This window comes from Ranitomeya variabilis, chromosome 3, assembly GCF_051348905.1.
Source record: "Ranitomeya variabilis isolate aRanVar5 chromosome 3, aRanVar5.hap1, whole genome shotgun sequence".
Taxonomy (NCBI): domain Eukaryota; kingdom Metazoa; phylum Chordata; class Amphibia; order Anura; family Dendrobatidae; genus Ranitomeya; species Ranitomeya variabilis.
The window spans coordinates 463,931,019-464,219,376 of NC_135234.1; the positions used below are offsets into that span (position 1 = coordinate 463,931,019).

Below are 288,358 nucleotides of genomic sequence, written 5' to 3' on the forward strand. Positions count from 1 at the left end.
TACTATTTACTACTCACACTGTGTTAGTTTGGTAATTTTCTAAAACACAGCAAGCAAATCTCTAATAAAACACAACCATAAGGTCGACGTAACCGGTGCTCCGTGATGGAAAAAGTCTGCAGCCCTTAGAGCCGTGGACTCCACTCTATGTCCATTGGTCCTATAATCTTTAGTCTATGGCCAGCTCTTCATGCTGGGTATCAGTTGTCAAGTTCTCTTTAACCCCTTTCTGGCATTGGACATACTATTCCGTCCATGTGACCTGGGCCTTACTTCCCATGGACGGAAAAGTATGTCATACGCGATCAGCCGTGCTCATGGGGGTAGCGTGGCCGAGTGTCAGCTGATTAACACAGCTGACACACGGGATTATGTGCAAGGAGTGGTCATGGACAGCATTCGGCACTTTAACCCCGGAACACTGCGACCAAACAATATCGCAGCGTTCTGGTGGCATAGGTAAGAATCTCACAGGGAGAGCACTCCCTGCGTGCTTCCCTGAGACCCTCATAACCTCCTCCCTACATGCCCCCCGATCCAAGATGGCCATGGGGTCCTTCCGGGTCCTGCAGGGAGGTGGCATGTTAGTGCCTGCTGAGAGCAGGCGCTGAGAAGCCTCCTACACTGCCTGTCAGATCGCTGATCTGACACATTGTTCTGCAAAGTGTCAGATCAGCAATCTGACTTTATACAGTGATGTCCCACCATGAAACAATGTAAAAAGAAAAAATGAACATGTGCAAAAATATTTTTTTTAAAATTCCTAAATAAACAAAAAAATAAATATAACCAATAACAGTACACATATTTAGTATTGCCGCATCCATAACAACCTGAGCTATAAAGTTAATCCCTTCAGTGAACACCGTAAAAAAAAGAAAGAAGAAAAACGAGGCAAAAAACAATGCTTTATCGTCATGCTGCCGAACAAAAAGTGGAATAACACGCGATCAAAAAGACAGATATAAATAAACATGGTACCACTGAAAACATCATCCTGTCCTGCAAAAAATGAGCCACCATACAGCATCATCATAAAAAAAAAATTAAAAAGTTACAGCCTTCAGAATAAAGCAATGCAAAATAATTATTTTTTAAATAAAATAGTTTTTATTGTATAAAAGCGCCAAAACATAAAAAATGATATAAATGAGGTATCGCTGTAATCATACTAACCCGAAGAATAAAACTGCTTTATCAATTTTACCACACGTGGAACGGTAAAAACGCCCCACCCAAAAGAAATTCATGAATTGCTGGTTTTTGTTCATTCTGCCTCACAAAAATCATAAGAAAAAGCGATCAAAAAATGTCATGTGCCAAAAAACGGTACCAATAAAAACGTCAACTCGTCCCGCAAAAAAACAAGACCTCACATGACTCTGTGGGCCAAAATATGGAAAAATTATAGCTCTCAAAATGTGGTGATGCAAAAACTATTTTTTGCAATAAAAAGCGTATTTTAGTGTGTGACAGCTGCCAAACAAAAGCTAAAAAATAAAAAAAATGTATTTATTTCCATTTTCCCATTAGGGTTAGGGCTAAAGTTAGGGTTGGGGCTACAGATGGGGTTAAGGTATGGATTACGTTTACCGTTGGGATTAGGGTTAGGGGTGTGTCAGGGTTAGGGGTGTGGTTAGGGTTGGGATTAGGGTTAGAGGTGTGTTGGGGTTAGGGGTGTGGTTAAGGTTATGGCTAGGGTTGGGATTAGGGTTAGGAGTGTGTTCGGGTTAGGGTTAGAGTTAGAATTGGGGTTTCCACTGTTTGGGCACATCAGGGGCTCTCCAAACCCGATCTCAATCCCAGCCAATTCTGCGTTGAAAAAGTAAAACGGTGCTCCCTCCCTTCCAAGCTCTGCGGTGCGCCAAAACAGTAGTTAACCCCCACATATGGGGTATCAGCGTACTCAGGACAAATTGGACAACAACTTTAGCTGTCCAATTTCTCCTGTTACCCTTGGGAAAATAAACTTGGGGGCTAAAGATCATATTATTATTTTTGTGAGAAAATTTTTTTTTTTATTTTCATGGCTCTACGCTATAAACTTTAGTGAAACACTTGGGGGTTCAAAGTTCTCACAACACATCTAGATAAGTTCCTTGGGGGGGTCTAGTTTCCAAAATGGGCTCACTTGTGGGGGGTTTCTACTGTTTTGGCACATCAGTGGCTCTGCAAACGCAACATGACGCCCGCAGACCATTCCATCAAAGTTTGCATTCCAAAACACCACTACTTCTTTTCCGAGCCCTGACGTGTGCCCAAACAGTGGTTTACCCCCACATATGGGGTATCAGTGTACTCAGGACAAATTATACAACAACTTTTGAGGTCCAATTTCTCCTGTTACCCTTGGGAAAATAAAACATTGGGGCAAAACGCAACATGGCGTCCTGTTGTGAACTATACTTTTTGGCTCCCTCTTGTGGTCACTAGTGATTTGGCACTTGGATTGTCTTTTACCAGGTTTGTGCTCACCTGCTTCGTTAGGCCTGGGGTGTTGCTATTTAAACTTCCTGGATTCTCAGTCCAGTGCCTGGCATCGTTGTAATCAGTTCACTTCTGTTTGCTCCTGTCTTCAGGTCCTGGTTCTTTGCAAGATAAGCTAAGTCCTGCTTTCGTACTCTTGATCATTTGCATTGTTCATATTTTTGTCCAGCTTGTACAATATGTGATTCCTGTTATTGCTGGAAGCTCTAGGGGGGCTGATATTCTCCCCCCACACCGTCAGTCGGTTTGGGGGTTCTTGGATATTCAGCGTGGATATTTTGCAGGGTTTTTTGCTGACCATATAAGTCTTCTTACTATATTCTGCTATTAGTCAGTGGGCCTCTCTTTGCAAAATCTAGTTCATTCTTACGTTTGTCTTTTCTTCTTACCTCACCGTTATTATTTGTTGGGGGCTTGTATTACTTTGGGGTCTTTTCTCTGGAGGCAAGAGAGGTCTTATTTTCCCTGATAGGGGTAGTTAGTTCTCCGGCTGGCGCGAGATGTCTAGGATCAACGTAGGCACGTTCCCCGGCTGCTGTTAGTGTTTGCGCTAGGATCAGGTATATGGTCAGCCTAGTTACCACTTCCCTATGAGCTGGTATTTATGTTTTGCAGACTTTGCTGTAATCTTTGAGGTCCCCTGCCATTGGGATCATAACAGTATGCCAGGCCATAAATAGTTAATGCATTGCTGAAGTGGGATTAAAAGAAAAAGAAGTTCTGAGTTGTTTTTTTTTTTTTCTTCCTCCCCTTTATCTCTGAGTGGCTTGAAGCTTTGCTGCAGACATGAATGTTCAGACCTTGATTACTAGTGTGGATCAGCTTGCTGCACGTGTGCAGGGCATTCAGGATTTTGTTGTTAGCAGTCCTATGTCAGAGCCTAAGATACCTATTCCTGAGCTGTTCTCTGGAGATCGATTTAAATTTAGGAATTTTAGGAATAATTGTAAATTGTTTCTATCTTTGAAACCTCGTTCGTCTGGAGATTCAGCTCAGCAAGTTAAAATTATTATCTCCTTCTTGCGTGGCGACCCTCAGGATTGGGCTTTCTCGTTAGCGCCAGGAGATCCTGCATTGGCGGATGTTGATGCGTTTTTTCTGGCGCTCGGATTGCTTTATGAGGAGCCTAATCTTGAAATTCAGGCAGAAAAAGCTCTACTGGCCATCTCTCAGGGCCAGGATGAAGCTGAGGTGTACTGCCAAAAATTTCGGAAATGGTCCGTGCTTACTCGATGGAATGAATGTGCTCTGGCCGCAAATTTCAGAAATGGCCTTTCTGAAGCCATTAAGAATGTGATGGTGGGTTTTACAATTCCTACAAGTCTGAATGATTCTATGGCGCTGGCTATTCAGATTGATCGGCGATTGCGGGAGCGCAAATCCGCTAAACCTCTGGCGGTGTTGTCTGAACAGACACCTGTCTCAATGCAATGCGATAGAATCCTGACTAGAACCGAAGGACAAAATCATAGACGTCAGAATGGGCTGTGTTTTTACTGTGGTTATTCTACACATGTTATATCAGCATGCTCTAAACGCCTAACCAAGGTTGTCAGTCCTGTCACCATTGGTAATTTGCAGCCTAAATTTATTTTGTCTGTGACTTTAATTTGTTCATTTATATCAATAGTTGTAGGGCCGCACCCTAAAGCACCATAGTCTCTCTGGACTCAGAAGCGCACGTCCTTACCAGGGGGTCCAACCCAGTCCACAGTACCAAAAATGTAAATAAAGAAAGGACAGCTTGAAAAAGGTCGTATGACCGAAACGTTGCCACAAGAGGCGGATTAAAGATGTAACTGGTCTTCTTCACATCTTGGAGTGGCGCTGTCCTTTCTTTATTTACATTTTTAATTTGTTCATTGTCTTCCTACCCTGTTATGGCATTTGTGGATTCAGGCACTGCCCTGAGTCTTATGGACTTGTCGTTTGCCAAGCGCTGCGGTTTTGTCCTGGAGCCTTTAAAGGTTCCGATTCCTCTCAGAGGAATTGATGCTACGCCACTGGCGGAAAATAAACCGCAGTATTGGACACAAGTGACCATGTGCATGACTCCTGAACATCGGGAGGTGATTCGTTTTCTTGTTCTGCATAAAATGAATGATTTGGTCGTTTTAGGTCTGCCATGGTTACAGACCCATAATCCTGTTTTGGATTGGAAGGCTATGTCTGTCTCAAGTTGGGGTTGTCAGGGAATTCATTGCGATTCTCCGCCGGTGTCTATTGCTACTTCTACTCCTTCAGAAGTTCCTGAGTATTTGTGTGACTATCAGGATGTATTCAGTGAGTCCAGGTCCAGTGCTCTTCCTCTTCATAGGGACTGTGACTGCGCTATAGATTTGATTCCTGGCAGTAAATTTCCTAAGGGACGATTATTTAATTTGTCTGTACCCGAGCATGCCGCGATGCGTTCTTATGTCAAGGAGTCTTTGGAGAAGGGGCATATTCGTCCATCCTCTTCCCCTCTCGGTGCGGGATTCTTTTTTGTGGCCAAGAAAGACGGGTCTTTGAGACCTTGTATAGACTATCGGCTTCTGAATAAAATCACTGTTAAGTTTCAGTATCCATTGCCGCTATTGTCAGACTTGTTTGCTCGGATTAAGGGCGCCAAGTGGTTCACCAAGATAGATCTTCGTGGTGCGTACAACCTTGTGCGCATTAGGCAGGGAGATGAATGGAAAACTGCATTCAATACGCCCGAAGGTCATTTTGAATACTTGGTGATGCCCTTTGGGCTCTCTAATGCCCCTTCAGTGTTTCAGTCCTTTATGCATGATATCTTCCGGAAGTATCTGGATAAATTTTTGATTGTGAATCTTGATGATATTCTAGTTTTCTCGGATGATTGGGATTCTCATGTAAAGCAGGTCAGGATGGTGTTTCAGGTTTTGCGTGATAACGCTTTGTTTGTGAAGGGCTCAAAGTGTCTCTTTGGAGTGCAGAAGGTTTCCTTTTTGGGTTTTATTTTCTCCCCTTCTGCCGTGGAGATGGACCCAGTCAAGGTCCGAGCTATTCATGATTGGACTCAGCCCACGTCTGTTAAGAGTCTTCAGAAGTTCTTGGGGTTCGCTAATTTCTACCGTCGCTTTATCGCTAATTTTTCTAGCGTTGTTAAACCTTTGACGGATATGACCAAGAAAGGTTCTGATGTGGCTAATTGGGCTCCTGCAGCCGTGGAGGCCTTCCAGGAGCTGAAGCGCCGGTTTACTTCGGCGCCTGTTTTGTGCCAGCCTGATGTCTCACTTCCCTTTCAGGTTGAAGTGGATGCTTCTGAGATCGGTGCTGGGGCTGTTTTGTCGCAGAGAGGCTCTGGTTGTTCTGTGATGAGACCATGTGCCTTTTTCTCTAGGAAGTTTTCGCCTGCTGAGCGGAACTATGATGTTGGTAATCGGGAGTTGTTGGCCATGAAGTGGGCATTTGAGGAGTGGCGTCATTGGCTCGAGGGTGCTAAGCATCGTGTGGTGGTCTTGACTGATCACAAAAATCTGATGTATCTCGAGTCTGCTAAGCGCCTGAATCCTAGACAGGCTCGTTGGTCATTGTTTTTCTCTCGTTTTGACTTTGTGGTCTCATACCTGCCTGGTTCGAAGAATGTTAAGGCTGATGCTCTCTCTAGGAGCTTTGTGCCTGACTCTCCTGGAGTCTCGGAGCCAGCTGGTATTCTTAAAGAGGGAGTGATCGTGTCGGCCATATCTCCGGATTTGCGACGTGTGTTGCAGAGATTTCAGGCTGGTAGACCTGACTCGTGTCCACCCGACAGACTGTTTGTTCCTGATAAATGGACCAGCAGAGTCATTTCCGAGGTTCATTCCTCGGTGTTGGCAGGGCATCCGGGAATTTTTGGTACCCGAGATTTGGTGGCTAGGTCCTTTTGGTGGCCTTCCTTGTCACGGGATGTGCGGTCATTTGTGCAGTCCTGTGGGACTTGTGCTCGGGCTAAGCCTTGTTGTTCTCGTGCTAGCGGGTTGCTTTTGCCCTTGCCCGTCCCGAAGAGGCCTTGGACGCACATTTCCATGGATTTCATTTCTGATCTTCCGGTGTCTCGGGGAATGTCTGTCATCTGGGTGGTGTGTGATTGTTTTTCCAAGATGGTCCATTTGGTACCCTTGCCTAAGTTGCCTTCCTCTTCCGATCTGGTTCCTTTGTTTTTTCAGAATGTGGTTCGTTTACACGGCATTCCGGAGAATATCGTGTCCGACAGAGGATCCCAGTTTGTGTCCAGATTCTGGCGATCTTTTTGTGCTAAGATGGGCATTGATTTGTCGTTTTCATCTGCCTTCCATCCTCAGACTAATGGTCAAACGGAGCGAACTAATCAGACACTGGAGGCTTATTTGAGATGTTTTGTTTCTGCGGACCAGGATGATTGGGTGACCTTCTTGCCATTGGCGGAGTTTGCCCTTAATAATCGGGGTAGTTCCGCTACTTTGGTTTCGCCATTCTTCTGCAACTCTGGTTTTCATCCTCGTTTCTCCTCGGGTCATGTTGAGTCTTCTGACTGTCCTGGGGTGGATTCCGTGGTGGATAGGTTGCAGCGGATTTGGAATCATGTGGTGGACAACTTGAAGTTGTCACAGGAGAAGGCTCAGCGTTTTGCCAACCGCCGCCGCGGTGTGGGCCCCCGACTTCGTGTTGGGGATTTGGTTTGGTTGTCTTCTCGGTATGTCCCTCTGAAGGTTTCCTCTCCTAAGTTTAAGCCTCGCTTTATTGGTCCTTATAAAATTTTGGAAGTTCTTAACCCGGTTTCTTTTCGTTTGGATCTTCCGGTGTCGTTTGCCATTCACAACGTGTTCCATAGGTCTTTGTTACGGCGGTACGTTGTGCCTGTGGTTCCTGCTGTTGAGCCTCCTGCTCCGGTGTGGGTTGAGGGCGAGTTGGAGTACGTGGTGGAGAAGATCTTGGATTCTCGTCTCTCTAGATGGAGGCTCTAGTATTTGGTCAAATGGAAGGGCTATGGTCAGGAGGATAATTCCTGGGTGGCCGCCTCTGATGTTCATGCGGCCGATTTGGTTCGTGCCTTCCACGCTGCTCATCCTGGTCGCCCTGGTGGTCTTGGTGAGGGTTCGGTGACCCCTCCTTAAAGGGGGGGTACTGTTGTGAACTATACTTTTTGGCTCCCTCTTGTGGTCACTAGTGATTTGGCACTTAGATTGTCTTTTACCAGGTTTGTGCTCACCTGCTTCATTAGGCCTGGGGTGTTGCTATTTAAACTTCCTGGATTCTCAGTCCAGTGCCTGGCATCATTGTAATCAGTTCACTTCTGTTTGCTCCTGTCTTCAGGTCCTGGTTCTTTGCAAGATAAGCTAAGTCCTGCTTTCGTACTCTTGATCATTTGCATTGTTCATATTTTTGTCCAGCTTGTACAATATGTGATTCCTGTTATTGCTGGGAGCTCTAGGGGGGCTGATATTCTCCCCCCACACCGTCAGTCGGTTTGGGGGTTCTTGGATATTCAGCGTGGATATTTTGCAGGGTTTTTTGCTGACCATATAAGTCTTCTTACTATATTCTGCTATTAGTCAGTGGGCCTCTCTTTGCTAAATCTAGTTCATTCTTACGTTTGTCTTTTCTTCTTACCTCACCGTTATTATTTGTTGGGGGCTTGTATTACTTTGGGGTCTTTTCTCTGGAGGCAAGAGAGGTCTTATTTTCCCTGATAGGGGTAGTTAGTTCTCCGGCTGGCGCGAGACGTCTAGGATCAACGTAGGCACGTTCCCCGGCTGCTGTTAGTGTTTGCGCTAGGATCAGGTATATGGTCAGCCTAGTTACCACTTCCCTATGAGCTGGTATTTATGTTTTGCAGACTTTGCTGTAATCTTTGAGGTCCCCTGCCATTGGGATCATAACAGCGTCCCATCTCAATTCCAGTCAATTTTGCATTGAAAAGTCAAACGGAGCTCCTTCCCTTCGGAGCTCTGCCATGCTCCCAAACAGTGGTTTACCCCTACATATGGGGCATCGGCGTACTCAGGACAAATTGCACAACAACTTTTGCTGTCCAATTTCATCTGATACCCTTGGGAAAATAAAAAAATTGGGGGTGAAAAGTTCATTTTTGTTAAAAAAATATGATTTTTTATTTTTATGGCTCTACATTATAAACTTCTGTGAAGCACTTGGGGTTCAAAGTGCTCACCACACATCTAGATAATTTCCTTAGGGGGTCTACTTTCCAAAATGGTGTCACTTGTGGGGGGTTTCCACTGTTTAGGCACATCAGGGGCTCTCCAAACGCGACATGGCGTCGTATCTCAATTCCAGCCAATTTTGCATTGAAAAGTCAAACGGCGCTCCTTCCCTTCCGAGCTCTGCCATACGCCCAAACAGTGGTTTACTCACACATATGGGGTATTTACGTACTCAGCACAAATTGCACAACAACTGTTGGGGTCCAATTTATCCTGTTACCCTTGGTAAAATAAAACAAATTGGATCTGAAGTAAATTTTTTGTGAAAAAAAGTTAAATGTTTATTTTTTTTTTTTTAAACATTCCAAAAATTCCTGTGAAGGACTTGAAGAGTTAATAAACTTCTTGAATGTGGTTTTGAGCACCTTGAGGGGTGCAGTTTTTGGAATGATGTCACTTTTGGGTATTCTCTATCATATTGACCCCCTCAAAGTGACTTCAAATGTGATATGTGATGTGGTCTCTAAAAAAGAAAATGGTGTTGTAAAAATGAGAAATCGCTGGTTAACTTTTAAAGGGAACCTACCACCCCGTTTTTTAAAAATGAGATAAAGATAGTGTGAAATAGGGGCAGAGCTGGGCTTTACATTAGGGCCTTTTCGGTGCCTTTACACCCCCGTTAGGCTGCCCAAATACCTTTGTGAAGTGGCCGTTTTCTGCTGTCACTCAAGTGGGTCAGGTCGGATGGGCGTGGTCACAGCGCTGTTTGTCCCCCAGGATCCTGCTCATCATTACGTTGGTGGCGTAGTGGTGTGCGCATGTCCAGCAGGCGAATCCACTGCCCAGGAGATGAATAACGGCGCGGTCTTCGCTATTCAGCCGTTTACCGGTGGGCGCGGCCATCTTTCCTGTGGCCGCGCCTGCGCAGATGGAGCGCTCTGCTGCCCGGGACTTCAGGAAAATGGCCGCCGCGATCTCCATCTGCGCACGCGCGGAATCCCGCGGCCATTTTCCTGAAGTCCCGGGCAGCAGAGCGCTCCATCTGCGCAGGCGCGGCCACAGGAAAGATGGCCGCGCCCACCGGTAAACGGCTGAATAGCGAAGACCGCGCCGTTATTCATCTCCTGGGCAGTGGATTCGCCTGCTGGACATGCGCACACCACTACGCCACCAACGTAATGATGAGCAGGATCCTGGGGGACAAACAGCGCTGTGACCACGCCCATCCGACCTGACCCACTTGAGTGACAGCAGAAAACGGCCACTTCACAAAGGTATTTGGGCAGCCTAACGGGGGTGTAAAGGCACCGAAAAGGCCCTAATGTAAAGCCCAGCTCTGCCCCTATTTCACACTATTTTTATCTCATTTTTAAAAAACGGGGTGGTAGGTTCCCTTTAACCTTTATAACTTCCTAACAGAAAAAAATTTTGGTTCCAAAATTGTGCTGATGTAAAGTAGACATGTGGGAAATGTGGGAATCACCGGGATCCGTTGAAGCGTTCCAGAGTTATTAGCTCATAAAGGGACAGTGGTCAGAATTGTAAAAATTGGCCCGGTCATTGACATGCAAACCACCCTTGGGGGTTAAGGGGTTAAAGGAATTTTCCAAAATAATGGAAGTGTTGCACACCTGCAGTAATACTTGTACATTAAAGCAATTATCTGGTGAAAGGTTCTCATGGGGGTTAGATTTTGTAAAAATAAAACCAACAAAATTAATCATACTCACCTGAAGTTACCCTCCTGGATCCAGTGCAGACTGATCTGTTTTGTACCAGCAGCAATAATGTCACCGTTTTAAGAGACCACATCACATTTGAAGTCACTTTGAGGGGTCTATACGATAGAAAATAACCAAGTGTGACACCATTCTAAAAACTGCACTCCACAAGGTGCTCAAAACCACAATCAAGAAGTTTATTAACCCTTCAGATGTTTCACAGGAATTTTTGGAATGTTTAAAAAAAAAATGAACATTTTACTTTTTTTCACAAAATATTTAATTCAGGTCCAATTTGTTTTATTTTACCAAGGGTAACAGGAGAAATTGGAGCCAAAAGTTGTTGTACAATTTGTCCTGAGTACGCCGATACCCCATATGTTGGGGTAAACCACTGTTTGGGCGCATGGCAGAGCTCGGAAGGGAAGGAGCGCCGTTTGACTTTTCAATGCAAAATTGACTGGAATTGTGATCGGATGCCATGTCGCGTTTGGAGAGCCCCTGATGTGCCTAAACATTGAAACCCCCCACAAGTGACACCATTTTGGAAAGTAGACCCTCCAAGGAACTTATCTAGATGTTGTGAGCACTTTGACCCACCAAGTGCTTCACAGAAGTTTATAATGTAGAGCCGTAAAAATAAAAAATCATATTTTTTCACAAAAATGAACTTTTCACCCCCAATTTTTTTATTTTCCCAAGGGTATCAGATGAAATTGGACAGCAAAAGTTGTTGTGCAATTTGTCCTGAGTACGCCGATGTCCCATATGTAGGGGTAAACCACTGTTTGGGAGCATGGCAGAGCTCCGAAGGGAAGGAGCTCCGTTTGACTTTTCAATGCAAAATTGACAGGAATTGAGATGGGACGCCATGTTGCGTTTGCAGAGCCCCTGATGTGCCTAAACATTGAAACCCCCCACAAGTGACACCTTTTTGGAAAGTAGACCCTCTATGGAACTTATCTAGATGTGTTATGAGAACTGTGAACCCCCAAGTGTTTCACTACAGTTTATAACGCAGAGCCGTGAAAATAAAAAATCTTTTTTTTTCCACAAAAATTATTTTTTAGCCCCCAGTTTTGTATTTTCCCAAGGGGAACAGGAGAAATTGGACAGCAAATGTTGTTGTCCAATTTGTCCTAAGTACGCTGATACCCCATATGTGGGGGGGGAACCATCATTTGGACGCATGGCAGAGCTCGGAAGGGAAGGAGCGCCGTTTGGAATGCAGACTTAGATAGATTGGTCTGCAGGCGTCACGTTGAATTTGCAGAGCCCCTGATGTATCTAAATAGTAGAAACCCCCCACAAGTGACCCAATATTGGAAACTAGACCCCCCAAGAAACTTATCTAGATGTGTTGTGAGAACTTTTGACCCCCAAGTGTTTCACTACAGTTTATAGCGCAGAGCCGTGAAAATAAAAAATCTTTTTTTTCCACAAAAATTATTTTTTAGCCCCCAGTTTTGTATTTTCCCAAAGGTAACAGGAGAAATTGGACCCCAAAAGTTGTTGTCCAATTTGTTCTGAGTACGCTGATACCCCATATGTTGGGGTAAACCCCTGATTGGGTGCACGGGAGAGCTCGGAAAGGAAGGAGCACTGTTTTACTTTTTCAACGCAGAATTGGCTGGAACTGAGATCGGATGCCATGTTGCGTTTGGAGAGCCCCTGATGTGCCTAAACAGTGGAAACCCCCGAATTCTAACTGAAACCCTAACCCAAACACACCCCTAACCCTAATCCTAACCCTAACCATAACCCTAACCAAACCCCTAACCCGAACATTCCCCTAGCCCTAATCCCAACCACACCCCTAACCCCAACACACCCCTAACCCCAACACACCCCTAACCCTAACCACACCCCTAACTCCAACACACCCCTAACCCTGATCCCAACCATAACCCTAACTACACCCCTAACCCTAATCTCAACCCTAATTCTAACCGTAAATGTAATCCAAACCCTAAATTTAGCCCCAACCCTAACTTTAGCCCCAACCCTAACCCTAACTTTAGCCCAACCCAACCCTAACTTTAGCCCCAACCCTAACCCTAACTTTAGCCCCAACCCTAACCCTAACGGGAAAATGGAAATAAATACATTTTTTTTTTAATTATTTTTCCCTAACTAAGGGGGTGATGAAGGGGGGTTTGATTTACTTTTATAGCGGGTTTTTTAGCGGATTTTTATGATTGCAGCCGTCACACACTAAAAGACGTTTTTATTGTAAAAAATAGTTTTTGCGTCTCCACATTTTGAGAGCTATAATTTTTACACATTTTGGTTCACAGAGTCATGTGAGGTCTTGTTTTTAGCAGGACGAGTTGACGTTTTTATTGGTACCATTTTCCAGCACGTGAAATTTTTTGATCGCTTTTTATTCCGATTTTTGTGAGGCAGAATGACCAAAAAACAGCTATTCATGAATTTCTTTTGGGGGGCGTTTATACCGTTCCACGTTTGGTAAAATTGATAAAGCAGTATTATTCTTCAAATCAGTACGATTACAGCAATGCCTCATTTATATCATTTTTTTATGTTTTGGCGCTTTTATACGATAAAAAGTATTTTATATAAAAAATAATTATTTTTGCATCGCTTTATTCTGAGGACTATAACTTTTTTATTTTTTCACTGATGATGCTGTATTGCAGCTCGTTTTTTGCAGGACAAGATGACGTTTTCAGCAGTACCATGGTTATTTATATCCGTCTTTTTGATAGCGTGTTATTCCACTTTTTGTTTGGTACTATGATAATAAAGCGTTGTTTTTTGCCTCGTTTATTTATTTTTTTTTACGGTGTTCACTGAAGAGGTTAACTAGTGAGACAGTTTTATAGGACGGGTCGTTACAGACCCGGCGATACTAAATATGTGTACTTTTATTGTTTTTTTTTAATTTAGATAAAAATGTTTTTATTAGAACAATATATATTTTTTCTTTATTAAGGAGTTTTTTTTTTTTTTTACACATGTAAATATTTTTTTTTTACTTTTTTAGTTTGTCCCAGGGGGGACATCATACTATAGTGTCAGATCACTGATCTGACGCTTTGCAAAGCAGTGTGTCAGATCAGCGAACGGGGGCTTCCCGGCGCCTCCTCTGAGCAGGCGCTTGAAAGCCACCTCCCTGCGGGACCCGGAAGCCCCCCCCCCGTGGCCATTTTGGATCCGGGGCCTGCAGGGAGGAGGAGGTAGGAGACCCTCGAAGCAACGCAATCACAACGCGTTGCTCCGAGGGTCTCAAGGAACCACGCACGGAGCACCCACCCTGCGCGATGCTTCCCTGTGCCGCCAGAATGCTGCGATCATGTTTGATCACAGTGTTCCGGGGGTTAATGTGCTGGGAGCGGTCCGTGACCGTTCCTGGCACATAGTGCCGGATGTCAGCTGTAATAATCAGCTGACACCCGGCGGCGATCGGCCGCGCTCCCCCATGAGCAAGGCCTATCGACTATGACGTACTATCCCGTCACTGGGAATTAAGTCCCAGGTCACCTCGACGTGATAGTATGTCCAATGGGATTAAGTGGTTAAAATTACCTCTTTTTTTTTTTTCAGATAGATTTTTATTTTCCGTAACAAAAATAAAAATTCCAGATAATTCTCGTGACATTACACAAAACTTTTACAGATATCATTTTCCCCCCGTTCCCAAACCCCCTCGCCCCACCCAACCCAAAGAGACCCCAGCCAGAATCACCACATTTCCTATCATCATACAAACAGTTGAATAAATATCCATTGTGTTTCCTATTGGACACTGGACTCCGCATAGTCTCCTTTGTCACACTAGCTCGAGTCCATCCACGGTTGCCATAGCTTGTGAAAGAGGTCCAGCTTACTTCTTTTGGTGTAGATACTTCTTTCCAGTGCAAGTATATGATCCGTTTGCTTAAAGGGAACCTATCACCCCGTTTTTTAAAAATTAGATAAAAATAGTGTGAAATAGGGGCAGAGCTGGGCTTTACATTACTGCCTTTTTGGTGCCTTTACACCCCCGTTAGGCTGCCGAAATACCTTTGTGAAGTGGCCGTTTTCTGCTGTCACTCAAGTTGGTCAGGTCGGATGGGCGTGGTCACAGCGCTGTTTCTCCCCCAGATCAGGCTCATCATTACGTTGGTGGCGTAGTGGTGTGCGCATGTCCAAAGAGAAGATCCGCTGCCCAGGAGATTCAAAACAGCGCGGTCTTCGCTATTTGCCGTTTACCGGTGGGCGCGGCCATGTTTCCTGTGGCCGCGCGTGCGCAGATGGAGCGCTCTGCTGCCCGGGGCTTCAGGAAAATGGCCGCGGGATTCCACGCGTGCGCAGATGGAGATCGCGGCGGCCATTTTCCTGAAGCCCCGGGCAGCAGAGCGCTCCATCTGCGCACGCGCGGCCACAGGAAAGATAGCCGCGCCCACCGGTAAACGGCAAATAGCGAAGACCGCGCTGTTTTGAATCTCCTGGGCAGCGGATCTTCTCTTTGGACATGCGCACACCACTACGCCACCAACGTAATGATGAGCCTGATCTGGGGGAGAAACAGCGCTGTGACCACGCCCATCCGACCTGACCAACTTGAGTGACAGCAGAAAACGGCCACTTCACAAAGGTATTTCGGCAGCCTAACGGGGGTGTAAAGGCACCAAAAAGGCAGTAATGTAAAGCCCAGCTCTGCCCCTATTTCACACTATTTTTATCTAATCTTTAAAAAACGGGGTGATAGGTTCCCTTTAAGGAAGTCTCTCCTTGTTGGAGGTTCCTCTCTAATCCAAAATTTAGCAATCAATTTTCTAGCAATGAATAACAATCTTGCAATAACTATTTTAGTCATGTTATCCGTAACGATTTCCTCCACATATCCCAATATGCAAGTCAGTGGATTCCTAGGGACCGAACAACCATACACCAATTCAATACGGTTTAATACCACTATCCAAAAGGAGGACAATCTAGGGCAATGCCACATCATATGCAATATTCCCGCATGGGATTGTGAGCACCGAGGGCACTCCGAATTTGGCCTCAATCCAGCTTTGAACAATCTATTAGGGGTTCTATAGGCCCTGTGTATTACAAATAACTGCGATAACCTACCAGGTTCGCTCATTGATATCTTAGGCACATATTCTAGGATCGACTCCCATCTATCCCTGTCAATCGTTCCCAATTCCGCTTCCCATTTCCCTCTAGCCCGGATGGGATGTTTTTCCAGAAAAGAAAAAAGAAGAAACCCATATATTTCCGATATCGCCCCCTTCGTGCAACTATTCTTAAGGACACAATCGAGCATGAGATCTACTTGCACCACTATGGATCCCCTTTTCCTTTGCGCCTGGTAAGCATGGGAGATACGAATATACTGGTACAATTCAGACCGTGATAACTGAAATTCTTCCTGCAACTCCTCAAATGTTTTAAGTCTACCGTGACTAATCAGCTGCCCCAACCTGCTGCAGACCAAGAATGAAAACCCTCCCTCTGCCTGAATTCTGGTAGATATATCTTGCCCCATATAGGAGAAAATCTAGTGGGCCCGTTCACCCCCCTGATGAGCTTTACTTTTTCCCACACTCTATGAATTAATCTTATAGTGCACCCCTGTGAACCGATTTTCTTGAACTGTCCTCCTTCCAGACTATCACTCAAAACATCCGCCTTTAGTAAGGACCTCAGCCTATTAGGTATTTGCACTCTCCCTGACTCCTCCCCCTACCCTTTGAGATGTTGACACTGTGCCGCTAAGAAGTATAGCCAGGGATTAGGGAGTGCCAAACCCCCCTCTGTTTTGGTCCTCTCGAGTATCTCCTGTTTGAACCTAGTACTCTTTCCTCCCCATATTAGTTCACCAAACAAAGACCTAATCCTATGGAATCTACATTGTGTAATCCATATGGGAGAATTGTGTAACACGTATAGCAATTGTGGCATTACAATCATCTTTAAAAGATTCACCATACCAACTACCGAGAAATGTAATTTGTTCCACGCCGTTATCTTGGTACGTATTTTCTGCCGTAGCGGGCTTAAATTCAGTTCCTCAAAGTTAGTCAAAGGAAGAGCAATCTGAATCCCCAAATATTTGAATTTTTGAACAATCTTTAGTTTTGTGGTTATCACCCTCTCTCCATTACCCATAACATCCCCCTCAATCAACAACATACAACAACATACAAGACTTATCCCAATTTATTGTGAGTCCCGAAAACCGACCAAACTCTTCAATTATAGCTACCGCATTACACAGGGATTTCTCAGAATCCTCCAGGAACAACAAAATATCGTCAGCATATAGGGCGATTTTATCCTCCCTCCTACCATAAATAAAACCTCTCACCTCCTGAGCGCCTCTTATTTTAGCAGCTAACGGCTCCACGGCCAGAGCGAAGAGCAAGGGGGACAGCGGACACCCCTGTCTGGTACCCCTATACAGCGGGAAACTCTCTGACAGATTATTATTAACTCACTAATTTTTGCCGTTGGGGACGAGTACAACAACCTCACCCAAGAGATGAATTTTGAGCCAAACCCCAGGCGATCCAGAACTGACCACAAGTAATTCCACTCCACACAATCAAAGGCCTTATGGGCATCTAAAGACACCACTACTCTTTTTCCAGCATTGTCAGCAGGGATTTGCATATTTAAGAATAGCCTCCTTAAGTTGATTGCCGTGGATTTATTGGGCATAAAGCCAGACTGGTCTGGGTGAATCAATTTATCAATCATTTGAGACAGCCTGTTCAGCAGAGCCTTCGCCAAAATCTTTATGTCAGCCGTTAGGAGTGAAATTGGTCTACAGTATACGACTCCGGCTGCTGAGGGTCTTTGTCAGCTTTAGGAATGACCACAACAATGGCCTCTCTCATTGATGGGGGGCAGCACTCCCCTCTCCAACGACTCAGTGAACACCCTTTCCAATTTAGGCATTAACTCTGCATTCAGAATTCTATAAACCTCTACTGGGATACCGTCAGTCCCCGGAGCCCTGCCCCCCGCCATATCCGCCAAAGCCGCCTTCAACTCTTCCTCCCCAAGCGGTTTATCCATCCACTCCCTTTCATCTCTACCTAGTCTGGGCAAGTCAACCTCTTTCAGATATCTGTTCATTTCCTCAGTACTTTTATCCACCCAAGAGGAATATAATTTACTGTAAAATCTCCGAAAAACTTCTAAAATTCCCCCAAGTAACCGCTTTACCTTCCTCTGTTCTTATGGAATATACGCGAGAAGAATCCTGCTGCGCGGAGACCACCACCGAGAGCAAATGTCCCACCTTTTCACCCTTCGAGTAAAATGTTTCCTTTTGAAAGGCTCTCAACCTGTCTGCCTTGCGCATATGAAGTTGATCGACCGCTACCTGAGCCGCCCTCATACAAAGTTGCGTTTCTCTTATACTCTGAGAGCCCAGTGCCTCCTCCACCGCCCTCAGCTCCTCCATCACTGCATTGTCCTGAATTTTAGACCTAGTTTTGTGTATCGAGATGTCTCGGAATAAGATTCCCCTCAGGTACGCCTTCATAGTGTCCCACACTACAAGGTTTCCAGCGCTCCCTTCATTAATCCTAAAAAACTCCACAAGTTCAGTACCCACCTGATCCATATCCAAAAACTGTAACCAGGAGGGGTGAATTTTCCATCCCATCCCCACTAATCTACTCCGCCCTGTCATTTGAACCGACACCAATACTGGGCTATGGTCCGATATTACTCTAGGCCTATACTCCACCTCGTGTATTAAGTTATTCACTCCCTCATTTCCCAAAGCCACGTCAATGCGAGATAAAGATCCGTATGTTGTCGAATAACAAGAGTAGGCATATGTATTAGCATTACGCATCTGCCATAGATCTATCCATCCTATTTCCCTTAAGTAATTTCCAAAAGGAGTAGAGTTCCCCTCACTTCTCAACACAGCATGCCTTCCCTTGTCCCAATGATCATTAGCTATATTATTCACATCACCCACTATAAGGAGGGGTACCCCATCCCACCTACCCGTAATTTCCAGAATCTCCTGTAACTTTTTCTTGGAATATGGTGGTGGAATATATATTGACACAATGCAAATTAACCTATTAAATATCTTACATACTAGAAACACAAATTGGCCATCTTTATCAATAGTCACCTCAATCTCTTCGAACGGAACACTAGTGTGTATCAATATGGACACGCCTCTGGCATAAGTTGAGAACGTCGAGTGATACGCCTTTCTCACTCATCTCTTTTGCAAGATAGCAACCTTTTCCTTCCCCAGGTGAGTTTCTTGTAGACATATCACTGAGGGCCTCTGTTTCAGTACGTATTGGAAAATAGCTGAACGTTCAGTAGCATTTGCAAGGCCCCTAACATTCCAACTTAAAGTTTTAACATCCCCGCCCATTGTAACTTATAGAAACAATAAACTCCTCTCTACTTAGGCTAGGATCACATTGCGTTAGGGCAATCCGTTAAGCGCATAGCGCTAGCGGATTGCGCTAACGCAATGCTTCTCTAGGGTCCGCGTTCGGCGTCCCCACTAGCGCAGATCCCCGATCTGCACTAGCGAGGAACGGACCTCGGGCGCGCCGCGGACGCTACAAGCAGCGTCCGAGGTCCGTCACTCAAATGACGGCACATCGCTAGTGCTCGCCCAATGTGGGCGGGCGCTAGCGACGCGTTCACCATTACAGGCTATGGCGGCGTTAACGGACTACGTTAACACTGCGTTATGCCGCGGTGTAACGTAGTCCGTTAAACGCGGTCACATAACGCAATGTGACCCTAGCCTTAGGCCATGTTCACACTTTGCGGCTTTTACTGCGGATCCGCGGCGATTTTGATGCTGCGGGCCCGCAGCAGTTTCCATTGCGTTTACATTAACATGTAAACCCTATGGAAACCGCAAACCGCAGTGCACATGCTGCGGGAAAAAACGCGCAGAAACGCAGCGGTTTACAACCTGCAGCATGTCACTTCTTTGTGCAGAATCGCAGCGATTCTGCACCCATAGAAATGCATTGTTCCGCTTACTTCCCGCATGGGGCTGTGCCCACGATGCGGGAAGTAAGCGGATAATGTGCGGTTGCTACCCGGGGTGGAGGAGAGGAGACTCTCCTCCAGGCCCTGGGAAGCATAAATAGTGTAAAAAAAAAAAGAATTAAAATAAAAAATGATGCTATACTCACCTCTCAGCGCTGCACGCGGCTGTCCGGTCTCAGTTGCTGTGCGAGCAGGACCTGCGGTGACGTCGCGGTCACATGACCGTGATGACGCCGCGGTCCCATGACCGTGACGTCACGAAGGTCCTTCTCGGCACAGCATCTTTGGAACCGGAGCGCCGTGTGCAGCGCCGAGGAGATCGGGACGTCAGAGGGTGAGTATAACCAATTTTTATTATTTTTAACATTACTATTGATGCTGCATATTGCTGCATATGCAGCATCAATAGTATAGGAGTAATCCCGCAGCGGAAATCGCAAAACAAACCGCGATAAATCTGCAGGGATAACCGCAGCGGTTTTGCCCTGCAGATTTATCAATTCCGCTGCGGGAGAACCCTCAGAGCACGCCGCAGAGTGTGCACATAGCCTTAGAGTGTCAGAATCAACTCACCCTCTCAATTTGAGATCTGGGAGCGCTGTTTCACAGCCTAACAATACAAACTCTGCGCTCCTTCAACTCTCCCGCCCACCATTGTCAAAATGCAATGTCCGTTGCGCCGCCGAACACAACCTGATGATATCAAGATACCATAAAGTCACAGTATAAGTGCCAGTTAAATATCAAACCAAACTTAACAGTAAAGGGTTAACAATTGTCTCAGTAGCACTTAGATCAACTTCAACAGGTCTGCCCCGCTCTGATATGTTTAGTATTGAGATCTAGCCATTGTGTCGCCTTCTCTGGATTTTGAAAGAAGTGCACCCGCTCCAGAGCCACCACCCTCAATTTAGCTGGGTAAATCATTGAATAACGGACATCCAAGTCCCGCAACCTCCTCCTGACTTCTCCAAACTTCATCCGAAGCTTTTGGACTGCCGCAGAGTAGTCCGGATAAAGGGAGACCCGATTACCGCCAATGGTCAGCTCATCACAATTCCTGGCTTTCTTCAACAAAATGTCCCGGTCCTGATAGTTCAGAATTTTAGCCAAAATGACTCTTGGGGCAGACCCGGGGGGGAGGGGTCTGGTGGGTACACGATGTGCCCTTTCAACGGCAAACATTTTAGTGAGACCATCACCTCCCACAGCGTTTTTTAGCCATGCCTCAATATAAGCCGTGGGGTTACTCCCTTCCATCTTTTCTGGAACCCCCACAATCCTTAGATTGTTCCTGCAGGATCGGTTTTCAAGATCATCAGTCTTAAACTCCAGATCAGCAATACGTTGAATATACTTTTTATCCCTTTTTAGCAATTCATTAATCTGATCTTCAGCACTCCCAACCAGTTCTTCCACCACATCCACTCTCTTTTCAACTTTACGTATAGCAGAGTTTAAAGCGACCATCTCTCCCTTTAAATCATCCACTCGCAGATTTAGTGCCGCCAGTGCAGACTTACAGTACATCGCCACTGAAAATATATCCTTCAGTGTCGGCTCCTCCATTTCTGGTATGTCGAACTGCGCAGACAGGTCAGCTCCTGCGGCCATGTTAGGAGATCCCTGATCGGTCCCACCGCACTGCAGCTGGGCCCCTCCTTGCTGCTGATCTCCAGGGACACGAGCTGCTCCGGTCCCCACGCCTTCAGCCTCTGACTGCAGATCTACAGCCTCCTCTGACCTGGCAAACCGCTCCAGCCTAGCGATCACCTCCATCCTCCTCTGGTAAGCAGCACTCGCCCTCGCCGCCTCGGCGCCATCTTGGGCCTGCGAGCTTCCCGCCGCTGCCGGCTCCTTCTGCCTCCTGCTCGTCATCCTCAGATGAAACTCCGTTCCTCCAGGTAGCACCCCACTCCCCACCGCTCTCCAGGTCCCCGTGCACTCCTGGGAGTAAAATCGGCATTCGGCGGCGCCTCTAAGGGGTTAATGAAAGGAGAATGAAGCGGGAGAGCTCTACTGCACATCCTTTCACATCACCCACTAGGCCACGCCCTAAAATAACCTTTTAGTATTAAGACTTTTAAATCTGTCATACTGTGTCTAGGACCAGAGAAATGTTTTCCCACAGGCGTGTCCATTTCATTCCTGATTGTGTGTCTGTGTAGATTTATCCTAGTTTGTAGTCTTATTGGGCAGAAAAGTATTCACATCGATTTTTCTGGCTAACACGGTACCACAATATAATTTGTTATTGTACTTTTAGGGCTATAAGACACAATTTTTAGCAAGAAAAAAAATCTTGCTTAAAAGTGTGCCTATTATAGTTCCTGTTCAGAAAGGCACAGCCTTCCCATCCTCCCTGTTTATTTCCTTAATGATTGGGCAGGGAGCCTATGAAGTTTTCTGCCTGATTTAGAGCACTCCTGAAATGCTCATATTTGCAGAAATCTCTCCTTCCTGGTTCTGATCTGTATGGTCAGTATAAGGCATCAGGAGAAGCTGATATTTACAACGTATCTAGTTTACTATCATGGAGGGAGCTCATAGCCGCAAATGTCTCTTTCAATTCCTGACCTACAACAATCTGTATGGTCAGAAGTGGAAGCTAGAAGCGATATGTACTTAGCTTTACACTTCCAGGGCATTGTTAATGTGTAGGTCTAAGGTGGACTCTGAGAATATCACTGGTGGGCCCTAAATACTCCAGTCTGACAATGAATCATGGTGGAACCGAGATCTGTCTGATCCTTTCTCCCCGTTTCAGCTTGTACGTCTACGTCTCAGCACAGCAGGTGCAATTACCTCACAAGATCAAGACTGCTGCTCATAGCATCAGTCCACAAGCTACACAAAGTGGACTAGCAGAACAGTGGAATGTGGCTGGGTGAGTGGTATTTTTGCTTTATTTTATCAGTCAGTACTCATAGGGCCATCATACTGTGTGGAAAAGAAGGGGGAGGAGAGCTGTGTGGAGAAGGGGGAGATGATGATAAGAGGCAGTGTGAAGAAATGGGGATGATGATGATGAGGGGCTCTGCAGAGAAAAGAGGATGATGATGAGAGGCTGTGTGGAGAAGAGGGGATGATTAGGGGCTGTGCAGAAAAGGTGCGATGATGATATGGGGCTGGACAGAGAACAGGGAAGATGATGATGACGAGGGGCTGTGCAAAGAAGGGGGATGATAATAATAAGGGCTATCCGAAGAAGTTGGAATGATAATGATAAGGGGCTTTGCAGAGAAAGGGAGATGAATATAATGATCAGGGGCTGTGCAGAGGAGAGATGATGACAGGCTGTACTGAAAAGGGGGTATGATGATAATGAGTGGCTGTGCGGAGAAGTGAGATGATGATGATGTGTGTAGAGAAGGAGGGATGATGATGAGGGTCTGTGAGCAGAAAGGGGGATGATGAGGGGCTCTGCAGAGGAAGGGGGATGATGAGAGGCTGTGTGGAGAACAAGAAATGATGATCTGGGGCTTTGCGGAGTAGGAGAGATGATGAGGGGCTGTGTGGAGAAGGGGGATGATGATGATGATGAGGGGCTGTGCGGAGAAGGGAGGAAGATGATAAGGAGCTGTGCGGAGAAGGGGGTGTGATGATGGTGATGAGGGGCTGTGTGGAGAAGGGGGGATGATAACCATCAGGGGCTGTATGGAGAAGGGGGGATGATGATGATGAGGGACTGTGAAGAAGGGGGATGAGGCTGTACAGATAAGTGGGGATAATGATGATGAGAAGCTGTGTGAAGGAGGATGTTGATGGGCTGTGTGGAGAAGGGGAGATGATGATGATAACAAGCTGTGTGGAGAAGGGGGATGATGATGTGGAGCTGTGCAGAGAAGCAGGGATGATGATAAAGGGCTGTGCAGAGAAGGGGGGATGATGATGAAGAGCTGTGCAGAGAAGGGGGATGATGAGGGGCTGTGTAGAGAAGGGGGATGATGATATGGAGCTATGCGAGGGAGGGGGTCAGGAGGAGCAGGGGCTGTGCAGGGAAGAGGGTGATGCTGCTGCATGTTGAGGGGCTACGGGAGAAGGGGATAATGCTGCATGGTGGGGGACCACATGTTGGGTGGCTGCACGGTGAAGGGAGTGATCCTACTCACGTGGGGCTGCATTGAGAAAGAGGTAATGTCACTCAAGTAGGGCTGCATGCTGAGTGCCCGTGTGGAGAAGCGGGTGATGTCAGAAGGGAGTGATGTCACTTGTGGGGGGCTGTGCGTGCATGGTGGTGAAGTTACTGATGCATGATGGTGCTGTGTGAAGTTGCTTGCTGGGAGGCTGCAAAGGGATGGGGATGAAATCAATCACATGGGACGGCACGCTGGGGGTCTGCATGGTGAAGGGGCTAATGTCACTCAAGTGGGGCTGTATGCTGTGCTGCTGCTCAAGTAGTGGGTGATGTTACTTGCATGTGGCTGTATGCTGCATGGTGTTATTACTCATATTCTCTGAAAAAAGGCCAATAAAGCAAAAATTCTGCCAGGGTATGTAAACTTTTGAGCACAACTGTAAGTGACAATGAAAGCAAAAATAACTTGACTGACATCTCTTCCCTGTGCAGACCAACCTCCCCACATATAGCCCCATGCATGTGAAATCAACCCCTTCCCTGCACAGGTCACAAAGATGACATCAACCCCACAAATATGAACCCCACTTGTCACCGCTAAAGGGCAAGTGGGAATAGCCGGGCAAAGCGCCAGACTTAGCGCACCTAATAGATGTGCCTTTTCTGGGCAGCTGCAGGCTGCTATTTTTAGGCTGGGGGTCAATATCCATGGCCCCTTACCAGCCTGAGAATAGCAGCCCCCAGCTGTGAGCTTCAGCAAGGCTGGTTGTCAAAAAATTTGTAAAAAATGGGGAATGGGGGGACCCCACCCCTTTTTTTAATTAGACCCCACCCCTTTTTAAAAATTATTATAACAATTTAAAAAACAGCGTGGGGACCCCTCTTTTCTTGATAACCAGCCTTGCTGAAGCTGACAGCGGAGGGTTGCAGCCCCCAGCTGTGAGTTTTGTCTGGCTGGTTATAGAAAATACAAGGGAACCCAAGCCGGGTTTTTAATTTATCTATAGAGCAGGCGGCAGCTGATAAGGCTACTTTCACACTAGTGTCGTGCACTGCACGTCGCTATGCGTCGTTTTGCAGAAAAAACGCATCCTGCAAAAGTGCTTGCAGGATGCGTTTTTTCTCCATAGACTTTTATTAGCGACGCAGTGCGACGCATTGCCACAAGTCGCAACTCCACCCCCGCGTCCCCGCACCTCACAATGGGGCAGTGGATGCGTTGGAAAACTGCATCCGCTGCCCCCGTTGTGCGGCGCTTTCACAGCTAGCGTCGGTACGTCGCAACGTCGCATAGCAACGTGCAGCGCACGACGCTAGTGTGAAAGTAGCCTAATACTCCCATCTGCTGCTCCTGCTCTCACTGTTATTAGCGGCAGCAGGTGTCGGATGATGGGAGTAATATTCCCATCAGTCGTCGCCTGCTGTTGTTGTTCTCACTGAAATACAACTCTCATCAGTCTCCTCTTCTTTCGCCAATCACCGGCAGAGCAGGGGAGAATGATGAGAGCCGTCTTCAGCACCCGGTGCCGGGGAACAGCGCTTACTGTATCGCTGCTTTCCTGGCACCCGACGTGTGGTACTGATGTGGCACACGGGCATGTATTACACACACAGACACTGTCATCTCTGGTACCATTTTTTCCCGATACTGGAAATATCAGGATGTGTGAAACCGGCCTAAGGCTATGTGCCCATGTTGCAGAATAGAAGCAGAATTTTCTGCTTCAATTCTGCATACCCTTGGCAGGAAAAATGCATGCGGAGTTAGACACGTTTTAGATGCATTTTTACCGCATTTTCCATGCGTTTTTAATACATGTCTATGGGTGCGGAAATTGCCATAATGAACATGCTGCGTTTTTTACGGCGATGCGTTTCTGCCCCGGAGAAAAACGCAGCATGGGCACAGCAATTGCGGAATGCATTAGAAATGAATGGGATGCTGTTTGTAAGCGTTTAAGCCGTGGAAAATCACAGCAAACCGCTTAAAAAACGCAACATGAGCACATAGCCTACCTCTATGTGGACAGAAACATGAAGAGTTATAGCTCAGGGAAGGGGAGGAAAAAACGGAAACGAAAATGGGCTGCAGCGTGAAGGAGTTAAAAATGAGCAATTCCTTAAAAAAAGCCATGAAATCATTACAATGATAAAGGTATATCTAATATATAATTGCCTAGAATACTACTTCCTGCAATTTGTGCCAACTTCCGTGGCTTTGTCCGGAGCTAATGTCCGGAGCTAATGTCCGGAGCTAATGTCCGGAGATAAGTGACGTCACCAGTGTCCTACACCCAGGCAGAGCACAGGGGCCCCAGGCAGCATATGGGGCCCCAGGCAGAGCACAGTGGCCCCAGGCAGAGCACAGGGGCCCCAGGCAGCATATGGGGCCCCAGGCAGAGCACAGTGGTCCCAGGCAGAGCACAGGGGCCCCAGGCAGAGCACAGTGGCCCCAGGCAGAGCACAGGGGCCCCAGGCAGCATATGGGGCCCCAGGCAGAGCACAGGGGCCCCAGGCAGCATATGGGGCCCCAGGCAGAGCACAGTGGCCCCAGGCAGAGCACAGGGGCCCCAGGCAGAACATGGGGCCCCAGGCAGAGCACAGGGGCCCCAGGCAGAGCACAGGGGCCCCAGGCAGAATATGGGGCCCCAGGCAGAGCACAGGGGCCCCAGGCAGCATATGGGGCCCCAGGCAGAGCACAGTGGCCCCAGGCAGAGCACAGGGGCCCCAGGCAGAACATGGGGCCCCAGGCAGAGCACAGGGGCCCCAGGCAGCATATGGGGCCCCAGGCAGAGCACAGGGGCCCCAGGCAGCATATGGGGCCCCAGGCAGAGCACAGTGGCCCCAGGCAGCATATGGGGCCCCAGGCAGAGCACAGTGGTCCCAGGCAGAGCACAGGGGCCCCAGGCAGCTTATGGGGCCCCAGGCAGAGCACAGTGGCCCCAGGCAGAACATGGGGCCCCAGGCAGAGCACAGTGGCCCCAGACAGAGCACAGGGGCCCCAGGCAGAACATGGGGCCCCAGGCAGAGCACAGGGGCCCCAGGAAGAGCACAGGGGCCCCAGGCAGAACATGGGGCCCCAGGCAGAGCACAGGGGCCCCAGGCAGCATATGGGGCCCCAGGCAGAGCACAGGGGCCCCAGGCAGCATATGGGGCCCCAGGCAGAGCACAGTGGCCCCAGGCAGAGCACAGGGGCCCCAGGCAGCATATGGGGCCCCAGGCAGAGCACAGGGGCCCCAGGCAGCATATGGGGCCCCAGGCAGAGCACAGTGGCCCCAGGCAGAGCACAGGGGCCCCAGGCAGAACATGGGGCCCCAGGCAGAGCACAGGGGCCCCAGGCAGAGCACAGGGGCCCCAGGCAGCATATGGGGCCCCAGGCAGAGCACAGGGGCCCCAGGCAGCATATGGGGCCCCAGGCAGAGCACAGTGGCCCCAGGCAGCATATGGGGCCCCAGGCAGAGCACAGTGGCCCCAGGCAGAGCACAAGGGCCCCAGGCAGCATATGGGGCCCCAGGCAGAGCACAGTGGTCCCAGGCAGAGCACAGGGGCCCCAGGCAGCTTATGGGGCCCCAGGCAGAGCACAGTGGCCCCAGGCAGAACATGGGGCCCCAGGCAGAGCACAGTGGCCCCAGGCAGAGCACAGGGGCCCCAGGCAGCATATGGGGCCCCAGGCAGAGCACAGGGGCCCCAGGCAGCATATGGGGCCCCAGGCAGAGCACAGTGGCCCCAGGCAGAGCACAGGGGCCCCAGGCAGAACATGGGGCCCCAGGCAGAGCACAGGGGCCCCAGGCAGAGCACAGGGGCCCCAGGCAGCATATGGGGCCCCAGGCAGAGCACAGGGGCCCCAGGCAGCATATGGGGCCCCAGGCAGAGCACAGTGGTCCCAGGCAGAGCACAGGGGCCCCAGGCAGCTTATGGGGCCCCAGGCAGAGCACAGTGGTCCCAGGCAGAGCACAGGGGCCCCAGGCAGCTTATGGGGCCCCAGGCAGAGCACAGTGGCCCCAGGCAGAACATGGGGCCCCAGGCAGAGCACAGTGGCCCCAGGCAGAGCACAGGGGCCCCAGGCAGAACATGGGGCCCCAGGCAGAGCACAGGGGCCCCAGGCAGAGCACAGGGGCCCCAGGCAGCATATGGTGCCCCAGGCAGAGCACAGGGGCCCCAGGCAGCATATGGGGCCCCAGGCAGAGCACAGGGGCTCCAGGCAGCATATGGGGCCCCAGGCAGAGCACAGTGGCCCCAGGCAGAGCACACACCAAATCGGAGGCCGAGGGGCCCCGCCAACCAAATCGGAGGCCGAGGGGCCCCGCCAACCAAATCAGAGGCCGAGGAGCCCTGCCCACCAAATCGAAGGCCGAGCGGCCCCGCCCACCAAAGCGGAGGCCGAGGGTCCCCGCCCACCAAATCGGAGGCCGAGGGTCCCCGCCCACCAATTTGGAGGCCGAAGGTCCCCGCCCACCAAATTGGAGGCCGAGGGTCCCCGCCCACCAAATCGGAGGCCGAGGGGCCCCGCCTACCAAATCGGAGGCCGGGGGTCCCCGCCCTCCAAATCGGAGGCCGAGGGGCCCCGCCCACCACATCGGAGGCCGAGGGGCCCCGCCCACCAAATCGGAGGCCGAGGGTCCCCGCCCACCAAATCGGAGGCCGAGGGTCCCCACCCACCAAATCGGAGGCCGAGGGTCCACACCATCCAAATCGGAGGCCGAGGGGCCCCGCCCACCAAATCGGAGGCCGACGGGCCCCACCCACCAAAGCGGAGGCCGAGGGTCCCCGCCCACCAAATCGGAGGCTGAGGGTCCCCGCCCACCAAATCGGAGGCCGAGGGTCCCCGCCCACCAAATTGGAGGATAAGGGGCCCCGCCAACCAAATCGGAGGCCGAGGGGCTTCGCCAACCAAATCGGAGGCCAAGGAGCCCCGCCCACCAAATCGAAGGCCGAGCGGCCCCGCCCACCAAATCGGAGGCCGAGGGGCCCCGCCAACCAAATCGGAGGCCGAGGAGCCCTGCCCACCAAATCGAAGGCCGAGGGTCCCCGCCCACCAAATCGGAGGCCGAAGGTCCCCGCCCACCAAATCAGAGGCTGAGGGTCCCCGCCCACCAAATCGGAGGCCGAGGGGCCCCACCAACCAAATCGGAGGCCGAGGGGCCCCGCCCACCAAATCGGATGCCGAGGGTCCCCGCCCACCAAATCGGAGGCCGAGGGGCCCCGCCAACCAAATCGGAGGCCGAGAGGCCCCGCCCACCAAATCGGAGGCCGAGGGTCCCCGCCCACCAAATCAGAGGCCGAGAGTCCCCACCCACCAAATCGGAGGATAAGGGGCCCCGCCAACCAAATCGGAGGCCAAGGGGCCCCGCCAACCAAATCGGAGGCCGAGGAGCCCCGCCCAACAAATCGAAGGCCGAGCGGCCCCGCCCACCAAAGCGGAGGCCGAGGGGCCCGGCCCCGCCCACCAAAGCGGAGGCCGAGAGGCCCCAACCACCACATCGGAGGCCGAGGGGCCCCGCCCACCAAATCGGAGGCCGAGGGGCCCCGCCCACCAAATCGGAGGCCGAGGGTCCCCGCCCACCAAATTGGAGGCCGAGGGTCCCCGCCCACCAAATCGGAGGCCGAGGGGCCCCGCCTACCAAATCGGAGGCCGAGGGTCCCCGCCCACCAAATCGGAGGCCGAGGGTCCCCGCCCACCAAATCGGAGGCCGAGGGGCCCCGCCCACCAAATCGGAGGCCGGGGGTCCCCGCCCACCAAATCGAAGGCCGAGGGGCTCCGCCCACCACATCGGAGGCCGATGGGCCCCGCCCACCAAATCGGAGGCCGAGGGTCCCCGCCCACCAAATCGGAGGCCGAGGGTCCCCGCCCACCAAATCGGAGGCCGAGGGTCCCCGCCCACCAAATCGGAGGCCGAGGGTCCACACCACCCTATTCGGAGGCCAAGGGGCCCCGCCCACCAAATCGAAGGCCGAGGGGCCCCACCCACCAAAGCGGAGGCCGAGGGTCCCCGCACACCAAATCGGAGGCAGAGGGACCCCGCCCACCAAAGCGGAGGCCGAGGGTCCCCGACCACCAAATCGGAGGCCGAGGGTCCCTGCCCACCAAATCGGAGGCCGAGGGTCCCCGCCCACCAAATCGGAGGCCGAGGGGCCCCGCCCACCAAAGCGGAGGCCGAGGGTCCCCGACCACCAAATCGGAGGCCGAGGATCCCTGCCCACCAAATCGGAGGCCGAGGGTCCCCGTCCACCAAATCGGAGGCCGAGGGTCCCCGCCCACCAAATCGGAGGCCGAGGGTCCCCACCCACCAAATCGGAGACCGAGGGGCCCCACCAACCAAATTGGAGGCCGAAGGGCCCCGCCCACCAAATCGGAGGCCGAGGGTCCCTGCCCACCAAATCGGAGGCCGAGGGGCCCCGCCAACCAAATCGGAGGCCGAGGGGCCCCGCCCACCAAATCGGAGGCCGAGGGGCCCCGCCCACCAAATCGGAGGCCGAGGGTCCCCGCCCAACAAAACGGAGGATAAGGGGCCCCGCCCACCAAATCGGAGGCCGAGGGGCCCCACCAACCAAATCGGAGGCCGAGGAGCCCCGCCCACCAAATCGAAGGCCGAGCGGCCCCGCCCACCAAAGCGGAGGCAGAGGGACCCCGCCCACCAAATCGGAGGCCGTGGGGCCCCACCAACCAAAGCGGAGGCCGAGGGTCCCCGCCCACCAAATCGGAGGCAGAGGGACCCCGCCCACCAAATCGGAGGCCGAGGGGCCCCGCCCACCAAAGCGGAGGCCGAGGGTCCCCGCCCACCAAATCGGAGGTCGAGGGTCCCTGCCCACCAAATCGGAGGCCGAGGGTCCCCGCCCACCAAATCGGAGGCCGAGGGGCTTCGCCAACCAAATCGGAGGCCGAGGAGCCCCGCCCACCAAATCGAAGGCCGAGCGGCCCCGCCCACCACATCGGAGGCCGAGGGTCCCCGCCCACCAAATCGGAGGCCGAGGGTCCCCGCCCACCAAATCGGAAGCCGAGGGTCCCCGCCAACCAAATCGGAGGCCGAGGGGCCCCGCCCACCAAATCGGAGGCCGAGGGTCCCCGCCCACCAAATCGGAAGCCGAGGGTCCCCGCCAACCAAATCGGAGGCCGAGGGGCCCCGCCAACCAAATCGGAGGCCGAGGGGCCCCGCCCACCAAATCGGAGGCCGAGGGGCCCCGCCCACCAAATCGGAGGCCGAGGGTCCCCGCCCACCAAATCGGAGGATAAGGGGCCCCGCCCACCAAATCGGAGGCCGAGGGGCCCCACCAACCAAATCGGAGGCCGAGGAGCCCCGCCCACCAAATCGAAGGCCGAGCGGCCCCGCCCACCAAAGCGGAGGCAGAGGGACCCCGCCCACCAAATCGGAGGCCGTGGGGCCCCGCCAACCAAAGCGGAGGCCGAGGGTCCCCGCCCACCAAATCGGAGGCAGAGGGACCCCGCCCACCAAATCGGAGGCCGAGGGGCCCCGCCCACCAAAGCGGAGGCCGAGGGTCCCCGCCCACCAAATCGGAGGTCGAGGGTCCCCGCCCACCAACTTGGAGGCCGAGGGTCCCCGCCCACCAAATCGGAGGCCGAGGGGCTTCGCCAACCAAATCGGAGGCCGAGGAGCCCCGCCCACCAAATCGAAGGCCGAGCGGCCCCGCCCACCAAAGCGGAGGCCGAGGGGCCTGGCCCCGCCCACCAAAGCGGAGGCCGAGGGGCCTCGCCCACCACATCGGAGGCCGAGGGGCCCTGCCCACCACATCGGAGGCCGAGGGTCCCCGCCCACCAAATCGGAGGCCGAGGGTCCCCGCCCACCAAATCGGAGGCCGAGGGTCCCCGCCCACCAAATCGGAGGCCGAGGGTCCCCGCCCACCAAATCGGAGGCCGAGGGTCCCAGCCCACCAAATCGGAGGCCGAGGGGCCCCGCCAACCAAAACGGAGGCCGAGGGGCCCCGCCCACCAAATCGGAGGCCGAGGGTCCCCGCCCACCAAATCGGAGGCCGAGAGTCCCCGCCCACCAAATCGGAGGATAAGGGGCCCCGCCAACCAAATCGGAGGCCGAGGGGCCCCGCCAACCAAATCGGAGGCCGAGGAGCCCCGCCCAACAAATCGAAGGCCGAGCGGCCCCGCCCACCAAAGCGGAGGCCGAGGGGCCCGGCCCCGCCCACCAAAGCGGAGGCCGAGGGGCCCCGACCACCACATCGGAGGCCGAGGGGCCCCGCCCACCAAATCGGAGGCCGAGGGTCCCCGCCCACCAAATCGGAGGCCGAGGGTCTCCGCCCACCAAATTGGAGGCCGAGGGTCCCCGCCCACCAAATCGGAGGCCGAGGGGCCCCGCCTACCAAATCGGAGGCCGAGGGTCCCCGCCCACCAAATCGGAGGCCGAGGGTCCCCGCTCACCAAATCGGAGGCCGAGGGTCCCCGCCCACCAAATTGGAGGCCGGGGGTCCCCGCCCACCAAATCGGAGGCCGAGGGGCCCCGCCCACCACATCGGAGGCCGATGGGCCCCACCCACCAAATCGGAGGCCGAGGGTCCCCGCCCACCAAATCGGAGGCCGAGGGTCCCCACCCACCAAATCGGAGGCCGAGGTTCCCCGCCCACCAAATCGGAGGCCGAGGGTCCACACCAACCAAATCGGAGGCCGAGGGGCCCCGCCCACCAAATCGGAGGCTGAGGGGCCCCGCCCGCCAAATCGGAGGCCGAGGGTCCCCGCCCACCAAATCGGAGGATAAGGGGCCCCGCCTACCAAATCGGAGGCCGAGAGGCCCCACCAACCAAATCGGAGGCCGAGGAGCCCCGCCCACCAAATCGAAGGCCGAGCGGCCCCGCCCACCAAAGCGGAGGCAGAGGGACCCCGCCCACCAAATCGGAGGCCGTGGGGCCCCGCCAACCAAATTGGAGGCCGAGGGTCCCCGCCCACCAAATTATTCTTACATTTGAATAAATAAAGTATATATGGATTCTAGACTCCCGATTCTTTAGAATCGGGCTGCCATCTAGTGTATATATAATAATGTAATGTGATTATTCCGGTGCTCAGTGACCCCCCTCGTGCTGTCAGTGCGGAGCCCAGAGTGGAGTGGTCCCTGTGAGGACCCCGCTCCAGCAGCTCCGGTCACCCGGTGAGAGCCTCCGTTCTAGTCACCGGCCTGCCTGGGGATAGAGGAGCTGCCGGACGGAGCCTCACACGAGCAACTCCAATCTAGACTCCACCGCTCTGCGAGCGCTACGCTCGCAATGCGCATGCCCAGGTTTCTGACCCGGAAGTTTTCCTTCCCTTCCAGGGTTTACACGTCTCCCACAATCCCCCTCTCCTTCCTTTCCGACATTGTCCCTAGACGAGTGAGTATGGGCCCCAGACGGCTCCTCATCTGTATCTGTTGCCATCCTCCGCTCCTCAGCCGCCCGCCGTCCCTCGGCTCCCCGGAGTCGCAGTAGAGATGCGTCCACGTGTGACCGGCGCCGTATTTCTGCCTGGCGGCGGATGCTGAGGGCTGGATGGTTGTGTACTGTGCCCGGTGCAGGCCGAGCTGCTGCCTTACAGATGGCTGTTACCGCCGTGTGCCGCTCCCCCATTAACATGCTGTGTTTGTGTCTACAGAGATGGCTCCTGCAAAGAAAGGAGGCGAGAAGAAGAAGGGGCGCTCCGCCATCAATGAGGTGGTCACTAGGGAATACACCATCAACATTCACAAGCGGATCCATGGCATGTAAGTGCCTGCACACTACGGAGCTGTCAGGTAGCAGAGCCCCCCGGTATTGGGGAGCTGCCAGTAACTGCGTCACCAGGGGACGGGTTATACCTTCACAAAATCTAATAATGTAATGGGCAGGGGCGCACGCTGCAGGGGTAATGGGCAGGGGCGCACGCTGTAGGGCAGGGGTATTGGGCAGGGGCGCACGCTGCAGGGGTAATGGGCAGGGGCGCACGCTGTAGGGCAGGGGTATTGGGCAGGGGCGCACGCTGCAGGGCAGGGGTAATGGGCAGGGGCGCACGCTGCAGGGCAGGGGTAATGGGCAGGGGCGTACGCGGCAGGGCAGGGGTAATGGGCAGGGGCACACGCTGCAGGGCAGGGGTAATGGGCAGGGGCGCACGCTGCAGGGCAGGGGTAATGGGCAGGGGCGTACGCGGCACGGGCGTACGCGGCAGGGGTAATGGGCAGGGGCGTACGCGGCAGGGCAGGGGTAATGGGCAGGGGCACACGCTGCAGGGCAGGGGTAATGGGCAGGGGCGCACGCTGCAGGGCAGGGGTAATGGGCAGGGGCGTACGCGGCAGGGCAGGGGTAATGGGCAGGGGCGTACGCGGCAGGGCAGGGGTAATGGGCAGGGGCGTACGCGGCAGGGCAGGGGTAATGGGCAGGGGCACACGCTGCAGGGCAGGGGTAATGGGCAGGGGCGCACGCTGCAGGGCAGGGGTAATGGGCAGGGGCGTACGCGGCAGGGCAGGGGTAATGGGCAGGGGTAATGGGCAGGGGCGCACGCTGCAGGGCAGGGGTAATGGGCAGGGGCGCACGCTGCAGGGCAAGGGTAATGGGCAGGGGCGCACGCTGTATCTGCAGGGGTAATGGGCAGGGGTGCAGGCTGGAGTAATGGTGGGCAGGGGCACACGCTGTATCTGCATGCAGGGGTAATGGGCAGGGGCGCACGCTGCAGGGCAGGGGTGCACGCTGTATCTGCAGGGGTAATGGGCAGGGGCGCACGCTGTATCTGCAGGGGTAATGGGCAGGGGTGCAGGCTGTAGGGCTGGAGTAATGGTGGGCAGGGGCGCACGCTGTAGCTGCATGCAGGGGTATTGGTGGGCAGGGGCGCACGCTGTAGCTATTTCTAGTTTTCTTACTGCTGTGTGATTTGAATAGTGCAGACTCCAGTGCCCCCTGACTTATGAGGTCTGTGTTGGGGGCCGCAGACTTGTCATGTGACCGGTTCAGCACTGCCGTCATCGTTGCCATTATAAGGCAACCTCTCAGTGTTGTGCCGTAAGTTGGAGCTGTGTGAATTGTTACTCAGCGGTTTTCTGTTGTGGATTTCTGCCATTTGCGACATCAGGGAGTGCAGCCATGTTGGTTAATGGGCACCATGTACACTTTGCCTTTTGGACAAGTTTGGGGTGTGTGCAGCTGCCGCCATACACCCCGCATTATAAATAGGCCTCCCGCACCCAGCGTATGCCTACAGCGTCCTTTGTACAAACCTTTGTTTTTTCACCGTTTCGGAGAGCGCAGTTGGTTTTCCTGCGCCGAGGGGTGCGGTAGTGAAAATGTATAGAGCAGAAATCTTATGGCTGCACTGCCTGTTGCTGTGTTTTTTTTTTCCTGCAAAAATTGCACCACCCTTTTTTTTTCCCCAAGTAAATACCAACTTCGGAGTATATGTACAACTTTGTACGTCAGTATATCAGGGTGGTTTTATTTGGTGTAACACCTGTACGTGTACCCGCAGCTGGCAGAGGTGGACCGCACTGTTAGTTTATTGCAGTTTTTCCACACTTCTAGGACATAACATTTCATCTTCCATTTCATTTTTTTTGTGTGGAGTTTTATGTCCTTCAAGACTTAATAAGTTTGTTCTTCTTTTTCAGTGGTTTCAAAAAGCGTGCTCCCCGGGCTCTCAAGGAGATCCGTAAATTTGCAATGAAAGAGATGCGCACTCCTGACGTACGTATCGACACAAGGCTGAACAAAGCTGTGTGGGCTAAAGGCATCAGGTGAGGCTTCGTATGTACAGTGTCGGCAACAAAACATCTTTACAAGTTCAACGAAACTTGATTGCTTGTGATGGGCAACTAAGCCAGTATTGCTATTAGACAGTTTTTGATTATCTCCCCCATTGTGTGCGCTTGTATATGTTTTCTGACATGGCACATGGCATTTTCTTTTTGCTCAAAAAGAGTTAATACAATCTCGAATCTCCTTTTTTTCTTGCTGCTCTAGATACTTTTCTATGATTGTTGGTAGGACTTGGCAGGAAGGGGCATGTTCACCTCCGTCCTGGCAGATTATAATTCGCAACAGATTTACGTGAATTATAGTGGAAATAATTATCTGCTCATAGTGTATATTTCCGTTTATGGCCCATAGACACCCCATCATGCCCCGAATGTGTTGACAGTTCAGACCAGTGGCATGGTCTTGCTGGGGTCTGCACTCTACCTCAGTGCTTTATAAGGCAGCTGTGCCTCTGCAGCATTAAATGGAGCACAAGGGCACTGGAGGGTCCAGAGGGGAATATCAGAATTGCCTTTGAGCAAACGCTCCCTGCCACGGTTGCTGCTAACTTAGACAACAAGCAGTAACTAGGCTATGTGCACACGCTGCAGACTGGTGTGCGGATTTTTCCGCACCAATTTTGATAAATCCGCAGGGCAAAAACACTTCGTTTTTCCTGCGGATTTTCCGCGTTTTTTTGTGCGGATTCTACTGCGGTTTTCTATTATGGAGCAGGTGTAAAACCGCTGCGGAATCCGCACAAAGAATTGACATGCTGCAGAAAATAAACCGCTGCGTTTCCGTGCCTTTTTTTTCCACAGCATGTGCACAGCGGTTTTTATTTTCCATAGGTTTACATGGTCCTGTACATCGCATGGAAAACTTCTGCGGATCTGCAGTAAAAACCGCAACTTGTGCACATGGCCTAAGATCTTTGTTTTTGATAACCGCAGATATTTAAGAAGAGACAAGTTGAAAAGCTGTTTGTTTACCTATTTAAGAAGATAAGACAAACCCATTTAAAGACAGGCGTGTCAAATGACAGTCTTTGTAACTTTCTCCCATCATTTTCCCATCCATCTGATGTTATTTTTGGACTGTCTCATAACTGCTGTATTTCTCATCTAATCTGCAGTCATTGCCATGTTCCAGTTTCAAATCTCATTTTGTAATTCCCTTTTTGTCTCATTTAAAAAACACTGCATAAAGCAGGTTAACATCTCAAATGGAAATTCGCTCACCTGCTGTGGGAAAGAAGAGAGGTCATTGTGGCCAAAAGCTAGAGACCTGGGACATGCTGGGTGGGCGGTTTAGAAGATTTCTAGAACACTGCTTGGTGCCTCCTATCCCAGTTTATATTTATGGTCAGACATTTGGAGGATGTATCCTCTTTCCATGACTTTTCTGGCCTCTGTAAGATACAAAATTTGGCACAAGGGGCATTTGTGCCAAAAATGTTAGACCTTGTGCGCCACATCTGTCAATTTCTAAAGTGTGTGAGACTTCACAAAGGTCCCAGAAAGATACCACACATAGAAGCTAAAATATTTTATTGGCTTTTAGCTGTTGTGGATTTTATTTTGTCACTTGGCACCCCAAAGATGTGCTAAATTTATCAGTGCACAAGTGTCTTTTACTTACTCTTCAAGACTTGCATATAAAACCCTGTTCTTGATGAATTCCCCCTTTCCTAGAGCGTGGATACTAGAAGTAAACACGTTCTCACACGTACATCAACTGTGTTCATTGTCTCCTATACAGTATGACTGAGTGTATATTTCACTTCTAAAGCCTCAGTACATGGAGCAGCCTCTCTGGTCTACTTCCCGCGCTGCCTGTACTGTATGTGTACCCGTGACCATACCTGGGGCTCTTGCTGACACCTGTGATGTACAGGATGCTGAAGAAGCTCCTGTTTTCACCATAGGGACTAGTTATATTATCTCTGCTATTGGAAGCAGTTGCTGTATATATGTGTATTATTTGTATTGCTTATTTTTCTTTTTCTAGGAATGTACCTTATCGTATACGTGTACGCTTATCCAGGAAGCGCAATGAGGATGAAGATTCTCCCAACAAACTGTACACATTGGTCACATACGTGCCAGTTACAACTTACAAAGGTACTAAGCTATGTGACGTTTGTCAGTGCTCTATAACGGTCTCCCAAACTCCAGGCCTCACGGCCCCAACAGATCATTGTTTTCAGGATTTCCAGTGAGACAGCCTGTGGAGATTTCTGTTAATCCCACTTGTACAATACTACGGAAGTTTTCGAAACGCAGCAAGATATTTTTAATTTAAACTATGAAAAGGGGTTGTCCATTGCTAGATAATTGCAGTCTCTTTCAGAAACAGTGCTACGCGCCCATGGGTTGTGTTTCATCTTCTATACTAGCCCCATTGGAGGGAATGGAGCCAAGCTGTAACACTACCCATAACCCATGATACAGCATGGTGCTGTTTTCCAAGCATAATCACTTGTCTCTCTTCATTTTCTGAGAAGGAAAGAAGTAGCTACTACTTTCATGAATCCCGCCATGTAGCGATTTATAAAGTATAAATGCTAGCAGGTAGCTTAACTACATAGACTTTGAGGAGATTTCATCATAAATGTGAGATTTTCCAATGCAGCGCTGTAGATTTCACACTCTGCATTGCAGGTTTCCCACTACTGAAACAACCTCTTCTAAACCTCTATGTTAACCCCTATGATACTTGTACTCCTCCAGTGTTGATGTGGTTTCAACAGTGTCGCCTCTGGCTCTCCTGGGGTTCCCATGACTGACTCTCAGCACTGGTTTCACTCTCCCCTCCTTTGTACAAATCAAGATATTTGGGGGAGGCGAGAGCTGTTGCTGCTTTGTCACTTCTCCGGATATCCATTACGTCCGTGAGAGTGAGCAAAGTAAAGCCAGCACTGATTGCATGGCATAACAATGTCACGGGAGTCCTGGGAAAGCCCTTGCCGACACCACTGGAACAATGGCACCAGAGGTGAGTATGTGTTTGTATTGGGAAACCTAGGGATTCAGAATAGGCTGTCCGGAGTATTGGACAACCCCTTAAACCTGCAGCAGATTTTCTGGGCAGAGATTTTTTTTCCCCCAATGTGTAGATGAAAATTGCTGGAGTTTCATCTAGTTTTCTGGTACTGTATTATGCTAAAATGCAGAGAATCCATCATGTCTGCAATATGTGAACATGCCTTAGTGTGGTGTACAAAGACTAGCTAGATGACCCTCACTCACCTCCATGGGTGATACAAGAATCATGAGTTATGCTTACAGGATTCCCAGGCTTGGGGTTCAAGTCTACAGTCAATTTGTGACTGCAGACTTGTGAATCCTCACTGTGCACACTGTCAGAATACTCCAGTGTCGGGACTGGTCGAGCATGGCCAACTAGATATGCTCTCACATGCTCAATACAAGTGAATTTAGCAAGGCCAAATGTATGCAAATAGCGTACTTGCGGCTCACATGGTAACTGCAAATGTGAACCCTAAGGCTGGTTTCACATTTGCGGACGAGGGCTGCGTAGTTCCTCCGTTAAGACCCGCCCACTGCCATGCCTTTTCCTTCCGCTACGTCTGCATGCGACGCTATCTTTAACATTGGGTACGCATGCCATGCAGATGCCTCCGCGTGCGTCGATTTGACGCGTCGAACGCAACATGTTGCATTTTGTTGCGGTCGGCGCAGCGTCAAAATGACGCATGCGGAGGCATCCGCATGGCCTGCGTACCCAATGTTAAAGATAAGGGACACATGCAGACGTAGGCGGTGCTGAAGGAAGAGGCGGGGCTTCACGGAGGAACTACCAGCCCTCCCCAAAGCCTTCGTCCGCAAATGTGAAACCAGCTTAAGCCTGGACAACAACCCCTTTTAATAGTGTTCATTCCATGCTCAGATTCGTAGCCATTTTTGGGCTATATAGTTATTTTGGACTTCTTTAGTTTGTTTGTCACTAGTGTTAATCTATTATTTGTATGTTTTTCAGGTCTTCAGACAGTTAATGTGGATGAAAACTAAATTGTCATCATTGTTGAAATAAAAAAAACAAAAACTAAAACCATGCACCAGTCTGTAATTGTTGTCGTTTATGTATCTTGGCAAGGTGATCCAAAAGATTAAGACCCCGCTTTATCATTTAATTTGCGCCTGTTTTGCTTTGAAACTTTTTTTGCACCCAATTTATTATTCTATTTTGTGCCTTTTTTTAAGTCCATTTTATATGTGCTTGCCTGTTTGTTTTTTTCCTGCTTTGTGTGGGCAGTCTTAGCAATTCCAGATACTTTAGCTTGATTCATCTATTGTGACTTTGTAAAAAGTGGCAAAATTTGACACAGCTTCACTCCAGTCCTACTCTGGAGTATTTTTGAGTACGCTAAACTTGTAGCAAAATTTTTGCAACTTTTGGTGCCAAAAGTCACAAAGTTCACTACAGGAAGAAATGCCATTTTTTTTGCTTTGCGTTAAATTCACTAATCACATGCACCATTCTGATGAACTTGGCTCCAGAAATGGTAACTAAAACCAGAAGACAAAGGGAAGTGACTTTAAAAAAAAACTCCTGCAAATGAGGTATCGGGGGGGGGGGGGGGGGGGGGGCGCCTAAGATTCTTCAGCCATTCCATCCCTGTGGGAGGTAGCTACTACTTTCTCTTGTGTGTTAACGCCCGCCAATACGCCTTTTAACGGCGGCAGTTAAAGGTACTTATTCCTCAGCGCCTCTTTTTAACAGCGCTGAGAAATAAGGTTATAGCGCCCTCCAGCATCGGAACATCTCCGGGGTCTCTGCTACTGGGGGTAGCTGATGGGGGTACCCTGAGCCTTCCCCTGGACCCTCCGGCTCTGTTCCCCTGCTCCCGGCGTCTTCTTCCTGGAAGAAAATGGCGAGCCCCTGCCGAGATCTGCCGTCCGGCAACAATAGGACATTTTTCCTATTGGTTTATTTTGATCACTGTGATAGACCTTATCATAGTGATCAAAATAACACAAAAATAGTAAATCAACCCCCTTTCTCACCCCCTTAGTTAGGTAAAAAAAAAGTATTCTTGTCCATTTGGGTTGGGGCTATAGTTAGGAGTGGGTTAGGGTTGGAGTTAAATTGGTGGATTTCACTGTTTAGGTACCTTGAATGTGCCTTAGCGCCCGCCATTGATTCTAGCTAATTTTGCATTAATAAACAGTGCTCCCTCCCTTCTGAGCCTAAACAGTGGCTTTCCCCCACATATGGGGTATCGGCGTACTCGTGTTCACCACGCGTCTAAATACATTTCTTGAGGGGTCTAGGTTCCAAAATGGGGTCACTTTTGGGGGGTTTCCACTGTTTAGGCACATCAGGGGCTCTCAAAATGGGACATGGCATCTGCTAATTATTCCAGGAAATTTTACATTCAAAAAGTCAAATGACGCTTCTGAGCCCTGCTATGCGCCCAAACAGTAGCTTTCTGCCTCATTGGGTATCAGTGTACTCAGAAGAAATTGCACAACAAGTTGTATGGTGCAGTTTTTCCTGTAACCCTTTTGAAAAGGCAATATTTTGAGCTAAAATCATATTTGTGGGGAAAATTTTTCTTTTCTTTTCACTGCTCAACGTTATAAACTTCTGTGAAGCACCTGGGGGTTCAAGGTGCTCAGCACACATCTAGATTAGTTCCTTGAGGGGTCTAGTTTCCAAAATGGTGTCACTTGTGGGGACTTTTCACTGTTTAGGCACATCAGGGGCTCTCCAAACGCGACATGGTGTCCGCTAATTATTCCAGCAAATTTTGCATTCAAAAAGTTAAATAGAGCTCCTTCTGAGCTCTGCCGTGCGCCTAAACAGTGGTTTTCTCCCTCAGATGGGGTATTGGCATGCTTAGGAGATATTATACAACAATTATTTTTTTTGGGGGGTGGGGGTCAATTTTTTCCTGTTACCTTTGTTTAAATAAAAAAAATTTTGATCCAAAGTAAATTTTTTTCAGAGAAAAAGTTAAATGTAATTTTTTTCCCCCCACATTCCAAAAATTCCTGTGAAGCATCTGAAGGGTTAATAAACAACTTGAATGTGTTTTTGAGCACCTTGAGGGGTGCATTTTTTAGAATGGTGTCACTTATGGGGTATTTTCTATCATATAGACCCCTGAAAGTGACTTCAAATGTGATGTGGTCCCTAAAAAAAAAAAAATGGTTTTGTTAATCTTGTTGGAAAACTGAAAAATCGCTGGTCAACTTAGGGTTATGTGCACACGATGCAGATTTAGTGCAGAATTGGTGCAGAACTGCAGCAGATTTTTCTGCTGCAGAACTGCACTGTGATTTACAGTACAATGTAAATCAATGGGAAAAAAAAAAGCTGTGCACATGGTGCAGAAAAATCTGCGCAGAAACGCTGCAGATTTCAAAGAAGTGCACGTCGCTTCTTTTGTGCAGTTCTGCAGCGTTTCTGCTGCAGATTTTTCTGCACAGCTTTTTTTCACATTGCTTTACATTGTACTGCGCAGAAACTGCATCGAATCTGCGCAGAAACTGCATCGAATCTGCGCAGAAACTGCATCGAATCTGCGCAGAAACTGCATCGAATCTGCGCAGAAACTGCATCGAATCTGCGCAGAAACTGCATCGAATCTGCGCAGAAACTGCATCGAATCTGCGCAGAAACTGCATCGAATCTGCGCAGAAACTGCATCGAATCTGCGCAGAAACTGCATCGAATCTGCGCAGAAACTGCATCGAATCTGCGCAGAAACTGCATCGAATCTGCGCAGAAACTGCATCGAATCTGCGCAGAAACTGCATCGAATCTGCGCAGAAACTGCATCGAATCTGCGCATGCAGATTTAGTGCAGAAAATTCTGCACCACATTTCCTACGTGTGCACATAGCCTTAACCCTTATAACCTCCCAACAAAAAAAAAATTGTGCTGATGTAGTAGACAACATTTCCCACATATTTAACTATTTTATGTGACATATCTTTGATTTTAGGGCAAAGTTTTTAAAATTTTGCCAAATTTCTGTTTTTTTCATAAATAAATGCAAGTCATACCGAATAAATTTTACTACTATCATGAAGTACAATATGTAACAAAAAACAATCACAGGGATCCGTTGAAGAGTTCCAGAGCTCTAACTTCATAAAGGGACAGTGGTCAGAATTGTAAAAATTGGCCTGGTCATGAATGCGCAAACCACCTTCGGGGGTAAAGGGGTTAAGCACGTAAAAAGGTCTGGAGATTATGCCAGGTGTGGTATTTGGAAGCTGTTGCTGTGAACTCATAATGTGGCCAAGGGAGCTCTCAATGGAAGGGAAAACAGACCATTATTAGCCTGAAAAAAAGAATACTATCAGAGATAGCAGAAATGTTAGTAGCGACCAAAGCAACAGTTTGGTACAAAAAAAAAAAAAGGGCACTAGTGAGATTGGGAATTCAAAAAGGTCTGGATGTCCACGGAAGACGAGTGGTGGATGACTGCATAATGAGGGAAAACCCTTTCACAACAACCACCTAAGTAAGAACATGACGTTGCTGTCTTCATACCTGTCTACTTTGAGAGCAAGTACCAAGGTTTCACCAAAAGGTGCAAACCGTTAATCAGCAAATTAGACTTTGCCATAAAACATCTAAAGAAGCCAGCTAAGTTCTGGTTCTGACAAAGAATTCTTCGGACAGAAACTAAGGTCAACCTGTACCAGAATGATGGGAAGAAGAAAGTATGGAGAAGGCTTGGAAAGGCATTGTGATGGCATGAGCATACATGGTTTCAAATGCCCCTGGATCACTAGTGTTTAGTGATGATGTACAGGGTTATACTTTGCTCAGATTCAACCAAGTGCAGCAAGGTTGATTGGACAGCGCTTCCCAGCACAGATGAACCATGATCCAATACATACTTTTAAAAAAAATGGGTTGCTTTCGAAGTCAATGAAGTGGAATATTCTGCAACGGTCGAATCAAGCACCAGACCTCACCCCCATCGAGCATGCATTTCGCATGCTTAAAGTGAACCTGTCGCGCCATTTTTAGCAAATAAACTCCCCAGTGTGTTGTTAGTGATGCAATTAAAACGGCACCGTAATCGTCTCCAAAAATCACTGTATAGTTCTATAGTACCGTCTCTTTCAGTCATAGGGGTGGCGCTTTATTTTCTTCCAGTCACAAGAACATGGTGTTGTGCTCACAATGCCACGTCAAAAGGTGAGTGCTTTTCTTTGTGCGCACCTAATTTTTGAGTCCCTAAAGTGGTACATCGGGGAGCAGTTTTATTCTTTCACTACACCCACAAGTTCTTTTAGTGGTATATTATCCAAAATAGGACTACCGTGCTTGTGGCGGTTTCTGCTGTATTGGCACCTCAGGGAGTCTTAAATACCATGAAAAAATACTATGAAAAAAGGGTATTGCTGGAGATGCTGGCTAAAAATTCCACTTTATTTGAAAATTTTAAAATCCATTCCAATAACACCATTGCGGAGGAAAAAAAACAAAGCAACGCATTATCAAAACTAACAAAGAACGCCGGATAGCATTCATTGCTTGTCTTTTTTCTTCACCATGGTGTTACTGGAATGAACGTTAACATTTAAAAAAAAAAAAAAAAAAAAAAATTGATTCAAGGAGCTTGAACGATACCCTTTTTTCACTACATTATTTCACGACTGGTCAGAACATACCAAACTTTAATCTTCAAATGGTGAGCTGGCAAAGTTTTTATTTTTTCTAACAGTCCTAAATACCACATGGCGCCCACAATCTATTCTAAAGTAATGCTTCCTTCCCTTCCAAGCCCTGCAGCCAATTACTGACTCCAGTGGTTTGTGCTGTGTACATGGGAAAAGCCATAGTGATTAGTTGCTGCAATGTTGGCGTGTCATCACTGCTGCAGCCAAACAACGGACACCGCTGCAACAGCGGAGACAGAGCTGGACCAGGCCGGGTAAGTGATGCTCAGTTTGATTATTTTTACAATGAAATGTGAAGAGGAGATAAAATGTTCTAAAAGTGAACAACCCCTTTAATAAAAGTTGCCTTTTTAAAAATAAATGTAACCCTCACTTTTTGCTAGTGCGGTGGCATAGGGGGCTGCAGGTGCCTGCATCATGCTGGGTCCGGAACTGCTGAGGCTGCATCCCATGTTGCCCGGGGGAAAGAATAGGGGACACGACAGGCTCCATGACCCAGGAAGAGGGGGCGTGACTAAGCCAGGCAGTGAGGAGAAAGCACGCAAAGAAACAGTTTCTCGCCGGCAGCGCGAGCAGAAGCAGGCGTGTGGCTCAGTGACTGTGAGTACCGCGCACGTACAGAAGAGAGAAGGCTGAGTACCGGACAGATGTTTGCGGCCTAACTTGCCACTTGCTTCCCACCCATTTACATTTGATTTTGAGAGTGCCGCGGCCTTGTTTGTTTTGGACGGACGTGCTTATGGACTAGGGGCTCAGCGGAAGGTACCGGAGACCGACCGCTGCCACCAGAAAATGGACCGTTCTTTGCAGGACCCCACTGGAACAGCACTGCGCTGGCCGTTGTTGGCGCTGCCGCCCTCCAAGCTTGCCTTTGACACAATAAGTGACTTAAGGAATTATCTTGTTTATTGCTTATTAACTCTACCTATTGCCTACCCTTAAACTGTTTATCTCCCTGCGTGGAGTATTCACTGTTAAATTGTTAATCCTTGCTCTGCCTTTCTTGCGTCACTGCATCCCGCAACCTGCTTTCATTACAGTCATTGGTCGCACACAGGGGCGTAGCTAGAGCTTTTGCCGCCCGGGGCTGTTCCCGAGTTTGGCGCCCCCCCCCCCATGTGATTTTCACACTCAGTCATGTACCGACGAGCTCCTCTCCCTTAAGCTCCCAATGTTCAGTGAAAAACTGAGAGAAGCAGAAGAGAAGCTCGATGTCACAGGACCATGAGTATGAAAGTCGCATATGAGTGACGTGTCCATGTGTCGACGACTGGAACCTGCAGAGCTGAACCCTGACATCGCAGCTTCTGAAATCTCACAACGCATGCACTGCACACTTTTAGGATTCTCCCTTGCCGGTGGACGGTCATGTCAGCACAAGTATGCGATTTGTATACTTCTGACCACATTCCGACTAGACGTGCCCGGCCTCACTCAGTTCATTTTCATTGAGTGAGGCCACACATGTCTAGTCAGCACATGACCGCATGTATGTAAATCGCCAGCACCAGAGAATCCTGACAGCGTGCAGTGCGCACTGTGAGAACTCAGAAGTCTGCAGTCACAAAGAATGACTGCAGACTCATCACAAACCAGGACATCCCCTTTAATGCTCCTAACATAAATAAAAACATGAGAGTTAGTCAGTATCACAAATAACATTTACATCCCGGTACCTTAGAGATGACGTCGCCTCTGGAGTTGTTCTCCTTCATTTCTTCATCTTGTCCAGACCCCATGATGCGTTTTCTCACCCACAGCCGTCTCTGCAGACCTCCATCTTCTCCGCTCTTTTGCAGAAAATCTCCACATGACGCCCTTAAAGATACAAGTGTCATTATAATGCTCCTGAATAAAAAATGTCCCCTCACTATATTGTCTGCACAAAATATGACCCCCACACTGTCCCTCTTATGGTACACGCTCTTTACACGGACCTCCCCTTTCCATACCGGCCCCCTCTTCACACTGTCCTCTCACACTGTGTCCCCCCTATAGGGCCCAGTATTTATACTGAACTCTCTCATCACACTCCCCATCCTTGGTATACTGTCCCCTCCTGGCTGTGCCCTTACACTGTCCCCCATGCTACGCATGCACACATCCCAACACCCTCACTCCCCGTACTCTGTCCACATACGTTTTTCACATCGCTACTCATACTGTGTCCGCATACAATCCCCCGTTTGACCCCAAACTGTCTGCACCCATCCCCCATACTGTTTCCTCATATATGCCCCCCATCTCCCCCTTTGCTCTTCATTTTGTGTCCTTAGATCTCCCCCACACATTAAATCCCCCCATCCCCATGACAAATCTCCCCCCACACACATTAAATCCCCCATCTCCACTCCAATTCTCCCCACACACAATAAATACCCCCATCTCCACTCACATTAAATCTCCCCCCACAATAAATCCCCCTTCCCTACTCACATTAAATCTCCCCCCCACAATAAATCCACCCATCTCCACTCATATCCAATATATCCATATCTCCATCCAATAATATATCCCCCACCCCCACTCACATTGAATCCCCCCACAATATACCCCCCATCCCCACTCACAGTAATCCCCCCCACAATGTATGCCCCCCATCCCCACTCATAGTAAATCCCCCCCACAATGTATGCCCCCCATCCCCACTCACAGTAAATCCCCCCCACAATGTATGCCCCCCATCCCCACTCACAGTAAATCCCCCCCACAATGTATGCCCCCCATCCCCACTCACAGTAAATCCCCCCCACAATGTATGCCCCCCATCCCCACTCACAGTAAATCCCCCCCCCCATCCCCACTACAAATGTATGCTTCGGTGTCTTCAGCTCCACTGGAGCACTTACCACCGCTCTCTGTCTCCTGCTCTGCCGCGCAGGTGAGTGACGTCAGCAGCGTGATCACATGACCTGATCACGCTGCTGCCGTCGCTCTGACCCGGCAGTCAGAGCTTCAATTGTACTCGCATCACAGATACGAGTACAATTGAACACTGGGAGCCGGCGCGCCGCAGCTTCTGTGTGCCGGCTGTCAGCTTGACAGTTGGCACAGAGAACAGCCGACTCCCAGTGTGGGGGGTGACATAATGCAGCCGCTGGGGGAGACACTGCGGACCGCCGCTTTAGGCGGCCAACTGCGCCCCCCTGCCGGCTGCAGCCGCGCACTGACTCACCCCCGCATTGTGCCGCCCCCCGCATTGTGCCGCCCGGGGCGGACCGCCCCCCCCCGCCCCCACCTTCCTACGCCACTGGTCGCACAGCTGTAATCACTCCCCAACCCGGTAACTGGCAGCCTGCCCTGCATCATGTGTGTAGATAAGGCTGTCAATCAATGCGCAGAGGAATGATCACAATGACACTCACCCTACAGTGAGCGGTGACTGGAATAGCTCCCTGCACTCCCCCAATAACCAAGCCAGCAGCTACGAGAAGAGAAAAAAACATAATTTTCTCTCTGTACAGTAAACTGGCTATACTTTAATGATATTTGCCCGCAGATTAACACTATATCTATATATATGTAAATAGCATTTCTTGAAGTGACAGGTTACTTTTAAATACATTTTCTCTACAGTGGACTTAATGTTATTCATGAGTAACTCATCTGGTGGAATCTTAATTATTACGTGAGGGGGATGGCACAACGTTGCTAGTAGGGTACAATTGGCTGTTGCTTTATTATGGTATTACAATTGCTCCTTTATCAATATTAACATATAAAATAATATCCAGATAGTCAGTCTGTTTGCTATGAATTTGTATCTTAATGCACATTTTCTCACATATATATATATATATATATATATACTAGCTGTACTACCCGGCTTCGCCCGGGTTAATGACTGCTGTTAGCAAAATAGAATGTGTTAACAAAAATTTATTCTGCACACAAAAACCACAAAACAAATAGATAGAAATGTAATTATTAAAAGGCAAAAACCAAGCTAATAGAAGAATTTCACAACATATATTAGCTTTGTGATACTGAGAATGTCTTTGTTGCCTATATTAACCAATCAGAGCTCAGGTTAATTAACTGTAGCAAAATAGAAGCTGAGCTGTGATTGGTTGCTATTGGCAGCCTGATAAATCCCCAGCCAACAGGAAGCCCTCCCCCCTGGCAGTATATATTAGCTCACACATACACATAATAGACAGGTCATGTGACTGACAGCTGCCGTATTTCCTATATGGTACATTTGTTGCTCTTGTAGTTTGTCTGCTTATTAATCAGATTTTTATTTTTGAAGGACAATACCAGACTTGTGTGTGTTTTAGGGCGAGTTTCATGTGTCAAGTTGTGTGTGTTGAGTTGCGTGTGGCGACATGCATGTAGCGACTTTTGTGAGATGAGTTTTGTGTGGCGACATGCGTGTAGCAACATTTTGTGTGTCGAGTTGCATGTGACAGGTTAGTGTAGCAAGTTGTGTGCAGCAAGATTTGTGCATGGCGAGTTTTGCGCGTGGCGAGTTTTATGTGTGGTGCGTTTTGAGTATGTGCAAGTTTTGTGTGAGGCAACTTTTGCATGTGGTGCAACTTTTGTACATGTGGCAATTTTTCTGTGTGTGCAAGTTTTGCATGAGGTGAGTTTTCCATGAGGTGAGTTTTGCGCGTTGCGAGTTTTGAGTGGTGACTTTTGTGTTTCGACTTTTATGTGGCGAGGTTGGTGTGTGTGTGGTGAATTGTGTGCTGAGGGTCGTATGTGTGTTCAAGCACGTGGTAGTGTGTGGTGCATTTTGTGTTTGTGTTCATATCCCCGTGTGTGGTGAGTATCCCATGTCAGGGCCCCACCTTAGCAACTGTACGGTATATACTCTTTGTCGCCATCGCTCTCATTCTTTAAGTCCTCATTGTTCACATCTGGCAGCTGTCAATTTTCCTCCAACACTTTTCCCTTCACTTTTTCCCCATTATGTAGATAGGGGCAAAATTGTTTGGTGAATTGGAACGCGCGGGGTTAAAATTTCACCTCACAACATAGCCTATGACGCTCCCGGGGTCCAGACGTGTGACTGTGCAAAATTTTGTGGCTGTAGCTGCGACGGTGCAGATGCCAATCCCGGACATACACACATACATACATACACACATTCAGCTTTATATATTAGATATACCTGTATGTAATCTCCTGTATATAGTATATATCTGTGTGTCATCTCCTCCTGTATATAGTATATACCTGTATGTCATCTCCTCCTATACATAGCATATACCTGTATGTCATCTCCTCCTGTATATACTATATACCTGTAGGTAATCTGCTCCTGTATATAGTATATACCTGTGTGTCATCTCCTCCTGTATGTAGTATGTACCTGCATGTCATCTCCTCCTCTATATAGTATATACCTGTGTGTCATCTCTCCTGTATATAGTATATATCTGTGTGTCATCTCCTCCTGTATATAGTATATACCTGTGTGTCATCTCCCCTGTAAATAGTATATACCTGTGTCATCTCCTCCTGTATATAGTATATAGCTGTATGTCATCTCCTCCTGTATTAGCCCTCGTTCACACGTTATTTGGTCAGTATTTTTACCTCAGTATTTTTAAGCTAAAATGGCAGCCTGATAAATCCCCAGCCAACAGTAAGCCCACCCCCTGGCAGTATATATTAGCTCACACATACACATAATAGACTGGTCATGTGACTGACAGCTGCCGGATTCCTATATGGTACATTTGTTGCTCTTGTAGTTTGTCTGCTTATTAATCAGATTTTTATTTTTGAAGGATAATACCAGACTTGTGTGTGTTTTAGGGCGAGTTTCGTGTGTCAAGTTGTGTGTGTTGAGTTGCGTGTGGCGACATGCATGTAGGGACTTTTGTGAGATGAGTTTTGTGTGGCGACATGCGTGTAGCAACTTTTTGTGTGTCGAGTTGCATGTGACAGGTTAGTGTAGCAAGTTGTGTGCAGCAAGTTTTGCGCATGGCGAGTTTTGCGCGTGGCGAGTTTTATGTGTGGTGCCTTTTGAGTATGTGCAAGTTTTGTGTGAGGCAACTTTTGCATGTGTTGCAACTTTTGTGCATGTGGCAATTTTTCTGCGTGTGCAAGATTTGCGTGTGGCGAGTTTTCCATGAGGTGAGTTTTGCACGTGTGGCGAGTTTTGCATGTGGAGAGTTTTGCGCGTGGCGAGTTTTGAGCGGCGACTTTTGTGTTTCTACTTTTATGTGGCGAGGTTGGTGTATGTGTGGTGAAATGTGCGCTGAGGGTGGTATATGTGTTTGAGCACGTGGTAGTCTGTGGCGCATTTTGTGTGTGTGTTCATATCCCCGTGGTGGTGTGGCGATTATCCCATGTTGGGGCACCACCTTAGCAACTGTACAGTATATACTCTTTGGCGCCATCGCTGTCATTCTTTAAGTCCCCCTTGTTCACATCTGGCAGCTGTTAATTTGCCTCCAACACTTTTCCTTTCATTTTTTCCCCATTATGAAGATAGGGGCAAAATTGTTTGGTGAATTGGAAAGCGCGGGGTTAAAATTTCACCTCACAACATAGCTTTGACGCTCTCGGGGCCCAGACGTGTGACTGTGCAAAATTTTGTGCCTGTAGCTGCGACGCCTCCAACACTTTTCCTTTCACTTTTTCCCCATTATGTAGATAGGGGCAAAATTGTTTGGTGAATTGGAAAGCACGGGGTTAAAATTTCACCTCACAACATAGCCTATGACGCTCTCGGGGTCCAGACGTGTGACTGTGCAAAATTTTGTGGCTGTAGCTGCGACGGTTCAGATGCCAATCCCGGACATACATACATACATACATACATACACACACACACACATTCAGCTTTATATATTAGATATATATATATATATATATATATATATATATATATATATATAATATATATATTAGTTCCTCCCATCTGGACGAAATAATATTTGCCAGAGATGGGGTACATTTTGCACCCGTCCCTGACCCTTGTTTCTGCAGGAAAATAAAAAAAATAAATCATAGTTTTATTTCCTATGTTTTAATAAATATTCTAGTACCATAATAAGAAACTTTAATTTCCATTGCATAAAGGGAATATTTATCCAGATGCTAGGACCAAACTTCAAGCACTTGTGTGAGGCACACAGTGCTGGTCACCATCATTGGCAACCCTTCATTTTTTTCATAGATTGTATAACATCTTCAGAAATAAATGGAAATGTACCATAGTTATATCCTCAGGATTTTTAATTAGTGGTCCAAAGTAATACAACAATAAAATATTGTTTTTCAACTTACATGTTGCAATTTCAATAAAGAAACAGAATTAACAGCATGTGCAGCAATAACGGCACTCCTAATTAATCACTTGGTTGCACATCCTTTAGCATTGATGACGGCCTCCAAACGTTTCTTGTAACCATCAATAAGCTTCTTGCACTTCTCAGTTGGTATTTTCTCCCACTCTTCTGTTGCAGTTTGTTCAAGCTCTTGAATGTTTGCAGGGTTCTTTTTCCCAATGGCAGACTTCAGCTCAACTCAAATATTTTCAATGGGATTGAGGCCAGTTCTCATTGATGGTCATTTTAAAACAGCCCATTTTTTCTTTTTCAACTATTCCTGTGTACTTTTGGATGTGTGCTTTGGGTCATTGTTTTGCTGGAGGACTCATGATCTGTGATAAGGTCAAGGCCTCCAGTACCAGACACACCAAAGCAAACCCACAGCATTATGGATCTCCCACCATGCTTAACTGTTGGTAGGGTGTTTTATTTCCTTTATAAGCTTCATCGCGCCGTCTGTAAACAAACTGTTGCTTTGCATTGCCAAAAAGCTCTATTTTTGTTTCATCTGTTCACAGAATATTTTCCCAGAAGGATTGTGGTTTGTCAAGGTACTTTTTGCCAAAGATCAGTCATTTCATTTTGTCTTTTCTTCAGCAATGGTTTTTTTCCTTGGCCTTCGTGCATAGAGCTCTGCTTGGTTTAGTGTTCGGAATATGGTACTTGTTGAAACCATGACTCCAGACTGTTACAGGTTGGCCTTCAGGTTTTTGGATGTTTAATGTGATGTTTTATCTGCCATTCGCCCCAACCTTCGAAGACCTCTCTTGCTGATTTTCCGCTTTCCCCCATGTCCAGGGAGGTTCTTGACCGTTCCATGCTTGGCAAATTTCTTAATAACATTGCTCATTGTGAAACTGCGATAGCAAGGCCTTTGGAGATGGCCTTATACCCTTTGGAAGTTTTGTGTTTGCTAATAATAGCAGTTCCAATGTCCTCAGACAGCTCATTTGTCTTCACCATTGTGACAAAGGAATAGAGCCTACCATGTGGCTTTTAAAACACCGAAATCATCATTCATTGGCTAATTCATGTCACATGGGCACCGACAATTATCACAGGTGATTCTCATTTGTGATTTTCCACAGATGAGTCAAAATGTGTTTCCATACTAATTTAATGTAAAGGGTGCCAATAAAAGTGTCACAGCAAGCTTTAGGTTTTTCTATTTTGCCTCCCATTGTTTTTTGTTTTTAATTATTTTTTACCATTTGCTCTTTTGTATTTAACACGAGTGCTCTATACAGAAAAACTGTTCACTTGATTCATTTTTTTCAGGAGATGTGCCACATTATCAACTTACACTTCATGGGTGCCAATAACGACGAGTAGGACTGTAGATGGATGTAATGATCAGTGATAAGCAAATATACTCATTACTTGAGATTTCTCGAGCACGCTCGGGGGTCCTCCGAGTATTTTTTAGTGCTCGGAGATTTAGTTTTCATCGCCGCAGCTGAATGATTTACATCTGTTAGCCAGCATAAGTACATGTGGGGGTTGCCTGGTTGCTAGGGAATCTCCACATGTAATCAAGCTGGCTAACAGATGTAAATCATCCAGCTGCGGCAATGAAAACTAAATCTCCGAGCACTAAAAAATACTCGGACACCCGAGCGTGCTCGGGAAATCTCGAGTAACGAGTGTATTCGCTCATCACTAGTAATGATGTCACGTTGCACATGAGCCATAGATAGTTTTTACACCATTACACTTCATGCAAAGAATTTAGTCTGTGTTTAGTGTCTCCGATACAAACCAGAAGGTGTTGGACTAGTGGTTGTAGATACAAATCTATCTTAGCACTCAATTTTTCAGCCATACTGCCTATGACTGCACACTATGGGCCCGATTCATAAAAGCGTTGAAAAGTCACAAATTTTAGGTGTGTGATACCACAGCTCGTCTAATTCATAATGAGAAGTGGAGTTCCATACACCAGAAATCTTGCTCCAATACTTGGCTGAAGTGAAATTTCTATTGGACCGCACGGACAGGTGCACTTCTTCATGAATCAGGAGGGTCTGACTCCAGTACACCACCACATCAAGACCAGCGTGAGCAACATCAGTCTTGATGAATCGGGCCCTATTAAGTCTAAGAGGAAGTGAAGAATTTTTATAAATGTTAGGAAATGAATGGTATATAGGAAACATAGGATATTCTTGTGTAAATTTTTGATTCCTTTCAATAGTTTTTGTAGTGCATCCTGAAAATTGACAACAGGATCATGTATTTCCTAATGGATAATTTCACTTTCTAAAGTTAAGTTTCTTAATAATCTTGCATTCATTAGGACATGTGCTCCACCCTTATCTGCGGGTTGTACTTTTAGGCTGCCGTCACACTAGCAGTATTTGGTCAGTATTTTACCTCAGTATTTGTAAGCCAAAACCAGGAGTGGGTGATAAATGCAGAAGTGGTGCATATGTTTCTATTATACTTTTCCTCTATTTGTTCCACTCCTGGTTTTGGCTTACAAATACTGAGGTAAAATACTGACCAAATACCGATAGCGTGATGGCAGCCTTAGATGTGTACTTATTTTGATTTTGTTCATTGCTGGTCTCTCTTCATGCGACAAATTCTGATTGGCATTGATTTTTCTCTAATGTGCACTCGCCTTCAGTATTGGAATATCACTTTCTGTCCATTCTTCAAATTGGTCAAGAATGGATTCTCTCGAGTATGCAATGACTAAGGGCTTTGGTCTGAAGTGTCTGGGGTTTTTTTTTTTGTTTTTTTTTTTGAACAATTGTGTGTTTTTGTGATTTTAAAGGGGTTGTCCACTAAAAGAACAACCCCTTCTTGAACTAAATGTTTAATAAAATAAAAAAAAACCTATACTCACCTTCCGTGCTGGCGGTGTTCCAGGAGTGTCTGCACTTGCGGTACCAGAGCTCTGGTGCAGTGGATTGACACGTGGTGCTCGGTGCCCAATCAGCGTTGGCTTCACTTTCCCTGCCTTCGTATGGATTGAACATGAAGAGGAAGTCTGAGATCATCTGCAGCCCAGACTTCCTCTTCGTGCTTGACTGACAGGCTCTATTCTGTGCGACTTCCGTCAAAGGAGTCATCAGTCAAGCAGGAGGAGGCGGTGCCATGTGGGGAATAGAGCTGGAGTGACAGTGGCTTCTGAACTACTCATAGCTCTTCAACCACATTTACCTATAGATTAAAACGCTGATTTCTCAGTACCAGAGAAACAGAATGGCCATATAAAAAGTATTGCAAGATTGGTCTTTGAAAGTATTACATGTGCATATAAATAGTTCGGGGGTGTGAAATCTTTTCCAGTAAAAGTGACTACTTGTACCAAAGCCTCCTAACAGTGGCTTCAACTCAAGTGGAGGTGTCATGGTCTGTTGCCATTACTTACTGTATCATTTGCAAATAATTTCTATAGCTGTGGAAATTAGGTGTGGCAGTACTTATATTATCGGTTTTGTTCACATAGATGCCATCTACTCCTCTTTTGATGTGTATTATGTCCAACAAAGCGAGCATTAGGCTGGGGTCACACTTGCGAGTTCAATGCGAGAAACTCGCGCAGCAAGTCCCGGCACTGCCGCCAGCACTCAGGACCGTAGTATGAAGCTGCATGTATTTTTATGCAGCTGCACGCTCTGGTCCCGAGTGCCGGCGGCAATGCCGGGTCTTGCTGCGAGAGACTAGTGCGAGTTTCTCGCATTGAACTCGCAAGTGCGACACCGGCCTTAGAGTTATGTCAGCACCGTCGATTTGCTTTTTTTGCAGAAAGTCTCATATATTAAATATAATATAAATATTGAGGGGGTGATTCATTAAGACTGGTGTAGCGCACACCAGCCTTAAGAGGTTTCCCCACAAAGTACATTTTAATTAATAGATCTTAGAATAAAAATAAGTTCCACAATTGGATGTGCTAAAAAATCTTTCTGTGCTGAGAATCTTGTAAATGTGACCCTGCTCTCATCAAATTGTCCAATACAAGTGATAAAGTCCCACCTAGACCCAGGAGGCAGATTTATAATTCTTGCAGGTTTAATCAAGGGGCAAGCCCATTGGTTTATTCAATATTTATGCTCCATCCTCAGGCCAACTACATTTTTTTTTAAGAAAAGTTTTTTCCCTCCTTCAAAAATTACACCCTCCAGCTTTATTGGTAGTGGGTGACTTTAATGTTCCCTTTCCTGAAATGTGGAACAGGCTGTCAATGGAGAACTCCATGTTTTATCTATGGAGAGTAGATCATCTTAGAGAAAGGGCATACTCATTCTGCTCCCCACCCCAGCGCACTCATACGAGAATAGATTTTTTTTTTTCTTGGTTAATCTTTTGGCTTTCAGATGGACAGGGTTGAAATGGGGTCCATTACATGGTCCGATCATGGATCCATAGTGTTGGATTTGAGTCTAGCTTCCCCTCAGCGCAAACTTGTCATTAGTGTTTAAATGAATTCTTGCTTAATGATCCCAACATAAGGAAAGCGCTGACTGGGCAACTTGAAGAGTTCTTTCAGCACAACTTAGGCTCGGTGTCTTAGCCGAAAGTTCTGTGGGAAACTCACAAGGTGGTGATGAGGGGTTGTTGGATTGCAGAATAGTCCATGCTGAAGAAAAATGCTAACAACTTACACTCTAAATTTTCCTCTCAGCTTAAGTACTCGGAAAACAAACTATTTACATCACAGACTTAGGGGGGTTCTTGGAAAGTGTTAGCAACAAGAAAAAAGGTTAAAGATATACCCTATGATAAAGGTCTAGTCCGAAACGCCCATCAGGGTTTGGTGCCACATTCAACAGCCCACCACCTACTTTGGTATGTTTTCTCACCAGTGTGTGTGTATATATATATATTATATATATATATATATATATATATATATATATATATATATATATATATATATATATATACGGTATATATATATGTATGTATATATATATATATATATATATGTATATATATCAAGGTCCAATATGCAACGTTGAGTTTTCTGCTATACAATTTGTTGATTGATGCCGGGTTTACTTTATGTAAGTATCATTTTATTTGGATAGATAACCTACACTATCTTTAACCCCTTCACCCCCAAGGGTGGTTTGCACGTTAATGACCGGGCCAATTTTTACAATTCTGACCACTGTCCCTTTATGAGGCTATAACTCTGGAACGCTTTGACGGATCTTGGCGATTCTGACATTGTTTTCTCGTGACATATTGTACTTCATGTTAGTGGTAAAATTTATTCGATATAACTTGCGTTTATTTGTGAAAAAAATGGAAATTTGGCGAAAATTTTGAAAATTTTGCAATTTTCCAACTTTGAATTTTTATGCCCTTAACCCCTTCACCCCCAAGGGTGGTTTGCACGTTAATGACCGGGCCAATTTTTACAATTCTGACCACTGTCCCTTTATGAGGCTATAACTCTGGAACGCTTTGACGGATCTTGGCGATTCTGACATTGTTTTCTCGTGACATATTGTACTTCATGTTAGTGGTAAAATTTATTCGATATAACTTGCGTTTATTTGTGAAAAAAATGGAAATTTGGCGAAAATTTTGAAAATTTTGCAATTTTCCAACTTTGAATTTTTATGCCCTTAAATCACAGACATATGTCACGCAAAATACTTAATAAGTAACATTTCCCACATGTCTACTTTACATCAGTACAATTTTGGAACCAAAATTTTTTTTTGTGACGGAGTTATAAGGGTTAAAAGTTGACCAGCAATTTCTCATTTTTACAACACCATTTTTTTTTAGGGACCACATCTCATTTGAAGTCATTTTGAGGGGTCTATATGATAGAAAATACCCAAGTGTGACACCATTCTAAAAACTGCACCCCTCAAGGTGCTCAAAACCACATTCAAGAAGTTTATTAACCCTTCAGGTGTTTCACAGGAATTTTTGGAATGTTTAAATAAAAATGAACATTTAACTTTTTTTCACACAAAATTTATTTCAGCTCCAATTTGTTTTATTTTACCAAGGGTAACAGGAGAAAATGGACCCCCAAAGTTGTTGTACAATTTGTCCTGAGTACGCTGATACCCCATATGTGGGGGTAAACCACTGTTTGGGCGTATGGCAGAGCTCGGAAGGAAAGGAGCGCCATTTGACTTTTCAATGCAAAATTGACTGGAATTGAGATGGGACGCCATGTTGCGTTTGGAGAGCCCCTGATGTGCCTAAACACTGAAACCCCCTACAAGTGACACCATTTTGGAAAGTAGACCCCCTAAGGAACTTATCTTGATGTGTGGTGAGCACTTTGACCCACCAAGTGCTTCACAGAAGTTTATAATGCAGAGCCGTAAAAATAAAAAATCATATTGTTTCACAAAAATGATCTTTTCGCCCCCAATTTTTTATTTTCCCAAGGGTAAGAGAAGAAATTGGACCCCAAAAAATGTTGGCCAATTTGTCCTGAGTACGATGATACCCCATATGTGGGTGTAAACCATTGTTTGGGCGCATGGCAGAGCTTGGAAGGGAAGGAGCGCCATTTGACTTTTCAATGCAAAATTGACTGGAATTGAGATGGGACGCCATGTTGCGTTTGGAGAGCCCCTGATGTGCCTAAACATTGAAACTCCCTACAAGTGACACCATTTTGGAAAGTAGACCCCCTAAGGAACTTATCTAGATGTGTGGTGAGCACTTTGACCCACCAAGTGCTTCACAGAAGTTTATAATGCAGAGCCGTAAAAATAAAAAATCATATTTTTTCACAAAAATGATCTTTTCGCCCCCAATTTTTTATTTTCCCAAGGGTAAGAGAAGAAATTGGACCCCAAAAAATGTTGGCCAATTTGTCCTGAGTACGATGATACCCCATATGTGGGTGTAAACCATTGTTTGGGCGCATGGCAGAGCTTGGAAGGGAAGGAGCGCCATTTGACTTTTCAATGCAAAATTGACTGGAATTGAGATGGGACGCCATGTTGCGTTTGGAGAGCCCCTGATGTGCCTAAACATTGAAACTCCCTACAAGTGACACCATTTTGGAAAGTAGACCCCCTAAGGAACTTATCTAGATGTGTGGTGAGCACTTTGACCCACCAAGTGCTTCACAGAAGTTTATAATGCAGAGCCGTAAAAATAAAAAATCATATTTTTTCACAAAAATGATCTTTTCGCCCCCAATTTTTTATTTTCCCAAGGGTAAGAGAAGAAATTGGACCCCAAAAAATGTTGGCCAATTTGTCCTGAGTACGATGATACCCCATATGTGGGTGTAAACCATTGTTTGGGCGCATGGCAGAGCTTGGAAGGGAAGGAGCGCCATTTGACTTTTCAATGCAAAATTGACTGGAATTGAGATGGGACGCCATGTTGCGTTTGGAGAGCCCCTGATGTGCCTAAACATTGAAACTCCCTACAAGTGACACCATTTTGGAAAGTAGACCCCCTAAGGAACTTATCTAGATGTGTGGTGAGCACTTTGACCCACCAAGTGCTTCACAGAAGTTTATAATGCAGAGCCGTAAAAATAAAAAATCATATTTTTTCACAAAAATGATCTTTTCGCCCCCAATTTTTTATTTTCCCAAGGGTAAGAGAAGAAATTGGACCCCAAAAAATGTTGGCCAATTTGTCCTGAGTACGATGATACCCCATATGTGGGTGTAAACCATTGTTTGGGCGCATGGCAGAGCTTGGAAGGGAAGGAGCGCCATTTGACTTTTCAATGCAAAATTGACTGGAATTGAGATGGGACGCCATGTTGCGTTTGGAGAGCCCCTGATGTGCCTAAACATTTAAACTCCCTACAAGTGACACCATTTTGGAAAGTAGACCCCCTAAGGAACTTATCTAGATGTGTGGTGAGCACTTTGACCCACCAAGTGCTTCACAGAAGTTTATAATGCAGAGCCGTAAAAATAAAAAATCATATTTTTTCACAAAAATGATCTTTTCGCCCCCAATTTTTTATTTTCCCAAGGGTAAGAGAAGAAATTGGACCCCAAAAAATGTTGGCCAATTTGTCCTGAGTACGATGATACCCCATATGTGGGTGTAAACCATTGTTTGGGCGCATGGCAGAGCTTGGAAGGGAAGGAGCGCCATTTGACTTTTCAATGCAAAATTGACTGGAATTGAGATGGGACGCCATGTTGCGTTTGGAGAGCCCCTGATGTGCCTAAACATTGAAACTCCCTACAAGTGACACCATTTTGGAAAGTAGACCCCCTAAGGATCTTATCTAGATGTGTTTTGAGAGCTTTGAACCCCCAAGTGTTTCACTACAGATTATAACGCAGAGCCGTGAAAATAATTTTTATTTTTTTTCTCAAAAATGATTTTTTAGCACCCAGCTTTGTATTTTTACAAGGGTAACAGAATAAATTGGACTCCAAAATTTGTTTTCCAATTTGTCCTGAGTACGCTGATACCCCATATGTGGGGGGGAACCACTGTTTGGGCGCATGACAGAGCTCGGAAGGGAAGGAGCGCCATTTGGAATGCAGACTTAAATGGATTGGTCAGCAGCCGTCACGTTGCATTTGCAGAGCCCCTGATGTACCCAAACAGTACAAACCCCCCACAAGTGACCCCATATTGGAAACTAGACCTCCCAAGGAACTTATCTAGATGTGTTTTGAGAACTTTGAACCCCCAAGTGTTTCACTAAAGTTTATAGCGCAAAGCCGTGAAAATAAAAATTCTTTTTTTTTTTTCACAAAAATGATTTTTTAGCCCCCAGTTTTGTATTTTTACAAGGGTAACAGGATAAATTAGACCCCAAAAGTTGTTGTCCAATTTGTCCTGAGTACGCTGATACCCCATATGTGGGGGGGAACCACTGTTTGGGTGCATGACAGAGCTCGGAAGGGAAGGAGCGCCATTTGGAATGCAGCCTTAAATGGATTGGTCTGCAGGCGTCACGTTGCATTTGCAGAGCCCCTGATGTACCCAAACAGTACAAACCCCCCACAAGTGACCCCATATTGGAAACTAGACCTCCCAAGGAACTTATCTAGATGTGTTGTGAGAACTTTGAACCCCCAAGTGTTTCACTACAGTTTATAACGCAGAGCCGTGAAAATAAAACATCTTTTTTTTCCCACAAAAATGATTTTTAGCCCCCCAAATTTTTATTTTCCTAAGGATAACAAGAGAACTTGGACCCCAGAAGTTGTTGTTCAATTTGTCCCGAGTACGCTGATAACACATATGTTGGGGTAAACCCCTTTTTGGGCGCACGGGAGAGCTCGGAAGGGAAGGAGCACTGTTTTACTTTTTCAACGCAGAATTGGCTGGAATTGAGATTGGACGCCATGTCGCGCTTGGAGAGCCCCTGATGTGCCTGGACAGTGGAAACTCCCCAATTCTACCTGAAACCCTAACCCAAACACACCCCTAACCCTAATCCCAACGGTAACCCTAACCACACCCCTAGCCCTGACACACCCATAATTCTAATCCCAACCCTAATCCAAACGTAAATGTAATCCAAACCCTAACCCTAACTTTACCTCCAACCCTAGCCCTAACCCTAACCCTACCCCTCACCCTAACCCTAAACGTGACTGAAATACGTGTCACTAAAATACGTGTCACTAAAATACGTGGCACTGAAATACGTGGCACTGAAATACGTGGCACTGAAATACGTGGCACTGAAATACGTGATACGTGGCACTTAAATACGTGGCACTGAAACACGTGGCACTGAAATACGTGATACGTGGCACTGAAATACGTGGCACTGAAATACGTGGCACTGAAATACGTGGCACTGAAATACGTGGCACTGAAATACGTGGCACTGAAATACGTGGCACTGAAATATGTGATACGTGGCACTTAAATACGTGGCACTGAAACACGTGGCACTGAAACACGTGGCACTGAAACACGTGGCACTGAAATACGTGGCCCTGAAATACGTGGCACTGAAATACGTGGCACTGAAATATGTGGCACTGAAATACGTGGCACTGAAACACGTGGCACTGAAACACGTGGCACTGAAATACGTGGCCCTGAAATACGTGGCACTGAAATACGTGGCACTGAAATATGTGGCACTGAAATACGTGGCACTGAAATACGTGGCACTGAAATACGTGGCACTGAAACACGTGGCACTGAAATATGTGGCACTGAAATATGTGGCACTGAAATACGTGGCACTTAAATACGTGGCACTGAAATATGTGATACGTGGCACTGAAATACGTGGCACTGAAATACGTGGCACTGAAATACGTGGCACTGAAATATGTGATACGTGGCACTTAAATACGTGGCACTGAAACACGTGGCACTGAAACACGTGGCACTGAAACACGTGGCACTGAAATACGTGGCACTGAAATACGTGGCACTGAAATACGTGGCACTGAAATACGTGGCACTGAAATACGTGGTACTAAAATATGTGGCACTGAAATACGTGATACGTGGCACTGAAATACGTGGCACTGAAACACGTGGCACTGAAATACGTGATACGTGGCACAGAAATACGTGGCACTGAAATACGTGGCACTGAAATACGTGGCACTGAAATACGTGGCACTGAAATACGTGGCACTATGACTGTCAGAAAATGTTCATTAAACGGTTAGGGGTGAGGTTAGGGGTAGAGTTAGGGTTAGGGTTTGGATCCCTTTATCACCTTGATGGTGGTGGGTGGCTTTTCAGTGTGTTTTCTGTTTTTTTTCGATAAAAATGCATGCGTTTTTAACGCAAACAAACGCATGTGCTTAAAAACGCAAGAAAATACTGCAGGTTGTATTTCTGAAAATGAACGCATGCAGAAAAAACCGCATGCGTTTGAAAACGCGACCAAACGCGTACAAAAAAACCGCATGCGTTTTCAATGTCAAATATAGGGAAAAAACGCATGCGTTTTTTTGTGCAAAAAACGCTGCAGACAAAAACGCAAGTGTGAAACCAGCGACGCTTTTTATAGCAAAAAAGTTTTTGCGTCTCCACATTTTGAGACCTATAATTTTTCCACATTTTGCTCCACAGAGTCATGTGAGGTCTTGTTTTTTGCGGGACGAGTTGACGTTTTTATTGGTAACATTTTCGGACACGTGACCATTTTTGATCGCTTTTTATTCCGATTTTTGTGAGGCAGAATGACCAAAAACCTGCTATTCATGAATTTCTTTTGGGAGAGGCGTTTATACCGTTCCGCGTTTGGTAAAATTGATAAAGCAGTTTTATTCGTCGGGTCAGTACGATTACAGCGATATCTCATTTATATCATTTTTTTATGTTTTGGCGCTTTTATACGATAAAAACTAAAATATAGAAAAAATAATTATTTTGGTATCGCTTTATTCTCAGGACTATAACTTTTTTATTTTTTTGCTGATGATGCTGTATGGCGGCTTGTTTTTTGCGGGACAAGATGACGTTTTCAGCGGTACCATGGATATTTATATCAGTCTTTTTGATCGTGTGTTATTCCACTTTTTGTTCGGCGGTATGGTAATAAAGCGTTGTTTTTTGCCTCGTTTTTTTTTTTTTTTTCTTACGGTGTTTACTGAAGGGGTTAACTAGTGGGGCAGTTTTATAGGTTGGGTCGTTACGGACGCGGCGATACTAAATATGTGTACTTTTATTGTTTTGTTTTTTTTATTTAGATAAAGAAATGTATTTATGGGAATAATATATTTTTTTTATTATTATTTATTTAGGAATTTTTTTTTTATTTTTTTTTACACATGTGGAAAAATTTTTTTTTTACTTTTTTACTTTGTCCCAGGGGGGGACATCACAGATCATTGATCTGGCAGTGTGCACAGCACTCTGCCAGATCGACGATCTGCTGTGCAGGGCTGCAGGCTTTCCAAGTGTCTGCTCTGAGCAGACACTCGGTAAGCCACCTCCCTCCCTGCAGGACCCGGATGCCGCGGCCATCTTGGATCCGGGACCTGCGGCGAGGAGGGAGGTAGGAGACCCTCGCAGCAACGCGATCACATCGCGTTGCTCCGGGGGTCTCAGGGAAGCCCGCAGGGAGCCCCCTCCCTGCGCGATGCTTCCCTATACCGCCGGTACACTGCGATCATGTTTGATCGCGGTGTGCCGGGGGTTAATGTGCCGGGGGCGGTCCGTGACCGCTCCTGGCACATAGTGCCGGATGTCAGCTGCGATATGCAGCTGACACCCGGCCGCGATCGGCCGCGCTCCCCCCGTGAGCGCCGCTGATCGATGATGACGTACTATCCCGTCGGCGGTCATACGGGCCCACCCCACCTCGACGGGATAGTACGTCAAATGTCGGGAAGGGGTTAAATCACAGACATATGTCACGCAAAATACTTAATAAGTAACATTTCCCACATGTCTACTTTACATCAGTACAATTTTGGAACCAAAATTTTTTTTTGTGACGGAGTTATAAGGGTTAAAAGTTGACCAGCAATTTCTCATTTTTACAACACCATTTTTTTTTAGGGACCACATCTCATTTGAAGTCATTTTGAGGGGTCTATATGATAGAAAATACCCAAGTGTGACACCATTCTAAAAACTGCACCCCTCAAGGTGCTCAAAACCACATTCAAGAAGTTTATTAACCCTTCAGGTGTTTCACAGGAATTTTTGGAATGTTTAAATAAAAATGAACATTTAACTTTTTTTCACACAAAATTTATTTCAGCTCCAATTTGTTTTATTTTACCAAGGGTAACAGGAGAAAATGGACCCCCAAAGTTGTTGTACAATTTGTCCTGAGTACGCTGATACCCCATATGTGGGGGTAAACCACTGTTTGGGCGTATGGCAGAGCTCGGAAGGAAAGGAGCGCCATTTGACTTTTCAATGCAAAATTGACTGGAATTGAGATGGGACGCCATGTTGCGTTTGGAGAGCCCCTGATGTGCCTAAACACTGAAACCCCCTACAAGTGACACCATTTTGGAAAGTAGACCCCCTAAGGAACTTATCTTGATGTGTGGTGAGCACTTTGACCCACCAAGTGCTTCACAGAAGTTTATAATGCAGAGCCGTAAAAATAAAAAATCATATTGTTTCACAAAAATGATCTTTTCGCCCCCAATTTTTTATTTTCCCAAGGGTAAGAGAAGAAATTGGACCCCAAAAAATGTTGGCCAATTTGTCCTGAGTACGATGATACCCCATATGTGGGTGTAAACCATTGTTTGGGCGCATGGCAGAGCTTGGAAGGGAAGGAGCGCCATTTGACTTTTCAATGCAAAATTGACTGGAATTGAGATGGGACGCCATGTTGCGTTTGGAGAGCCCCTGATGTGCCTAAACATTGAAACTCCCTACAAGTGACACCATTTTGGAAAGTAGACCCCCTAAGGAACTTATCTAGATGTGTGGTGAGCACTTTGACCCACCAAGTGCTTCACAGAAGTTTATAATGCAGAGCCGTAAAAATAAAAAATCATATTTTTTCACAAAAATGATCTTTTCGCCCCCAATTTTTTATTTTCCCAAGGGTAAGAGAAGAAATTGGACCCCAAAAAATGTTGGCCAATTTGTCCTGAGTACGATGATACCCCATATGTGGGTGTAAACCATTGTTTGGGCGCATGGCAGAGCTTGGAAGGGAAGGAGCGCCATTTGACTTTTCAATGCAAAATTGACTGGAATTGAGATGGGACGCCATGTTGCGTTTGGAGAGCCCCTGATGTGCCTAAACATTGAAACTCCCTACAAGTGACACCATTTTGGAAAGTAGACCCCCTAAGGAACTTATCTAGATGTGTGGTGAGCACTTTGACCCACCAAGTGCTTCACAGAAGTTTATAATGCAGAGCCGTAAAAATAAAAAATCATATTTTTTCACAAAAATGATCTTTTCGCCCCCAATTTTTTATTTTCCCAAGGGTAAGAGAAGAAATTGGACCCCAAAAAATGTTGGCCAATTTGTCCTGAGTACGATGATACCCCATATGTGGGTGTAAACCATTGTTTGGGCGCATGGCAGAGCTTGGAAGGGAAGGAGCGCCATTTGACTTTTCAATGCAAAATTGACTGGAATTGAGATGGGACGCCATGTTGCGTTTGGAGAGCCCCTGATGTGCCTAAACATTGAAACTCCCTACAAGTGACACCATTTTGGAAAGTAGACCCCCTAAGGAACTTATCTAGATGTGTGGTGAGCACTTTGACCCACCAAGTGCTTCACAGAAGTTTATAATGCAGAGCCGTAAAAATAAAAAATCATATTTTTTCACAAAAATGATCTTTTCGCCCCCAATTTTTTATTTTCCCAAGGGTAAGAGAAGAAATTGGACCCCAAAAAATGTTGGCCAATTTGTCCTGAGTACGATGATACCCCATATGTGGGTGTAAACCATTGTTTGGGCGCATGGCAGAGCTTGGAAGGGAAGGAGCGCCATTTGACTTTTCAATGCAAAATTGACTGGAATTGAGATGGGACGCCATGTTGCGTTTGGAGAGCCCCTGATGTGCCTAAACATTTAAACTCCCTACAAGTGACACCATTTTGGAAAGTAGACCCCCTAAGGAACTTATCTAGATGTGTGGTGAGCACTTTGACCCACCAAGTGCTTCACAGAAGTTTATAATGCAGAGCCGTAAAAATAAAAAATCATATTTTTTCACAAAAATGATCTTTTCGCCCCCAATTTTTTATTTTCCCAAGGGTAAGAGAAGAAATTGGACCCCAAAAAATGTTGGCCAATTTGTCCTGAGTACGATGATACCCCATATGTGGGTGTAAACCATTGTTTGGGCGCATGGCAGAGCTTGGAAGGGAAGGAGCGCCATTTGACTTTTCAATGCAAAATTGACTGGAATTGAGATGGGACGCCATGTTGCGTTTGGAGAGCCCCTGATGTGCCTAAACATTGAAACTCCCTACAAGTGACACCATTTTGGAAAGTAGACCCCCTAAGGATCTTATCTAGATGTGTTTTGAGAGCTTTGAACCCCCAAGTGTTTCACTACAGATTATAACGCAGAGCCGTGAAAATAATTTTTATTTTTTTTCTCAAAAATGATTTTTTAGCACCCAGCTTTGTATTTTTACAAGGGTAACAGAATAAATTGGACTCCAAAATTTGTTTTCCAATTTGTCCTGAGTACGCTGATACCCCATATGTGGGGGGGAACCACTGTTTGGGCGCATGACAGAGCTCGGAAGGGAAGGAGCGCCATTTGGAATGCAGACTTAAATGGATTGGTCAGCAGCCGTCACGTTGCATTTGCAGAGCCCCTGATGTACCCAAACAGTACAAACCCCCCACAAGTGACCCCATATTGGAAACTAGACCTCCCAAGGAACTTATCTAGATGTGTTTTGAGAACTTTGAACCCCCAAGTGTTTCACTAAAGTTTATAGCGCAAAGCCGTGAAAATAAAAATTCTTTTTTTTTTTTCACAAAAATGATTTTTTAGCCCCCAGTTTTGTATTTTTACAAGGGTAACAGGATAAATTAGACCCCAAAAGTTGTTGTCCAATTTGTCCTGAGTACGCTGATACCCCATATGTGGGGGGGAACCACTGTTTGGGTGCATGACAGAGCTCGGAAGGGAAGGAGCGCCATTTGGAATGCAGCCTTAAATGGATTGGTCTGCAGGCGTCACGTTGCATTTGCAGAGCCCCTGATGTACCCAAACAGTACAAACCCCCCACAAGTGACCCCATATTGGAAACTAGACCTCCCAAGGAACTTATCTAGATGTGTTGTGAGAACTTTGAACCCCCAAGTGTTTCACTACAGTTTATAACGCAGAGCCGTGAAAATAAAACATCTTTTTTTTCCCACAAAAATGATTTTTAGCCCCCCAAATTTTTATTTTCCTAAGGATAACAAGAGAACTTGGACCCCAGAAGTTGTTGTTCAATTTGTCCCGAGTACGCTGATAACACATATGTTGGGGTAAACCCCTTTTTGGGCGCACGGGAGAGCTCGGAAGGGAAGGAGCACTGTTTTACTTTTTCAACGCAGAATTGGCTGGAATTGAGATTGGACGCCATGTCGCGCTTGGAGAGCCCCTGATGTGCCTGGACAGTGGAAACTCCCCAATTCTACCTGAAACCCTAACCCAAACACACCCCTAACCCTAATCCCAACGGTAACCCTAACCACACCCCTAGCCCTGACACACCCATAATTCTAATCCCAACCCTAATCCAAACGTAAATGTAATCCAAACCCTAACCCTAACTTTACCTCCAACCCTAGCCCTAACCCTAACCCTACCCCTCACCCTAACCCTAAACGTGACTGAAATACGTGTCACTAAAATACGTGTCACTAAAATACGTGGCACTGAAATACGTGGCACTGAAATACGTGGCACTGAAATACGTGGCACTGAAATACGTGATACGTGGCACTTAAATACGTGGCACTGAAACACGTGGCACTGAAATACGTGATACGTGGCACTGAAATACGTGGCACTGAAATACGTGGCACTGAAATACGTGGCACTTAAATACGTGGCACTGAAATACGTGGCACTGAAATACGTGGCACTGAAATATGTGATACGTGGCACTTAAATACGTGGCACTGAAACACGTGGCACTGAAACACGTGGCACTGAAACACGTGGCACTGAAATACGTGGCCCTGAAATACGTGGCACTGAAATACGTGGCACTGAAATATGTGGCACTGAAATACGTGGCACTGAAACACGTGGCACTGAAACACGTGGCACTGAAATACGTGGCCCTGAAATACGTGGCACTGAAATACGTGGCACTGAAATATGTGGCACTGAAATACGTGGCACTGAAATACGTGGCACTGAAATACGTGGCACTGAAACACGTGGCACTGAAATATGTGGCACTGAAATATGTGGCACTGAAATACGTGGCACTTAAATACGTGGCACTGAAATATGTGATACGTGGCACTGAAATACGTGGCACTGAAATACGTGGCACTGAAATACGTGGCACTGAAATATGTGATACGTGGCACTTAAATACGTGGCACTGAAACACGTGGCACTGAAACACGTGGCACTGAAACACGTGGCACTGAAATACGTGGCACTGAAATACGTGGCACTGAAATACGTGGCACTGAAATACGTGGCACTGAAATACGTGGTACTAAAATATGTGGCACTGAAATACGTGATACGTGGCACTGAAATACGTGGCACTGAAACACGTGGCACTGAAATACGTGATACGTGGCACAGAAATACGTGGCACTGAAATACGTGGCACTGAAATACGTGGCACTGAAATACGTGGCACTGAAATACGTGGCACTATGACTGTCAGAAAATGTTCATTAAACGGTTAGGGGTGAGGTTAGGGGTAGAGTTAGGGTTAGGGTTTGGATCCCTTTATCACCTTGATGGTGGTGGGTGGCTTTTCAGTGTGTTTTCTGTTTTTTTTCGATAAAAATGCATGCGTTTTTAACGCAAACAAACGCATGTGCTTAAAAACGCAAGAAAATACTGCAGGTTGTATTTCTGAAAATGAACGCATGCAGAAAAAACCGCATGCGTTTGAAAACGCGACCAAACGCGTACAAAAAAACCGCATGCGTTTTCAATGTCAAATATAGGGAAAAAACGCATGCGTTTTTTTGTGCAAAAAACGCTGCAGACAAAAACGCAAGTGTGAAACCAGCGACGCTTTTTATAGCAAAAAAGTTTTTGCGTCTCCACATTTTGAGACCTATAATTTTTCCACATTTTGCTCCACAGAGTCATGTGAGGTCTTGTTTTTTGCGGGACGAGTTGACGTTTTTATTGGTAACATTTTCGGACACGTGACCATTTTTGATCGCTTTTTATTCCGATTTTTGTGAGGCAGAATGACCAAAAACCTGCTATTCATGAATTTCTTTTGGGAGAGGCGTTTATACCGTTCCGCGTTTGGTAAAATTGATAAAGCAGTTTTATTCGTCGGGTCAGTACGATTACAGCGATATCTCATTTATATCATTTTTTTATGTTTTGGCGCTTTTATACGATAAAAACTAAAATATAGAAAAAATAATTATTTTGGTATCGCTTTATTCTCAGGACTATAACTTTTTTATTTTTTTGCTGATGATGCTGTATGGCGGCTTGTTTTTTGCGGGACAAGATGACGTTTTCAGCGGTACCATGGATATTTATATCAGTCTTTTTGATCGTGTGTTATTCCACTTTTTGTTCGGCGGTATGGTAATAAAGCGTTGTTTTTTGCCTCGTTTTTTTTTTTTTTTTCTTACGGTGTTTACTGAAGGGGTTAACTAGTGGGGCAGTTTTATAGGTTGGGTCGTTACGGACGCGGCGATACTAAATATGTGTACTTTTATTGTTTTGTTTTTTTTATTTAGATAAAGAAATGTATTTATGGGAATAATATATTTTTTTTATTATTATTTATTTAGGAATTTTTTTTTTATTTTTTTTTACACATGTGGAAAAATTTTTTTTTTACTTTTTTACTTTGTCCCAGGGGGGGACATCACAGATCATTGATCTGGCAGTGTGCACAGCACTCTGCCAGATCGACGATCTGCTGTGCAGGGCTGCAGGCTTTCCAAGTGTCTGCTCTGAGCAGACACTCGGTAAGCCACCTCCCTCCCTGCAGGACCCGGATGCCGCGGCCATCTTGGATCCGGGACCTGCGGCGAGGAGGGAGGTAGGAGACCCTCGCAGCAACGCGATCACATCGCGTTGCTCCGGGGGTCTCAGGGAAGCCCGCAGGGAGCCCCCTCCCTGCGCGATGCTTCCCTATACCGCCGGTACACTGCGATCATGTTTGATCGCGGTGTGCCGGGGGTTAATGTGCCGGGGGCGGTCCGTGACCGCTCCTGGCACATAGTGCCGGATGTCAGCTGCGATATGCAGCTGACACCCGGCCGCGATCGGCCGCGCTCCCCCCGTGAGCGCCGCTGATCGATGATGACGTACTATCCCGTCGGCGGTCATACGGGCCCACCCCACCTCGACGGGATAGTACGTCAAATGTCGGGAAGGGGTTAAATATTTGCAGAACTTGAATCCATTTCTATGATTGACAGTATTTTACCTGTTCTGATGCATTTACTATTATACCATTAATATCCTGCACCACCTATACAAATAATAAATCCTTGTGCCCGTACTACTTTTGGATTTCTTTTCCCGTGCAGGTTTATATGATTACCTTTTGATCTTTTCTGCTGCTAGCATTTTGCACATTTATTGGGACTTATCTATATTTTTGTGGATATAGGCTATTGTGTCTTAATCATCATATTACATGTTATGTATAATTCTTTGTAAGTGCCTTCTGTTTTCGCAATTTGCAATAAAGGCATGTTTATTCAATTAATGGTTCCTCTATTCAAATAATTATTTGACCTCCTCTCGGTATAATCTTCGGTTTGTAACAATCTATTAAATGTGCAAAGTTGAGAAACTGCTCCTGTACACTAAACAAAAATATTACGAAAGGGATAATAAGGCTCACTCTATTCGCCCGTCAACTCAAAGGCCATTCTGTGGCCTCTGTTCCTCAAGCCCTTAGAGATGGAGATGATTGTATCCAGTATAATTCAACTAATATCGCAAATATTTTTCTAAATTTCTAAAAAAAAAAAAAAAACCCTCTATAAATCTTCAGGAGTACCTCCCTTTGAATCCGAAGCATTGATCATCCCTGCTTACTAGCTATTTTTTCTAGTTTGGGTCTTCTAGTTCTGTTGGCGGAAGAGGTAAATTCCTTTTATAGGCTGATAACAGTCGAAGTTACTGAAATAAAAGGTGACCTGCCCCTTGATAAATCCCTTGGACCAGATGGTTTGACGTACTTATACTATAAGGGTACTGTCACACTCTGCAACTTTCCAACGATCACGACCAGCGATAGGACCTGGCCGTGATCGTTGGAAAGTCGTTGTGTGGTCGCTGGGGAGCTGTCACACAGACCGCTCTCCAGCGACCAACGATGCCGAGGTCCCGGGTAACCAGGGTAAACATCGGGTTACTAAGCGCAGGGCCGCGCTTAGTAACCCGATGTTTACCGTGGTTACCAGCGTAAAAGTAAAAAAAAAAAAAACAGTACATACTCACATTCCGGTGTCCTTCAGGTCCCTTGCCGTCTGCTTCCCGCTCTGACTGAGTGCCACCGTAAAGTGAAAGCAGATCACAGCGGTGACGTCACCGCTGTGATCTGCTCTTACTTTCCGGCCGGCAGTCAGTCAGAGCGGGAAGCAGACGGCAAGGGACCTGAAGGACACCGGAATGTGAGTATGTACTGTTTGTTTTTTTTTACTTTTACGCTGGTAACCACGGTAAACATCGGGTTACTAAGCGCGGCCCTGCGCTTAGTAACCCGATGTTTACCCTGGTTATAAGCGAACGCATCGCTGGATCGCTGTCACACACAACGATCCAGCGATGACAGCGGGAGATCCAGCGACGAAATAAAGTTTCAAACGATCTGCTACGACGTACGATTCTCAGCAGGGTCCCTGATCGCTGCTGCGTGTCAGACACAGCGATATCGTATGGATATCGCTGGAACGTCACGGATCGTACCGTCGTAGCGACCAAAGTGCCACTGTGTGACAGTACCCTAAGACGTCTACAGATCAAATTAGCTACCCACTAAGCTGTTTAATTCCTTTATGTCGGGATCTTCCATACCTGATACTTTTTTCCATTCTTATCTCATTCTCATAACTAAATCTGATAGAGATTCCCTCGACTATGTGAATTATAGGCCAATTGCTGTTCTCAACTCTGACCTGAAGATACAAGTGCTTCTCACAAAATTAGAATATCAAAAAGTTAATTTACTTCAGTTCTTCAATACAAAAAGTGAAATTCATATGTTATATAGAGTCACTACAAATAGAGTGATGTATTTTAAGTGTATTTTTTCTGTTAATGTTGATTATGGCTTACAGACAATGAAAACCCAAAAGTAATTATCTCAGTAAATTAGATTAGGAAAAAACACCTGCAAAGGCTTCCTAAGCATTTAAAAAGGTCTCTTAGGGTACCGTCACACAGTACCATTTTGATCGCTACGACGGTACGATTCGTGACGTTCTAGCGATATCGTTACGATATCGCAGTGTCTGACACGCAGCAGCGATCAGGGATCCTGCTGAGAATCGTACGTCGTAGCAGATCGTATGGAACTTTCTTTCGTCGCTTGATCACCCGCTGACATCGCTGGATCGTTGTGTGTGACAGCGATCCAGCGATGTGTTCGCTTGTAACCAGGGTAAACATCGGGTAACTAAGCGCAGGGCCGCGCTTAGTAACCCGATGTTTACCGTGGTTACCAGCGTAAACGTAAAAAAAACAAACAGTACATACTCACATTCCGGTGTCTGTCCTCCGGCGTCTCAGCTTCTCTGCAGTGTGAGCGCCGGCCGGAAAGCGAGCACAGCGGTGACGTCACCGCTCTGCTTTCCGGCTATGGCGCTTACACAGTGGAGAGAAGCAGAACGCCGGGGACAGACACCGGAATGTAAGTATGTACTGTTTGTTTTTTTTACGTTTACGCTGGTAACCAGGGTAAACATCGGGTTACCAAGCGCGGCCCTGCGCTTAGTTACCCGATGTTTACCCTGGTTACCGGGGACTTCGGCATCGCTCCAGCGCCGTGATTGCAACGTGTGACCGCAGTCTACGACGCTGGAGCGATATTCATACGATCGCTGCGACGTCACGGATCGTGCCGTCGTAGCGATTAAAATGGTACTGTGTGACGGTACCCTTAGTCTGTTTCAGTAGGCTCCACAGTCATGGGGAAGACTGCTGACTTGACAGATGTTCAGAAGGCAGTAATTGACACACTCCACAAGGAAGGTAAGCCACAAAGGGTCATTGCTAAAGAAGCTGGCTGTTCACAGAGTGCTGTATCCAAGCATATTAATGGAAAGTTGAGTGGCAGCCTTGAAAGGATTGCTAAAGGGAGTCTGTCACCTCATTTTGCAGCTATAAACAGCGGCCACCGCCATCAGGGGCTTATCTACAGCATTCTGTAATGCTGTAGATAAGCCCCCCCGATGTAACCTGAAAGATAAGAAAAACAAGAAGAGGACGTCATCGCATAAAGATGGGAGGCGCCGGACCGTGACGCCCATCGGACCCGAACCGAACCAGGACCGCCCCTGGGTGAGTATAATCTAACTTGTTTTTCTTATCTTTCAGGTTACATCGGGGGCTTATCTACAGCATTACAGAATGCTGTAGATAAGCCCCTGATGGTGGTGGCCGCAGTTTATAGGTGACAGATTCCCTTTAAGAAAAGGCTATTCAAAAATTTGGGGGAGATTCACAAGGAGTGGACTGCTGCTGGAGTCATTGCTTCAAGAGCCACCACACACAGACGTATCCAGGACATTGGCTACAAGTGTCGCATTCCTTGTGTAAAGCCACTCATGACCAATAGACAACGCCAGAAGCGTCTTACCTGGGCCAAGGGGAAAAACAACTGTACTGTTGCTCAGTGGTCCAAGGTGTGGTTTTCAGATGAAAGTAAATTTTGTATTTCATTTGGAAATCAAGGTCCCAGAGTCTGGAGGAAGAGTGGAGTGACACACAATCCAAGCTGCTTGAGGTCTAGTGTGAAGTTTCCACAATCAGTGATGGTTTGGGGAGCCATGTCTTCTGCTGGTGTAGGTCCACTGTGTTTTTATTAAAATCAAAGTCAGCGCAGCCGACTACCTGGAATTTTTAGAGCACTTCATGCTTCCCTCTGCCGACAAACTTTATGGAGATGGAAATTTCATTCTCCAGCAGGGCTTGGCACCTGTCCACACTGCCAAATGTACCAATACCTGGTTTAAAAACAGAAGTATCACCGTACTTGATTGGCCAGCAAACTCGACTAACCTTAACCCCATAGAGAAACTATGGGGTATTGTCAAGATGAAGATGAGAGACACCAGACCCAACAAAGCAGACGAGCTGAAGGCTGCTATCAAAGAAATCTGGGCTTCCATAACACCTCAGCAGTGTCACAGACTGATCGCCTCCATGCCACGCCGCATTGATGCAGTAACTGATGCAAAAGGAGCCCTGACGAAGTATTGAGTGCATTTACTGAACATACATTTCGGTAGGCCAACATTTTGGATTTTAAAATCATTTTTTCAAGCTGGTGCTATAAAGTATTCTTTTTAAATATTTTTTTTTTATTGAAATTTTTCATAAGAAATGGTAGTGGAAAAGGGGAAGGGAAGATGGGGGAAGGGGTTAACACTGGGGAAAAAAAAAAAAGGGTGAGGGAAAAGGGAATCAATATAATTAGAGAACCAAATATCAATCTCGAATAGACAAGAAAAAAAAATGCATTAAATATGATCTTTTGAATAGAATATACTACAATTTTTCTTATGCAATGTATTGGAAAGAGATATACAGTAACAATCTTTATCCACTTTGCATGACTACAAGAGATTTACTCTTTACAAAACTTGTTATTCCAAATCTTCCATTTTTTCAGATATTTTTTAATACCATTAGTGTTGGCAGCAAATCTCCATTCTAATGTACTATGCTGATAGATTTTATCCAGAATATCTGTAAAGCTGGGTGAATCCGATTTTTTCCACCAGAGTGCTATTGTACTTTTGACTACTAGAAATATATGTATTAGGATGTATTTGACCTGAGGATCAATTCCTTCCATGTCCAGAGAAAGGAGAGCCCTCTGGGGAGTAATCACAAAATTTTTAACAAATAAATTAATATGAAATGAAACTTTTGACCATAGAGGTTTTATTTTCGGGCAGCCCCAAAAAAGATGAAAAAGATTTCCTTGATATCCGCACTTCCTCCAGCACAAAGGAGAGTGATCCTGATATATATGCGCAAGTCTAATTGGTGTGTAGTACCAACGTGTGATCACCTTGAAGTAGGACTCCTGTAGAGCCATTGAAATGGTAGACATGTATGTATCCTTAATGGCCTTGTCCCATTGCTCAACTTGTAAAGAAATGTTGAGGTCCGATTCCCATTTTTTCATGTATATATTTTTAAAACAAGAGGTATCTCTATTGAAGTGACTGTAGAGGTTATTTAGACTCCATATATGTTTGTTCTTTACACTACACAGTAATGAAGAAAGAATTTCTAAATTTAATGGTTGGCTGTTCAGTAATTTCTGTATCTGCTCTTTTAGGGTTAAAAAAAATATTAATTCAGATGAGGGTAAGTTAAATTTAGTCTTAATTTCGCTAAAGGTGAGAAAATTCATCCCGTTATAGATATGTCCAACTTTTTTAATGCCTGATTTGGCCCAAATTTCTGAAAGTGGAAAATCATATATCAATGCCAATAGATGAAGAGGAAATTTCATAATTTGCTCTGATTTGTCAAAAAATTTTCTTGGAGGTTTAAGAAGAGTTTTCCAGGCCTGTATTATAGCCTTGAAAATGGGATGAGATGATTCTTTTTTTGGTTTGTGAAATAAGAAACTGAAAAAAGTATCCTGTGCTAAATTAAGATTATTAATGTCACTTTCGATTTGGAACCATGCTGGGTATAGTTTTTTATCAAACCACTGTTGGCTTTGTTTTACCAGGGAAGCCAGATAATAAGCATGGACATTTGGGAGGCCAGCCCCGCCATTACGTTTGTGTTTGCACAATAAATCTGAAGACAACCTGGCCCGCTTACCGCCCCATATGAATGAGTTTATCATACAGGTCCTTCTCAAAAAATTAGCATAATTTATTGAGACAGGTTTTTTGGGTTATCAGGAGTTGTAGGCCAAAATCATCAGTATTAAAACAATAAAAGACCTGACAAATTTCAGTTGGTGGATAATGAATCTATAATATATGAAAGTTTAATTGTAATCATTACATTATGGTAAATAATGAAATTTAACACTATATGCTAATTTTTTGAGAAGGACCTGTAGTTTGAAGTTTATGAATAAATTGGTAGGGGAAGGTCACTGGGAGAGTTCTAAAAAGATAAAGTATCTTGGGTAGAATGATTGTTTTGATAGTCATTGTTCTCCCGAATAAAGAAAGTTCCGATTGAGCAAATTGAGAGATGTCAAGAGAAATTGTTTTAAAAATGTTATCAGCATTAGTTTTTATTATATTTTGTAGTCTGTTTGTTAAGATTATTCCTAAATACACTATTTTGTCGCCCTCCCCAGCTAGATTTATCTGATCCCTCAATTCTGCAACATGTGATTCATTCATATTAAAAGTTAAATATTTAGATTTATGTGGATTTATCTTAAAAAATATGATATCTTGGAGAATGTGTCTAACTCTGAAGAGAGAGCTTCAATCGAGGCTGCTGGATTAAGTAGTGTAAGAAAAATATCATCTGCATACATGCTAATTTTGAATTGACGAGATTGGATATCAATTCCAAGAATATCTATATTGGATCTGATTCTCTCCGCCAAAGGTTCCATTGCAAGGACAAACAGCAGGGGTGACAAAGGACACCCCTGACGTATGCCATTGGAAATGATGAACGGATCTGACATGAAATTATTGGAGTAGATCCTGGCACTAGGTCCCGAATACAGAGCAAAGATAGTGGACATAAATCCAGAATCAAACCCAAACTTTTCAAGTGTCGCTCTCAAATAAGACCAGTTTATCCTGTCAAAAGCCTTTTCAGCATCTAAGGTTAGAAAGGCTGCTTTTGAATTTGAATTTTGGATAATGTTGATTAAATTGATCACCCTCCTGGTCCCATCTGATGCTTGGCGTCCATCAGTGAATCCCATCTGGTCATCTACCAGCAAACGTGGGAGAATATTTTTTAATCGATCAGCCAAAATCTTGGAATAAATTTTTGTATCACTATTTATTAGTGAGATTGGACGGTAGTCTTGCATCCTCTCAGGATCCCCCCCAGTTTTGGGAATCATAACGATAACTGCTTCTTGCATCTCTTTAGGAAAGGAACCCTGAGAGGAGGCAAGAGCAAAAATAGAAGCTAAGGGCGGGGCCAGAATTTTTGAAAAAGATTTAAAATATTCATTGGAAAATCCATCTGGGCCCGGTGTTTTTTGACTCTTTGATTTATTAATAGTATCGATTATTTCTTTTTCTGTAAAGGGACTATTAATAGATATTAAGTCCGATGGAGTTATTTTGGGGAGGTTAATACTAGATAGGAATGCATAATTTTGTTAATTCTTCTGTTGATACGTTCTTTTTTAATCTTTGCCATCATATATTTGGTAGGCTTGTTTAATGATGTATACCCTTTGAATTTTGAGGCCTTTATAACAGTCATATTCTTGGAAAATCTCGGATTTCAATTTTCGACTCAACTCCAAGATTTCCGCCTGTATATTTGAAGATGGTATTTGCAGATTGTTTTGCTGTAATTCTTTTGTATTGATTTGGATCTGTAGGTTAGCAATCTTTTCCCTGTTTTTCTTTTTATATCTTGCAGCCAATTGTATGAGACTTCCCCTGAGGACTGCCTTGTGGGCGTTCCACAGTGTAAATGCATTTATATCTTCAGACACATTCTCTTTGAAGTAATTATTTAGTATTGTCTCTATTTCCTGCTTATAATCTGGAATTTTAAACAGTGTAGGATTACATTTCCATAGGTAGTTATTTCCGAGTGGGGGACCTAGAAGAAAATCTGCTAACACTGGGGCATGATCTGAAATAGTTTTTTTAAAAATTTGAATACTCTTAAATTTAGAGAGGGTAAAAACATTTGTCAAAATTAAATCTATACGGGAAGATGTTTTATGCACGTCAGAATAGTGAGAATACTCACGGGAAGAAGAATTAAGACATCTGAATATGTCGTAGAGTTCATTTTGGATCAACCACTTTTTTAAAACTGGCGCCTTGTAACGGACTAGAGAGGAGGAATCCATAATGCTATCAGGCACAATGTTCAAGTCTCCTATCCATATGATATCTCCTAATTTAATTTTATTCACTTTTTTATGTAGATTATTTAAAAAGGAAACGTGATTTGTGTTTGGAGCATATACATTCACCACTGTACAAGGTTTGTTGTTTAAATAACAAGTAAGCATATGGAACCTGCCCAAATGGTCTGTTACTTCATCAACAAGTTGGAATGGAACATCGCTACTTATTAAAGTGACGACACCCCCTTTTTTAGACGAATGTAGAGATTTAAAGATATGCGGAAATTTTTTGTGCTGAAAAGTTGGATGATTGTCTTTCGCTAATTTCACCTCCTGTAGACATACAATATTGGCACGAGAACGAATAATCTCTTTCCAAATGGTAAATCTTTTATTAGGGCTGTTGATGCCTCTAACATTATAAGAAAGGATTTTCATTATTAATTATGAATTAAACAAAACTGAGCGATAAAAATAAATACAACAAAACTGGTAGTTGGCCTATCTAAAACTAGCCAAAATACACAAGAACTAACTTAGGGGTTCTCCTGGAGGACTCCAAATTTATTGAGTCTCACCTAAGTGTGGGGTATACAAGACTTGTGGCTGAGGCCCACAAAGACACCTCAGAGTTAGAGGTCTATTGAAAGAATGAAATTATGAATATAATGGTAAGCATATTTTCTAATGTTTATCTTTAAAGGCAGGTTCTTTAATAAATCTCAAGCCTTCTTGAGGGGTATCGATTGGATAATTTTTGCTGTTGTACCACACTAAGAGTTTTGTTGGGAAGCCCCATCTATAGGGCACTTTGAGGTCTCCAAGTTTAGCTGTTATGTCTTTAAAGGATCTACGCGCATCCATCGTCGCTTTGGAGAAGTCTGAGAACAATTTTATGTTCCTATACAGGTCAGGGAAGGAACCTTTTTCCCTGATGCCCTTCAAAATCTTTTCTTTTGTATCGAAGAAATGTACTCTAAGGATAGTATCCCTGGGCTTGTCTTGGGATATTCCCCTAGGACGTGGTAGGCGATGGATACGGTCAATGTTCAGTTGTAAGTCAGAGATTGGGGACCAGTTTTTTGAATAGATTTTTAGTGTAGTTTGAGAGGTCACCTTGCGGGACGGATTCAGGAATGCCTCTTATCTTTAAGTTATTTCTTCGATTGCGATCTTCGAGGTCTGTTAACTTATTTTTGAGGGTAAGGATCTCAGCTTGAAGATTAGAATTCTGTTTGGATAGGTAAATGGTGTCTTTTTCAACAAGAGTTAATCTTTTTTCATTCTTCTCGAATCTTTGAATGAAATTGTTGCAAGTTTCCTGCAGGGTTTTGCTCTGTAATTCAAATCCTATCCTCATAGATTCATTAAATGACCTAAAAAGGCTAGCCAAGAAACCTTCAGTGGCAGGCTTGTTAGAACTGAGAAATTCATCCAGGTTAATTAAAGGTGGTGGGATCTCTGCTATTGGTGGCACCTCTATGTGTCTCTTTTAACTCTTTGTCTGTCTGGGCTATTGTTCGGTGAATAGTCATCAGACTGATTGTCCGAATCTTCAGTGGAAGGGTCATTTTTACTCCCATGGTCACTGGGACCTTTTCTTTTAAAAGATCTGGAAGTATCCATTTCATTAGGTGAGATGGTATTTAGAATTGGAAGTTTGGACACTCCATTGGGGTCTCCTTTACGGGATGACATGCTTATCGGCAATTTGGATGTTGAATTTTTCCCGTATAGTCCCTTCCTTTGTAGCTTTACTGTATGTTAGGAATGAGGATTGTTTTATAAATGTAGAACTTGGTTCCCCTGACTTAACAGGGGACCTTGATCTAGTAGGACTAAGTGAGTTGGGGAAATCTTCATACGATTTAAGGTACCTTCACACGAAGCGACGCTGCAGCGATAGCGACAACGATGCCGATCGCTGCAGCGTCGCTGTTTGATCGCTGGGGAGCTGTCACACAGACCGCTCTCCAGCGACCAACGATGCCGAGGTCCCTGGGTAACCAGGGTAAACATCGGGTTGCTAAGCGCAGGGCCGCGCTTAGTAACCCGATGTTTACCCTGGTTACCAGCGTAAAAGTAAAAAAAACAAACAGTACATACTCACCTGCGCGTCCCCCAGCGTCTGCTTCCTGACACTGACTGAGCTCCGGCCCTAACAGCACAGCGGTGACGTCACCGCTGTGCTTTCACTTTCACTTTAGGGCCGGCGCTCAGTAAGTGTCAGGAAGCAGACGCTGGGGGACGCGCAGGTGAGTATGTACTGTTTTTTTTTTTTACTTTTATGCTGGTAACCAGGGTAAACATCGGGTTACTAAGCGCGGCCCTGCGCTTGGTAACCCGATGTTTACCCTGGTTACCAGTGTAAAACATCGCTGGTATCGTTGCTTTTGCTTTCAAACACAACGATACACGGCGATCGGACGACCAAATAAAGTTCTGGACTTTATTCAGAGACCAGCGACATCACAGCAGGATCCTGATCGCTGCTGCGTGTCAAACTAAACGATATCGCTAGCGAGGACGCTGCAACGTCACGGATCGCTAGCGATATCGTTACAAAGTCGTTTCGTGTGAAGGTACCTTTAGAGTGAGCCCTTTGTGGAGATTGTCTACTTGTTTGGGATTTATTTTTTGTTTTCCCTGTTCCTGTCTCCATTTTGGTCGGTCTCATTTATTGACACTTGGATAGATATAATAGTATGATACAATTAATTATAGTATATAGCCCTTGGAACTCAATATACAGGTAATTGCATGTGAATATTGCTATATGATACAATATATTGATAAAAGAATAGCTGTCAGTCAAACAAATAAAGTTGGTAACCTGAAACACAAGATACTACACACAAAGGATCAGCATGCGAAGCTTACAAGTTAAAGTAGGCAGATAATTACCTCATAGGCCTCTCTCGTTTTGTAAAGAGTAAATAGGGTAATGTACCTTTTAAATCTAGATTCTTTGATGTGGCAGCGTATGAGATTTATATCCAGCCAAGGAAGAGGTTAAAGATTAAATAAACAGCCTGTGTAACGTACAATGGGAGTATGGGAAGTTTCTTGATTCCTTGATCAGGATGAAGAAAATAATACAATGATTCCTATTCCTCAAATTTGCCCAAACAAACTGTGAGTAACAGAGCTGAGCCTATGGATGACAGTAGGATTAGAAGGTAAGGGGAGTAAAGTCTCTGACCAGATTGTTATATATTAAAAGAACCAGGCTCTGAGCTGCAGTTGATTAATATTATGTATCATAGGACACTTATAAGTCCCCTAATTAAATATATATGGAGCTTGGATACCACTAACCAAAATGAAATAGGAACTATAAGGTATAAACTTATAAGGCACTACTTATGAGATGGTCTATATACAACCCCTAAACCCTCTCCATTTGCATTCTAGGTACAAGCAACCTTTAAAGTTCTCTGAAAGCCGTCAATTCCTTATGGGACTGAATCCCACGACACCACCCAGGCAACCAGAGTCGCCTTTATTGTTTCAAAATGTCTTCGCCTTGAGATTCTTATCTGGTTGATAGGGAAACAGCATCCTACAATGATGGGTGCTTTAAAAAAAAAAAATATCCTCCTCCTCTCTGGTGTTCCAAAATTGCAGTCTCCTTCAGTGTTCTGTCTTCAGACAATTCAGCCCCTTTGATCTTAGATGAGCGATGTATCTGTATTGATGGTTGGCGTGGAAGCAAGTGCCTGAAGTGCTCCTGGATCTATAATCTTGCTGAAGCAGGAGCTTGCCACAGTAAGTCAAATAGAGCAGCCGGAACTACTTTCTACCTCAGGTAAAAGTGCTGTTAAGCTGTGCGGTATTCCAGCCAGGTTTTACTGGTAAATCTCGGTTGTGCCACCTCTAATCTTTCAGATATATGTGTCAAAATGACAGGATGATAAATCTAAGTTGTCCACTGAGTGAAAACTAGGTGCACTGGTCATCAATTTAATTATATCCTGCAGTCAAAAATATATGAAGTGGGTATCCCTCTGCCTTTACACCGCAGGGAAGAATGCAGTTTCAGTGCACAAGAGACCCAAATAAAAAGAAATCTCAGCAATATGGGCACCCAAATGACCAGGGATAGCTGTCCAATTGGCTCTTAGGTGGAAAATGCAAGCACTGACCTTAAAGTTGAATCCTGGTGTGAAAAGAAAAAAAAAAAAATAGGTAAAGGAATCCCTCCGCTTTTCACAATGTCGTCTCCGGTTTTATCTCCTACATTCTATGAAGTAAAAATTCTTGATTGAAAGCGTTTTTTGACAGTAAAATGTTCCAATTCTGTTGTAGAGGGATAATAACTCAATAAAAGTTATAAATAAATGCCTCTTGTGGATTTTTTTCGTCGCTTTTTGGGTTCTTTAGTGGGAGCTCAGAGCTCTTACCTCCTACATCACCAGAGCTCAGGCCACGCCCCGTTATAAAGTATTCTAACTTACTGAGACTTTTGGATTTTCATTGGCTGTAAGCCATAATCATCAACATTAACAGAAATAAACACTTGAAATAGATCACTCTGTTTGTAATGACTCCATATATGAGATTCACTTTTTGTATTGAAGAACTGAAATAAATGAACTTTTTGATGATATTCTAATTTTGTAAGAAGCACCTGTATTTACTAGCCTTCTAGTCAATAGACTCAATATTTGGCTACCACAATTGATTTACAAAGACCAGGTGGGATTTGTCCCTTTCCGTCAGGGCGGGGATAACACTAGGAGGGTGGTGGATTTCATTGATGTGGATAATAGTAAGACAAAGGCTCTTTTTGTGCTAAACACAATTTTACACCTCTCCCTATTTCCTCATTCTGCCTGTGTGTTTGTGTTGTCTATTGTCAGTCCTTGGTTATGTTATAAATTGAACATGGCTAGGTAATATAAACTAGTATTAAGTTGATTGCTTATGTTATGGGTTTGCTGAGATTTTTCACGGTAGTTATCTGCTGGATCTTGGCTGCTTATCCACTCCATGGATAAAAGTTTCATTGTGTTTTACTCTGCCATATAAACTTCATGTGAATGTTGTTTCTATGAACATGTATTTTTTTATTTTTTCAAAAATCTCACCAAAAGTTAGTTAAATTTTTTTTTATTTTTTAAAGTGCCCTTGCTATGTACTGTGTAATGGCTGTGTCTGTGCGTCTGACCATGCAGGAACATGGTCTGATATACCACAGCTCATAGCCACTGGAGGAAATCACAGCATGGGATCACAGCTGATTCTGTGAGGTAAAACAAGTTTTTAAACAGGCACGGAAGTGTTTTTCCTTACAGAAACCAGCGGCTGTGATCCCATGCTGTCCTGTATGTATAATCTTTTGCGTCCTCTTCTTGTCAGGAGCTGTGGTATGATCAGACAATGTTCCTGTCAGACACAGCCATTACACAGTACACAGCAACAACAAACAGGTCTGAGAAAAGGAATAGGGATTAACAGATTACAATGAAAACAGACTAAATCAGCCTTGTGGTATATATGTAACATATTATAGCTATATTTAAATTTCTTATATATACAGTTGTGGCCAAAAGTATTGACACCCCTGCAATTCTGTCAGATAATACTCAGTTTCTTCCTGAAAATGATTGCAAACACAAATTATTTGGTATTATCTTCATTTAATTTGTCTTAAATGAAAAAACACAAAAGAGAATGAAGTAAAACATTGATCATTTCACACAAAACTCCAGACAATGGGCCAGACAAAAGTATTGGCACCCTCAGCCTAATACTTGGTTGCACAACCTTTAGCCAAAATAACTGCGACCAACCGCTTCCGGTAACCATCAATGAGTTTCTTACAATGCTCTGCTGGAATTTTAGACCATTCTTCTTTGGCAAACTGCTCCAGGTCCCTGATATTTGAAGGGTGCATTCTCCAATCTGCCATTTTTAGATCTCTCCACAGGTGTTCTATGGGATTCAGGTCTGGACTCATTGCTGGCCACCTTAGAAGTCTCCAGTGCTTTCTCTCAAACCATTTTCTAGTGCTTTTTGAAGTGTGTTTTGGGTCATTGTCCTGCTGGAAGACCCATGACCTCTGAGGGAGACCCAGCATTCTCACACTGGGCCCTACATTATGCTGCAAAATTTGTTGGTAGTCTTCAGACTTCATAATGCCATGCACACGGTCAAGCAGTCCAGTGCCAGAGGCAGCAAAGCAACCCCAAAACATCAGGGAACCTCCGCCATGTTTGACTGTAGGGACCGTGTTCTTTTCTTTGAATGCCTCTTTTTTCTCCTGTAAACTCTATGTTGATGCCTTTGCCCAAAAAGCTCTACTTTTGTCTCATCTGACCAGAGAACATTCTTCCAAAACATTTTAGGCTTTTTCAGGTACGTTTTGGCAAACTCCAGCCTGGCTTTTTTATGTCTCGGGGTAAGAAGTGGGGTCTTCCTGGGTCTCCTACCATACAGTCCCTTTTCATTCAGATGCCGATGGATAGTACGGGTTGACACTGTTGTACCCTCGGACTGCAGGGCAGCTTGAACTTGTTTGGATGTTAGTCGAGGTTCTTTATCCAACATCCGCACAATCTTGCGTTGAAATCTCTTGTCAATTTTTCTTTTCCGTCCACATGTAGGGAGGTTAGCCACAGTGCCATGGGCTTTAAACTTCTTGATGACACTGCGCACGGTAGACACAGGAACATTCAGGTCTTTGGAGATGGACTTGTAGCCTTGAGATTGCTCATGCTTCCTCACAATTTGGTTTCTCAAGTCCTCAGACAGTTCTTTGGTCTTCTTTCTTTTATCCATGTTCAATGTAGTACACACAAGGACACAGGACAGAGGTTGAGTCAACTTTAATCCATGTCAACTGGCTGCAAGTGTGATTTAGTTATTGCCAACACATGTTAGGTGCCACAGGTAAGTTACAGGTGCTGTCAATTACACAAATTAGAGAAGCATCACATGATTTTTCGAACAGTGCCAATACTTTTGTCCACTCCCTTTTTTATGTTTGGTGTGGAATTATATCCAATTTGGCTTTAGGACAATTCTTTTTGTGTTTTTTCATTTAAGACAAATTAAATGAAGATAATACCAAAGAATTTGTGTTTGCAATCATTTTCAGGAAGAAACGGAGTATTATCTGACAGAATTGCAGGGGTGTCAATACTTTTGGCCACAACTGTAGAACGAACTAAAAAATAAAGGGAATACATATGGTACATACAAGGGGATGAGCAAGGGTGTTAAGCGTTAAAGGGTAGGCGGATATATATGTCCAAAAGGAGAAGGTTCCTAATTACTCAAAAGTTCCCAAAAAGTGTCCCAGGGAGACCAAATGAGGTTTAATCTCTCGACCGTTTCATCATTCTAGCAGTGTGATACTCAAAATTTATAAGTCATATATAGACAGGGGGTTGTTTCCATTGAGAGGCTATCACACATCTTGCAGCTGTCAGTACGTATGGGAGAAGTCTGGAACATTTAAATTCTAGCATAAACATCTTAATGAATCGCCCCATATGTGAATTAAGCTTTTGGGCTTTATTTGTAAATTCTGCAGCATTATCGATGAAACTAAGAGGCTGTTAGGAAATCTGTAGTCGGGCTGGACGCTGCAGTCTGAGCACAGACAAAATACAGAATCGTGAATTGCACATCATTGTAAACATCCCTTAGGTATACTTGTAGGAAACAAAAGGTAGTTTTGCTCAGCTTCTGGAATTGTTGCGTAGTGAACTTATCCACATTTGGCGTACCACAGGATACCAGTAGATCAAAAGCTGAAATGTCACATTGAGAGGAAGTTAATGTAAAAAAAAAATTTATTGAAAAGTGCAGCTCTTCACAAACCAAGACAAAAAGCACAAAAGTTGACATCTTAACGACATAAAAATTCAAATGCAAATCGAACAGAATAAAAAGTTTCAATTTCCAGCATTGAAACATTACTATTAGTGCAAACACAAGACTTGAACTCACATATACAAAACATGGGACAAATGACAGAAACCCTGAACAAAAGTCAACAATAAGAAATGTTTGGCATGCCAATACTGGATACAAATGAGTTTTGGAAGTTGTGAAGGCATCTCATCTCCTCAGGATGGTTTCACCAAAGTGATGCATCTTAAGAACGAGACGTCATCCAGTGTGCTTTGGTAATTCAAGAATGTCAGTGGTAGCCACTCTGAGGCATCTCTCCGTCTTAGCAAGTCTCAACCACATGTAATTCTGGATTAAATGGAAGATAATCCTGTTTAAAGTTATTGTTTCCTTCCTATTTTAAATTGACCTATTTAGCTTCCTATTTAGGAGTAAGAAAGTCCAAGTTGCTCAGCCATATTGATTATTACTGGTGTTAACACTTTCAGCGGTCCTTTAGCAGGCAGATATTAAAATCTTGGAGGCCGCAAGATTTGAACTTATTCAGGACAGCATGGGGGATTGCTGGCTAATTCCATTAGTCTTGAGGCTGTATGGATTTATTTTAGCACTTTCTAACTTTGGCTTCAGATCCCAAGGTTTCTCAAAGAAATTCACCAATGACTGTTCTGTCAAGAGAGATGCCAAGATGTGTTCCAGAGAAACAACCCAGTCAGTTTCAGGGAGTGTGTGGGTTGGGGAACTAGTGGTCTCAGAGAAAACACAATCATGGTCTGATGAGCAGGCCCCATTTTCGGAATCTACGAATTCATCTGAAGCACTACCTGAGCTTATGCTACTGCTGCGCTGTCCAACCTCTCCAATCTGAAGTAGAAGGGTCGTCACTGTGGCAATTGCTTGATACAGATCGTTTTCCTCTGGGTCTTCGTGAAATAAGCTGTACAAGGTCTTGCAGAATTGAATGAATTCCTTCTGATAATTGAAATAAAGGAAAAGTGCTTAATAAAAAGGTTGTTAAGCATACATTTCATGTGATCTCCATATATCTTCTAAATAGTCTGATTAGTCTTAGGTCACACCTTTTTTCAATATAGATCAGTAATAAAGCTTCTGTAGATGCCCAAGAGTCCTGCCCTTGTACCTCTGCATGCCTAGAATTGCATGCACAGTTGTTCCTTTATTTTTTTCATTTACGAAAAAATGTAGCATCATCCTTCATCACTGTATGTATAAGCAATGCTTCTAGAATAACAATATCGCTATACACACGGAGCCAGGTGCGTAAGGCTCTATACAATGTCTGTGTTAAGGAGCCCTAAAAGGTTACTAAAAGTGGAAGATTTGTAGCATAACATTTTAGAATGTAAACATCTGCCCTGTACATCTAAATAGAATTGTACAGTACATAACCACTGCAGCAAATCAGTGTAGACTGCACAAGGCGGATATATCTAGTGATTGACTGCAGTGGTCACATGTGCTGTAGTTGAGATGTAACCACTACAGCTGCTGCCCTGGGAAAGCATTGTTGGACCTGTGGATAAGGAGAGGTCTTAAATTTTGTTGCATTTTTAATGGGGATGACATTGCGGTCCAAAAATCTGATTCTGTAAAACACCTTTAAGGCTCTAGGATTATATGGTGGGGAAAATAAGTATCTGATACACTGTTGACTTTACCAGTTTTCCGACCTACAAAGAATGGAGAGGTCTGTAATTTTTATTGCAGGTACACCAACTGTGAGAGACCGGAACTAAAAAAAAAAAATCCAGAAAATCACATTGTATGATTTTTACATAATTAATTTGCATTTTATTGCATGAAATAAGTATTTAGTTCAATAGAAAAACAGAACTTAATATTTGGTACAGAAACCTTTGCTACTACAGATGTCAGACGTTTCCTGTAGTTCTTAACCAAGTTTGCACACACTGCAGAAGGGATTTTGGCCCACCCCTCCATACAGTTATTCTACAGATCTTTCAGGTTTCGGGGCTGTCGCTGGGAAACATTAAGTTTCAGCTCCTCCAAAGATTTTCTATTGGGTTCAGGTCTGGAGACTTGCTAGGCCACTCTAGGACCTTGAAATGCTTCTTACGGAGCCACTCCTAAGTTGCCTTGGCTGTGTGTTTCGGGACATTGTCATGCTGGAAGACAGAGCCACGACCCTTCTTCAATGCTCTTACTTAGAGAAGGAGGTTGTCGGCCAAAATCTCACGATACATGACCCCATCCATTCTCCCTTCAATGCTCTGCAGTCGTCCTTGTCCCCTTTTCAGAAAAGCACCCCTGAAGTATGATGTTTCCCCCCACCATGCTACACAAGTTGGGACGGTGTTCTTGGGGTTGTACTCATCCTTCTTCCTCCAAACACGGTAAGTGGAGTTGATACCAAAAACAGGGATTTTTGTGTTACTCACCGTAAAATCCTTTTCTCCGAGTCATTCATTGGGGGACACAGGACTGTGGGTGTATGCTACTGCCACCAGGAGGCTGACACTAAGTAGACTCAAAAAAAGTTAGCTCCTCCTCCGTAGTATACACCTTGACACTGGCCCTGACAGCTCCAGTTTGGTGCACAAGCAGTAGGAGATAGAGAAAACAACAGCATTAGTGCAATGTCAACATGTCTAGAATAACTCTACTGACAGAACAACCCCATTGATAACCAAAAAATGAACAGGGCGGGAGCTGTGTCCCCCAATGAATGACTTGGAGAAAAGGATTTTACGGTGAGTAACACAAAAATCCCTGTTTCTCCATCGTCTCATTGGGGGACACAGGACTGTGGGATGTCCCAAAGCAGTCCCAGGGTGGGAAGAAGACTTACTGGAATAAACCCCTAGGCACTTACCGCCTATAGGTGTGTGATACCGCAGCCTGAAGAATCCTCCTTCCCAAACTTGCATCAGCAGAGGCCTGAGCGTGAATATTGTAATGTTTGGAAAAGGTGTGCAGACTGGACCAAGTTGCCCCTTTGCAAACCTGTTCTGCTGATGCTTGGTGCCGAAGTGCCCAGGAAGCCCCTACCGCTCGAGTGGAATGTGCCCTGATCCCAGCTGGGATAGCTACGCCCTTGATGCGGTAGGCTTCCTGAATGGTGGCTCGTATCCATCTGGCTAAGGTCGATTTAGAGGCTGCGAGTCCCTTCCTATGACCCACAGGAAGAATGAACAGTACATCCGTCTGTCGAAAAGAAGCGGTCCGAGAAACGTATCTTCTCAGAGCTCTCACCAGATCCAGGGTATGGAGAGCTTTTTCCACACGGTGCGTTGGCACGGGACAAAAAGAAGGTAAGACAATGTCCTCATTGATGTGGAATGAAGACACTACCTTTGGCAAAAAAGAAGGTGCTGGTCTTAGCACCACCTTATCCTGATGAAATTGTAAAAACGGGGACTGGCAGGACAAGGCCGCCAATTCCGACACTCGTCTAATGGAGGTTATAGCTACTAAGAACAAAACCTTCCAAGAAAGGTACGTTAAAGAGACGTCTTGGAGAGGCTCGAATGGAGCTTCCTGTAGAGCACTCAAGACCAAGTTAAGGTCCCAAGCTTCTAGTGGAGCTCTGTAAGGGAGAACCATGTGAGAGACTCCCTGAAAAAAAAGTCTTCACTTGCGAATTGATAGCGATCCTGCGCTGGAAAAGAACCGATAAGGCTGATTTTTGCCTTCTAAGGGTACTTGGTGCGAGACCTGAGTCCAGACCAGCTTGGAGAAAAGCTAAAATATTAGGGATGGAGAACCGTAGAGGAGGAAGACCCTGCTTCCTGCACCATAAGAGAAAAACTTTCCAGGTGTGATGGTAAATGCGTGCCGAAACGGTCTTTCGAGCATTAATCATAGTGGAAGCTACCTTTTGAGAAAAACCGGCCTGGGTCAGAATCCAAGATTCAATGGCCAGGCCGTCAAACGTAGGGCCTCTAAGTTCTAGTGGAATATCGGCCCCTGCGACAGAAGATCTGGCTGCATTGGAAGTTGCCAAGGAACCCCGGCAAGCAGCTGCACCAGGTCTGCGTACCATGACCGCCGAGGCCAATCTGGAGCGACTAGTATTGCTGGAACTCCCTCTGTCTTGATCTTCCTGACTACCTTCGGGAACAGCGCCAGAGGAGGAAACAGATATGGAAGACGAAATTGGTTCCAAGATAGGACTAGTGCATCTACGGCAATTGCTCTTGGATCTCGATACCGTGCGACGAACCTGGGTACCTTGGCATTCAACCCAGATGCCATCAGATCCACGTCCGGGGTTCCCCAGCGTTGGCATATTTGCCAAAAAACATCGGGGTGAAGAGACCACTCCCTGGACTAAAGACCCTGTCGGCTGAGAAAATCCGCCGCCCAGTTCTCCTTGCCTGGGATGTGAACTGCCGAGATCACCGACTGGTTGTCTTCGGCCCAGCGGAGGACTTGCTTTATCTCGTGCATGGCTGACCTGCTGCGGGTGCCCCCCTGATGATTTATGTAAGCCACAGCCGTGGCATTGTCCGATTGGATCCGGACGGGGCGACCAGCCAGAAAGTGGTGAAAATGCTGCAGTGCCAGCCAAATCGCCCTCATTTCCAACAGATTGATCGGAAAGGATGATTCCCTTGGGGACCAGCGTCCCTGTGCTGTGTGTTGGCGAAACACTGCTCCCCAACCGAGAAGACTGGCGTCTGTAGTGACTACCAGCCAATGGTCTGGGGGAAAGGCCTTCCCCTGCTGCAGAGAGGAACTCTTTATCCACCATGTTAGGGATTGTCTGACCCAGGGTGATAGACGACACCTGAGATTGAGTGAAAAGGGACTCCTGTTCCAGGCTGTCAAGAGTGCATGTTGGAGTGGGCGGAGATGGAATTGTGCGAATGGTACTGCTTCTATAGTAGCCATCATCCTTCCTAAAACCTTCATGCAAAACCGGATTGTGTGGGGACTCGGCTGCCGAAGAATTTTCACTTCCTGCCGGAGGCAGAGTACCTTGTCCTGGGGAAGGACCGTGAGACCCCGAGCGGTGTCGAAAACCATCCCTAAAAAGAAATTTTTCGAGAAGGTACTAGAGATGACTTCTTCAAATTGACCAGCCACCCTAGGCGGGATAGGGTGTCCAGAGTGATGCTGACGTTCTCTTTGCATGCCCGAAAAGTTGACCCCTTGACCAAGAGGTCGTCTAAATATGGCAGGATGACTATGCCCCGAGAGTGCAGGATGGACACAACTGCTGCCATTACCTTTGTGAACACCCTGGGAGCTGTGGCGAGCCCGAAAGGCAAAGTCGTGAATTGGAAGTGTAGTTCGCCTATGGAAAACCGTAAAAATCTTTGATGTGGAGGAAATATGGGGACGTGCAGATAGGCATCTTGAATGTCTATGGAAGCTAAGAATTCTCCCTTTTCCATAGCCGCAATGACAGAGCGGAGAGACTCCATTCGGAAGTGACGAATGATGACAAACTTGTTTAAAACACTTTAGGTCCAGAATGGGCCTTACAGCCCCATCCTTCTTGGGACCTATAAACAGATTGGAATAGAACCCTTGAAACCTTTTTTCCTTTGGAATGGGAACAATGACCCCGTTGAACTGAAGAGATTCAACTGCCTTGAATAAAGCTCGTAAGCGGGATTTTGAACTGGGAAGACTGGACGGAAAAAAACGGCCTGGAGGGAGAGTGATAAACTCTATTTTGTACCCTGAAACCCCCAGGTTCTCTTACCCATCTGTCATGAACGACGGACAGCCAGGACTGATGGAACAGAAGTAGGCGACCGCCTACTCTGTTGGAAGCGACCTGAGGCTGCCTCCAGTCATTTGGCCGAAAACCGAGGATACCTAGATCCCCTTGATCTTGGCGGTTGGGATCGCATTATTGCCAATGGATTGGCCCTATATGAAACCTGGTGTTCTCTGTCTTGGTTAGACCGACTTGGAGGGACTGAGCTTGGCGCAGTAGTCCACCGGGTGTTACGAAAGGATTTAAACCTTGCTTGAAATTGGCGACGAAATGGTTGTTTAACCCTTTGTTGTGGAAGGAAATTGCTCTTTCCTCCTGTAGCATCAGATATAAGCTGATCCAACTTCGCGCCAAATAGCCGGCCACTCTGATAAGGAAGAGATGTAAGGGACTTCTTTGAGGTAGAATCCGCCTGCCAAGTTCTCAGCCATCCAGGGCTGCGTTAATCAGGTAGCTTCCGGCTAAAGATATCTGATTAGACATCTCTGTCACTTCTATAGGTAACTCCCCATCCTGAAGAGCGTTAGTTAAGGACTCTGACCAAGCTATCATGGCTTTGGCAACCCATGTCGCTGCAAAAGACGGCGCGAGGACTGAACCAGAGGCCTCAAACACAGACCGAGCTAGGCTCTCTATGAGCCGATCAGTCGGATCCTTAATAGCAGACCCATCGGGCAGAGACAGCAGCGTGTTAGAGGCCAACCGGGACACGGGGGGATCCACTGAAGGGGATTCTGCCCACTTTTTACGAAGCTCTGGTGCGAAAGGATACCTTGCACCTAGAGCCTTCTGGCCTAAAAAACGTTTATCCGGTCGCTCCATGTGGCGTTGGACTAAATCCTCAAACTCAGGATGAGTAGAAAACACCTTATGAGGGTGCTTGAATTTCTTAAAAGACACCTTATGACCCGAAGGCAAGGTGGCTACGTCCTCTACTCCCAAAGTCTGGTTAACGGCCTCAATGAGACTGTCAACTGATTCCTGATAATCAGGAGCTTCTAAATAAAGAGACCCTTCTGAGCCATAGTCCGAACCGTATTCACTCATCTCCACCGGTGGGGGAGAACGAGAGACGGAATTCAAAGATGCTGATGCACCTGACGGACCGGGAGACGCTGTGTGGGTTCGTTTCCCCTGCATCTGCCTAGTGGGAGCGCGGCCCCTGCAGGCCGGAGGATCTCGAGAACCGGAGGATCTTTCCAAGACAGGCGGATGAATGTCTCTGACCCCGACAGGGGCTTGAAGGGACTCAACCGCCTTTGTTAGTGACGCCATAGATTGCGTTAAGGATATGACCCACTCAGGGGGCGATACCGCAGTCTCAGGTACAGATGCACCGGACAGGGTCGCAGGGGGGGGGGGGGGGGGGGGCTCCTGAGCGCTTTCAGAGTCACAAGCCTCACAGAAACGGTTACTCTGCTCATGCGGAAAAGCAGACCGACAGGACCTACATGAGGTATACAGAACTGTATGAGTCTTAGTCTTTCTGGACATGATGACTCTGCTGCTGCTGCTATGATCCATACCTTTCATGAGCTACTAGATCCAAAGTAATGCCGCTGTCAGGCTGAGGGAAGTAGCACTTACCCCAGTCCTGTGTCCCCGTATGTCTTGACCCGACACTGAACCATGTTTCTGTGCACAAAAACCTCCTTATGTAGATTACAGGGCGGATATGCCCGAAGAAAAGAAGGGGGAGGAGTTACCGATGCACGGTCCGCAACTAGGCCGAAGCAGGGGACTTGATTTTTTTCCATTCCCTGGACTCTCCCAGGAAAGCTGGGTGCGCGCGCGCGGCCGGAAGTAAGCGCGGCCGATGGGGGCGGGACTTCCGCCCGTGTCCTCGCTGGGAACTACAGGACCCATGATGCAACGGACCGGGACTGAAACCGGAAGTTGCCGATAGAGGCGGGACTTCCACCCACTCTGTAACAGCGCATGAGAATCCAGAAACAAAGGACCGTGCCGGGCCCGGCAGAACGCGTGATGAAACAGGAGCCCCCTCCCCAGCCTCTTGACAAAGCATAAGGTCAGAGAGGCACACATATGTACACATATGAAAATATACATATATGAAATAGACGGTGCAGGCACCCTAACTTTATACACGCTTCAAAGGGTGAGGAGAGGGACCGTCTGCCTCCTTTAAACACAGCAGACAGTGCATTGGTGATGAAGTGGAGGCTGCAAGGACAGAATATGTATGCCTGTACAACCTAGGGTTCCGATACCTCAGGGTGGTCAGGTTTTAGTCCGGCAAACGAGGTCCCACGTTGCGGGAGAGGGTACGTGAAGGCGACACTCCACGTGCTCGCCCGTTGTTGGTTTGGGGAGATCGGACCCCTTCAAAAGGATCCGTCGCCCCTGTCTCATGTTCATAGAAGATATATATATATATATCTGGGGAAACCCAGAGATGTGCCTCCTACAGACACTAAGCATAAACTGGAGCTGTCAGGGCCAGTGTCAAGGTGTATACTACGGAGGAGGAGCTAACTTTTTTTATGTCTACTTCGTGTCAGCCTCATGGCGGCAGTAGCATACACCCACAGTCCTGTGTCCCCCAATGAGACGATGGAGAAAGTTCTATTTTGGTCTCATATGACCACATGACCTCCCATGCCTTCTCTGGATCATCCATATGGTCATTGGCGAACTTCAATCTGGCCTGGACAGGTGAACAGGGGGACCTTGCGTGCCCTGAAGGATTTTAATCCATGACATTTCAGTGTGTTATAAACGGTCATGTTTGAGACAGTGGTCCCAGCTCTCTTCAGGTCATTGACCAGGTCCTCCCGTGGAGTTCTGGACGGATTCCTGACCTTTCTCACAATCATCCTTACCCCATGTGGCGAGATCTTACATGGAGCCCCAGACCAAGGAAGAATGACAGTCATGGTGTGTTTCTTCCATTTTCTAATAATTGTGTCAACAGTTGTTGCCTTCTCACCAAGCTGCTTGCCTATTGTCCTGTAGCCCATCCCAGTCTTGTGCAGGCCTACAATTTTGGCTCTTTGTTCTTGGCCATGGTGGAGAGGTTGAAGTGTGTTTGTATGAAAGACACCTGTTCACACACTCAAACAGGTGTAATTAATACAGGTAATGAGTGTAGAGTAGGAGGGCTTCTTAAAGTAAACCTGTCAGCAGGATTGTGCTCAGTAACCTACAGACAGTCTCATGTCAGTGCCGTTATACTGATTAATATGATACCTTGGTTGATGAAATCCGTCTTGTGGTTGTTTAATCTTTATTTTCAGTTTTCTGTTAATGATATGCTCGTGCTTTGGTACGGCCTATTGGGGGGGTCTTTATGTGGTGCTCTGCTTACATATACATCTGTATGGCTTATGACAGGTCACTGATCCCTCTCTGACCTGCCTCCTATTTTACATACTGCATAGAATTAGGGCATGTTTCCACGTGCCGGATTACATCCGGATTAGCTGCGGATTGAACGCTGCGTACAGCCGCGGGGTTCAATCTGCAGTGTCCAGTAGTTACAGCATAGTGGAGGGGATTTTATGAAATCCCGTCTCCACTATGCGTGCGAACACGCATCCGGCAGCCCTGCGTTTACGGACATGCGGCGCGTCTTTTTAGAACGCAGCATGTCTGTTTACCTTGCGGCAACGCTCCGTCGCCGCAAGGTAAATCACAGGGCCCTATGTATGGGGTGCGGAGATTCTGGATGTGCAATGATGTGTGCACATCCGGAATCTCAGCACGTACAGAAGGGGGCTGCGCTTTGGGTAGAGCGGGTTTTCTGCTCTGTCCAAAGCGCCGTCATTATGGACCGTGGACACATACCCTTATGGTTTGAGAAAAAAAATAAATCACATTCCTCAGGCAGGCGCTGGCACTGTAACATGATAATGTGGATAATACACTATGGCTGTTTCCATGATATTTAGAAATCTAGCTTTGTTGTTTAAAAAAAAATTTCCAATCAAAATAGCGCTGGCAGCCACGCATGCACGGAAGCACCCATCGCAATTTGATAGATGCTTCTGCGCGGGCGCCATCTTTTTGCTAGAGAGAAAAAAATGGCGCCAGCGGTGCCTGCACAGTAGCATCTATCGGAACGCGATACATGCATGCTACTACGGAGGCGCTGCTATTTTGGTTGAGGAAAAAAAATTAGGCTCCATCTTGATGGCACTGACGGCAGCCCCTGCGTTGTAGCATCATTCCGATAGATGCTACTGTGCAGGGGCCATCTTGATGGAGCCTAATTGTTCTTTTTCTCTAACAAAATGGCGGTGGCGGCGTGAGGGGGGGTTCTGGGCAGTGTGGTTCCAATCACCATGGTGGTTTACCAATGGTTCTAAATATATATACATTGAATCAATAGATATTTTTGTATTGCAGGACAATTCTGACTTCTCTTTAAATATATGCTTGTGATCCAATGATAGTACTGTGATTACACTGCATGTTTGTTATGTCTATGCTAAAAAAAAGATGTAATCATATCTGATATTATATATGTATGCTGATCAATTTGAATTATGAAGTGAATTATGAACCACGCTGCCCTAACTAGTTTTAAAAGGGTTTTTTAGCAGCTGATTTGTAACTTAGTCTGTCAGTGTGATTACAAATACAACTAGATGGGTATTTCCTGAAGGAACTACAGATAGTGCTTTGGAATGGTGCCCGGGCTGCCCCTGCAAGACTTTCACACTTGGGTGCCCCTCAGGCGCTGGTTTGGTAGTTGTAGCCCCTCAGGGTTGAGGCCACTCTGGGTCCGACTTGGCGGGCGGCGCCACTCTGGGCCCGACTTGGCGGGCGGCGCCACTCTGGGCCCGACTTGGCGGGCGGCGCCACTCTGGGCCCGACTTGGCGGGCGGCGCCACTCTGGGCCCGACTTGGCGGGCGGCGCCACTCTGGGCCCGACTTGGCGGGCGGCGCCACTCTGGGCCCGACTTGGCGGGCGGCGCCACTCTGGGCCCGACTTGGCGGGCGGCGCCACTCTGGGCCCGACTTGGCGGGCGGCGCCACTCTGGGCCCGACTTGGCGGGCGGCGCCACTCTGGGCCCGACTTGGCGGGCGGCGCCACTCTGGGCCCGACTTGGCGGGCGGCGCCACTCTGGGCCCGACTTGGCGGGCGGCGCCACTCTGGGCCCGACTTGGCGGGCGGCGCCACTCTGGGCCCGACTTGGCGGGCGGCGCCACTCTGGGCCCGACTTGGCGGGCGGCGCCACTCTGGGCCCGACTTGGCGGGCGGCGCCACTCTGGGTCCGACTTGGCGGGCGGCGCCACTCTGGGTCCGACTTGGCGGGCGGCGCCACTCTGGGTCCGACTTGGCGGGCGGCGCCACTCTGGGTCCGATTTGGCGGGCGGCGCCACTCTGGGTCCGATTTGGCGGGCGGCGCCACTCTGGGTCCGATTTGGCGGGCGGCGCCACTCTGGGTCCGATTTGGCAAGCGGGGGCACTCTGGGTCCGATTTTGCAAGCGGGGGCACTCTGGGTCCGATTTGGCAAGCGGGGGCACTCTGGGTCCGATTTGGCAAGAGGGGGCACTCTGGGTCCGATTTGGCAAGAGGGGGCACTCTGGGTCCGATTTGGCAAGAGGGGGCACTCTGGTCCGATTTGGTGGGCTGGGTCCGATTTGGTGAGCGGGGCAATAATTATAAGACTACAGATAGTGTTTTGGAATTGTGCTCTACTGTCACTTTAAGAGCGGACATTATCTGACAAAACTTGTGACCTGGTGGGCTGATGTAGAGTTTATAGGCGTTGGCATAGTAACTGGGTCTCACTGCGCATATCAATGAGCTAATCAGCCAGGTGGCAGTTATTTTTAGAAATTGCCTCAGAAATCAGGCCCATTATAAACGTATTGGAAAATTTCCCTATTGAAACGCATTGAGACACTTAATTCAAACGCAAATTGCGCCAAAACTACAAATCCGATCGACACGAAAAATACTTGGCACACCTCTCAGGAACGCTGGCTTCGAAATGACACCTCACTGGAGTCTGTGAGTTTAGCGGTTCGGGCCGCATTACGTGCGGACTGAATAATAAGAATAATAATAATAACTAGATGGGTATTTCCTGAAGGAACTACAGATAGTGCTTTGGAATGGTGCCCGGGCTGCCCCTGCAAGACTTTCACACTTGGGTGCCCCTCAGGCGCTGGTTTGGTAGTTGTAGCCCCTCAGGGTTGAGGCTTGGTGGCCCGGGTCACTCTGGGTCCGATTTGGTGGCCCGGGTCACTCTGGGTCCGACTTGGCGGGCGGCGCCACTCTGGGTGGTCCGACTTGGCGGGCGGCGCCACTCTGGGTGGTCCGACTTGGCGGGCGGCGCCACTCTGGGTGGTCCGACTTGGCGGGCGGCGCCACTCTGGGTGGTCCGACTTGGCGGGCGGCGCCACTCTGGGTGGTCCGACTTGGCGGGCGGCGCCACTCTGGGTGGTCCGACTTGGCGGGCGGCGCCACTCTGGGTGGTCCGACTTGGCGGGCGGCGCCACTCTGGGTGGTCCGACTTGGCGGGCGGCGCCACTCTGGGTGGTCCGACTTGGCGGGCGGCGCCACTCTGGGTGGTCCGACTTGGCGGGCGGCGCCACTCTGGGTGGTCCGACTTGGCGGGCGGCGCCACTCTGGGTGGTCCGACTTGGCGGGCGGCGCCACTCTGGGTGGTCCGACTTGGCGGGCGGCGCCACTCTGGGTGGTCCGACTTGGCGGGCGGCGCCACTCTGGGTGGTCCGACTTGGCGGGCGGCGCCACTCTGGGTGGTCCGACTTGGCGGGCGGCGCCACTCTGGGTGGTCCGACTTGGCGGGCGGCGCCACTCTGGGTGGTCCGACTTGGCGGGCGGCGCCACTCTGGGTGGTCCGACTTGGCGGGCGGCGCCACTCTGGGTGGTCCGACTTGGCGGGCGGCGCCACTCTGGGTGGTCCGACTTGGCGGGCGGCGCCACTCTGGGTGGTCCGACTTGGCGGGCGGCGCCACTCTGGGTGGTCCGACTTGGCGGGCGGCGCCACTCTGGGTGGTCCGACTTGGCGGGCGGCGCCACTCTGGGTGGTCCGACTTGGCGGGCGGCGCCACTCTGGGTGGTCCGACTTGGCGGGCGGCGCCACTCTGGGTGGTCCGACTTGGCGGGCGGCGCCACTCTGGGTGGTCCGACTTGGCGGGCGGCGCCACTCTGGGTGGTCCGACTTGGCGGGCGGCGCCACTCTGGGTGGTCCGACTTGGCGGGCGGCGCCACTCTGGGTGGTCCGACTTGGCGGGCGGCGCCACTCTGGGTGGTCCGACTTGGCGGGCGGCGCCACTCTGGGTGGTCCGACTTGGCGGGCGGCGCCACTCTGGGTGGTCCGACTTGGCGGGCGGCGCCACTCTGGGTGGTCCGACTTGGCGGGCGGCGCCACTCTGGGTGGTCCGACTTGGCGGGCGGCGCCACTCTGGGTGGTCCGACTTGGCGGGCGGCGCCACTCTGGGTGGTCCGACTTGGCGGGCGGCGCCACTCTGGGTGGTCCGACTTGGCGGGCGGCGCCACTCTGGGTGGTCCGACTTGGCGGGCGGCGCCACTCTGGGTGGTCCGACTTGGCGGGCGGCGCCACTCTGGGTGGTCCGACTTGGCGGGCGGCGCCACTCTGGGTGGTCCGACTTGGCGGGCGGCGCCACTCTGGGTGGTCCGACTTGGCGGGCGGCGCCACTCTGGGTGGTCCGACTTGGCGGGCGGCGCCACTCTGGGTGGTCCGACTTGGCGGGCGGCGCCACTCTGGGTGGTCCGACTTGGCGGGCGGCGCCACTCTGGGTGGTCCGACTTGGCGGGCGGCGCCACTCTGGGTGGTCCGACTTGGCGGGCGGCGCCACTCTGGGTGGTCCGACTTGGCGGGCGGCGCCACTCTGGGTGGTCCGACTTGGCGGGCGGCGCCACTCTGGGTGGTCCGACTTGGCGGGCGGCGCCACTCTGGGTGGTCCGACTTGGCGGGCGGCGCCACTCTGGGTGGTCCGACTTGGCGGGCGGCGCCACTCTGGGTGGTCCGACTTGGCGGGCGGCGCCACTCTGGGTGGTCCGACTTGGCGGGCGGCGCCACTCTGGGTGGTCCGACTTGGCGGGCGGCGCCACTCTGGGTGGTCCGACTTGGCGGGCGGCGCCACTCTGGGTGGTCCGACTTGGCGGGCGGCGCCACTCTGGGTGGTCCGACTTGGCGGGCGGCGCCACTCTGGGTGGTCCGACTTGGCGGGCGGCGCCACTCTGGGTGGTCCGACTTGGCGGGCGGCGCCACTCTGGGTGGTCCGACTTGGCGGGCGGCGCCACTCTGGGTGGTCCGACTTGGCGGGCGGCGCCACTCTGGGTGGTCCGACTTGGCGGGCGGCGCCACTCTGGGTGGTCCGACTTGGCGGGCGGCGCCACTCTGGGTGGTCCGACTTGGCGGGCGGCGCCACTCTGGGTGGTCCGACTTGGCGGGCGGCGCCACTCTGGGTGGTCCGACTTGGCGGGCGGCGCCACTCTGGGTGGTCCGACTTGGCGGGCGGCGCCACTCTGGGTGGTCCGACTTGGCGGGCGGCGCCACTCTGGGTGGTCCGACTTGGCGGGCGGCGCCACTCTGGGTGGTCCGACTTGGCGGGCGGCGCCACTCTGGGTGGTCCGACTTGGCGGGCGGCGCCACTCTGGGTGGTCCGACTTGGCGGGCGGCGCCACTCTGGGTGGTCCGACTTGGCGGGCGGCGCCACTCTGGGTGGTCCGACTTGGCGGGCGGCGCCACTCTGGGTGGTCCGACTTGGCGGGCGGCGCCACTCTGGGTGGTCCGACTTGGCGGGCGGCGCCACTCTGGGTGGTCCGACTTGGCGGGCGGCGCCACTCTGGGTGGTCCGACTTGGCGGGCGGCGCCACTCTGGGTGGTCCGACTTGGCGGGCGGCGCCACTCTGGGTGGTCCGACTTGGCGGGCGGCGCCACTCTGGGTGGTCCGACTTGGCGGGCGGCGCCACTCTGGGTGGTCCGACTTGGCGGGCGGCGCCACTCTGGGTGGTCCGACTTGGCGGGCGGCGCCACTCTGGGTGGTCCGACTTGGCGGGCGGCGCCACTCTGGGTGGTCCGACTTGGCGGGCGGCGCCACTCTGGGTGGTCCGACTTGGCGGGCGGCGCCACTCTGGGTGGTCCGACTTGGCGGGCGGCGCCACTCTGGGTGGTCCGACTTGGCGGGCGGCGCCACTCTGGGTGGTCCGACTTGGCGGGCGGCGCCACTCTGGGTGGTCCGACTTGGCGGGCGGCGCCACTCTGGGTGGTCCGACTTGGCGGGCGGCGCCACTCTGGGTGGTCCGACTTGGCGGGCGGCGCCACTCTGGGTGGTCCGACTTGGCGGGCGGCGCCACTCTGGGTGGTCCGACTTGGCGGGCGGCGCCACTCTGGGTGGTCCGACTTGGCGGGCGGCGCCACTCTGGGTGGTCCGACTTGGCGGGCGGCGCCACTCTGGGTGGTCCGACTTGGCGGGCGGCGCCACTCTGGGTGGTCCGACTTGGCGGGCGGCGCCACTCTGGGTGGTCCGACTTGGCGGGCGGCGCCACTCTGGGTGGTCCGACTTGGCGGGCGGCGCCACTCTGGGTGGTCCGACTTGGCGGGCGGCGCCACTCTGGGTGGTCCGACTTGGCGGGCGGCGCCACTCTGGGTGGTCCGACTTGGCGGGCGGCGCCACTCTGGGTGGTCCGACTTGGCGGGCGGCGCCACTCTGGGTGGTCCGACTTGGCGGGCGGCGCCACTCTGGGTGGTCCGACTTGGCGGGCGGCGCCACTCTGGGTGGTCCGACTTGGCGGGCGGCGCCACTCTGGGTGGTCCGACTTGGCGGGCGGCGCCACTCTGGGTGGTCCGACTTGGCGGGCGGCGCCACTCTGGGTGGTCCGACTTGGCGGGCGGCGCCACTCTGGGTGGTCCGACTTGGCGGGCGGCGCCACTCTGGGTGGTCCGACTTGGCGGGCGGCGCCACTCTGGGTGGTCCGACTTGGCGGGCGGCGCCACTCTGGGTGGTCCGACTTGGCGGGCGGCGCCACTCTGGGTGGTCCGACTTGGCGGGCGGCGCCACTCTGGGTGGTCCGACTTGGCGGGCGGCGCCACTCTGGGTGGTCCGACTTGGCGGGCGGCGCCACTCTGGGTGGTCCGACTTGGCGGGCGGCGCCACTCTGGGTGGTCCGACTTGGCGGGCGGCGCCACTCTGGGTGGGCCGACTTGGCGGGCGGCGCCACTCTGGGTGGGCCGACTTGGCGGGCGGCGCCACTCTGGGTGGGCCGACTTGGCGGGCGGCGCCACTCTGGGTGGGCCGACTTGGCGGGCGGCGCCACTCTGGGGGGTCCGACTTGGCGGGCGGCGCCACTCTGGGGGGTCCGACTTGGCGGGCGGCGCCACTCTGGGGGGTCCGACTTGGCGGGCGGCGCCACTCTGGGGGGTCCGACTTGGCGGGCGGCGCCACTCTGGGGGGTCCGACTTGGCGGGCGGCGCCACTCTGGGGGGTCCGACTTGGCGGGCGGCGCCACTCTGGGGGGTCCGACTTGGCGGGCGGCGCCACTCTGGGGGGTCCGACTTGGCGGGCGGCGCCACTCTGGGGGGTCCGACTTGGCGGGCGGCGCCACTCTGGGGGGTCCGACTTGGCGGGCGGCGCCACTCTGGGGGGTCCGACTTGGCGGGCGGCGCCACTCTGGGGGGTCCGACTTGGCGGGCGGCGCCACTCTGGGTCCGACTTGGCGGGCGGCGCCACTCTGGGTCCGACTTGGCGGGCGGCGCCACTCTGGGTCCGACTTGGCGGGCGGCGCCACTCTGGGTTTGACTTGGCGGGCGGCGCCACTCTGGGTCCGACTTGGCGGGCGGCGCCACTCTGGGTCCGACTTGGCGGGCGGCGCCACTCTGGGTCCGACTTGGCGGGCGGCGCCACTCTGGGTCCGACTTGGCGGGCGGCGCCACTCTGGGTCCGACTTGGCGGGCGGCGCCACTCTGGGTCCGACTTGGCGGGCGGCGCCACTCTGGGTCCGACTTGGCGGGCGGCGCCACTCTGGGTCCGACTTGGCGGGCGGCGCCACTCTGGGTCCGACTTGGCGGGCGGCGCCACTCTGGGTCCGACTTGGCGGGCGGCGCCACTCTGGGTCCGACTTGGCGGGCGGCGCCACTCTGGGTCCGACTTGGCGGGCGGCGCCACTCTGGGTCCGACTTGGCGGGCGGCGCCACTCTGGGTCCGACTTGGCGGGCGGCGCCACTCTGGGTCCGACTTGGCGGGCGGCGCCACTCTGGGTCCGACTTGGCGGGCGGCGCCACTCTGGGTCCGACTTGGCGGGCGGCGCCACTCTGGGTCCGACTTGGCGGGCGGCGCCACTCTGGGTCCGACTTGGCGGGCGGCGCCACTCTGGGTCCGACTTGGCGGGCGGCGCCACTCTGGGTCCGACTTGGCGGGCGGCGCCACTCTGGGTCCGACTTGGCGGGCGGCGCCACTCTGGGTCCGACTTGGCGGGCGGCGCCACTCTGGGTCCGACTTGGCGGGCGGCGCCACTCTGGGTCCGACTTGGCGGGCGGCGCCACTCTGGGTCCGACTTGGCGGGCGGCGCCACTCTGGGTCCGACTTGGCGGGCGGCGCCACTCTGGGTCCGACTTGGCGGGCGGGGGCACTCTGGGTCCGATTTGGCAAGCGGGGGCACTCTGGTCCGATTTGGTGGGCTGGGTCCGATTTGGTGAGCGGGGCAATAATGATAAGACTACAGATAGTGCTTTGTAATTGTGCTGTACTGTCACTTTAAGAGCTGATATTATCTGACAAAACTTGTGACCTGGTGGGCTGGTAGAGTTTATAGGCGTTGGCATAGTAACTGGGTCTCACTGCGCATATCAATCAAATCAGCCAGGTGGCAGTTATTTTTAGAAATTGCCTCAGAAATCAGGCCCATTATAAACGTATTGGAAAATTTCCCTATTGAAATGCATTGAGACACTTTTTTCAAACGCAAATTGCGCCAAAACTACAAATCCGATCGACACGAAAAATACTTAGCACACCTCTCAGGAACGCTGGCTTCGAAATGACACCTCACTGGAGTCTGTGAGTTTAGCGGTTCGGGCCGCATTACGTGCGGACTGAATAATAATAATAAGAACTAGATGGGTATTTCCTGAAGGAACTACAGATAGTGCTTTGGAATGGTGCCCGGGCTGCCCCTGCAAGACTTTCACACTTGGGTGCCCCTCAGGCGCTGGTTTGGTAGTTGTAGCCCCTCAGGGTTGAGGCCACTCTGGGTCCGATTTGGTGGCCCGGGCCACTCTGGGTCCGATTTGGCGGGCGGCGCCACTCTGGGTCCGATTTGGCGGGCGGCGCCACTCTGGGTCCGACTTGGCGGGCGGCGCCACTCTGGGTCCGACTTGGCGGGCGGCGCCACTCTGGGTCCGACTTGGCGGGCGGCGCCACTCTGGGTCCGACTTGGCGGGCGGCGCCACTCTGGGTCCGATTTGGCGGGCGGCGCCACTCTGGGTCCGATTTGGTGGGCGGCGCCACTCTGGGTCCGATTTGGCGGGCGGCGCCACTCTGGGTCCGACTTGGCGGGCGGCGCCACTCTGGGTCCGACTTGGCGGGCGGCGCCACTCTGGGTCCGATTTGCTGGGCGGCGCCACTCTGGGTCCGATTTGCCGGGCGGCGCCACTCTGGGTCCGATTTGGCAAGAGAGGGCACTCTGGTCCGATTTGGTGGGCTGGGTCCGATTTGGTGAGCGGGGCAATAATTATAAGACTACAGATAGTGTTTTGGAATTGTGCTCTACTGTCACTTTAAGAGCGGACATTATCTGACAAAACTTGTGACCTGGTGGGCTGGTAGAGTTTATAGGCGTTGGCATAGTAACTGGGTCTCACTGCGCATATCAATGAGCTAATCAGCCAGGTGGCAGTTATTTTTAGAAATTGCCTCAGAAATCAGGCCCATTATAAACGTATTGGAAAATTTCCCTATTGAGACACTTTTTTCAAACGCAAATTGCGCCAAAACTACAAATCCGATCGACACGAAAAATACTTAGCACACCTCTTGGGGACGCTGGCTTCGAAATGACACCTCACTGGAGTCTGTGAGTGAAGCGGTTCGGGCCGCATTACGTGCGGACTGAATAATAATAATAAGAATAATAAGAAGTTATCCACGATGGAATAACAGTATAGTGCTTTGTTCCAAAGCACTATAATAAGAAGTTTACCACGGTGGAATAACAGTATAGTGCTTTGTTCCAAAGCACTATAACTAGATGGGTATTTCCTGAAGGAACTACAGATAGTGCTTTGGAATGGTGCCCGGGCTGCCCCTGCAAGACTTTCACACTTGGGTGCCCCTCAGGCGCTGGTTCGGTAGTTGTAGCCCCTCAGGGTTGAGGCCACTCTGGGTCCGATTTGGTGGGCCGGGTCACTCTGGGTCCGATTTGGTGGGCCGGGTCACTCTGGGTCCGATTTGGTGGGCCGGGTCACTCTGGGTCCGATTTGGTGGGCCGGGTCACTCTGGGTCCGATTTGGTGGGCCGGGTCACTCTGGGTCCGATTTGGTGGGCCGGGTCACTCTGGGTCCGATTTGGTGGGCCGGGTCACTCTGGGTCCGATTTGGTGGGCCGGGTCACTCTGGGTCCGATTTGGTGGGCCGGGTCACTCTGGGTCCGATTTGGTGGGCCGGGTCACTCTGGGTCCGATTTGGTGGGCCGGGTCACTCTGGGTCCGATTTGGTGGGCCGGGTCACTCTGGGTCCGATTTGGTGGGCCGGGTCACTCTGGGTCCGATTTGGTGGGCCGGGTCACTCTGGGTCCGATTTGGTGGGCCGGGTCACTCTGGGTCCGATTTGGTGGGCCGGGTCACTCTGGGTCCGATTTGGTGGGCCGGGTCACTCTGGGTCCGATTTGGTGGGCCGGGTCACTCTGGGTCCGATTTGGTGGGCCGGGTCACTCTGGGTCCGATTTGGTGGGCCGGGTCACTCTGGGTCCGATTTGGTGGGCCGGGTCACTCTGGGTCCGATTTGGTGGGCCGGGTCACTCTGGGTCCGATTTGGTGGGCCGGGTCACTCTGGGTCCGATTTGGTGGGCCGGGTCACTCTGGGTCCGATTTGGTGGGCCGGGTCACTCTGGGTCCGATTTGGTGGGCCGGGTCACTCTGGGTCCGATTTGGTGGGCCGGGTCACTCTGGGTCCGATTTGGTGGGCCGGGTCACTCTGGGTCCGATTTGGTGGGCCGGGTCACTCTGGGTCCGATTTGGTGGGCCGGGTCACTCTGGGTCCGATTTGGTGGCCCGGGTCACTCTGGGTCCGATTTGGTGGCCCGGGTCACTCTGGGTCCGATTTGGTGGCCCGGGTCACTCTGGGTCCGATTTGGTGGCCCGGGTCACTCTGGGTCCGATTTGGTGGCCCGGGTCACTCTGGGTCCGATTTGGTGGCCCGGGTCACTCTGGGTCCGATTTGGTGGCCCGGGTCACTCTGGGTCCGATTTGGTGGCCCGGGTCACTCTGGGTCCGATTTGGTGGCCCGGGTCACTCTGGGTCCGATTTGGTGGCCCGGGTCACTCTGGGTCCGATTTGGTGGCCCGGGTCACTCTGGGTCCGATTTGGTGGCCCGGGTCACTCTGGGTCCGATTTGGTGGCCCGGGTCACTCTGGGTCCGATTTGGTGGCCCGGGTCACTCTGGGTCCGATTTGGTGGCCCGGGTCACTCTGGGTCCGATTTGGTGGCCCGGGTCACTCTGGGTCCGATTTGGTGGCCCGGGTCACTCTGGGTCCGATTTGGTGGCCCGGGTCACTCTGGGTCCGATTTGGTGGCCCGGGTCACTCTGGGTCCGATTTGGTGGCCCGGGTCACTCTGGGTCCGATTTGGTGGCCCGGGTCACTCTGGGTCCGATTTGGTGGCCCGGGTCACTCTGGGTCCGATTTGGTGGCCCGGGTCACTCTGGGTCCGATTTGGTGGCCCGGGTCACTCTGGGTCCGATTTGGTGGCCCGGGTCACTCTGGGTCCGATTTGGTGGCCCGGGTCACTCTGGGTCCGATTTGGTGGCCCGGGTCACTCTGGGTCCGATTTGGTGGCCCGGGTCACTCTGGGTCCGATTTGGTGGCCCGGGTCACTCTGGGTCCGATTTGGTGGCCCGGGTCACTCTGGGTCCGATTTGGTGGCCCGGGTCACTCTGGGTCCGATTTGGTGGCCCGGGTCACTCTGGGTCCGATTTGGTGGCCCGGGTCACTCTGGGTCCGATTTGGTGGCCCGGGTCACTCTGGGTCCGATTTGGTGGCCCGGGTCACTCTGGGTCCGATTTGGTGGCCCGGGTCACTCTGGGTCCGATTTGGTGGCCCGGGTCACTCTGGGTCCGATTTGGTGGGCCGGGTCACTCTGGGTCCGATTTGGTGGGCCGGGTCACTCTGGGTCCGATTTGGTGGGCCGGGTCACTCTGGGTCCGATTTGGTGGGCCGGGTCACTCTGGGTCCGATTTGGTGGGCCGGGTCACTCTGGGTCCGATTTGGTGGGCCGGGTCACTCTGGGTCCGATTTGGTGGGCCGGGTCACTCTGGGTCCGATTTGGTGGGCCGGGTCACTCTGGGTCCGATTTGGTGGGCCGGGTCACTCTGGGTCCGATTTGGTGGGCCGGGTCACTCTGGGTCCGATTTGGTGGGCCGGGTCACTCTGGGTCCGATTTGGTGGGCCGGGTCACTCTGGGTCCGATTTGGTGGGCCGGGTCACTCTGGGTCCGATTTGGTGGGCCGGGTCACTCTGGGTCCGATTTGGTGGGCCGGGTCACTCTGGGTCCGATTTGGTGGGCCGGGTCACTCTGGGTCCGATTTGGTGGGCCGGGTCACTCTGGGTCCGATTTGGTGGGCCGGGTCACTCTGGGTCCGATTTGGTGGGCCGGGTCACTCTGGGTCCGATTTGGTGGCCCGGGTCACTCTGGGTCCGATTTGGTGGCCCGGGTCACTCTGGGTCCGATTTGGTGGCCCGGGTCACTCTGGGTCCGATTTGGTGGCCCGGGTCACTCTGGGTCCGATTTGGTGGCCCGGGTCACTCTGGGTCCGATTTGGTGGCCCGGGTCACTCTGGGTCCGATTTGGTGGCCCGGGTCACTCTGGGTCCGATTTGGTGGCCCGGGTCACTCTGGGTCCGATTTGGTGGCCCGGGTCACTCTGGGTCCGATTTGGTGGCCCGGGTCACTCTGGGTCCGATTTGGTGGCCCGGGTCACTCTGGGTCCGATTTGGTGGCCCGGGTCACTCTGGGTCCGATTTGGTGGCCCGGGTCACTCTGGGTCCGATTTGGTGGGCCGGGTCACTCTGGGTCCGATTTGGTGGCCCGGGTCACTCTGGGTCCGATTTGGTGGGCCGGGTCACTCTGGGTCCGATTTGGTGGGCCGGGTCACTCTGGGTCCGATTTGGTGGGCCGGGTCACTCTGGGTCCGATTTGGTGGGCCGGGTCACTCTGGGTCCGATTTGGTGGGCCGGGTCACTCTGGGTCCGATTTGGTGGGCCGGGTCACTCTGGGTCCGATTTGGTGGCCCGGGTCACTCTGGGTCCGATTTGGTGGCCCGGGTCACTCTGGGTCCGATTTGGTGGCCCGGGTCACTCTGGGTCCGATTTGGTGGCCCGGGTCACTCTGGGTCCGATTTGGTGGCCCGGGTCACTCTGGGTCCGATTTGGTGGGCCGGGTCACTCTGGGTCCGATTTGGTGGGCCGGGTCACTCTGGGTCCGATTTGGTGGCCCGGGTCACTCTGGGTCCGATTTGGTGGCCCGGGTCACTCTGGGTCCGATTTGGTGGCCCGGGTCACTCTGGGTCCGATTTGGTGGCCCGGGTCACTCTGGGTCCGATTTGGTGGCCCGGGTCACTCTGGGTCCGATTTGGTGGCCCGGGTCACTCTGGGTCCGATTTGGTGGCCCGGGTCACTCTGGGTCCGATTTGGTGGCCCGGGTCACTCTGGGTCCGATTTGGTGGCCCGGGTCACTCTGGGTCCGATTTGGTGGCCCGGGTCACTCTGGGTCCGATTTGGTGGCCCGGGTCACTCTGGGTCCGATTTGGTGGCCCGGGTCACTCTGGGTCCGATTTGGTGGCCCGGGTCACTCTGGGTCCGATTTGGTGGCCCGGGTCACTCTGGGTCCGATTTGGTGGCCCGGGTCACTCTGGGTCCGATTTGGTGGCCCGGGTCACTCTGGGTCCGATTTGGTGGCCCGGGTCACTCTGGGTCCGATTTGGTGGCCCGGGTCACTCTGGGTCCGATTTGGTGGCCCGGGTCACTCTGGGTCCGATTTGGTGGCCCGGGTCACTCTGGGTCCGATTTGGTGGCCCGGGTCACTCTGGGTCCGATTTGGTGGCCCGGGTCACTCTGGGTCCGATTTGGTGGCCCGGGTCACTCTGGGTCCGATTTGGTGGCCCGGGTCACTCTGGGTCCGATTTGGTGGCCCGGGTCACTCTGGGTCCGATTTGGTGGCCCGGGTCACTCTGGGTCCGATTTGGTGGCCCGGGTCACTCTGGGTCCGATTTGGTGGCCCGGGTCACTCTGGGTCCGATTTGGTGGCCCGGGTCACTCTGGGTCCGATTTGGTGGCCCGGGTCACTCTGGGTCCGATTTGGTGGCCCGGGTCACTCTGGGTCCGATTTGGTGGCCCGGGTCACTCTGGGTCCGATTTGGTGGCCCGGGTCACTCTGGGTCCGATTTGGTGGCCCGGGTCACTCTGGGTCCGATTTGGTGGCCCGGGTCACTCTGGGTCCGATTTGGTGGCCCGGGTCACTCTGGGTCCGATTTGGTGGCCCGGGTCACTCTGGGTCCGATTTGGTGGCCCGGGTCACTCTGGGTCCGATTTGGTGGCCCGGGTCACTCTGGGTCCGATTTGGTGGCCCGGGTCACTCTGGGTCCGATTTGGTGGCCCGGGTCACTCTGGGTCCGATTTGGTGGCCCGGGTCACTCTGGGTCCGATTTGGTGGCCCGGGTCACTCTGGGTCCGATTTGGTGGCCCGGGTCACTCTGGGTCCGATTTGGTGGCCCGGGTCACTCTGGGTCCGATTTGGTGGCCCGGGTCACTCTGGGTCCGATTTGGTGGCCCGGGTCACTCTGGGTCCGATTTGGTGGCCCGGGTCACTCTGGGTCCGATTTGGTGGGCCGGGTCACTCTGGGTCCGATTTGGTGGGCCGGGTCACTCTGGGTCCGATTTGGTGGGCCGGGTCACTCTGGGTCCGATTTGGTGGGCCGGGTCACTCTGGGTCCGATTTGGTGGGCCGGGTCACTCTGGGTCCGATTTGGTGGGCCGGGTCACTCTGGGTCCGATTTGGTGGGCCGGGTCACTCTGGGTCCGATTTGGTGGGCCGGGTCACTCTGGGTCCGATTTGGTGGGCCGGGTCACTCTGGGTCCGATTTGGTGGGCCGGGTCACTCTGGGTCCGATTTGGTGGGCCGGGTCACTCTGGGTCCGATTTGGTGGGCCGGGTCACTCTGGGTCCGATTTGGTGGGCCGGGTCACTCTGGGTCCGATTTGGTGGGCCGGGTCACTCTGGGTCCGGTTTGGTGGGCCGGGTCATTCTGGGTCCGGTTTGGTGGGCCGGGTCACTCTGGGTCCGGTTTGGTGGGCCGGGTCACTCTGGGTCCGATTTGGTGGGCCGGGTCACTCTGGGTCCGATTTGGTGGGCCGGGTCACTCTGACTGACAGCAGGATAAGGGAATGGCTGATAACAGATAATAGACCGACAGCAGGACAAGGGAATGGCTGATAACAGAGAGAATAGACTGACAGCAGGACAGGGGAATTGCTGATAACAGAGAGAAATAGACTGACAGCAGGACGGGGAATGGCTGATAACAGAGAGAATAGACTGACAGCAGGACAGGGGAATTGCTGATAACAGAGAGAAATAGACTGACAGCAGGACGGGGAATGGCTGATAACAGAGAGAATAGACTGACAGCAGGACAGGGGAATGGCTGATAACAGAGAGAAATAGACTGACAGCAGTACGGGGAATGGCTGATAACAGAGAGAAATAGACTGACAGCAAGACGGGGAATGGCTGATAACAGAGAGAATAGACTGACAGCAGGAGAGGGGAATGGCTGATAACAGAGAGAAATAGACTGACAGCAGTACGGGGAATGGCTGATAACAGAGAGAAATAGACTGACAGCAGGACGGGGAATGGCTGATAACAGAGAGAATAGACTGACAGCAGGACCGGGAATGGCTGATAACAGAGAGAATAGACTGACAGCAGGACAGGGGAATGGCTGATAACAGAGAGAAATAGACTGACAGCAGTACGTGGAATGGCTGATAACAGAGAGAAATAGATGGGTATTTCCTGAAGGAACTACAGATAGTGCTTTGGAATGGTGCCCGGGTTGCCCCAGCAAGACTTTCACACTTGGGTGCCCCTCAGGCGCTGGTTTGGTAGTTGTAGCCACTCTGGGTCCTCCGATTTGGTGGGCGCTGTATACTGCGCGGCTCTGCGCTGTATACTGCGCGGCTCTGCGCTGTATACTGCGCGGCTCTGCGCTGTATACTGCGCGGCTCTGCGCTGTATACTGCGCGGCTCTGCGCTGTATACTGCGCGGCTCTGCGCTGTATACTGCGGGGCTCTGAGCTGTATACTGCGGGGCTCTGCGCTGTATACTGCGCGGCTCTGCGCTGTATACTGCGGGGCTCTGAGCTGTATACTGCGGGGCTCTGCGCTGTATACTGCGGGGCTCTGCGCTGTATACTGCGGGGCTCTGCGCTGTATGCTGCGGGGCTCTGAGCTGTATGCTGGGGGCTCTGAGCTGTATGCTGCGGGGCTCTGCGCTGTATGCTGCGCGGCTCTGCCCTGTATGCTGCGCTGTATGCTGCGCTGTATGCTGCGCAGCTCTGCGCTGTATGCTGCGCGGCTCTGCGCTGTATGCTGCGCGGCTCTGCGCTGTATGCTGCGCGGCTCTGCGCTGTATGCTGCGCGGCTCTGCGCTGTATGCTGCGCGGCTCTGCGCTGTATGCTGCGCGGCTCTGCGCTGTATGCTGCGCGGCTCTGCGCTGTATACTGCGCGGCTCTGCGCTGTATACTGCGGGGCTCTGCGCTGTATACTGCGGGGCTTTGCGCTGTATGCTGCGGGGCTCTGCGCTGTATGCTGCGGGGCTATGCGCTGTATGCTCCGTGGCTCTGCGCTGTATGCTGCGCGGCTCCGCGCTGTATGCTGCGCGGCTACGTGCTGTATAATGCGCGGCTCCGCGCTGTATACTGCGCGGCTCCGCGCTGTATACTGCGCGGCTCTGCGCTGTATACTGCGGGGCTCTGCGCTGTATGCTGCGGGGCTCTGCGCTGTATGCTGCACGGCTCTGCGCTGTATGCTGCGCGGCTCTGCGCTGTATGCTGCGGGGCTCTGCGCTGTAAGCTGCGCGGCTCTGCGCTGTATGCTGCGCGGCTCTGCGCAGTATACTGCGGGGCTCTGCGCTGTATGCTGCGGGGCTCTGCGCTGTATGCTGCGCGGCTCTGCGCCGTATGCTGCGCGGCTCCGCGCTGTATGCTGCGGAGCTTTGCGCTGTATGCTGCGCGGCTCTGCGCTGTATGCTGCACGGCTCTGCGCTGTATGCTGCGCGGCTCTGCGCTGTATGCTGCGCGGCTCTGTGCTGTATACTGCGGGGCTCTGCGCTGTATACTGCGGGGCTCTGCGCTATATGCTGCGGGGCTCTGCGCTGTATACTGTAATAATAATAAGACTACAGATAGTCCTTTGGAATTGTGCTGTGCTGTCACTTTAAGAGCTGATATTATCTGACAAAACTGACCTGGTGGAGTTGATAGGCGTTGGCATAGTAACTGTGTCTGACTGCGCATATCAATGAGCTAATCAGCCAGGTGGCATTTGGCAGTTAAGTTATTTTTAGAAATTGCCTCAGAAACCAGCCCATTTTAAACGGATAGGAAAATTTCCCTATTGAAATGCATTGAAACAATGCTTTCCAATGAGGGGGAAACAATTTTCAAATGCAAATTGCGCCAAAACTACAAATCCGATCGACCTGAAAATAACTTAGCACACCTCTCGTGGACGCTGGCTTCGAAATGACACCTCACTGGAGTCTGTGCATTAACTGCGAAAAAAAGCCTAATAATAATAATAATAATAAGAAGAAGAAGTTTACCACGGTGGAATAACAGTATAGTGCTTTGTTCCAAAGCACTATAATTATTGTTACAAATTAAAATATTGTATATGTACAATTACTTTCTAATTACTCCCAAGTGGTGGTAATAATCTGGAATCTAAACAGCGGTGCCTGCGCAGTAGCATCTACTAGAACCTGAACATTTTAATTAAGATTTTTTTTTTTTAACAAAACTATATTTCTAAATAACATGAAGATTAACCCCTTAGTGACAGAGCCAATTTGGTACTTAATGACCGAGCCAATTTTTACAATTCTGACCACTGTCACTTTAAGAGGTTATAACTCTGGAACGCTTTATCGGATCCCACTGATTCTGAGATTGTTTTTTCGTGACATATTGTACTTCAAGTTAGTGGTAACATTTCTTCGATATTACTTGCGATTATTTATGAAAAAAATGGAAATATGGCGAAAATTTTTAAAGTTTTGCAATTTTCAAACTTTGTATTTTTATGCCCTTAAATCAGAGAGATATGTCACAAAAAATAGTTAATAAATAACATTTCCCACATGTCTACTTTACATTAGCACAATTTTGGAAACAATTTTTTTTTTTGTTAGGGAGTTATAAGGGTTAAAAGTTGACCAGCAATTTCTCATTTTTACAACACCATTTTTTTTTAGGGACCACATCTCATTTGAAGTCATTTTGAGGGGTCTATATGATAGAAAATAACCAAGTGTGACACCATTCTAAAAACTGCACCCCTCAAGCTGCTCAAAACCACATTCAAGAAGTTTATTAACCCTTTACGTACTTCACAGGAACTGAAACAATGTGGAAGAAAAAAATGAACATTTAACTTTTTTTTGCAAACATTTTACTTCAGAACCATTTTTTTTAATTTTCACAAGTGTAAAAACAGAAATTTAACCACAAATTTTGTTGTGCAATTTTTCCTGAATACGCCGATACCCCATATGTGGAGGTAAACCACTGTTTGGGCGCACCGCAGAGCTTGGAAGTGAAGGAGCACCGTTTGACTGTTTCAATGCAGAATTGGCTGGAATTGAGATCAGACGCCATGTCGCGTTTCGGGAGCCCCTAATGTGCCTAAACAGTGGAAACCCCCCACAAGTGATACCATTTTGGAAACTAGACCCCTTAAGGAACTTATCTAGATGTGTGGTGAGCACTTTGAACCCCCAAGTGCTTCACAGAAGTTTATAACGTAGAGCCGTGAAAATAAAAAATAGCATTTGTTTTCACAAAAATGATTTTTTCGCCCACAAATTCTTATTTTCACAAGGGTAACAGGAGAAATTAGACCACAAAAGTTGTTGTGCAATTTCTCCTGAGTACGTCAATACCCCATATGTGGGGGTAAACCACTGTTTAGGCGCACCGCAGAGCTTGGAAGTGAAGGAGCACCGTTTGACTTTTTCAATGCAGAATTGGCTGGAATTGAGATCGGATGCCATGTCGCGTTTGGAGAGCCCCTGATGTGCCTAAACAGTGGAAACCCCCCACAAGTGATACCATTTTGGAAACTAGACCCCTTAAGGAACTTATCTAGATATTCGGTGAGCACTTTGAACCCCCAAGTGCTTCACAGAAGTTTATAACGTAAAGCCGTGAAAATAAAAAAATCGAATTTTTTCTACAAAAATGATCTTTTTGCCCCCAAATTTTTATTTTACCAAGGGTAACAGGAGAAAATGGACACCAGAACTTGTTGTACAATTTGTCTTGAGTACGCCGACACCCCGTATGTGGGGGTAAACCACTGTTTGGGTGCATGGCTGAGCTCGGAAGCAAAGGAGCGCCATTTGACTTTTCAATGCAAAATTGACTGGAATTGAGATCGGACGCCATGTCGCGTTTGGAGAGCCCCTGATGTGCCTAAACAGTAGAAACCCCCTAAAAGTGACCCCATTTTGGAAACTAGACCCCCCATGGAACTTATCTAGATGTGTAGTGAGTACTTTGAATGCCCAAGTGCATCACAGAAGTTTATAATGCAGAGTCGTGAAAATAAAAAATATATTTTTTTTAACAATAAAGATTTTTTAGCCCCCAAGTTTTTATTTTCACAAGGGTAACAAGAGAAATTGGACCCCAAAAGTTGTTGTCCAATTTGTCCTGAGTATGCTGGTACCCAATATGTGGGGGTAAACCACTGTTTGGGCGCACGGCAGAGCTCGGAAGAGAAGGAGCGCCATTTTGGAATTCAGACTTTGATAGAATTGTCTGTGGGTGTTATGTTGCGTTTGCAGAGCCCCTGATGTACCTAAACAGTAGAAACCCCCCACAAGTGACCAAATTTTGGAAACTAGACCCCCTAAGGAACTTATCTAGATATGTGGTGAGAACTTTGAATGCTCAAGTGCTTCACAGAAGTTTATAATGCATAGTAGTGAAAATAAAAAAATATTTTTTTTTCCCACAAAAAAGATTTTTTTAGCCCCCAAATTTTTATTTTCACAAGGGTAACAAGAGAAATTGGACCCCAAAAGTTGTTGTCCAATTTGTCCTGAGTATGCTGGTACCCAATATGTGGGGGTAAACCACTGTTTGGGCGCACGGCAGAGCTCGGAAGAGAAGGAGCGCCATTTTGGAATTCAGACTTTGATAGAATTGTCTGTGGGTGTTATGTTGCGTTTGCAGAGCCCCTGATGTACCTAAACAGTAGAAACCCCCCACAAGTGACCAAATTTTGGAAACTAGACCCCCTAAGGAACTTATCTAGATATGTGGTGAGAACTTTGAATGCTCAAGTGCTTCACAGAAATTTATAATGCAGAGTAGTGAAAATAAAAAAATATTTTTTTTTCCCACAAAAAAGATTTTTAGCCCCCAAGTTTTTATTTTCACAAGGGTAACAGGAGAAATTGGACCCCAAAAGTTGTTGTCCAATTTGTCCTGAGTATGCTGGTACCCAATATGTGGGGGAAAACCACTGTTTGGGCGCACGGCAGAGCTCAGAAGGGAGGGAGCACCATTTGACTTTTTTAGCGCAAACTTGGCTGTCGTGTTTGGAGACCCCCCTGATGTACCTAAAAAGTGGAAACCCCCAAATTATAACTCCAACCCTAACTCCAACACACCCCTAACCCTAATCTTAACCCGATCCATAATCCTAATCACAACCCTAACGATAATCACAACCCTAACCCCAAAACAGCCCTAATCTCAACCCTAACCATAACCCTAATCAAAACCCTAAATCCAACACACCCCTAACCCTAATCCCAAACGTAACCCTAATCCCAACCCTAATCCAAACCCTAATCCCAACTCTAACCCTAACTTTAGCCCCAACCCTAACCCTAACTTTAGCCCCAACCCTAACCATAACTTTAGCCCCGTCGTCACAAAAAAAGTTCAATGTAACCTTTTTTTTGTACATCGCGTCCGCCATTTCCGCGCATGCGTGGCCGTAACTCTGCCCCCTCCTCCCCAGGACATAGACTGGGCAGCGGATGCGTTGAAAAACTGCATCCGCTGCCCACGTTGTGCACAATTTTCACAACGTGCGTCGGTACGTCGGGCCGACGCATTGCGACCGCCCCGTACCGACGCAAGTGTGATAGAAGCCTAAAGCTACTTTCACACTAGCGTCGTACTCGGCCCATCGCAGTGTGCCGGGCCGACGTACCGACGCTAGCGTTGTAAGCGCCGCACAACGGGTGCAGCGGATGCTGTTTTTTCAACGCATCCGCTGCCCCATTGTGAGGGGAGGCGGGGGCGGAGTTCCGGCCGCGCATGCGCAGTCGGAAATGGCGGACACGTCGCACAAAAAAGTTACATGTAGCTTTTTTTGTGCCGACGGTCCGCCAAAGCACGACGCATCCGTCGCACGACGGATGCGACATGTGGCAATCCGTCGCAATGCGTCGCTAATGCAAGCCAATGGAGAAAAAACGCATCCTGCAAGCACATTTGCAGGATGCGTTTTTTCTCCGACACATTGCGACGGAAGCCAAAAAACGCTAGTGTGAAAGTAGCCTAACCCTAACCCTAGCCCTAACCCTAACCCTAAATTTAGCCCCAACCCTAACCCTAGCCCTAACCCTAACTCTAGCCCTAACCCTAATTTTAGCCCCAACTCGTCTTCTCCTGCCGGCTGCACTGCGCATGCGCCCGCCATAAGGAAAAAGCCGGCTGGCAGGAGAAGACAGAAGAGGACCCAGGGACACCGGGTGAGTATGTTAGGGTCCCCGAATCCCCCTATTTCTCTGTCCTCTGATGTGTGATCACATCAGAGGACAGAGAATTACAGATCGCTTTTTTTTTTTTTTTTTTTTGCGGTCGCCGGTAAACTGTCAATTACCGGCGATCGCAAAACAGGGGTCGGTGCAAACCGACCCCGATCATGTTCTTTGGGGTCTCGGCTACCCCCGGCAGCCGAGACCCCAAAGATCTTCCGGGTGCCGGGCGTAAAGATGGCGGCGCCCATGGGGACCCACGAGGAGCACCGAGGGAGATAGGTGAGTATTGGGGGGCTACCGGAGGCCATCGGGGACCCTATTTCTCTGTCCTCCGATGTGCGATCACATCGGAGGACAGAGAAATTAAACGGCACATCGCGTTTTTTTTTTTTTTTTGTTGCGACCGCCGGTAAACGGTTAATTACCGGCGATCGCATCTCGGGGGTCGGTAAAAAACCCCCGAATCATGTTCTCTGGGGTCTCGGCTACCCTCGGCAACCGAGACCCCAGAGAAAATCCGACTCTGGGGGGCGCTATTCACTTTTTCCACAGCGCCGTTAATTAACGGCGCTGTGGTTTAAGTACCCTTAGCGGCCGCCGTTAACCCCTCTGTGACCTTAGACGTACTATCCCGTCGAGGTGACCTGGGCCTATCTGACCCTCGACGGGATAGTACGTCATAGCCGATTCGCCGCGCTCACGGGGGGAGCGCGGCCGATCGCGGCCGGGTGTCAGCTGCATATCGCAGCTGACATCCGGCACTATGTGCCAGGAGCGGTCACGGACCGCCCCCGGCACATTAACCCCCGGCACACCGCGATCAAACATGATCGCGGTGTACCGGCGGTATAGGGAAGCATCGCGCAGGGAGGGGGCTCCCTGCGGGCTTCCCTGAGACCCCCGGAGCAACGCGATGTGATCGAGTTGCTCTGAGGGTCTCCTACCTCCCTCCTCGCCGCAGGTCCCGGATCCAAGATGGCCGCGGCATCCGGGTCCTGCAGGGAGGGAGGTGGCTTACCGAGTGTCTGCTCAGAGCAGACACTTGGTAAGCCTGCAGCCCTGCACAGCAGATCGTCGATCTGACAGAGTGCTGTGCACACTGCCAGATCAATGATCTGTGATGTCCCCCCCTGGGACAAAGTAAAAAAGTAAAAAAAAAAATTCCCCACATGTGTGTAAAAAAAAAATAAAAAAAATATCCTAAATAAAGAAAAAAAAAAAAAATTATTCCCATAAATACATTTCTTTAGCTAAATAAAATAAAAAAAACAATAAAAGTACACATATTTAGTATCGCCGCGTCCGTAACGACCCCACCTATAAAACTGCCCCACTAGTTAACCCCTTCAGTAAACACCGTAAGAAGAAGAAAAAAAAAAACGAGGCAAAAAACAACGCTTTATTACCATACCGCCGAACAAAAAGTGGAATAACACGCGATCAAAAAGACTGATATAAATAACCATGGTACCGCTGAAAACGTCATCTTGTCCCGCAAAAAACGAGCCGCCATACAGCATCATCAGAAAAAAAATTAAAAAGTTATAGTCCTGAGAATAAAGCAATACCAAAATAATTATTTTTTCTATAAAATAGTTTTTATCGTATAAAAGCGCCAAAACATAAAAAAATGATATAAATGAGATATCGCTGTAATCGTACTGACCCGACGAATAAAACTGCTTTATCAATTTTACCAAACGCGGAACGGTATAAACCCCTCCCCCAAAAGAAATTCATGAATAGCTGGTTTTTGATCACTCTGCCTCACAAAAATCGGAATAAAAAGCGATCAAAAAATGTCACGTGTCCGAAAATGTTACCAATAAAAACGTCAACGCGTCCCGCAAAAAACAAGATCTCACATAACTCTGTGGACTCAAATATGGAAAAATTACAGCTCTCAAAATGTGGTAACGCAAAAAATATTTTTTGCAATGAAAAGCGTCTTTCAGTGTGTGACGGCTGCCAATCATAAAAACCCGCTATAAAAGTAAATCAAACCCCCCTTCATCACCCCCTTAGTTAGGGAAAAATAAAAAAATTAAAAAATGTATTTATTTCCATTTTCCCATTAGGGTTAGGGCTAGAGTTAGGACTAGAGTTAGGGCTAGGGTTAGGGTTAGGGCAAGGGTTAGGGCTAGGGTTAGGGTTGGGGCTAGGGTTAGGGCTAGAGTTAGGACTAGAGTTAGGGCTAGGGTTAGGGCAAGGGTTAGGGCTAGGGTTGGGGCTAGGGTTAGGGCTAGAGTTAGGACTAGAGTTAGGGCTAGGGTTAGGGTTAGGGCAAGGGTTAGGACTAGGGTTAGGGCTAGGGTTGGGGCTAGGGTTAGGGCTAGGGTTAGGGCTAGGGTTGGGGATAGGGTTAGGGCTAGGGTTAGGGCTAGGGTTAGGGCTAGTGTTACGGCTAGTGTTAGGGCTAGTGATAGGGCTAGGGTTATTGCTAGGGTTAGGGCTAGGGTTAAGGCCCCGTCTCACATAGCGAGATCGCTAGCGAGATCGCTGCTGAGTCACAAGTTTTGTGACGCAACAGCGACCTCCATAGCGATCTCGCTATGTGTGACACGTACCAGCGATCAGGCCCCTGCTGTGAGATCGCTGGTCGTGTCGGAATGGCCTGGACCTTTTTTTGGTCGTTGAGGCCCCGCTGACATCGCTGAATCGGTGTGTGTGACACCGATCCAGCGATGTCTTCACTGGTAACCAGGGTAAACATCGGGTTACTAAGCGCAGGGCCGCGCTTAGTAACCCGATGTTTACCCTGGTTACCAGCGTAAATGTAAAAAAAAAACAAACAGTACATACTCACCATCTGATGTCCGTCAGGTCCCTTGCCGTCTGCTTCCTGCTCTCACTGACTGCCGGCCGTACAGTGAGAAGTGAGAGCACAGCAGTGACGTCACCGCTGCGCTCTGCTCTCACTGTACGGCCGGATCTCAGTCAGAGCAGGAAGCAGACGGCAAGGGACCTGGACACCGAAAGGCGAGTATGTACTGTTTGTTTTTTTTGGTAACCAGGGTAAACATCGGGTTACTAAGCGCGGCCCTGCGCTTAGTAACCCGATGTTTACCCTGGTTACCCGGGTGCTGCAGGGGGACTTCGGCATCGTTGAAGACAGTTTCAACGATGCCGAAGTCGTTCCCCTGATCGTTGGTCGCTGGAGAGAGCGGTCTGTGTGACAGCTCCCCAGCGACCACACAGCGACTTACCAACGATCACGGCCAGGTCGTATCGCTGGTCGTGATCGTTGGTAAATCGCTTAGTGAGACGGGGCCTTTAGGGTTGGAGCTACAGTTAGGGTTGGGGCTAAAGATAGGGTTAGGGTTTGGATTACATTTACGGTTGGGAATAGAGTTGGGTGTGTCTGGGTTAGAGGAGTGGTTAGGGTTACCGTTGGGATTAGGGTTAGGGATGTGTTTGGATTAGGGTTTCAGTTATAATTGGGGGGTTTCCACTGTTTAGGCACATCAGGGGCTCTCCAAACGGGACATGGCATCCGATCTGAATTCCAGCCAATTCTGCGTTGAAAAAGGAAAACAGTGCTCCTTCCCTTCAGAGCTCTCCCGTGTGCCCAAACAGGGGTTTACCCCAACATATTGGGTATCAGCGTACTCAGGACAAATTGGACATCATCTTTTGGGGTCCAATTTCTCCTGCTACCCTTGGGAAAATACAAAACTGGGGGCCAAAAAATAAGTTTTGTGGGAAAAAAAAGATTTTTTATTTTCACGGCTCTGCGTTGTAAACTGTAGTGAAACACTTGGGGGTTCAAAGTTCTCACAACACATCTAGATAAGTTCCTTGGGGGGTCTAGTTTCCAATATGGGGTCACTTGTGGGGGGTTTGTACTGTTTGGGTACATCAGGGGCTCTGCAAATGCAACGTGACGCCTGCAGACCAATCCATTTAAGTCTGCATTCCAAATGGCGCTCCTTCCCTTCCGAGCTCTGTCATGCGCCCAAACAGTGGTTCCCCCCCACATATGGGGTATCAACGTACTCAGGACAAATTGGACAACAACTTTTGGAGCCCAATTTATCCTGATACCCTTGTGAAAATACAAAATTGGGGGCTAAAAAATCATTTTTGTGAAAAAAAAAAGAATTTTTATTTTCACGGCTCTGCGTTATAAACTGTAGTGAAACACTTGGAGGTTCAAAGCTCTCAAAACACATCTAGATAAGTTCCTTAGGGGGTCTACTTTCCAAAATGGTGTCACTTGTGGGGGGTTTTAATGTTTAGGCACATCAGGGGCTCTGCAAACGCAACATGGCATCCCATCTTAATTCCAGTCAATTTTGCATTGAAAAGTAAAATAGCGCTCCATCCCTTCCGAGCTCTGCTATGCGCCCAAACAGTGGTTTACCCCCACATATGGGGTATCGTCGTACTCAGGACAAATTGCACAACAACTTTTGTGCTCTAATTTCTTCTCTTACCCTTGGGAAAATAAAAAATTGGGGGCGAAAAGATCATTTTTGTGAAAAAATATGATTTTTTATTTTTACGGCTCTGCATTATAAACTTCTGTGAAGCACTTGTTGGGTCAAAGTGCTCACCACACATCTAGATAAGTTCCTTAGGGGGTCTACTTTCCAAAATGGTGTCACTTGTGGGGGGTTTCAATGTTTAGGCACATCAGGGGCTCTCCAAATGCAACATGGCGTCCCATCTCAATTCCAGTCAATTTTGCATTGAAAAGTCAAATGGCGCTCCTTCCCTTCCGAGCTCTGCCCTGCGCCCAAACAATGGTTTACACCCACATATGGGGTATCAGCGTACTCAGGACAATTTGCACAACAATTTTTGGGGTCCAATTTCTTCTCTTACCCTTGGGAAAATAAAAAATTGGGGGCGAAAAGATCATTTTTGTGAAAAAATATGATTTTATATTTTTACCGCTCTGCATTATAAACTTCTGTGAAGCACTTGTTGGGTCAAAGTGCTCACCACACATCTAGATAAGTTCCTTAGGGGGTCTACTTTCCAAAATGGTGTCACTTGTGGGGGGTTTCAATGTTTAGGCACATCAGGGGCTCTCCAAATGCAACATGGCGTCCCATCTCAATTCCAGTCAATTTTGCATTGAAAAGTCAAATGGCGCTCCTTCCCTTCCGAGCTCTGCCCTGCGCCCAAACAATGGTTTACACCCACATATGGGGTATCAGCGTACTCAGGACAAATTGCACAACAATTTTTGGGGTCCAATTTCTTCTCTTACCCTTGGGAAAATAAAAAATTGGGGGCGAAAAGATCATTTTTGTGAAAAAATATGATTTTTTATTTTTACCGCTCTGCATTATAAACTTCTGTGAAGCACTTGTTGGGTCAAAGTGCTCACCACACATCTAGATAAGTTCCTTAGGGGGTCTACTTTCCAAAATGGTGTCACTTGTGGGGGGTTTCAATGTTTAGGCACATCAGGGGCTCTCCAAATGCAACATGGCGTCCCATCTCAATTCCAGTCAATTTTGCATTGAAAAGTCAAATGGCGCTCCTTTCCTTCCGAGCTCTGCCATGCGCCCAAACAGTGGATTACCCCCACATATGGGGTATCAGCGTACTCAGGACAAATTATACAACAAATTTTGGGGTCTATTTTCTCCTGTTACCCTTGGTAAAATAAAACAAATTGGATCTGAAATAAATTTTGTGTGAAAAAAAGTTAAATGTTCATTTTTATTTAAACATTCCAAAAATTCCTGTGAAACACCTGAAGGGTTAATAAACTTCTTGAAAGTGGTTTTGAGTACCTTGAGGGGTGCAGTTTTTAGAATGGTGTCACACTTGGGTATTTTCTATCATATAGACCCCTCAAAATGACTTCAAATGAGATGTGGTCCCTAAAACAAAATGGTGTTGTAAAAATGAGAAATTGCTGGTCAACTTTTAACCCTTATAACTCCGTCACAAAAAAAAATTTTGGTTCCAAAATTGTGCTGATGTAAAGTAGGCATGTGGGAAATGTTACTTATTAAGTATTTTGCGTGACATATGTCTGTGATTTAAGGGCATAAAAATTAAAAGTTGGAAAATTGCGAATTTTTCAAAATTTTCGCCAAATATTCGTTTTTTTCACAAATAAACGCAACTTATATCGAAGAAATTTTACCACTATCATGAAGTATAATATGTCACGAGAAAACAATGTCAGAATCGCCAAGATCCGTTGAAGCGTTCCAGAGTTATAACCTCATAAAGGGACAGTGGTCAGAATTGTAAAAATTGGCCCGGTCATTAACGTGCAAACCACCCTTGGGGGTGAAGGGGTTAAAAGGCGTATCGGCGGTCGTTAAGGGGTTAAAAAAACCCAAACAACATAATTCTATGCAGTGCGTAAAATAGGGGGGACAGGTCCCTGAGGGATCAGTGACTGTCATAAGCCATTCTGATGAATATGTAAGCAGAGCACCAAATGAAGACCCCCCCAGAGGCCGCAATGGAGAATGAGAATATCATTAACAGAAAACTGCAAATAAAGATTAAACAACAACTACAGTATACAGTATAACGGCGCCGACCTGACACTGTGTGTAGGTTACTGTGCACAATCCTGCTGACAGGCTCCCTTCAAAGAGAAACCTAACAGGTCTGTGAGAGCCAGAATTCTTGCTGGTTGGTAGGTGATCAAATACTTATTTCATGCTATAAAATGCTATTTAATTATTTAAAAATCATACAGTGCTATTTTCTGGTTATTATTTTTAGATTCTGTCTCTCCCAGTTGAAGTGTACCTACATTAAAAATTACAGACCTCTCCATTCTTTGTAGGTGGGGAAACTTGAAAAATCAGCAGTGCATCAAATACTTATTTTCCCCACTGTACATAAGGATTTCTTATGCGTCAGAGGTTTCAGAGATGGAGAAGAGACTATACCTGGGTCATTTTGGGCAATTCCTTTTCTGTGCTTTTATCCTTCTCTCTTGCCAAGTCTTTAAGCATTTGCTTTAGCTGTTTTTGATAATCCTTTTCCCCACCTGTAAATACCATAAACTTAAAATCTCATCTAAGTAAATAACAAGACATTTAATGGTCAAGGAGAAATAATAATGAGCACATACTGTTTGGTTTTGTAAGCTTCAATGGTCTGGTAGTTGATAACAATGGCCCCTTAAGTGGTGATTGACAGTCATGGTCACTCTCCGTAAGAGCTGTCAACAAAAAAAAAAAGTCAAGTTGACCAAAACAGCAAAATGAATACAAACATTTAAAAAAAGATGAAAACATCGCATTCCGGAAAAAAACGCAGCATGTTCATTCTTTGTGCGGAATAGCGAGGATTCCGCACACATAGGAATGCATTGATCCGCTTACTTCCCGCATGGGGCATGGGGCTATGCCCACCATGCGCAAGGTAAGCGGATCATGTGCGGTTGGTACCCAGGGTGGAGACTCTCCTCCAGGCCCTGGGAACCATATACCTGTAAAAAAAAAAAAAGAATGACAATAAAAAATCGTGATATTCTCACCTTCTGGCGTCCCCTGCAGCCTTCCCGCTCCTCACAATGCTCCCGTTCCCAGTAATGTCTTGCGACAATGACCTGTGGTGAAGTAGCGGTCTCGAGTGATGCTACGTAATCTGGGGTCATTGCCGTGAGGCATTACTGGGAACGGGAGTTGCCGGGAACATCGCGAGGAGCAGGAAGGCTGCGGGGGCCGCCGGAAGGTGAGAATATCACGATTTTTTAAAATTATTTTTAACATTATATCTTTTTACTATTGATGCTGCATAGGCAATTTCCGCGGCAATTCTGCAGCGTGTGCACATAGCCTAAGTGTGACTGTAATGAGAGGAAAGCAGTCTGTTAGGCTTCCTTGTTTACAGTATGACAGCAGCAGGCCCTCTGGAGGAGTAAGTGTCCCCCAACCTACCCCTGTGCCCACTGTCCCATAGTCAGTGTTACACTTCTGGAAGGACAAGCCACTTCGATCATCATTGAAGGTATATCTTGAAGACGAAACTAAGGTTTACAGCTAGTAATGTCACTTTTCCAACAGTAACTTTTCAAATTATTTCACATTCTGCTTTTTTTATGCAATACTGACAACTTTTCATCACCTTTTGATTTGTACATACATGGTGGCATAGCCATCGGTATGACATTAGCCTGTGTACACACATCTAGGCTGATATTTTTATGATCCATACATCTCACCTGGTGGTATATGGAGTCTATATAACAACTTGATTTTTTCGTTCATCTCACCATGGTAAATAATGTCTGAAAGCAAAAATAAATAAATAAAACACATTATGGATATCAATTGATCATATAACGGCAGCCTGCCATAACTAAACCTGCACACTATAGAATCCTTAGTTTGATCATACACAAATAAAATTACCTAAACACCATGCAAAAGACTTGAACTCAATGAGAAGGTCCTGATTTTCATCCAATATCCGGAACATCCTTTCTGCTAAAACTTCAGTGTGAGAACCCCAGGGCCAAGGCGAACACAACTTGAAGAGGGATGCAAACTGGCGACTATCGATCTTGTACTGTTCTGCATAAGGCCGTCTTGGGTCATGGCGCTCAACTAATGAAGAGATCCCTTCCCAGTAACAACTGATGAAATGCTCTCTCTGAAACGAAACAAGACAGATTTAGGTGAGAGAATGGTTCATAAATTATACTCCCATTATAAATCTCATCACTTGTCATCTGTCTGCCTAAAGATGGAAAAATTGAGAGGTGATTTATATTACCTCTGATGGTATTTCTTTTAGGCTAGGATCCTACAGGACTCAAACTGACCACATTAGTCTTCATCATTTCCGCCTATATCAATTTTTTGGGGTGATCAATAAAGTCCATGGGTGACAAAATGTATAAACTAATGGAAACTGATGTGAATCTATCATCAGTATGATTAGCTGCAGACCAGGCATTAGCCAAGTATATGTCATGCAGCTCAGATTTCAGAACATTTAGGCCCCGATTCATCAAGCAGTTTTATGGCCTAAAGCTACTTGAGATGACACAAAGTCTTTGCACAACTCTTGGTAGCACAAAAAATGTCTGACTTTTGGCAGTTTTATGCCAGTCCAGGCCAACTCCACTCACTTTTTGAAAACTGGACAGAGCTTAGCTGGAGAGGGTAGAGCCAAACTCACTCAGCGATGTCATCAACAGTTTGACCACAAAAGTGTCGTAAATTACGACAGAAATGTACCCCAGTACCTGATGGAGCAAATTTTGGCCGGCAGCTGAAAGATGGACCAAATTCATTAGGAGGCGTATCTTACTCCAGCGCACTCTTCATCAAAACTGGTGTGCAAAAAAACATTTATGAATCGGGGCCTTGGACTGGAATATGCAGCCAAAAAACAATTGGTGTAGCCTTACAATCTCCCTTTTCTAGAAGAATATAGCATGAGACAAATGCGCAAAGCAATTGCTACATTTCCACTGCAAATCCTCAGCAATAAATTATGATAACCGTTCTACAGCCAAATTGATTCAGACACAAAAACAGTTGAACTTGACTAATTTTGTGGCGCTGACAACTAATATGATACTTAAATTTGCTGGCTGGCTCTAATTTTCAAGATCCAGAAGAGGCTGTAATCACTTATCACAACTTTCATGCAGGCATATTGAACACTTGCGTCTTTGTTATTTCATCATCACTATTGCATTGTTAGTAGCCAATTAAACCTTATAGTCTGTAACTGTGGTAACCATCGGACATGAAGAGATACCAAACTTATGTTTTATTAATAATATATAAAATTTAACATTAAAAAGACAAGGCAAAAAAAGCCTCCAAAGAAAAAGGGGCAGATACCGCAACTCGGATCAAAAAAATGCAGAAATTAAGTATTAGGCTGATTTCACATTTGCGGTTGTGTCCGCAGCGTTTCTGAAGCATACATCTGCATGTGTCTTCATTTCATATCTTTATCATTGTAGACGCAGGTGCATGAGTTCACCTGCTTCATTTCGCGGTCTACGGCTGGTCGCGGCTAACGCACCATGTTAGAATTTTTGTGGCGTCCAATTTCCACCGCCATACGGATGCGGACGCTTGCAGAAGGAGTGCATCAAAACAACCCATTACAGTCTATGGGAACGCATAGGAACGCAAGGACATTCGTTCGCTTGCACAAGGGTCTATATACAGAAATCCCGTGAGCCACGCCTATTGGGAGTGGCTTGCGTCAATGAAATTCTTCTTGAAAAATTTTTTCATAACAAACGCATGTGCAAATACAACGCGAATGCAAGCAAACGTTGCGGTTTTTTTTATCCGTCATGCGTAAGTTGATGCGGACAAAAAACGCAGCGTTCTCATGCATTTTGCCATGCGTTTGCAGTTGCGTACGAAATGCTGCGGACTCGACCGCAAATGTGAACCTAGCCTAACAGCAGCTCAGCTCCAGCCACGGCTGTTAGTCACAGATGCCAGCTATGTAAAACAGCCAGAATCTACCATTTGTGGATTGGGCTCAGACTCCTGCTCAAATGCAGGAAGGGGTTAAATACATATTTGTTCATTTCCACATACTAAAGTGGAACAATATTACTGATATATCAGGAGTATAAACAGGTATGGCCATGCCACAGTGCACGCACAGATGACAGGTACGGTAAGTATGTACAGCAGTAGAACTACATTTAGATGGATGTGCCTAAGACGTTTCAGATGTCCAGATCCTTACTCTTACCTTAAACATGTCAAAAATATCTTCCAAATCTTCCTGAAGAAAAGACACATCAGGGGCAACAACTCTAAGCTAAAAAGGAAAGACACCTCTGGTGAGATTTAATGTGTGTCAAAGGAAGAAATGAGAGAGAACTACAACTCTCAGAAATTAGACACAGAACATCTGTGCAAACAATCTATCTATATATATAATTGTCTAAGGGGCACTTCCGTCTGTCTGTTTGTCTGTCTGTCACAGAAATCCTGCGTCGCTGATTGGTCGCGACCAATCAGCCATGGGCACAGTCCGGCCGCGAATTCGCCCCTTCCTACTCTGTCAGTGCCCCCTCCAGTCAGCGCTCAAACAGGGTTAATGGCTGCGTTACACCGAGTTATGCCGTGGTGTAACGCAGTCTGTTAACGCTGCTATTAACCCTGTGTGACCAACTTTTTACTATTGATGCTGCCTATGCAGCATCAGGGTGGATAAAAATCAATGTTTTTTTTAAAAAATCAAAAAAATCGGATTTTTTTTATTTAAATCGGATTTTTTTGATTTAAATCGGATTTTTTTCAATAAACTGCTTTTTGAGGAAAATATTTTACCATCCAAAGGTTCTTCCATCATGAGATAAAGCTGAGTTGTTTAACTCAGTAGAATAAAGGCTGTATATGTGTAACATTCACAATGCCATGCTCTTCCAGAGGTTTCTGTAGGATGCTGACTATCCAACAAGTTTGGGCATGTCAACTGAATGGAAAAAGAAACTAAACCAAAAGTGAAACCAAGCTAGAAGTGTGGAATTAAAGGGGCAGTATGAACAAAATGTGGAGGCTATTAATAGTTTATACAATTAAGACATGCTGCTTTTAAACACCTACCTATTGCCATATAGTAAAACAAAAAAGATTTTTACTTACTTTGGGGTCCCCCCCTCACCCTGGCGTTAGATCGTTGCCCCTAGTTTCGTCCGTGTAACTATGGGCGCACATGCGCACTGCTCTCACTTCTCATTTTAATCGTGATTTATATTAAAAAAAACCTTTTGATTTAAATCAGTGATTTAAATCATGATTAAAATCATGATTTAAATCGATCCGATTTAAATAGAAAAAAATCTTTTGATTTAAATCGCGATTTAAATCATGATTTAAATCGGCGTGATTTAAATCAATCCACCCTGTGCAGCATCAATAGTAAAAAGATCTAATGTTAAAAATAATAAACAAAATAAAAAATCATTATATTCTCACCTTCCGTCGCCTTTCCCGCTGCTCCTCGCGACGCTCCGGTCCATGCATTGGGGTCTCGCGAGATGATGACGTAGCAGTCTTGCGAGCCTGCTACGTCATCATCTCGCAAGACCGCAATGCATTCTTGGGACCGGAGCGTCGCGAGGAGCAGCGGGAAAGGCGACGGAAGGTGAGAATATAATGACCGGCCGGGCACGACCAATCAGCGACAGGCGCAGTCCGGCCGTGAATTGGCGTGGTTTTTGAACCACACTTCGCTGATTGGTCGCGCCCGGCCAGCCAAATCCTGTGTATTCATTGCATTATTCTTAAATCTTCAAAAATAAACTACATACAGTACATATTCTAGAATACCCGATGCGTATCGGGCTACCATCTAGTCTACTATATAATTGTCTAATTCTGTCTGTTTGTCTGTAATGGAAATCCCGCGTCGCTGATTGGTCGCGCCAGCAGACCGCGACCAATCAGCGACAGGTGCAGTCCGGCCGTAGTTCAGTCACAGTGCGACATAGTTCAGTCACGTTCACTGAACACGTTCAGTCAGTCAGAATATTCTAGAACACCCGATGCGTAAGAATCAGGCCACAATCTAATGTAGTTATTCAATATTCTCCTAGAGAAATCATGACAGGGCTTTCATCATGTAGAACGTGCTCCATACTTGTGTACTGAGAATAAATAATCCCAACACAGTATGAAACAGAGACCTGTTGTATGAGATTATCATTAAGGCTATATGCTCCCCAAATATCTGATATTAGTGGAGTCATAGGCTGGGCTGTTTGTGATTCTGTCCTACAGAGATCAGAGGCCCATGCATGAAGCAATATTTCTATTCTAGATTCTGTTTTAGTGAAATAACAGGCAGGTTTGCCTTTGGGGAATGTGCACATTAAAGGAAATCTGTCAGCAGGATTTGCTATGTAATCTGATAGCAGCATAATGTAGGGACACAGATCCTGATTCCTGGTGGGAGAATTATTGGACTAACAGGCACAAGGGCAGCTTATCCTGTAGTGATTATGTCCTGCTGATAAAACACTGGTAGAATTGGAACAGCAAAACACAGTAAGTGACACATCACTGGAATCAGACTCGGTTCCCCTAACATCAAGCTGCTCTCAGATTACATAGCAAAAACCTACTGACAGATTCCCCTTCATAGGTGCTGACAACAATGTTAATTCCATTACAGGGAACCAGTCATGTAATTTTTTGCATTGATGCAATGTGCATCACTAACATGTTTTTTTTCATTAAAATCGGCTAATCAAGTGCAAAAAGCACTTTTATATAGTTAGATCATACCTGCTCATTTAGCTATAGGGGTGTGCTTTATTTTCGTTCAGTCACAGGTGTCAATTTCACTGATGTTCTGGGTTGTGGTTTTGTCACACGAATGCGTTGTAAAGTCCCGTGATTGCGCAGTGTCGAGCAGGGAGCCGCACTTGCTACACACTGTGCAAGCACGGCACCAAGCTCCACACTGCGCAATCACAGCTCCATGCTACACCCTGCGCAAGCACGGAAAATTTAATTGCGAGGGTGGCGACATCCGTGACTGAACAAAAAAGAAGCACCCCCCGTTACTAAATGAGCAGCTATGATCTAACTATATTAAGTGCTTTTTGGACATTATTACACAGCTGTTTTTAATGAAAAAAAACATGTTCAGGACGCACATTGCATCACTAACAACGCACTGGGGACAGTTTACATGCTAAAAAGGAAGTGGCTGGTTCCCTTTAACTACCCACAAGGTACTTACAACATTTTGTTTTGTAGTGTCCTCATGGCTTTGAAGAACCTGAATCCTATTTTTACAGCGCAAGTGTTCAATTTGTTCAACAGAGCCGTTGCCAAATTTCTGGAATGACATAAAATCAATCAATCAGTTCTCTTCATGGGAATAGCAAAATGATAAACTGATCACTTTAAAAGCGAGAACCTCTGTGCACAAGTGACACAAGCACTAAATGATCGTATTGACTGAGACAGAGATGATGCCATAACAAGAATACAGCAGACTTGACCTGGCCTCAGACTTTAGATATCGGTGTGTATATATTAGGGTGCCAAGGATATGCATGGTAAAAATTAGGTAGCAAGTTTTTGAAGGTCTTACCCCCTAATTTTGTTCCCTTTTGGTCATAGATATTTAAAAAAAATTATTATTATTTTTTTTTTTAAGATTAGTTATCATTTACTGGTTGCTCAATGGCACATCATATTGCAGTTTTAAATGTTTGTTTAGTATTTATCGTCATGCATATCCCGCGCTATGTATGGTATGTTATGCCGTTTACCGATCAGATTAATTGATTTTATATTTTGATAGATTGACGCAGCGATACCAAATGTGTTTTTTTTTTTTTTTTTTTAACCCTTTAATTTTCAATGGGGCGAAAGGGGGGTGATCTGAAGTTTTAGGTTTTTTATAAATAGTATATCCAGTTAAAGATATGATGACTAACTGAGTGTTTATTGTGTGTACAATATTGTGGAAAATGAGAAACATGGAATAATTCACATGCCTTGAGCAAGTGGTAAATCTAAATTTAATGTCAACATATTTTACATGGTGAATCCTTATGCAAAAAGGAACAAATTTGAGGGGTAAGACTTACCAATGTGCAAAGTTCATCTTTCCTTGACACATATATATATATATATATATATATATATACATACACACACACACATATACACCCACATATATATATATATATATATATATATATATATATATATATATATATATATATATATATATACACATACATACAGTACATATACGTATACATGTATACATATGCATACAGTACATGACTATGAAAATTGTACATTCACACTGAAGGCACAAAACTATGAATTTACACATGTGGAATTATATACTTAAAAAAGTGTGAAACAGCTGAAATTGTGTCTTATATTCTAGGTTCTTCAAAGTAGCCACCTTTTGCTTTGATGACTGCTTTGCACACTCTTGGCATTCTCTTGATGAGCTTCAAGAAGTAGTCACCGGTGTGCCCTGTCAGGTTTAATAAGTGGGATGTCTTGCCTTATAAATGGGGTTGGGACCATCAGTTGTGTTGTGCAGAAGTCTGGTGGATATACAGCTGATAGTCCTACTGAAAAGACTGTTAGAATTTGTATTATCGCAAGAAAAAAGCAGCCAAGTTAAGAAAAACGAGTGGCCATCATTACTTTAAGAAATGAAGGTAAGTCAGTCCGAAAAATTGGGCAAACTTTGAAAGTGTCCCCAAGTGCAGTGGCAAAAACCATCAAGCGCTACAAAGAAACTGGTTCACATGAGGACTGCCCCAGGAAAGGAAGACCAAGAGTCACCTCTGCTTCTGAGGATAAGTTTATCCGAGTCACCAGCCTCAGAAATCGCAGGTTAACAGCAGCTCAGATTAGAGACCAGGTCAATGCCACACGGAGTTCTAGCAGCAGACACATCTCTACAACAACTGTTAAGAGGAGACTTTGTGCAGCAGGCCTTCATGGTAAAATAGCTGCTAGGAAACCACTGCTAAGGACAGGCAACAAGCAGAAGAGAATTGTTTGGGCTAAAGAACACAAGGAATGGACATTAGACCAGTGGAAATTTGTGCTTTGGTCTGATGAGTCCAAATTTGAGATCTTTGGTTCCAACCACCGTGTCTTTGTGCGAAGCAGAAAAGGTGAACGGATGGACTCTATATGCCTGGCTCCCACCGTGAAGCACGGAGGAGGAGGTTTGATGGTGTGGGGGTGCTTTGCTGTGACACTGTTGGGGATTTATTCAAAATTAAAGGCATACTGAACCAGCATGGCTACCACAGCATCTATAAGTATATAATTCCACATGTGTTAGTTCATTGTTTTGATGCCTTCAGTGTGAATATACAATTTTCATAGTCATGAAAATACAGAAAAACCTTTAAATGAGAAGGTGTGTCCAAACTTTTGGTCTGTACTGTATGTATATGTATATATATATATATATATATATATATATATATATATATACACACACATACATAAATACATACACACACACACATATATATATATATATATATATAGCATGCATGGAGAGAGGGCAGTTAGCCTCAGCCAGAGACCATTTGGCCGTCTTCATACTTCTAGGAATCACGGTCCGAGTACGGATTGTGATACAAGGACTGAGCTTGGGTCTCCAGGCCCAAAATCTGCAGCCTCATAGGCTTATACAATGCTGCAGGAGACCTGTGGCTAGTCCAAACATCATGGTCCGCACTTGGACAGTAATTTATGGATGTCTGTAACAGGATGAAGAACAAAAAGGTAGGGCCATGATGAAGTTTAATGCGCTCCACCCTTCTTTCCCCAAAAATCAACCAGCAGCAAGGAGCCAGGCACATCCAAAAACATTGTATAATTATGGCCCTTTTTACAGAAGATTCTAGCAATGATCATTTCAGGCTTTCATGTACATACCTCATAGGAATCCCGTATTAAATCTGCTATATCAGTTACCGGGTAAAGCTCCTGTTCATTATTCAATAAGCTGTGCACGTTTCCAGTCTGTGGCAGAGGGCTATCCTCATTCTTGACATGCTCTAAAAACCTATTCACGGGAACATTTTTCACTAGCAACGGTCATTCTCTGGGAAGGCATGTACAAAATATAAGCAGCACAGCAATATTACCATATAGCAAATGCCAAGTGTTGCCCAACGGTCTTTTTTTTTTTTTATAATAAGTAGAAAGTCTGTTCAGTTAAGGTCATGATACCCTTTTGGTATTATGTAACATTACAGATTTAGTTATGATACTATTCCAGTAACTAACACTGAAATGGAGCAACAAAGAAAATTAGAAGTATCTAACCTGCTCAGAATCATTAGTGCCTGTCCGTCATCTTTACTGCCACACAGTTCCACAGCTGTGGCATCCAGAACTGCCAGTCCGATCTGGAAAATCGCCTTAATGCCATCAAAGAAGAAGCAGTCTACAACACAGACCGCGCTCTGCAGGGGCATAATGCTGATGAACAGCGTCAGGAACCATGACAAGGATATGGAAGCCAAAGTGGTCAAGTCAGTGATATGCTCTGCCAGCTCGGGAAGCCGCTCATGGATCAGCTCTTCAAAGACAGACTGGTCGACCTGGGCCCCTGTCAAGAATATTCCAAGAAATTATGCACTTCAATGCAATTTAGAAAATTATATTTTCCTTTTCTGCACCTGAATATCACCATCTGGAAGTAAAGACAGTAGGGCAGTTCAAAAATAAACACACCTCTATATTGTATGTGTGATATATGCACTGACTATGAAGCATTATTCAGACACACTGCTTTCCTTGTCCATATGATGGCAGTATTTCTCTATCATATTTAAATAACCTGCAATTCTACTCTTCACCAGAAGATGGCAAACGTCTCACAGACGGCAAACAATAGACTCACCCAGGACCCGATGATTAAAATAATCTGGAAGCATCCTTTCACATACTGCGACCAGCAGCCAAAACGCCTCTTCTTCTTTGGCATAAAGTAGTAAGACTGAAGTAAGGATATTCATAGACTAAAAAAAAATAAAAATAAATGAGCCATGTATTTGTCTGATACAAAGAATGAATAAGTAAGTGATGTGAGCTAAACCCCCATAAATACGTGAGGGCCGAACAGACTGGCAATATAACAGAAATACAGATGCATCATTTAAAATGATCAAAACAGAATTAGAAAAACTGTTCTAAAAATAATGGCTAATAATGATACAGTCAAATGTATCACCTATCTGTGTGATCTCACATGGAATAAATGGCGCTATAATAATAATAATAATATGTGAGGCCACTATAGTGGGGTCACACACTGGGAGCCATACAGATTGCACAGAGTTGGATCCCCACCACTGAAGAGAATATGTTGAGGATGTGACTCAGGCTTTACCTGACAGTATCCTATTTTGGGGTTTCTGTAGGCGTACGCAGTGAGCACTCTCCTCAGGGCTGCGATGCCAGTTTCATTCTGGAAGGCTGGATGTTCGGGTAATGATCGGTGCAGATCGCGCTCGATCTCTTCTGTGACCACACAGCTCTTCCCCATGGATTCATCCACCAGGCTGTTGTAGTAGCCTGGATGCGAGGCCAGGTCAGTCACTGCATCTATAAGCAAGGGAACACTCTATAACTAAGGCTTAGAAACTAAAATCAGAAACACACCCCACTAGAAGATGTATATCAAGTGGTCTATGTGGCCTAGGTCCATGTACTTCATCGTGGTCAGTGTGCATGCTTCAAGACAGCAAAGAACATAAATTAACGGGAAGTGATTGTATTCAAATATCAGGTCAATAAAGCTTGGCAAAACGTAAAGGAGTTGTCCACTACTGGACAATACCAGCTTAATCAATCCAGTACCCAAATTAAAAAAACACAACTGTATGCTGACCACCCAGAGAGGCGCCATTCCAGTGATGTCTGCACCGCTGTTCCTGTTGGGGACATGAAGTTGTTGTGTCACGTGTCAACTAAAGCCTTTACTATTTCATCAGAGCAGACAGAAACTGATGAGCTGCAGATGACGAGCAGCCACTCGTTGGCTGCATCCTGCACGTGACACAATGTCTTATCATTGCTGGAATGGCGCTGCTGAGAGGAATATACACAGTTTTCATTTTAATTTGGTCCTGCATTGGATAAGCTGGTGGACAACCCATGTAGAGTATTGGCCATGCCCAACCATACCCTAAATGGTTGTCGTTATGAGGTTATCTTTTGCCGCCAACAGTGAACAGCTGATGGCTAAATAGTGGTCCAGACTGGAGATGGATATTCATACCAATAAAATGAATTTTTCCAATACTTTTCAGAAAGAGACTTTATTGACAACCTGAAAAAACGAGCCAGAGTTCTCCACGCAAGGATTCAGGAATTCCCATAGCAACAAGTTTCCGGATCTTCTCTGTGCGGAACATACAAACTGTCCTCCCGTACTCTGCAAAATGGTCCATCCACAAATGTTCTTTTATTTGTTCTCGTGTCTGTAAATTGGACAAATCAGAAGAAACCCAACTGTAGAAAGATCTCTCCAGGAAAACAAGACTTGAAAGGTAGAACCACAAATACGATAGCTGCCAGGCAAATGCTCAGCAGCAAAGCACATGATTGAGCATGTCCAATCTGTATCTTGGATACCGAACTCGGGAATGTAATGCACAGTACACTGATGGCCAATCCAAGATTGCAAAAACAAAGAATTGCACATTAAACTGAGTATTTTATTCCATTTTACCTTCTAACAATGGATTGATTGCATGACTTTTGTCAAGAGTGATTAAGTATTTACTTTTTCCTTTAATCTCTGAAAATCAGGACACAAACATTAGCTTACAGTTTTAACATATCCACCAATGTAGAATTCTGTATCTTATCCTGAGGAGCAGGCTGTTTATTAAAAAAAAACAAAAAAAACCACACCTCACCCGGTTCAGCAGCGAGTCTCCGCTGATGTTCCCAGTGCAGCACTGATGTCAGGCCGATAGCTGTAGCCAATAACATACGGGCTCAGCCCACTGACTGATTGGCTGCAGCACTGATGTCAGGCCGATAGCTGTAGCCAATAACATACGGGCTCAGCCCACTGACTGATTGGCTGCAGCACTGATGTCAGGCAGATAGCTGTAGCCAATAACATATGGGCTCAGCCCACTGACTGATTGGCTGCAGCGCTGATGTCAGGCCGATAGCTGTAGCCAATAACATACGGGCTCAGCCCACTGACTGATTGGCTGCAGCACTGATGTCAGGCCGATAGCTGTAGCCAATAACATACGGGCTCAGCCCACTGACTGATTGGCTGCAGCACTGATGTCAGGCAGATAGCTGTAGCCAATAACATATGGGCTCAGCCCACTGACTGATTGGCTGCAGCGCTGATGTCAGGCCGATAGCTGTAGCCAATAACAGATATGGGCTCAGCCCACTGACTGATTGGCTGCAGCGCTGATGTCAGGCCAATAGCTGTAGCCAATAACAGATATGGGCTCAGCCCACTGACTGATTGGCTGCAGCGCTGATGTCAGGCCGATAGCTGTAGCCAGTAACAGATATGGGCTCAGCCCACTGACTGATTGGCTGCAGCGCTGATGTCAGGCCAATAGCTGTAGCCAATAACAGATATGGGCTCAGCCCACTGACTGATTGGCTGCAGTGCTGTCGACGTGACGTAAGCGCTGCACACAATAAAAGACCCTAAGAGCAGCAGCAGAAATTCGGGGTTGGAACCTGGGAGGGTGAGTAAAGCAGAAACTGGGGGGGGGTTGTGTATTTTAAACAAACAGTGCCCGAAGACGGAGTTTTCTGAAAAAACATTCCTCATCTATACTAGAGGATTTCTTACATATACTCCCCCTAAAATAACCATTTCATTCACCACGGAAATTTATATTGAGAGAAAAATAGTCAAGTCTTACCCAATTCTGTCACCCCCTTTCTATAGAATTCTACCTTAGTGGTAGGTTAAAACTGTAACCTAATATTTATGTCCTGATTTCAAAGATAAAAGGAAAAACTAAAAACTTGAGCGCTCTTGACAAAAGTCTCAATCTATTATAGGAAGAGAAAATAGGAAAATTGCTTTTCTTTGATAAATTTAGTTGAAAGAAAAAATGAAACCTCAGCCCTTTCATCATATGTCTTAAGCTGCTTGTGAAAAAGCTCTAATGAGCCTTCTACTTGACTTCCCTATGTTCCTTATATTCATGACCCCCCTCTACTAGCTGGCTGACAGTACCGTGTACATGTAGTTCACCCCCCTACAGTGGAGGATTGGACCTGGACAGTAAAAACAAATCAATACCAACACATTTCAATGGACGCTCGAAGAAATGAAAATGTAACTCCAGCAGTACTTTAGACTTGCTGCCAATGGCTCACTTCCGAACCTCTAATCATCTAATCTGCAGATAAGTAGTCCCCAACCTTTCTTACCTTCAGAATCCCAAATAGTGGCATCCAGCTCCTGATCCCCCCCTTCCCCACAGTAGTGACACCCCATAGACATCACACCGAGGGTTGCTGCTGTACCCACCTTGCGTATTCTCACACTCCCACCACCTCCTCTGGCAGTTATGCCAAGGCCAGCATATAGCCATCCAGATCTGCTCTTCTGTGAGGGGCTTCTCAGAGACCTGCTCTTTATAACTTTTTGCTAGAACTGAGGATAATGTACTAAGCAGTCAGACTGCCACGAGCCGCAGGTTGGGGATCACTGCAGCAGAGGAACATTGTAACAACTGTGTATGTCCCTGCACCACTAATCATCAAAGTCATAGGTTTCTGTGTAAAATGCCCTGACATGATAGAAATGCTCTATTCTAGACACTATGTCCTGGCATTACAAGGTTCATAAAAAATCCTAGTCCAAGCCCAGCGAAGAAGATACATGATGCTTTCTACAGCCATGATGACCTCTCGCCTGCACAAAGTGAACAGCATTGCCAAGGCTTTTTTCTTCGCCATTCCAAGATCCCTAACATCTGACATGTCCACAAGAAACATTTTTCATCTCGGTGACAAATTCAACAATAAATGGCAAACGGCTATAAGCCAAACCTTTACACAGTGTGTGGGGGATAATGTGACCATTCTGCATGGCGCCACATTCCTGACCCACATACTCCGCTCCCACCACACAACTATGTCAGGAAGATCAGCATTATTCAGAATAAGATTCCAAACTGCATTTTATCTAACGCACACTAATAAAATTCATTGTGAAAAGAAGCGACTAATCATTAATGGTAATTACAGTGCAGTTCCTTTATTCTGGCATCACTGGGAGCGGAGAGGTGTAGAACAGTGGTGGGATGGTGCGGGCTCGGAGGGAAGCGAGTGCTTAGATCACCGGGTAGACAATGCTTTTTCTGCATTCTCCCTCCTTGCCCTACCACTGTGTACTCTGATCAGTCTCAGGCTGCTTTAGGCCTGCAGCCAACCAAAGGTCGCGAGAGCGTGGATTAAATCTGTAGCCGTGATTACATTACAGGCAGGAAGAAACAGGATCTTGCTGCTCTTATTGGGAGAGGGGAAAGACCACTTTGATTTTTTTTTCAAAATCTAAACATGATGGGAGGACACAAAGGGGATCGTGATTAATGTACGTAGGCACCAAGAGGCATATTACAGAAGGGGCATTGCTTCAGCAAGGAGGAACAAAGGGCGATATTACAGAGGACACATAATTATTGTATGCAGTCACAAAGAGGGGCAAAATTATTGTATGGGGCCAGAAAGAGCAACACAACTATACTATAAAAGTACAAAGAGGGGCATAGTTATTGTGTGGAGGCACAAAGAGGGGCAAACTTAACACATGGGGGAACATAGCTATTGTACAGAGGCACAAAGAATGGCATAATCATTGTATGGGAGCACAATAAGGGAATTATTGCACTGAAGCAAAAAAAAGGGAGAAAATTGTAAGGAAGCACAAACTGGGTAATAGTGGTAAGGGAGCTAACTAGTGTATGGGGCCACGAAGGGGACATTACCTGCATGAGGGTATATATATATATATATATATACATATATATATATATATATATATATATATATATATATATACACATACACACACATATATATATATATATATATATATATATATATATATATATATACACACACACACACACACATATACATAATTATCAGTACATGGGATACTCTCAGCTTTTGAGCACAAAACTGGGATATGGCAAAGGGGGGTGGAATTATTATGATGTGGGTCACTATGTTTGAGTAAGGGTGAGTAGAATGAGGAGGGTACTGGCAAAGTGACGACAAACATTTCTGTGTATTAGGCTATGTGCACACGTCCGGAATTGCCGCGGTAATTTCAGCGGCAATTCCAAAACTCCCTGCCGCGGGAAAAACGCATGCGGAATTGGCATGCGTTTTCCCGCTAAACACTAGCGTTTTACAAGCGTAATTCGCATGCAGAATGCTAGTGTTTTCCAAGCGATCTGTAGCATCACTTGGAAAACTGATTGACAGGTTGGTCACACTTGTCAAACATAGTGTTTGACAAGCGTGACCAACTTTTTACTATTGATGCTGCCTATGCAGCATCAATAGTAAAAAGATCTAATGTTAAAAATAATAAAAAAATCATGATATTCTCACCTTCCCGCTCCTCGCGATGTTCGTGTTCCCAATAATGCTCAGCGGCAATGACCCCAGATGACGTAGCGGTCTCGCGAGACCGCTACGTCATCACAGGTCATTTCTGCAAAGCATTACTGGGAACAGGAGCATCGCGAGGGGCGGGAACGCTGCACGGGACACCAGAAGGTGAGAATATCATGATTTTTTTATTTTAATTCTTTTTTTTTTTTTTTTTAACAATTATATGGTTCCCAGGGCCTGGAGGAGAGTCTCCTCTCCTCCACACCCGGGTACCTACCGCACATGATCCGCTTACTTCCTGCATGGTGGGTATAGCCCCTTGCGGAAAGTAAGCGGATCAATGCATGCCTATGTGTGCCGAATCCCCGCGATTCCGCACAAAGAATGAGAATGCTGCGTTTTTTTCCAGAATGCGATTCCGCCATGGAAAAAAACGCAGCATGTGCACAAAAAATGCAGAATGCATTCTAATAATAGGATGCTTAATGTACGCATTTTTTTTCCGCTTTTTATAGCGAAAAAACGTGAAAATTCTTGAACGTGTGCACATAGCCTTATATTCTACAGAAATAGGAAGACTTGACGATCAAGAGCGCCGCTCTGGATTTATCTATTCAGTAAACATATATACATGGTATACAGAGCACCTATGTACAATTGGTATCTACAACCTTATGGTAACTTTATGATGGGGATATTGCTCCTAGCACAGTGTTATGTGTTAATTATCAGTATGGTGGTAGTATTTGGTCTCTGTGGTGGTAATATGTGGTCATGGTATGGAGGTGTTATTTGTTCCTGTGGGACTTGTTACTTATAATTGTGGTATTATTTGATAACTACACTGTGTTCTAAATTATTATGCACAATGAGCTTAGGAGTGATAAGGTTAGAATTTTTTTGTTTGTCATTTAAACTCATTGATGGTGATGTGTGTCAGGGCTCTTTATATCACTGAAAGCAATTGCAGATACCAGTGCAAATTAGTTTGGCAGGTGTGTCCAAATAAAGGCAAGACTACTTAAGAAGGCTGTTCCACATTATTAAGCAGCCTACATTTTTTGCCAAAATGGGAAAGAAAAAGGATGTGTCGGCTGCTGAGAAGCAACAAATTGTGGAGTATTTAGGTCAAGGCATGACTACAAACAACATTGCCAAGACACTTCATCGTGATCATCGCACAATCAAGGAGTATGTAGCTGATTCCCAGCACACACGTGTGCGTGCTGATAAGGAAAAATTGAGGACTCTTTCCAACAGGCAATTGCGTAAGGTTAAAAGAGCAGCTGCAAAAATGCCTCGTCATAGCAGCAGACAAGTTTTTGAAGCTGCTGGTGCCTCCAACGTCCCCAGAACAACAAGATGCAGGGTCCTTCAGAGGCTTGCAGCTGTGCGTAAGCCATCCTGTCGACCACCTCTATCCACTGCACACAAGCAGAAACGGCTCCAGTGGGCCAAACGATACATGAAGACTGACTTCCAAACTGTTTTGTTCACCGATGAGTGCCGTGCAACGCTCGATGGTCCAGATGGATGGAGTGTAGGGTGGCTGGTTGATGGACACCCCATGAAAACACGGCTAAGGCGCCAACAAGGAGGAGGTGGAGTAATGTTTTGGGCAGGAATCATGGGGAGAGAGATTGTCGGCCCCTTTATGATCCCTGAAGGGGTTAAGATGAACTCCATAATCTATGTGGAGTTACTAAAACAACACTTCCTGCCATGGTTCAAGAGGAAGAACCGTGCTTTCCGCAGCAAGATCATTTTCATGCATGATAATGCACCGTCTCATGCTGCAAAAAACACATCTGCATCTCTGGCTGCTATGGGCATAAAAGAGGACAAACTTATGGTGTGGCCACCATCTTCCCCTGACCTCAACCCCATTGAGAACCTCTGGAGCATCATCAAAAGGAGTGTCTATGATGGCGGGAGGCAGTTCACATCTAAGCAACAGCTCTGGGAGGGTATTCTGTCCACATGCAAAACAATTGAAGCAGAAACCATCCAAAAACTGACAAATTCAATGGACGAGAGAGTTCAGAAGCTTCTTTCGAACAAGGGGTCCTATGTGCAAATGTAACATCACCTAGAATAAAGTTTTCACTTGAAAACTGTTTGATTTCATTTTGTAATAAGCTGATAATGCTTATTACTTCACAATTGACCATTTTTTTGTTCAAAATAATAAAAAAAAGGTTGAAAACTCTGCTGTGCATAATAATTTGGAACATGCATTTTGAGTGTTTATTTTTTTTAAAAAGATACTGTTTTCATAGGCAGTTTGTTCCAAAACATTGCAATTATACTAGAATAGTAGATGACTGGAAAATAACAATGACTGCAATTCAGATAGGTAATTTAGAGAAAATATGAGGAAATATTATTTGCATAATAATATGGAACACAGTGTATATGACTGAGTTGCTATATATATATATATATATATATATATATATATTTTTTTTATTTTTTTTTAATATTGAAATAAAGAATACTATTTTTTTTCTTTTCTTAAAGCTCAAGTCGTTGGACTTATTTTATTTTTTTTTAAAGTGGATGTGTTCCTTTGAAGCCTGCAGGCTTGATTAAACAAGAAGAATGACAGTTTGTTTTCTTTCTTTGCAGTCTGTTATCATGGAAATGCATTACTTTGCAGAAATGTTTAAAGAGGTGGTCCACTACAATGTATAATGTGCCCATCGATTTAAACCTCTTAAAGTATCCAGCGCGCGCTTTCCTTCTGTCCTCGGCTTTCATAGGCCACAGGTACAGGCTGGATACTGGGCTGTGACCTGGGGTGAAACACTGCCCACAGCCCAGTCAATCAGGGGGGTGCGTGCGACTGGGTCACACCTCAGTGATGTAAGGGAGTCAAGAAGTGGACGTGACATCAGCGATGTCAGCAGTGGCTGCTGCCGGGGTCACGTGATTGGGACTGAGTGAGCAGCGATAGCGCCACACACAGGCACGCATGTCAACATAAGCTATTTACAAAAATACTTATTTAAAAGCTTTAAATCAATGGGCGCATTATACATTGTAGTGGATCACCTCTTTAATTAAGACTATTTTCTAAACAGCTTCATCTTTATGTAGGTATCATCAATATACAGGAGTTCTTGTGTGTAGTAAATTGTTAAACGGGATTAATAAGTATGACCAAAACACTCTGCTACATTGTTATATACTCAGATATGCCTAGTGCAGGGCCGGAGGAACTGGTGCAATACACAGAAGTAGAGAGAACATCCAAAATATAATCTCAGTGTCATGCCTCACTCTCTCAGGCACTGCTCTAAGCATGACACAATGCATCAGTTTTACCAGAGCCAAATAGTTTCCCTAGCTGTGGTTGCCACAGAGCCCCAATCAGAACTGTAGCTGCCGCAGAACACCCCCCAGAACGGAGACCACCACAGCACCCACCGGAGTGGTGCACTGCGACCTCCAGTCTCCCCACAGAGCTCAAACCTGTGACACCCCCGCAGAGCTGCACCCCACACAGGGAGCGCTGCAGCAGTAAGTGCACTATTGTTGCCACCACCAGGACTTACCCCATTAAATTTACATTGTCCTGCTCATCAGCCTACAAGTGTGGGACCGGGGATATACCTAGGAGTGGCTGCCATTGCCCACATGCATCTTTCAGGTCTTGCTGTATAGGCAATAAAGTACTAAGCAGCCAACAACTGACGGCACTCAGTTCTTTCACCGCACACAGCAGCTATAAATGAGAATTTTACATGAAATGTCATACATCTAAACAATTAAAGTGTCACGTAGTGTGTGGTTCCTCCTTTCAGCAGACAGGGATCTATGAAGCAATTATACTGTACCATTCCAGTGTCGGGATTCCCAGTTCCAGTCTGATGAAAAGAGGACATCAACGCTTCTGCATTTGTTACCAACTTCTCCTTTTCATTTCCACCTTCCACATCCTGATTAACTATTAGGTTCATATTCCCAAAGCCTTCTTTACCAAACACCTAATCATTAAGAGAGAGCTAGGTTGGAAAAAGTAAAGTATAGTTGCCACTTTACAGTGAAATAATGACACAAAAAAGGTCAGTTGGTAGCTAAAGCACAAAACTAATCTTGCATGAATTGTAAATTATTGCCTTGGAATCATCACATTTCCGATTAATGAGATTAATGATAAACCTGCTGACTGTTTCCAATAACAAACACCCCTGAGGACTGAGCTCCTCCTATCCAGGAGGCTAGTTCACCTCTCCGAGATCGGAATTACCATCATGCACATTACCAGACATGGAAACAGCAAGGAATGCTGGGAGAATGTAGCCATAATGCGGGCTGTACCTCAGGATTAGGATACTAGTAGTACTGATGGTTACAAAGAATAAGTACATTACATTTTTTATCTGGCTTCAAAATGTAGTGTTTATCTTTAGTGGAATGCAATTATGTCTACATTCAGAGGTTGAACACCTCTGTGACTGAAAGGGAACTTGTCAGGTCCCCCAGGCCTCCAAAACTGCCCCCGTATGGATTCCCAGCAATAAAATCATGCCCATGACGTATCATACAGTTGTTCTTATCTGCACAAAAATGACTGCTATTGCCCTCATTAACATGTGAACCATCTCGGACTAGTTTCGAAGAACAGGCCGGATTCACACTCATTGATCACACCCCCTAAGGAGTGATTGACATTTGCCACACTTCTCAGTACATTCCTCCCCAGGCCAGGCACATGTGCATAGGAAGCCGGGCAGAGTTCACCACACGGGCCATGTGGACAACGTCAATCACTCCTTGGGAGGCGTGAAGAGCAACTGTGAAGTCAGACAGTTCTATGAAAACAACGCCCACTGGACTAGTCAGAGATCGTGTGCATATGAGTGATGGCAATAAGTGTCATTTTTGCGCAGATATGAACTGTATGCTACATCAGGGGCATGATTGTATTGCTGGATTATGGCCACTAATCATTTTGGGGCAGTTTGGGAGGTCTGGAGGACCTGACAGATTCCATTTATGTATATCCTTCCATCTTAGAGCAGACCTGGCTGTATAGCTTTCCTGCCTCGTTAAGTTCTCATTCACTTACAGTAAACAACTTCCTAAAATGGTGAGGAGCGGAAATACAAATTATCTTAGAAAGCTGCAAAACATTGCAGCAAATGATGATAGAAGAGGATCTGTCGCCATACTTCACAATACAAATTCCATACATTATTAAAATAAACCTTTCATACCGGATGAGGATGGTGTACTTACTTTGAAAAGACATGTCAGAATGGCTGTCTAATCTTTTTTTTTTTTAAATGTTCTCTTCTTTACCCAAAGCATGCATGTTATGAGTTGAGCTAGGGCTCATTTTATACATTCTCTATTGGGTTGTAAAATGATCATCCGGTCTAACATATGTTTCATAACGTATGGTTGTGTTGTGAAATCTGGTGACAGATCCTCTATAAATGTGTAGAACGGGATGACAATCGACAATGCCGCACACAGCTTATTACCACCCACCCAGTACGAGAGAGGATTATATGTCATCTATCCAATGGAGTCACATCTCAAAGCTGAGACTTTGGGGTAGTTACAGATGATGAAAAAATAAGCTATGACGCATGGTGCCAACAGAAAGACGTTTTTCCCGTGGCCTCCATCTGCTTAGTGTTTCCAGCAATATAACGATTGCGTATTACTATGGCACAAGAACTGTCAGTTATGTTTATACGGTACCAGGTCGCGGTTTCTGGGACACAATGAGCTTGTGTTGACTTGTTGAAGCCTTTGGAGTAAACCATTAACCAGACTCTCTCGATCCTTCAGCTCAATAAACTGGAAAGCCATCTGTTGCCTTATGCTGATAATGATCGGGTTTGGAAGAAGACTGGTGTCCTCCATCTTCTCCACACTTACTACCTAAAATTAAGAAAATTATAGCAAAAGGAACAAATTAAATATTTTTTGTCAGGTACTAGTCTACTCTTAGGCCATGGTCACATGTTCAGTATTTGGTGAGTTTTTTACCTCAGTATTTGCAAGCTAAAACCAGGAGTGGAACAGACAGAGGGAGAGGAGAGTATAATAGGAACACGTCACCACTTCTGTATTTATCACCCACTCCTGGTTTTGGCTGACACATACTGAGGTAAACTGACCAAATACTGAGCTTGTGAACGTGGAATAATAGTTTTAATGCAGGTTCAGGCTGCCCAAATGCCATAGTCTGAACTCTATCCCAGATTTGTGCTGAGGTAATTTTTGCTATAAATTACTACGAGCTCTGTTCTGCCCAGTTCAGCACGTCTGCCCGCTTTTTAGAAAATTGTTGAGACTCTCGCGGGCAGGGCCCTCTCTCCTTCTGTACCTGTTAGTGCCTTGATTTTGCTCATGTTTATCGTATTTGTCTATATTTGCCCCCTTTTCACATGTAAAGCGCAATGGAATAAATGGCGCTATAAAAAATGTATAATAATAATAAAAAAAAAAAAAAAAGGCAAAAATGTGTGACTTTCCATTCATTTGCAGAAAACTGGTGCAAGAAAAGAGATGATAAATTGGACCCTATGTAGCAGATTCATCAAGATTGGCTCTTTGTTGCTGGTGCAAGATGCCCCAAATTCATTAATAATAATAATAACCTTTATTTTTATATAGCGCTAACATATTCCGCAGCGCTTTACAGTTTGCACACATCATCGCTGTCCCCAATGGGGCTCACAATCTAAATAATGAATTTGGTGCATGTTTCAGCTATGTAGTTGGCGTGTGACAGTGTAAGAAATGCACTGCAATCACAGACTGAAGTAGATTTCTGCTGTAATTAACGCCACTGTTTTGCTGTACATTATGTTGATTTTGTTGGGCTGTGCTCAGCTATGTCCTGTCCACTAAGCTCTAAAAGTATAGTGGTGCTGTTGCAAAAATCGCAAAAATTCACAAATTAGGCTACTTTCACACTAGCGTTAACTGCATTACGTCGCAAATCCGTTTTTTGCCGAAAAAACGGATGCGTCAAAAAAAGTGAAAAACGTATGCAACGCATACAGCATTTCGACGGATCCGTCGCAAATCCGCTAAACGTTTCCGTCGAAAATACTGGATGCGTTGCATACGTTGCATCCGTTTTTACCATCCGTTGCATCCGTTTTTACGACGGATCCGTTTTTAAAATGGGAGGCTCCCAAATTTCATTGGCTACTGGAAAATATGGAAAACTATATAGTTCTTGTTTTTACAGCCCATCTTTGTGGGTTTTAGTTTTGTGGCAGCGATGGAAGGTGTTCTTGGGAGGATTGCTAGTTTGGTTACCGACGTTATCTTTGAGACGAATCGCCTGGATATCATAGTGCGGGAGAAGGAGGCGGCAGCGGAAAGACGTAGGATGCTTCTGCAGCAACGGAGACGACTGTGGATTCATCCGATTAATGAACTACGGATGATGATAAAGGGATCCAAACCCTAACCCTACCCCTAACCTCACACCTAACCGTTTAATGAACATTTTCTGACAGTCATAGTGCCACGTATTTCAGTGCCACGTACTATAAATACTATAACTACGTGGTTATACGTGGCACTGAAAAATCGTGGCATTTTCGTGAAATACGTGGCACTTATGTACGTGGCACTTATGTACGTGGCACTTATGTACGTGGCACTTATGTACGTGGCACTTATGTACGTGGCACTTATGTACGTGGCACTTATGTACGTGGCACTGATGTACGTGGCACTGATGTACGTGGCACTTATGTACGTGGCACTGATGTACGTGGCACTTATGTACGTGGCACTTAAGTCGCGACACGTTTTTTAGGCGGAGACAAAAAACGCTACAAGCAACGTTTTTTGCCGACGACGTATCGTCAAATTTCGACGCATCCGTCGTACGACGTACACGACGTATGCCAATCCGTCGCAATACGTCGCCAATACAAGTCTATGGGGAAAAAACGCATCCAGCAAAAACTTTTGCAGGATGCGTTTTTTCTGAAAAAAGACGTTTTGAGACGGAATGCAGTTAACGCTAGTGTGAAAGTAGCCTTAGGAAAAATTTTAAAATCTGCAACAATTATGCAAGATTTCTGACACAAAGCATTTGCTTAATCTGACCTTATATCTGTAAAACTAGAAGCTCAAGAATTTCTACCATTTCTTAAATTTTGATACCACTTCATAATTCTATAAACGGATATGGCAAGAAAATATATGTACACCAGCAAGTGCTGAGATGAGTAATTTACAGAAAGGTATATAAAAAATAAAAAAAAACACAAGCTTTCAACTTCTACATCTATGACAAGATAGAACTTCATGAGCACCAACTGCCGTCTCCTATTTCAGTAATGGGAAAGTCGGCCTTTAGCAATCCAGGAGGATAAAAAGGCAGATTTCTCTGATAAGATAGATTACGAAACTGTTTATTTTCAGGTAAACTATTGATTTATTAATTAAAAAAAAGAATATGTTGGTTACTCTTCAAATGTCTTAAAAAGAATGTTTTGATGTCAGACGCCTCTTCCTCAGATGAATAAGACTGAGCATTTTTTTTCTATTAGTCCGGCTATTATAAATAATTGTTATATATATCTTACATTTTGTAGACTAATGTTATGCAACACATAAATTATAAAACACAAAAAATTGCAAATCATTTAGCCTGCGGCTACTTGGTGATTTTGGCCACAATGCAGGTTGTGCGGCCAAAGATCGCCCTATGCCTCTGCTACATCACAGTGTAATGCAGTCGCGTAAGGTCACCCTGTGACTGGCAAAATGCTGCCACTGTTTCATGCAAGTTGCAAAAACTAGGAACCAGAAGGACTTTTTTATAGTTGCTTGCCACAGTCCTTGTACCATACAGGTCACAATGCGGCCGCAGTTACCCCTACTAGTTGCATAGAGCCATTTTTGGCTGTGTGGCCTGTGTCATGGCCAATGTTGCTTTGTAGCCCCAGCCTTAAAATCCTACCTCTGTGAGTGGTATAATAACATTGCACACTCCGTCTTCCTTGCTGGCAAAGCAGAGATAGCTGTCAGAAGTATATATCCTGCCGGGTGTATGGCATCGGCTGAAGGGGGTCCATAGGGAACAATCCACGACATCATACAACTTCTCAATTCTCGGAAGCTTAAACATTGCCCGAAAAAACTCCTTTTGTGCTCTTGCCTCTAGATCCCTTTAAAAAGAAACACCAGAGTTCTTGATACAAACTAATATACATGGTCAGTGAATCTACATTATGCGTTCACATTAACATTGGAAAACTTAGTCACAAAGTACACCATGTTATTACATGAGTAGGTGAAAAATGGGCAGAACTCACAGCCCCTCAATAATAATATAATCACAGTAAGGCACCGTTCACATGCAGCATGTATTTGTGACGCTTATCTTAATGCAAATGAAAAGCTTCTGTTTACAGTACCATAAAAAGCTATGAGATCAGGGATATCTCACGCTTGACTGAATGTGAACTCTTAAATCTGCAGCATATCAATTTTTTCAGTGTTTTTGCAGCGTTTTTCTCCCATTGAAAGCATTGAGAAAGTGAAAAAAAGTTGCAAGAAACAACATTTTTGCAGGATTGTCACTGTGTTTTTGGCTAATTAAATTAACTTTATTAAACGTGTACTGTAGACAAAGCACACACGTAATCAGCCCCCCCAAAAAAAACAAAAATGGAATGAAAATCAAATTAAAAATGTGGTGAAAAAGGGGCGTTTGAACAAAGCGTTTTTACTTCCAAAAAGCAGAAAAAAGCAGGAACAACACTGCATTGTGAGCACAGCTTAGGAGGTGTTCAAAAGCGAGTTTTTCCAAGGAAACGGCTTTAGCAAGTGCCACTCCTTTGGGAAGTTTTTGTAGGAGGTATTTTTCTTGAACAGTTTTTGATGCATTTAGGAAGAGTTTTTTCTAAAGCTTTTTTTTTTTTTGCAGCCTTCTGATTGGACGGTGCCACGATGTATGAACTGCAAAGTGGATTTCCGATTCCAAGCAATTTTGATACAGACTTTTGAGCAGATCCACTCCCCCCCCAAAAAAAAGCCTAAAAAATCCAATAGGTCAACTTAGCCTTAAAGTCTGGCAAATAGCATTTATTATAAGAAAAGTTTCCAAAGGCTTTATATTACTCCTCAAAATATTTCACTATCAACCCAGGCTATTTTATTAATATGTTCAGTGATTTCCTGAAGCAGCACAGCAAACGTCCGAGAAACTGATGATCTGTGAAAAAAGAGCAGGGAGGTAGCCAGGACTCCTTAGGATAACGGAGCCCTAATGGACGCCATTAGGCAACTATTTGCTAGAAAACTAAGCAGTCAAGACTTTCTTACGAACACAAGCCACCAAAGTGGCATTGGCATTTTATTTTAAATATATAAAATTCTAAAATAAAGAAGAGGGCCACATTTGCATCATAAATTAAACAAAATATATAATATGGATGTGCTGACCTAAAATGGGTGTCCAAAAGAAAAATTCTAGTTAAATATTTTTAAATTAGTAACATATGCAACTTACAAACACAATTTCTTAAAAGTGCCCCAATCGTTGGCTACAAGCTCCCGTCCTTGGCCCCATCAAGTCTCTTCTGTTTTGTGTTTGACACAGGATAATGGTTACGGGGCTTGGATGATTTCAGTAGCTAAGCCAGCCCCCTTGTCTTTCTTTATATCAGCTAGGGGTCATAAGCTACACTACCGTTCAAAAGTTTAGGGTCACATAGAAGTTTCCATATTTTTGAAAGAAAAGCAGTTTTTTCCAATGAAGCTAACATTAAATGATTCAGAAATACACTCTATACTTTGTTAATGTGGTAAATGTCTATTTTAGCTGCAAACGTCTGGTTTGTAATGCAATATCTTCATAGGTATATAGAGGCCCATCTTCAACAACCATCACTCCAGTGTTCTTATGGTACTTTGTGTTTGTTAACTGTATAAGAAGGCTAATGGATGGTTAGAATACCCTTGAAAACCCTTGTGCAAGTATGTTAGCACAGCTGAAAACAGTTTGGCTGATTAGAGAACCTATAAACCTGACCTTCCTTTGAGCTAGTTGAGAATCTGGAGCATTACATTTGTTGGTTCTATTAAACTCTCAAAATGGCCAGAAAAAAAGAACTTTCATGTGAAACTCGACAGTCTATTCTTGTTCTTAGAAATGAAGGCTATTCCATGCGAGAAACAGGCTCTAAGTAGAGAAGAAAGATTAGTTGGAGGCCCCGCTGCACAACTGAGCAACAAGACAAGTACATTAGAACCAACAAACAAGGCAATGGATCAGTAAAATAATATAATAGGAAACGCAAATTTATTCACAGTGTAATTGTGCACAAAATCCATACCAGATATGGGTTGATAATAAATCATTAAAAGTTTATTATTTAGAAAAAATATATAAATTCACATAGACAAAAGTCTACTTTGAAGAGGCGACTCCGGGATGCTGGCCTTCAGGGCAGAGTGGCAAAAAAAAAGCCATATCCGAGACTGGCTAATAAAAGGAAAAGATTAATATGGGCAAAAGAACACAGACATTGGACAGAGGAAGAAAAAAGTGTTATGGACAGACAAATCCAAGCTTGAGGTGTTTGCACAACAAAGAAGAAACTTTGTGAGACGCCGAACAGCTGAAAAGTTGCTGGAAGAGTGCCTGACGCTGACGTCATCTGTCAAGCATGGTGGAGGTAACGTGATGGTCTGGGGTTGCTTTGGTGCTGGGAAAGTGGGAGATTTGTACAAGGTAAAAGGGATTTTGAATAAGGAAGGCCATCACTCCATTTTGCAACGCCATGCCATACACTGTGGACAGCGCTTGATTGAAGCCAATTTCATCCTACAACAGGACAATGACCCAAATCACACCTACAAGTTATGCAAGAACTATTTAGGGAAGTAGCAGGCAGCTGGTATTCTATCTGTAATGGAGTGGCCAGCGCAGTAACCAGATCTCAACCCCATTGAGCTGTTGTGGGAGCAGCTTGACCGTATGGTACGCAAAAAGTGCCCATCAAGCCAAACCAACTTGTGGGACGGGCTTCTGGAAGCATGGGGTGACATTTCTCTAGATTACCTCAGCAAATTAACTGCTAGAATGCCAAAGGTCTGCAGTGCTGTAATTGCTGCAAAGGGAGCATTCTTTGACGAAAGCAAAGTTTGAAGAAGAAAGTTCGTATTTAAAATAAAAATCTTTTTTTTTTTTTTTTAACCTTGTCAATGTCTGGACTAGATTTTCAATTCATTTGGCAACTCATTTGATTAATAAAAGTATGAGTTTTCATGGAAAACACAAAATTGTCTGGGTGACCATAAACTTTTTAACGATAGTGTAGGTGAGGAAGGAACTGCCATATCATTGACAGCTTTACTCTTATATCTTGCTGTGCCCACAATAAAGTATTTTTACAGAAGTTCTGAGCATGTGGTAGTAACACTGAGGGATCACTGTGCTGGCGACGGCATACATTTACAGTGTGTACATATCATGGTTTAGTGCAGGATTCTCAAACTCGGCTGGGTAAATGGGCTGGGTAAATTTTTTGTGATACCATTACTTTTCTAATTGGCTTTTTGATAATTTTGTGGGGGTTTTTTTTATTCTTTTTAATGGTGTTTATCATATGAGTACAAGTCTTTTTTTTACTTCCTTTTCTAGCTCCAATCCACACTATCACAAACTTCCATAACCTCTCTAACCTTATACCCATCCGCCCAGCCCCCGTTTTCCCCAGTCCCTCTAACAGGAGCTCTATGGAACACTTGCTCTGTCTGTAACAAACTTTCCTACATCCATGATCTCTTCATTACTAACAAACTTTCCTTCCTCGCTATCACCAAAACCTAGCTCACCCCCCCACTGACACAGCCTCTCCAGCTGCACTTTCGTATGGTGGATTCTACTTTTCCCACACACCCTGCCCCAGCAGCAAACATGGCGGAGGAGTTGTTTTTTTCCAGTCAGATAACGGCTCCTTCACCCAAATCCCACTGCCACTCTGTTACCCTCCCTTCCTTTGAGGTGCACTTTGTGCGCATCTACTCCCCCACCAACTGGCTGTCATTTACCGCCCCCAAGGGCCAACCACCACCTTCTTCGATCACTTCACCACCTGGCTACTTCATTTCCTCTCCGCTGACATCCCACTATCATGGGTGACTTCAACATCCCCATTAACACTTCCCTCTCTGTTGTCACTAAACTTTTATCTCTCACTTCCTCCTTCGGCCTCACTCAATGGACTTCTGCAGCCACTCTCAAAGATGGCCACACACACTGGACCTCATCTTCACCTGCCTCTGCTCCCTACTAAACCTCTCTAACTCACCTCTCCCTTTTTCCGACCACAGCCTACTTACATTTTCTTCTCTCTCCTCTCCAGGTCCACAATCCCCACTCCACAAACTCGCACACCCTTCCAGAAATCTTAAACACCTTGATTTACACTCAATGAATCCCTCCTCCCTGTTACAGACATAAGTTCCTTACACAATGCGGACACTGCTGTAGCTTTATATAATACAATAGCTGCAGCTCTGGAATCGGTTGCTCCTCTCACACATATGAAAGCTCAACAGACAGCCCTGGCACACCAGCCTGACCAAAGAACTAAGACGGGCATCCAGGGTTGCTGAGCGGAGATGGAAAAGATCCCACTCCAACGAGAGCTTCATCGCATTAATCCGTCACTCACTACTTTCAAGGCCAAACTCGCTGCAGCAAAACAAACCTACTTCTCATCTCTCATATCCTCCCTGTCTCACAACCCTAAACAGCTATTCAACACTTTCCATTCTCTTCTTTGTCCCCCAGCATCTCCTCCCTTTCCACCAATCTCAGCTGAAGACTTTGCCTCATTCTTCAAGCAGAAGATTGCTAACATCATAGAAAGCTTTGGCCTACAACCCCCACAACCTCTCTTCCTAACTGCTCATCCCTCCTCCTCAAAAAACAACTTCTCCACCATCACAGAAGATTGACACTCCACTCTACTCTTAAGATCACATCTCACCACCTGTGCACTTGACCAGATTCCATCCCACTTCTTCCCAAACCTCACCAGTCTTCATCCCAACCCTAACCCATCTCTTCAACCTATCACTAACAACTGGTGTTTTCCCCTCATGCTTCAAACATGCCTCAATCACACTTATCCTCAAAAAGCCCTCTCGACTCATCCTCTGTAACTAGCTATCGTCCCATATCACTTCTCCCCTATGCCTCAAAACTACTGGAACAACACGTCCATCTTGAACTGTCCTCCCACCTCTCTTCCTGCTCCCTCTTTGACCGCTTACAATCTGGCTTCCGGCCGCATCACTCCACTGAAACGGCCCTAACTAAAGTTACCAATGACCTACTAACCGCCAAAGCCAAGCGACACTACTCTATCCTCTTCCTCCTGGACCTGTCCTTTGCCTTTGACAAAGTGGACCACTCCCTATTATTACAGACCCTCTCATCTCTTGGCATCAAAGGCTTGGCCCTATCTTGGATCTCATCATACCTAACAGACAGGACACTCAGTGTCTCCCACTTGCACACCACTTCCTCATCTCGCCCCCTATCTGGCAGAGTCCCACAAGGTTCAGTCCTATGGCCCCTGTTCTTTAACATTTACACCTTCGGCCTGGGACAGCTCATAGAGTCTCACAGCTTTCAGTATCATCTCTATGCAGATGACACACAGATCTACATCTCTGGACCAGACATCACCACCCTACTAACCATAATTCCCCAATGTCTGTCCGCTATTTTATCCTTCTTCTCCGCTAGATTTCTAAAACTTAGTATGGACAAAATAGAATTTATCATCTTTCCCCTATGGCTATTTTCACACATCAGGTTTTCTGCATCAGGCACAATCTGGCGAATGTTGGAAAAAACGGATCCGGCGCAGATTGTGAAAAACTGAGGAGACAGATCCGTTTTTTTGACGGATCCGACAAGCATATCCAGATAATTGGAAAAAAAAAAATTTGGAGCATGCTCAGTTAAAAAAAAAACGGAATCCGGCGCTGGAATCCGTCATTTTCCGGATCCGGCACCTTCCGGCTCCCATAGGCTTCCATTCTAGCAAACAGCCGGAAGCGCCAGATCCGGCTTTTTCACCGGAGACAAAAAACGTTGCTATGGACGTTCTTTCCACAAATCGGAAACGGCAGATTTGCTGGATGCGGCGAAAACCAGACGAAACACAATGTCATCCGGCACTAATACAAGTCTATGGGAAAAAAAATGGATCTGTCGGCAACATTCGCTGGATCCGGTTTTTTGAAGTTTAGCCGGATTGAGCCTGAGGGCGAAAACCTGATGTGTGAAAATAGCCTATCTCACTCGACCCCCCAATGGACCTATCCATTAAAGTAAATGGCTGCTCATTCTCGCAAGTCCCACAAAGCTCGCTGCCTTGGGGTAATCCTTGACTTGGATCTCTCCTTCAAACTACATATCTAAGCCCTCTCCACATCCTGACAACTTCAACTCAAAAATATTTCCCGGATCCGCATATTCCTCAACCAAGGATCTGCAAAAACTCTAATCCATGCCCTCATCATCTCCCGCCTTGACTACTGCAACCTCCTGCCCTGTGGCCTCCCCTCTAACACTTTTGCACCCCTCCAATCTATTCTAAACTCCGCTGCTCGACTAATCCGCCTGTCCCCCCGTTATTGCCCAGCCTCCCCCCTGTCAACCCCTACACTGGCTCCCCATTACCCAAAAACTCCAGTTCAAAACCCCAACCATGACATACAAAGCCATCCACAACCTGTGCCCTCCATACATCTGTGACCTCGTCTCCCGTCACTTACCAGCATGAAACCTCTGATCCTCGCAAGATCTCCTTCTCGACTCCCCTCTTATCTCCTCTTCCCACAATGGCATACAAGATTTCTCCCGGACATCCCCCTACTCTGGAACTCTCTACCACAACATATCAGACTCTCGCCTACAGTGAAAACTTTCAAAAGGAACCTGAAGACCTACTTCTTCTGACAAGCCTACAACCTGCAGTAACCACCGATCCATCAAACCGCTGCACGACCAGCTATGCCTACTGTATCCTCACCCATCTCTTGTAGATTGTAAGCCCTCGCGAGCAGGGTCCTTTCTCCTCCTGTACCAGTCGTGACCTGTGTTAAGATTACTGTACTTGTTTTTTTATTATGTACACCCCTCCTCACATGTAAAGAGCAATGAAATAAATGGCACTATAATAAATAATAATACACTGCTCAAAAAAATAAAGGGAACACTAAAATCCCACATCCTAGATATTACTGAATGAAATATTCCACTTGTAAATCTTTATTAATTACATAGTGGAATGTGTTGAGAACAATAAAACCTAAAAATTATCAACATAAATCACAACTAATATCCCACCGAGGTCTGGAGTTGGAATGATACTCAAAATCAAATAAGAAAATGAAGTTACAGGCTGATCCAACTTCAGTGGAAATGCCTCAAAACATGGAAATGATGCTCAGTAGTGTGTGTGGCCTCCACGTGCCTGTATGACCTCCCTACAATGCCTGGGCATGCTGTTGATGAGGCAGTGAATGGTCTCCTGAGGGATCTCCTCACAGACCTGGACTAAAGCATCCGCCAACTCCTGGACAGTCTGTGGTGCAACGTGACGTTGGTGCGAGACATGATTTCCCAGATGTGTTCAACTGGATTCAGGTCTGGAGAACGGGTGGGCCAGCCCATAGCTTCAATGCCTTCATCTTGCAGGAACTGCTGATACACTACAGCCACATGAGGTCTGGCATTGTCCTGCATTAGGTGGAACCCAGGGCCAACTGCACCAGCATATGGTCTCACAAGGGGTCTGAGGATCTCATCTTGGTGACTAATGGCAGTCAGGCTAGCTCTGGCAAGCACATAGAGGGCTGTGCGGCCCTCCAAAGAAATGCTACCCCACACCATTACTGACCCACTGCCAAACCGGTCATGCTGAAGTATGATGCAGGCAGCAGATCGCTCTCCATGGCATCTCCAGACTCTGTCACATCTGTCACATGGGCTCAGTGTGAACCTGCTTTCATCTATGAAGAGCACAGGGCGCAAGTGGCGAAATTGCCAATCTTGGTGTTTATAATTCATCAGTCCAGTGGTTTTGCCAACACAATTTGACCCTTATTAAATATAGAAGTAACTCACTTCTTAAGCTTGCCAGTTTGTTCTTGCTTCTCTCACATGACCAACTGACTGTTCACTTGCTGCCTAATCATCCCTTTTCAGGTGCAATTGTAGCAAGATACTCATTAGTAGTCACTACATCTGTCAGTCATTTTCATATTATACCTGACTGGCGATGCTTCATGCATTTGGCAAGGAGTAGAAACACACGGTTGCGCAGTGCATCAAGGGCAAGAAAAAAAACACTCAATTGTCCAGACACATTTTGTCTAGATGGAAAGTAAATGCACTTGCATGAGTTAGTATTTACAATTATATGAGCTCTGGCAAAGATCACATCCGGGTGGGTGATGCAGATGAACCTGCTGTTATCTTTTTGCCAAGGGAACGCAACTCCGCTGCCTCCAACCCGCAGCCCAATTGTCTGATGAGTGCTAGACAAGACCGTGGCTACTTTCACTACTAGACCAGTTATCGGAGACTCGTGAGTGTATTACATGTATGGCTGCGATTCAAAAGCATGGAATATACATATATACCCCCAGTACGCTCACTGCCATATCCACAATAACAAAAGTAACTACTTTTGGCCACCACCAATCATTTATACAGGCCGACTAGACACCGGTTACGGGCAGTGTATATGTTGTTGCACTGTTGCAGAATATTCCAAGCAAGGGGCTACGTCCCTATCCCCAAAGCTAGGGGTGCCCTACCTATCCCTGCTCCCCAGATTACTTCTGATGGTGAAACCACTAGGGCTACGTGCCTTGCTGAGCTCCTAAATCAGTACTTATCTGTCCCCTTCCCCACCCAGGAAAGTGGGGAGTTGTGTGTATAAGAATACACAAACCAGACTAACAAGGGAAGATGTACAGGGATATATGAAAATATCAATCATACAAATATGCATGCACAAACAAGAGCGGAAAACCAGTAAGTAAAGTAAGGACAAACCAAATAGGAGCAGATGAGGATATGCACACAGACAAATCACCAGCCAACAGTCTTCTGAACAACATTCCAAACGCCTCCTCAAACAACTAAAACCTCCAACTCCAGAACTAGAAAGTGTGAACACTGGCAATCCCTGATTGCCAGAGAAGAGTATATATAGCAGAGGGGAATCTCCAACACTGAACAGCTGAGACCATCAAAACAAGAAAGCTCCAGGAGCTTTCAACTGAACAGATTAACTCCTGCACTGCTAGCAGAAACCTGCACTGTTTAATATGACGGTGAAGTGTTACTAATTAGTGCAGGAGTATGTGAAATCAGACACCCCGATCTTCTGGCCCCTCTGGTGGTAAACCCGTGACAGATAGCTTTTGGGGTGCGGTTTACAGAGAAAGAAAGCTATTACATTTTATATTTAATCCAGAAAGATAGGCAGTGTTTATAAAAAAGAAAATACAAAAGATTTTACAAAGGGGACAAAAAATACAGGATATACAATTACCGTACATAAAATAAAAAAAGGAACAACGAAAGAAAGACACTAAACCTAATGTCACAGAAATGGCTCAGATTTATGGAGGCAAACATGGGCAAGCCTAAACAGCAATGCAGCATCCTGGCATTGAACTAAGATCATAATTGGCATTGGCTTTTTAATAGCCCAAGTTCCATCCACACACCTCCCCTCTGGGGACTCATAAAAGGGCTGGACTTCAGAGTGCTATGGGGTGAGTGCCTTAGTCTTAAAAAATTATGAGATTCCCAACATTTACAATATTTCCACTCCTAAAGGTCGTAGGTGTTAGATATTTTTGTCCTATTTTCCATTGTGACTGTACCTGCACATAGAGGCCAACTATGATCTGGTTTGCACCATCTATTTTCGCCTTCTCTAGCAAATATTGTTATGTTGAAATGGGAAGAGAGCCACATCTACAATGATGATAATGATATATGTAAACATATTGTGTGGTATGATCGCTATATACAGTCACGGCCAAAAGTATTCACACCCCTGCAATTCTGTCAGATAATACTCAGTTTCTTCCTGAAAATGATTGCAATCACAAATTCTTTGGTATTATTATCTTCATTTAATTTTTCTTAAATGAAAAAACACAAAAGAGAATGAAGCAAAAAGCAAAACATTGATCATTTCACACAAAACTCCAAAAATGGGCCAGACAAAAGTATTGGCACCCTCAGCCTAATACTTGATTGCACAACCTTTAGCCAAAATAACTGCGACCAACCGCTTCCGGTAACCATCAGTGAGTTTCTTACAATGCTCTGCTGGAATTTTAGACCATTCTTCTTTGGCAAACTGCTCCAGGTCCCTGATATTTGAAGGGTGCCTTCTCCAATCTGCCATTTTTAGATCTCTCCACAGGTTTTCTGTGGGATTCAGGTCTGGACTCATTGCTGGCCACCTTAGAAGTCTCCAGTGCTTTCTCTCAAACCATTTTCTAGTGCTTTTTGAAGTGTGTCTTGGGTCATTGTCCAGCTGGAAGACCCATGACCTCTGAGGGAGACCCAGCTTTCTCACACTGGGCCCTACATTATGCTGCAAAATTTGTTGGTAGTCTTCAGACTTCATAATGCCATGCACATGGTCAAGCATCCATTGCCAGAGGCAGCAAAGCAACCCCAAAACATCAGGGAACCTCCACCATGTTTTACTGTAGGGACCGTGTTCTTTTCTTTGAATGCCTTTTTTTTCTCCTGTAAACTCTATGTTGATGCCTTTGCCCAAAAAGCTCTACTTTTGTCTCATCTGACCAGAGAACATTCTTCCAAAACGTTTTAGGTTTTTTCAGGTAAGTTTTGGCAAACTCCAGCCTGGCTTTTTTATGTCTCGGGGTAAGAAGTGGGGTCTTCCTGGGTCTCCTACCATACAGTTCCTTTTCATTCAGACGCCAATGGATAGTAAGGGTTGACACTGTTGTACCCTCGGACTGCAGGGCAGCTTGAACTTGTTTCAATGTTAGTTGAGGTTCTTTATCCAACATCCGCACAATCTTGCGTTGAAATCTCTTGTCAATTTTTCTTTTCCATCCACATCTAGGGAGGTTAGCTACAGTGCCATGGGCTTTAAACTTCTTGATGACACTGCGCACGGTAGACACAGGAACATTCAGGTCTTTGGAGATGGATGTGTAGCCTTGAGATTGCGCATGCCTCCTCACATTCCTCATTTGGTTTTTCAAGTCCTCAGACAGTTCTTTGGTCTTCTTTCTTTTCTCCATGCTCTATGTGGTACACACAAGGACACAGGACAGAGGTTGAGTCAACTTTAATCCATGTCAACTGGCTGCAAGTGTGTTTTAGTTATTGCTAACACCTGTTAGGTGCCACAGCTAAGTTACAGGTGCTGTTAATTACACAAATTAGAGAAGGATTACATGATTTTTCGAACAGTGCCAATACTTCTGTCCACCCCCTTTTTTTATGTTTGGTGTGGAATTATATCCAATTTGGCTTTAGAACAATTCTTTTTGTGTTTTTTCATTTAAGACAAATTAAATGAAGATAATAATACCAAAGAATTTGTGTTTGCAATCATTTTCAGGAACAAACTGAGTATTATCTGACAGAATTGCAGGGGTGTGAATACTTTTGGCCATGACTGTAGATGACTTGATCCTAGTATGGAGGGGTTCACAAGAGGAGGTGACTAAATTTGTTGATCACATAAATAACAATAACTTTAATTTAAAATTTGCCCACTCTTTTCAGAAAAAAACAGACTAATTTTTGGGATTTGAACCTCTTACATTAATAAACATAAAAAACAAGGCAAACACTGAATGCTGTTATAAGATAATACATTCATAATATCAAATATGATCATATATTATAATCAGCCAATACATGGAAAGGTGTGGGACACACTATTGTTAATAAGCCAAACCACTAAAAAATAGTGCCATAGTCCAAATATGTTAGAAAAGTTTATTAAATAAATACAACAACGAACTAAGTCAGCAAGGTAGGGAATGTGAGACAACAAACCTCATGGAACCTAGGAGTAAGGCAGTGATCCCCAACTAAGAATCAATAAATAGAACCAGGAAAGATATATATCTTGGTACCGTGTTAGCCAGTAGATAGAAAAATGTTTAGAATTGAGAGTCCTCAGTGTTTGATACCTTTTAATGGCTAACTGAAAAGATGGTAACAAATTGCAAGCTTTCGAGACTACACAGGTCTCTTCATCAGGCATAGACTTAGGCTACTTTCACACTAGCGTTAACTGCAATACGTCGCAAATACGTCGTTTTGCCGAAAAAACGCATCCTGCAAAAGTGCTTGCAGGATGCGTTTTTTCAGCATTGACTAACATTAGCGACGCATTTGCGACGCATTGCCACACGTCGCAACCGTCGTGCGACGGTTGCGCCGTGTTGTGGCGGACCCAAAAAACGTTAACGTTTTTTGCTCCCGACGGTCCGCTTTTTCCGACCGCGCATGCGCGGCCGGAACTCCGCCCGCACCTCCCCATGGGGCAGCGGATGCGCTGGAAAAATGCATCCGCTGCACCCGTTGTGCGGCGGAGACAACGCTAGCGTCGGTGACCTCGGCCCGACGCACTGCGACGGACCGAGCCCGACGCTAGTGTGAAAGAAGCCTAATACAAATTCTGAAGAATCACATATTTAAGCACAACATAGCACAGAAAAAAAAAAAAATGGATAAGACAGGTGGCATGAATCAGAATTACCATGAGTGATAAACAGTTATGTCCATAAATGTTTGGCCAGTTCTTAGATAAGGAATGTTTTATTGTCCTCCGATTGGGGTCTCTGTTGTGATGACCCCTCATAGTCTGAGGGGCAAGTTCCTTAGTTGATGTAAAAAGACATAAATCCGTGCGACACATTCATTCCACCACTAAGACAGTCAAAGGTCGTCATCAGTTTATATTCCCAGACTCTTCTGTCTCTCTGAGTTTTGAAGTTACCTTTCAATACAAGTAAATTCATGTCCATAATGCTATGATTTGGGAGACAAAAATGTATTGCCACAGGTAGATCCATTCTTTTTTTCTCTTATTGTATGACGGTGAGAATCCATTCTTGTTCTAAGCTTTTGCCCTGTCTCCTCCACATACAGACCCCCAGTTGGACATTTAGTACAAATAATTAGGTACACCACATTAGAAGTGACGCAGCTGAAAGTACCTGGTATCTTGTAGTCCTGATGTGAATTGGGGATCTTTATCTTGTCCGTGGTCATTATAAATGGACAGGTTTTACATTTTTTCTGATTGCAGGGAAAGGTACCTGCAGCTGTTGGAGAGGACAGGGAGCTCTTGACAATGATGCTTCTTAGATTTGGGGGCTGCCTAAAACACAGTAGTGGGGGGTCTGGAAAAATGGATTGTAATCGGGCATCCTTTTGTAGTAAAGGTTGTAATTTCCGTGCAGCTCCCCTTAGCACCTCCAGATTTGGATTGTAGGTAACGACTAGAGGTACCCGGTTATTTTCTACTTTTGCTTTGTAATGTAGCAGGTGATTCCTTGATATTCTGGTGGCTCTTGTAATCTGGTTTTCAATTGTTCTTGGATGGTAGCCCTGATTCAAAAAGGTCTTTCTGAGGCGACCAAGGTGTTCATCCCTGTCCATTGGTTTGGAACATATACGATTGTATCTGATGGCTTGGCTGTAGACAATGGAGTTTTTTATGTGTTTTGGATGGAAACTGTCCTGACCGTCCAACATACCTTAAATGGGACAGTTTCCATCCAAAAAAGGATCCAGCCCCCTGAGGAAGGACTTTACCGAAATGCGCGTCAGGGTGGGCTGGAGCTGGCGTGATTCCCCATCTAATAGTGGTATGTTCACATATTTATTATCTGTATCTATACACGTCTGTGGTTTGCTACCTTCTATTATTTATATGATCTTGATATAATTATTAGACAGTGCTATAGGTGTATTTGTGAGCCCACTATGCTATATATATGATGTACCATTTATGGTTCTATTTATTGATTCTTAGTTGGGGATCACTGCCTTAAGGTACCTTCACACTAAACGATATCGCTAGCGATCCGTGACGTTGCAGCGTCCTGGCTAGCGATATCGTTGTGTTTGACACGCAGCAGCGATCAGGATCCAGCTGTGATATCGCTGGTCGTTGATTAAAGTTCAGAACTTTATTTGGTCGTCAGACCGGCGTGTATCGTCGTGTTTGACACCAAAAGCAACGATACCAGCGATGTTTTACACTGGTAACCAGGGTAAACATCGGGTTACTAAGCGCAGGGCCGCGCTTAGTAACCCGATGTTTACCCTGGTTACCAGTGTAAAATGTAAAAAAAACAAACAGTACATACTCACCTTCGCGTCCCCAGGCGTCCGCTTCCCACACTGACTGAGCGCCGTAAAGTGAAAGTGAAAGTACAGCACAGCGGTGACGTCACCGCTCTGCTGTTAGAGCCGGCGCTCAGTCAGTGCAGGAAGCGGACGCCGGGGGACGCGAATGTAAGTATGTAGTGTTTGTTTCTTTTACATTTTACGCTGGTAACCAGGGTAAACATCGGGTTACTAAGCGCGGCCCTGCGCTTAGTAACCCGATGTTTACCCTGGTTACCCGGGGACCTCGGCATCGTTGGTCGCTGGAGAACGGTCTGTGTGACAGCTCTCCAGCGATCAAACAGCGACGCTGCAGCGATCGGCATCGTTGTCGCTATCGCTGCAGCGTCGCTTAATGTGAAGGTACCTTAACTCCTAGGTTCCATGAGGTTTGTTGTCTCACGTTCCCTACCTTGCTGACTTTGTTTGTTGTTGTACTTATTTAACCCCTTAGTGACAGAGCCAATTTGGTACTTAATGACCGAGCCAATTTTTACAATTCTGACCACTGTCACTTTATGAGGTTATAACTCTGGAACGCTTTATCGGATCCCGCTGATTCTGAGACTGTTTTTTCGTGACATATTGTACTTCAAGTTAGTGGTAACATTTCTTCGATATTACTTGCGATTATTTATGAAAAAAACGGAAATATGGTGAAAATTTTTAAAATTTTGCAATTTTCAAACTTTGTATTTTTATGCCCTTAAATCAGAGAGATAATGTCACGAAAAATAGTTAATAAATAAGATTTCCCACATGTCCACTTTACATCAGCACAATTTTGGAAACAAAATTTTTTTTCTTAGGGAGTTATAAGGGTTAAAAGTTGACCAGCAATTTCTCATTTTTACAACACCATGTTTTTTTTAGGGACCACATCACGTTTGAAGTCATTTTGAGGGGTCTATATGATAGAAAATAACCAAGTGTGACACCATTCTAAAAACTGCACCCCTCAAGCTGCTCAAAACCACATTCAAGAAGTTTATTAACCCTTTACGTACTTCACAGGAACTGAAACAATGTGGAAGAAAAAAATGAACATTTAACTTTTTTTTGCAAACATTTTAATTCAGACCCATTTTTTTTTAATTTTCACAAGTGTAAAAACAGAAATTTAACCACAAATTTTGTTGTGCAATTTCTCCTGAGTACGCCGATACCCCATATGTGGAGGTAAACCACTGTTTGGGCGCACCGCAGAGCTTGGAAGTGAAGGAGCGCCGTTTGACTGTTTCAATGCAGAATTGGCTGGAATTGAGATCGGACGCCATGTCGCGTTTGGAGAGCCCCTAATGTGCCTAAACAGTGGAAACCCCCCACAAGTGACACCATTTTGGAAACTAGACCCCTTAAGGAACTTATCTAGATGTGTGGTGAGCACTTTGAACCCCCAAGTGCTTCACAGAAGTTTATAACGTAGAGCCATGAAAATAAAAAAATCGCATTTGTTTTCACAAAAATGATTTTTTCGCCCACAAATTCTTATTTTCACAAGGGTAACAGGAGAAATTAGACAACAAAAGTTGTTGTGCAATTTCTCCTGAGTACGTCGATACCCCATATGTGGGGGTAAACCACTGTTTGGGCGCACCACAGAGCTTGGAAGTGAAGGAGTGTCGTTTTACTTTTTCAATGTAGAATTGGCTGGAATTGAGATCGGACGCCATGTCACGTTTGGAGAGCCCCTGATGTGCCTAAACAGTGTAAACCCCCCACAAATGACACCATTTTGGAAACTAGACCCCTTAAGGAACTTATCTAGATGTGTGGTGAGCACTTTAAACCCCCAGGTGCTTCACAGAAGTTTATAACGTAGAGCCGTGAAAATAAAAAAAATCGCATTTTTTCTACAAAAATGATCTTTTTGCCTCCAAATTTTTATTTTACCAAGGGTAACAGGGGAAAATGGACCCCAGAAGTTGTTGTACAATTTGTCCTGAGTACGCAGACACCCCATATGTGGGGGTAAACCACTGTTTGGGCGCATGGCTGAGCTCGGAAGCAAAGGAGCGCCATTTGACTTTTCAATGCAAAATTGACTGGAATTGAGATCGGACGCCATGTCGCGTTTGCAGACCCCTAATGTACCTAAACAGTAGAAACCCCCAACAAGTGACCCCATTTTGGAAAATAGATCCCCCAAGGAACTTATCTAGATATGTGGTGAGAACTTTGAATGCCCAAGTGCTTCACAGAAGTTTATAATGCAGAGTAGTGAAAATAAAAAATATATTTTTTTCCCACAAAAAAGATTTTTTAGCCCCCAAATTTTTATTTTCACAAGGGTAACAAGAGAAATTGGACCCCAAAAGTTGTTGTCCAATTTGTCCTGAGTATGCTGGTGCCCCATATGTGGGGGTAAACCACTGTTTGGGCGCATGGCTGAGCTCGGAAGGGAAGGAGCGCCGTTTTGGAATGCAGACTTTGATAGAATTGTCTGCTGGCGTTATGTTGCGTTTGCAGACCCCTAATGTACCTAAACAGTAGAAACCCCCAACAAGTGACCCCATTTTGGAAAATAGACCCCCCAAGGAACTTATCTAGATATGTGGTGAGAACTTTGAATGCCCAAGTGCTTCACAGAAGTTTATAATGCAGAGTAGTGAAAATAAAAAATATATTTTTTTCCAACAAAAAAGATTTTTTTAGCCCCCAAATTTTTATTTTCACAAGGGTAACAAGAGAAATTGGACACCAATATTTGTTCTCCAATTTGTCCTGAGTATGCTGGTACCCCATATGTGGGGGTAAACCACTGTTTGGGCGCACGGCAGAGCTCAGAAGGGAGGGAGCACCATTTGACTTTTTTAGCGCAAAATTGTCTGTCGTGTTTGGAGACCCCCTGATGTACCTAAACAGTGAAAAAACCCCAAATCTAACTCCAACCCTAACTCCAACACACCCCTAACCCTAATCTCAACCCGATCCATAATCCTAATCACAACCCTAACGATAATCACAACCCTAACTCCAAAACAGCCCTAATCTCCTCTAACCATAACCCTAATCAAAACCCTAAATCCAACACACCCCTAACCCTAATCTCAACCCTAACCTCAAACCTAACCCTAATCACAATACACCCCTAACCCTAATCCCAACCCTAACCTTAACCCTAATCCCAACCCTAACCCTAATCCCAACCCTAATCCCAAACGTAACCCTAATCCCAACCGTAACCCTAATACCAACCCTAATCCAAACCCTAACCCCAACTCTATCCCTAATTTTAGCCCCAACCCTAGCCCTAACCCTAACTTTAGCCCCAATCCTAACCCTAAATTTAACCCTAACCCTAGCCCTAACTTTAGCCCCAAACCTAACCCTAAGGCTACTTTCACACTTGCGTCGTGTGGCATCCGTCACAATCCGTCGTTTTGGACAAAAAACGGATCCTGCAAATGTGCCCACAGGATGCCTTTTTTGCCCATAGACTTGTATTACCGACGGATGGCCACACGTCGCGTCCATCGTGCACTGGATCCGTTGTGTTTTGGCGGACCGTCGTCACAAAAAAAAGTTCAATGTAACCTTTTTTTTGTACGTCGCGTCTGCCATTTCCGCGCATGCGTGGCCGTAACTCTAGAGCTAGACTGGGCAGCGGATGCGTTGAAAAACTGCATCCACTGCCCACGTTGTGCACAATTTTCACAACGTGTGTCGGTACGTCGGGCTGACGCATTGCGACCGCCCCGTACCGACGCAAGTGTGAAAGAAGCCTAAGGCTACTTTCACACTAGCGTCGTACTCGGCCCATCGCAGTGTGTCGGGCCGACGTACCAACGCTAGCGTTGTAAGCGCCGCACAACGGGTGCAGAGGATGCTGTTTTTTCAACGCATCCGCTGCCCCATTGTGAGGTGTGGGGAGGCGGGGGCGGAGTTCCGGCCGCGCATGCGCGGTCGGAAATGGCGGACACGTCGCACAAAAAAGTTACATGTAGCGTTTTTTTGTGCCGACGGTCCGCCAAAGCACGACGCATCCGTCGCACGACGGATGCGACGTGTGGCAATCCGTCGCAATGTGTCGCTAATGCAAGTCAATGGAGAAAACCGCATCCTGCAAGCACTTTTGCAGGATGCGTTTTTCTCCAACGACGCATTGCGACGGAAGCCAAAAAACGCTAGTGTGAAAGTAGCCTAACCCTAACCCTAGCCCTAACCCTAAATTTAGCCCCAACCCTAGCTTTAACCCTAGCCCTAACCCTAGCCCTAACCCTAGCCCTAACCCTAGCCCTAACCCTAGCCCTAACCCTAACCCTAGCCCTAACCCTAACCCTAGCCCTAACCCTAACCCTAGCCCCAACTCGTCTCTCCTGCCGGCCGGCAGATGGCAGCAGATGGCGGGCGCACTGCGCATGCACCCGCCATTTTCTTTGCAGAGGAAGAAGCCGGCTGGCAAGAGGAGACGCAGGAGGACCCGGGGACACCGGGTGAGTATGATAGGGTCCCCGAATCCCCCTATTTCTCTGTCCTCTGATGTGCGATCACATCAGAGGACAGAGAATTACAGATCGCTTTTTTTTTTTTTTTTTGCGGTCGCCGGTAAACAGTTAATTACCGGCGATCGCAAAACAGGGGTCGGTAAAAACCGACCCCGATCATGTTCTTTGGGGTCTCGGCTACCCCCGGCAGCCGAGACCCCAAAGATCTTCCGGGTGCCGGGCGGCGGGTGCACTGCGCATGCACCCGCCATTTTTTCCCGGAAAAAAGATGGCGGCGCCCATCGGGAGCCACGAGGAGCACCGGGGGAGATAGGTGAGTATTGGGGGGCTATTGGGGGCCATCGGGGACACTATTTCTCTGTCCTCCGATGTGCGATCACATCGGAGGACAGAGAAATTAAATGGCAAATCGCGTTTTTTTTTTTTTTGTTGCGACCGCCGGTAAACGGTTAATTACCGGCGATCGCAACTCGGGGGTCGGTAAAAAAACCCCGAATCATGTTCTCTGGGGTCTCGGCTACCCTCGGCAACCGAGACCCCAGAGAAAATCCGACTCTGGGGGGGCGCTATTCACTTTTTCCACAGCGCCGTTAATTAACGGCGCTGTGGTTTAAGTACCCTTAGCGGCCGCCGTTAAAAGGCGTATCGGCGGTCGTTAAGGGGTTAATAAACTTTTCTAATGTATTTGGACTATGGCACTATTTTTTAGTGGTTTTGCCGTCACATTAGCAGTATTTGGTCAGTATTTTACATCAGTATTTGTAAGCCAAAACCAGGAGTGGAACAATCAGAGGAAAAGTCTAACAGAAACATATGCACCACTTCTGCATTTATCACCCACTCCTGGTTTGGCTGAGAAATACTGAAGTAAAATACTGACCAAATACTGCTAGTGTGACGGCAGCCTTAGGCAATACACTAAAACATACGGTTAAGATTACCCGCTATAGAAAACCGACCTCAAGTAATTCAATTCTTAGAGCTAATTCTTGCCATCCAAATCATGTCATAAATAACATTCCATATGGTGAACTTAGAATAAGAAGGAATTGCTCTGAAAATGATGTTTTTTTGGCAGAGGCAGAGAAAACTTGCGAGTGTCTTTCTAATAGAGGATATCCTAAATGTAATTTAGATAAAGCACATAATAAATTTCTTCGATCTACTTTGGAGATTTTTTTTAACAACGAAAAATTGTAAATCTATTCATAATAGTCCACAGAAAGACAATAAATATTGTAGTATTCAGTACCCCATATAGTTCACAATATAGGCAGATCGTGGATATTGTCAAAAATCATTTACCCATGTTAAAACAAGATGACAAATTAAAACTAATACTAACACAGAACGATATCAAATTTGTTGCTAAACAAGCTCTCACTTTGGGCTCGATCCTGTCCCCAAGTCTATTCTCTAGCTCTTTACGGGATACTAATCGAGCTACCTGGCTTAACGCCACAGGGTTCTTTAGATGCGGAGCCACTCATTGCAAAACATGTAACTATGTACATAAAACAAATACATTCTCATCTTTTCATAATCATAAACAATTTGATATACATGATTACATTAATTGCAACACTGAAAATGTGGTGTATCTGATAGAATGTATTACATGTAATGTTCAGTACATAGGCTGCACCACATGTCCGTTAAAAGTACGAGTTAGACGGCACCTATCAGATGCCGTAAATTCTCAAGCCCTCTCTGCCTCAGCTGTGTCTAGACATTTTTACAATGTGCACAAAGGTCATTTGACTAGTCTCAGATTCTGTGGAATAGAAAAGGTTTATAAACCTCCGAGAGGAGGTAATTTACAGCAGAAACTTTTCAATCGAGAGACATATTGGATGTTTATGCTTGACACACGTATTCCTTATGGTCTCAATGTTAGTCAAGACTTAATAAAACAATACTAACTAATGTTCAAGTAATGTTTCTTAAGGGTATATATTATGTCAATTTAAGTTATTTCCATGATATTCTTAACCGGTAATTACTTCTTTCTACATTTATACATGCTTTTTGCATTTTTAATTGTCTGTCCAATCAATGTCACGTGCACACTATATATATGTTTTCATTGCACTAGTAGGTAGATCATGAGTAAGCCTCCATAGTTGAAACGCGTTGATCATCCTTACTGGTGTGCCAGGTGTTCGCTATGTAAAGATTTTTTGGAAGAACGCTATATTGTTTTGGTTGTCCAATAAAGTCTCACAAAGTTTGAACCGCCTCTGCCTACAGCTGGATCATTTTTCCTCTTGTCTGCACCATCTATCCGACCGTTATTCAATTGGAGGGATTCTAGTGGCCCCACAGGCAATATGAGTGAACACGTCCTATTCATCCCTTTGCTATGACACTGTAAATATACAGTGGGAAAAATAAGTATTTGATAAAGTGCCAATTTTGCAAGTTTACCCACCTACAAAGAATGGAGAGGTCTGTAATTTTTATCGTAGGTACACTTCACCTGTGAGAGACAGAATCTAAAAATAAAAACCAGAAAATCATATTGTATAATTTTAAAATAATTAAATTACATATTTCATGCTAAAAAGAATGCATCTGATCACCTACCAATCAGCAAGAACTCTGGCTCTCACAGACTTGTTAGTTTTTCTTTAAGAAGTCCTCCTACTCTTCAGTCATAACCTGTATTAATTGCACCTATTTGAACTCGCTACCTGTATAAAAAGTCAGTTGTCCACACAATCACACTCCAACCCCTCCACCTTGACCAAGACCAAAGAGCTGTCTAATGACACCAGAGTCAAAATTGTAGACCTATACAAAGATGGGATGAGCTACAGGACAATAGGCAAGCAGCTTGGTGAGAAGGCAACAACTGTTGGAAGAAACACAAGATGACGATCAATCTTCCTCAGTCTAGGGCTCCATGCAAAATCTCGCCTCGAGGGGCAAGGATGATTCTCATAAAGGTCAGAAATCATCCTAGAACTGCACAAGAAGACCTGGTGAATGACTTGAAGAGAGCTGGGACCACGGTCTCAAACATTAAAATTAGTGACACACTACGCCGTCATGGATTACAGTCCTGCATGCCATGCAAGGTTCCCCTGCTCATGCCAGAACATGTCCATGCCCGTATGAAGTTTGCCAATGACCATCTGGATGATCAAAAGGAGGCATGGGAGAAAGTCACGTGGTCAGATGAGACCAAAATAGAACTTTTTGGTATCAACTTCCCTCACTGTGTTTGGAGGAAGAAGAAGGACGAGTACAACCCCAAGAACAGAGTACCAACCATGAAGCATTATTGGGGAAACATCATACTTTGGGGGTGCTTTTCTGCAAAGGGGACAGGACGACAGTACTGTATTGAAGGGATTGTGTATAGCAATATTTTGGCCATCAACCCTCTTCCCTCAGTAAGAGCATTGAAAACACACAGCCAGGGCAACTAAGGAGTGGCTCTGTAAGAAAGATTTTCTGTTCCTGGAGAGATCTACTCAGTCTCAAGACCTGAACCCAATAGAAAAATTTTGGAGGGAGCTGAAACTCAATGATACCCAGCAACAGCCCCAAAACCTGAAAGATCTGGAGGAGATCTGTATGGAGGGGTGGGCCAAAATCCCTGCTGCAGTGTCTGCAAACTTGGTCAAGAACTACAGGAATCGTCTGAGCTCTGTAATTGCAAACAAAGGTTTCTGCACCAAATATTAAGTTATGTTTCTCTATTGTATCAAATACTTATTTCATAAAGGCAAATTAATTATGTACAAATCATACCATGTGATTTTCTTTTTTTTTTTCTTTTTTTTAAAGATTCTTCTTTAAGGACTTCTTGTGCAGTTCTAGGATGATTTCTGACCTTTATGAGAATCATCCTTGCCCCACGAGGCGAGATTTTGCATGGAGCCCTAGACTGAAGAAGATTGATCGTCATCTTGTGTTTCTTCCAACAGTTGTTGCCTTCTCACCAAGCTGCTTGCCTATTGTCCTGTAGCTCATCCCATCTTTGTATAGGTCTACAATTTTGACTCTGGTGTCATTAGACAGCTCTTTGGTCTTGGTCAAGGTGGAGAGGTTGGAGTGTGATTGTGTAGACAATTGACTTTTTATACAGGTAGTGAGTTCAAATAGGTGCAATTAATACAGGTTATGATTGAAGAGTAGGAGGACTTCTTAAAGAAAAACTAACAAGTCTGTGAGAGCCAGAATTCTTGCTGATTGGTAGGTGATCAGATACATATTTCATGCTAAAAAGAACGCAATTTAATTATTTAAAAATTATACAATACGATTTTCTTTTTTTTTTTTTCTTAAGATTCTGTCTCTCACAGTTGAAGTGTACCTACGATAAAAATTACAGACCTCTGCATTCTTTGTAGGAGGGAAAACTTGCAGTGCATCAAAACTCGGCAGTGTATCAAATACTTATTTTGCCCATTGTACATCACATAAATATCAGATGGATACAAACCCCACTATACCTATCTAGACCCTGGGGCCGGGCTGAGTACAATCTGTGCTGTGGGAATGGAAGCTATGTGCCTGGGAAAGCACACTTCTCCTCTAGTAATCTCTTCTCCTTTAGATATGTTTTCCCATAGAATACCTTTCCTGTTTAAGTACCTGTACACTACAGGGAGTCTCTGCCTAAAAGAGGTTATTGCATTCTTTCTCTCACTAGTTCATCTGTTTAATTACCTCCTCTCACCTCTGCATATGTTCCATATAAAGGCCTACTTCAAAAAGTAGTTTAAATTGTCAGCTCTTCTTAAGTCTTAATTAGTATTGCTCATTTCCTAGCTATATCTAATTCTCCCTCTTCACCATATGTCCACTGTGGAGGGCTGGGGGAGGGGAGAGGACATCTCCCTGGAGTTGTCTTACGGAGTTTAATCTTTCTATGACAAGCTCAAAAGACAGGTATCTCATACTACGTTCACTAGATAGTCATAGAAGTACAACAGTTTATGGATGGTTAGGAAGACGAACTGCTAAGTAACAGCATGCAATGCTGGTTGTGATATTTCATTCTGTATCTACCCCCAGGGTGCTATGTATGTGGAGTTGGCAAGATTTCCAAGCTCAAAACCACAATTCTATAGGACTAATAAACAATAAATGAAATGCTCCTCTACATTAACGTCATAAAAAAGTGTCAGCCTGGAGCTTGCTAACTACTTTCAGTCTGCACCCAATACAAGCCTTACCGTAGGCCACACAGTCAATCAGGTTTTGTTGCAAGCAGCTCCACAAAAGTCATGAATAATAACTTGCAACAGATTTCACAAAAATGTGCAACTCTTTAGAAAAAGTTTCAAAAGTAGGGAGTTCTTCACAAAGACAGTTTAGGCACTATTTTCTAAGAAAATGTGAAAATGGCACAATTTTTGGAAAAATATTTAGAATTGAGAGTCCTCAGTGGTTGATACCTTTCAATGGCTAACTGAAAAGATGGTAACAAATTGCAAGCTTTCAAGACTACACAGGTCTCTTCATCAGGCATAGACTAATACAAAATCTGAAGAATTACATATTAATACACAACAGGGCACAGGAATAATGTCATAGATAAGACAAGTGACCTGAAGCAGAACTACCATTATGGGAGAGGGATAAATAGTTGTGTCCATAAATATTGGAACAGTTCATTGATAAGGAGTGTGAATGTTTTATTGTCCTCTGATTGGGGTGTGGTTCTGTGTTGTGATTTGACAATTTTTGGAGCAATTTTATTTTCAAAAAGTAGGTTATACAGTACCAAATGTGCTAAAACTCTATTAAGAAGCATCCACCTTTTAATAAACCAAAATTATTTTAATAAATCAAATAAATTAATAAATAAATTTAGCAATAATTTTTCACATTTATCAAAAATTTCCAATAACCTTTATTTTGTATTCAATTTTCAAGTGGCTTTCATGGGCCTATATTAGAACACCCTCTCCACAAATCATCCGATATTAAAGCGTGACCCTCTGAAAGTATTTAAAATAGTCTTTAGAAAGTTTCTTAAGCATTTAGGAGATTCACGTGCAGTAAAGGGGCTGTCTGGTCTTCAGCTACAAGTCTGCATTCTGTGTACCCCAAAATACTATCAATAAAAAGATCAGATCAAGCCGCAAAAAAATAAGCTCTCACCCAGGCCCAGATCCTGAAAAATGGAAACGCTATGGGTTTTGGAAAAGTAAGTATAAAAGAACCTATACATGTTTGGTATCTGTGTACTTGTACTGACCTGGAGAATTATATTGCCAGGTCAGTTTTACCATACAGTGAACATGGTAAACAAAACCCACCCAAAAAATAGTGGAATTGAATTTTTTTTTGCAATGTCACCAGACTTGGAATTTTTTTTACATTTTCCAGTACACTACATGGCAAAATCAGAAGGTATCGTTCAAATGTACAACTCATCCAGCAAAACACAAACCCTCATATGGCTATATTGTCAGAAAAATAAAAAAAAATTACGGTTCTTAGAAGAAGGGGAGGAAAAAACGAAAAATCATCTGGGGGTGAACTGGTTAAACGTTAAAACGCGATCCACATACTTCAGATTTCATATTTAAAAAACATTTAAACTTTTTTTTTTTATCTAGTCCCATTATGGGACTTGAACATCTAACTCTGATTGCTGGTATGATATACCGCAATACTCCTGTAATGTAGTGTATTACACCTGTGAGTTTCACACCAATATAGAGCCCATTAGATACAGAGGGCAATATTAGGCTATTTTCACATGTTGCGTTTTTTTTTCGGCAGGCAAAACCTGCTCTTTTGGCAGTAAAGAAGCTGCTTACAAAAAACACTTTTTGCTGCATTTTTGCTACGTATTTGATGCATTTTTGTTGTTTCTTGTGCATGCTGATTAAGTTTAGTGTGCCCCCTGTGGTGCAGTGACCAATGTTACAGCCAGGGGGCGCTGTGTGTGCACTTCAAGGTGCACTTGGAGGCATAGTTGTGATGAAACAGTGACTGGCAGTGTTGTGAATGGCCGTTATGTATCGCAGAGGTGGGTGGCCCTGTGATGGAAGCCTGGGTATGTTTTGCTCAAGCAGATCTACTGCTGAGGGTTTTGTTTACATTGGGAGGGCTTCCAGGTGATTGGAGAGATGGGTGGGTCCAGTCACCTACAAACCCACCCAAAGAGGCGTGTCTGAACACCTAAGATGGTTTTGTGTTTTAAGGACCTGTGGTGATGTCACGCTCACCTGACTGGCCATCTGACAGGTACCTGGGTGTGGTTACACCTATGTAAAGGAGGTGTGTGTAGCACATGGTGTGAGTGTTTTTGGGAGTCTGCCAGGGTGGACACTTCCATGTGTCCTGGCTGGACACTGCAGAGTGGCCTGTGTGCTGTAGGTCCTGGATGGTCAGTGTTGGAGGCTCCTGGGAGTGGAGTCGTCCTGGAAGCACCTAGAGACCGTAGACCTGGACGGTCAGTGTTGGAGGCTCCTGGGAGTGGAGTCGCCCTGGAAGCACCTGGAGACCGTAGACCTGGACGGTCAGTGTTGGAGACTCCTGGGAGTGGAGTCGTCCTGGAAGCACCTAGAGACCGTAGACCTGGTCGGACTATGTTGAGGACCTGGGACTGACGTGAAGTCAGCACGAGGAGTGGAACTCCTGAAAGGTATCCCCGGACAAGGGGATTGTAACATATGGCAGAGAAGTTTATCTGCTGCATGAACAGACTGGTGGTCATGATAAGTTCATGGACATAAAGAAATAGACTGTATGTCATATGGTTTATGAAGTTTAGACCAGATTTGACCAGATTTGTGTGAGGTACCGTGCCTGAGTGCTTGAATCCTATGCCAAGCGAGTGTCCCCAACACACTCAGGTAGCGTATCACCACATTTGGTGGAGAATGCGGTCACGGTCCAAGAAGCACATGTTGCAGCGCTGGCTGATCTGAGACAGAGGCGTAAACGGTCTGAGAACCGTGTGTAACAGACAGGACTCTGTGCTATGCTGACCCGTTTCAGTGAGAGACTGTGAAGTTTTTTTCCTCAAGTCAGCTTGCTGTGGCTCAGTGAGGTCACGAAGTTTGCTGTGGTTCAGTGAGGTCATGAAGTTTGCTGTGGCTCGGCGGGGTCACGAAGGTGACAAGCGTCTTGCTGTGGATCGGCGGGTCCACGAAGGTGACAAGCGGCTTGCTGTGGATCGGCGGGTCCACGAAGTTTGAGGTGGAACAGTGCAGAGCCTTGTGGAGCGTAGCTGCAGTTGCAGCAAGAGGTTCAGCAGCAGCGGCTTGTGATTGCCAGCAGGAGCTGGTGAAGAGTTGAAGGAAAAAAAAAAAAAAAAACATTTTTTTTTTTGTTTGCAGATTCTTAAAGGGCCAGTGCAAGGCCAGAGTTACATTGGTGTACTGTGCGAACTGGGGCCTGAAAGTACTGTGGGGAGTCCACGGGGTGTACCCCAGGGAAGGGGTGGTGTCCCTAATAGGGTGGTGTCCCAAAAAAGGGGGCGGTGACCCAAACAGGGACGGTTGCCCAAAAGGGGGCGGAGTCCCAAAAAGGGGCGGCATCCAAAAAGGCAGTTGGTGTCCAAAAGGGGGTGGAGTCCCTTAAGGGGGTGGTGACCCTAAAGGGGGCAGAGGCCCAAAAGGGGGTGGAGCCTCCTAAAACTAAAAAGGTGGCACAAACGGACTGTTGCCAGACACAATGGTACTATGTGTGTCCAATTTGCCATGTGAACTACCCTCCTGGTAAGAAGCTGCGTTGGTGTGTTCTAGCATTGAACGCAGAAATAGAGGATGTTTTTGGTCTGGTTGATTCGGTGAGCCCGGTGACCCTGGTAAGGGCTGTAGAAGATAAATTTATAATGTCTGAAAGGAAGATTGAGGTCACATGCATCCATGGGGACACTAAGGTTTATCCAGTGGCCTTGGTGCAACTCGAGACGGTCAGGAGCCATACAAGTCTGGAGGCCACCATAGTTCCTAACCTACCTTGTCCGGTAATAGTAGGCCAGGACTGTAAGTTATTCTCAGACTTGTGGGAGGAGGGCGTTCCTCTACAGCACGAGGATGGAAGTCTCATTACTGTTGCAGGGGCATACATTAAGTCAGTAATACATCCCAGAATTGACGGGTCAGACATCGGGGTGACCAGTGTGAAGGGTTCGTCTGCCCAACTTACTGACATGATGTCACCTGACATGTACCCCAAGATGATTGGTAGTGGTGTGTTAAATAAAACCTGTGTAGCTGACACCCGATTAGAAAGCAACTTGAGCGTTCACCATGTTGTGGGGCGTGACACAGACTCTAGGGGTGACTGTGACGTTTCATTACCAGTAGCAACCACTAGAGCTGAGTATGAGGTTGTGCGGACAGAAACACTGACACAGGGCAACGACAGTTCTCCCCAAGGTAAAGTCAGGATGGCAGGGGCAGCCATAACAGAAATTATGACCTGTGTAAGGGGCGACTGCGGGTTCCAGGATGACCGATTGGGTGGTGGTGACTCCCATTCAGATGAGGACGCCAGCAGAAAAGAGTGCAGTATGGCTGACTCAAGTGCAAGTGGCAAGTCTTCCTCCCATCGCCGGAGATGTAAAAGAGGCAAAGGGGCTGAACAAATTGCACCCTCTGAGAAGGTTGATAAAGAGGAGGTCCAGGATCTCGCTAATGAGCTGTCTCATGAGAAGCAAAAGGTAACAGATTTACAGGCCGAGTTAAAGCATCTGAGACAAGCAGCTGAGCACAGGGTGGATAACCTGGAGAAGGAAGTCTCTGAGCTCCGAGGTCACCTGTCAACGTGGCAAAGTGTGAATAAAGCCTTAAGGGAAGATGTGGAAGTGCTCAGAGAAGCATTAAGTGGTCTTCTGCAAGAGAAGGAGATGCTGGTCACAGACTCACAGAAGCGGTACCAGAAAGGTAAAGAGGTAAAGATGCCAGTGCCCATCCTGGCCAGGGATCTGGAAGAGTGTAAAGCGGAGGAAGAGTTGGTGGTAAAAGCAGAACAAGACAGTCACCCGGTTATGGCAGATGTCTTAATGGAAAGGTCCATGGCAAAACGGGAGCCGTCCGTCCCTGAAGAGAGTGAGACCCCGCTCTTCAAGTGTGTGATTGGTGTACGCAAAGAAGTGCAAGAAGCCTGTACCGGTGAAGGTGTGCATGAGGCCTTTAGAAATGCAGTGGAAGCATGTAGTGTGAACTGGGCCCCAGAGACAAAACAGTTGGTGATACTGTCCACTAAGGAAGTCACAGTAAAGCGGGTAGCTATCCTGAAAGATATGCACCTACAATGTCTTCGCACAAAACAAATGATCCTGTTGAGGAACAAGGAAGCAGCTCGACGTATGGAGCATGCCAGGAAAACGCAGAGTCGGCTGGGCTTTGTGGAAGACGTCATTCGAGTACCCAGAAATCTGGTGGGGAAAGTCATTGGTAGATTTGGAAAAGTGATGCAGGACCTGGTGAATAGATCCGGTGTGGCAAGAGTGAGGACTCCAGATGTTGGCGAAGTCCAGGTAACTGGTGAAGATGAGATGGTTACATTTGTTGTAATTGGCTCAGTAGATAGCCTTAGGAACATTCGAGTGCTTCTTGAATACCGGGTGACGTATCTAAAGGAGATAGAGCAGCTAAGACTGGAACGTCTGAAGATTCATAAACAGCTGCAGAATATAAGATGGCGACCACTTCCAACCCAGGGTATGGAGGTACGAAAAGCTACTCTAAGGAATAGAAGAGTCCAAAGAAGTGACTCCTCTGTTAGCTCAGGGCTGAGTGACCGAGGTAGGAGACCCGATAGCAGATGTAGTAGCGAAGGGTCAGACGCAGACCAGACAGTGAGCGCGACTACAAGTGAAACTTATGACCGTGTCAAACGGGGAAGTCGACTATGGAAAGAAAGCTCACGTGAAAGGGTACATGTGGAAAGTGGGTTGACCAAAAAGGGTCTGGTGACACAGACGGATGGTAACTCAAGGGTTGAAGCCCAAGGCCGACAAACTGACCGCTGGGGGCAGGGAAGGCCTATCAAAGGTAACGTGGGTTCCCGGTTTCGGAACCCCGGGTTTATGTCATGTATCCACCCCAATAGGGTTGAACAAAGGGGGGAGGTATGTGGTGCAGTGACCAATGTTACAGCCAGGGGGCGCTGTGTGTGCACTTCAAGGTGCACTTGGAGGCATAGTTGTGATGAAACAGTGACTGGCAGTGTTGTGAATGGCCGTTATGTATCGCAGAGGTGGGTGGCCCTGTGATGGAAGCCTGGGTATGTTTTGCTCAAGCAGATCTACTGCTGAGGGTTTTGTTTACATTGGGAGGGCTTCCAGGTGATTGGAGAGATGGGTGGGTCCAGTCACCTACAAACCCACCCAAAGAGGCGTGTCTGAACACCTAAGATGGTTTTGTGTTTTAAGGACCTGTGGTGATGTCACGCTCACCTGACTGGCCATCTGACAGGTACCTGGGTGTGGTTACACCTATGTAAAGGAGGTGTGTGTAGCACATGGTGTAAGTGTTTTTGGGAGTCTGTCAGGGTGGACACTTCCATGTGTCCTGGCTGGACACTGCAGAGTGGCCTGTGTGCTGTAGGTCCTGGATGGTCAGTGTTGGAGGCTCCTGGGAGTGGAGTCGTCCTGGAAGCACCTAGAGACCGTAGACCTGGACGGTCAGTGTTGGAGGCTCCTGGGAGTGGAGTCGCCCTGGAAGCACCTGGAGACCGTAGACCTGGACGGTCAGTGTTGGAGACTCCTGGGAGTGGAGTCGTCCTGGAAGCACCTAGAGACCGTAGACCTGGTCGGACTATGTTGAGGACCTGGGACTGACGTGAAGTCAGCACGAGGAGTGGAACTCCTGAAAGGTATCCCCGGACAAGGGGATTGTAACATATGGCAGAGAAGTTTATCTGCTGCATGAACAGACTGGTGGTCATGATAAGTTCATGGACATAAAGAAATAGACTGTATGTCATATGGTTTATGAAGTTTAATAAACCAGATTTGACCAGATTTGTGTGAGGTACCGTGCCTGAGTGCTTGAATCCTATGCCAAGCGAGTGTCCCCCAACACACTCAGGTAGCGTATCACCACACCCCCAAAAAACATGATGCAACTTCCTTAGGTTTCTGCACCAAAAATGCAGCAAAACCTGATACATGCACTTTTTGCTGCGTTTTTGCACTTACTCGTTGCTTTCTATGGGTGAATAAACGCTGTAAAAACGCTGAAAGAAGTGACATGCTGCAGGTTTCAAAAACGTATCAGTTTTCCAATTCAATCAGGAAAAAAAACTGTGTGCGTGAGAAGTCTGAAATCTCATTGCTTTTGCAGCTGCTGTAAAACGCAGCTTAAAATTTGCATTTGCCCTGGTCACTATCTTATCGAGTTAAATAGTTTCGTAGGTGTCAACTATTTATTACAGCAGATATCCACCAATATAAATTAATGAGCCCTCGCCATCAGCATGTCGCAATAGTACAAGCATATTAGGTTTGGATCCTATGGCATAATAGTAAATAAGTGAAGGGGTTAAAATGCCAAATAATGGCTTTTTGGGATAGAACATGTTAATACTGTGCACAACATATTTATGATAGCAAGCATTAGTGTAATGCTCCACATCAAATTTCATTATACCACTTCAGTCAATTTGCAAAACCTAACCTAGTTGTATCATGCAACATCAGTCTGAGATTAAAGGGAGAAGAGAAAACACGACGGATGGAAAGTCAATAAGCAGCAGGATGCCTATTAGCCATAATTATTATGTACTCATGAGCAGAGCCTGGAGAATATGTTTAATGACTAATAAAGATTGATTCATTAAACATTTATGGTTTGTACAGATCTGGACTGCCAGGAAGCGCAATACACTGGAAGGCCCTGTGACAGACTGAAATAAAGGCATGCCAAGACCATAGCTTTCAAGGTCAAAGAAGAATTGATCAGATCATACTCCCGATTACGGTACGGCACTGCTGTATAGTGTGGACTTAGGAGTTGAGCCCGGAACGACAGTGCTGGACATCACCTTCGCTGCTACTCTCTTGTACAGTGGGCAACATTTTTCCCATACCCCCCAGACTTGACAACAGACAAGGTGGAGGCTTTGTCCTTCTTGCACTAAAACGTGCTTTTCAGGTTATGCCTTCAGTACCTTAATTTACGGTACATTCTCCCTCCAGGTCAAACCCATCAGTTAATAGATCATTTTGCAACTTGGTTTCTGACACACCGACTCTCATCATGGGGGGCTTAACATTGCCACTGATAATTCCTTCTCCCCATCTGTCACTCATCTTCCATCTCTAACCTCCTCCCTAGGTCTTTCATAGCTTACTTACTTTCCTACACATGAAGATGGGAATACACTGGACATGGTCTTCAGACTTTGCGCAGTCAATGACATTACCTGATATTTTATTTCCATGTGTGGCACAATCATAAATTCCGGGCAGCAATACTGTCACTCTTATTCATACTGGCCTTGACTACTGCAACTCTCTACTAACTTATCTCACCCTTATCAATCTCTTCCCTCTAAAATCTAACATGAATGAAGCAGCCATGCTCCTATTTTCTGTCCAGCTGCTACACGAATGACTCCAACCTATGCCAGTCATTGCACTGGTTGTCCATCTATACAATATAAACAAACCCATGCTTCCACCACAGCTAGGAACGGGAAGTAATTTCACGGCGTTAACGTCATGACTGGCTGCACTGGTATTTCCCTTGCAACTTGTCAATTTTATTAAATGAACATGTGACCTGGCAAATACCCCATGCCCTATTTATCAGGATAGTGGGGACTGGCTGGATTTGACCATGTGACCACATTGTTTGAGAATGGCATCCTCCGATTGGTGTGTGGGCAATTTAAATAATCACGAATCCCTCCATCTAAATACGCCCCCGGAAGAAGATAGGCGAAAAGCGCGTCGGGTGAGGGACACAGCTGATATCCCAGCTCCTATGGTTCTTAAATCCTGACCATATGCACAGTGATTTATTGAACTCATATATGCTGGCACTTTGTTTTTCCTGGGTATATCTATACCCATACTTTTCGTACATATGGTTAAGTATTTACCATCTTTATATTTATATGTTGAGATATACACGGTCGTAAATCACAATATATGTTAACCCTATGTGCTGCAATTTATCGCTAGTACGTGTTGTGTACTCATAACACTGTTTTTCTAGGGAGATTGTCTATTGATATATATATCTTTTTTGACTATATGCACCGAAGCACTTTCTGGCAGTTGTCACCGCAATCGTGAGCTTGTGGAAATCTGATACCTTTATTATTAGTTGACATACATCACCTAGCCATGTGATATTTTCAATTTATCTTGCATTTACCTCCAATGGAAATTTAACACTTGTTACTACAAGTTCATTCTCCATGGAACCATACAGTTTGTTTGAATTTTCTACGACATATTGATGCAATTTTTCACTTGTATTCTCAAATTATATAAATTATATCTTGCTGTGTCCCTTTTTGACACGTGGCACGTTGTGTAAATTTGTTCTATTTGATCAATTAAGAATGGTTTTATTACATATTTTTGATATGCACTTCTTGACTTTGGGTTCTTATCCAGGGTTTGCTTCACTAGTACAAATTGTGACCTTCTGTTGAAAGGTTTATTGGACTAAAATGTATGCTCTATAATTTAATTATGTTGAAAAATTAAAAAAATACTAAAAAAAAAAAAAAAGAAATGATAGAACACTTACCTCTTACTGATTTGAGTTGGTTGCTGCAAATTTTGGTCTAGTTCAAAGACTTCATTGTCCAGCAGCCTCCTGACCGTCACATCTGCAAGCTGCTCCATTATTCTAAACACCTCATTGATGTCAAGGAACATGGAGAACTCCCGCTCCTTTCCACGTGTATAGACCATGATGATATCAACCATAAGAACATTTGATGCCCTTTCAAGTTTCTGAACCTCTACCCAGGGGATCACAAGTTTTACTAAACAAGAAAAGAAAATATAACGTAAAAAGGGTCACCATCAAACAAAGCACAATACAATTTACCCAATACATTCAAGTTTATATTAATGATGCAATGTCTGTCTAATATACTACAAATAAGAAGGTTTTTTTTTTACAGGTATGAAAGGCATAATCTGTAAAGTAATATCACAATTTATTTGCAAAATATAAACAACTATTAAACACAGAGGCATTGCATACAAATAACATTATTGCAGTATAAATATATTTCTATATACACACATTTTAGAATTATTCTGTCTGGGGACATACACGGGTGCTCAATTCTTCATATAAAAAAAAAAAAATCAAGCTTTGAAACAACATGCAAAATAACTAAGCTATAGTGACATGCACCTCATCAGTTAATGTTCTCTTTATAGAAATTGAAGACAACATGTGTGTCTAGTGGACCTTGTACATCTCGAGTTTAGACTGAAGACATAAAAGGTTTCTATGAAATAGACGAAAACAGGTTCTACTACTTTCAGATCAGGAGAATTTGGAGGCCACTCACACAAGGATAATTAAACATACTCCTGAGAACTTCTTAGAAACCTGCATGAATGGGCACTATTGTCAGAACAGGTAACATCAAGCAACTGTAGGCAAATCCCTTCTGTGCAAGGAGAACTCCAGAGGAAGCGGTGCACACTGCACACAGTAAAATGGGGATAGCCAGACCACCACACTTTGGCTTATTTATTCGATACGACAGTTTACTACAAAATGTACAGAACTGTGTCTAAAACAAAGAAAGGGACACATCGGTGTCTGTGGCCTCTAAACAATGCAATTGCGGCTTTACAAAAATTGATTTGTTTTTACATTGTCATTTTCTGAGAGCTGTAACTTTTAATTTGGCCGAATCAGCCACATTAGGTCTTGTTTTTTGGAGGACAATTTGGTGTTTTAAGTTATACTATTTCTTTTTACATATGACTTTTATCATTGCTTATTACAAAATTTTTTGTGTTGCAGTATAATAAAGTGACATTTTATTACGTGTTTTTTTATTTATTTATTTTTTTTTATATATAGTATGTGCCATCAGAATAAATAACACTTTATAGATTGGGACGTTCCAGATACTGTGATACCTATTATGTGTGTGTTTATTTATTTATTTCTGTTTTAATGCAAAGGTTGCGTTTTTAGTGACGAAACAGCTTTTCATGATTTTTGCACGTTATGTTTTTTTTTTTACTTCTTCACTTAGTCCTACTGTGGGACATTATATATATATATATATATATATATATATATATATATATATATATATATATATATATATATATATATATATATATATATATATATATATATATATATATATATATATATATATATATATATATATTTTACTTTGAGGCTATGTGCACACGTAGCAGAATTGCCGCGGAAATTTCCGCGGCAATTCTGCGCCTCCTGCCGCGGGTATATCGCATGCAGAATTTGCATGCATATACCCGCAGAAAACTAGCGTTTTGCAAGCATAATTAGCTTGCAGAATGCTAGCGTTTCCCAAGCGATCTGTAGCATCGCTTGGAAAACTGTTTGACAGGTTGGTCACACTTGTCAAACATAGTGTTTGACAAGTGTGACCAACTTTTTACTATAGATGCAGCCTATGCAGCATCTATAGTAAAAGGTTGAATGTTAAAAATAATTTAAAAAATAAAAAAATAGAATTATTCTTACCGTTAATTCGGTTTCTAGGAACCTTCCACGACGGCATATGCATATGGAGGTTGTCTCTTTGCCCTAATGGGGAACAGGAAACACAGAGGTTAAAAGGACCTCCCACTTGCCAGTGACTTACAACTGAGACCATTGCACTGGTTTACCTTTAAAATCCCAGAACTAATCCAGGAATATATATAGGGTGGGAAATTAGTGCCGTCGTGGAAGGTTCCTAGAAACCGAATTAACGGTAAGAATAATTCTATTTTCTCTAGTCACCTTCCACGACGGCATATGGAGGAATACCAACTAATTTTGGCACTAGGGAGGGACAACGGCCTGGAGTACTTTGCGGCCGAAGGTTAAGTCCTTGTTGGACAATACATCTAGTCTGTAATGTTTAGAGAAGGTATGGAGTGAAGACCACGTTGCTGCCCTGCAAATCTGCTCCGGAGATGCGCCTGCTCTTTCTGCCCAGGAAACCGATGTGGATCTTGTTGAATGGGCTTTGATACCTACTGGAGGTAACTTGTTTTGAGCGAGATAGGCTTCCGTAATAGCCTTCTTGATCCATGTAGCGATGGTACTTTTGGCTACTTTTTTCCCTTTGTTTTGTCCTGAGAGATGGACAAACAGGTTATGATCAATTCGGAATGTACTGGTGTGGTCCAAGTATTGTAAAAGAATACGTCGAACATCCAAGGTGTTGAATCTTCTTTCTTCCGAGTTTGTTGGATTGTGGCAAAAGGTTGGTAGAAAAATCTCTTGAGAACGGTGGAAGTCAGAGATAACCTTCGGAAGAAAGGACGGATCAAAACGAAGCACAATTGAATCATCTCTTACCAGAAGATAAGGTTCTCGTGTAGACAAGGCCTGTAATTCACCAATCCTTCTGGCTGAAGTAATGGCAACCAAGAACACGGCTTTATAGGCTAGGTTTTGTGGAGAACAAGATGATAGTGGTTCAAAGGGTGGACCTGTCAGACCCTGGAGAACTATATTGAGATCCCATGGGGGAACTATGACCTGTTTTCTAGGATTCATTCTAGTAGCTGATGTCATGAACCTTTTAATCCAGCGATGACTCGCTAAATCTTGGTCAAAGACCGAGCTAAGTGCAGAGACCTGGACCTTGAGGGTACTGGGCCTGAGACCTATTTCCAAGCCTTTTTGCAAAAAGTCCAATATAATGGGTATATTAGGCTTGAGGGGGTCTGGAAGGTTAGGCAGACAGAATGAAGAAAACTTTTTCCAGATCTTGTTGTAGATGGCGTTGGTCACCGGTTTTCTCGATTTTTGTAGGGTAGCTATGACAGGAATTGATAGTCCTTTAGCTCTTAAAACCTGGGTTTCAGCAACCACGCCGCCAAGCTCCACTTCTGAGGGTCTGGGTGGAGAATGGGACCCTGAGAAAGAAGATCGTGTTTTATCGGCAACATTACTGGTCCATCCACTTGTAGTTGGGTAATTAGGTTGAACCAACTCCTTTTGGGCCACAATGGAGCTATCAGGATAGTTGAAGTCCTTTCTAGGCGTATCTTCCGTAGAACCTTGGCAAGGATGGGGATTGGCGGAAAAGCATAAGCTAGATGAAACGGCCAATCTTGGGTTAAAGCATCCAACCCCCTGGGATTGCCTCTCGGGTTCAGGGAAAAAAAGGTTTCGACCTTTGCGTTCTGGTGAGAGGCAAAGAGGTCGACGTCTGGATGACCCCATCTGTGAACCAGCATGCTGAATATTTGAGGATCCAGGCTCCACTCGCCAGGATGGATTTCCTGGCGGCTTAGGTAGTCTGCCTGAATATTTGTAGTTCCCTTGAGGTGGATTGCCGTCAGGGATAGTAAGTGCTTTTCGGCCCAAGAAAAGATTCGAGCGGAGATTTTTATTAGACTGAGGGTTCTTGTACTGCCTTGGTGCCTGATATGGGCCACCGTGGTCATGTTGTCCGAGTAAATCTGTACATGTTGACCCGAAATCTGATGACTTGCCGCTAGTAGAGTCTCTTCCACAGCCTTGAGTTCCCTGAAATTTGATGATTTCTCGGAAATCGATTGGCTCCACTGGCCCTGATAGGGGACATGGTTCACTATGGCTCCCCAGCCTCTCTTGCTGGAATCTGTTTTGATGGTGGTTAGAGGAGACTGAATCCAGCATACTCCTTTCAGAAGGTTCCTGGGCTTCATCCACCATGTTAAAGAGGCTTTCACTCTGCCCGGAGTGTGGATGCTCTTGGCAAGAGTGCCAGGTCGACCATCCCAATTGTGTAGAATGTGGGCTTGTAGAGTCCTTGAGTGGGCTTGAGCCCAAGCCACCGACTGTATGCAGGCTGTCATGGAACCCAACAGCGACATTCCCTCTCGCAGAGTAGGGGATCTCATTTCTTTGAACTTCCTGACTTTTGTTAGTAGGGGAAGCCTGTGATCGTCTGGGAGGAAGGACATTTGTCTTGCTGAGTCCAGCATTACTCCCAGAAATCTCCTGGTTTTTGCAGGTTGAAGCTGAGATTTTTGTAGGTTCGGAATCCAACCTAGAGATCTCAGAATGTCTAGGGTGGTAGAGACATGTGCTATCAGGGTTATCTCGGTGGAAGCTACTATCAGAAGATCGTCCAGATAGGGCACTATACAGACACCTTGCTTTCGGATAAATGACACTACTTCGGCCATCACCTTGGAGAACACCCTCGGTGCTGATGAAATGCCGAAGGGAAGGACTCCAAACTGATAGTGCTCCACCCGATGATTCCCCTGTATCGCAAACCTGAGATATTTTCTGTGTCTCGGGTGAATAGGGATGTGGAAATACGCATCCTTGAGATCGATGGTAGCCATAAAAGAGTGATGTTCTATCAGAGGAATCGCAGATCTTACAGACTCCATCTTGAACTTGCGATATTTCACGTGCTGGTTCAGACCCTTTAAGTTTATAATAATCCGGACGTCTCCTGAAGGTTTTGGAACCAGGAAGAGTCGGGAGTAGTGTCCTTTCCCCCACTCTGATTGTGGGACTGGGGAAATTACATTTGATCTGATAAGGTCTTTGAGACCTAAGGACAATAGACTGCGATCCCTTGATGATGGAAGGGAAGTGACTTTTAGACCCTGAGGTGGGGGAGAAATTAACTCTATTAACAGGCCGTCTCTGATGACATTGAGAACCCAGTGGGAGCTGGTAATATCCTCCCACTGAACCACATATTTCGAGAGCCTTCCCCCCACCGGGTCGGAGTCATTGTTTGTCCTGCTGGGATTGTTGCTGCTGCTGCTGTTGCGGGACAAAGATATTCTTTCCCCTACCCTTTGCGTAGCTCCACCTGCCGGTTTTTCCTTTGCCTCTTGCTTGAGAGGACTGAGGCTGTGGGCCACGAAAAAAACGTTTCCTAGGCTGTTTTTGCTCAGGGAGCGCCTTCTTTTTGTCGGTGACTTTATCGAGAATATCGTCTAGGGCAGGACCAAAGACGTAGTCTCCTTTGAAGGGTATGGTGCAGAGCTTAGACTTAGAGGTGATATCCCCACTCCAGAGCTTAAGCCAGAGGGCTCTTCTGGCAGAGTTGGAAAGTACGAGGGATCTGGCGGCGACTCTTACAGATTCCAGAGAAGCGTCCGCCAAATACCCTGTAGCTTTATGCAAAATGGGTAGGGAATCCAATATCTCGCCTCTTGAGGTACCTTGAGATATGTGATTCTCTAATTTTTCAAGCCAGCAGGAGAGAGCTCTTGCCACACAGGTGGAGGCGACGTTAGCCTTAAGGACAGCTGCAGAAGTTTCCCATGATTTTCTGAGGAGACTTTCGATCTTCCTATCCATGGGATCCTTCAATTGAGAAGAATCCTCAAAGGGGAGTGCAGTTCTCTTGGCGACTCTAGCCACTTGCACATCGACCTTGGGAATATCTAATTTAAGGTCATCCTCAAGCAGAAATCTGTGCTTCATTTCTGAAGGGGTACTAAGACGCCTCTCAGGTAGTTCCCATTCCTGATTAATCATACTGATGATATTGGCATGAACTGGGAAGCCCACTCTCTTCTCCGATGAAAGACCACCGAACATCTGATCCTGTATGGACTGCGGTACAGGTTCCTCTTCTAGTCCCATGGTATTACGGACAGCAGAGACTAGATCCTCAATATAGTCTGAGGAAAAGAGGTATTTCCTGACCTCAGCTTTAGGAGATACTGGATCCTCCCAGCCAACAGATGAGGCATGAGAGAGGTCCGAATCAGAGTCAGATTCCACAACCTGAATTTTCCTCTTCTTAGCCGGGGAATGAGGTTGTGGCTGCGGAGATGGAGGTGGGGGTGGAGGTGTAAAGGCTGCCAGAGAAGATTGTACCTCCTGTTTTACTAATGAGCGAATCTCATCCAATAATGATGGCTGCTCAGCTCTTATTATCTTGTCCGTACATGACTGACAGAGTTTCTTGTCCCAGTTAGGAGGACATTTAGAGGAACAGATAGGGCACTTTTTTCTATAGGCACCTTTAGGGGCAGGTTTTTCTCCCTGAAATATATAAAGGGAGAGAGGGGTGAGGACTTCTAACCCCTGCTACACTCCTCCCGGATCCCATCCCTGCGAACACTTACAGAGGCAGGGGTGGCGCTGGGCTCCGCAGATACGGGGCATGAAGAACCTTCCATACTGAAGGAGATAGCCTTACCTCAGTGGTGGTTCAGCAGGCTTTTAAGGACGCCGTCCAAGCACCTGCTCCAGCGATTAATCCCCCTCCCCCTCCAGAATCCAGGTGAGGGAGCTGTGCGGTCCGACACGCCGGCCGGCGAAACCCGGAAGTACCGGCTTCTGAATGCATGAAGAAACCGGAAGTGACGCGCGAGAGCCGCTGACGTCACTTCCGGAACGCCGAGCCGACAACATGGAGGAGGAGGACGCCGGGCAGCTCTAGGAGGAGCCCGGTCAGGGAACCCCGGCCTGCTTTGCCCTCGTGGGGGCGCGGGAAGGCCGGGAGGGGGTCCCGAGGACCTGCAAGCAGGACGACGGGAGCAGCATGAGGAGGAGGCCAGAGGCGACCATCTGCTGCCCGGCTAAACAGGCAGCGCCTGCAAGGTACCGTAGCCACCGGCCACTACAGCACATGAGGAAACCTCTACCTGTCCCATGGGGAACAGGAAAGACACTGGCAAGTGGGAGGTGGGAGGTCCTTTTAACCTCTGTGTTTCCTGTTCCCCATTAGGGCAAAGAGACAACCTCCATATGCATATGCCGTCGTGGAAGGTGACTAGAGAAAAAAAGGTTATACTCACCTCAGCGGCTTCCGTTCCTAATGCTGTGTGTTCAGGACCTTCCATTGACGTAGCGGTCACGTGACCCGCGGTCATGTGACCGTGACGTCATCGCAGGTCCTTCACACACACCACAGAAGCCGTTGAGGAGGTCGGGCCGCCCGAAGGTGAGTATATCGCTATTTTTTATTTTAATTCTTTTTTTTTTACCACTTATATGATGCCCAGTCCGTGGAGGAGAGTCTCCTCTCCTCCACCCTGGGTACCAACCGCACTTGATCTGCTTACTTCCCGCATGGTGTGCACAGCCCCGTGCGGGAAGTAAGCAGATCAATGCACTCCTATGTGTGCAGAATCGCCGCGATTCCGCAATTTTAATGAACATGCTGCGTTTTTTTCTGGATTGCGATTCCACTCAGGAAAAAAATGCAGCATGTGCACAAAAAATGAAATGCGGATTGCATTCTGTTACATAGGATGCTTAATGTTAGCGTTTTTTTCGTGGTTTTATAGCGTTTTTATAGCGAAAAAACACGACAAAAACGCAAAAAATCTGCTACGTGTGCACACAGCCTGAAGGCTAATCAGTCAGCGTCACACTGACAAAGCCTGTAAGACCATGCCTTTAGCAGGATCTTACAGGCCACCTACCCCAGGGTCATCAGATGACCTCAGGTTACAATGGCTATAATTGACACTGGTGATTACGATCACAGGCGGTCGATTCTGTCAAAGAGGGTCTTTTTACCACTTATTTACTGCTGTCACGATTAATAGCAATAATTAAGGTGTTAATCCGCCCCAATCTGTTTCAAAACCGGCCGGGGCCAATACAGCAGGATGTCAGCCATCTTGTACAGCTGTCACCTGTGGGAATTGTGTCTGGGGCAGGGAGCTATTTACTTATTCCTGACTGCCGTGATCGTTGACAGCAATCCGAAATAAGGCTCCTTAGCGATCGCCATTTAAATGCATATTGGCGGTTATTAAGGGGTTAAAAATAGGTTATGGATCTCAAAACACAGGTCTGAGGATTTAATTAAAGGGAACATGTCAGGAGGAATTAAAGGGAACTTGTCACCCCCCAGGGCGTTTTTAAGTAAAAGAGCCACCTTCAGCAGCACTAAGGCTGCATTCTGTGAAGGTGGCTCTTATGCTTCTGATCCCTAGTAACACTGAAATATTGACTTTTATAAATTGCGCCCCATACCTGTATTGAGTCCCAGAGGTATGGCGTCTCCTCCTGTTTCAGCCGCCTCCCAGCCGTCCATCATCCAGCTCTTGAGCCTGTGCGCCGCCTCCTTTGTTGCTGTTACATGGCCGGCGCCTGCCCCCATCTCCCTCCTCCTCTTTCTCTTTCCTCCCTCGGCAGCGTCTGATGAGCTGAGGCTTCTTTCACACTTCCGTCTTCCAATGCTGCACAGGATCCTTCAAAACGTTGAAAAGACGGATCCTGTGCAGATTGTGGATAACGTGTGCACTGGGCCCGTCTCTCTGACGGACCCGTCGAGGCTATGTGCACCTGTTGTGTATGAGTCTTTGCAGTGGTTTTCCACTGCGAAAACGCATGCACAACACAAACAAGGTTAAAAAAAAAAAAAAAAATCACAGTATTCTCACCTACCGGCGTTCCTGCGCAGCGATGCTCCCAGCAGCTAGCATTACTTCCTAGTAATACATTGCGAAATCTCGGTCTCGCGAGACCGTGACTTCTCGCGAGATTTCTCAATGTATTACTAGGAAGTAATGCTAGCTGCCGGGAGCATCGGTGACGCTGTGCGGGAACGCCGGTAGGTGAGAATATTTCGATTTTTATTTTTTTAAATTATTTTTAACATTATATGCTGGCATATATGCATAGGCAGCATCAATAGTAAAAAGAGAAAGAGAGCAAGCGAGAATTTCCCTGACGGGAAATTCTTCCACACATGCTCAGTTTGAAAAGACTGACTGCGCTTGTGCGGCCGCGCTGCCCGAGTTCCCGCCCTGCAGTGTGAATAAATCAGAAGACACTGCGGGGCGGGATCTCGGGCAGCGCGACCGCACAGGTGCAGTCAGCAAGACATCAAATGAAGTCAGAAGACGGGCAGCGCTAACTGCACATGCCCAAGGCATAAGATAACAGCGCAGGCGCCGGGACAGTTGAAAACAACGCTGAGGAGGCGGTGCCAGGCGCCAAGAGGGCATGAGTGACGGCGGTGATGCGTCTGCATTAGGGGGGAAAGACCTGCCCCCAGGACTATTTCAAGGTATTTTGGACAAATTGCAAAATCGATTATTTCTGCAGTTACAGCACCAAGAACTAAAAGAGCCACCTTGTCAGAATGCAGCAGTAGTGCTGCACAAGGTGGCTCTTTTCGTTACAAACGCCTGGGGGGGGGTGACAGGTTCCCTTTAAGACAGCCTCATGATAGTTTCATATGTCCGTGAAACACAGACCCTGCTTTGATCACAAAATCAAGCTTTATCACTGGGTCTCCTGACCTGAGCTAACCCCTGCTATGAAGCAGATGCTCAGGTCAGGAGACTCAATTTACGGGCCAGGTATCTCAATCCGACCACAGTTCGTGTTTTATAGACATGAAACCGGCCTAAGAAACACTTGTTAAAGGGAATTAGGACAAGATCTGTAAAATCCAAAATCTCTCACTGTCCGTCCAAGACTGTTTAGGGCTACCAAGCAAGCATCAACATATCTCCATCAAGGATCTGCAGGAGAATTTAGTTGCTCAAAATACCACATATTAGCATACCCTTAAAGTGTCATATGCTTTAGGGAGTGTGGCAGCTAAAATATTTGGTGTATAAAAGGAAAGAATTAATGTTAGCCAAAATAAATTCTAGAAGTGCTGAAACTCTTGTAAGAAAATTTAAGCTGCAACTTTAAAAAGAAAAAGAAAGTTAGGATCATTTAACATATTAGTCAATGTGGGCCACTTTATGGATTTTTATGTTACCATTACATACTCTTATGTATATCATAACTCGAGATTTAAAAGTAAAACGTGAACAGAGCTCCAGTGACTTACATTCTTTTCCCAGAAAGAAGGAATAGAAGCAAAGGTGATTGATGCTCAGGTACAGCCAACCCTGACGTGGCACTCTGCCCTTCCAGCAGCAGCAGGAGTAAAACGTGACCAGCTTTTCAGCCTCTGGGAAGTTGAACCTGCTCTCAAATTTTACCAATCCCTCACGGAATTTTTCAGGATCTTCCTCTTGCTCGGCCAACCTGCTGCTGGTCTCTTCCGCAATAAGACCCTGCAGTAAATGTAGAACAGAGAACATGATCCCTTCAATCGTGACTAGTGTTGAGCGATACCGTCCGATACTTGAAAGTATCGGTATCGGAAAGTATCGGCCGATACCGGCAAAGTATCGGATCCAATCCGATACCGATACCCGATACCAATACAAGTCAATGGGACTCATGTATCGGACGGTATTCCTGATGGTTCCCAGGGTCTGAAGGAGAGGAAACTCTCCTTCAGGCCCTGGGAACCATATTAATGTGTAAAAGAAAGAATTAAAATAAAAAATATTGCTATACTCACCTCTCCGACGCAGCCTGCACCTTACCGAGGGAAGCGGCAGCGTTCTTTGTTTAAAATTTGCGCTTTTCTTTCCTTTACTGAAGTCCCGGCTTGTGATTGGTCGCGTGCCGACCATGTGGCCGGGACGCAACCAATCACAGCAAGCCGTGACGTAATTTCAGGTCCTTCAGGATTTTAAAATTACGTTCCGGCGTTGTGATTGGTTGCGTCGCAGTCACATGGGCAACGCAACCAATCACAGCAAGCCGTGACGTAATTTCAGGTCCTTAAGGATTTTAAAATTACGTCCCGGCTTTGTGATTGGTTGCGTCGCAGTCACATGGGAGACGCAACCAATCACAAGCCGTGACGTCACGGGAGGCTGGACACGCGCGCATTTTAAAATTTTAAAATGCGCGCGTGTCCAGCCTCCCGGCTTGTGATTGGTTGACCGCGACGCAACCAATCCCAAGCCGGGACGTCACGGGAGGCTGGACACGCGCCCATTTTAAAATGCGCGCGTGTCCAGCCTCCCGTGACGTCACGGCTTGTGATTGGTTGCGTCTCCCATGTGACTGCGACGCAACCAATCACAAAGCCGGGACGTAATTTTAAAATCCTTAAGGACCTGAAATTACGTCACGGCTTGCTGTGATTGGTTGCGTTGCCCATGTGACTGCGACGCAACCAATCACAACGCCGGAACGTAATTTTAAAATCCTGAAGGACCTGAAATTACGTCACGGCTTGCTGTGATTGGTTGCGTCCCAGCCACATGGTCGGCACGCGACCAATCACAAGCCGGGACTTCAGTAAAGGAAAGAAAAGCGCGAATTTTAAACAAAGAACGCTGCCGCTTCCCTCGGTAAGGTGCAGGCTGCGTCGGAGAGGTGAGTATAGCAATATTTTTTATTTTAATTCTTTTTTTTTTACACATTTTTACATTAATGTTGTTTCGATACCGATACCCGATACCACAAAAATATCGGATCTCGGTATCGGAATTCCGATACAGCAAGTATCGGCCGATACCCGATACTTGCAGTATCGGAATGCTCAACACTAATCGTGACATAATAAACACAGGAAAGATATATATCTTGGTACCGTGTTAGCAAGTAGATAGAAAAATATTTAGAATTGAGAGTCCTCAGTGGTTGATACCTTTTAATGGCTAACTGAAAAGATGGTAACAAATTGCAAGCTTTCGAGACTACACAGGTCTCTTCATCAGGCAAAGACTAAAAGTAATTCTGAAGAATCACATTTATGCACAACATAGTATAGAAAAAAAAAAAAAGGAAAAACCATGGATAAGACAGGTGACATGAAGAAGAATTACCATGAGTGATAAACAGTTATGTCCATAAATATTGGGCCAGTTCTTAGATAAGGATTGTTTTATTGTCCTCTGATTGGGGTCTGGTTCTATGTTATGGTGACCCCTCATAGTCTGAAGGGCAAGTTCCTTAGTTGGTGTAAAAAGACATAAATCCGTGCGACACATTCATTCCTGCACTAAGGCTGTCAAAGGTCATCATCAGTTTATATTCCCAGACTCTTCTGTCTCTCTTAGATTTGAAGCTACCTTTTAACACAAGTAATTTCATGTCCATAATGTTATGATTTGGGAGACGAAAATGTATTGCCACAGGTAGATCCATTCTTTTTTCGCTTATTGTGTGGCGGTGAGAATTCATTCTTGTTCTAAGCTTTTGCCCTGTCTCCCCCACATACAGACCCCCAGTTGGACATTTAGTACAAATAAGGCTACTTTCACACTAGCGTCGTGCACTGCACGTCGCTATGCGTTGTTTTGTAGAAAAAACGCATCCTGCAAAAGTGCTTGCACGATGCGTTTTTTCTCCATAGACTTGCATTAGCGACGCAGTGCGACGCATTGCCACACGTCGCAACTGTCGTGCGACGGTTGCGTCGGTCCGTCGCCACCAAAAAACGTTGCTTGTAACGTTTTTTGGTGCGTCGTGTCCAGCATTTCCGACCGCGCATGCGCGGCCGGAACTCCGCCCCCACCTCCCCGCACCTCACAATGGGGCAGCGGATGCGTTGAAAAACAGCATCCGCTGCCCCCGTTGTGCGGCGCATTCACTGCTAGCGTCGGTACGTCGCAACGACGCAATTCGTCGTGCGTCGTACGACGCTAGTGTGAAAGTAGCCTTAGTAGGTACACCACATTAGAAGTGACACAGCTGAAAGTACCTGGTATCTTGTAGTCCTGATGTGAATTCAGGATCTTTATCTTGTCCGTGGTCATTATAAATGGACAGGTTTTACATTTTTTCTGATTGCAAGGAGTGATTGCAAGGAGAGGTACCTGCAGCTGTTGGAGAGGACAGGGAGCTCTTGACAATGATGCTTCTTAGATTTGGGGGCTGCCTAAAACACAGTAATGGGGGGTCTGGAAAAATGGATTGTAATCAGGCATCTTTTTGTAGTAAAGGTTGTAATTTCCGTGCAGCTCCCCTTAGCACCTCCAGATTTGGATTGTAGGTAACTACTAGAGGCACCCAGTTATTTTCTTCTTTAGCTTTGTAATGTAGCAGGTGATTCCTTGATATTCTGGTGGCTCTTGTAATCTGGTTTTCAGTTGTTCTTGGATGGTAGCCCTGAATCAAAAAGGTCTTTCTGAGGCGACCAAGGTGTTCATCCCTATCCATTGGGTTGGAACATATACGATTATTGTCTACAGCCAAGCCATCAGATACAGAGTTTTTTTATGTGTTTTGGATGGAAACTGTCCCATTTAAGGTATGTCGGACGGTCGACTGGCTTCTGATACAGGGATGTCTCTATTTTATTGTTCTGCAGCTTAATAATGGTGTCCAAAAAGTTAATTTCAGTACAGGAGTAGTTGAGTGTCAAGTTGATGGTAGGATGAAATTAATTAAACTGTTCATGGTTCCTCCGGGACTTGACCCGCGTCCCTTCTCCTGGTGGATCTTGAAAGGTCTAGTTACAATAAAACATCTTTGCTCCCCATTTAATGTTGCCCTGACCAGACAGGAATTTATCCAAAAACATGGACCCCCACTCAGTGAGATGTTCCGCATGAATCAAATCTTTGATTTTGTCAAAAAGAGTGTGTCAGGAAGAATCCCCTTCAAACTAACTGGATTTGAGCAAAAATGTTCAAGCGACCCCTTGGGGAGAGGAGTAATTTCTTTACTGTATTCTTCTTTTGTCACTACACAAACAGAAAACAAACTTAAATTCATGCGGCAGTGGGAGGAGGACCTGGGATTTGAAATGTCCCTAGAAGAGTGGCAGGGCTGTTGCGACATTTTATCAAAGGGTTCTCACCAAGTGTCTATGGTTGAATCCTCCCTCAAGGTACTCCACAGAACATACCAGGTACCCACGAGACTCCATGCCATTTTTCCCCAGATATCAGATAAGTGTTTTAGAGGCTGTGATGCTTCTGGTGACATGAGACATATGTGGTGGACATGTCCGGTGGTGGCGAGTCTGTGGCGGGAAGTGAAATTGTTGGCTGATAAGATGTACGGAAAAGAGATGCCACAGAGCCCGCAGACGTTTCTATTTGGACTGAAGCCATCGGGAATGTCCAGAAATCTATATAAGCTGATAAATATGATGGGAATGGCAACCAAAATACACATAGCGTCAAAGTGGAAAACTTCCTCACTCTCATTGCCCCAGGTTAAAGATAGAATGAACACTATCATGATATACGAACGCATTCAAGCAACGAGAACTGACAGCTGGAACTCCTTTTTCCAAACTTGGTCCCCATGGCTAAACTTAAACCCTGGAGATCAGGTGATGCAAGCTCTTGCACTTTCTCCCTGAGGTATTCTATAGCGTCTTCTAGATGGATTGAATCATTGTGCCCCCTCCCCCCCTTTTTTTTTTTTTTTTTTTTTTTTTTCTCTCTTTCTTTTCTTCTTCTTCACCTCTTCTTTCTCAGTGAGTTGTAAACACAACATCAGTCGTTGTTGGTAATGGCCTAGGCTTTTTGCTACGAAGGAAAATCGTATTAAAGTGTACTTATAATACTACAACCCTAATGTACTTACCCTCATGTTCCTGTCTTGTTTTGGTCTTGTCTAAAACTGAAATGTACAAATGTTTTCTATTTGCTATAATATTTACTGGTTGATTACGGCACAACCATTTGTGCTCTCAAAACCCCCTTGTTGGGAGTTTTTCATAATGATGTGTTATTTGTATTTGAACTTGAAATAAAAATTTATTGAAACAAAAAAAAAAACTGTTCATGGAACGTCTTTAGCTGTGGACTCCGTCCAGATGATTAAAATGTCATCAATGTAGCGGTAGTACGCCAGAGGCCTGATGGGACATGAGGACAAAAACTCGCTTTCAAGCTTGGCCATGAAAAGATTTGCATACTGTGGGGTCATTTTACTTCCCATTGCTGTGCCAGTCTCCTGTAGATAGATCTTCTTGTCAAATTCAAAGTAATTGTGGGTGAGGATGAATTTTATAAGTTTCACCACAGAATGTGCATCAGTCCCTGTGTTTTCCAGGAAGAATTTGCAGGCATTTAATCCATCCTGGTGTGGGATATTGGAGTACAAAGATTCCACATCCATGGTGGCCAGGATGGTTCCTTCTGGTAGAGGACCTATTGCTGATAGCTTATTCAATAGGTCAGTTGTGTCCTGAATGAAGCTGGGTGTATCCTTTACCAGGGGTTTAAGAATACCCTCTACCCATCCAGATACCTGCTCAGTAAGGGTGCCCACACATGAAATAATTGGTCTTCCTGGATTTCCAGATTTGTGGATTTTGGGAAGCATGTAGAATGTCCCTGTTCTTGGACTTTCTGGTATCAGGTCATTGGCTCTTATGAATTCGTCGGGCAGACAAGATACCAACTTGTTTAGTTCCTTGTAATAGTCCTGTGTAGGATCCGACTCCAATGACAGCCTCACTGCAGGAATGAATGTGTCGCATGGATTTATGTCTTTTTACATCAACTAAGGAACTTGCCCTTCAGACTATGAGGGGTCACCATAACATAGAACCAGACCCCAATCAGAGGACAATAAAACAATCCTTATCTAAGAACTGGCCCAATATTTATGGACATAACTGTTTATCACTCATGGTAATTCTGCTTCATGTCACCTGTCTTATCCATGGTTTTTCCTTTTTTTTTATTTATTTTTTTTCTGTGCTATGTTGTGCATAAATAAGTGATTCTTCAGAATTACGGTACTTCTAGTCTTTGCCTGATGAAGAGACCTGAGTAGTCTCGAAAGCTTGCAATTTGTTACCATCTTTTCAGTTAGCCATTAAAAGGTATCAACCACTGAGGACTCTCAATTCTAAATATAATAAACACAGTGATTAGTACTGAATAATTATTCAAACTAAAAGTATAATGTATTTAGATCCCTTTATAGTCAGTGGGGTGCACCAATTGTTGGGGTGAAGAGGACGCCGAACTGATCAAGCACCAGTTTTCCCTGCAGAGAAGTGCCCCTACCCACCAGGTGTGCAAGGAAATGCAATACAGCTTCATTATAGTAAATGGGGCATTACTGAAATTCCCTGAAAGCCAGGTAACAAAAAAACATTGCTATATTCTCAGTAGAGAAGGGAATAAGCAGCTGCCAGACTCTGCGTTCTCTCTATCACATCATCAGATCGTTGGCCGAGCCTCCTGACATCCACAGGCTTTGTCAATGTTCATCTATTATATTGTGCTGGGCCATAGTAAAGGGGCTTCAATGACTAGAAAAACATACGGTAACTGCTTTCTGAGCATGGTTTGTGCCTGGTATTGCAGACCTCCTCCACTCACTTCAGTGGGCCTCGGATGCTATACAAAACCTATAGTCATGGGTGACACTATTTCTGACAGAAAGCAGCCATGTTTTTCAAACATGAGCACAATTGATTCCATCAATTACATACATAATACAAATAAACATTACAGTGAACAAACTAATAATGACAGACTGGTACAGAGGGGCGAGAGAACTGCCACTGTGGGCTTACATTCTACAGGATAATGGAGAAGACAGTAGGTTGGGGGGTTGAGGCACCTTGGGTGGTTGTGAGGTGTGTCATTATAGGCTGTAAGCTTTCTTGAAGAGTTGGGCTTTCAGGTTCTGTCTGAAAGTTCGGAGTGGCAGAATTGGATGAGCAGTGGCACATAATTCCAGAGGATGGGGGGGGATATTCGGGAGAAGTCTTGAAGGTGATTGGGTTAGGAAGGTATGAGTGTGCAGGAGAGAAGAAGATCTTGGGAGGACCGGAGACTGTATGTTGGAAGAAGGCATAAGAAGGAGACAGGTTGTTGATGGCTTTGTAGGTCAGCGTTAGCAGTTTGAACTGGATGTGTTGGGGAATGGCGAGCCAATGAAGGGATTTGCAGAGGGGAGAAGCGGAGGGTTAGTGTGGAGAGAGGTGGATAAGCCGGGCAGCAGAGTTAAGGACAGACTGGAGAGTGTTAGCATGGAGGCACATAGGAGGATATTGAAGTAGTCGAGGCGGGAGATGATGAGGGCATGCACTAACATTTTAGTAGTTTGAGAGTTGAAGAAAGGACGGATTCTGGAAGCAGAAAGTGCTTGGATGTGTGGTTTGAAGGACAGGGCAGAGTCTAGGGTGTGGTGTCATTCATTGTGATAGACAGATTGGTAAGGGAGTTAGGAGAGGTGGAGGAAAGATGAGGAGTTCAGACTTGTCCACATTGACTTTGAGGAAGTGAGAGGAGAAGGAGGATCTGGCTGACTGACACTCTAGGATTCTGTACAGCAGAGAGGTGATGTCTGGGCCAGAGAGGTAGATCGGAGTTTCATCAGTGTAAAGATGGTACTGGAAGTCATGGGACTTTATAAGGGTATGTGCACACGATGCAGATTTGCCTGTGGAAATTTCTGTGCAGATTCTGCATCTCTTGGCAGAAAACGCAGGTAAAAATCCACGCCTTTTTGGTGAGGATTTTCATGCGGTTTTTTTCATGCAGATTTGTTTGCGTTTTTGAAAGCTAAATAAAGATCTATTATTGATCAAAAAAAAAAAAAAAAAGAATTATGATATCATTTCTTGTCCAACTTCTTCATTTACATACTCCATTGAAGAATTATTACACACACAGATCGATAGATCTATACATAAAATTCAAAAGAAGAGGCAGAACTCCATTGTTTCAGTGGGATAATGTGCAGGATTTTAATCAACCCACATGTCTGGGCTTGAGAAAGGCTCATTTGCAGCCGAAACGTCACCCAGACATGTGGGTTGATTAAAATCCTGCACATTATCCCACTGAAACAATGGGATAATGCTGCCTCTTCTTTTGAATATTATGAAGTGTGGACAATCATTGGACGGATTGCCTGGGGGCCTTGCACCCGAAGATAAGTATTATACTGTGCTGTCCTTTTTTGTTTCTAGATCTATAGATAGATAGATAATAGATAGATAATAGATATATAATCTATTATCTATATATAGATCTATCTATTATCCATCTATCTACAGATATATCTATCTATATATCCATCTATAGATAGATAATACCAAGCCAGATATTTAGTAATAAACAAAATAAAATGGTACATAAAGAGTAAAATAAAGACACACACACACAAAATCTGCGTTAGGCCGGGGTCACACTTGTGAGAAACTCGCACGAGTCTCACACCTCAATACCCGACACTGAAGCCAACACTGGGACCGGAGCGTTGAGCTGCATAGAAATACATGCAGCCACACACTCCGGTCCGAGTGCCGGCGGTAGTGCCGGGTATTGAGGTGTGAGACTCGTGCGAGTTTCTCACAAGTGTGACCCCGGCCTTAAACGCAATATCTGTTTAATTTATTAAAATATTGGAAAAAAAAAAAAATGGCGTGGGCTCCCGCGCAGTTTTCTGCACCACAGAGTGAAAGCCCCCCCCCCCCCAAAAAAAAAAACAAACACGTGGGGTCCCCCTATAATTTATAGCCAGAAAAGGCTATGCAGACAGCTGCGGGCTGATATTCATAGCCTAGGAAAGGACCAATTCATAGCCTAGGAAAAGACAAAGGACCAATTCATAGCCTAGGAAAAGACAACTGTCCCATCACCCGGCTACCTGTCACTGTAGCAGGTATAGCCGGATGGGACTAGTAGTCCCATCGGAAGATGCCTGCCTACACAAAGACCCGCAAGCACACACATACAGTCCCACATGCACAAACATACAGCCCTGCACACCCACACAGCCCCGCACGCACACACATACAGGTCCGCACATACACAAAGCCCTGCACACCCACACAGATACACACAGCCCCGCGCACACACACACAGCTACACACAGCCCCGCACACCCCTGCAGACACACACAGATAAGTACAAACACCCGCACATCTTCTCCGCACACACAGTATCTGCCCACACTCCGACCACACACTCTTCCCCCTCCCGATCTGAAGCGTTTCTCGCAGGCACATCCGCAGATATTTCTTAAACTTGCAGTTCTGCTGCAGATTGGCCTAACACAATGGAAGTCAATGGGTGCAGAAACGCTGCAGATCCGCAAAAATAATTGACATTCTGCGGAAAAAAAAAAAAGCTGTGATTCCGTGCGGTTTTTTTTCCCACAACATGTGCACACCAAATGTAAATTTCACATTGACTAACATTGCTTGTGCACTACACTGCGGATTTGATGCAATTCTGATGGTCCAAAAACGCCGCGGATACGCATCAAAATAAGAAAACGTGTGCACATAGCCTTAGGCCAAAGGTATAGATTGAGAAGAGTAGGGGTCCCAGGACAAAGCCTTGAGGGCTACAGAGAGTGGAATGAGGAGGTAGTATGGGAGCCAGAGACGCTAAATGTGCGTTTAGTAAGTTATTTCCTACAGCTGGGAATCCCAAAGATTCCCAAAACTGGGCTCTAAAAACACTTCTTGAATAAAGCAATTCCCTTGCATGTTTTGTATTTGACGATATCCGGCAGTCATACTGACAACTAAAGGGAACCGGTCACCCCCCCAGGTGTTTGCTGCATTCTGTCAAGGTGGCTCTTTTAGTTCGAGTCCCTGCAAACGCTGAAATAATCGCTTTTATAATGTGCCCCTCATATCTGAATTTGTCAGGGGGGCATGTCTTTTCCCCCCTGACACAAACGCCTCCCAGCCGTCACTCAGGGCCTCGTCTCCATTTCCTTCCTGAACGTCCGCGGCGCCTGCGCTGTAAGGTTTATTTCGGGCATGCGCAGTTTGTGCTGCCCTTCGAACTTACAGCGCAGGCGCCGGGGATGTTCAGGAAGGAAATGGAGGCGGCGCACGGAGGCCCTGAGTGACGGCTGGGAGGCGTTTGTGTAAGAGGGGAAAAGACATGCCCCCCTGACAAATTCAGGTATGAGGGGCACATTATAAAAGCGATTATTTGCAGGGACCTGAACTAAAAGAGCCACCTTGACAGAATGCAGCATTAGTGCTGCACAAGGTGGCTCTTTTAGCTAAAAACGCTGGGGAGGGGGTGACAGGTACCCTTTAATGGAGCAATGTGGCACAAGAGTTGCCATCACTTCATACAAATAGGACACTTCACAGGTCACATTTGTGGATCGGCATAGGTCCTACCTGAGAACCCCTAATGATCAGCAAGTTATCATTAATGTTGTAGGTAAAAGGAATAACTACAATGAAGAACACCATCAGTTTAAAAACAAACCTAGATAGTACCTTGAATAAGCTTTTCAGTCCTGTGTTAAGAGAACAGATTGTGCACTAGTAAATTATTAGCGAATAGGAGAATAAGAAGTTTCTTATGCATTTAAACTATAACGGTTTTTAGAAAAAAATAAACTTTTTGCACATATAATATCCACATATTAAAGGGAATCTTTCACTTCCTTTATTCTACCTTATAAAGGGCAGCAAAGACAAACATATAGGTAACAGCACTGAATCTCAGACATAAGCCAGTATTGTCGTATTTGTTAAATTCAAGTTGTATTTGTTGCAGCGATCATAAACCATAATTTGTATCTGTTAAAATGCCCTTTTTAAAGGTAATCTGTCAGCAGGTTTTTGCTACCTCATCTGAGAGCAACATAATATAGAAAAGGAGACCCTGATTACAAAAACTTAGTTTACTGAGTACAGTAGTTCTGACAAGGAGAGTTTTTAGATTTAGATGTAGCAGAGCTAAAAAGCTAACCTCACCCACACCACAGCTTTCTGTGTACATTGTCTATTGGCAGTGACATGCTTACAAGAGGGGGTAGAGTCGGATGACTTGGCATGAGGCAGCTAGTCTGAGCACTGATAAAAGTCCTAGTGATAAAACCTCTATTTGTAAGTAAACAACACAGCCCAGTTAGTGACACATCACTGAATTCAGTGTTTTAACCCCTCCCTCAAGCGGTCCTTATATTAAATATCAAAAACCTTCTGACAGTTTCCCTTTAAAGACTGGCATAAGCTCCCATTTGTTAATGAGAAATGGGCCCCCCACTCTCCAGACACTACATAACAGTTTCCTCCGAAAGTATAATAATAGGAAGAGGATGTCAGTGAGAAGCAGCAGGAGGCACAGAGCCAGTCGCTCATGAATAACAATGGTTCTTGAGTTTATGGAGATCACACGTGAGTATTGCAATTAAAAAAATTAAAATAAAAATGTAAGCAAAATCTGCACCAATGGTACACATAACAGACAAAATGCTGAAATCAAAATGCACCTTATGATGCCCTCAGAGACTGTAGCATAAAAGGTGAGTTCAGACTCCCTTTAAACATTAATAGCTGACATACAGTTGTGCTCAAAAGTTTACATACCCCGGCAGAATTTTTGCTTTCTTGGTCTTTTTTCAGAGAATATGAATGATAACACCAAAACTTTTTCTCCACTCACAGTTAGTGGTTGGGTGAAGCCATTTATTGTCAAACTACTGTGTTTTCTCTTTTTAAATCATAATGACAACCCAAAACATCCAAATTAACCTGATCAAAAGTTCACATACCCAGGTGATTTTGGCCTGATAACATGCACAGAAGTTGACGCAAATGGGTTTGAATGGCTACTAAAGGTAACATCTTCACCTGTGACCTGTTTGCTTTTCATCAGTGTGTGTGCATAAAAGCTGAGTGAGTTTCTGGGATCCAGACAGACTCTTGCATGTTTCATCCAGCCACTGACGTTTCTGGATTGTGAGTCATGGGTAAAGCAAAAGAATTGTCAACAGATCTACAGGAAAAGGTAGTTGAACTGTATAAAACAGGAAAGGGATACAAAAAGATATCCTAGGAATTGATCATGCCAGTCAGCAGCGTTCAAACTGTGATTAACAAATGGAAAATCAGGACTCTGTAAAAACAAAACCACCGTCAGGTAGACCAACAAAAATGTCATTCACAACTGCCAGGAAAATTGTTTAGGATCCAAAGAAAAACCCACAAACAACATCAGCTGAAATACAGGACTCTCAAACTAGCGGTGTGGCTGTTTCAAGATGCACAATAAGGAGACACTTGAAGAAAAATGGGCTGCATGGTCGAGTTGCCAGAAGAAAGACATTACTGCGCGAATGCCACAAAGTATCTCACCTACAATACGCAAAACAGCACAGAGACAAGCCTCAAAACGTCTGGAACAAGTTAATTTGGAGTGATGACACCAAAATTTAACTTTTTGGCCACAACCATAAACATTACATTTGGAGAGAGGTCAACAAGGCCTATAATGAAAGGAACACCATTCCTACTGTAAAGCACGGAGGTGGATCTCTGATGTTTTGGGGATGTGTGAGCTATAAAAGGCACAGGAAACTTGGTCAAAGTTGAAGGAAAGATGAATGCAGCACGTCATCAGCAAATACAGGAGGCAAATTTGCACTCATCAGCCCAGAAGCTGCGCATGGGACGTACTTGGACGTTCCAACATGACAACGATCCAAAACACAAGGCCAAGTCGACCTGTCATTGGCTACAGCAGAACAAAGTGAAGGTTCTGGAGTGGCCATCTCAGTCTCCTGACCTCAATATCATTGAGCCACTCTGGGGAGATCTCAAGCACGCAGTTCATGCTAGACAGTCCAGGAATTTACAGGAACTGGAGGCTTTTTGCCAAGAAGAGTGGGCAGCTTTACCATCTGAGAAAATAAAGAACCTCATCCACAACTACCACAAAAGACTTCAAGCTGTCATTGGTGTAACGGGGCAATACATGGTATTAAGAAATGGGGTATGTGAACTTTTGATCAGGGTTATTTGGATGTTTTGGGTTGTTATTATGATTTAACACTAGAAGTCCCAGAGAGGGGTCATTTAACATTTCTACCTTTGGAACCCAGAGAGCTCGAAATTTCTGGGACTTCTAGTGTTAAAAAGAGAAAACACAGTAGTTTGACAATAAATGGCTTCACCCAACCACTAACCATGAGTGGAGAAAAAGTTTTGGTGTTATCATTCATGTTCTCTGAAAAAAGGCCAAGAAAGCAAAAATTCTGCTGGGGTATGTAAACTTTTGAGCACAACTGTATATCACACAATACGGAGCAGAAATTGTCCGAAATATCTGTAGCTACATATATTTCGGTATAAAAGACAATGAATCCAAGCCGTCGAATGAAAACCATATGGACATGCAATGTACATTATATTAAAATATTCAGTAGCCCTTACCTTAACCTTTCCCTTGACAAAGTTAGCTATGTCATCTTTGTTATCAAACACGGACAGAGTGTGGAGCAAGTTTTGTTCTATCCATTCCCAGTGCTGGAGAATCTCTTCTATGGTGGCTCCTGGTAAAAACAGAATGGACGCTGTATTCCAACAGTCTATGTAACGTCTAAATAATAAAACATCAAACAGTAAAATCACTTGGAAAATCTGTTATCTCCAGCTTATTTTAAAGCAAAACAAAGTCTACAGCTGATTCACTGTTATTATAAAGATACATTGTAAAAAGAGGTCTACAAAAAAACAACAACAAAAACTGATCTAACAGAATAAAGCTGATGTGAACAGCTGCAGGCTGCCATGGCTGCATAATCTATAAACCACAGAGTAAGCAACAATGCAGTCCAAATTTCACCTATTCACTGTCGGCATACATTTTGCTGCTGTATTCTTTGCTTTGTATATTATGCAGTCACAGCAGTTGGCACCTGTTCACACTTGCTTCATTCTGTTAGGATGTGCTCATCAGTTTTTTGTACTATACTACTGGAGGTGGTGACACTCTCAAATTTGGCCGAGCACTCCTGATACAAGCCTAAAGGTACCTTCACACTAAAGGTACCGTTACACTAAACGACTTACCAACGATTACGACCAGCGATGCGATCGTTGGTAAGTCGCTGTGTGGTCGCTGGGGAGCTGTCGCACAGACAGCTCTCTCCAGCGACCAACGATCAGGGGAACGACTTCGGCATCGTTGAAACTGTCTTCAACTATGCCGAAGTCCCCCTGCAGCACCCAGGTAACCAGGGTAAACATCGGGTTACTAAGTGCAGGGCCGCGCTTAGTAACCCGATATTTACCCTGGTTACCATTGTAAAAGTAAAAAAAAAAACACTACATACTCACCTTCTGATGTCTGTCACGTCCCCCGGCGTCCACAGGGTTATGCGCTGCTGCCGAGAGCTTCATGCACTGACTGAATGTGTCAGCGCCGGCAGCAGCGGTGACGTCACCGCTGTGCTCTGCTTTACGGCCGGCCGGAGCTGACACATTCAGTGCAGGGAAGCCGCCGGCGGGGGACGTGACAGACATCAGAAGGTGAGTATGTAGTGTTTTTTTTTTACTTTTACAATGGTAACCAGGGTAAATATCGGGTTACTAAGCGCGGCTCTGCACTTAGTAACCCGATGTTTACCCTGGTTACTCGGGTGCTGCAGGGGGACTTCGGCATCGTTGAAGACAGTTTCAACGATGCCGAAGTCGTTCCCCTGATCGTTGGTCGCTGGAGAGAGCTGTCTGTGTGACAGCTCCCCAGCGACCTAAACAGCGACGCTGCAGCGATCGGCTCGTTGTCTATATCGCTGCAGCGTCGCTGAGTGTGACGGTACCTTTAGGCTTTTTTTAATTACTGCTGGATCCTACCGGGCCTTTATATTTGCAGGCTACTAGCCCAAGAGACGCATGTTTGACAAATATTAGATCTAGGGTCTGATCAGGAAAGATTGCCTTGTTATGGTTGGCCAATTTGTGCAGCAAGTACCTTCATTTTAGGAGTGTCTTCTATACAGCAGTAATGTAATTTATATGTCACATATTCAATGTACGCATATATCTTAGAGCATACAGTGTGCTGCCATATTCTTTGGTTTGTAAAAAAGTCTAAACAAAAGTAAAAACTTCAATAGGAAAAGTAGTTGTGTGCCTCTCGTTTGTTTCCAAAAAGACAGCCAGCGGGCTAAGGATAAGGAGTTCAGAAACAGGAAAATCTTGAAAAGGGAACACAATGACAATGTGACAACGTTCCCTATTTAAACAAATAAAAAGGGAAACAAAAAACTCTAAAAGTTAGAATCATTTCTACTCCTACTCTAAAGACATAAAACACCACTAATATTAAAAAAAATAAGGGGGGAGAAATCTACTCTCTGAATTGACACACATTAAAAAGAAAAAAAAAAGGAGTAGACCTCAGACCACTGTCTGCAGCTCCTATGAACACTTAGGTGTCGCCATGGAAACAAACCACACACACACACACACACACACAAAAAAAACCCCTGCAATGGTGATGGAAGAATAGCTGCTTAAGACCCTGGACCGGCAACCCCATCAGTACTTCATGACAGCGAGACAGGAGCCATGTGAATCTCTTTTTACCTGACTGCATACACAGCCCCTCTTTTGATTAGCTGCATGTAATCACTGCTGTTAATCAAAGTAAGGGCCAAGTATGCAGTCAGGTAAGAGGCGGTTCACAGGGCTCCTGTCCAGTGCTCACGGAATACCGACCTGGCTGCTGGACCATTGTCCTGTGATTCTCCCAGCTCTACCCTGCAGTCACCCTTCCCACTTCTCTGCAATATACAATTGAAACGTGCAAATTAAGGGCTCGTGCAGTCGAGGGTGCGAGTGTCGCACTCGGACCAATGTTAGTCTATGGGGCAGTGCAAATGTTTCATTTTTTTCTTTGGACTGAGAAGGTCCAAAATCGCAACATGCCCAAGTTTGATCTGACATTAGGACTGCACTCGGCCATGCAAGTAATGAGTGCGTGGAAATCACCTGAGTGCACCTCGGATACCATAAGTGCAGTCCTTTTTCAGCGCACTCACACAATGACGAAGATGGAGAAATTTTGTTCTCCATCTTCTCCTCAGTGTGCTTCCATTCTCTCATCTGAGAACTGGATTGTACTATGATGACACTCCGACCAGAGTTTGATCACTGTAACTTGCATATTCAGCCAAATTCTCTCGGATGAGAGACTATGGTTGTCTGCGCAAGCCCCAAGGAAAAGAATATGGAACTGAGTAGGACTGCAGGATCAGACTACCCAGGACATGTTTGTAGTCTGTAGCCATGGAGATATCTAGGTCTCAATAAGAGCTGCAGGCATAAAAATGGTAATCTTCCTATAAGTCTACCGTACTTGCGTATTTCTTTATTTTTACTTTTTTATTGAACAATCCTGGTAGTACAAGGCTGCTGGTAGTACAAGGCTGTGGTAGGAAGTCAAATTCCTTAAACTATCCTCCTGGGTGCTACAGAGTCCAATATTTTCTAGCCTTACACTGTACCTCTAGATGTAAACGACAAATTATATGCTGTATCGCTTTCTTTTATAATTACTGATAAACAGTAGGACATATGCCCATGCTGCACAGCCAAGCAGGACACTTATGAGGTTTGCAGAAGAGACTTCCCAGATCATACAGATTCCTTGGCGACAGAAACATCTCTAAGACATGCCATTATAAGATTAAGTTCTCTGTTTCAGCCTGTACCAGATAGATGATGTCAGTATCAGCAATAAGAGAGTTGCTCAGAGGTAGATGACAAAACATACCAATATAGCAGATAGAAAATTTCTCAAATAGGTATAAAGCTGATTTCACAATATAAACTGTGTACATTATTAAACGGATCTATAAAACCGTAAAGACTGGTGTATTTATGTTAAAAATACATATCAGAATAGCTGTACTATCCCTTATGAAAGCTTAACTTAATCACTACCCACCTAGCCTGACTGACAGCTTCTCAGTGTCCCTCCTGCTGCTGGAATCTCACACTGCTGAGTACAAGCTGCAGCTGCCCGTTCATCAATCACTGGCCTTAGTGGTGAGGCGACTGTACGGACGTGATGTCATGAATCACGCTCCCAGCAGAGACCCCAAGGGTGGTGTTGGGTTTGGACAGATAAGTAACAGTTCGTTTTCTATATTTTAGAACAATCTCTTTCCTTGCATTGTGTGTATTGCATGTCAATATCTTCCCTTTTTAAAGGTTTACGTTAGTCAACGGTGTCATTAGCGGTGTAACACTGCACGCAACACTGTTATTTTTGGTTACCGTAACATCCAGTGTCATGCAGGCACACAGCATGCTTTGGATGTAGCAGCGAGACTCACCAATTGCTAGGGCCCAGTATACCTCTGACTCACCACAAGCGATGCTTGAGTAAACCTGTGACCCAGGGACTTGTAGTAGTATCCGAAATGGGGCCACTCGGGCATTGGAATCCAGAACAGCATCCAGAGCGCCCACCAGGCGACCTATTGGAAGAAATAGTAATGACTACTTGTTTGGGGTAGTAAGCTCTTACATTATCAAACTTTTATCTTTTATTTTACACTTATTACCAGGAATTGGTTTTAAAGAAAATACTCCAACAGAACATATTGGTTACATGAGCACACAAATACTCGTCAACAGTCCAGACTGCGCGTGTACAAAAGTCTCAGGGAGACGTAACCCAAGGCCTGGATCACATGAACTAGGCATATCAGGAGAAAAAATATTAGTTACATATGTTGTATCTACTGTACATAATGCAATATTTATAGCACCGTTAGGATACATGTTCGGCTACAATCTGCCAGGTGTAAAAGTGGCCATAGACCTTAGACATTATTCTTCATGTCCCCCATACACATGGAAGCTTGGTCCAATAAAGAGAGGAAAAAAACACTGCCAGTCACCTCTAGTGGCAGCTTGTCTTGTCACAAGTGCATTGGGCATGTAGAGATTAAACACGTCTGATCCTTCTTTACCCTGACATCTGTCAGAAAGTTGGATTACCGCCATACAAATTACATGGGCACCCAGTCACAACCCTGCATTGATGTAAGGTGTTAGAAGTGGAGACGTACCCTGCCGCCCCGATCCCGTCACGCGGAACCTATACTAACGGCCCCATACACATTAGACTACTGTAGGAACCCACTGATATCGGCAGGATCGGTTGACAGTCTAATTGTATAGCTGAGCCTCCCTGTATCGCCCCTGAACTTGAGATATAACGAACGTTCGACCAACATCTATGTAGTGTGTATATATGGATGACTTGCATAGATTTACATAGGATATACACATTAGTTTATGTTCCTGCAATGTATGCCTAGATCCACATAAACAGATGTTTTACACGTAGATGTTTATGCCTCTGCAAATCTGCATGCTGTGAAATGCTGAACATCACACTTCATGGGGTAAATTGCTTTCTGATCGCCATTTATGAAGCTTCCAAGTCATTTGTAAACTATGCTACAACACGCAGCTATTTTCAGTGTGCAATGCGTCCTGCAAAGAGCTTTCCTTCTATTTACTGTGTAATATAATCAGCCTGGGGTCTGCCTGCCACATGGCTGACTGGTGAGGTATGCTTCTATATCAGATAATGCAGGCAATTGTGCATCATGTCTCTGGCCTGGTGACACGGGCAACATCTTCCGATAATTGGATTAATAGCCCTGATATATCTGCACAGCCAACAGAAGCATCACATCACAGCCACATTCAAAAGAAATCGTCTCTTGAAGGGTGAGAACTAAGCAAAAGGGGCTAAAAGCTTACAGCAGCCCACCAAGTGGATGGCCTTCATTGCCGAGAAGGCGAGATGGTCAATGCGACAAGCTGTTTTCTCATCACCTGGGACCTTGAATCAGAAAAGATCATGTACATAATACTAGTTTATGACTAAATACATGGCATATATATGGATGACAATGTAAACTCACTACAATAAAGGCTATGTCATCACTACCTGATCAGTTGGGTTCCAGCTGCCAATTCTCCGCAGAATATTTTAGATTTGGAGTCATGCACTCACTAGAACAAATGGCAGGATACAGATATATGTATTGTATTTCTTTGAATTACGGAATATAGGAAGTTAACAACAAGAAAAAAAAAAAGCACCAATATTAACAATTTACACTTTATAAAAGCCTGGTAATAATAATAAAAAAAAAAGTGTTATACAGTGCCTACAAGTAGTATTCAACCCCCTGCAGATTTAGCAGGTTTACACATTTGGAATTAACTTGGCATTGTGACATTTGGACTGTAGATCAGCCTGGAAGTGTGATATGCACTGCAGCAAAAAAGAATGTTATTTCTTTGTTTATTTTTTTTTTTTAAATTGTGAAAAGTTTATTCAGAGGGTCATTTATTATTTAACCCCTCAACCCACCATAATTCTGTTTGGTTCCCCTAAAGTATTAAGAAGTAGTTCAGGCACAAAGAACAATGAGCTTCACATGTTTGGATTAATTATCTCTTTTTCCAGCCTTTTCTGACTATTTAAGACCCTCCCCAAACTTGTGAACAGCACTCATACATGGTCAACATGGGAAAGACAAAGGAGCATTCCAAGGCCATCAGAGACAAGATCGTGGAGGGTCACAAGGCTGGCAAGGGGTACAAAACCCTTTCCAAGGAGTTGGGCCTACCTGTCTCCACTGTTGGGAGCATCATCCGGAAGTGGAAGGCTTATGGAACTACTATTAGCCTTCCACGGCCTGGACAGCCTTTGAAAGTTTCCTCCCGTGCCGAGGCCAGGCTTGTCCGAAGAGTCAAGGCTAACCCAAGGACAACAAGGAAGGAGCTCCGGGAAGATCTCATGGCAGTGGGGACATTGGTTTCAGTCAATACCATAAGTAACGTACTCCACCGCAATGGTCTCCGTTCCAGACGAGCCCGTAAGGTACCTTTACTTTCAAAGAGTCATGTCAAGGCTCGTCTACAGTTTGCTCATGATCACTTGGAGGACTCTGAGACTGACTGGTTCAAGGTTCTCTGGTCTGATGAGACCAAGATCGAGATCTTTGGTGCCAACCACACACGTGACGTTTGGAGACTGGATGGCACTGCATACGACCCCAAGAATACCATCCCTACAGTCAAGCATGGTGGTGGCAGCATCATGCTGTGGGGCTGTTTCTCAGCCAAGGGGCCTGGCCATCTGGTCCGCATCCATGGGAAGATGGATAGCACGGCCTACCTGGAGATTTTGGCCAAGAACCTCCGCTCCTCCATCAAGGATCTTAAGATGGGTCGTCATTTCATCTTCCAACAAGACAACGACCCAAAGCACACAGCCAAGAAAACCAAGGCCTGGTTCAAGAGGCAAAAAATCAAGGTGTTGCAGTGGCCTAGTCAGTCTCCTGACCTTAACCCAATTGAAAACTTGTGGAAGGAGCTCAAGATTAAAGTCCACATGAGACACCCAAAGAACCTAGATAACTTGGAGAAGATCTGCATGGAGGATTGGGCCAAGATAACTCCAGAGACCTGTGCCGGCCTGATCAGGTCTTATAAAAGACGATTATTAGCTGTAATTGCAAACAAAGGTTATTCCACAAAATATTAAACCTAGGGGTTGAAGAATAATTGACCCACACTTTTATGTTTAAAATTTATAAAAATTTAACTGAGCAACAAAACTTTTTGGTTTGTAAGATGAATGCATCTGTTAATAAATCCTGCTCTTGTTTGAAGTTTGAAGGCTCTAACTTATTTGCATCTTATTAAACCTGCTAAATCTGCAGGGGGTTGAATACTACTTGTAAGCATTGTATCTTCTCTCACGGAGAATGTTGTGTGCGCTAAAATACTATGTGAGCAGTAGAAACACCACAGGAAACTCAATATAGCGTTACTTCCTCATTCAGCGCTGGTGAATAACAAGGCAGAAATCAGGACTGGCGGCCCACTATGTGTATATATGGAGATTATCCAGAAAGGAAGGCGGCACAGAATAAATAATAACGTCTGAAAGTACCTAACTACTGCTGCAGCAAGGTCTGAGGATACATTGGGGTTATGACCCTCACCGATCCAAGCGCTGACAAGCTGCCATCCCGTGACCACTGCAGCCAATCTTTGGCTGCAATAGTCAGGTGAACTACCTACAAGGACTATGGTCAGTGCTGTTTGGTGATGCTAGTAGTATATGATTACTGAGGGCACTGATTGGCTGCAGTGGTTATATGCTGGGCTGGCAGCTTGTGCAGGATCAGTGGGGAACAGAAGAAATTCCGTATATACTCGTGTATAAATAAGCCGAGTTTTTCAGTACATTTTTTTGTGCTGAAAATGCCCCCCTCAGCTTATACACAAGTAATTGTCCCAGAAGATGGCGGGGGAGGGGAGCGGTGGAACAGCGGGTGAGAGGAGGCAGAAGCATCATCACTACCACAGGTGTGGAGAGAGGTGAATATTCATTACCTTAATGTGCAGGGCCTCGTGATAGCTTGGCCGCAGAAGATGCTGGTGCCGGAACGAGATGCTGCGAGGCCGTGCAGGGAAGGTAAGTAGGATGTTTTTTTTTTAATGCTTTTCTCATGGGGGCCATACATACAAGGATGGGGATAAGGAGCCATACATACAAGGATGGGGATAAGGAGCCATGCAGGCAAGGATGGAAATAAGGAGCCATGCATACAAAGCTGGTAATAAGGAGCCATGCAGACAAGGATGGGAATAGGGAGCTATGCAAACCAGAATAGGGATTAGGGGACAATGCATACGCGGCTTATACTAGAGTCAATAAGTTTTCCCAGCTTTTTGAGGTAATATTAGGTACCTCGGCTTATACACAAGAATATACGGGTAAGTAGTTTTTCTTTTAGAAAGGGCTGCCCACTACACAACAACCCCTTCTTAAATGATGAAGTCACCTATATATAATAAAAAAAAAACATACCTCCCAGATCAGCCCTGTTCCAGCGATGTTATGCCAGGTGAGCGCTGTAGCCTGTCAGCGGGCACAGACAGACCACTGCAGGACTCACGTGACAATGTGAGAAGCACAAGGAAACAACGCATACACCTCTGAAATGGCGCCGGTTCAAGAAGTGAGGATATAATTTTACATTGGTGCCTACAACATTCAAAAATGGTGGTTCAATACTGGACAACCCCTTTAAGACATCTGCCTTATTTCATTGATTCCTTTTTGCATAAACTGGACAACTTCTTTAAAGGCAAATAAAAACACCCAGGGAATAAGGCACAAGTTGTTAAAAAAAAAAAAAAAAAAAAGTCTAAAATGAAAGAGAAGCTATCAAATTACCTTTTGCTTAATTCAGTTTTTTGTGTTACATTTTGTGATTTTTTTTTCAATATTCATCCTTATTAAAACAAAATAACTCTTGCAATTTTCACACTCTGGGGCTCCTTATAAACAGAGACATGACTAATAACACCTCTATACACAACGCATAACAATAAGTAATGTCACTTCATATACTGGTGACAGATTGCTTTTAAGAATAGCCATCAGATGTGAAGCAACACCATAGCACGAGAAAATATGAAACAACCCATGAAGCAGTCATTCATGCTGGGTTCAGATAAAAGAGTAATATTGGAAGGCAAACTAAGGGTCAAGGAGATGAACACAATATAAAAATACTGCACTTATAATGGAGTAATGTAAAACCATAGCCCGAGGTAACATCCGAATTTGAAAAAACCCATATAAAAGTCTCAAATGCATGAATAATTCCTTCTGGGAATGACACTTCAGTGCATCTCATGAAATCTCTATAACAGATAGGCTGGCGATTGTCCCTCCAATTATGTCACCTTCCCTGACCGCTATCAAAATGAATTACAGCTGAGAGTAAAGGAAAATACAGTCCGATACTGCACTGCATTAAAGAAACCCTCACATTAAGGTGTTTATTCTCTTAAAGGGACTGTCAGCACCTAATGACTGTTAAAGCCAAGTCCTGCCACCTGGTGCTTCATGGCGGGGCCAATCATTTATATACACCTTCCCACCTGCTTGGTTTCCCTCTATCTTACCCTTCTCTTCTTTGATTGACAGCTCTGGCTTCATAGGGCCAAAGAGGGAGGAGATAGATAGATAGAAACCAAGACGCTGGGAAGGTGTATATATATGTTTGGCCTGGCCATTAAGCACCGAGCACCTGTACTTGATTTGAACATTAATTCTGTGCTGACACAGTCCCTTTCATATATGCCAGTAATCATATTATATAGCACTGTGTACTTACTATTGCTCATTTTGCCTTTCTACCCAGAATAATTCTTCTGTTTTCCATTAGGTGTATGACCTCACGTGATTAAAACCTGACTCGCTAAATCTCTATGGGTCAGGAGGTGAAGAAGATAAATGCAGGGACAAGACAATTCTTGTTAGCACAGAAAACAGAATTATTAGCTGGGGCAAAATGGGCAATTGTAAGTACACAATGCTATATACCGTAATTTGATAATTGCAATATATTAAGAGGATAAAAGCTTTGATGGGAGGGCTTCTTGAATGACTGCTAACGACAGTGATAAAAGGTTACTACATTGGTGACAGAATACACAACTAAGTATATGTACGGTTTATAAACCGTATGTATCCTATGAATGTATACAAACTTTTTTTGCAACTGCGTCAAAAGCATATTTTTAAATTTTAAAAGCATCAAGTAAATGCACTTAAAGTCATTGTATTGTAACTTGACTACTGCAGCTAATCAGAGGCTGTTGACTGGCTGCAGCCCTCACTGTTTTGTCAGAGCAGAATTCTGCTCAGATGAAATAAGAAAGGCTTCAGCAGATCAGTGGCTGTTGATTGGCTGCAGCAGTCATGTGACATAATGAAACGTGAGTGCCAGGAAAGAGAGAGTGCTGTGATCAGGGAAACAGAAAAGCGTTGCAGCAGGTAGTCTGTGTTTCTCTGTTTTTTTATTTTATGATGAACATTTTAGCTGTTAAAAAAGTTGTTCAGTAGTAAACAACCACTTTTAAAGAGATCGTCTCTTTCACATGATCTGTTTTGTTAGAAAAGACCTCCAACAGTTATCACACTATGTCCCACTGCTGGAACCTACAATTCTTCCCGTTAAAATCATTAAGGTGGCAGCAGAACCCAGGTGAAATATAGCATTACACACCTATTGAAATAATAAATGAGGGCCATCCCCCTCTGTTACCTCAAGATTCCAGGTATAAAAAACTCAGACACGCTCCTTAGGATTTAGGATGGCTAAGAGCACTTAGTGTTTGTAGCGGTATTATTAAACCGGTCATCAGGTTTGGCCGATATGAGATGTGGCCACCACCTTTCAGGGCTTATATACAGAATTCTATCATGCTGTATATCGGCCCCCAACCCGACCTAGAAGAACTGAAAAATACCTTTTATTATACTCACCTGCGGGGCGGTCCGGTCCGAGGGTTGTTGCTCTTCTTGGTCCGGCGCCTCCCATCTTTTTGTGATGCGGTCCTCCTTCTTGGTTCGCGTGAATGGCGCGTCCCCGCATTAGCCACACAGGCTCCTCGGCATCGCGCTCCTGAACAGGCATACTTATCTGTCCTGTTGAGGGCAGAGCAAAGTCCTGCAGGTGCTGGGCCTCTCTGACCTTTCCCGGCGCCTGCGCACTGCAGTACTTTGCTCTGCCCTCAACAGGGCATATAAGTACGCCTGTGCAGGAGTGCGGTGCCTCGGAGCCTATGTGGATAATGCGGGGATGCGTCATCCATGCGAACCAAGGAGGACGGAATCACAAGAAGATGAGAGGGGCCGGACCAAGAAGAGCAACAACCCTCGGACCGGACCGCCCCGCAAGTGAGTATAATAAAAGGTATTTTTCAGTTCTTCTAGGTCGGGTTGGGGGCTTATATACCGCATTACAGAATGCTGTATCTCAGGCCTGAAAGACGGTGGCTGCATCTCATATCGGCCAAACCTGGTGACAGGTTCCCTTTAATTATTACATATATGATAACAAATGAAAATGACAAAACAGTGCAGGACCCACATAACACTGCGGAACTTGTAAGCATCAAAAAGGTAGAAAAACAAGTCATAGCCACAGTTGTGACTCTTTATCAAAGTGCAAAGGAAATGTTTCTAGGAAAAATTAAGAAAATAATAATAAAAGAAAAAACTATTTCAAAGACCTCACAGCAGTAGTCATTTTCCATATCCTGACCCTCCTAGGAAAGAAACATAACAGGAACCAGACACTCCAGCCGGCAGAGTTCCTTGGCTTATTGACTACATTTCTTTGAATATTTCGGAAATTCAATGGGTCTATCGGTTAGAAAACAATCAGGTTATCAATTATTCATGAGATAGGAGTCACCTGTAAATAGAGAAAATTACCTTTCTCACAAAGAAGAGAGAAACTATCTCACTAGCCCAACCCGACGGACTAGCACCCCAAAATAGGCTCAGCAGATGGGTTTCTGGCTTGGCATGCTGCACGGCTGGGTAAATAGTCATATAACGACTTATAGGGGAACTACCGTAATTTTCCTTGGTGGTACTTGTGAGATAGGTCTCTCTCAGAGCAGAAGAAACTAATTTGCATATTTTTTTCTCTACTCTATGTAGAAACAGGAAGTTTGTTGTCCCTGAAAAAAAATCACTCTTCTCTTGAAATAAGTTGTCCACTATTAGGATAACTTCTTGTCATATCCTATTGCTAGCCCAAATAAAATAATAAAGCCTATACAGGGTGGGCCACGCATATGGATACACCTAAATAAAATGGGAATGGTTGGTGATATCAACTTCCTGTTTGTGGCACATTAGTATATGGGAGGGGGAAAACTTTTCAAGATGGGTGGTGACCATGGCGGCCATTTTAAGTCAGCCATTTTGGATCCAGCTTTATTTTTTCCAATGGGAAGAGGGTCATGTGACACATGAAACTTATTGAAAATTTCACAAGAGAAACAATGGTGTGCTTGGTTTTAACATAACTTTATTCTTTCATGAGTTATTTATAAGTTTCTCTTTGTTTACAGCCATTGACATGTCACAGAGGTTAACATGTGAGGAGTGGATAGAAATTGTGTTGATGTCTGGTGAACGCAGTACCTGGGTCATTGCAGCAGATGTCAATGCAAGACACCCTACGCAAGAAAGCTGTCACCATTCCCATGTTATTTAGGTGTATCCATATAAATGGCCCACCCAAAAAAGTTTGCCTCATCACTGCACATAATGTTCTGTGTAAACTGAGGGTCCTGTTCCAATTTGTGATTTGCCCATTCTGCAAATTCAGATCTGGGTCATCCTCGGTGAGATGCTGCAGCAGCTGGATTTTGTAAGGGTGCCAATTGTGAGTAGCTAATATCCGCCAAAGGGATGTTCGACAGATGACAGATGCCAGATCGGCGAGCTGAATTTGCAGAATGGGTAAAACAAAAATTAGAACAGGGCCCGCAATTTTTTTTCTTCCAGGAAGATGACGCGGAGGATTGGGGGAGAAGAAGGAGAAGGAGGGTCTGGGGATGGCAGAGGTATTGGGGGGGGGGGGGATTTGGGGACTCCATTTCTCTCTCCTCTGATATGCTAAATCATATCAGAGGAGAGTGAAATTTTATGAAAATTTGACCTTTTATTTATCACAAGACTGGGGACGGTAAAAATTGAACCCGAATCATGTTCTCTGGGGTACCGGGAGTAGCTGAGAACCTGGAAATTTTCCGACCCTGGGGGGGGGGGGGGGGCTATACATTTATTTCTCAGTGCTGTTAAAAGGTATATCGGCAGTCGTTAAGGGGTTAAAAACCAGGGCTAATTTGTGCAATCCGCAAGCAGTCAATTTCTCTTACAGGTACACTGAGTTTAAGGTGCAGATTTTTCCCATATACCGTATATACTCGAGTATAAGCAGAGATTTTCAGCCCATTTTTTTAGGGTGAAAGTGCCCCTCTTGGCTTATACTTGAGTCATTATCCCAGGGATTGGCGGGGGAGGGGGAGCGGCATCTGTCTATTATACTCACTCTCCCAGCGTGGTCCCTGGCAGCTTCTCTGATGAATGAATGAATATGGACGCGACTCCACTCCCATGGGGGTGGAGCGCATATTCATTACTTTAATGAGCAGTACCAGTGACCGCTGAACACCGGAACAATTTGCCTGCGCCAGGGATCGCACCGGGAGGGTGAATATGATGGGGAGGGTGAATATGACGGGGAGGGTGAGCATTGCGATATTCACCTGTCCCCCTTCCACCGCCGGGCTCCATCTTCCACGTCCTCTGGCTGTGAGATTCAGGTCAGAGGGCGCGATGATGTGTTTAATGCCAGCCCTCTGCCTGAACAGTCACTGCAGAGACGCGGAAGACACAGCGGCGTGCAGCGGTGGAACGGGTGGAATATCGCAAGTGCCGGTGTCCCCGCCTGCTCAGGACAAGAGGTGAGCATGTAATTATTTTTTTTTTTAATTGCAGCAGCATATGGGGCACAATACTCTATGGAGCGTCTAATGGGGCCATAATCAACCTTTAAGGTATGTGCACATGCTGCGGATCTGCAGCAGTTTGTCATGCGTTTACAGTACCATGTAAACCTATGGAAAACAAAATCCGCAGTGCTCATGCTGCTGGAAAAAAAAAGGCGGAAACGTAGCGTTGTTTATTCCGCAGCATGTCAATTCATTGTGCGGATTCCGACAGCAGTTTACACCTGCTCCATAATAGGAATCTGCAGGTGTAAAACCGGAGGTGGAATCCGCACAAAATCCACAAAAAAACTGCGGTAAGTCCGCGGTAATTCCGCAGGAAATCCACAGTGCGGATTACATGCAGATTTACAAAAATCAGTCCGGAGTAATCCGCAGCGTCTGCTCATACCCTTATGCAGCATTATATGGGGCCATTGTATGGGGCATATTTTTGTATGAAGCATCTTATGGGGCCCATCATAAACTGTATGGAGCATTGTATGGGGTGTATTTTGTATGGAGCATCTTATGGGGCCATCATGAACTGTATGGAGCATTATATGGGGCCCCTGATTCAATAGGGATATTCAAAAACACTTAAACTACTGATGTCTCAATTAATTTTACTTTTATTGGTATCTATTTTTGTTTTTTAAATTTACCAGTAGCTGCTGCATTTCCCACCCTAGGCTTATACTCGAGACATTAAGTTTTCCCAGTTTTTTGTGGCAAAATTAGGAGTCTCGGCTTATACTCGAGTATAAGGTACTTGAATTAGATGTGGAAAATCAGCAGGTAAAATACACGTAGGCAACATATAAAAAAATGCATGTAATCCGCACATGACAATTTCAATAAAGTTGTCAAAGCCAAATACCAAAAAGTATCAAAAACAAAAGCAGCTTTGTATAAAACATAACATACCAACAGGAGACAGAAATCGCAGAGTACAAAACGAATGATAAAACACAAACATACAAAAAGCATTAAGCTACTTACGGTAGCGGCATTTCTCGGAGGCCCATGACAGCACGACGAGAGAGGGGATCCGCCCATTAGGAACAGGAAACCTACAGATACAAAAGGGCGGCACCTCTCCCCTGCATCAGTTGTATTTCAGAGCCTTGAGAGGACTACCGCGGTTAGTGGCACACAAAAATATACATTATATACAGTTTATATACAATATTATAACCCATATATTGGAACTGGGTATCATACGTGAGATATATACATTATAGGAGGTGCAACCCCCACGTGAATAGGGAGGGAACTAAGGGTGCTGTCATGGGCCTCCGAGAAATGCCGCTACCGTAAGTAGCTTAATGCTTTACTCGGACTCCCATGACAGCACGACGAGAGAATTACAGAGATGTAACACTACCTTAGGGAGGGACTATAGCTTGCAGCACCCTTAACCCGAAGGTGAGATCAGAGGAGGCCCCTAAATCCAACCTATAGTGTTTAAAGAAGGTGGACGGGGATGACCATGTGGCCGCCTTACATATCTGGTCGATTGATACTCCAGATCTTTCCGCCCAGGATGTAGCCATGGCTCTGGTGGAATGCGCCCTCAGATTCTGCGGAGTCGGACCCCCACCTGCAGTATAAGCCAAAGAGATAGCCTCCCTAATCCACTTCGCTAGTGTGTACTTTGATACTCTGAGTCCCTTTCTAGGGTTTTGGAAAGATAAAAATAACGCATTATCTTTTTTCCATGTATCAGTAACAGAGATGTATTGTAACAAGCATCTCCTAACGTCTAGTGTATGGAGTAGCTCTTCTTTAGGGTTGGAGGGATTGGGAAGAAAGGATGGTAAAACTATCTCCTGTGACCTGTGAAACCATGATGACACTTTTGGTAAATAGGCTGGGTCCGGTCTGAGGACTACCCTATCTGGCAGAAACTGTGTAAGGGGAAATTCTGGAGAGAGCTTGTATGTCCCCTACCCTACGGGCAGATGTTATCGCTACCAGAAATGCTGTTTTAAGGGATAGGGCCTTGATTGAAGCTGATTGTAATGGTTCAAACGGCTCTCTAGTCAATGCTGACAGGACTAGATTAAGATCCCACGGCATAGATCTATCCTTATGTATGGGTCTAGCCCTGCTAGAAGCTTTAATGAACCTTGAGATCCAATAATTATTGGCGATGTTACAGGAAAACAAGGCCCCTAGGGCCGAGACTTGTACCTTTAGGGTACTAGTGGATAGATCTAGCTCTAAGCCCCTTTGCAGGAATTCTAAGATCTGTTTTATAGGAATTCCCTCCTCTAAATTAAAGTTAGAAGAGGCTAGGAATTTCCGCCAGGTTCTAGCATAGATTGTTGTTGTAATCTGCTTTCTACTTTTCATAAGGGTTTCAATCAAATTTGGGGAGAACCCTTTGTCCCTCAGTAACGCCCTCTCAAACTCCATGCCGTTAAATGGAGATTCTTTACTTGAGGATGGCTGATCGGACCCCGGTGGAGCAAATCTGGGATGTCTGGAAGCACCCAGGGGTCCTCCACTGACATGATCCTGAGCCAGGTGAACCAGGCCCTTCTGGGCCAAAATGGGGCAATCAAAATAACTCTTGCCCGATCCTCTCTTATCTTCCTGATTACCAGAGGTATCAAGGCCAGCGGGGGGAACGCATAAGCCAGCCGAAAGTTCCAACTGATCAGAAAGGCGTCTACCGCTAGAGGATTCTCCCTGGGATTTAGGGAACAGAATTTTACTGTCTTTCGATTGTCCCTGGTGGCAAATAAATCCACCTCTGGATGTCCCCATTTGTGGACAATCTGGTCGAACACAAGACTGTTTAAAGACCACTCCCCTTGTTTCAGGGTGTTGCGGCTTAGAAAGTCCGCTTTTACATTTTCTTTTCCTCTTATGTGCAGTGCGGTTAAAGATAGAAAATGGTCTTCCGCAGTCTGGAATAGACGATCTGTCACCCTCATCAATGATTCGGAATGAGTTCCACCCTGGTGATTTATGTACGCGACCGCCACCTGGTTGTCCGAGAGGATCTTGACGTGGTGACCCTGCAGATATGAGAGTAATTTTTTAACTGACAGTTCAACCGCCATTAATTCTTTTTGGTTGGAGGAGGCTGATGTTAAGGGGTCCCATAGACCCTGAACTATCATGTCGTCCATGTGTGCTCCCCAACCTGAAGGGCTAGCGTCTGTCGTTACAATACGTGTCGCCTGTGTCACCCAGGGAACTCCTGCCGATAAATTGTCAGTGACTAGCCACCATCTAAGAGATGTCAGTGCTTCTGGACCCAAAGTAATCTGACTTTGCAAGGAGCCTTGCAAGATTCTGTCATTAACCAGTACCTCGGATTGTAAGGGTCTGGTGTGAAATTGGGCCCACCGGACAGCAGGAATGCACGAGGTTAGAGATCCTAACAGTGACATAGCCTGTCTAAGTGTCATGGATGGATTATCAGTTGCTCTAGACACCTGTTGTTGGATGTGTAATAACTTGTCGGGCGGAAGACAACACTGTTGGGTCTATGAATTTAACAACAGTCCTAAGAATCTCTGTATTTTCTGGGGCTGTAATCGGGATTTTTCATAATTCACAATCCACCCCAGATGCTCAAGTTTGGTTGTGGTTGTCTGTAGCTGAGAGAGGCAATGGTCTGCTGAATTCCCAACTATAAGGAAATCATCCAAATAGGGGACAATTAAGATGTCAGACTCTCGTAAGTGCGCCATGACTTCGGCCACTATCTTGGTAAACACCCTAGGAGCCGCTGATAAGCCAAAGGGAAGAGCTCTAAACTGGAAATGACGAATTTGTCCCCCCATTGAAACAGCTACCCTCAGGAATCTCTGGAAGTCTTCATGTATTGGGACATGATAGTACGCGTCCTTTAGATCTACAACTACCATGAAGCAGTGTTTAAACAACATTTTTATTGCTGAACCAATTGATTCCATTTTGAACGATTCATTGGTCAGAAAATTATTAAGGCCTTTAAGATTTATGATCGTTCTAAATGATCCGTCTGGCTTCTTGATCAGAAAGAGAGGAGAGTAAAATCCTCTCCCTCTTTCTGATACTGGAATTTCAACCAAAACATTCTTGAAGCATAAGTTTGTGACCTCTGCTTCCAAGGCTGCTTGCTCAAGGGGGGAGGAACGTAAAGGGGTTAAATTAAATTTATCTCGAGGCCAGTGATCAAAGTCAAGTCTTAGACCTTTCGCTATGATGCCTCGGACCCATTTACTGTTTGTAATGTCAAACCAAGCTGATGAGAATGCTGACAGTCTACCCCCCACGGGGACCGCTAGTCATTGGTCCGTTTTTTTCTGTTCTTTCGAGGAACGGCGAAACATATAGCCCGTACCTCTTCCGCGTCTGTCCTCCCATCTAAAACTCTCTCTAGAGGGTGAGGATCCGCGTTTTTTCCCGCGACCAAATCTCCTTTTAATGAAGGGTCTGCGGTAGGATGCTGAAGATGGATTGGGAAATTTCTTCTTATCATCCCCCGCTTTCTCCAGCAACTCATCCAGAGTTGGTCCAAAGAGATATTCTCCTTTACACGGAATGGCGCAGAGTTTAGTTCTGGATTGAATGTCGCCAGACCAGCACTTCAACCATAAAGCTCTACGAGCCGCGTTGGAGAGTCCTGCCGCTCTAGCCGCCATCCTGACTGAGTCCACAGATGCGTCTGACAGAAAGGCCGCAGCATTCTGCATTGTTGGTAAAGCCTTCAGAATGGAATCTCTGGAAGCGCCGTCCTTGAGCTGGGACTCTAACTGATCCAGCCAGACCATTAAAGACCTGGCTGTACAAGTCGCGGCAACTGCTGGTCTTAGAGATCCTGCCGCCGTCTCCCAGGTTCCTTTAAGAAAAGCATCTGCCTTTCTGTCAAGGGGGTCTTTGAGGGTCCCCATATCCTCAAACGGCAATGAGGCCTTCTTCGACGCTTTTGCCACCGCCGCATCCAGCTTAGGGGCTTTATCCCATGTTTCCACAACCGGATCGTCGAAAGGGTACCTGCGTTTCAACGCTGGCGGTAAGGAACCCTTTTTCTCGGGTTTCTTCCATTCTCGGAGAATCAGGTCTTGGATTTTTTCGTTCACCGGGAAAGATCTATGTTTCTTACGATCCAATCCGCTGAACATCATATCCTGCTTTGAGGGCTGCGGTTTGGGCTCTTCTATCCCCATTGTGCCTCTAACAGACTTGACGACTTTGTCAATTCTATCCAGGGGTAGACAAAATCGTCCAGACTCCTCATCTGATGAAGAGGAGGAAGGACTTGAGTGATAGGCACCCTCTTCTCTTTCTTCCTCTGAAGAATTAGAGTCCAGGGGGGTCCTATGTTTGGAACCTCCCGCTTGAGACAGGGACCGTAAGGATTCCCTTACTTCCAAACGGATCATTTCTTTCAGGTTAGCCGCACTCACAGATTCTTCCGCTACCTAGGGGAGGACAATATAGGTGATAACTACTATCTGACCTAATGTCACTTCCACCCAACCACTCCTGTAGACCTCACCGTCTGTTGTATACAGGGGGCACATAATTTTTTGGGGCAAGAATCAGGTAAGGGGACCCCACAGAGGGCACATTCCTTATGCCTTGACTTGTCCGTGCTTTTCTTCCCCTAGAATGATAAAGTATAGGGGGCCTGCGTCACAGAGTGAACTTTCACGTAGATCACTTACCCGTGCGCCAAAGTAAATACCGGAATACGAGGGGGTTCTTTCCTAGCCGAAGCTCTGGATCCTTTTGCGGACGAGCTTCTTCGACTGGACTGGTCGCTTCTGTCTTTGGGCTTCTGACGCACCTCATCCAGCTGCTGCTGCTGCTGCTGCTGCTCACCACCACTCTCCATGATGATTTGCGACCAAAAGCAGGGCTCTGTAGTTGTCACCTGCTTAAATCCCCCTTGGATCCGGTCAGCAGATAGGTCAGACGCTGCCCCATTGGCTCAGGATACCGCAGGGAGGCAGGAACCATGTGGGAGAAAACCGGCATCAGGATGCTATGGGCGCCGCCATCTTGGATCGACTGCGCATGCGCAGACACCCGGCGACCCGGAAGCGGCTGCTATCTCCGCCCCCTCACGTCACTGCACCCGGAAACGCTCCAGCACACGCTGAGAGCGGTGCAGGACGCCGGGAACGGACCGCAGCGCTCCGGGAGTTCACCCAGGCAGCCCTGACGCCGGCACCCCACATTCACCGCACCGCTGCACCACCAATGGGTATACTTACCGGCGCCGACGCTGATGGAGGCAGGAAATCCTCCGGACTCCGCTCCCTGCTGCGAACGCCACCGCGTGCAGTCCAGCCAGGACCACCGTGGCGTCTCCAGGGTTCTCCGCACCGGCCGAGGTAGGAGACCCCCCCGCTACCAGATTCGGTCCGGCCGGCCTGGGCTCCTTTAGCTAATCTGTAGGCACCCGTCCCTTTAGGAACAGGAAACCAACTGATGCAGGGGAGAGGTGCCGCCCTTTTGTATCTGTAGGTTTCCTGTTCCTAATGGGCGGATCCCCTCTCTCGTCGTGCTGTCATGGGAGTCCGAGTAAAAATTAAATGTACAAGTAACCTAATTTAGCCAATAGGTGCAAAAAGTCTGCATCAAATACTCACCGTGAAATGTAGTCCGACACTTTATTTTTGTTATGATGGAGAAACAATGACTGAAGGACAAAAATGCTTAAAATATGAGAGCAATGCTAATACTATAAGGTCAAACATGGCAGTAATAGGACATTTCTCTGAAATATAACACAAGAACACGACTGGAGTTAAATTAAAGTACATAGATGATTACACACAGTAAAGCAATAACAGGCTAATGGTCGGCCATAAACTGCCTCTATTATACAGTAATTAAAGTCTATTGAACCATTAACAAGGAGATTCATGTCAGAACCATCACTAGATCACAGGCCATTCAATCTAGGGGAAAAGATGAAGGGATGGAGCAAAGGCTCCGAGGATGAATAGGGAGAGCAATACATGGAAGACCTGTCAGGCAGGTACATGCCAGGATCAGCACGCCAAGGTTTCTTAGAAAAACAAAGCATGCAACTAATAAAATAACGTTCCCTCACCGAGCGCGACTAAGAGAAGACACAAAAGTATGGCACATACAACCAATAGTAACTGACAGCACAGGAAGATTCTGTCCACAGGTTCACATAAGTGTTGAAAAAAAATCGCTCACTGGGTGGTTTATTTCACACTTGTCATCCCTATGCAATCTTATTTTTTCCAGCAGCAGCTATTCATCATTTACAGGACCATTTATAGCTTCCTAAGTTACACAATTACAATATTTCTGTAAAACGCAGAAGCTGTACTGTTTGCGCACAAATGGGTGAGTCTCATCCAATTTTCAAAGGAACCAGTGCATGATTTTTTGCACATGCAGATTCGGTCAGTGAAAAAAAAGAATACAATTCGCTTGGTAGTGTGAATGAGCCCTTACAGCTATGTGCACACGTAGGAAAAGTGGTGCAGAATTTTCTGCACAAAGTCGGCATCTCTTGGCAGAATCCGCAGCTGTGGATTTGCCGCAGTTTTTCCGCAGATTTTGTGCGGTTTTTATGCGGAATTGATGCGGATTTTGTGCGGTTTTTGCCACTGCGGATTTTTATCATGGAGGGGTGCAGAAACGCTGCAGATCCGCACAAAAGAAGTGACATGCACTTCTTTCAAATCCGCAGCAATTCCGCACTGATTTTTCCACACCATCTGCACAGCTTTTTTTCCCCCCCATTGAATAACATTGTACAGTACATCACAGTGTGGGTCTGCTGCGTTTCTGCACGGAAAAATCCGCTGCGGATCCGCAGCAAATCCGCACCGTGTGCACATAACCTTACGGCTTTTCTGCAACAAGTACGCCAACATGGCAAGAAAAATAGATATTCAAACCTAGAAGTGCACATATTTGACCTCCTTTTTTGACATAATATTTTTAGGATGATAAAATAATATAATCTGCAACGCTATACTGTCTTACAAAGGAGACATACATATGATATAGTAACCCACAGATGGTGTAGGAAAAAAATAAGCAAATCAAGGTTCATTTCAACTCCACAGAACCCGACTAATGATCACTGTAGCATGGATTACTAGGCAGAGCAATGAGTAATAGTAACACAGAACCCAACTAATGATCATTGTAGCATGGATTACTAGGCAGAGCAATGAGTAATAGTAACACAGAACCCAACTAATGATCACTGTAGCATGGATTACTAGGCAGAGCAATGAGTAATAGTAACACAGAACCCAACTAATGATCACTGTAGCATGGATTACTAGGCAGGGCAATGAGTAATAGTAACACAGAACCCAACTAATGATCACTGTAGCATGGATTACTAGGCAGAGCAATGAGTAATAGTAACACAGAACCCAACTAATGATCACTGTAGCATGGATTACTAGGCAGAGCAATGAGTAATAGTAACACAGAACCCAACTAATGATCACTGTAGCATGGATTACTAGGCAGAGCAATGAGTAATAGTAACACAGAACCCAACTAATGATCACTGTAGCATGGATTACTAGGCAGAGCAATGAGTAATAGTAACACAGAACCCAACTAATGATCACTGTAGCATGGATTACTAGGCAGAGCAATGAGTAATAGTAACACAGAACCCAACTAATGATCACTGTAGCATGGATTACTAGGCAGAGCAATGAGTAATAGTAACAGACACAGAACCCAACTAATGATCATTGTAGCATGGATTACTAGGCAGAGCAATGAGTAATAGTAACAGACACAGAACCCAACTAATGATCATTGTAGTATGGATTACTAGGCAGGGCAATGAGTAATAGTAACACAGAACCCAACTAATGATCACTGTAGCATGGATTACTAGGCAGAGCAATGAGTAATAGTAACACAGAACCCAACTAATGATCACTGTAGCATGGATTACTAGGCAGAGCAATGAGTAATAGTAACACAGAACCCAACTAATGATCACTGTAGCATGGATTACTAGGCAGAGCAATGAGTAATAGTAACACAGAACCCAACTAATGATCACTGTAGCATGGATTACTAGGCAGAGCAATGAGTAATAGTAACACAGAACCCAACTAATGATCACTGTAGCATGGATTACTAGGCAGAGCAATGAGTAATAGTAACAGACACAGAACCCAACTAATGATCATTGTAGCATGGATTACTAGGCAGAGCAATGAGTAATAGTAACAGACACAGAACCCAACTAATGATCATTGTAGTATGGATTACTAGGCAGGGCAATGAGTAATAGTAACACAGAACCCAACTAATGATCATTGTAGCATGGATTACTAGGCAGAGCAATGAGTAATAGTAACACAGAACCCAACTAATGATCACTGTAGCATGGATTACTAGGCAGAGCAATGAGTAATAGTAACACAGAACCCAACTAATGATCACTGTAGCATGGATTACTAGGCAGAGCAATGAGTAATAGTAACACAGAACCCAACTAATGATCACTGTAGCATGGATTACTAGGCAGAGCAATGAGTAATAGTAACACAGAACCCAACTAATGATCACTGTAGCATGGATTACTAGGCAGAGCAATGAGTAATAGTAACACAGAACCCAACTAATGATCACTGTAGCATGGATTACTAGGCAGAGCAATGAGTAATAGTAACACAGAACCCAACTAATGATCACTGTAGCATGGATTACTAGGCAGAGCAATGAGTAATAGTAACACAGAACCCAACTAATGATCACTGTAGCATGGATTACTAGGCAGAGCAATGAGTAATAGTAACAGACACAGAACCCAACTAATGATCATTGTAGCATGGATTACTAGGCAGAGCAATGAGTAATAGTAACAGACACAGAACCCAACTAATGATCATTGTAGTATGGATTACTAGGCAGGGCAATGAGTAATAGTAACACAGAACCCAACTAATGATCATTGTAGCATGGATTACTAGGCAGAGCAATGAGTAATAGTAACACAGAACCCAACTAATGATCACTGTAGCATGGATTACTAGGCAGAGCAATGAGTAATAGTAACACAGAACCCAACTAATGATCACTGTAGCATGGATTACTAGGCAGAGCAATGAGTAATAGTAACACAGAACCCAACTAATGATCACTGTAGCATGGATTACTAGGCAGAGCAATGAGTAATAGTAACACAGAACCCAACTAATGATCACTGTAGCATGGATTACTAGGCAGAGCAATGAGTAATAGTAACACAGAACCCAACTAATGATCACTGTAGCATGGATTACTAGGCAGAGCAATGAGTAATAGTAACACAGAACCCAACTAATGATCACTGTAGCATGGATTACTAGGCAGAGCAATGAGTAATAGTAACAGACACAGAACCCAACTAATGATCATTGTAGCATGGATTACTAGGCAGAGCAATGAGTAATAGTAACAGACACAGAACCCAACTAATGATCATTGTAGTATGGATTACTAGGCAGGGCAATGAGTAATAGTAACACAGAACCCAACTAATGATCACTGTAGCATGGATTACTAGGCAGAGCAATGAGTAATAGTAACACAGAACCCAACTAATGATCACTGTAGCATGGATTACTAGGCAGAGCAATGAGTAATAGTAACACAGAACCCAACTAATGATCACTGTAGCATGGATTACTAGGCAGAGCAATGAGTAATAGTAACAGACACAGAACCCAACTAATGATCATTGTAGCATGGATTACTAGGCAGAGCAATGAGTAATAGTAACAGACACAGAACCCAACTAATGATCATTGTAGTATGGATTACTAGGCAGGGCAATGAGTAATAGTAACACAGAACCCAACTAATGATCACTGTAGCATGGATTACTAGGCAGAGCAATGAGTAATAGTAACAGACACAGAACCCAACTAATGATCATTGTAGTATGGATTACTAGGCAGGGCAATGAGTAATAGTAACACAGAACCCAACTAATGATCATTGTAGCATGGATTACTAGGCAGAGCAATGAGTAATAGTAACACAGAACCCAACTAATGATCACTGTAGCATGGATTACTAGGCAGAGCAATGAGTAATAGTAACACAGAACCCAACTAATGATCACTGTAGCATGGATTACTAGGCAGAGCAATGAGTAATAGTAACACAGAACCCAACTAATGATCACTGTAGCATGGATTACTAGGCAGAGCAATGAGTAATAGTAACACAGAACCCAACTAATGATCACTGTAGCATGGATTACTAGGCAGAGCAATGAGTAATAGTAACACAGAACCCAACTAATGATCACTGTAGCATGGATTACTAGGCAGAGCAATGAGTAATAGTAACACAGAACCCAACTAATGATCACTGTAGCATGGATTACTAGGCAGAGCGATGAGTAATAGTAACAGACACAGAACCCAACTAATGATCATTGTAGCATGGATTACTAGGCAGAGCAATGAGTAATAGTAACAGACACAGAACCCAACTAATGATCATTGTAGTATGGATTACTAGGCAGGGCAATGAGTAATAGTAACACAGAACCCAACTAATGATCATTGTAGCATGGATTACTAGGCAGAGCAATGAGTAATAGTAACACAGAACCCAACTAATGATCACTGTAGCATGGATTACTAGGCAGAGCAATGAGTAATAGTAACACAGAACCCAACTAATGATCACTGTAGCATGGATTACTAGGCAGAGCAATGAGTAATAGTAACACAGAACCCAACTAATGATCACTGTAGCATGGATTACTAGGCAGAGCAATGAGTAATAGTAACACAGAACCCAACTAATGATCACTGTAGCATGGATTACTAGGCAGAGCAATGAGTAATAGTAACACAGAACCCAACTAATGATCACTGTAGCATGGATTACTAGGCAGAGCAATGAGTAATAGTAACAGACACAGAACCCAACTAATGATCATTGTAGCATGGATTACTAGGCAGAGCAATGAGTAATAGTAACAGACACAGAACCCAACTAATGATCATTGTAGTATGGATTACTAGGCAGGGCAATGAGTAATAGTAACACAGAACCCAACTAATGATCACTGTAGCATGGATTACTAGGCAGAGCAATGAGTAATAGTAACACAGAACCCAACTAATGATCACTGTAGCATGGATTACTAGGCAGAGCAATGAGTAATAGTAACACAGAACCCAACTAATGATCATTGTAGCATGGATTACTAGGCAGAGCAATGAGTAATAGTAACAGACACAGAACCCAACTAATGATCATTGTAGTATGGATTACTAGGCAGGGCAATGAGTAATAGTAACACAGAACCCAACTAATGATCACTGTAGCATGGATTACTAGGCAGAGCAATGAGTAATAGTAACACAGAACCCAACTAATGATCACTGTAGCATGGATTACTAGGCAGAGCAATGAGTAATAGTAACACAGAACCCAACTAATGATCACTGTAGCATGGATTACAAGGCAGAGCAATGAGTAATAGTAACACAGAACCCAACTAATGATCACTATAGCATGGATTACTAGGCAGAGCAATGAGTAATAGTAACACAGAACCCAACTAATGATCACTGTAACATGGATTACTAGGCAGAGCAATGAGTAATAGTAACACAGAACCCAACTAATGATCACTGTAGCATGGATTACTAGGCAGGGCAATGAGTAATAGTAACACAGAACCCAACTAATGATCATTGTAGCATGGATTACTAGGCAGGGCAATGAGTAATAGTAACACAGAACCCAACTAATGATCATTGTAGCATGGATTACTAGGCAGAGCAATGAGTAATAGTAACACAGAACCCAACTAATGATCATTGTAGCATGGATTACTAGGCAGAGCAATGAGTAATAGTAACACAGAACCCAACTAATGATCATTGTAGCATGGATTACTAGGCAGAGCAATGAGTAATAGTAACACAGGCACAGAACCCAACTAATGATCATTGTAGCATGGATTACTAGGCAGAGCAATGAGTAATAGTAACACAGAACCCAACTAATGATCACTGTAGCATGGATTACTAGGCAGAGCAATGAGTAATAGTAACACAGAACCCAACTAATGATCATTGTAGCATGGATTACTAGGCAGAGCAATGAGTAATAGTAACACAGGCACAGAACCCAACTAATGATCACTATAGCATGGATTACTAGGCAGAGCAATGAGTAATAGTAACACAGAACCCAACTAATGATCACTGTAGCATGGATTACTAGGCAGAGCAATGAGTAATAGTAACACAGAACCCAACTAATGATCATTGTAGCATGGATTACTAGGCAGAGCAATGAGTAATAGTAACAGACACAGAACCCGAATAATGATCATGGTAGTATGGATTACTAGGCAGAGCAATCAGTAATAGTAACACAGAACCCGACTAATGATCATTACAGTATGGATTACTAGGCAGAGCAATGAGTAATAGTAACACAGACACAGAACCCGAATAATGATCATTATAGCATGGATTACTAGGCAGAGCAATGAGTAATAGTAACACAGAACCCAACTAATGATCATTGTAGCATGGATTACTAGGCAGAGCAATGAGTAATAGCAACAGACACAGAACCCAACTAATGATCATTATAGTATGGATTACTAGGCAGAGCAATCAGTAATAGAAACAGACACAGAACCCAACTAATGATCATTATAGTATGGATTACTGATTATCGACCATTTCATCACCAGTAGCCTCCATAAACCTCATTTTATCACCACCTGAATATGCCAACAAGTTACCGTGCCTGGCAGGTGCTACAGTGCCCGTCATTTCTGCAGCAGCACCAGGATCAAACATTGAATGGATTTCCTACTAAGATTACCATTAAAGGGAACCTGACATCTTGAAAATGGTATCTGATCTGCAGGCAGGGTGTTAGGCTACGTTCACATTTGCGTTGTGCGCCGCAGCGTCGGCGCCGCAGCGCACAACGCAAACAAAAACGCGGCAAAACGCACGCTAAAACGCTGCGTTTTGCGCCGCATGCGTCGTTTTTGCCCGCAAGTTGGACGCAAAAAAAATGCAACTTGAAGCGTTTCTTGCGTCCAACGCTTGCGGCCATGCGGCGCAAAACGCAGCACAACGCATGTCCATGCGCCCCCATGTTAAGTATAGGGGCGCATGACGCATGCGGCGCCGCTGCGGCGCTGACCGCAAATGTGAACGTAGCCTTATACAGCCGAGGGATGGAGCTGATCACAAACATTGTTTTGGGAAAAGATTCAGTAAAACGTATTTTATTTGTTAAAATTCCTGGCATTTACGTGAGTCCAGTGGGCGGTCCTATTCAGCAATTGACAGTCTTCCATGCATGACTGAGCATGCAACGAGCTGTCAGTCACTGAGTAGGACCGCCTACTGGACTCCTATACATACAAACACCACCGATTTCAATGAATACATTACTACTTAGGCCATGTTCACACGCTCAGTATTTGGTCAGTTTTTTACCTCAGTATTTGTAAGCCAAAACCAGGAGTGGGTGATAAATACATAAGTGGTGACGTGTTTCTATTATACTTTTCCTCTGATTGTTCCTCTCCTGATTTTGGCTTACAAATACTGAGGTAAAAAAAACTCTCCAAATACTGAGTGTGTGCACATGGCCTAACACTGAATCTTTTCCTCCAAACCTACAGATCATTGTGCTCAGCTTCTCCTTCTCTAGGCCGCACTGTCCACTAATAGGACCGCATGTTCAATGTGACAGGTTCCCTTTAATGGTTTAGTCCTGAGATTAATATCATATCTAAGTCACTGTAATTATAAGTAATTATAAGATGCAAGAGTGGAACAGCGAGCAAGGTGCCACCCAATGCCCCATGGGCCTCCCATTAATACAGTGACACAGGGGCGGACACAGACTGCAGAGGGCCCCTGTGCAAGAAATTTTCCTGGGCCCCCCCCCCCCATACTGCAACAAAATTATGTAAACATATAGGTTGTAATATTTATTATCTGTTTAGAACACAACTATCAAATCTAAATAATAAATTCACGTTCAATATTACACAACTGAATATAACACAAAGCAGTCATCTATAAAGCTGTGCCGCCACATATAATGCTCCATACAATTCATTATGGCCCCATAGATGCTCCATATAACGCTGTGCCGCCACATATAATGCTCCATAGTCCATACAATTCATTATGGCCCAGATGCTCCATATAATGCTGTGCCGCCACATATAATGCTCCATACAATTCATTATGGCCCCATAGATGCTCCATATAACGCTGTGCCGCCACATATAATGCTCCATACAATTCATTATGGCCCCATAGATGCTCCATATAACGCTGTGCCTGTGCCGCCACATATAATGCTCCATACAATTCATTATGGCCCCATAGATGCTCCACATAATGCTGTGCCGCCACATATAATGCTCCATAGTCCATACAATTCATTATGGCCCAGATGCTCCATATAATGCTGTGCCGCCACATATAATGCTCCATACAATTCATTATTACCACATAGATGCTCCATCCATAATATGGAGCATCTATGGGGCCATAATGAGTAATGGAGCATTATATGTGGCGGCACAGCTTTATATGGACTCCCTCCCTATAAAGCTGTGCCGCCAGATATAATAAATGCTCCAATTCATTATGGCCCACATAGATAGATGCTGAGTGTCTGATGCTCCGTCCATATATAACGCCTGTGCCGCTCCAATTCATTATGGCCCCGGGCCCGGCCCCCAGGGCCCCATAGATAGATGCTGAGTGATGCTGCTCCGTCCATATATAACGCCTGTGCCGCCACATATAAATGCATACTCACCTCGGCTCGACTCTCGTCTCTGCCCGCCCGCTGGTCCTCACCGTCCCGTCTCTCCGCACTGACTGATCAGGCAGAGGGCGGCGCGCACACTATACGTCATCCGCGTCACCGCGTGCCCTCTGACCTGAACAGTCAGAGCGCAGAGACGGGGCGGGAAGATGGAGCGGCGCGTGGATCATGGACAGGTAAATATACTCACCTCCTGCTCCTGGCTCCTTCTCCCAGACCCGGACTGTGGACAGATCATGGTCTCCGCAGACTCCGGGCAGTGGCGGGCGCCGGGCACGGCAGCTTCTGAGGCTGCTCCAGCGGTCATGTCACTCGCCGGCCCGGCGCTCATTACAGCAGGAAATTCAGGAATGATGATCCACGCGTCGCAGCGGCAGGCAGGCTGCAGAGCAGCAGCACAGTCACGACTCACGAGTCACAACAATTGTCGATTGCCGACGTGCCGTGCATGTCCGTCGGGTCGGGCCCCCTCCCCGCTCTGGGCCCCGGTGCGGCTGCACCGGTTGAACCGGCGGTATGTCCGCCCCTGCAGTGACAGGTTGGTGCACAGTGGTATTTCCACCATTAGGGCAGGTGCAGACGGCCGAATATTCTCTCATCCAAGAGGATCGGGACCATTAGACAAATTACACTCTCAGAGTGTCAGCCTAGTGTGCTACGATTCTCTCAGATGAGGACAAGATGGAAAAAAGAAAAGTGTCTCCATCTTGGGAGGCAACAAAAATTGGACTGCTCTTAGATGTCATCTGAGTACAGTGTGAGGGTTTCCACGCACTCACTGACTTGCATGGCAGACTGTTATCCGAATAAAATCTCTCTCCAAGGAAAGAAAAAAAAACAAAAAACGGGACATGTGCACGACACCAGAGACTAAAATTGGTCCAAGCGCTAGTCTGTCCATAGCATGCCAGAACAGTAGGGCTCATGTAGCGTACTCTGCTGCTAGTTGGCCACATGGGCACTTTCCAACATGGACATATCCTATGTTACGCAGTCCTAGGGGCACGTTACTTACACAGTCCTGAGGGCACGTTACATATGGCTATGGGCACGTTACACAGTCCTGTGGGCATGTTACATATGGCTATGGGCACATTACACAGTCCTGTGGGCATGTTGCATATGGCTATGGGCACGTTACACAGTCCTGTGGGCATGGTACTTATGGCTATGGGCACGTTACACAGTCCTGGGGGCATGTTACTGTACATATGGCTATGGGCACGTTACACAGTCCTGGGGGCATGTTACTGTACATATGGCTATGGGCACGTTACACAGTCCTGGGGGCATGTTACATATGGCTATGGGCACGTTACACAGTCCTGTGGGCACGTTACATTTGGCTGGGGGCATGTTACTTATGGCTATGGGCACGTTACACAGTCCTGGGGGCATGTTACATATGGCTATGGGCACGTTACACAGTCCTGGGGGCATGTTACATATGGCTGGGGGCATGTTACTTATGGCTATGGGCACGTTACACAGTCCTGGGGGCATGTTACTTATGGCTATGGGCACGTTACACAGTCCTGGGGGCATGTTACATATGGCTATGGGCACGTTACACAGTCCTGGGGGCATGTTACATATGGCTATGGGCACGTTACACAGTCCTGGGGGCATGTTACATATGGCTATGGGCACGTTACACAGTCCTGGGGGCATGTTACATATGGCTGGGGGCATGTTACTTATGGCTATGGGCACGTTAGGCTACGTTCACATTTGCGGTCCTCGCCGCAGCGTCGGGCGCCGCAGCGGCGCCGCATGCGTCATGCGCCCCTATATTTAACATGGGGGCGCATGGACATGCGGCGCACTTGCGTTTTGCGCCGCATGCGTCGCTGCGGCGCCCGCGTCGGTGCGCAGAGGACGCAGCAAGTTGCATTTTTGCTGCGTCCAAATTCAATGAAAAAAACGACGCATGCGGCGCAAAACGCAGCGTTGTGCATGCGTTTTGCTGCGTTTTTATTTGCGTTGTGCGTTGCGGCGCCGACGCTGCGGCGCACAACGCAAATGTGAACGTAGCCTTACACAGTCCTGGGGGCACGTTACATATGGCTATAGGCACGTTACACAGTCCTGTGCACATGTTACATATGGCTATGGGCACGTTACACAGTCCTGTGGGCATGTTACATATGGCTAGGGGCACGTTACATATGGCTAGGGGCACGTTACATATGGCTAGGGGCACGTTACATATGGCTAGGGGCACGTTACATATGGCTAGGGGCACGTTACATATGGCTAGGGGCACGTTACATATGGCTAGGGGCACGTTACACAGTCCTGTGGACGTTACATATGGCTATGGGCACGTTACATATGGCTATGGGCACGTTACACAGTCCTGGGGACGTTACATTTGGCTGGGGGCATGTTACTTATGGCTATGGGCACATTACACAGTCCTGGGGGCACGTTACATATGGCTATAGGCACGTTACACAGTCCTGTGGGCATGTTACATATGGCTATGGGCACGTTACACAGTCCTGTGGGCATGTTACTTATGGCTATGGGCATGTTACATATGGCTAGGGGCACGTTACATATGGCTAGGGGCACGTTACATATGGCTAGGGGCACGTTACATATGGCTAGGGGCACGTTACATATGGCTAGGGGCACGTTACATATGGCTAGGGGCACGTTACATATGGCTAGGGGCACGTTACATATGGCTAGGGGCACGTTACATATGGCTAGGGGCACGTTACATATGGCTAGGGGCACGTTACACAGTCCTGTGGGCACGTTACATATGGCTATGGGCACGTTACACAGTCCTGTGGGCATGTTACATATGGCTATGGGCACGTTACACAGTCCTGTGGGCATGTTACATATGGCTATGGGCACGTTACATATGGCTATGGGCACGTTACACAGTCCTGTGGGCACGTTACATATGGCTATGGGCACGTTACATATGGCTATGGGCATGTTACATATGGCTATGGGCATGTTACATATGGCTATGGGCATGTTACATATGGCTATGGGCATGTTACATATGGCTATGGGCATGTTACATATGGCTATGGGCATGTTACATATGGCTATGGGCATGTTACACAGTCCTGTGGGCACGTTACATATGGCTATGGGCACGTTACACAGTCTGTGGGCTTGTGGTGCTGACTGGCCGCAGTGCCTTATGGCTGCCCCGGAGCTCCCCTTCCTCCATACGGTGTGCTCTGCGGGCCTGTCGCGGTGGCCGGGCTGCGCTCGTGCAGGACTCACCGGTGAACTTGGCGGCTCCGTCCCCGTGTCCGCGGCGTCGCTGCAGTATGAAGTACTGGTTGGACTTGTGTGTGACCCACAGCCGCAGCGCGTTCTTCAGCAGAACCTCCTCGGGCTTCAGCCACATCTTGTCGGTGCGGCGGCGGCTCTGCCGGGAGAGAGAGCTGTGAGCGCACGGCGGCGCCGTCCTGCCCGAGCTGTGCTCAGCCGCTACACTCGGGGCTTCTCCCTCCCGGTAATCACTGGCGTCCACACAGCCCGCACCATTCATCAGCTCCTGTCATCCAGCGCCACTGCGCGCCCCCCATCCTCCTGTGTACCTGTGGCCGCAGCACGGCGCCCGTCCGGATCTGTGTGGTGTTCCTCGTACACACTGCACACACAGTTCCGGCATCCAAAGAGGAAGTTCTTCCCCAGCCTGCCCTGTACGGGAGGGAATGTCATCCTGCCTGCCCGCCGGCTCATGGTTGGCTATTAGAATGTGTCTGGCTGCTGGGGTCACAACTAGGAAAGCCCAAGCCCCCAAATGTAGGAGCACATCCCCCATAAGATAAAGCCAAGCTCCATCCATTCTGGGGGTCACAACTAGGAAAGCCCCCGGATGTAAGGAGCACATCCCCCATAAGATAAAGCCAAGCTCCATCCATTCTGGGGGTCACAACTAGGAAAGCCCCCGGATGTAAGGAGCACATCCCCCATAAGATAAAGCCAAGCTCCATCCATTCTGGGGGTCACAGCTAGCAAAGCCCCCGGATGTAGGAGCACATCCCCCATAAGATAAAGCCAAGCTCCATCCATTCTGGGGGTCACAACTGGGAAAGCCCCCGGATGTAGGAGCACATCCCCCATAAGATAAAGCCAAACTCCATCCATTCTGGGGTCACAACTAGGAAAGCCCAAGCCCCCAAATGTAGGAGCACATCCCCCATAACATAAAGCCAAGCTCCATCCATTCTGGGGTCACAACTAGGAAAGCCCCCGGATGTAGGAGCACATCCCCCATAAGATAAAGCCAAGCTCCATCCATTCTGGGGTCACAACTAGGAAAGCCCCCGGATGTAGGAGCACATCCCCCATAAGATAAAGCCAAGCTCCATCCATTCTGGGGGTCACAGCTAGGAAAGCCCCCGGATGTAGGAGCACATCTCCCATAAGATAAAGCCAAGCTCCATCCATTCTGGGGTCACAACTAGGAAAGCCCCCGGATGTAGGAGCACATCCCCCATAAGATAAAGCCAAGCTCCATCCATTCTGGGGGTCACAACTAGGAAAGCCCCCGGATGTAAGGAGCACATCCCCCATAAGATAAAGCCAAGCTCCATCCATTCTGGGGGTCACAACTAGGAAAGCCCCCGGATGTAAGGAGCACATCCCCCATAAGATAAAGCCAAGCTCCATCCATTCTGGGGTCACAACTAGGAAAGTCCCCGGATGTAAGGAGCACATCCCCCATAAGATAAAGCCAAGCTCCATCCATTCTGGGGGTCACAGCTAGGAAAGCCCCCGGATGTAGGAGCACATCCCCCAAAAGATAAAGCCAAACTCCATCCATTCTGGGGGTCACAACTAGGAAAGCCCCCGGATGTAGGAGCACATCCCCCATAACATAAAGCCAAGCTCCATCCATTCTGGGGTCACAACTAGGAAAGCCCCCGGATGTAGGAGCACATCCCCCATAAGATAAAGCCAAGCTCCATCCATTCTGGGGGTCACAACTAGGAAAGCCCCCGGATGTAGGAGCACATCCCCCATAAGATAAAGCCAAGCTCCATCCATTCTGGGGGTCACAACTAGGAAAGCCCCCGGATGTAAGGAGCACATCCCCCATAAGATAAAGCCACGCTCCATCCATTCTGGGGGTCACAACTAGGAAAGCCCCCGGATGTAAGGAGCACATCCCCCATAAGATAACGCCAAACTCCATCCATTCTTCCCTGTCTGGCTACTGGGGGTCACAGCTAGGAAAGCCCCCACATGTAGGAGCACATCCACCATAAGATAAAGCCATGCTCCATCCTTTCTGCCCTGGCTATGCCCTTATTGTGATCTCAGGAGAGATCCCCAGTGATCCCGAGCATGTCCACATTCCCTAAGGCCATGTTCCCACATGAGTGTATACAGCGAAACATAAATACCCCCAAAATAATATTTTCTGACCTTAGTTAAGCAGTTATTCCATGGCAGTTAGTCAGGGCAGTAGTCAGGTAACCCACACTCTGCTCTCCCTTCTATCTATGTGCTTTATTCCTATTCTCCTATGTTCCCTTCACATCCACATTCACCGCACCCCCTCAATCACAAATCATATACATCAGCCCCTCTATACTTCCCTCTCCCATGTACAGCTCCCATGCACTTCTCACCTGCCTGAAAAACCTCAGCCCATCTTGCTCAAACACACTGAACAAAAACATCCTACAATTCCAAAAACTACCTACTCTTTATATTCCTACTCCTTCTGATCTTGGGGTATATCTCCCTCAACCCTGGTCCACCATCCCTCAACCCCTATCCTACCTCGTATCATAACCACACTATTCTTATTAATATTACTTGCACTCCTTCATATCCTTCTTTTGATTGTGCCCTTTGGAATCCACGGTCTGTATGTAACAAACTTTCTTTTCTGCACAATTACTTTCTGAATAACTCTCTGAATCTGTTGTCCCTCACTGAAACCTGGATCCAGGATTCTGACACTGTCTCCCCTGCTGCTATTTCCCATGGTGGTACAATTCTCCCATTCCCCGAAACCCACCCACAAACAGACATGGTGGTGGAGTAGGCATACTCCTGTCCCCTCAATGCACCTTCCAGGTCATCCCCCCAGTTCCATCACTCTCATTCCCTTCTTTTGAGGTACACACCATCAGGCTCTTCCATCCCCTCTCCCTCAGAGTAGCGGTCATATATCGGCCCTCAGGCTCACCCACCCACTTCCTTGACCACTTCTCAGGCTGGCTGCCACACTTCATGTCCTGAGAACTCCCAACCCTTATCCAGGGAGACTTCAACATCCCCATAAACAGCCTCACTTCCACATCTGTATCCCAGCTTCTATCACTAACCACTTCTCTCGGAATCTCACAGCTCTCAACCTCTTTAACACACAAAGACGGTAACACCCATGACCTGGTCTTCGCCCGGTTCTGCTCAATCTCCTGCCTAGATAACTCACCGCTTCCCTTCTCTGACCACAACATTTTCTCCGTCATGCTCACAATCCCTCACACACGCCAATACACTCCTACTTACCACACACTCTGAAATCTACACGCCATTAACTCTCATACACTTTCAGAATCCCTACACTCATCATTGTCCCCAATCTCCTCTTTTTCCTGTCCTGTTCTGGCTGTACATCACTACAATGACACTCTAAGGGTATGTTTCCACGTTCAGGAAACGCTGCGTGTTTGACGCTGCGTAGAGCCGCAGCGTCAAACACGCAGCGTCCAGATGTTACAGCATAGTGGAGAGGATTTCATGAAATCCCGTCTCCACTATGCATTAAAAGATGCATGCGGCAGACCAGCGGAAATGGACATGCGGCGCTTCTTTTAAGAATGCAGCATGTGCTTACAGTGCTGAAACAACGCAAGGACAACGTAGGTGACCTGCCAGTGACCTCCGGTGCAGATTTGGTCAGGATTTTACCTGCATAAAATCCTGACCAAATCCTGATGCAATCCTGAACGTGGACACATACCCTTAGAAGCGCCCTGGACTAAGTAGCTCTCCTCACCCTCAGAACCTCCAAGCATAGAGTAAAACCGCCCTGGCTCACATCGCAAACCCAATTTCTCCAACAATGCTGTAGGAGTGCTGAACACTTATGGAGGAAAACTCGCACACCAGAAAACTTCATCCACTTCAAATTTATGTTAAGGGACCTATAATTCTGCCCTTCACCTCGCCAAACAGACCTACTGCACCACCCTGCTCTCCTCACTATCCAACAACCCCCAAGAAACTTTTTGACACCTTTCACTCCCTCCTCAGGCCAAAAGCACAAGCCCCTAATAAAGACATTTGTGCAGATGACCTGGCATCCCACTTTATAGAGAAAATAGATAATATCCATCAGGAAATCCGCTCCCAGCCACCAAGTGCAGTGACTCCCATCCCTCCCTGCTTTTCCCCTGGCTCACTCTCCACATTTGATCCCATCACAGAAGAAGAAGTCTCCAGGCTCCTCTCCTCTTCTCGTCCGACTACATGCACCACTGACCCCATTCCCTCCATCTCCTCCAGTCTCTCTCTACAGTCCTCACAACTCTCCTAACAACAATCTTTAATCTCTCCCTCTCCTCGGGCATTAAATAAACCCTCTCTCGATCCATCCTGCACAAACAACTACAGACCAGTCTCCAATCTCCCCTTCATCTCTAAAATCTTGGAGCGCCTGATCTACTCCCGCCTTTCCCATTACCTCTCCACTCATTCCCTCCTAGACCCTTCACAGTCCGGCTTCCGCCCCCTACACTCGACAGAAACTGCACTCAAAGTCACCAACGACCTTCTGACAGCAAAGTGTAACGGTGACAACTCTGCTCATTCTTCTCGACCTCTCTGCAGTTTTCGACACTGTTGACCACCCTCTCCTACTCTCTAGGCTCCAGTCACTAGGCATTAAGGACACTGCTCTCTCCTGGTTCTCTTCCTATCTTTCTGACCGCTCCTTCAGTGTATCGTTCGCTGGCTCCACTTCGCCCCCTCTTCCTCTCACTATCGGGGTACCTCAGGCCTCAGTCCACTTCTCTTCTCTCTCTACACGGCCCCAATTGGATAGACCAATCAGCAGATTTGGCTTTCAGTACCATCTTTATGCCGACAACACTCAACTATACACGCCATCCCCTGACCTTACCCCGCTGTACTACAGAACGCCACTGACTGTCTGCAGTCTCCGACTTCATGTCTGCCCTCTATCTGAAACTCAACCTCTCCAAAACTGAACGTCTATGGGTGCTATGTTTGACTCCGATCTCTCCTTCACATCCCATATACAATCTCTTGCCGCTTACACCTAAGGAACATCTCTAGAATCTTCGCTTTTCTCACCATGGAAACAACAAAAACCATCACTGTCGCCTTGATCCACTCCTGCCTGGACTACTACAATGCTCTATTAATTGGCCTCCCCCTTACTCGACTTTCCCCTCTCCAGTCTATCCTTAATGCAGCAGCCAGGGTTGTCCATCTAGATAATCGTTACTCGGACGCTCTTCGCCAGTTGTTACACTGGCTGCCCATTCATTACAGGATACAATTCAAAGTACCGTATATACTCGAGTATAAGCCGACCCGAGTATAAGCCGACCCCCCTAATTTTGCCACAAAAAACTGGGAAAACTTATTGACTCGAGTATAAGCCTAGGGTGGAAAATGCAGCAGGTATCGGTGAATTTCAAAAATAAAAATAGATACTCCATACCGTTCATTATGGCCCCATAGATGCTCCACATAAAGCTGTGCCTCATATAATGCTCTGCACCGTTCATTATGGCCCCATAGATGCTCCACATAAAGCTGTGCCACATATAATGCTCTGCACCGTTCATTATGGCCCCATAGATGCTCCACATAAAGCTGTGCCATATATACAATGCTCTGCACCGTTGCCCCATAGCTGTGCCATATATATAATGCTCTGCACCGTTGCCCCATAGCTGTGCCACATATATAATGCTCTGCACCATTGCCCCATAGCTGTGCCATATAGTGCTCTGCACCGTTGCCCCATAGCTGTGCCATATAGTGCTCTGCACCGTTGCCCCATAGCTGTGCCATATAGTGCTCTGCACCGTTGCCCCATAGCTGTGCCATATAGTGCTCTGCACCGTTGCCCCATAGCTGTGCCATATAGTGCTCTGCACCGTTGCCCCATAGCTGTGCCATATAGTGCTCTGCACCATTGCCCCATAGCTGTGCCATATAGTGCTCTGCACCATTGCCCCATATAGTGCTCTGCACCGTTGCCCCATAGCTGTGCCATATAGTGCTCTGCACCGTTGCCCCATAGCTGTGCCATATAGTGCTCTGCACCGTTGCCCCATAGCTGTGCCATAGTGCTCTGCACCATTGCCCCATAGCTGTGCCATATAGTGCTCTGCACCATTGCCCCATAGCTGTGCCATATAGTGCTCTGCACCGTTCAGTATTGCCCCATAGCTGTGCCATATAGTGCTCTGCACCATTGCCCCATAGCTGTGCCATATAGTGCTCTGCACCGTTGCCCCATAGCTGTGCCATATAGTGCTCTGCACCGTCCATTATTGCCCCATAGCTGTGCCATATAGTGCTCTGCACCGTCCATTATTGCCCCATAGCTGTGCCATATAGTGCTCTGCACCGTCCATTATTGCCCCATAGCTGCTGCTGCTGCAATAAAAAAAAATAAAACACATACTCACCTGTCTTGCTTGCAGCTCCTCGGCGCCATCTTCCCGGCGTCTCTCCGCACTGACTGATCAGGCAGAGGGCGGCGCGCACACTATATGCGTCATCGCGCCCTCTGCCTGAACAGTCAGAGCGGAGAGAAGCCGGGAAGATGGCGCGACGCCCGGCGTGTGGAACGAGGACAGGTGAATATGCGATACTTACCTGCTCCCGGCGTCCCGCTCCTTCCCCCGGACAGCTGGTCTTCGGTGCCGCAGCCTCTTCCTCTGTCAGCGGTCACCGGCACCGCTGATTAGAGAAATGAATAGGCGGCTCCGCCCCTATGGGAGGTGGAGCCGCCTATTCATTTCTCTAATGAGCGGTCCCACGTGACCGCTCAGGGGAAGAGGCTGCGGCACCGAAGACAGTGTGACAGCCAGGGGGAGCGACAGGAACGCCGGGACTAGGTGAGTATATGACAGTGCTCACCCGCCGACCCCACCACCGATCATGACTCGAGTATAAGCCGAGAGGGGCACTTTCAGCCCAAAAATTTGGGCTGAAAATCTCGGCTTATACTCGAGTATATACGGTACTTATTCTCATTCACAAAGCTCTCTACAGTGCCGCACCCCGTAACATCTCACTTATTTCTGTCTATCGGCCTCTGCACTAATCCGTACCTCCCACTCCCGACTCCAAGACTTCTCCCGCGCTGCGCCAATCCTCTGGAATGCTCTACCCCAAGAAATTAGGACCATTCACAATTTTCATAGTTTTAGGCGCGCCCTCAAAACATATTTGTTCAGAGCGGCCTATCACATTCCCTAATAAAAGTCATTTTATGTGTAAGGGCGCATGTGTAGCCCAATTCACTATCTCCATCTATCCCCCACCCCCTGACGATGGCTGGACCTTCATTGTAAGTACGTCATTGTAAATACACACCTGTACTTTGTATCTCCCCCACCTCATTGTAGATTGTAAGCTCTGACGAGCAGGTTTATCTTATTGTGCTTTAATTATTGTATTGTTAACGTTGTTACTTATGATTGTTGTGTTTGAAACTGTTAAACTGTAAAGCCCTGCGGAATATGTTGGCGCTATATAAAGATTATTATTATTAGTTTGGATCCTCCACAACTACTTTCAGATTGTGATCCCCCCATTCTTGTGTTTGGTTTCACTTGTCACATGCAAGTATATGGTGTGGGCAGAGCCCACTGCATACATGTCCGGTGCAGGCTGTATTTTCCAGATGGTTGGTCAGAATTAAGATATTGATAAGATTAGAACACAATGCAGTACACAAGTATTGTATAAGTAATCACAAGTTCTAGGGGATATTAAAAATAATGGTCTTACCAAATTTACAGTGAATCTGACAGCTGGTACATGTTAGGCTTCTTTCAGACTTCCTTCAGTATGTGGCCGTCGCTAAGCGTCGGCGCAACGTACCGACGAACGTTGAAGTTTTTTTAGCACAACATGGGCAGCGGACGCAGTGTTTCTCCAGTCACCTTCCACGACAGCAGTATCGGAGAATGTCTCACCGCCCTAATAGGGGACAGGAAATCAGAGAGGTTAAATACCCTCCCCTTCCTGCAACCACCAGTGTTTTTCCTGTCCCCTATGGGGCATGAAGAGGTTCTCAGATAGTGCTGCCGTGGCCGGCGATCGGAGCACTGTTACCTTAATGGCCGGGCAGTTGAGGTCAGGGGCTCCGCTCTCCTCCGGTGACTGCTCCCATCTCTGCATGCATTGCGTGACTTGGTACCCTCCATCCCGCCCTTCCCGCGCCTCCTCGTGGGGCAAAGCAGGGCGGTGAAGCTCTCCGGGGTCCTCCTGTAGCTCCCCAGCTCTCCTCCCACCTCGCTGCCGCTGGGGGCTGCGCGACGCGCACCGGAAGTGACGCGTCTGAACTTCCGATCTAGCCTCCATGCTCTGGAGCCTGCGCACGGGCCGGCCGGCGTTCCAAGCCTGCGGCAGCCATGACAGGCAGTCAATTGCAACACCCCCTACGGACCCTGGGAGGTGGAGGAGCACGGAATTAGCTGGCGACCTCGATGTGATTATATTCCTGGTCGAGGGAAGCCTCCAGGTAAGGCCTCTGTCTGTGTCCCTTCTGACTGGTGACTGACTGACCCTATGGACGGCGACAAACCCCTGCACTCTGCTTCTGCAGAGCCCAGCGTTCACCCTCCTACTGTAAGTAGAGGATGAGGTCCCTTGCTGTCCAGTTTTTGTTATTAAGTGACTTGGTCCACCTTTCTCTCTCTAGGGAGACAAGGTCCCTGCCCCTAAAAAAGATAAGATGCCCAGCCGCAAGTGTGGTACATGTGCGACCAAGCTTCCCTCAGCTTATAAGAAAAAGCTCTGCCAACCATGCACGGATGAAGTGCTGCGTAGTGAACAGCCCTCCCTCCTGGGCAGCATCAGAACCCTCATCAAACAGGAGGTCCAATCCTCTATGTCGGCCCTGTCTCAGGCCCTGACACCACAACCTCCTCCTCCTAAGAAAAGGAAGATGGCTCCTACTGTATCTGACTCGGGCGAGATCCATACCTCGGGTTCAGAGGACATTTGGGAGAATGAGGGTTCTACTTCCACCCCCAAAACTGACAATAAAAAATCTCTTTTCTTCCGAAGATATGGAAGAGCTAATTTCCATGGTGAGGGGCACCATGGGGGTGGAGGAGGAGGCAGCGAGTCATTCTGTTCAGGATGACATGTTTGGAGGGTTAAAGCCTAGGACCCCGAAAGGGTTCCCTATACACGAGAATATTGAAAACCTTGTCCTTCATGAGTGGGGCCTACCTGAGAAAGCTTTGAGTGTCCCATCAGAATTGAAGAATCGATTCCCTCTGGAGGGGGACTGTTCTTTATGGGAGATGCCTAAGGTAGATGTACAAGTGTCCAGGGTAACCAAAAAAATGGCTCTACCCTTCGAGGATTCCTCGCAGCTCAAAGATCCTATGGATTGAAAAATTGAGAGCTTACTAAGGAAATCCTGGGACACATCTACTAATCTGCTGAAGACAAATGTGGCCTCCACATGTGTTGCCAGATCCTTATTTCTCTGGTTACGTACCCTAGAAAATCACCTTTCTCAGGAGACATCTAGGAAGCAAATTCTAAATTCTATATATAAAAGCCAGTAGCGCTTGCACACTCTAAAAGACTGCAGCAAATAGTGTTACGTAACACCCGTCCGTAACTAAAATAGTTGTAAAAAGAAACAAAAAAGAACTATCTGCGCTGTGTTCAGAGTTTTTATGTGAAAAACCTAAATAAATGCCTGTTAGAAATCAATCACTTTATAGGGGGAATCAATGTTTAAATGAATGTCAACAATCAAGAGAAGAAAGGGTTAAAAAGTGGTTAAAAGATATAAAAAAATATATATATAAATATCCTGCTTCCACTATAAAGTTCAGTAATGGTGCACTTACGTGGCCCGGACGAGGATGGCGATATCAAAAAGGTGCCGTGTGCTAGCTTCAACTTTGTCAGGTGAAGCTGTAGTGGCCACGCACGATCCTCCACAGCCCCGGATCAGCTGTCTGCAGATGATCTGACCCAGAAGGGGGTGACGGAGCAAAAGGGGGCCGTGTGCTGCCTTCGGATGTATCAGAAAAAGCTGTCGTTGTTGCGCACTACCTTACGTGGTCACCGTGCACTTCCGTTGTTAGAAGAGGGTAATATCCAATAGATCCCGTGTTTTGCCTTTCAGATGGCGGGCTGCAGGCACTGCCCCGGCCGGTGGCAGAAGATCCTGCGCTCGCATGCAGTGTAGAAAGGATTAATATTGCTGGGCTAAGCCGTTAGGTGCTCTGCTACTGCAGGACCTTACGTGACGTCACGGTCACGTGAGTATTCACGTGACAGGCTAAGGAGAGCGTGTGGGACCAATTCCTACGCGTTTCGGAGACAACCGTGCTCCTTCATCAGGGATCCCTGATCCCTGATGAAGGAGCACGGTTGTCTCCGAAACGCGTAGGAATTGGTCCCACACGCTCTCCTTAGCCTGTCACGTGAATACTCACGTGACCGTGACGTCACGTAAGGTCCTGCAGTAGCAGAGCACCTAACGGCTTAGCCCAGCAATATTAATCCTTTCTACACTGCATGCGAGCGCAGGATCTTCTGCCACCGGCCGGGGCAGTGCTTGCAGCCCGCCATCTGAAAGGCAAAACACGGGATCTATTGGATATTACCCTCTTCTAACAACGGAAGTGCACGGTGACCACGTAAGGTAGTGCGCAACAACGACAGCTTTTTCTGATACATCCGAAGGCAGCACACGGCCCCCTTTTGCTCCGTCACCCCCTTCTGGGTCAGATCATCTGCAGACAGCTGATCCGGGGCTGTGGAGGATCGTGCGCGGCCACTACAGCTTCACCTGACAAAGTTGAAGCTAGCACACGGCACCTTTTTGATATCGCCATCCTCGTCCGGGCCACGTAAGTGCACCACTACTGAACTTTATAGTGGAAGCAGGATATTTATATATATATTTTTTTATATCTTTTAACCACTTTTTAACCCTTTCTTCTCTTGATTGTTGACATTCATTTAAACATTGATTCCCCCTATAAAGTGATTGATTTCTAACAGGCATTTATTTAGGTTTTTCACATAAAAACTCTGAACACAGCGCAGATAGTTCTTTAAATTCTAAATTCTCTACCATTACTTCAGAAGGCAACGGGGTTCCTGGCGGATGCTTCCGCTAAGTCTGTACGGGTAGCCGCTAGGTCTGCAGTTCTCTCCAACTCCGCTAGGAGAGCTCTATGGCTTAAATCCTGGGGAGGTGACTTAAACTCTAAATCCAAATTGTGTGGCATTCCCTTTCAGGGACATTATATGTTCAGGCCAGCCCTCAATGACATCCTAGACAAGGCTACTGATAAAAAGAAAGCTCTTCCGGAGCAAAAAAAAGCTTGAGGAAACGCTTTTTTCGCCCCAGCGAGCAGGTCCCCCAGAGGGATTACAGGGGTAAAGGTAAATCGGGTTGGTGGAGTTACCCCAAAGGGCGTAAAGCTAGGAACATCCTTGTTCCCCAACCCTAGCAGACCCCTGAGAAACAATGACTGATCTCCAGTCGGAGGCCGACTCTCAGGGTTTCTTTCCCAATGGCAGGCCATCACCACAAATCAGTGGGTCCTGCGTACCATTCGGGAAGGCTTAAGGTTACAATTCGAGAGTCCTCACCGTCTAACAATTACCTCCCTACAGTCTCCACACCTTCGGGGATGCCTCAATGCAGATATTCTCGATCTGCTTCAGGCAGGGGTAATCTCCCAGATACATCCTCAGGAAATAGGAGAAGGCCACTATTCTCACCTATTTTTGGTGAAAAAAACATTCTGGGAAACACCGGGTTATTATAAACCTGAAACCCCTAAATTAGGTAATCAAATACCACAGATTCAAAATGGAATCAATCAAATCAGCAATCCCGCTGATTGGCCAGGACTGGGTAATGGCTACATTAGATCTGAGGGTCCCTTACTATCATGTGTCGATACATCCCGACCACAGAAAGTTCCTCAGATTTGCAGTGGCTCAGAACCATCGAGCCAGCCATTATCAGTTCAATGTCCTTCCATTCGGAATCTCATAAGCTCCACGGATCTTTACCAAGATCATGTCAGAAGCAGTGGTCTTCATATGACATCAGGGGATCTGTATCATCCCGTACCTGGACGATTTTCTTATCGCTCCATCTGTCCCTCGTCTAAATCAGGATGTGACGAAAGTCCTGGATATCCTGAAATCACTGGGATGGATTACGAACTTGGAGAAGTCGGACCTCCATCCATCTCCAATGAAAAAATTTCTAGGAGTTCTTCTGGACTCAAGGGAAAGAATGTCCTTCTTACCCAGGGGCTGTCAGGACGATCTCGTCCGCAGGATCTCCAGGTTCAGGAGCCAGAATTCACCGACCCTAAGGGACTCGATGTCAATCCTGGGTTCGTTGACGTCCTGCATCCAGGCAGTCTCCTGGGCCCAGGCCCACACAAGAGTCCTTCAGACCCACATCCTGAGGCATTCAAAAGGACACCAGAATGCTCTAACCAGGAGGATTCCCCTCCCCAATCACGTAAAATCCTCCCTCTCATGGTGGCTGAACTCCCAGAACCTTCAAAGAGGAGTCAGCTGGAATCAAATGCCTCTGAAGGTGCTCACAACAGATGCGAGCCAGAGAGGTTGGGGTGCCATAATAGAAGGTTCCGACTTCCAGTGATTGTGGCCCCCAAGCATCAGGTCCAGATCCTCGAATCTGAGAGAATTGAAAGCGGTGGAGGAGGCGCTAAAAGCCGCATCTGTCCTCATCCAGGGTCACCATGTACGGATATTGTCCGACAACACAACTACGGTGGCCTACCTCCGACACCAGGGAGGCACGAAATACACCAGCCTAAAATCAACCGCTGCTAGGATTTTTTCCTGGGGTGAAAGACATCTCCTGTCCATCTCATCAGTACACATAAAGGGGTCAGACAATGCCCAGGCGGACTTTCTAAGCAGGAAAGATTTCCATCCTGGAGAATGGTCCCTGAACCAAGAGGTGTTCCTATCCCTAGTCCGGAGATGGGAAGTCCCAATGTGGATCTGTTTGCCAACAGTCAGAACACAAAGTCGAACACTTTCTTCTCCTTCAACCTCTCAGGTGGGGCTCAGGGACTGGACGCCTTCTCCCATCCTTGGAAGTTTGCTCTGGCATACGCCTTCCCACCAATTCCCATGTTGCCAAGGACATTACAGAAGTAGAAAACCTTTAACTAACCCCATCAATGGCTAGGTTTGGAAACAATTTTTATCCTGGTGTGCCCCAAACAAACCTGATCCATTCCATCCCAACATCGCTCAGATATTAGAATTTTTCCAAAAGGGATTGGAGTTAGGACTCTCACCTAGCACCTTAAAAGTTCAGGTGTCGGCACAAAGTTCTTTTTTTGATCAGGATTTAGCAGGCCACCGTTGGGTTAAACGTTTCATGGCATCTGCGGCTAGGATTCGTCCTAGGCTCCAGGTCCAGACCCCTCCTTGGGATCTGAACCTTGTACTAAATAGTCTGGCCAGGGACCCCTTTGAGCCCTTATCAGCCATCAGCTTAAAAATCCTGACCCTCAAGACTGTCTTCCTAGTAGCAATCACTACCGCTAGGCGTATAGGAGAGTTACAGGCTTTATCAGTACAGGAGCCATACCTAACCATAACCATGGATAGCATAATCCTTAAGCTAGACCCTGCCTTTATGCCGAAGGTAGTCTCAGACTTCCACGGAAGTCAAGATATTGTCTTACCCTCATTCTGTCCAAATCCCTCTAATCAGAAGGAAGAAACCTTTCACACCTTGGATGTCCGCAGGGTGGTCCTCTTCTACCTCCAACAAACTGGGGGTTGGAGGATAGACCAAAACCCTTTCGTCCAGTGGTCAGGATGGAATAAAGGCAAGAAAGCGGCTAAAAGTACGATCGCTAACTGGATCAAGCAGGCCATCTGTCTATCATACTCAACCCGGGAAATTGCTCCCCCGGGATCGCTGAAAGCTCACTCCACCCGTGCAGTCTTGACGTTCTGGGCAGAGAGAGGGAACGCATCGTCTGAGCAGATATGCAGAGCTGCCACCTGGTCGTCAATCCATACATTCATCAGGCATTCCAGGCTAAATTTCAATAGGGACCTATCGTTTGGCAGACATGTTCTGCAGGCTGTTGTCCCTCCCTAAAGAAATTAGCTGTTGGTATCACTTCGATACTGCTGTCGTGGAAGGTGACTGGAGAAAATAGAATTAGACTTACCGGTAATTCGGTTTCTAGGAACCTTCCACGACAGCACTAATTTCCCTCCCTATCTGATATTCTTATTGGATGATTCCTGCACTTAAGTGGTAACTATTCATGCTACTGTGTCCAGAAAAAACACTGGTGGTTGAAGGAAGGGGAGGGTATTTAACCTCTCTGGTTTCCTGTCCCTTATTAGGGCGGGGAGACATCCTCCGATACTGCTGTCGTGGAAGGTTCCTAGAAACCGAATTACCGATAAGTCTAATTCTATTTTCAACGCGTCCGCTGCCCATTGTGAAGTCCCAGGGAGGAGGGGGAGGAGTTCCGGCCGCGCCTGCGCAGTTTAAAATGCAGGACCCGACGTACGAAAAAATGTTCCCTTGAACGTTTTTTCGATACTACTGCCCGCCAAATACCGACGCATCCAGTGCACGACGTATTGAACGTGTGTCCATACGTCGCGATACGTCGGTAATACAAGTCTATGTGCAAAAAAGGCATCCTGCGGGCAACTTTGCAGGATGCATTTTTTACACAGAACGACGCTTTGCGACGCTAGGCAAAAGACGTAAGTGTGAAAGGAGCCTTACCTGACCCTCGGGCAGCATGTATCAGGCGCTGGCTGTACGGTTTCAGTCAGGCATGTTTGACTCTGAAAAGCTGCGGCATTTCGGAGAAAAGCATACTCTATAAGGCTATGTGCACACCAGGGGCGGACACAAGCAGCAATGGGCCCCTGTGCAGGAAATACGTCGAGGCCCCCCTCATGCATGTACACTGTGTATAAAATGCCTATAATAACATATGCGTATACACAGCAGAAGATACACACACACACACACACACACACACACACACACACTAGCCCTATATACATAGCAGCACACACACACACACACTAGCCCTATATACATAGCAGCACACACACACACACACTAGCCCTATATACATAGCAGCACACACACACACACACACACACACTAGCCCTGTATACATAGCAGCAGAGCCGCAGCTTCAGTGACTCACTGAGGGACCCTCACTGCTCTCTTCCTGCACCTGCCGTCACCGCGAAGCACCAGTGACAGCCGGACAGCAGCGAAATGTATGCTAACAGGTGAGGTCAGGAAGGGGGCCCCTTTTGACCGTCATATCACATGTGCGCAGCAGAGCGGGCCCCCTGCTTCTCCTGTTAGCAATAATACTGCCGCCGGCTGTCATTCACCTCATTGCTTTGTATCTCCATCGGGGCCCCCTCCCACTCTGGGCCCCGGTGCAGTTGCACCGGTTGAACCGGCGGTATGTCCGCCCCTGGTGCACACGTAGGAAAAGAGGTGCAGAATTTTCTCCACAAAATCCTCATCTCCTGGCAGAATCCACACCTGCAGATTTGCCGCGGTTTTTATGCAGATTTTGTGTGGTTTTTATGCGGAATTGATGCGGATTTTCTGCGGTTTTTGCCACTGCGGATTTTTAACATGGAGCGGTGCAGAAACGCTGCAGATCCGCACAAAAGAAGTGACATGCACTTCTTTGAAATCTGCAGTAATTCCGCACTGATTTTTACGCACCATCTGCACAGCTTATTTTTTGGCCCATTGATTTACATTGTACTGTACATCACAGCCCGGATCTGCAGCGTTTCTGTGTGGAAAAATCCGCTGCGAATCCGCAGCAAATTCCTGGCCTCCACAGTCACCAGACCTGAACCCTATCGAGATGGTTTGGGGTGAGCTGGACTGCAGAGTGAAGGCAAAAGGGCCAACAAGTGCTAAGCATCTCTGGGAACTCCTTCAAGGTTGTTGGAAGACCATTTCCGATGACTACCTCTTGAAGCTCATCAAAAGAATGCCAAGAGTGTGCAAAGCAGTCATCAAAGCAAAAGGTGGCTACTTTGAAGAACCTAGAATATAAGACATATCTTCAGTTGTTTCACACTTTTTTGTTAAGTATATAATTCCACATGTGTTAATTCATAGTTTTGATGCCTTCAGTGTGAATTTACAATTTTCATAGTCATGAAAATACAGAAAAATCTTTAAATGAAAAGGTGTGTCCAAACTTTTGGTCTGTACTGTACATAGCTCCCACCCGTCCCGGATTCAGCTGGACTGTCCCGCTTGCTTTGTGCTGCTGTCCTGGCACGTCAGAGCTGTGTCCCGGCTTCTAAATACCTCTCTGACGTGATAATGATAAACACAGAAGTTTTTGGTCATCTTGACCTGTATTGCAGGCAGTGAAACAAAGAAACAGATTACGTATGTACATAGACATTGTATATGTCAATGTATTTGTATGTTCCCTGTACACTGAGATGAAGAAAAAGTAAGATTGTTTTGATCCTAGAAAACTGCTAAAAATACACAAATTTATGAAAAAAATTGTGAATCTCCCCTGTAATTGAACCCACAACCTTCAACATTAGGCTTCTTTTACACTTGCCGTGTTTTTTGCTGCCCGTTATTGCAGGCCATATCGCCGCAAAAACGGGCCGCAAAAATCTTGCGGATTGCCGTTTTCCTGGTTTCGAATACTAGGTTAAAAGTATTGGAAAAAAACGGCGTTCCGCAAATACGGTAATCACGGTGCACCGCAAAAACAAGCTTCCGTTGTTTTTGCGGCCCCATTGATTTTCAATGGGGGCCGTGTCCGTAAGCTGTGAAAATATCGACCAGGCTCGATATTTTTTTCACGGCCGTAAATACGGCGTACGGCGCTCCGACAAATTTATGCGGCCCCATAGAAATCTATTGGGGCCACAAAATCACGGCAAGTGTAAGGCTATGTGCACACGTTGCAGATTTTGATGCGTTTCCGCATTGCATCAAATCCACTGTGTAGTACAGTAAGGCCAGGATCACACACAGCGAGATACAGCCGAGTCTCGCAGGTGAAATCCCTCCTCTGGCGCCGGCACTCCGAAACAGAGCATGCAGCCACACAGCAACACATGGAGCCGCACGCTCCGCTCCCAAGTTCCGGCGCCAGAGGAGGGATTTCACCTGTGAGACTCGGCCGTATCACGCGTATTTGTGATCCCGGCCTAACAATGAGAGTCAATGGGAATTTGAGAATTGCTGTGCACATGCTGCGGAAAAATCTGCGTGGATTCGCTGCATTTTTTTTACTGCAGCATGTCAATTCATTGTGCGGAAACGCAGCGTTTCTGCACCCATTGACTATACATTGAGTAAGACAAATCCGCCCTTCAAAAAACGCATGACAATCCGCAAGAAATCCACAAGTAATCCACAAGAAATCTGCATCAATTCTGCATTAAATCCGCAACCATTTTGGCCTGCGTTTTCTGCCAAGAGATGCAGATTCTGTGCGGAAAATTCCACAGGCCAATCCGCATACCTAAGGGTATGTGCACACGATGCGGAAAATGCTGTGGATCCGCAGCGTTCCCGCAGCTGCGGGTCCGCAGCAGTTTCCCATGAGTTTACATTACAATGTAAACCTATGGGAAACAAAAAATGCTGTGCACATGCAAAAAAACTCGCGGAAATGCAGCGGTTTACATTCCGCAGCATGTCACTTCTTTCTGCGGATTCCGCAGCGGTTTTACACCTGCTCCTATAGAAAACCGCAGTTGTAAAACCGCAGTGAAATCCGCAGAAAATCCGCGGTAAATCCGTGATAAATCTGCAGCAAAAACGCAGCGTTTTTGCCCTGCAGATTTATCAAATCCGCTGCGGAAAAATCCGCAGAGGACCATTCTACGTGTGCACATACCCTAAAAGAAGCCTAACAGGCAGGAGTTAAAGCAATTTAGCCACAAGCTCTGGTGATGTGATGGGCAGATTTTTGTGTGTACTTGATCTGTATTGCAGCCACTAACTCCACAGGTAAGATTGTACTGATACATTATATATAGCAGTGTATTTCTATGTATTTATATTCTAGAAGCAGAGTAAAAGATTTTTTTATCCTATAAAATTACTAAAGAAATAATGAAAAACACTTAAAATAATGTCATTTTTAATGCACTTTAAAAAAAAAAAAAAGTAATATCACAAATCAGCAATTAACAGACATATTTGGTGTCCCTGTAATTGTAACAACCCAAACATCAGTGATTAAATTATTTACGGGGATCGGTAAATGGCGTAAAAAAAGTGTCATATTTTTTCTCTATTAAAATTCATAAAAATGTAATAAACATGTAACTCTGAGGCCGTGTTCACATCTAATGTAAATGCTGCATTCTTCATGCTGCATTCTTCCTGCTGCTTTTTTTTTCTGCAGATGTCCGCGCCACACGACGCAATAACAATATTCTCTGATTATTGCACGTTTGCTGCGTTTCTTCTATGTGTGTTTCCCCACATTTAATGTGTTTTTGGAGCAGATGTGAAGCCGTGTTTTCAATGCTTTTTTAATAGTACCGAAAAGCTTTGATTCTGTGCAAAAAATGCAACGTGCATTTTTTTCATGCATTTTTTTTCAAAAGAAGCCTATAGAAAAAAATGCACCAAACCCGCAGATTACAGGAGAATCTTTAGACGCACAAAGGGCGAAGATTTCATGAAATCACATCTACTTTGCCTAAAAATTTTGATTGTGTTCACATGTAGCGTTTTTTTTTACAGAAATTTTGCTATGTTTAAATGTCCAAGTAAAGTGGATATGATTTAATAAAAACTGCGCCTCCTTGGTCTACAGACACTGCTGAAGTATGCGGTTTGGGTGCTTTTTTTTCTCTAGAGACTGTTATGTGGAGCCTTAAAAAAGCATGTAAAAACTGCAATTACTTTATTAACTGCAGAAGCATAGCTTTTCTGTACTATAAAAAAACACATTAAAAACCCAGCTTTACATACATCTGCACTAAAAATGCATCAAATAAGGGGGAAAGGCCTAAAAAATGCAGCAAAAATGCAATAACCAGTGAAGATTGTTATTGTATAGTTTGGTGCAGACACCTGCAGAAAACAAAAAACTCAGTATCTCAGTATTTACGCTACGTGTGAACACGGCCTTACAGACACAAAAAAGCAAATTGTCGTGTAGTGAAGCTGCATAGAGATGGGAAAGTTCTGGCGGCTATGACTTTGAATGAAGGAACAAAAAATAAATCCACTGGTCCCAACTAGAGATGAGCAAGACACACAGATGATGTCGCACTGCCCTGCCTGGGTGAGCAAAAGCCGCATCTGGGACTCCGGAAGGTAAAAGATTTGCGGCCTCCCGTCCAGCTTCCAGGCAGTACTGGCTTGCAAGCTAGACCGGTGTCCCGTGAATAGATCCGCTCATCTCTAGTCCCAACTGTCCTGGATACAGCAGATAGTCCCAGATTTGGATCTACGTCCTGCAGTCTCGGGCATCTTCTGAATGTCCCTCACTGCCACCGCCCCTCTGACATCTCCTCCTGCCAGGGAAGAAAGAAATGGTAAATGGGCATTGACTGGGGTGTGGCCAAAATTTAATTTGTCCCTCTTTCTGATCTTCAAAAATTGGGATGTAAGCTTACAAGTCTCTCCCTATACAAGCGCTCAATGAGAGATCTGTCACTCAAGGGCAGGAAGAAGCCGCCAGGGCCTGTTCATTTGGTTTCCCCTGAGGCTCGGTCCCCAGTGGCTAATAAACGATGTCAAACATATCTGGCTGAGATCTTAAAGCCAGTACCATGCAGCTTAAGAAAATGTAATTTGAAATTATACCACATCATGAAAAGGAAACCAGAGCAACAATGGTGGAATTGCTTTCTCCTCTGTCCACCACACAAAGGATGTTTCCCTATTTTGACTATATATATGTATAATAAAGTCTTGCATTCAAAACTACAACTACCATAAAAACACCCCTCATACCACTATATCAACTAGACGATACAAACGTTATGGGTCTTGGAAGATGGTAATGAAAAAAATGATAGCAAAAAAATGAAAAATGGTCATGACAGGAAAGTTCTCAAAGGGGTATTCTAGTGGGGAGAAGTTATCACCTATCTACTTGATATTTGATAACGTTTAGATTGGTGGGATTCCAACTTCTGGGACCCCACCAATTGGCACTTTTATTCCCTTTAGAGTAGATCAGCGGTGTGTATGGTGGACCCCCACTCTCTTCATTCTATATAGGACTGCCAAAGCATTGTTCTGCTTTCTCTGGCAGTCCCACAAGGCATTAATGGAGTGGCAGTCAAGCATGTGCACTGCAACGACATGTTAAAGAAGCCCTCCCATCAACGTTTTTATCCTCCTAATATATTGCAATCATCATATTATATAGCACTGTGTACTTACAATTGCTCATTTTGATTTTCTACCCAGCTAATTCTTCTGTTTTCTCTGCTCTATGTAGAAAAAGAAAGTCTTTTGTCCCTGCGTAATTCATCCCTCTCTTCAACGCCTGATCCAGCTGCTCCCCCTTTCCCCCTGCCATAGAGTTTTGCAGTGACTCATGACTTGTGGAAAGATAATTGACCTCCAGTTTGTAATGGGAATACTGTAGTGGAACCACCAAGCCGTGGTCCGGGGAGAGCCTGGAGGGGTATGACTAGGTGGCTCACCAAGTCCGACCTTGGATGCATGGCGGCTGACGATACCGCAATCTGAGAAGGAACAGGGAAGGCGGAACCAGGTTCTACTCCAGGACTGATCTCAGTTGGATGGCAGCTGACCCTCAGGGGACAGGAGGCAGGAACAGCCAGGAATGGTAGACTTAGCAAGGCTGGCTCGGCTGGTATAGTGACTTGCATGACAGACACACAGGCAGGCAGGTACTGGTGGGCAAGACTGGTATCCTGGCAGACAGGTGCAGGCAGGTATGGCTGATAGACAGGCCAAGGGGCACGGCTCATAGACAGACAGGTATACTGGGATACAAGCACTGGGACCTGAGAACTAGCAAGAATGTTTTTGAAACAGACTAACAAAGTTGCACAGGCCACTCCCTTCAGGTGGAAGTGCCTTAAATAATAAGTTTCTCCCAGCTATTGGCTTGGGACACTTTAGAACGGCACATGCTGGCCTTCTAAGAGGGTGAGACCTCTATACTTCAAGCCCACAAGAAATCTCTCCAGGAGCAGGGGGGCATAGATGTTCTCCCTGGACTCCTATGACCTCTCCTTGGGACCGAATTCCTTCCAGTCCAGAAGAAATAAAGGTTTTTCCTCTTACTCTCTTGGGGACCAGGATGTTCTCAACCTCAAAAGCGTCCTCAGAGCTGACTGGAGTAGGTGTGGTACCTGGATCTTTGAAGAAGGAACTAAGGATGACAGGCTTTAGTAGAGACAAATGAAAAGAGTTGGGGATCTGTAAAGAGGCAGGGAGTTTGAGTTTGTAGGCTACAGGATTAATTTGTTCCAAAATCTTGAACAGACTGATGAAATGAGGACCCAGTTTATAGGAGGGCACCTTGAGATGGACATATCTAGAAGACAGCTAGACCTTTTCCCCAAGGCGAAACAGAGGCGGATCCAGACGTCTCTTGTTTGCGTGTCTTTTCATCTGTTTAGAGGACTTCAATAAGATGGACTTGGTATCCTCCAAGATTTGGGAAAAAACCCTGACGAGGGATTCAGCAGCAGGAATATCGGAGGTAGTGTAAACAGGGAACGGAATATTGGGGTGTTGATGGTAGACCACAAAAAAAAAGATTTGGCAGATGATTCACTCACATGGTTGTTGTATGAGAATTCAGCTCAAGGCAGGAGTCTGGCCCAGTCACTGTGGTGGGCATTGACGAAGTGCTGTAGGAAGTTGATCAGGATCTGATTGACCCATTCTACCTCGCCATTGGATTGAGGATGGTAGGCCAAAGAGAAACCCAAAGTGACATCCAGCAGTTTGCAGGTGGCCCACCAGAAATGAGAGGTAAACTGGACATCTCTATCCAATATAGAACGGTAGATCATGGAGGCGGAAAATATGTAGAATAAACTGGAGCAGATGGAGGACCAGACATAGGAGTGAAATAAGTCATCTTAGAGAAGAGATGCACAACCACCCAGTTGACAGTACACACAGACGATACTGGAATCTCAGTGATAGAGGCGGAAAATATGTACAATAAACTTCTCCGCTAGCACTGGAGCAGATGAAAGACCAGACGGAGGAGTGAAATCAGCCATCTTGTAGAAGAGATGCACAACCACCCAGATGACAGAACACCGGGCCGATAAAAGCCATCTTCCATTTGTCTCCCTGGTGAATACAAATCAGGTTATATGCCCGCGCAGGTCAAGTTTTGTGAAGGCACTGGAACCTTATGACGATCAAACAGCTCAGAGATGAGAGGTTATAACGGTCAAGGTTGGAAGAGAGTGGACCCTCTGGACCGTGGGAAGACCTACCCCTGGGCGAGCGGACCTAGATGGAACCGACCCCTATACAGGGACCGTCAGGGACAGGCCCAGAGGTCACTTACCCACGGTGAAGTACCGAGAGGGACGGCTCACAGGAGGAGAACAAGGAAAACCGGAAAAGCGGGGACAAACTGGAGGCAAGAGACTGGAACGGAAAGGGACTGTGGAAAAATAACAAAAGGCAAAGTAAGCAAACACAAGCAAGCACAAGAGGAATAATCAAGGAAAATGAATAACAAAGAACGGAGATGGGAAATGCTAAGCACAGAATGGGCGGTACGGAGTACAGAGCACTGAACGGAAGGGCCAGACGCACAGACAATGCTATGACAATCAGGCACCCAAACGCAGGAGAGACTGCCTCTTATAGCAGAGGCAGAGACGGGATTGGTGGAGAAATTACTGACCTTTAGAAACCAGGAAGTGGATTACGCACAACGCGCCTGCGCTTGTTAGAGAAACTAGGGCGCCTGCGCAACCCCTGCACTCCCCCAGAGACCGAAGATACCGGAAGTGCAGGGGGACCGCTGGCAAGGCTGGACCCGGAAGTGGAATGCCGGGCGTGCGCCGCTGTAGGAGAGAAGCGAGTGCCCGAGCGACGGGAGCGCGCAGCAGCAGGAACGGAAGCCCCAGCCGAGGAGGCAGAGACAGAAGTGCGGCGGGCAGCAGGAGCGGTGAGTGCGGCGGGCAGTGGCAGCGGTAACCGTACCGCCTTCCTTACAATTCCCCTTGCGTAAACTGGCAAAAAATTTGTTAAAGATACAAGGAGCGTCAATGTTCTCCTTAGGTTCCCAAGATCTCTCCTCAGGACCAAAACCCTTCCAGTCAACCAAGAAAAAGTCTCTTTTACGAATCTTTTTAACAGCTAAAATATCCTTCACCTCGAAAACATTGTCGGTGCAAACAGGTTGTGAAGAGAAACCAGAGGAAGGATGGAAGCGGTTAAAGACCACTGGTTTAAGTAGAGAAACATGGAAGGTATTGGGAATACGGAGCAAGGCAGGCAATCTCAGCTTGTAAGCGACGTCGTTGACCCGACGCAGAATCTCAAATGGACCGACGTAGCGTGGACCAAGCTTGTAGGACGGAATCTTGAGCCTTATGTATCTTGAAGAAAGCTAAACTTTATCACCAGGCATGAAAGGAGGGGAATCCAAATGCCTCTTGTCGGCCAGTCTTTTCATCCTTAAGGAAGCTTTAACAAGCGAGTTCTTAACCTCAGTCCAGATCGTGGAAAAGTTGCGAGCTAAAGAGTCTGCGGCTGGAACCCCAGAGACAGAAGAGACTGGAAGAGGAAGACTAGGATGCTGTCCGGAAACCACAAAGAAAGGAGTCTTCGCTGATGCTTCACTGGAGTGGTTATTGAAAGCAAACTCGGCCCACGGAAGCAAATCGACCCAGTCGTCATGATGAGCATTAGTGAAGTGTCGCAGATAGGCAGCTAAAGTCTGGTTGGTTCGCTCAGCTTGACCATTAGTTTGTGGGTGATAGGTGGAAGAAAAGTCCAGAGACACCCCAAGAAGTTTGCACAAAGCTCTCCAGAAGCGGGAAGTAAACTGAGTCCCCCTGTCAGACACGATGTGAAGAGGAAAACCGTGGAGTCTGAAAATGTTCTGGATGAATATCTTCGCTAGCTGAGGAGCAGAAGGTAGCCCAGATAACGAAACAAAGTGAGCCATTTTGGAGAACCGATCTACTACGACAAGGATAACTGTCATGGTTCTCAATGGCAAGAGAACGTAATAAAGCATACAAAAGGACTAGCTCTTGGAAGATGGGAACTCGAGCTGACCATGAGCTAAACCTACCGCACAACTAACAGTGGCCGGGTAGCGTGCCTACGTTTTATCCCTAGACGCCCAGCGCCAGCCGGAGAACTGACTGACCCTAGCAGAGGAAAATACAGACCTGGCTTACCTCTAGAGAAATTTTCCCCAAAAGGCAGACAGTAGCCCCCACATATATTGGCGGTGATTTTAGAGGAAATTGACATACGAAGTATGAAGATAGGTTTAGCAAATTGAGGTCCGCTTACTAGATAGTAGGAAGACAGAAAAGGGAACTTCACGGTCAGCTGAAAACCCTTTCAAAATACCATCCTGAAATTACTTTAAGACTCTAATATCAACTCATGACACCAGAGTGGCAATTTCAGCTCACAAGAGCTTCCAGCCTCAGAAATATTCAATCACAGAGAACTGGAACAAAAATGCAAACAAACTTAGGACAACAAGTCCAACTTAGCTGATAGTTGTCTAGGAGCAGGAACATGCAACAGAAGGCTTCTGGTAACATTGTTGGCCGGCATAGAAATGACTGAGGAGCAAGGCTAAATAGAAAACTCCCACATCCAGATGGAAAACAGGTGAACAGAGGAGATGAAGCACACAAGTGCAGTACCACCAGAAACCACCGGGGGAGCCCAGAAACCAAATTCACAACAGATAACTGTACATCCGGAGGAACTTGGTAAATCAGTAACGAAATCCATGGCAATATGCTGCCAAGGTGCCGACGGAACCGGAAGAGGAAGGAGATTGCCAAACGGTAAGTGTCTGGGTACCTTGTTCCTAGCACAGGAAGGGCAAGATGCGACAAACTCGTTGACGTCCTGACGTAACGTAGGCCACCAATAATAGCGAGAGATGAGGAGGAAGGTCTTCTTTGATCCTGCATGTCCAGCCACTTTTGAAGAATGACCCCAGGACAATACTCTCACTTTGTCGTTATCAGAGACGAGGGTTTTACCAGGCGGAGGAAGAATCACTTGCAGTGGCGCCACCGTTAGGACTTTGGAGGGATCAATGATGTATGCCGGTTGTTCCACAGTATCGGAAGGCTGAAAAGACCTGGACAATGCATCTGCCTTGACATTCTTGTTGCTGGGTCGAAAACGTAACTCAAACTCGAAGCGGGCAAAGAAGAGAGACCATCTGGCTTGTCGAGGATTAAGTCTTTGTGCAGTTTGGAGATACGCAAGATTCTTATGATCAGAGTAGATTACGAATGGATGCACAGAACCCTCCAACAAATACCTCCATTCCTCCAAAGCCATTTTAATGGCCAACAACTCACGATCTCCAATAGTATAATTTCGTTCGGAGTTCGAAAAGGCTTTAGAATAGAAGCCACAGGGCACCACTCGACCTTCAGAAGTTTTCTGTGAGAGCACCGCTCCGGCACCCGTAGAAGAAGCATCTACTTCCAGAATGAAGGGTTTATTAACTTCAGGGTGATGCAAGACTGGTGCGGAGGAGAAGGACTTCTTTAGAGACTCAAAGGAATTCTCAGCATCCAAGGTCCAGGCTTTTGGGTAGGAACTCTTACGGGTGAGAACAGAAAGAGGCTGGATCACAGATGAGAAATGCGGAATGAATTGCCTATAATAATTGGCAAACCCAATAAATCGTTGGATGGCTTTTACTCCACAAGGACGTGGCCAATTAAGTATAGCTGTTACCTTTTCAGGATCCATCTTCAGGCCGGAGTCCGAGATGACGTACCCGAGGAACGGCAGGGAAGTCTGTTCGAGTAGACATTTCTCATACTTGGCATACAAGTGGTTCTCTCTCAGACGTTGCAGGACTTGGCGAACACTTCTTCGATGAGACGGAAGATCGGGGGAAAAAACAAGGATGTCATCGAAATATACCACTACACATGAGTAGAGAAGATCTCGGAATACATCGTTGACGAATTCTTGAAAAACTGCGGGGGCATTACAAAGGCCGAAAGGCATGACCAAATACTCGTAGTGGCCGTCCCGAGTGTTAAATGCTGTTTTCCATTCGTCGCCGGAGCGGATACGAACCAAGTTATAAGCTCCCCGCAAGTCAAGTTTCGTAAAGATACGAGCACCACGAAGACGGTCGAAGAGTTCTGGAATGAGAGGCAGAGGGTACCTGTTTTTAACAGTGATGTTGTTCAACCCTCGATAGTCGATACAAGGACGTAAAGATCCGTCCTTTTTCTTTACGAAGAAAAATCCCGCTCCTGCGGGGGAGGAAGATTTCCGGATGAAACCTCTGGCCAGATTCTCCTTAATGTATTCAGTCATGGACTGGGTTTGTGCTGCCGACAAAGGGTAGATTCTTCCTCTAGGCGGAGAACAACCGGGCATGAGATCAATTGGGCAATCATAGGGCCGGTGTGGAGGAAGGCTCTCAGCCTCTTGCTTGTTAAAAACGTCCGCATAAGACCAGTAAGGAAGAGGTAATCCTTCAGGAACACAGATGGATTGTGGAGAGGTAACTGGACGAATAGACTGAAGACACTGTGCACGACAAGTGGCACCCCATCGCTGCACATCTCCGGTACGCCAATTAAGGATAGGCTCATGAACACGAAGCCAAGGGAGTCCGAGCAGTATGGCGTGAGAGAGGTTAGGCAGAACGTAGAAAGCGATCTTTTCATGATGAAGAGCCCCGATTTGTAACTCCACCTCTTCTGTAACCGAGGAAATTGTTTCTTGTAAGGGCCTCCCATCCACAGAAGCAATTAAACGAGGAGAGTCCAAAGAGAAGACTGGAATGCGAAGCCTCCGAGTCGCTTCAAGACTGATAAAATTACCTGCCGCGCCCGAATCCACATACGCAACCTCGGAGGAATGACCCTGGTTAGAAATGAGTAAAACAGAAAGAGTTAAAGGTTGAGAGGGAGTAGGAACAACTAGGAAGGCCTCTCTTACCTGTCCTAGGCGGAGGAGTTTTCCGGTCTCTCTGGACAGCTACGTAGCAAATGGGCGGCACTACCACAATAGAAGCAGAGGCCCTGAGTACGTCTCTCCTTTCGGCGTTGTTCTGCCATCTTTACTCGATCTATTTGCATAGGTTCAGATGAAGCGAAGGTAGTAGAGGTTGAGACAGGAACTCGAGGACTGCTGGACTGACGGGAGGAAGGGGAAGAGTAATTAGGTCTCCTCTCTTTAGCCGACTCACGAGAACGTTCTTGGAAGCGAAGATCTATGTGGGTAGCGAGTGAGATAAGATCCTCTAGAGTGGTTGGTGTGTCACGTCCGGCGAGCTCGTCCTTAATTCGGCTAGACAGGCCCCGCCAGAAAGCGCCTATAAGAGCCTCGTTATTCCATCCCAGTTCTGAAGCCAGAGTACGGAAGCGGATGGCATACTGTCCAACAGAGAGGGAACCTTGGCGTAGACAAAAAAGAGACTCCGTCGTGGAAGCTAAACGTCCTGGCTCATCAAAGACCTTGCGAAAGGTCTCTAGGAATTCCTCTAAGTGAGACACTACGGGGTCATCACGCTCCCACAAGGGATTGATCCAAGCCAGAGCCTCCCCCTCCAAATGAGACACAATAAAAGCAACTCTAGCACGATCAGTAGGGTACTGTTGGGGCAGAAGTTCAAAATGGAGCCGACGTTGGTTTAGAAACCCCCTGCAGAGTTTAGGATCTCCACTATACCGGGGGGTTTACCCAAACGAGGAGGAGGATGAGAGGAGGGAATAGGAGTGGAATCTAGAGAAGATGCCGAGGCGGAGGTGGCAGGTACCGACTGAAGACTAAACAGGCGATCATCTATAGATGCCATGTAACTCAGCATGCGGGTCTGAGTATCACGCTGTTGGGACAACTCCTGCTGAAGAGTCGCCAACTGAGCGGCATTCACAGGATCCGCTGCTTGCAGAGAAGTTAAGCGTGACTCCATGGTCTTCATGAATGCCATTATGCGCTGCTGATTATCGCGCAAATGGGCCAGCTCCTTCTGAGCCGAAAAGGGTGTACTAGTGGGGTCCATGGCCTGATTGTACTATAACGGTCAAGGTTGGAAGAGAGTGGACCCTCTGGACCGTGGGAAGACCTACCCCTGGGCGAGCGGACCTAGATGGAACCGACCCCTATACAGGGACCGTCAGGGACAGGCCCAGAAGTCACTTACCCACGGTGAAGTACCGAGAGGGACGGCTCACAGGAGGAGAACAGAAGGAAAAGCGGGGACAAACTGGAGGCAAGAGACTGGAACGGAAAGGGACTGTGGAAAATTAACAAAAGGCAAAGTAAGCAAACACAAGCAAGCACAAGAGGAATAACCAAGGAAAATGAATAACAAAGAACGGAGATGGGAAATGCTAAGCACAGAACGGGCGGTACGGAGTACAGAGCACTGAACGGAAGGGCCAGACGCACAGACAATGCTATGACAATCAGGCACCCAAACGCAGGAGAGACTGCCTCTTATAGCAGAGGCAGAGACGGGATTGGTGGAGAAATTACTGACCTTTAGAAACCAGGAAGTGGATTACGCACAACGCGCCTGCGCTTGTCAGAGAAACTAGGGCACCTGCGCAACCCCTGCACTCCCCCAGAGACCGAAGATACCGGAAGTGCAGGGGGACCGCTGGCAAGGCTGGACCCGGAAGTGGAATGCCGGGCGTGCACCGCTGTAGGAGAGAAGCGAGTGCCCGAGCGACGGGAGCGCGCAGCAGCAGGAACGGAAGCCCCAGCCGAGGAGGCAGAGCGGGGACACCCGGAGTCAGAGACAGGAGTGCAGCGGGCAGCGGGAGCGGTGAGAGTGCGGCGGGCAGTGGCAGCGGTAACAGAGGTACAGGGTATTTATTCTTGATCAAAATTTGGTTAAGTCCCCTATAATCAATACAGGGTCAAAGTGAGCCATCTTTTTTCTTCTCAAAGAAGAATCCAGCTCCGGACAGCTAGGTTGACTTCTGGATAAAGCAAAAAACTCGGCACTCAGAGTTAACTTAATCAGATAAGTGATTTAATGGTGTCCACATAAAGTAACAGAGGAAACGTTTCGGTCCTATGGCTGGACCTTCATCAGTCACTACAATGCTGAAAATAAATAATTCATAATCAATAATAATAAATGAACAACAAATCATAATAAACAAAATGGTGGAAATCCTCACCACATTCAAAGCAAAACTTAATAACGAAAAGAAAGTATATACAATGCAGATCAAAGGTCAAAAGATTGTGATTAGTAGTAGATTAAGGTAGCCGATTATCACAAATATTCTAGGACAGAATAAATGGCAGGAGGACACAGATCGGGAGAACAAAAAAAGGGGGGCAATAGACATACCAATAGTTGATCGTGAATGGGAGCTGGTGGACCCAAAAGATGTGGGTTTTCATTAAAGTCTAAAGGTAAACCGAGAACAAGTGATATAACAATAAAGTAGCGATGTATAGGTGAAACAACAATAGGCCCGTGTGTGCTAGAGCATACCATAGGTATAGACGGACACAGCTAGTGTCTCAGGGGGATGGCCGGATCCGGCGGTTTGCCTATAGGTAAGTTTGTACAGCGTCAGTAATGAGTGACTACGGGCTGCCGCTGATCGTGAGGAATAGCCCCTAGATACTAACCTTCTGTGATCTAGAGCCTGCGTGTCCAGTCAGTGGAGGACGCGGTATCCACTGCAAGGCCGTGCGACCAGAAAGTGTGGCAGGAAGCGCTAGATAAGGCTGGTTTCACACTTGCGTTTTGATCTGCAGTGTTTGTACAGAAAAAAACGCATGCGTTTTTTTCCCCTATGTTTAACATTAAAAACGCATGCTTTTTTTGTACGCGTTTGGCCGCGTTTACCGACGCATGCTTTTTTTGCTGCATGCGTTCTGTCGCAGAAATGCAACATGTAGTAATTTCTAGAGGCATTTTTTTGCCGCAAAAAAACGCATTGTTGTCTATGTAAACGCATGCTTTTTTTGCGGCAAAAAAATGTATTGTCTATGTAAACGCATGTTTTTTTTGCGGCAAAAAACCGTATTGTCTATGTAAACGCATGCGTTTTTAAGCACATGCGTTTGCTTGCGTTAAAAACGCATGCGTTTTTATAGAAAAAAACAAGAATACACCCTGATAAGCCACCCCCCACCATCAAGGTGATAAAGGGATCCTACCCCTAACCCTAACAATATGACAGTGAATACTCTACGAGTTAATATTTTTATTACTCTATAGCAATACCGTATATCTTGGGGTGTCCACATTGAACAAAGCTTTCTATTAGAAGAATGTCCTGGTCACCAGGTCAACATAATAGCCAATCCCTATGGATCCCTAGGATCCCTAGGGTTAGGGTTAGGGTTTGGATCCCTAGGGTTAGGGTTAGGGTTAGAGTTTGGATCCCTAGGGTTAGGGGTAGGGTTAGGGTTTGGATCCCTAGCGTTAGGGGTAGGGTTAGGGTTTTGGTCCCTTTATCACCTTGATGGTGGGGGGTGGCTTATCAGTGACCTGGTGACCAGGACATTCTTCTAATAAAAAGCTACCCCTAACCCTAACCCTAGGGATCCAAACCCTAACACTAACCCTAACCCTAGCTATTTCTATTTATAGTGGGTTTTCTAGTTGATTTTGATGATTGGCAGCTGTCACACACTTCTCAGCATGCGTTTCAAAAACGCAAACGCATGAAAACGTGTCAAAACGCCGCATTTTTTTACCGCATGCAAAAACGCATGCATCTAAAAAATGCAGCGTTTGTATGCGTTTACATGCGTTTTTTTCACCACCTGCGTTTTTTTAAAACGCTGCGTTTATAAACGCAAATGTGAAACCAGCCTAAGGAATAGGGGCGGGAGTTCCTGTGGCCGTGAGCCTATCAGTGCGGAACGGGAGTGGTCTAAAGCAGGAGATCATGGCTGTGCGTGTCAAAGGCTTATCCAGTGCGTTCCAAGTGCCAGGAGAAGTGCATCTCATTAGTTCCTGTGAATACGTAGCTAGGCGTGTCCAGGGATAAGACATGCAAGTAAGGGGAAGTGTTCATTAGGACGGGTGATGCACTTCCAATGCTTAGTATAGGCGACACTGGGAAGAAAGAAAATAATGTTATCATATGGTCAATCAGCTATTGGTGCACAGTCAATATTAATAAAACATAGAAGTCAGGCCAATGTCGGTGTCATTGAACTAAAAAAGGAGTATAATTATGATATAGAATGATATACAGCGCAAACCGATCGACCTGTATTTTGCATCTTAAGACCGGAGATGACCTGTTGTGTAAGTTTACAGTGATGTACACTATTATATAACTGTAAGGCAACAGGTTATTACATAAAAGACAGGAGATCATAATCGCGATTTAACCCTTTAGTATAATGCTACGTTCGAGCCCATTGTGGTTCCACGGGTCTGTAAGTAGTAGTCATCCTGAAACAGGAAGTAATTTTGTGTAAGAACTGTAGTCAGGAGATCTATGCATAAGTCAGTTTCGTCCTTTGTGAAGTTAGATGATTCCAATAGATGTCGGACACACTGCATGCCAGTCTTGTGGGGAATGGAGGTGTACTATATAGAGTCTGTCTATGGGGGGCTGCATTATACTATACAGTCTGCCTATGGGGGCTGCATTATACAATATAGAGTCTGCCTATGAGGGGCTGCATTATAGTATAGAGTTTGCTTATGGGGCGTGCATTATACAATAAAGAGTCTGCCTAAGAGAGTGCATTATACTATATGGAGTCTGCCTATGGGGGTGCATTATACTATATAGAGTCTGCCTATGGGGAATGCATTATACTATATTAAGTTTGCCTATGGGGAGTGTATTATATTATAGAGTCTGCCTATGGTGAGTGCATTATACTACAGTATATGGAGGCCTATGGGGAGTGCATTATACTATATTGAGGACTATCTGGTGTATTATGCTATATGGAGGCTATCTAGGGGGCCATCATACAGTGTGGAGATTGCAATGACAGGGCCATCATACAGTGTTGGAGCCATCAAACAGTTTGGGGAATACTAAGAGGTCAGTATATATACAGTGAGGGGGCATTATACTGTGTATAAGAGAGATTCATACTGTGTATAGGGGAGCTGTACAGGGGGAAACTCGGGACATTATTAATTGTAAATTGGGAACTTATTGTTATAGGGAAACTCAGGCTATTGTGACTGTCAAAAGGGCACACAGAGGGCATAATTACTTTCTAGCGAACAAAATGTGGGCACTGTTTTCTAGGCACTTGAACACGACATTACTATATTCAAGAGGGTTGTTTTAGAATTTAGAGGGCACAGAGAACCACACAGTAGGTGCAGTAATAGGAATACAAATGCAGCAGTTGCTCAGTGTTGGGGTATCAGCAGGATGAGGAGTTTGTGCTTGTTGGGTGCCAACCTCCACTGATAGGAAGGGAGAGCAGTGAAGTGTAGGGATATATGTGAGGATAGGTGCACAGTCTGATCCGTTTCAGGGTTTTTTCACTGGGAAATTGGTATTTTTAAAAACTATCTAATAAAAGTATTTTTAAGGGTTTACATGTTCACGATAGTCCCATTGAGGACAGTCCTGAAAATATGAGACGTGAAATGTGCCTTTGTTGTAATCTCTGCAGAGTAGTCCTGGCTGGAAAGAAGTTGTTATGTCGGTCTGAGCTAGATGGAAAAGACGGAAAAAGTGAACGATTCCATCAGAAAGAATGTCAGCTGTAAGTCACCATCTATAACTGTGCAGTAATTTCTTATTTGATCCGTAGGACTGGTATCTAGAAATGAGCGACTTTTACTTTTTTCGGATCGAGTCGGGTTTCGCGAAACCCGACTTTGTCAAAAGTCGGGTCCAGTGAAATCGGTCGATTATTGCGAAAAGTCGGGGGCCGACTGAAACACGAAACCCAATGCAAGTCAATGGGGAATCAAAGTCGGCAGTGAGTGGAGGACAGGAAAACACCTACAGTGCCCATTTTAATGCCAAAAACATCAATTCTTATTACTTAAGCTTGTCAATCTTAATTTACTTTATAATATAGTTAGGCATTGAAAACTGGGGGTCATTTGGCTAAAGTTGGGGGGTAGGGCTGGCACAAGATTTTCGTGGGCCCAGGAAACGCGGAATACGTCACGGCGGTGGAGCAGGGAGAGGTAAGTATTTCAACTTTGCAAGTGCTGTGATCCTGAGCAAGCAGGGGGGGGCCCACTCATTGGCACAGGGCCCCTCATAGTACGGCGGTGTGTTTGACGGCGGGTGGCGCCTCCCACTGGCAGAGACACTTTTGCGTACTATGAGGGGCCCTGTGCCAGTGACGTCACCAACGAGTATGCCCCCCACCTGATGAAGGAACCTGCACTTTCATCTGCACCTTCCTCTATGTCCCCGTGTAAGGTGGTATAGTATGCGGGAAAGGGAACCTGACTTTCAGCAGGGTCAGATTCTGGCTGTGTAGAGTGCAAGGGGAATGTAGTGGTCTGGGTCAATGTACCAGCAGACTCATCTAGCAGTGACTGGGCAATGGGCAGGATGAGGAGGAAACACAGATATAGGCCCAAATAATAAAGTAGGCTAAATGCAGTTCAAATGTGGTAACAGGACTAAACAGACGGCATTGCTTTGTTCAGTGGAGGAAAACTGTAATGAGTGGTAGACACAGCTAGTGGGCCCAAATAATAAAGTAGGCTAAATGCAGTTCAAATGTGGTAATAGGACTAAACAGGCGGCATTGCTTTGTTCAGTGGAGGAAAACTGTAATGAGTGGCAGACACAGTTAGTAGGCCCAAATAATAAAGTGGGCTAAATGTCTGCCAAAAAATTGTTCATAAATAAACAGGTGGCATAGCCAGGTACAGGGGTGGGCTCTTCTGCTGAGTAGCAGACAGTGGTAGTAGGCTCAAAGTATTAACTGGTCTAAATGGAGGCCAGGGCCCCTGTATATTTTAACTATCATCTATCATTTCAACAAATTTGTATTGGCAGTGCCATTGAAGGATTTAACAGCACAGACTACACAGTGGTGGAGCAGGGAGAGGTAAATATTGCAAGTGGTAGAGCACTGTTCGAGCTGGGGGGAACAATCTCGTAGGCGGCGGTACTGGCACAGGGCCCCTCATATTACAACGGTGTGTCTGACATTGGTTGTGCACCACCACTGTCAGAAACACTTCTGTCATGCTCGCGCCCAGAAATGGTTGGCGCGGGCGTGCGGGGGAGTGGCCCCACTGGACCACAGACCAAACCTCCCTGGAAGGGGCGTAACTAAGTAGCTTCCTAGGTGTTCGCTGGAGCCTCTGATGGTGAGGTCAGACTTGTGCAATAGGAAGCTACCAGGTACCACTCCAGGGTGGAGTCTGGTTGTGGCTGCTGATCCCACCGGGGAACGGAACATAGACAAGCAAGCGGGCACGGCTGGCACATAGGCAGGCAGACGGGTACAACAGGAACACTGTCAGGCAGGCGGGCACGGCTGGCTCTCTGGTAGGCAGGCGGGCACGGCTGGCTCTCTGGCAGGACTGGTGGACAAGACTGGTACACTGGAAGAACCGGTAGGGACCGGTCTGCAGGCAGGTATGTAGAACGGGTAAGAACCTGTTCAGACACCAGGACCTAGGAATAAGTAGATAAAGACCGCAAGAGCGGATGCAGAGCGAAAGCACAGGAGCTAGAGCCAAGAACAGAAATGCAGGAGGCGGAGCCAAGAGCTGGAGGCGGAGCCAAGTGCAGACAGGCAGGAGGCAGAGCCAAGAGCTGGCGGCGGAGCCAAGTGCAGGAGAAGTAGAACCGCAAAGAGCGGAGCCAGGTAGAACCGCAAGGAGCGGAGCCAGGTAGAACCGCAAGGAGCGGAGCCAGGTAGAACCGCAAGGAGCGGAGCCAGGTAGAACCGCAAGGAGCGGAGCCAGGTAGAACCGCAAGGAGCGGAGCCAGGTAGAACCGCAAGGAGCGGAGCCAAGTAGAACCGCAAGGAGCGGAGCCAGGTAGAACCGCAAGGAGCGGAGCCAGGTAGAACCGCAAGGAGCGGAGCCAGGTAGAACCGCAAGGAGCGGAGCCAGGTAGAACCGCAAGGAGCGGAGCCAGGTAGAACCGCAAGGAGCGGAGCCAGGTAGAACCGCAAGGAGCGGAGCCAGGTAGAACCGCAAGGAGCGGAGCCAGGTAGAACCGCAAGGAGCGGAGCCAGGTAGAACCGCAAGGAGCGGAGCCAGGTAGAACCGCAAGGAGCGGAGAGGTGCTGCGGGAGGGGTCTCTGCAGCAAAGCTGAGCAGAGCCACAAAGAATGTGGAGAGAAGCTGCAGCAAGGGATAACTGCAACAGCAGAAGATAAGCTGAGTAGAAAGGAGCAGAAACGCAGAAGTGAGGAGCAGAGGTAAAGTAACAAAGGTTCAGAGCAGGCAGAGCTGCAAGAGTGCGGAGTGAAAGCAGACTGAGAATACAAGGAAAGACAACAGGGAAGGAAGCCAAAGACTAGGAGACAGAGATAAGACTAAGTACAGACAAGGCAATGGAACAAGACACAAGGACAAAGACACTGGGACCAGGATATACTGCCTCCTGGTGGGCGGACAACAAGACCAAGGAAATAACACAGAGAATCCTCCAGAGAGGGAGTAACTCAGAGAAAGGCCAGGCAAACTCAGAAGCAAGACACTAACTGAGCTAACACATTGCACAGGCCCAGACCACTGGGTGGAGCTGAACTAAATACTGGAGGTCTCCTGGCAATTGGTCAGGAACAGATTGGACAGATGCACCTGATTCCTATAAGAACCAGAGAGTTCAGGCGCCGCCCCTCTATACACAGAAACATGAAGCATGCAGAGAGCAGAGACACAGAACATGGAGCTGGCAAGAAACAGAAACCACATCATGGCCTGGAGCAGTGGGTAAGAGTGTGAGAAATGCGAGGCCATGCCGTGATGCCAGCAGAGTTGTTACAGTACCCCCCCCCCCCTTTACGGCCCCTCTTCTTCAAGCCCGCCAGAATAACTTGTAGAAGAAGGATGGGAGCACACATAGTCCAGGCCAACATGACATCTTCAGGGTAGAAGGCGGCAGGAGGGTCACCAGGTATCTCAGAAAACAAAGTCTTTTTGTGCTCTGTAGGATTAACTTCATCGGAAATCTCAGGTAGCAAAGTCTCATTGTACCCAATGGGGTTAGCTTTCTCAATGGACTGGACCATCTCCTCCAGGTACATAGGTAACAGGGACTTGAATGCTGCCGTCTTAATATCTTCACCAGCCAGACACTTGGAAACCGTCTCATAGGATTCAAATTTTGCCCAACAGGTAGCAGAGAAGCTCCCGGATACTGAACAGAGGAAAAGTCACTAGTGATGAGTGTGGAGAGCATCAGCTCCACCGGGTCAGAGAAAAATTGAGGTGAACAAACTTCTGTTTTGAAATCTTCACCAGCCGGCCACCAGGACGCAGAAGGTATAAACATAGGAACCATCTTCTGCCCGTTATCCAGAAGAAATCGTCCAAGCGGCGGGGATGTTCCTAGGAACGGAATACAGGAAAAGTCGTTGGAGACGTGTGGAGAGATAGTCACCGCTTCCCCATCTTCGGTGACATTAGCACATCTTGACTCGACGACTAAGTGTTTACTGGTATAGTCGCTGGAGATGTGTGGAGACATAGTCACCGTTTCCCCATCTTCGGTGACGTCAGCACAACTTGACTCGACGACTAGCAGACCAGCAGAAGAAGATGTCACTGCTGAGTGTCTTTGACGCATGGGAACCAGACACTTCTCAAGACTGGGTAAGTTCAAACGAAGCACTTTACTGCAACTCTTGACCAGAGCGGGTGGTAGAGTCCTTGGCTTAGAATGACCCATGGGCATAACAGACAGCATACGGAAAACAAACTTCTTCGTGTATAAGGCTCCAACTTGGAGCTGTAGTTGTCCTTGCAGGACTAGACTGCTCTTTAGCAGGGTTCGGCCATTATCAGGCAACGCCCACACTGGGTTCTGGAGCTGAAGAATGGAGACCATACACCGACTCCGTATGACAGGCGGCTTAGACACACCAAAGCTCCCAGAAGGCAGAGAAACAGTCATTAACTTAGATGGAGAGGAAGTACTCTCACCAGGGGCAGCCTCTCCAACTGGCCCGAGGTTTTGGAGCTTAAGATCCCCTGGACAGAGGCCATCCAGGTGTTCCTCACAACAGCAGCGACATTGTATGCCCTTCTTATGGCTGATTTCAGGCTGCTGCTTTGCCAGCCCACTCTCAACAACCTTCTTAGGCTTCACACAGGTAGCTGCTTTAACGGGTAGAGGAACAGGAGGGTCACAGACGGTCATGGCTTGACGTGGGAGTTTCTTCACGGGTTTCGCCCGTCTGGAGCACCTCTCGGATCTAGATGGGGAAGACTTAACAGGAGCAGGAGGACAAGGCTTGTCAAAGACTTTACGGAAGGCCACCAGGAAGGCCTCCAAGTCCGTGATGATGGGATCCCCTGCTTCAAAAAAGGGGTTGATCCATAGCAAAGCATCTCCTCTTAGGTAGGACATTAAGTATCCAACCTTGAACAAATCAGAGGGGAAAGCAGAAGCATACCATTCGAAGTTCAGCATACACTGCTCCAGGAACACATGGCACTGCTTCGGATCCCCATAGTACCTTGGCGGATCCGCAGGAGCTTGCTTTTCATAGGCCAAAAGTTTATTAAAGATAGCATCAGAGACAATGATTGGTGCATCTTGCTCCGAGAACGAAAGGACATGGGACTCAGCGGAGGCCATGGCCTGTGCAAACTGTCATGCTCGCGCCCAGACTGGTTGGCGCGGGCGTGCGGGGGAGTGGCCCCACTGGACCACAGACCAAACCTCCCTGGAAGGGGCGTAACTAAGTAGCTTCCTAGGTGTTCGCTGGAGCCTCTGATGGTGAGGTCAGACTTGTGCAATAGGAAGCTACCAGGTACCACTCCAGGGTGGAGTCTGGTTGTGGCTGCTGATCCCACCGGGGAACGGAACATAGACAAGCAAGCGGGCACGGCTGGCACATAGGCAGGCAGACGGGTACAACAGGAACACTGTCAGGCAGGCGGGCACGGCTGGCTCTCTGGTAGGCAGGCGGGCACGGCTGGCTCTCTGGCAGGACTGGTGGACAAGACTGGTACACTGGAAGAACCGGTAGGGACCGGTCTGCAGGCAGGTATGTAGAACGGGTAAGAACCTGTTCAGACACCAGGACCTAGGAATAAGTAGATAAAGACCGCAAGAGCGGATGCAGAGCGAAAGCACAGGAGCTAGAGCCAAGAACAGAAATGCAGGAGGCGGAGCCAAGAGCTGGAGGCGGAGCCAAGTGCAGACAGGCAGGAGGCAGAGCCAAGAGCTGGCGGCGGAGCCAAGTGCAGGAGAAGTAGAACCGCAAAGAGCGGAGCCAGGTAGAACCGCAAGGAGCGGAGCCAGGTAGAACCGCAAGGAGCGGAGCCAGGTAGAACCGCAAGGAGCGGAGCCAGGTAGAACCGCAAGGAGCGGAGCCAGGTAGAACCGCAAGGAGCGGAGCCAGGTAGAACCGCAAGGAGCGGAGCCAGGTAGAACCGCAAGGAGCGGAGCCAGGTAGAACCGCAAGGAGCGGAGCCAGGTAGAACCGCAAGGAGCGGAGCCAGGTAGAACCGCAAGGAGCGGAGCCAGGTAGAACCGCAAGGAGCGGAGCCAGGTAGAACCGCAAGGAGCGGAGAGGAGCTGTGGGAGGGGTCTCTGCAGCAAAGCTGAGCAGAGCCACAAAGAATGTGGAGAGAAGCTGCAGCAAGGGATAACTGCAACAGCAGAAGATAAGCTGAGTAGAAAGGAGCAGAAACGCAGAAGTGAGGAGCAGAGGTAAAGTAACAAAGGTTCAGATCAGGCAGAGCTGCAAGAGTGCGGAGTGAAAGCAGACTGAGAATACAAGGAAAGACAACAGGGAAGGAAGCCAAAGACTAGGAGACAGAGATAAGACTAAGTACAGACAAGGCAATGGAACAAGACACAAGGACAAAGACACTGGGACCAGGATATACTGCCTCCTGGTGGGCGGACAACAAGACCAAGGAAATAACACAGAGAATCCTCCAGAGAGGGAGTAACTCAGAGAAAGGCCAGGCAAACTCAGAAGCAAGACACTAACTGAGCTAACACATTGCACAGGCCCAGACCACTGGGTGGAGCTGAACTAAATACTGGAGGTCTCCTGGCAATTGGTCAGGAACAGATTGGACAGATGCACCTGATTCCTATAAGAACCAGAGAGTTCAGGCGCCGCCCCTCTATACACAGAAACATGAAGCATGCAGAGAGCAGAGACACAGAACATGGAGCTGGCAAGAAACAGAAACCACATCATGGCCTGGAGCAGTGGGTAAGAGTGTGAGAAATGCGAGGCCATGCCGTGATGCCAGCAGAGTTGTTACAACTTCATTGTACTATGAGGGACCCTGTGCCATTGCCGTCGCCCAAGATTGGGCCCACCACCTGTCCAGGCAAACGGCACTCGCACGGGTGCTTGCGCCAGGTGGTGACCACGGCCCTGTGGGGGGAGTCAGACCATTTAGGGAGGTATAAAAATGGCCTATGGTGGACATTCAGCAGCTGCAAGTGGAGGAATTGGAGAAGTCAGTAAGAGGAGGCCAAAAGCAAGACATTTTTCAGGCAAGCTACGTGTCAGCAGGGGAATGTGGGGCAAAATAATTTGAAATCCATGATTGGTTCATTTTAATGAAGGTTAGATCAACATTTTGGGTGGCCAGACGTGTCCTTTTTTCGGTCAGTATTGAATCAGCAGCACTGAAGACTCTTTCTGATAGCACACTAGCAGCAGGGCAAGCGAGCTCCTGTAATACATATTCTGCCAATTCAGGCCAGGTGTCTATTTTAGATGCCCAGTAATCAAAGGGGTATGACCTGTGAGGGAGAACTTCGATAAGGGAGGAAAAATAGTTCGTAACCATACTGGACAAATGCTGTCTCCTGTCACTTTGAATCGATGCAGCAGTACCTGTCGCGTCAGCGGTCATTGCGAAATCACTCCACAACCTGGTCATAAAACCCCTCTGTCCAACGCCATTTTGGATTTGTGCACATCTAACACCTCTGCCATGTTGCCCCCTACGGCTCGTGTGAGAACCATCACCGCCGCTGTGTGCTGGGAATGCCTGAACCAAACGGTCTACAAGAGTTGCTTGTTTGGTAGCCAATATTTGCTCAAGGTTCTCATGTGGCATGATATTTTGTAATTTTCCTTTATATTGTGGATCCAGGAGGCAGGCCAACCAGTAGTCGTCATCGGTCATGATTTTGATAATGCGGGGGTCACTTTTTAGGATGCGCAAGGCATACTCAGCCATGTGGGCCAATGTTGCAGGTGTCAACTCACTGCTTGTGCTGGGTTGAGGAGCACTTTCTTGCAAATCAACATCACTTGTGTCCCGCAAAAACCCTGTACCTGACCTTGCAACGCCACCAGTTTCTATTGCCCCCTGAGAAGCTCCCTCCTCCCATAACTATTTATCCCCATCATCCTCCTCTTCGTCCGCCACCTCGTCCAGGAGAGTTCCCTGAGCAGACATTGGCTGACTGTCATCAAGGCTTCCCTCCTCCTTGGCTGCAGACGCCTGCTCCTTAATGTGCGTCAAACTTTGCATCAGCAGACCCATTAGTGGGATGCTCATGCTTATGATGGCGTCGTCTGCACTTACCAGCCGTGTGCATTCCTCAAAACACTGAAGGACTTGACAGAGGTCTTGTAGCTTCGACCACTGCACACCAGACAACTCAATGTCTGCCATCCAAGTGCCTGCCCGTGTATGTGTATCCTCCAACAAATTAATTACAGCACGCCTCTGTTCGCACAGCCTCTGAACCATGTGCAGTGTGGAGTTCCACCTTGTTGCAACGTCGATTATTAGGCGGTGCTGGGGGTTCAGCATACGGCTGGAGTGTACGGGCGACCGGCGGATGTGCGAGCAAAGTCTTCGCACCTTCAGGAGCAGGCCTGGTAACTCCGGATGACTTTTGAGGAAGCACTGCACCACCAGGTTCAAGGTGTGAGCCAGGCAAGGTATGTATTTCAGTTCTGAAAGGGCTATGGCAGCCATAAAATTCCTTCCGTTATCACTTACTCCCTTGCCTGCCTCAAGATGTACACTGCCCAGCCATGACTGAGTTTGTTGCTGCAAGTACTCGGCCAGTACTTCCGCGCTATGTCTGTTGTCACCCAAACACTTACAGTTATATGAAAAAGTTTGGGCACCCCTATTAATCTTAAGCTTAATATTTTATAAAAATTGTTTTTTTTGCAACAGCTATTTCAGTTTCATATATCTACTAACTGTTGGACACAGTAATGTTTCTGCCTTGAAATGAGGTTTATTGTATAACAGAAAATGTGCAATCTGCATTCAAACAAAATTTGACAGGTGCATAAGTATGGGCACCTCACCAGAAAAGTGACATTAATATTTAGTAGATCCTCCTTTTGCAAAAATAACAGCCTCTAGTCGCTTCCTGTAGCTTTTAATGAGTTCCTTGATCCTGGATGAAGGTATTTTTGACCATTCCTCTTTACAAAACAATTCCAGTTCAGATAAGTTTGATGGTCGCCGAGCATGGACAGTCCTCTTCAAGTGATCCCACAGATGTTCAATGATATTCAGGTCTGGGGACTGGGATGGCCATTCCAGAACAGTGTAATTGTTCCTCTGCATGAATGCCTGAGTAGATTTGGAGCGGTGTTTTGGATCATTGTCTTGCTGAAAGATCCATCCCCTGCGTAACTTCAACTTTGTCACTGATTCATGAACATTATTGTCAAGAATCTGCTGATACTGAGAGGAATCCATGTGTCCCTCAACTTTAACAAGATTCCCGATGCCGGCATTGGCCACACAGCCCCAAAGCATGATGGAACCTCCACTAAATTTTACTGTGGGTAGCAAGTGTTTTTCTTGGAATGCTGTGTTTTTTTGCCACCATGCATAACGCCTTTTTGTATGACCAAACAACTCAATCTTGTTGATGCTGCAGCTCTCTGGAGGTGGTCTGAGGATTATCCTTGACTGATCTCACTATTCTTCTTCTCTGCCTTTCTGATGTTTTTCTTGGCCTGCCACTTCTGGCCTTAACAAGAACTGTACCTGTGTTCTTCCATTTCCTTACTATGTTCCTCACAGTGGAAATTGACAGGTTAAATCTCTGAGACAGCTTTTTGTATCCTTCCCCTGAACAACTATGTTGAATAATCTTTGTTTTCAGATCATTTGACAGTTGTTTTGAAGAGCCCATGATGCCACTCTTCAGAGGAGATTCAAACAAGAGAACAACTTGCAAGTGGCCACTTTAAGTAGCTTTTCTCATGATTGCATACACCTGGCTATGAAGTTCAAAGCTCAATGAGGGTAGAAAACCAAAAAAAGTGCTTTAGTAAGTCAGTAAAAAGTAGGTAGGAGTATTTATAACAAGAAAATGATAAGGGTGCCCATACTTATGCACCTGTCAAATTTTGTTTGAATGCAGATTACACATTTTCTGTTAGTACAATAAACCTCCTTTCAAGGTAGAAACATTACTGTGTCCAACAGTTATTAGATATATGAAACTGAAATAGCAGTTGCAAAAAAAACAATTTTTATAAAACATTAAGCTTAAGATTAATAGGGGTGCCCAAACTTTTTCATATAACTATAATTTGTAACACAGCCTGCTGACGCTTACCACTAGCTGTTCGATAATGGGACACTTGTGAATTCTGCTCTTGGGCTCCCTCCGGTGGTTGTAAGTGGTAGCGTTGCTGTCTCTGAATCACAGCATTTATCAGGTGTTTTCACTTTTTGCAATTTGGACAGGGCTATTTAGTCTTGCTTCACCCTTTAGTCAGTGCCAGTTGGCCATTGTTCCTGTAGGATTCACATCCTTTCCTGGTTTCTCCTGCTTGCTGTTCCTTTCATCAAAGATAAGTTCTGGCTTTGCTTTTGCAGTCCACATGCTGTGGGCTTAATAGTTCAGTTCATTTCTACGTTTTTGTCCAGCTTGGTCTGTGCAAGGATTTGTTCAGCCATGCTGGTATCTCTGGAGATGCAGATATACCCTCCATATCCTTAGTTGGATGTGGAGATTTTGTACTTTCTGTGGTGGATATTTTCTAGTGTTTTTAATACTGACCGCATAGCACTCTGTTCTATCCTTTCTATCTAGCTAGTACTGCCTCCTTTGCTAAATCCTGATTTCAGTCTGCGTGTGTTATTTCCCTCTCCTCTCACAGTCAATATTTGTGGGGGGCTGTCTATCCTTTGGGAATTTTCTCTGAGGCAAGATAGTTTTCCCTTTTCTGTCTCTAGGGGTATTTAGACCTCCGGCTGTGACGAGGAGTCTAGGGAGTGTTAGGAACATCCCACGGCTACTTCTAGTTGCAGTGTTAAGTTCATGGTTTGCGGTCAGTACAGGTACCACCTTCTCCAGAGTGTTCCTCATTCTGCTCCTAGGCCACCAGTTCATAACAGTACAACTGGCCTACAATGAGTTAACCGCATCTCAGAAGAAAGGAAGGAAAGTGCTGAGCCATTTTTTTTTCTGTAGTCTGTTGTGTTTTTTTTTCTCTTCCCTCTTTGCCTCTGGGTGGCTCAGGAGTTCGGCGCTGGTATGGATGTTCAGGAATTGGCTTCTCGTGTGGATCAACTTGCTGCTAGAGTACAGGGTATTTCCGATTATATCGTTCAGACTCCAGTTTTAGAGCCTAGAATTCCAACTCCTGATTTGTTTTTTGGGGATAGGTCCAAATTTCTGACCTTTAAAATAACTGTAAACTGTTTTTTTCTCTGAAACCCCGTTCCTCTGGTGATCCCATCCAGCAGGTTAAAATTACTATATCTCTGCTGCGTGGTGACCCCCAGGATTGGGCATTTGCCCTGGAACCTGGGAATCCGGCGTTGCTTAATGTAGACACCTTTTTTCAGGCGCTTGGGTTATTGTATGACGAACCTAATTCAGTGGATCATGCTGAGAAGACCTTGTTGGCCCTGTCTCAGGGCCAAGAAGCGGCAGAATCATATTGCCAGAAGTTTAGAAAATGGTCTGTACTGACTAAATGGAATGAGGATGCCTTGGCGGCAATCTTCAGAAAGGGTCTTTCTGAATCCGTTAAAGATGTTATGGTGGGGTTCCCCACGCCTGTTGGTCTGAGTGATTCTATGTCTCTGGCCATTCAGATTGATTGGCGCTTGCGCGAGCGCAGAGTTGTGCACACTATGGCATTGTCTTCCGAGCGGAGTCCTGAGCCTAGGCAGTGTGATAGGATTCTGTCTAGAGCTGAACGACAAGGATTCAGACGTCAGAATAGGTTGTGTTTTTACTGCGGCGATTCTGCTCATGTTATTTCTGATTGCCCTAAGCGTACCAAGAGAATCGCTGGTTCTGTTACCATCAGTACTGTACAACCTAAATTTCTGTTATCTGTGACCCTGATCTGCTCATTATCGTCATTTTCTGTCATGGCATTTGTGGATTCAGGCGCCGCTCTAAATTTAATGGACTTAGAATTTGCCAGACGTTGTGGTTTCCCCTTGCAGCCTTTGCAGAGTCCTATTCCTTTGAGGGGCATTGATGCTACACCGTTGGCTAAAAATAAACCTCAGTTTTGGACACAGCTAACCATGTGCATGGCGCCAGCCCATCAGGAAGATTGTCGTTTTCTGGTGTTGCATAATTTGCATGATGCTATTGTGCTGGGTTTCCCATGGTTACAGGTGCATAATCCGGTATTAGATTGGAAATCTATGTCTGTGACTAGTTGGGGTTGTCAGGGGGTTCATGATGACGTTCCTGTGATGTCAATTGCCTCCTCCCCCTCTTCTGAAATTCCTGAGTTTTTGTCAGATTTCCAGGATGTATTCAATGAGCCCAAGTCCAGTTCCCTTCCACCGCATAGGGACTGTGATTGTGCTATTGACTTGATTCCAGGCTGTAAGTTCCCTAAAGGCCGACTTTTCAACCTGTCTGTGCCAGAACATACCGCCATGCGGAGCTATGTGAAGGAGTCCTTGGAGAAGGGGCATATTCGGCCATCTTCTTCACCATTGGGAGCAGGTTTTTTCTTTGTTGCCAAAAAAGATGGCTCCTTGAGACCCTGTATTCATTATCGCCTCTTGAATAAGATCACGGTCAAATTCCAATACCCTTTGCCTTTGCTTTCTGATCTGTTTGCTAGGATTCAGGGGGCTAGTTGGTTTACTAAGATTGACCTTCGAGGGGCATATAATCTGGTTCGTATTAAGCAGGGGGACGAATGGAAAACTGCGTTTAATACGCCCGAAGGCCATTTTGAATACCTTGTGATGCCATTCGGACTCTCTAATGCTCCATCTGTGTTTCAGTCCTTCATGCATGATATATTTCGGAATTATCTTGATAAATTCATGATTGTATATTTGGATGATATTTTGATTTTTTCAGATGATTGGGAGTCTCATGTGAAACAAGTCAGGTTTGTGAAGGGGTCTAAGTGCCTCTTTGGAGTACAGAAGATTTCTTTTTTGGGCTTCATTTTTTCTCCCTCATCTATAGAAATGGATCCGGTTAAGGTTCAGGCCATTCATGATTGGATCCAGCCCACATCAGTGAAGAGCCTTCAGAAATTTTTGGGCTTTGCTAATTTTTATCGCCGTTTCATTGCCAACTTCTCTAGGGTGGTTAAACCTCTGACCGATTTGACGAAGAAAGGCGCTGATGTGACGAATTGGTCCTCTGCGGCTGTTTCTGCCTTTCAGGAGCTTAAACGCCGATTTACTTCTGCCCCTGTGTTGCGTCAGCCGGATGTTTCTCTTCCTTTTCAGGTTGAGGTTGACGCTTCTGAGATTGGGGCAGGGGCCGTTTTGTCTCAGAGGAATTCTGATGGTTCCTTGATGAAACCGTGTGCTTTCTTTTCTCGAAAGTTTTCGCCTGCGGAACGCAATTATGATGTCGGCAATCGTGAGTTGTTGGCTATGAAATGGGCATTTGAGGAGTGGCGACATTGGCTTGAGGGGGCCAAGCACCATATTGTGGTCTTGACCAATCAAAAGAATCTGATTTATCTCGAGTCTGACAAACGGCTGAATCCTAGACAGGCCCGATGGTCCCTGTTTTTTTCCCGTTTTGATTTTGTGGTCTCGTATCTTCCGGGTTCTAAGAATGTTAAGGCTTATGCCCTCTCTAGGAGCTTTTTGCCTGATTCTCCTGGGGTCCTTGAGCCGGTCGGTATTCTGAAGGAAGCGGTGATTCTTTCTGCCATCTCCCCTGATTTACGACGGGTTCTTCAGAAATTTCAAGCTGATAAACCTGACCGCGGTCCAGTGGGGAAATTGTTTGTTCCTGACAGATGGACTAGTAAAGTGATTTCGGAGGTTCATTGTTCTCTGTTGGCCGGTCATCCTGGGATTTTTTGTACCAGAGATTTGGTGGGTAGGTCCTTTTGGTGGCCTTCTTTGTCACGGGATGTGCGTTCTTTTGTGCAGTCTTGTGGGACTTGTGCGCGGGCCAAGCCTTGCTGTTCCCGCGCTAGTGGGTTGCTTTTGCCTTTGCCGGTCCCTGAGAGGCCTTGGACGCATATTTCTATGGATTTTATTTCGGATCTTCTGGTTTCCCAGAGGATGTCAGTTATCTGGGTGGTTTGTGACCAGTTTTCTAAGATGGTTCATTTGGTACCTTTGCCTAAGTTGCCTTCCTCTTCTGATTTGGTTCCGTTGTTTTTTCAGCATGTGGTTCGTTTGCATGGCATTCCGGAGAACATTGTGTCCGATAGAGGTTCCCAGTTTGTTTCTAGGTTTTGGCGGGCCTTTTGTGCTAGGCTGGGCATTGATTTGTCATTTTCTTCCGCATTTCATCCTCAGACAAATGGCCAAACCGAGCGAACTAATCAGACTTTGGAAACTTATTTGAGATGCTTTGTGTCTGCTGATCAGGATGATTTGGCTTTCTTGCCATTGGCCGAGTTTGCCCTTAATAATCGGGCTAGTTCTGCTACCTTGGTTTCACCCTTCTTTTGTAACTCTGGTTTTCATCCTCGTTTTTCTTCAGGGCAGGTTGAGCCTTCGGATTGTCCTGGGGTGGACTCTGTGGTTGACAGGTTGCAGCAAATTTGGGCTCATGTTGTTGACAATTTGGTGTTGTCTCAGGAAGGGGCTCAGCGTTTTGCTAACCGTCATCGCTGTGTTGTTTCCCGGCTTCGGGTTGGGGATTTGGTCTGGTTGTCTTCCCGTCATGTCCCTATGAAGGTTTCTTCCCCTAAGTTTAAGCCTCGGTTTATTGGCCCTTATAGGATTTCTGAGATTATCAATCCAGTGTCTTTTCGTTTGGCCCTTCCAGCCTCTTTTTCCATCCATAATGTTTTTTATAGATCTTTGTTGCGGAAATATGTGGTGCCCGTTGTTCCCTCTGTTGATCCTCCTGCCCCGGTGTTGATTGATGGGGAGTTGGAGTATGTGGTTGAGAAGATTTTGGATTCTCATTTTTCGAGGCGGAGGCTTCAGTATCTTGTCAAATGGAAGGGTTATGGCCAGGAGGATAATTCTTGGGTTGTTGCCTCCGATGTTCATGCTGATGATTTGGTTCGTGCCTTTCATTTGGCTCGTCCGGATCGGCCTGGGGGCTCTGGTGAGGGTTCGGTGACCCCTCCTCAAGGGGGGGGTACTGTTGTGAATTCTGCTCTTGGGCTCCCTCCGGTGGTTGTAAGTGGTAGCGCTGCTGTCTCTGAATCACAACATTTATCAGGTGTTTTCACTTTTTGCAATTTGGACAGGGATATTTAGTCTTGCTTCACCCTTTAGTCAGTGCCAGTTGGCCATTGTTCCTGTAGGATTCACATCCTTTCCTGGTTTCTCCTGCTTGCTGTTCCTTTCATCAAAGATAAGTTCTGGCTTTGCTTTTGCAGTCCACATGCTGTGGGCTTAATAGTTCAGTTCATTTCTACGTTTTTGTCCAGCTTGGTCTGTGCAAGGATTTGTTCAGCCATGCTGGTATCTCTGGAGATGCAGATATACCCTTCATATCCTTAGTTGGATGTGGAGATTTTGTACTTTCTGTGGTGGATATTTTCTAGTGTTTTTAATACTGACCGCATAGCACTCTGTTCTATCCTTTCTATCTAGCTAGTACTGCCTCCTTTGCTAAATCCTGATTTCAGTCTGCGTGTGTTATTTCCCTCTCCTCTCACAGTCAATATTTGTGGGGGGCTGTCTATCCTTTGGGAATTTTCTCTGAGGCAAGATAGTTTTCCCTTTTCTGTCTCTAGGGGTATTTAGACCTCCGGCTGTGACGAGGTGTCTAGGGAGTGTTAGGAACATCCCACGGCTGCTTCTAGTTGCGGTGTTAAGTTCAAGGTTTGCGGTCAGTACAGGTACCACCTTCTCCAGAGTGTTCCTCATGCTGCTCCTAGGCCACCAGTTCATAACAGGGCACCTCGTGTGCAACACTGGCAGCTGCGGATGGAGTGGTCGTGCGACTGCGCTCTGTGGACGAGCTTTCGCTTCTGGAGGAGGAGGAGGAGGGGTGGCGAACACCTACAGCCAACTGTTTCCTAGACGGTGGGCTAGGCAGAACTGTCCCACTATGGCTGTCCCCTGTGGACCCTGCATCCACCACATTAACCCAGTGCGCCGTGTTGGACACGTAACATCCCTGGCCATACCTACTGGTCCATGCATTTGTTGTGAGGTGCACCTTTCCACTGACTGATTGCCTCAGTGCATGGACAATGAGGTCTTTGACATGCTGGTGGAGGGCTGGGATGGCTTTTCTCGCAAAGAAGTGCCAACTGGGTAGGTCATAGCGTGGTACTGCGTAGGCCATCAGGGCTTTGAAAGCTTCGCTTTCAACCAACCGGTAGGGCATCATCTCTAACGAGATTAGTATAGCAGTGTGGGCATTCAAACCCTGTGTACGCAGATGAGAGGATGAGTACTTTCTTTTCCTAACGAGAGTCTCTTGTAGGGTGAGCTGAACTGGAGCGCTGCATATGGTGGAACTAGCGGTGGTGGTGGTGGACATGGCGGATTGAGAGAGGGTTGGTGATGGTATTCTTGATGTTGGCCTACATACAGTGTTTCCTACCAATAACCTTGTGATTCCCTGACTGCTTTGGCCTTGCGACGATACCTCCACATTTGCTGCTGGTGGTGTCCTAACCTGTGGGCTTACAGTGAGGGAAGCAATGTAGCGTTGCTGACTACCTTCATTCTGAGCAGGTGCACCAAAGGTACGTGACGTTTGGTAGTTAGTCCAGGCTTGCAAGTGCATGCTGGTTAAATGTCTAAGCATGCACGTTGTATTTAAATTTTGAAGATTATTCCCTCTGCTAAAGGTCTTTGAGCATTTCTTACAGATAACTTTTGACTGATCATTCGGATCTTGGTTAAAGAATTGCCACACTGCACTCTTCCTACTATGGAATACCTTTTCAGGCATTGCACGCTGTACTACTTTCACCGGATGGCCACGCTG

At 46.5% G+C, this 288,358-nt stretch overlaps 2 protein-coding genes across 5 annotated transcripts; one reads left to right on the forward strand and one right to left on the reverse strand.

Moving 5' to 3' along the window:
• The first annotated feature begins 32,628 nt into the window (after window positions 1-32,628).
• Window positions 32,629-157,903, forward strand: RPL31 (ribosomal protein L31). 2 transcript variants are annotated; one of them, XM_077296634.1, is made up of 6 exons: window positions 32,629-32,756; window positions 33,016-33,124; window positions 34,994-35,119; window positions 37,131-37,243; window positions 39,123-39,180; window positions 157,889-157,903. In XM_077296634.1, the coding sequence occupies exons 2-5, from the start codon at window positions 33,018-33,020 to the stop codon at window positions 39,152-39,154; spliced, it is 378 nt and encodes a 125-aa protein (XP_077152749.1). In that variant the 5' UTR covers window positions 32,629-32,756; window positions 33,016-33,017; the 3' UTR covers window positions 39,155-39,180; window positions 157,889-157,903. The 2 variants fall into 2 exon arrangements, with proteins under 2 accessions (XP_077152749.1, XP_077152748.1); XM_077296633.1 differs by lacking the exon at window positions 157,889-157,903 and having other exon boundaries at window positions 39,123-39,199.
• TBC1D8 (TBC1 domain family member 8) lies at window positions 85,619-239,173 on the reverse strand. 3 transcript variants are annotated; one of them, XM_077296631.1, is made up of 21 exons: window positions 239,038-239,173; window positions 238,718-238,865; window positions 209,605-209,715; window positions 205,661-205,779; window positions 192,521-192,749; window positions 182,308-182,548; window positions 148,674-148,881; window positions 145,436-145,618; window positions 143,560-143,709; window positions 135,423-135,573; window positions 134,481-134,695; window positions 133,992-134,109; window positions 133,412-133,697; window positions 133,019-133,148; window positions 130,323-130,421; window positions 127,320-127,388; window positions 124,994-125,234; window positions 124,804-124,869; window positions 123,709-123,798; window positions 123,524-123,624; window positions 85,619-86,669 (listed from the first exon to the last, which is right to left on the reverse strand). In XM_077296631.1, the coding sequence occupies exons 2-21, from the start codon at window positions 238,842-238,844 to the stop codon at window positions 86,241-86,243; spliced, it is 3,363 nt and encodes a 1,120-aa protein (XP_077152746.1). In that variant the 5' UTR covers window positions 238,845-238,865; window positions 239,038-239,173; the 3' UTR covers window positions 85,619-86,240. The 3 variants fall into 3 exon arrangements, with proteins under 3 accessions (XP_077152746.1, XP_077152745.1, XP_077152747.1); XM_077296630.1 differs by lacking the exon at window positions 239,038-239,173 and having other exon boundaries at window positions 238,718-239,028; XM_077296632.1 differs by lacking the exons at window positions 238,718-238,865; window positions 239,038-239,173 and adding an exon at window positions 211,206-211,265.
• Window positions 239,174-288,358: the final 49,185 nt, after the last annotated feature.

Coding starts and splice junctions, on each gene's coding strand:
- RPL31 (XM_077296634.1), top strand. CDS start 33,018: ATGGCTCCTGCAAAGAAAGGAGGCGAGAAGAAGAAGGGGCGCTCCGCC. Junction 33,125..34,993: donor CACAAGCGGATCCATGGCAT/GTAAGTGCCTGC, acceptor CTTCTTTTTCAG/TGGTTTCAAAAAGCGTGCTC. Junction 37,244..39,122: donor GCCAGTTACAACTTACAAAG/GTACTAAGCTAT, acceptor TATGTTTTTCAG/GTCTTCAGACAGTTAATGTG.
- TBC1D8 (XM_077296630.1), bottom strand. CDS start 238,988: ATGAATGGTGCGGGCTGTGTGGACGCCAGTGATTACCGGGAGGGAGAA. Junction 127,389..130,322: donor ACACTACAAAACAAAATGTT/GTAAGTACCTTG, acceptor TTTCCTTTTTAG/CTTAGAGTTGTTGCCCCTGA. Junction 125,235..127,319: donor ATATTTTTGACATGTTTAAG/GTAAGAGTAAGG, acceptor GTTTCGTTTCAG/AGAGAGCATTTCATCAGTTG.